General features: G+C 42.9%; 1 protein-coding gene across 1 annotated transcript; it reads right to left on the bottom strand.

The window, feature by feature from the left end:
- Positions 1-93,614: 93,614 nt before the first annotated feature.
- TBX20 (T-box transcription factor 20) lies at positions 93,615-241,926 on the bottom strand. Its single transcript, XM_033930391.1, has 8 exons — positions 241,403-241,926; positions 237,445-237,679; positions 225,663-225,827; positions 184,143-184,251; positions 141,010-141,168; positions 124,603-124,679; positions 97,318-97,430; positions 93,615-94,043 (listed from the first exon to the last, which is right to left on the bottom strand). Exons 1-8 carry the CDS (start codon positions 241,527-241,529, stop codon positions 93,703-93,705), a joined length of 1,326 nt encoding a protein of 441 aa, XP_033786282.1. The 5' UTR covers positions 241,530-241,926; the 3' UTR covers positions 93,615-93,702.
- Between the last annotated feature and the right edge of the window lie 46,432 nt (positions 241,927-288,358).

Below are 288,358 nucleotides of genomic sequence, written 5' to 3'. Positions count from 1 at the left end.
GTAATTTTCTATAATACGGTGTGATATGTTCTGATTTTTTCAAATCAAAAATTAGACGTACAGCTGTGTTTTGGATAATTCTCAGAATCCAGCAATTTGGCAGCAAAAATCTGACAGAGCAGAGCAATAGGGAATTAAAAACTTCTATGCACAAAAATAGAGCACAACCTGGGGTTGTTTGTGTATCTACAGGTAAAAAATACAGAAGGATGCTTGGATGTATAGGGAGAGGAATGGCCAGTATGACTCTGGTGTGACCTCATGTAGGGGTCCTTTTACTGAGGCGCGCTAACCAATTTAGCGCACTGATTTAGCGTGCGCTAAATGCTAAGGTGCCCATAGAATATAATGGGTGCCTTAGCATTTAGCGCGTGCTAAATCGATTAGCACACCTTAGTAAAAGGACCCCTTAGAGTTCTGTGTACAATTCTGGAATCTGCATCTTTGAAAAGATATAAACTGGATGGAGTTGGTCCAGAGAGCAGCTACTAAAATAAATGGTAATGGTAAGTTAAAAAAAAATCTCTGTATATACTGTATATATATTTAGAAGAAAAGTGGGAGAGAGGGGGGATATGATAGAGATTATTTAAATATATTTGTTATATGAAATGAGGCAGCATAGGTAGAAGAGTCTCTAGGGCAATTTATGAAAATATTTCTTTACAGAAAGGGTGGTAGATGCTTGCAGTAGCCTTCCAGTGGAAGTGAAGATGAATACTATATCCACATTCAAGAATACACTGGGCAAGCATAGTGGATCTCTAAGGGAGAGGAAGGGATGTGGAGTAGAAAATGACACGGTGGCTGTTACCCGCTGAAACGGTGACAAAAAAAAATGGTTGCCGCGGGTACAGGGAGAAGGCCATTCACCATCCCGTGGAGCGGTGAATGGCCTTGTCTCCGCAGTTAAGGGAGGGAGCACGTGCAGTCTCCAAGCATGTGGTCCCACAGCACCCTCCCTTCTTACTTCCAATTGCCGCCACCGCCATCTGGGCATCTCCTTCCCTCCCTTCCCTTCGTGGCAATTCAATTTTTGAAGGTAAGAGGAAGGGAGGGAGGGAGATGCCCGGAATGCGGGAGGGAGGGGGTAGAGAGGAGAAGACGCTGAAGGGAAATGGGGAAGAGAGAGATGCCAGACTATGGAGGGAGCAGAGGGAAGAAGATGGGTTCCAGCCCAATGGGGGGGGAGGGGTCAAAGGAAAGATGGAATGAATTGAATGAAGAGAAGATGAGGAAAGCTGAAACCAGACTACAAAGGTAGAAAAAAAAATTCTATTTTCTTTTGCTTTAGGATAAAGTAGTATATTAGTTGTGTTGATAAACATTTATAAACAAAGCCCTGCCAGCTGAACATCTTTTTCTCTAGTTCAGCAGCCAGAACTTTGATTTATAAAATGACAATTTTACAGAATATTGTTTATTTTTATACTTTAATAAAATAAGTTCAGTATAAAACTTTTCGAGGCTTATGTGGATGGGATCAGATGGTTTGTGAGGACGGGGACCAAGCTCGCGGGAACGAGTTTGCGATGACGAGGCGGAGACGGGGACAAATTTTTTCCCCGTGTCATTCTCTAATGTGGAGTTTAGGATTATTTATTATATTTATAGCCTATAAGCAGTAGATGGTATGGATGGGTAGGTTGGACAGAACATATGGTCTTTATTTGCTATTATGTTTCTGTGCCTTCTTCTTTTCTTTTTTTTACCTCATTTGTGCCTGAAAGCAATTGAAATGCAAATACCTTTTACCACATACCATGATGATGTCCCAATTCAAGGGGATTAGGGGTAACAAACATTGCCAAAGAAAGTAAAGGCATACATAACAAAGTGTAATTTTGTCTAAGTCCATGACATGAATCTTTAGAATTCAAATACTGTTCCTTCAGAAAAGACGGGGTGAGGGAATGGAATACGCATCGCTTTCAAAAAGCCTAGGGTCCACTTAGAATTGTTCCTCATCTGAATCAATGACTTAAAAGAAGAATTTGCCACAATTTACACTTTTTCTAAAATTAATCAAAACATACGGAGTGATGTGTGACTCAGCTTTTTTTTACACAAAACTATATCCACATTATCCTCTCTGTCTCCTTCAACTAGAACTTTCTTCGTTGTTCTTTCACAAGAAGAAAAGGTCAAAGCCATGAAAGAACAAAAGGCCTAGTGTCTGCACACCTTTGTTCCAGTTTAAGAAAAGTTTTGGCTCATCAGAAGATGAGTGGGTATTTGGCAGTCAGCTCAGTTGAGTGGTGATGCCACGGGTCAGGTGACCCTGTAAAAGGGGGGCATGGCGGTCCATGCCTAACCCCCTAGGCTCAGTAGGGGATGAGCGGTTAAGGGGAAGCGAGCTCAAGTGAGCAAATATGTTTTGAGACCCGTGGCACAGAATAGGGGCCTGGAGATCCATGCCACCCCCTAGGCTCTTGCTGAGATGGCAGGGTCAGGGGAATACAATTATGAGTTTTGTAATTGCAATGTCTTGTAACTCGGGGTGAAGCAATTGTTCATTGCTTCTTGGTAGTCCCAATAAACAAAGATGCAGTCTGATTATTACCATCAATAAAGTGTCTGTGTTTTATTTATCAGTGACATTATTGCTGAGGATATAAGTGAGGTACAGTGAGGGGGTGTTATAATTCAGGGATTGGGGATGGTTTGACGGGGTGTGAGGGGACAACTTGGCCATTCCAGATCCATATGTTAAAGGTCAAAGACATGAAAGAACAAAGGGCCTAGTGTCTGCACACCTTTGTTCCAGTTTAAGAAAGGTTCTACAGTATTAAGACATTTTGTAAAGCTGTTGTATCTAGACTGTGTGTAGTTTCAGAAAACATAACTTGTGCACGGAATTCAAAAGAGGAAAGAGAATTATACTGTTACAGTCAACTGTTTTTCTCTTCAATGAAATCAATCCTGAACAATTAATGAATGACGGAATAAAATGATATTCAGGTTTACTGCAAAAAAAAAAAAAAACACCCCACCACCAAAAACTTTGTACGGCTACAGAGACTGCAACATTCATCAGTGGACAAGTTAAAGAGAAACCAGAAAGGACTCTTTCCTTGACGACGAACAAGGAAAGATCTATGAAGCAGTGAATGTTCACTGTATCAACTTACTACTTTTTGAAAGTGTCAAATGGCGGTTAGATCAACCCATGGTGGCTGTTGCTACACATCCCCTTCATATTTTGTCAACAAAACTATGAAACAAAAACAGAAAAGGTAATTCACGTTTTAGAATTAACTATCTGCCCTGCATGCTGTAGAGTAGATGAACAAGTTCTGGGCTATTATGGGATTTGAGGAAGCTGTATTAAAACAGAGGATGAGTACGACCTGCAAGTCTTAGCACTAATACAAAGTAGCAAGAAACACGAGGAACCAGCTGTAGCCAGTACATTCTGGATGACCACACAAAAGGGTGCTCCTACATCACCTGACTCCAAATCACCGATTCTGAATGACTAAACTGAGCAATCTCATTAATAGGTGGGACATGAACATGGGGTGGGGGAGTGGGGGACATGAACCTGGGGCCAGATTCTATAAACGGTGTCAATCACACTCGTTTATAGAATCGTGTCTTCATGAAAGATAAGTGCTAGAAATGTAAGCCAGGGTTTTAAAGGCATATATTTCCGGCACCTACCTTTCACACCTACGGAGGCACTTTACGACGCCTAACACCACTTCCAGAATAGCCACACCTACAGTGACATAAGGCATCGTAAAATGCCTCTGTAGCCGTTATTCAGATACCATTTTTTTTACAAGCCGTTAGGCGCCTACATTCAAAAAAATAATTTTAATTGTTTTTAAATGGTGTTAGGCATCTAACTTAAGGCACTATTTATAAATGGTTGAGTCACATTATTATGACCACCGCCTACTTCTGACATCAGGGATGCATAGCTAATGAACGAATGTACGTCTCATGTGCAGACTTTGTGGGTATATAAGGTGGGATGTCAGCAACTTGCCAATATAGTAACCGAGACTATCATGGGGGAAAAAAGCACAATTTATCAGATATTGAAAAAGGCATGATCATTGGACACCGAGCCAAGGGCAGCAGCTTCTCAGAAACAGTGGAGTTTGTGAACTGTTCACGGGCTGCTGTAATTAAAGTGTATCAAGAGTGTCAAAATGGAACCTTTTCGATGACCCGACATGGTAACTGTGGGGGCAACACGAGCCACTGATGCAAGAGATGAATGTCGGCTGCGCAGGTTGGTGCAGGCCAATCGGCATGCTACCATGAAGCAACTCACTGTCCAAACAAACCAGGGGGATTTCAGATGTGTGTCCAAAATAACTGTGCAGTGAACCCTGTTGCAAATGGGGGTCTGGAGAAGATGGCTGGTGACTGCACCCATGCTAATCAGAGTTCATTGCAAATAATGGCTGTTTTTAGTGCCGGCCGCAGCAGTAAGAACTCCGATGCTCATAGAAATCCTATGAGTGTCAGTCAGAGTTCTTACCACCGTGGCTGGTGCTAAAAACACTAGCACGGCTTGATAAAGGAGGGACTAAGTTTCCACTTCTAAAAATTATTCCAGCCATTCGGCATGGCAGGGTGCAATACACTGCATGAAAACTTTGCAAAAGGGAAAAAGTAAAAATATAAATTTAGGGGCAATTCTATAGGTGAGCAATTCCTTTTAGACACATCCTATGCTATGGGATGAGAATCTAAAACAGCCCCCCCCCCCCCACCCTCGAGTTTTCTTTCCCTCTCCAGGAGCACTTTCATTAGGAAGAGTGCCTCAAGTCCCATTCAACATATTTGTGAGAGGTATTGCCAAGGAGTTAGAAGGAATAGTACTCTTTGCAGACGAAAAGGAGATCTGGAACAGAGTGCATGCACTAGGACTTAATAGAATGAGGTGGATTAGATGGATTTTAGATTTAATTAATCACCTTTACCAAATCCAAGCTCAAAGCGAGTTACAAGCAGGTAGCCAAGTTATTTCCTTGTTCTAAGACTACTTACAATATTATCTGTACATGAGGCAAAGAGAGGGATAACTGACTTCCTTAGGATCACAAGAGGAATCAGTGAATATATAGGACTTGAATTCTGGATTCCTCATTTCTTTGCTTGTCAACCACTAATCTACTCATTATAAAGACCACTGCTTGGAGGGAAAAACTTGAAAGCTAGTCAATTTCTTGGTAAATAAAAGAGTAAATACAAAAAATGCAGTCATCCATTAGGGGTGCATAGAGCTATAACAGCTGTATGTGATGAGATAGGAGGAGGTTGATGTGTAATTCTGAGTCAAAAGTACATATATCATACTTTAATACTGGCACAGAGATTACTGCCAAACGGCCAGTTTTGCAAAGAAAAGGCCAGTAGCCAACAGGACAGGAAAACAATGTAAATGTAAATGCAGTTTTTCTGCAGACCACCAATCACTCCCAAGTTCCACTGCCATGGGGATGATGCCTGGAAACAGTGAGGCCCTATAGAAGGAGTCCTCAAAACTGGCCTGCAAATCTGTTTCTCCCAGCCTATGCCACTTTTGCCTCTCCTTCTACTCCTTCCCCTCTCAAAGTCAAGCATCTCCTCTACTACCAGGCAGTTCAGTATCTCTCTTTCCTCATGGGCCTTTGATACTAGCAACAATAGTGATCAAAACAAGTTGCCTCTGACCAGTCTCAGAGCATTCCCTCTGCTGCATTCTGCTCACATGGAAACAGGAAGTAGAATCAGAGGAGGCAACAGAGGGAAGATTCCAGGGATGGAAGTAAGAGGGGGAGAGATGCTGGATCGGGAAGAGAGGAAGGTACAGAAGGAAAGAAAAAAGAAAAAAAAAGTCAGATGCTCAAAGCCCAGCAGAAGCAGTGGCAAGTGGCAGGATATTTAGGCACCTGCACTTCCTGTGGGTTGGTGCTGCATGCCGGTGCCCCGTTGCTGTAAGGGTTTGGGCAGGGGAATGATGCCGGTTCGTTGGGATGGGGTGGAAGCGTGCCAGTGATCTCGGGGGGGGGGGGATCTTTTGGGGATGTGGAACGAATCAAGCAAGTTTCCCTTACTTTCTATGAGAAACTCGCTTTGATATACGAGCACTTTGGTTTACAAGCAAGCTTCTGGAACGAATTATGCTCGCAAACCAAGGTTCCACTATACAGTAGTCCTGAGCTGCAAGCCCCCCTCCTTTCAGCCCCAAAACAGCGGCAGTGATCCCGAGCCACAAACTCCCTCTCCCTCCAGTCCTGAAGCATCAGCAGTGATCCTGAGCCATGAAACCCCCCTCCTTTCCTTCCCTAAGCAGCAGTAGCAGCAGTGGTCCTGAGCTGCAAGCCCCGCTTCCTCCAGCCCCAAAACAGCAACAGCGGTCCTGAGCCACAAACTTCCCCCTCCCTCTAGCCCCGAAGCAGTAGCAGTGATTCTGAGCCATGAACCCCTCCCCCCAATCCAGACTTAAAACAGCAGTAGTAGTCCTGAGCAGCAAACTCCCCTCCCTCACTTACCAAAGCAGCAGCAGTAGTAGCAGATAGTAAGCAGAGGCAGCGCTGAAAACAAGCAGCTCGTGGCCAGCCCCAGCAGGCCTTTCCTCTGACACGTCACTTCTGACGTAGCAAAGGAACGAAGGTTGGCCGAAAGCAGCTTGTTTTCAGCTGCTTTGGTAAGCAAGAGGTGTCTAGGAGACCAGAACTGCAGATGGAGGGTGGGGGAGGGGAAGTTGGTCCAGAAGTGGGGGGGGTAAAGAGTCCAGGAGGGTGCAGGGGAAGGGAGATGGATGGATCCTGGACCTATAAACGGGTGGTAGAATGGGGGGAGAGAAAGTAAGAGAAAGGGGGAGAGAAAATGACCCAGAAAGAAGGGAAGAACAGGTGCTGGACCTACAAGTGGAGGTGGGGATGATAGAGTGAGGTGGGAAGGGAGATAAACTATTTGTACGGTAACTCTCAAGCAACCAGAAACTAGTTATCCGGCATCCACCTATTCCCATGGGTGCCAGATAAGTTTACTGTATAACCCATGTAACAACCGTCTGCGTAACCAACTTATACATTAATTCTACAGGAGTCCCATCCCTTGCTGGTGGAATCATAGCTTGTAGCAGCAGGGTCTAATCACAGATCTCCCTAGGAAAGGATACTGTCAGATCTTTCTCTCTTCCATTTGCCCCAGAGAAGGTGTCTATGTGGCTAATCCAATGCAGTGCATTGCAAAGGACCCTCATGCGCATCTGCTGCTGACACCATCTTGGCAAGAATATGTTAGTTTTTTAAATGTACATCTGCCAGAATTAATGTCAGACATGGATGGGGCCCAGGGCAATTTGGGAGAGGACCTCAAAGCATACTATCAGCCTGTGCCTTTTTCAGCTTTAAGGTAGGCCTGGGGCCCTTTCCAGCCAAAGACAATTGCATCCCCTAACACTCATATACCTTTTCACTGTGAACGCTCGGAAACCTGAATGGTTTGGGATCCTCCTGGATTTATTTGGGAACCACTAGTTTAGGAGAATATGGGATAAGGTGCCCATAGTTATAGCATAAGAACATAAGCATTGCCCCTGCCGGGTCAGACAAGGGGTCCATCGTGCCCAGCAGTCCGCTCCCACGGCAGCCCCCCAGGTCCATGGCCTGTAAGTGCTTCTAACCTAAAACGTTCATACCCTATTCGCCTAATGTCCTGTAAGTAACCCTCTATCTGTACCCTGCAATCCCCTTCGCCTCCAGGAAGTCATCCAGTCCCTTTTTGAACCCCAATATTGTACTCTGTCCTATCACCTCTCCTGGAAGCGCGTTCCAGGTGTCCACCACCCACTGAGTGAAGAAGAACTTCCTTGCATCTACAAATTTGACCCATCAGCTGCTACTGGTACCATTGAACAGAATCAGCAAAATTTTAGGGTCTGACAAAAAAAATTGCTCAGTGTCTGAACTACAGACTACATAATTTGTCTCTATAGTCTTCAAGATACTTCAGAGTAAAATAATTCAGCAAAGTTTTTATATAAACAATTAAATGGGAAAAAAAAGACCAGTCTGCTTCATCCGTTCTTATTTCTTAAAGCTTTTCTTGAGTTTAACTCAGCTGGACATACACATGGGAAGACGAGACGAGCAGAGAGAATTCTAGACGAGCTAAGCGTTGATGTGGTCTCAGTACTGCTTAGTAACGACATGTTTAGGAAACTGCAGGCCACAAAACAGAACAAACACAAGAGGCATGCGTGGAATTTTTTTATTCAATGACTACTCCTGGTTAACTTTTGCCTTCTTCAGACAAACTGCTGCATTAACCAGCAATGGCATTAAGACAACTGCAAAATCCTGTCCAAAGGAACATTCTATTTCACACTTTGGCCTAAAACTAAAGGGACCACTTCTTTCCAGGATATGTACATGTATGGTCTCAACTAAAGGCTCATTACTTTAAAATGGCATTTGACACTACTCTTTTATAAATTTCTTTTTTTTTTTTTTTTTCTTGCTAATACGGTTTTTCTATTCCTCTTTACCTTTTGTTGCCTTCCTTTTTGTTTTTCCCCATAATATATTGTAAATTTTTCCTTCCCTTTATAGCCAAATTGTTTTTGTTTTATCATAGTTGATTTACCATGTTTGTCCTTATTGATTTTATAATTTGTAACCCTTCTCATTGTAAACCTCTTTGATTTAACAATCCTGTTAATAACTGCGATATATCAAATAAAGTAACTGTTAACTGTATGGATTTAAGTTTCAAGTTTATTTAAAATATTTGATTTAATCGCAAAATCCAAATCCAATGTGATTTACATTTAGTTAAAAATTAGGTTAAAATAATTTAAAAAAACAGGACAATTAGTACTAATTATAATAAAATAATGCATTTGAGAAAGGGAGACAAAAAAAAAGGGGGCTTAAATACAATTCAAAAACAAATAAAAAGGGATAGGTAATGAAACAAGAGGTTGGGATCCAAATGAAAACCTCATCTTTATCAGAATCTGCACTTCCCCTTTAACAAGTCCTGATACCCTGATGTGGATAAGGCAAATCAAAAAAAGTTAAAGGGAGCACACATATGCAAAATCAATATTGTAAGACTCCTTTACTTTCTTAAAAAAAAAAAAAAACTTTATTGATTTTCCAAATATTAACAGTGCAATAAACAAGTATATAAACATATAATACATCAAGAAAAACACATTCATCTTACAGACATATCTGAGCAACCATTTTAACCCACCCACCCATTGATTAATCAATAAAAACACAAATGCATATAATCTTTCCAAAACCTTCCCTTAGGTAAAATAGTAATGCAATCCCACCCACCCTGGATGTATATATTCAAAGGTCTAGAATTAAGATAGAAATAGCCCCCCCCCCCCAACCCCTACCCTCTCCCCCTTCCCTGGATGTGTGTGTGGAAATAAAAAAAAATTTAAGGCATAAAGACAACTATAATGAATCAAAGAAGTTAACGGGCCCCAAACCACAATATATTGCTATGCCCTAACATGTCAGCATTCATTTTCTCATATCTATAACTGGAGCATAAATTTGCCCACCTAAAAGGAAAATTGAGGCGATCAGAATTTTTCCAATTACGAGTTATCATCTGCATGGCTATCCCGGTCATAATTAGGAAAAGCCAGCATACACTAAACATGTATGAGTTAAACCAATGGTTTGCAATGTATCACAAAGAATATCTATAAGGTATTTGTTATAGCTAGCCTGAACACTTCACTGCTGGGGGAGATCCACCAGATGCAAACTTAAAAGCACCATCTTACCAGCAATTGCCGGTATCACATGCATTCTTCACTGTAAAGAGCAAAAATCTATGATGCAGCTCTTCATTGGTCTGCGAATGTGGATATGCAGATGGATGCAAACATTTATTTGTTTTAAAATACTTTATTCTATATATACCTATGCAGAGTATAATGCCAACATTCACAATAGAAACATTTACATTACCAAACACCAAAAATCTTCATCTCATCACAAATTTAAAAAGTGCAATACAGCAATGTTCCTGGAAGCTTATTCCCAAGCAAAGGTGCTCTATATGAAAAAATAGCAGATCTTGTATTCTGGTAGTGTGAAGACAATTTCATAAAAACATGACCGCAGATAAAAGCCAAATAGCCCATCTAATCTGCCCTTCCACATCATCCATTATTCTCCTCTTCTCTTAAATTCAGAAACAGACTTCATCTTCACAACCTCCACCGGGAGACTATTCCACCCTTTCTGTAAAGAAGTATTTTCTTCCATTACTCCTGAGCCTATCATCTCTTAACTTCATCATATGTCCTCTCTTTCCAAAGTTTTCCTTCATTTGAAAAAGACTCACCTCCTGTACATTAATGCTATCATATCCCCTCTCTCCCATCTTTCTTCCAAAGTACAGTACTCCCCCTAAATTCACAGCGGTTCCATTCCAGGAACCGCAGCGAATGTTGAAAAACCATGAATGCGGTTTTTTGTCTGTCAAAAGGCAGGGAAGGTAGGAGAGGGCAGCTGGAGCACCAGCGGGTGAAGAAAATCACTCACGGTCTTCTCTGACTGCCTCTTCCTGTAGTAAAGTCGGGCTACACCAGCGGTCTCAAACACGCGGCCCGCGGGCCGCATGTGGCTCTCCAGGTTTTATTTGCGGCCCGCAGTCTGGAGGCCATCATTCTCTTCCTTTTGGAGCAGCAGCCGTCTCGTTCGCTCAAAGCCGCGGGTTGGCTGCTCCTTGCGCTATCCACTCCTGCATCGGAAGCCTCTCTAATGTCACAACATCAGAGAGACTTCAGACGCAGGCGCGGATCTCGCAAGGAGCTGCCATCCGCGGCTTTGAACGAACGAGCCGCCAGACACGCTGCTGCTCCAGTGGCGTACCAAGGGGGGGGAGCGGTCCACTGTTCTCTTCCCTGCAGGACCGACCAACTCTGGCGGCCCGACGTCAATTCTGACGTCGAGAGGACGTTCTGGCTAGCCAATCGCTGCCTGGCTGCCCGGATCGTCCTTTCCGACATTAGAATTGACATCAAAGGGCAGCGAGAGTTGGTCAGCCCCATGCAGAAGAGAAGCAGGGAGATGGCCTGTTCCCGATAGCGGCAGCAGCAGCAGCCTATTCCGCGGTGGCATGGGGGAGGACAGGAAGGAAGGAAGAAAGAAAGAAAGAAAGAAGGTGGGGTGGGGACAGGGAGCCAGAAAAAAAAGCAAAAAATGGGGCACGGAGGAAGGAAGAAAGAAGGAGGGGGGACAGGGAACCAGAAACAAAGCAAAAAATGGGGCACGGAATCAGAGAAAGACAGACAGACAGAGAAAGAAAGAAAAAGTTGGGGGAGGGAATGAGGTCTGGAGGAGAGGAAGCATACAGGAGGCTGAAAGAAGGGAAGAAGTATTGGATGCACAGTCAGAAGAATAAAGTGCAACCAGAGACTGATGAAATTACCAAACAAAGGTAGGAAAATTATTTTATTTTCAATTTAGTGATTGAAATGTGCCAGTTTTGAGAAAGAAAAGATATTGAACTTTAAATGTGAGTGCTGCAGAAAAAAATAGAGTACTTGGAGGGCCGCAGAAAAAATAGTTAATGTCTTATTAAAGAAATGACAATTTTGCATGAGGTAAAACTCTTTATAGTTTATATATCTTTCCTTTTAACTGTTAAAGGAAAGTTTTATAAACTATAAAGAGCTTTACCTCATGCAAAATTGTCATTTCTTTAATAAGGCATTCACTATTTTTTCTGCGTCCCTCCAAGTACCTACAAATCCAAAATGTGGCCCCGCAAAGGGTTTGAGTTTGAGACCACTGGGCTACACCAATCAGGAGCTGCTTTGACACACAACACCTGACTGGTGTAGCCCGACTTTACTACAGGAAGAGGCGGTCGGAGCAGACTTTGAATGAGCAAGTCCATGATTCGCAAACCGCAAATTCACGGGAGAACACTGTATAAACATTAAGGTCTCTAAGTCTGTTCCCATAAGATTTATGACAAAGGTCACTAACCAATTTTGTAGCAGCTCTGTGGACCGATTCCATCCTCTTTATATCTTTGTGAAGGTGCAGTCTCCAAAACTGCACACAGTATGCCATATGGGGCCTCACCAGAGACTTACATAATGGCATTATCACCTCCCTTTTCTTCCTAGCTTTGATCGTCACCTTTTCTACCTGTTTTGCCACCTTGAGATCGATCAGACACAGTCACCCCCAAGTCCCACTCTTCTTTCGCGCACAGAAGTTCCTCGCCTCCTATACTACACCATTCTCCTGGATTTTTGCAGCCCAAGTGCATAATCCTGCATTTTTTAGCATTAAATCTTTGTTGCCAATTGTCTGACCATTCTTCAAGAATTGCCAGATTCTGCCTCATGTTATCCACACCCTCCGGGGTGTCTACCCTATTACAGGAGCTTGGTATCATCTGCAAAAAGACAAACTTTGCCAGAAAGTCCTTCCACAATATCACTCACAAAGATGCTAAATAGAGCTGGCACAAGGACAGATCCCTGCAGCACTCTATTAACAACATCCTTTTTCTCCAAAAAAAAAACCCTCCATTTGACCACTACCTTTTCTCTCTTTCCACAATTAGCTTTAAATCCAGTTTGTCACTTTAGGGTCCATACCGCATGCATTCAGTTCATTTATCAATCTCCTGTGTGGCACTGGGTCAAAAGCTTTGATAAAGTCCAAGTACACTACAACTAGCGCCCTTCCATACCATCTGTTTGGTCACCCTGTCAAATCAATCGATCAGATTTGTCTAACAAGACCTGCCTCTCGTAAAACCATGCTGCCTTAGGTCCTACAGTCTGATTCTAGAAATCTCACTAACCTCCACTTAAGAAGCATTTCCATTAGTTTACTCACTACCAAAGTCAGACTAACTGGCCCATAATTCCCAACTTCCTCCTTACTTCCGTTTTTGTACAGAGGGACCATTTACTCCCCCTCCCCCTTTTTATGAAGCTGCATTAGTTTTTTTTTTATCATCAGCCATGGCGGTAAAAGCTCCAAGTGCGGCTGGAAGGCAGGAAGGAGGATCTCTCTAGTACTGTCTTGCGGGACAGGGCAGAAAAGGAGGGAGGGAGGGAGCAGGCTCATGTGCATTGAACCGAGGAGGGAGCGTGTTGGGACATAGGATGGGGCCCAAACTAGGGGCATAGAAGGGAGGGAAGGAGCGCACGGTTTTGGACACCGGAGGAAGGGACATAGGATGGAGGAAAGGAGGGAATGATGTTGAGGTGGGGGAGGGAATAGAAAGGGATAATTGTTGGGCGTGAGTGTGTCAGTGAGAGGGAAAGAGAGATGGTGTACATGGGGAATGGAAGAAACAGGAGATTCATAGGGAAGAGAAAGATGAGAGGGAGAAATGTTGTGGAAAGGGATCAGTGGGACAGATTGAAAGGGATGCAAGAGGGAGGAATTTTGGACACAGTGGTGAGGGAATAGAGGGAGAGATGTGGCATGATGCTGGAGAGGGGTGATAGAAGGAGAAATGTTGGGCATGGGGCTGGTGGGCAGGGACAATAGATGCTGCACATGGTCTGGGGGATGAAAGAGGGATAAATGCTGGACCATGGTGGAAGAACCAATGGACAGCAACAGAAGAATTTGCAGAAGATGGGAAAGTGGAAAAAACAAATTGTGATCAACTTGATGGAAAAATAAGTCTCCAGACAACAAAGGTAAAAAAGGAATTTATTGACTGAAATATGTTAGCATTGGGAAATGTATATTGCAGATGTCTTTGTATTCTGTTCAAAAGAAAAGGAAGTGTATTTCTGGTTTTATTTCTACAGTGCTGAAGTACTTGCTGACCTTTGCTGTGGCTGGTGGGGATCCCCAAGCACCGCCAGCTAAGCACCTTCTCCAAAGATGGCCAGAACTCCCCTCCACCAAGTGCAGAAATCACTGGCAGCATCCCTGAGCCACTGAGGTGCCAGCATCTGTGACTCAGGGACGCTACTGCTGCATGCCAAGCTTGGCAAAAGGGACCTCAGCTGACATAGCTTGGGGGTCCTCATCAGCTGAGTACAGTGGTGCCTCGCATAACGAACGCCTCACACAACGAACGCTGCACACAACAAACTTCATGTCTTGATTCACACAACGAACTTCGTTTCACACAACGAACTTCGTTTCACACAACGAAGTTGCCCGAGCTGCCGATGTATTGCATCCTTCCGCGCAGGCACTGCAGGCAGTCGTTAGTCACTGCGCTTAACTGCCCTCTCTCACTGTATACAGTCGTCCTTTTAAGATAAACTCAATATTTTTTATATATCATGGCTTCTAAAAAAAGCAGGAAGGTGATTTCTGTTGAAATGAAACGGGAAATAATTAGAAGGAGTGAATGTGGGGTAAAACAGTGTGACCTCGTCAAAGAGTTTGGCCTCAGCAAGGCCACCATTTTCACCATTTTGACAAATTTATCTTTTTTTATGTCATCTTAGCATATTTTATGCTGCAGAACGAATTATTTTTTTTAACATGTATTGTTATGGGAAAACGCGTTTCACATAACGAACTTTTCGCATAACAAACTTGCTCCTGGAACGAATTAAGTTCGTTGTGTGAGGCACCACTGTATTTATATTTTACATTTGCCGTATTTTCACGTAGATAACGCGCACCCGTGTAAAACGCGCACACGGGTATAGCGTGCGGGGAACACAAATCTATGTAAAAAAAATTTAATATAGCGCGCACACGTGTATACCACGCATGCTAAAACCTCCTCCCGCCTACTCCGAACCAGCATCCTCCCCCCCCCGCTCGCTTACCCGCGTTTTACTACTTTTTTTTTCAATCCGATCCGGCATCCCCCCTACGAACCGGCATCCTCCCCCACCCGGCTCGCTTGCCCGCGTTTTACAACTTTTTTTTTTCAAACCGATCCGGCATCCCCCCTACGAACCGGCATCCTCCCCCCCTCCCCCCCGCTGGCGTCACCCCCCTCCCCCGCGATCCTACATCCATCCCCCCCAGCACCGCAAAACATGTCTTACCCGATTGGGCACCGGCACCAGCACCAATGCACAGAATGTGCCAGTGCCAGTGCCCGAAGATTCTCCCTCGTTGGTTTGGGTTGGTTTGGGCTGGGCGGTACGGTGCAGGAGAGATCCTCCTTCCTGCGCCGGGCTGGACTAGGCTTTGAGCATGCGCAAATGCTCAAAACCTAGTCCAGCCCGGCGCAGGAAGGAGGATCTCTCCTAAACCGCACTGCCCAGCCCAGCCCAAATCAATAAGGGAGGATCTTCGGGCACTGGCACTGGCACATCCTGTGCATTGGTGCTGGTGCCAGTGCCCAATCGGGTAAGACATGTTTTGCGGTGCTGGGAGGGATGTAGGATCGCGGGGGAGGGGGGTGACGCGAGCGGGGGGAGGATGCCGGTTCGCAGGGGGGATGCCGATCGGATTGAAAAAAAAAATTGCAAAACGCGCTCACACGTATAATGCGCACGGTTATGCACGGTTTGTAAAATCGTATATAACGCGCGCGTTATATGCGTGAAAATACTGTACATTAGAGGCTCTGGCAGAGACCCGTTTACAAAGTATGTATTCTTACCAATTAATATTTCCCAAATAAATAAAGTGTCTTTCTGCCTGTTTTACAAAGCTGCGCTAGTGGCTGCCGCGTGGCAACAGCCCCGAAGCCCTTTAAATCTCTATGGGCTTCGGGGCCGTTACCGCGCGTCTTTGTAAAACAGGCCCTTTGTTTATTTGTGAATGGATCTCTATCAGAGCCTTTAATTCAGTAGCATAATTCAATGAAATAATTACTTCTGAAGTTTATAGGCACGGGCGGGGACGGATTCGATTCCGGCAGAGACGGGTTTGACATCAGTGGGAACGAGTAGGAATGGATTTGATTCTACCGGGGATGGGCAAGGATAGGCTTGAATTCTGTCCTCATTCAATTCTCTAGTGCCAAGCATAAATTATTTGTAGGAGCTGGTGGGAAGATCCTTTTCTTTCTACTCAGCTTCTTTTTTATTTTTTCTATGTTCTTTGTTTTTGCATGTGTGTGTTTTTTTTATTTTGCTAATTTTTTTGATATTTATTTTTCACTTTTTGCCCTCCTCTCTACCTCCTCCTCCTTGTTAACATTGTCACCTTTTCTCTCTCCTACCCATACTTTATCAAATTTCTCCATTACCGGTAGCAACAGTGCTTACTTTCTCTGGCCAGAGTCCATTGGCAGTGGCTCTTTCTAAGCTGTAATTTATTGCGGTGGCTTCTCCAATGTCCTGACTTACTACATAGGAAGTGACTTTCCTCTGGGCTTGTCCTAATGGAAGCAGTTTCTTTTATGCCTGGGCCCATTGTAGTGGAAATAGCTTTTGCTCACAGCCTGCCACAGCAGAAACCAGGCACAGATACAAATGTTTAGACATTGGAGTAACCAGGCATCTAGGAATTTTTCACCCTTGTTAATACACTTGTTTGCCCCTGGTGAAACTGCATATTTCAGTCTGTTGCTAAGTAAACAAAAGCTAATACAATCATTACATAGGATATACTTAAGCAGAACACCTTTCTGTTGATTTTAATACATAATTAGTATATATATATTTTTTGAGATAATTAAAACAAATGTGTGTATGGCAGGTTCAAAAGTTTTTTATTGAAAATTTTTATTGAAAATTCTGGAGTATACACCTCTATGTAAAGCCTCTTTTGTCAGAAATAAGAATTTCCAAATATGTTCAGTAGTCATCAAAAAGAAAAATCAGCAAGTAGCAATTTGACACAGAGTGCCTGCATTTGTGCATTTAGGGCCCCTTCCGGCATTGCAAATGTGACAGCAGCCCAATCAGTTCCTATGGGCTGTGTCACATTTGCCACGCTGGTACTTGCTACTGCGGCTTTGTAAAACAGGCCCTTAGGGATCCATTGAAACGTACAGTTTGAGCAGAGATGATACAGTTGATACAAAATGCTGCCGCTAGAACAGGAGTAGGGGACTCCGGTCCTCGAGAGCCGTATTCCAGTCGGGTTTTCAGGATTTCCCCAATGACTATGCATGAGATCTACTTGCATGCACTGCTTTTAATGCATAGTCATTGGGGAAATCCTGAAAACCCGACTGGAATACCGCTCTTGAGGACCGGAGTTCCCTACCCCTGCGCTAGACTAATAGCAGGAATTAATCGAAGAGAGCATATCACTCCAGTGTTGAAAGATTCACATTGTTTGCCTGTTAATTTTTGGATTGAGTTTAACACCTTGGGTCTGTACACAGTGAGGGACACAAAAACAACAATGAAGGAGACCAGATGGTGCTCAATCCTTTTTATTATGAAACAGACTCGACACGATCGTGTTTCGGCCCAAGAAGGCCTGCCTCAGGAGTCTTGATGATGAATGATAAAACCAAAGATAAAACCACTAGAAAACAAAACAAAACTGCAGGAATGTGTACAGGGTACAGGACTGTATTAAAATAACAAAAAATTAAAACACATACATAAGCAACATAAAATACATCCAAAGAGCTGGTCCTAATATCCATGTGGACCGGACCCGACACGGTCCGTGTTTCAAAGAAACACTTCTACCTCAGGGGTCCCAAATGTTTATATTTAAAGTATCAGAAAACAAGATTGGATGAAATAAACAAAATCAAAAATAAACGTGAAAGTCTCCTGTGTAAGGCGTTGCACTATGAAACTCTTTTCTAGTGTTTTTATTGCAATACTTGGACATTTGGATTTGCACATCTTTGGTTTTATCATTCAACACCAAGACTCTTGAGGCAGGCCTTCTTGGGCTGAAACACGATCATGTCGAGTCTGGTTCATAATAAAAAGGATTGAGCACCATCTCCTTCGTTGTTGTTTTCGTACACCAGATATTGTACCATGAGTTTCCATAGATGATGAAAGAACTGTCAAATCTGTACCAACCTAACTCCACCCCACCCCACCCCTCCATTTTATGAAGCCTCATTAGCTTTTTTTGTATCACCGGCCATTGCTATTCCTGTAAGCTCTGCCTTAACCACACAAGCCTCAAACACTTATGATTTTCAAGTGTTTGAGGCTTGTGCAGATGAGGGCAGAGCTTGCAGGAATTGGGCAGGGACAGGAAAAGAACACAGGGGGATGGGAAAATGAGTTCCCATGGGAACAGGGAAAAATTTGTACCCATTTCATTCTCTAACTGCAAACAAACCCGTCTATGCACTCAGAGGACCAGTTTTCCTATAAGCAGAGTACTTGTAAAAATTAACCAGCCGTCCTTCCCGCAGCTCGTTCTCTGATGTGATTTTTACTTGCACAAACCCCTTAGCCACGATCCTGATACAGGATTAACATGAGTTTCAAATACGAGCTGCAGTGAAGTATAGCTACTATGCTGAGGCGCCACAGATACAGAATACAAGGAAAGCATTTTATGAGAAAATGGTTCACAAAAAGCCTGTTTTCTCATGGACTCTATTACATCATCTGGGAGGATGTGAACAGGCTTGTGAACAGGCTTTGCTCCAACCCAAGAACAGCTGTTTCAATTTGGAAAAAAAAAGGCCCAGCAGTTAATAGCAACCCAGCTGGAGTCCCTTTGTGTAATGATACAGTAGTGCGGTTACTGTGCTAATCCACTTGAATGTACAGAAATAAGGGATAATTAAAAACAACATAATATAAAGAGACACCTTTTATAGAACTAGCAATACACTTTGACAGACAAAGCAATTCTGACTAGAGGAAGGAGGTTTAGCTCTTTGAAAGTAATAAAAAAAAAATATATCAAGTTAATCCAATAAAAAGGTATTACTTTCTATTAGTGTTTTTGGATTTATTCTTCTTTGTTTCTCTGTAGTTTAATGATCTCATCACCAAGTTGTGGTCAGGGCCAACCCTACAACTGAGTGACTCTGCTGTTTAGCACATGGCCCTACTTTTCTGCCCTACTGACTTATGCAAATGACTTGCCTGAGGGAATCCTGCTTATTGCACAGTGCAGAATTTGGGCAGAATTTCCCACTTCCCTCCCTCCCTCTGCCATCTTGACACTGACTATTCCTTTGAAGGATCAAGCCTAGGACAAAAAAAGAGAAGGCAGCCATATGTGCAGCCCTGTACCACTACCTCCTTCAGCTGTGCAATTAATTGAAGGGGGGGAGAGAGAGGAGGCTGCTGTACTTTCATTTTTGAACATCAGAGTAAAGTTTTGTGAATGAGTTTGTTTGTTGCTGGTTTCACAAAATGCTGCTTTTCAAAAAAACAATTAAATTCCTATGTTAATACCTCAGACGTTCAAATACTTGAAAGATATTAACGTAGAACAAAATTTTTTCCAGAGAAAGGAAAATGGTAAAGCCGGAGGACATAATCTGAGGTTGAAGGGTGGTAGACTCAAGAGTAATTCTTAGGAAATTCTTCTTTATGGAGAGGGTGGTTGATGCCTGGAATGTGCTTCTGAGGTGGTGGAGAGGAGAAGGTGACAGAGTTCAAAAAGGCGTGAGATGAGCACAGAGGATCTCTAATCAGAAAATAATGGTATATATTGAAGAACTAAGGCCAGTACTGTGTTCCGTACATGACCATTTATTTAAGGATGGGCTGGGATGGTTTGGATGGGCTGGAGTGGGCTTTGACAGAAACTTCAGTAGATGGAACCTACGTACTTAGCAGAACTCTGAGTTTCTGACCCAGAAATATCTATGAAAAAGAACAATTTAAATTAAATCATTAAATTGTAGAGTGTATGTTTGGATGGACCCATTCGGGTTTTTATCGGCCATCATTTACTATGTTACTGTACAATTGCAATAACATCATTTACAATTACAATTTGCAATTTATTAAAATTTAATATACCATCTAGCCCAAATAGATTTAGGGGGTGTACAATCATAGAAATATAAAATAAGATAAAAAAGAACTCCATTAAACAGAAAGAAAAGACCTAAACCATTCATACACACAAGAAATACATCCACACACAATTAAAACTCCTTCAAATATTTAGTGCATTAATAGATCTTGGCCTCGCCATCACAATGACAGCCAAATGCCAATTTGAAATAATGAGTTTTAAGCATAATTTTAAACTTCCCAGACATTTCTTCCCGAACCTCCCGCAGTAAATTATTCCAAAGGGTAGGTGCCATCCAAGCAAACACGTGTTGCAACACACTGAACACTAGATACTGGCAATCTAGCTCAGTGGTCCCCAACCCTGTCCTGGAGGACTACCAAGCCAATTGGGTTTTCAAGGTAGCCCTAATGAATATGCATGAGAGAGATTTGCATATAATGGAAGTGACAGGCATGCAAATCTGCTCCATGCATATTCATTAGGGCTAGCCTGAAAACCCAATTGGCCTGGTGGTCCTCCAGGACAGGGTTGGGGACCACTGAGCTAGCTGATCTAGGCACCTAACAATTATTTAAAAAGCTTAATCGGCATCAATAGCAAGCAATTCGCACCTCATAACTGGCTCAAATTAAAATTGGATGGAAGGTGCCTTACCATAAAGTAGGCGTGGTTAGGAACGGATCGTGGGCATGTTTTTCATCTAGGTGCCTATTTTGGACTTGGGCACCGCTAAGCGCGATTCTACATATGGTGCTTAACTTAAGATTGACATGGGCTATGTGCCATATTCCCAGGCATCTATGTTTTAGGAGCTGTTTATAGAATTGGGGCCCAAAAGTGAGATTTTGCAGTTACAGACAGGGCAAGGCATTTTAAAAGGTAAAATTCCCTACTCTTCCAAACCCCTAAACTGCTCCCCCCTCCCAAAAATCCCACCCCTAAACTGTACCCATAGCTGAAAAAAATATATAATGTATACCCACACATCTTCCATCCCATCCTACAAACTGCCTAATCGCCAAACCTATGCTCTGCAACTGCCCCTCCATCTTGCAAACTGGTCTATACCCCCAAACTGCTCCATCACCCTGCAAGCGACCCCACACAAAAAAAAACTACCCTTACAACTGCCACACACCACCTCTAAACTATCTCCACCTCTGAAAACTATGTCCTACAAACTACTGTATTCTAAAACACTACCAACTGCCCCTATCGCCAAAAACTACCCCCTGCAATTACCTTGTACCCTAAAACTACTCTATCCACAACTAGTTAACATCCCACAAACTGCCCCAACCTCAAAAACAACACTCCTGCAAGTGTTCACTACCTTACAAATTGCCCCATCCCCCAAACCTAGTTCTCCACAACTACTTTTACATGGTCTAAACTACCCCTCTCCCCAAACCTATTGCTTCATATGTGTCACCCAACCCCAGGTATCTCCCCCATAGACATAAACACATGCACACCTCACAGATGTACATACAAGGAATATTAATATTTCTTTATCACTATTTCATTTTCTTCGCTATTAATTCTACTCCAATTACTTCAAGACTCAGTTTTCTTATTGGCCACCGTCAACCTTTGAACACAGTGTCGTAGCGAGGGTTGGAGGTGCCTGGTGCAGTGGCGTCCCCCACAGCCTCCTCTCCACCCCAACTCCTTTGCCCCCCTCCAATGTCACACACTCACACCCTCCCTTCCCACCCCTCTGCCTCTTTAAATCTATACCAGTGCAAGCAGCTTCTTTGGCCTGCTGCTCATGATGGCCTTGGCTTTCCCTCTGATGTCAGTTCCAGGTTCCGCGATCCCGAAATGATTTCAGAGGGAGCCAGACCAGCGCTAGCAGCAGGCCAGAGTAGTTGCTCGCACTGGTGAAGATTTAAAGAAGTATGGGGGGGGGGGGAAGGGAGGGCACAAGACAGAATCCGGGGCAGTCCGCCCCACCCCCTTCTAACAATACCACTGTTTGCACATACATGTTGAGGAAGACCCTGTGAGATGTGCTCAGGACGCGAAAGGTTAGGATTGCCAACTCTTTGGCCTTTTTAAAAAAAGTCAGCAGGATGTTACATTAACGCCCAGAAGAGGTCTGGACATTATTCTGACTTTGAAATCTCTATTTGCACTCTCTTCCCAAACCCACTTCTTCTAATGTAACTAACAGCAGAGACTGTAGGTATAATTCACTGAGTCAATGGGAAGGTGGAGGGAGGACTAGAAGGCAGCTCTAGTCACAAGAAAAGTAGAAATGGAAGAAATTTCTGTAATGTAAAAGTGAAGTTCCTGCATCTGATGGGAGGCAGAAGATAAGCTCATTAAAAAGTTACTTGTTTAAGGGTGCATTTGAGACATAGATAGGATAATTCATCTATCATTAATGTTTATGCTCTAATTCCTAAGTTTAATCAGACCTTATGTATAGGTCGCAATTTCTCTTAACCTCTCCTTAGCTTAGCCATGTTTTCAAAATTATTTTTTGATCACCCGAAATTGGAAGAAATGTGATTGTTTAAATTTTTCATTCTGGTGGGCAAGTCTTTGCTCTAGTTATAGATTTGAAAGAATAAATGCTGAAAATTTAGGACATGGTAATATATTTAAATTAATATGGGGCCCATATTGTTTGTTCACTGTGAATCAGTTTGTTCTTTACTATGGTACATATCCAGGGCAGGGGGGGAAAGGAATTCTTTATGTCATAAATTGATTTTTGAATATTTATAATTGGGATGGGTGTGACGAAATCATTATTCAGAATAGATAGGATATTTATGACAATATATGTTTGTGTTATACGGAATGATAATTGTTTGGGTGGATGGGGGGAAAATGGATGATTATGAACATGAGAAAGATGAATGTGCTTTTATTATATTACTAAGAGCTGCATTGGTTGTATTGCACTGTTGTAGTTTTGAAAATTAATAAAGAATTTAAAAAATATATATATTTATTTTTTTTGTTACCCTCCAGATGTTTTTTCCTTAAATGTACCTTTATCTTCTTTAAAGATTGTAGTTCATCCCTTTCTCCTTTTGCATTGGTAATTATTTGTACGTTACACTGTACGTTTATTTGTATATAAAACTGTTTTATTTTTTGTTCTCCTAATTTTAAACTGTTAAACACATTGAAATACTTGACATTGCGTGTACAACAAACTTTTAATAAACTTGAAACTTGAACTCCCCCTCCCCAAAAAATGCCACAGTACATTCCTAAGGAAGAAGCAGCTCCAAGGGCTACAGAATTCATACACTGGATCACTAACATTGTGATTAAGTAATTGAACCTTTCAAACTGCCTTCCCCTCCAACAGTTTCTCCTAATCACAAACACACAAAAAGCACACAGGTACAAAACTTAAACTCTGAGTACACTAAAGACAGAGCAAATATTGTACCTGTATGTTAATATATACCGGTAAATCATTTTGGTTATACTACAGAAAGGCAGTGAATCACAAACCAACACACACACACACACACGGAAGCACACACATGCACAACTCAATACAAACATGTACATATACACACACATACAAAGCACGCAGGGAGGTTGGAAAGAATTCCATGAGTCAGGCTCCACATGCTTTCCTCCGCTTCTTTTTACTCATTTTTTCAAAGCAAAGCTCAAGGAAAGTTACATTTCTGATACAGTCGGTCTTTTCCTGTGGCTTATAATGTAAGGCTTAGATTTACTAACCTGTACAAATGCATTAAAACACATTATGGAATGATAACTGATTTTATTTTATTGACCCTTAAGCATACACATCCAGGGTGGGTGGGAGGGGGGAGGGTTTTGCATTGGAATTTCATTCGGGGAATATATGGATGGTTTTCTGTAGGTATGTACTTTTTATTATTATTTGGGGGGAATAGTTGTGCATTAATGTCTATAAGTTTAATGTGCATTTTGTGGTAGTTTGGAAATTTAATAAAGATTTTTTTAAAATACACACCACATTATGGCACTTTAACACCCATGATTAGTAAACAGGCCCCTCTGCCAACAATGCAGGGTGGTAAATCTAACACTAAATTGCAATGGAGGGTAAAGTGACTTGCCCACAGCATATGTACAGCGTCAAAGGAAGAAAATGAGATTTGAAATCTGGAAGTTCCCTGGGTGTAACTGGAAGGCAAAAAACAAAAGGAATTGACCCCAAAATATCCACAAAGAAGAAAATCCAGAGAAAACAAAAAAAACTCTGTGGAGTGACGATGTTCCTAAATGGACTTTATTTGAAAGTATCAAAGTTCCAAAGGTACACTAAAATCATCCACATAAAATAATTCCATCCACATAAAAGTAAATCATCCACATAAGAGCCTTAAAGGACCTAGTCCGCTAGGGATACAGGACCCAACACGGTCCGCGTTTCGACAAAAAGTCTTCTTCAGGGGTCCCTGGTGGTCCTATAAAGGTGAGTATGTGGGAAACAATTGTGTGGTGAGCCGGAAGTGAGACACTGCTTGCATTTGCAATGTGGATGGAATTATTTTATGTGGATGATTTTAGTGTGCCTTTGGAACTTTGATACTTTAAAATAAAGTCCATTTAGGAACATCGTCACTCCACAGAGGTTTTTTTGGGTTTTCTCTGTAACTGGAAGGCTACTCCTCTACAATACTATACTTTCTTATTTTCAAAATTATGCTGCAGAAGCAAAGGCCTAATCTCTCACATCCAGAAGCGCCGCAAAAAGGCAGATTTCACAGGCACACTGGCAGCTGTTGCTCTTATTCAGTTTCCTTTCTCATCCAGAGATGCTATATTCTGCTTCACGCTTCCACATAGCAACCAGCTTTCCTATCCAAATATGCGGAGAAAGCTAATATTAGAATGACTAAGGCCCTATCAGAAGGGGAAGGCGGAAAAACATACCAAAGAGCCTGCCAGGGAATTCCAGCAGTCTTGCATAGCTGCTCTGGCACATGGTGATGAATCAGTGTCTGAGACTGGGAAGGCTTTGTAGTAAAGGCAGTCAGTAGGGTCACTTTAACCTTGACAGGGCAGTGGGGTGTTGCCATGGGAAACAGGGTCTTTCAGGCTAGAAAGTAGAGGCTCATACTCAAAAACAGAAAGATTTCTAAAATTAAATTACAGAATATCCAAACTTTCACTATCTTGCATAACTAAACTACTGGTTTACTAAAAGTTCAGTGCAACTTCATTTTTTGCTTCAGTAGTGTCACACAGTCTCTCAGATTCACCTCATTTCTGCTTTATTTTTTTAGGAGAGGTTATACACACAGGATGGCAGAGGAGCGAATATGAAAACCTAAATTCTAAAAATGGGAGGAAACGTGAATAAGGTCCAACTCCATCATTAACCTGTCACTCCTTGGGGCACTTCTCTTAGATATTTGGCCACAAATGGCTGACAGTCACTGTTAAACAGAGAGTCGAGGAAGAGCCAGAAAGACATATACTGTAATGAGATGTGTTGGAAGCATTGTTTTAAAGGAGGAAGAAAAGATGGCTGCTACTACAGTGACAGCCTCAGAGGGCAATAAAAGGAACAATAAGAGAGTCTTAGAGAAGACTTTTGCCTCCAAGCTTGTCTAAGCATTTTGAACCAAGAGGCATAAATACAGACTTGGGAATAGAACCAAAAAAAAAAAATAAAAGAAGTTTTTTAAAAATCGAGTTCTGACCTCTCAGAAATAAAACTCCCTTTTATTTCCAAAGAATATCCTTTCACTAAGAAGCAGATTTTGGCAAATACATATTTACAGCACAACATGCAATCAATGTGCATTCAAGTCAGCCCATTATAATTTAACACATACTACTCCCGTATCTCCACTCTTTCAATTTAGATTGGGTATTTCTAACCCTAAATTTATAAGGACAGAATTACCTAAACTGATTCCTGTACCTTGATGTTGGTCTAGTTTTTACAAAACATCCAAGGGCAACTTAGAGAATAGGATGCCCAGCAGTGGAGAACACCCTCTCTATCCCCCATTCCCAAACACCTCAGGCATTGCCCCCAAATAGACAACTTGTAGCTCTTTCGCACCCCTCTCCTGCTTCTACCTCTTCTCAATGCTTCAAAAGAGATGGAAAAATTCCCTCAGGGGTTTCTACCATCCTTCTGCTGGCAAAAAGCAGCTTACTACACACCTAGCGGGTTGTAACCAGAGCTTTTTTTTTTTAGAAGGTACTCAAGGGTAATGAGTACTGGCATCTTTTCTATTACTTGATAAAAATGACCCATGGTCCTCAACTATTAAGAAAAGAGCTCAGGCCATCTTTCCCTTATAATGACTGGGATAGCTATCCAGATGATAACCCGAAACTGGAAGAACTATGATCGTTTAAATTTTCCTTTCTGGTGGGCAAATCTTTGCTCCAGTTGTAGATTTGAAAGGATTAACACTGATAATATGGGGCATGGTAATATATTTAAATTGATATTGGGCCCATTGACATCTTATGTTACCTCACTATAATAGGTTTTTGATTGTGAGTCAGTTTTTGGTTATTTTGGTACATATTCAAGGGAGGGGGGGTTATTTCTGTCATAATTTGATTTTTTTAATATTTACACTTAGGATGGGTAGGAGGATGGAAGGATATGGCTAATGGCTAATAGGGTAAGGTTATTGGGGAAATCTATGTTTCTGTGTTTTATTAAATTATCATTAGGTGGGTGGGCAGGGGGAGGAATTGGCTGGTTATGTTTATTTGAAAGTTAAATTTGCTTATATTGACTTATTATATATGATATATTTATGTATTGCATTATTGAAGATTGTAAAATCAATAAAGATTAAAAAAAAAAAGAAGAAGTAAAGAGCTCAAGGTTTGCACACTGAGTGCTGCCTTTTCATGGATTCTGTGGCTGGTTGCAGGGGGCCTGGTTACTCTGTCCAATAATGGATTTCCCTGTTCAAACAAAGCAAACGACCGCGTACTTCTAATCATGCATGTGGTGCGGCTGGTCTCATTGCCACTTTGCTGATAAACCCCCTACCACTATTTCTTCTAAGTGTACACCCCAACCTACTGCTATTTTGACTCTTCTGTGTAAAGAAGAGAAATGATCAAACGCTCCCTTTAATGGCCAATCAAAATGCCATTTTAAAACAACACTTTTGAGAGCAATTCTATAATTGGGTGCTCATCCCTTACACACATAAATATATAAGACACTTGCACTTACAGTCCTTACATTTACTTAGTAAAATGCCAGCAGGACACCTAAGCTAATCTTTATGTAAAAGCATTTCCTTCTGTTAATGGACAACTCTAGACCTGGCTTTGCTTTTAGTACTATTGCGGTCTTTTCTTTTCAAAATTATGCTACATCTATCTCCTTGCACAATCTGAATAAATTGACAGCTATGAAACACAAAAGGCATGGGATTTATTTGCATACACATTGCCTCCATTATATATATTCATTGTGGATATCCTAAAAACTTGACTGGCAAGGGGGTACTCCAGGACTGACTTGGGAAACATTGCCCTACGTTGTTTGCCCAGAACCGACTTCTTGAGTTAGTGCATCATGCTTCACAAATCCAAGCTAAAAGTTTACCTTTTCTTAGCCTTCATTCACCTGCTTAATGCTCATGTTGGTTTCATCAATCCCATAATAAATTAACTTCCTAATCTCTTATTTATCCCGTTTGTTTGTCTCGAATATATTGTAAGCTTTGTCAAGCAGGAATTGTCTCTGATGTATTTGAGTGCAGAGCAGTATACATTTAATAGTGCTATAGAAACAATTAATTAAACAGTGTAAATGTTAAAAGTGCTATGAAACACAAAGTTTGAGAAAACCTGGGCTCCCTTTTTAACCTTTATACACATACTGCTTTGTATAAACTTACTGATTTGATTGTGTTGTGCTTATTTTTTATGAATATGAATATTTTATTGTACTGCGCTTAGGTTATAAGTGGACAATGCAGAACCTCCATTCCTTATGTCTTAGATCAGTGTCATTCAAACTGTGCTTCATGGCACAGTGGTGTGTCCCAAAGAGATTGCAGGTATGCCACGAGAGATTCCAGAATTTTACTTTATTTTTTTTTTTATTTCAATAAGTTTTTTTATTATAATTTGAATAATACATTATCCAATAACACAAAGGAAAAAAAGAGGATCTCCAAGCAGAATACATAATCAATCATGCATAATTCCTTTTTAAGCCCACTAAAAGGGAAGACATGATACCATTTCAACAAAAGTATAAGAAAAGATAAAGGAAATAATTCTCAGTTCACCTTTGCAAACCTTGAATCATTCCTTACTGTAATAGGGATTCTTTTCTCCTCTTATTTCTTAGCAATGAAACATTAAAGAAAATTAATCTTATTTCTGCTCTCGAGCAACTAAAAATTGTTGTAATTGAATGGGATCCCAGAAAACATATTCAACATCATGTAACTTGACTAAACATTTACATGGAAATTTCAGATAGAAAGATGCCTCTAGAGCCAAAACTCTAACTTTTAACCTCAAAAACTCTTTCCTTCTAAATTGAGTAGCTCTAGAGACATCAGGAAAAATTCTAACCAAATCTCCACAAAACTTTGTTAACCTGTTTTTAAAGTAAAGTTTCATGATTAACATTTTATCTATCTCACTCATGCATGTTATTACCAGGGTAGACCGACTCTGGATCACATCTTGAGTGTCTTCCAAAAATTCAGTTAAATTAATTTCTGTTGTGACCAGATGGTCCACCTCTTGGGCAGATTCTTTTTTGTTTTTTTGAGGAACATAGTAATAATTATTTATTGGAAAATTCTCCACATTGGGCAACCCCAGTATTTCTTTAAAAAATTTCTTAAAATTTCAGGTGATAACAAATGAGTTACAGGGAAATTGACCAAGCGGAGATTTCTCGCTCTATGCATATTTTCCATAGATTCTACTTTAGCATGTATCACAGTAGAATCTTTAACAGCAGAAACTGAGACAGCTTGTAATGTATTACATTGAGCTTCCATAACGTTTAGTCGTTTGTCCAAACAACTCAAATTGGAATCCATATTTTCTAATTTATGAGAAACAGACTGTGAGAAGTCCACCGTTTGTTTCATCGTTGACCTAAGAAACCCTTCAACCCTAGAAATACCTAGCCACAAATCTTTAAGGGTAATATCATGTGCTTCCACCGTAAGTGAATGTTCCTCCACTACACTTGAAAAATCCAGTGCTTAAGGTATTTCAGTATAGACCAGCTTCTTAATCTGAGTGGAGGCTACCACTTGTTCGGTGGATATAGTAGGAATGATGTTCCTACTTTCACCTGATACTGGATGAAGGGGAGGAGATCGTTCGAGGGGACTCATTGAAGCACCTGACAAAGAAGAGTTCATATTAATTGGTATTACTGTGGAATTTCCAGTTGCTAATGTTAGATGCCTATCCATAGGGCCAGATATAGCTGGTGTAGAACTCTTCGGTTTAATTTTCCTTTTCCCCATGTTTAGTCTAACATTATTATAATATAGTTAATACCAACTTATCAATTCCAGCTCCCTGGCTCCTCGTGGCTCCAAGGGGCGCCTAAGGGGCCAGCGTGCCCCTTTGGACACGCCCCTTCGGCAACGCGGCGGCGGCTTCAATATATCCAGTTAGAGACAGACCCGGTGATGTCAGGGGTCCATCTCAGTCAATGCCTGCCGGTAGAGTTACAGCGGAAAGAAACCGCTGCTGCAGGAGACTCGGGGACAGCAAAGAAATCTCCTCGTATCCCTCAGGTAAATATTCGGCTCCCCTACTTTATTTTTAAAAATTCCCTTCATAAGTATAGACTAGAATAGATTACCAAATTTTTAACTCCATAACACGCACCTTAGATTTAGAGGAGGAAAACAAGAAAAAAAAACATTCTGAACCAAATTCTCCCTGCCAGGCTCTGCACCCTATCCCTCCTCTGGTGGTCTAATAGTAAGCCAGGACAGGGCATAGATGTCAAAGCAGATGACTTTTTAAAATATGCAATGTCATCTCAGTAACAACTATAGAAAAATAGACAAATATAGCGCAAAATATAGACAGCAGATATACATTCTCAGAACTGACACATTTTGATCACTAAATTTAAAATAAAATCATTTTTCCTACCTTTGTTGTCTGGTGATTTTTTTTCTTTCTTTCTTTCCTTCCTCAGGTCCAACAATTGTCCCTTCCTCCCTCTCTCCTATGTTCCCCTCATTGCCTTCCAGCCTCTGTCCTCTTCCACCCACCCACCCCCAAGTCTGCCCGCCCACTGGATTTAATTACCTCCCGCTGCTGCCACTGTAAGGACACATCGATGAAGCAGCAGCAGGGGGGTACTCCTGGCTCAGCAGGTCGAACTCGTCAGCGCGGCACCGCATGCCATGGCCTCGCTGCGGCCCGAGAGCAAGGGACGCGAGGGGAGCCGACGGCGCTTCACTCCCTCCGAATGGAACAAATTGCTGGGAAAGGCGATGCGGGTGCTGCGATCGCACACCGCCAGCCCAGAAGCCTTACCCCCCGACGTCAATTCTGACGTCGGAGAGAAGGTCCAGGCCAGCCAATGGCAAGTGTCAGCTTTGAGATTCCCCCCACCACAAATTACTATAATTTATGTGAATGGTATTTTGTTTTTGTTTTCTTTTTATTTTATAATGAGCAACAACCAGAAGCACATGCCTGAGACACGCTTTGCATAGTACCAGCACCCCCAAACCAGACAGCAATTTTTGGTCATCAAAAATCTGCGCTTGGGGAATCACCCAGCGATGATAGAGAATCGCCCAGAGTGCTTCTTTAAATAATACTGATGAGCACGTTTTATTACCACTTCAATTTTTATGACCTTGTTGTAATGACTGCCAGCAAGCTCGGAAAAAACCACAGGGAGCCGTTCTGATAATCAGCAGGTAAAATATTGCCATGCTAAACCAGCTGGAGCCAGTTCAGTGTCCATCATTAAAGGAACGGTAAGTTTTGATAGATAGCAAACGTTCCGGTAGGTAAACATTATCACCACAAATGTTGCCTGCCAAAAAGATTAAGCACAGCACAGATCCACATTCTTTTAATTCAATTCCTCTGCTTCAGGGAAGAGAATTGGGATGTGACAAAGCAACTTCCATGGCATTGCTGCTAATAAGATAAAACCATCCTGCCACAAAACACAACTATATCCCATTCTACCAAAGAACAGCATTTGTGGAAGATCTTACACCATCCTTTCCATCATTCTCAAGTTAGGTAAACTGCAACGCCATTAACCTGATCATAATCTACAAGTCACCCAGACTAGAGGTCTGCAATGGGAATGGGGGTTGCGGGGATCCCCCCTAACCCACGGGGACCCCCCTCTAGCCAACAGGACTCCCACGGGGATGGAAGGCTTTGGAAGCAGGGTTCGTCTATATAATATAAGGACATGTCAGCCTTAGTAAAAGAGAGGGTTTATAAGTTAATTACCTGAACAGAAAACAAAAAAAGGGTTCCACAAAAGAGATTCCACAAGGAAAACAGCAGCGCAAACAGAAAAGAAACTGTGGAATTGATGATCCTGTCAGAAGTAATTACTGCTTTTTATGGGGACGGGAGGGAACGGAGGTAATTCCTTGCGGGGATGGTTGGGACGGAGATCCTGACGGGGACGGGTGGGGACGGAGAGGATCCTGATGGGGACGGGTGGGGATGGAGAGGATCCTGACGGGGACGGGCGGGGATGGAGATGATCCCTGGCGGGGACGGAGATGATCCTGGAGGGAATGGGTGCGGACAGAGAGGATCCTGACGGGGACGGGTGGGGACGGAGAGGATCCTGACGGGAACGTAGAGGATCCTGGCAGGGACGGGTGGGGACGGAGAGGATCCTGGCGGGGACGGGTGGGGACGGAGAGGATCCTGGCGGGGACGGCTGGGACGGAGAGGATCCTGACAGGGACGGGTGGGGACGGAGAGGATCCTGACGGGGACGGGTGGGGACGGAGAGGATCCTGACGGGAACGTAGAGGATCCTGGCAGGGACGGGTGGGGACGGAGAGGATCCTGGCGGGGACGGAGAGGATCCTGACGGGGACGGGTGGGGACGGAGAGGATCCTGACGGGGACGGGTGGGGACGGAGAGGATCCTGACGGGGACGGGCGGGGACGGAGAGGATCCTGGCGGGGACGGGCGGGGATGGGTGGGATTTCTGTCCCCGTGCAACTCTCTAACCCAGACCCAGCCATTGTTTATGAGCACTATGTCTGAACAGGGTGACCTTACAAGGTGTGCCCGAGTGTCGCACACCTTCTTCTTAGGAGGGAAAAAAAATTGATGGCTGAGTGAAACAGCACATCAGGCATATGGAACCTTTAATTTCCATGATATCAGTTTATATCGGGAGGTAATTTTATTTTTAAAAAATTCACATGTAAAGCCTTTTATAAAAATTACACAGCAGTGTTGTGCAGCAAAAAGACTAAGAAAAGCAATGTTACTTACCGTAACAGTTGTTATCCAGGGACAGCAGGCAGCTATTCTCACTAGTGGGTGATGTCATCAGACAGAGCCCCGGTACGGACGTCTCACAAGCACGTGTTGCTTGTAGAAACTTAAAGTTTCTAGATGCCCGCACCGCGCATGCGCCGGTGCCTTCCTACCCGGGGATCCGGGCGTGTCTCCTCAGTTCAGGTAGCTAGCCTGAGAAGCCAACCCAGGGGAGGTGGGTGGGACGTGAGAATAGCTGCCTGCTGTCCCTGGATAACAACTGTTACGGTAAGTAACATTGCTTTATCCCAGGACAAGCAGGCAGGTATTCTCACTAGTGGGTGACCTCCAAGCTAACCTCAGTGGGATGGAGGGGGAGTTGGCGACTTAAGAGAATAAATTTTTCAATACTGTTTGGCCAAACTGTCCATCCCGTCTGGAGAGGGTATCCAGACAATAATGTGAGGTGAATGTGTGAACCGAGGACCAGGTGGCAGCCTTGCAAATTTCCTCGATTGGTGTTGATCTGAGGAATGCTACTGAGGCTGCCATTGCTCTGACCTTATGGGCTGTGACCTTACAAGGAAGTGATAATCCAGCCTGGGCATAGCAGAAAGAGATACAAGCCGCCATCCAGTTAGAGATGGTGCGCTTTGATACGGGTCTTCCCAACTTGTTAGGATCGAAGGAGACAAAAAGTTGAGGAGTGGTTCTGTGTGGCTTGGTGCGATCCAGGTAGAAAGCCAAGGCACGTTTACAGTCTAGAGTGTGAAGGGCCGATTCTCCGTGGTGAGAATGAGGCTTAGGGAAGAATACTGGAAGTACAATGGATTGGTTGAGATGAAATTCGGAGACCACCTTAGGCAGGAATTTCGGGTGAGTGCGGAGGACCACCTTGTCATGGTGGAATACTGTGAATGGTGGGTCCGCCATCAATGCCTGGAGTTCGCTGACTCTGCGAGCGGACGTAAGGGCTACAAGGAAAAGCACTTTCCAGGTGAGATACTTCAGAGGGGCCCTGTTGAGTGGTTCAAACGGGGGCTTCATGAGGTGGGAAAGGACTACATTGAGGTCCCAAACCACTGGGGGTGGTTTGAGAGGAGGGTTAACATGGAAGAGTCCTTTCATAAATCTGGCGACCACCGGATGGGCCGAGAGGGGTTTCCCTTGTAGAGGCTGGTGGAACGCCGCAATAGCGCTCAGGTGGACTCGTATGGATGTGGACTTGAGCCCAGATTGAGATAGGTGCAGGAGATAGTCCAGCACGGAGGATAAGGAAGCTCGCTGAGGTTCCTTTGACTTAGAAACGCACCATGAGGAGAATCTGGTCCATTTCTGGGAGTAGCATTGTCGAGTGGCGGGCTTCCTGGAAGCTTCCAAGACCTCCCTCACTTCTTGTGAGAATTGGTGAGGGGTTACGTTGAGAGGAACCAAGCTGTCAGGTGGAGAGACTGCAGGTTGGGATGAAGTAGTGATCCTTGATGTTGAGTAAGTAGTGAAGGAAACACTGGAAGTGGTACTGGTTCCCTGCTGCTGAGTTGAAGTAGGAGGGAGAACCAAGGTTGTCTGGGCCACCGAGGGGCTATTAGAATCATGGTGGCCCGTTCGAGTTTCAGCTTGACCAGAGTCTTCTGGATCAGCGGGAATGGTGGGAACGCATATAGAAATCGTTTCCCCCAGTTCAGTAGAAAAGCATCTGCCTCGAGGCGATGAGGAGTGTAGATCCTGGAGCAAAACTGAGGCAGTTTGGCGTTGTGGGGAGCCGCAAAGGCGTCCCCCATTGCGTGAAGATTTGGTGAATGGGGTTGGAATGGAGAGTCCATTCGTGCGGTTGTAGCAGACGGCTTAGTTTGTCTGCTAGGACGTTGTTCTCCCCCTGGATGTATACTGCTCTGAGTAGGGCGTTGTGGCGCACCGCCCAGTCCCAGACTCGTAGAGCTTCCTGGCAAAGGAGGGACGAGCCCGTGCCCCCTTGCTTGTTGATGTAATACATGGCAGCCTGATTGTCTGTGCGAATGAGGATTACCATGTCGTGAAGTAGATGTTGGAAAGCTTGGAGCGCATTGAAGATGGCTCTGAGTTCCAGTAGATTGATTTGGTGTAGTCTTTCCGCACTGGTCCAGAATCCTTGGGTGCGGAGACCCTCCAGGTGGGCCCCCCATGCGTAATTCGACGAATCGGTTGTGAGAACTTTCTGATGGGGGGGAGAGTGCATCAGCAAACCTCTGGATAGATTCGAAGAGGTCATCCACCAAAGTAGAGACTGCCGAAGAGCAGGTGTGACTACGATGCGTTTGGATAGTGGATCGGATGTCTGATTCCACTGTGATGCCAGGGTCCACTGGGGGATCCTGAGGTGGAGTCTGGCAAAGGGTGTCACGTGTACTGTGGAGGCCATATGGCCCAGGAGCACCATCAGTTGTCTCGCCGGTATGGTTTGGTGAGTGACCACCGACTGGCAGAGATGAAGAAGAGACTCCATGCGTTGCCGGGGCAGGAATGCTCGGAGTCGGGTGGTGTCCAGGACCGCTCCGATGAAGGGGAGGGACTGGGTGGGTTGTAGATGGGACTTGGAGAAGTTGATCTCGAAGCCCAAATTCTGGAGGAAGTAGGTTGTAGCCAAGGCCGCCGAAGTGACCTCTGGGGCTGACGGGGCCTTGATGAGCCAGTCGTCGAGGTATGGAAAGACCTGTAGACCCCTGTCCCGGAGTGCTGCGGCCACTACCACCAGGCACTTTGTGAAGACTCTGGGGGACGAAGATAGGCCGAATGGTAGCACTCGATACTGTAGGTGCAGATTTCCCACCCGAAATCTGAGGAACTTTCGGGAGGCCGGGTGAATGGGGATGTGAGTGTAGGCCTCCTTGAGATCCAGGGAGCATAACCAGTCGTTCTGCTCGAGGAGGGGGTATAGAGAAGCCAAAGTCAACATGCGAAACTTCTCTTTGACCAGGAACTTGTTGAGGGCCCGAAGGTCTAAAATGGGTCGCAGGTCGCCCGTTTTCTTCGGGACGAGGAAGTACCGGGAGTAAAACCCTCGGTTCAATTGGTCTGACGGGACCGTCTCGACAGCCCGAAGCTGAAGTAAGGTTTGGACTTCCTGAAGAAGAAGGGCGGTCTGCGTCGAGCTTGAAGGATACTCTCTTGGAGGATGGTCCGGGGGGACCCGGTGGAATTGAAGAGAGTATCCTTCTCTTATGATGGAGAGGACCCATAGGTCCGTGGTTATGGCCTCCCATCGGTGGTAAAAAAGATGGAGGCGGCCCCCTATGGGAGAGGCCGAAGTTATGCTCCCGGGAGGGGCGTCAAAAGGGCTGGGGAGCCTTAGGTACAGCCGGTGGCTGGAGTTTTTGCTGAGACTTCTGGGGGGGTTGTCTCTTCGCAGGCTGTCTCGCAGCGGGCGTTTGTCTGGGCATGTAACGCCGCTGGTAAATCAGGGGTGGCCTGGAAGGTCGAGACTGTTGAGGTTTGGGTTTGGGCCGTAGGATGGATTGAAAGGATTTTTCATGATCCGACAGCTTCTTGGTAACAGTTTCGATAGACTCATCGAACAGGTCAGCTCCAGCACATGGTACGTTGGCGAGTCTGTCCTGTAGGTTGGGATCCATATCGATAGTACGGAGCCATGCCAGGCGACGCATAGCTACCGCGCTTGCGGCGGCGCGTGCCGAGAGTTCGAATGCATCGAAGGAGGATTGCATCAGCTGGAGTCGTAATTGGGAGAGGGAGGCTACCACTTCCTCGAACTCGAATCGAGCTTGGTTGTCTATGAACAGAGTGAACTTGCGGAGTACCGGCAAGAAGAACTCCAGATAGGAAGAGAAAAAGAAGTTGTAGTTTAGCACCCGTGACGCCATCATGGAGTTTTGGTAGAATTTTCTACCAAATTTGTCCATCGTTCTTCCCTCTCGGCCCGGCGGTACAGAGGCGTAGACCTGGGAGGGATGAGAGCGTTTAAGGGAGGACTCGACCAGTAGGGATTGGTGGGAGAGTTGGGGGCCCTCGAACCCTTTATGGTGCACGATGCGGTATCGAGCATCGAGTTTGCTGGGGATCGCCGGTATGGAATACGGCGTTTCGAAGCACTGCATGAAGGTCTGGTCCAGTAATTTATGCAAGGGGAGCCGAAGCGACTCCGTTGGAGGGTTAGGTAAGTGCATGGTGTCCAGATACTCTTTGGAGTATCTGGAGCCCGTGTCAAGGGTCACATCCAGATCATCCGCCATTTGTCGGAGGAATGATGAGAAGGACAATTGTTCCGCCAGCGTCGGTCTGTGGGACGGGCTGGAGGAGGATGAGGCCTCCAGGTCCGTGGACATCGGGGAGTGACAAGGAGAATCGGGTACCGGTGTCTCCTCGTACTCCGGGCCCCTCGGAGGGGACACCTCTGATGAGGAGTATCCCCTACGTTGCAGTTTTTTCTGCGGTGACACCTCCGAATGGCGTGAGGAGTGCCAGGATGAGTGTCTCGATCGGTGCCCGTCTCGGTGGCGGGACGGGGATCGGGATCGTCTGTGCATCGCATGGTCTCCCGAGGCCCCCAAGTGGATAGGGCTGGAAGCGGTGGATCGCAACTGGGTTTGCGATGCGGGTTCTTGCGATGCTACCCAAGTCTGGTAAGGAGTACGGAAGAACTCTTCCTGACTATGCCCAGGGCTTCGAGTATCGAGCTGAGGTCTGGTCCCATGTTGGCGCGGAGGCGTAATGGGTTCTAATGGCGGCATATCGGTAAGCGAGGCTTGCCGCGTGGGCATCGCCGCCCTCCCCCGTTCGTCCTCGTCGGTTGTCGAGGTCGAACGGTGTGGGGGAGGGGGAGGGGGCGGACCGCCCCTTTGGATCGGTACCGGGAGGTCACCCTGTATGGCAGCGATGAGCCCGGGTCCGATGGTCTGCATGAGCTCAACGAATTGAGCTTCCAGCACGGACCGTAGCGAAGCCGATAGGGAGGGATCCGCACCGAAAGGGGGTCCTCCTGCACGGACATCGCGCTCCTTCGAGGTCGAGTGCTTCTGCTTAGTAGCTTTCGGCACTTTGATGACCATTGGTGGCACTGTGGAAGGAAGAGGTACCTGAACCGAGGAGACCGGGGCAGGCACCGACGTCGAGCTCGTGGATGGTGTCGGGGTGAGCGATGCCGGTTTCACCACACTCGATGCAGGGGTGGTCGATGCCGGTTTCGCCCGAACCGGGGAGGTATCAGATGAAGTGGAGGCTGTGGGATCCTTAGCTGCGTCCATCTTGAACATCGATTCCCACAATAGGCAACGCCGCTTGAATGAGCGTGCCGTAAGGGTAGAGCAAGGCCCGCACGATTTCGGGATGTGGACAGGGCCCAAACACTGCAAACAGCGCCAGCGAGGGTCCGTGAGTGAAATCGCGCGTTGGCACTTGCTGCACTTCTTAAACCCGGTGATTGGCCGGGACATAGGCCGGAAAATCTCCGCCGCGAGGTCGAAGCCAGTGGGCCTGAGCCACGTGGCCGGCCCGTTCGACCCGCCGGAGGAAATAATCTTCTTTTTTTTTTTTTTTTTTTTGAAAAAGAAAAGAACTGTTAACTGTAATTAAAAGAAAACGAAAACGCGGACAAGGAAGGCAAATTTAACTGAATTCAGCTAGCGCATGAAGAAGTTGAACTTCTCAGCTCCGCGGAAAAGAAAGAACTGAGGAGACACGCCCGGATCTCCGGGTAGGAAGGCACCGGCGCATGCGCGGTGCGGGCATCTAGAAACTTTAAGTTTCTACAAGCAACACGTGCTTGTGAGACGTCCGTACCGGGGCTCTGTCTGATGACATCACCCACTAGTGAGAATACCTGCCTGCTTGTCCTGGGATAATGTGCAGTACTTATAGACATTTACATCTACTTCAGTGTTGGTGTAAATGTGAGCCTTGGCATTTGCACATTAGATCCAAGAGCATGTTATTTATTATCATCATTATAGGCACGTGTTGCCTTTATAAAAGAGGCTTAAAACAGGCCCCTCTATGGACCTCTCATATAAGCATCTCATTATAAAATCAGGCCCCTGCTGTTGGTGACCAAACAAAAATTTAGAAAAAGACAGTTGTATTCCTGCTCCTGGAGGGCAAAACATACACATCAGAAAAACCACCAAGACCTTAACTGGCAATTTCAGTAGAAAGATTTTTTTAAAAAAGCCGGAGAATCCAGCTATCACATGGCCGCGAGTTATGTGTGAGGAAACTTGCATTGCCAAGAGCAAGGCACAGAGTACAGGTTTCTATCACCACAGAAATACAAGTGTAATGCTTTTCATCCTCAGACTATTTCATTCATCTGCAGGTTTGCTCATTCTTAGCTTCTCTCAAGAAAAGGTTTCCAGCTAGGCTTCCTGTATCTCAGATATGCTGGGTATGATCTCAGTATGTCAAATTTACCAATTCAGCTCATCTTATTATTTACACTTTGCCAAATGAAGCCTCCTCCTAGACTTTTTTAATAATTGAGACCATTTCTGTACCTCTCTGCCACATTTTCTGTTTGTCGGGATCCATAAGTACCTAGAATTTTCTCTGTTGGGGGGGGGGTGTGATGTCCTCAAATGAGTTACCATAATTTTGTGCACACCACGACAGGAATGAATCTCACCCTTATAACACAGTATGTTGGAGATTATCACACAGAAAAGCTTATCAAGATGCACTTAAATTCTTTTTAAATCAGGCTTATGGCACCCAGTACAACTGAAACAAATTATCTTTCTGCCATTTTCATGGTATCTGATTACATTTGTGGATACTTGAATGTCTTTTCCTTTATCCAAATGCAGTACATAACAGCCACTTGGTACTGACCCTCCTATTTGTAGTGGGGTTCTTCTAGTTTTCTTATCTCAGTTGATCTTTATATCTGTAAGACTAGGAATGTCTGAAGCAATTACAACACCTTCATTCCCCTCAACTCTTTCAGGGTTAGGTTCCCAGATTTTTAGCAAACCAAATGTCATAACGCTTACATAGCTTCCAGTGAATGAGATGTGCTGCTTTATTGTGCCTGTGTAGTTTCTGACACCCACCTGTCACACTCAATGATGAGATTAAAACATAGAAACATGATTGCAGATAAAGGCCAAATGGCCCATCTAGTCTGCTCATCCACAGTAATCATTATCTCTCTCTGAGAGATCCCACGTGCCTATCCCAGGCCCTTTTGAATTCAGACACGGTCTCAGTCTCCACCATCTACCATCCCTTCTGTAAAAAAAACTATTGTGTGATCATTTCCAGTACATTTCCCCCTCCGCATTTGCAAATTCCATATCTATGGATTCGCGGTTTTAAACCAAAAAATGCATTTTCATTTTGCATGTTATTTTAAGCCCTGTAAGCCCCCCCCCCCCAAAAAAAAAAAGCCTTACCTGGTGGTCTAGCGAATTTTTGGGACAGGAGCGATCTTCCCACACTCCTGCCCTGTGCAAATCACTGCAAACAAACCAAACAAATCTGTGCAAATCACTGACAGGAAATGGCTCGAGAGACTACAGGAGCTCAAGGCAGCCATTTCCTGTGAGCGATCTGCACAGGCAGGAGCGTGGGAAGATTGTTCCTGCCTGAAAACCCGCTAGACTACCAGGTAAGACTTAAGTGGGGGCTTTCAGGGCTTAAAATAGCCGGGGGAAGCGGGGGTTAGGGGTAGAACTGGCCCAAATATTATTCACGATTTTTTAAAATTCGCGGGCCGGGAGGTCTAAACCAGGAAATAGAATGGATGTCTCTTATCTGATTCCTGATTCGCTACTGTTGCCCCTGATGTCAGAGAAGAGGAAGGTTAAAAAGAGGAGCAAAAAAATGCTGCGGCCATCTTTGTCACAAAATTTCCAATGATCGGGATGGTGTGGAGCTAAAGCAGAAGTGGTAACTATTCAACTACTAAAGGATTTGCCAGTTGGGAAGAACTCCTTTCTTTAAAGATGTTTTTAGAGATGTTTGCAATAGCAGAAAGATCTTTTAATTAAATTGATATCTTATACTGAGTTTAATGAATGCATTTTATTGCAGGGGACTTTTTCTTGATACAGCCTTTGGGCAAAACATGTCGGAATGACAGGTCCCTTCCCGATAACTATTGACAAAGGGAAAACTCAGAAAATGCAGAAAAAGTTAAGTTGAAAGATTATTTATTTACTCAAGCACTGAAGTATAGAAGCACTAAAGCACTTTATATAAAACATAACGGTTTGATGAGGAGGCTAGTGCCACATAGTATTTGGCCACTCAAACCAACTGGCTAATACTGGCACTTCTGAAGACCCATAAATAAGTAAAAATTATAAATGAATATGTTATGAAGTACTGTTTGTGGAGAACACGAGTGCCCTGTATTGGTAGCATGAAATATTGCTACACCTTGGGTTTTGGCCAGGTGCTAGTGACCTGGATTGGCCACCGTGAGAACGGGCTACTGGGCTTGATGGACCATTGGTCTGACCCAGTAAGGCTATTCTTATGTTCAAGTTTCAAATTTCAAGTTTAATAGAATTTGATTTTTACGCAATGTCATATATTTCAATGCATATAACATGTTTCCGTTACATAAAAAGAAAACAGGGTGGATAAAATAAGATAAAATAAAACATTACATACAGATCATTTTTGTTCTATTACAAACTGATACAAACTGGTATAAATGGATAATGGGAGGGACTACAATTTATAGAAAAAAAAAAAAGGGAACATTTAAGGTAAGAACACAGAGGATGGGATCGCTTAAGAAAAGGTGTAAAATGAATAGAATGAAGATACTTTAATAACTTGTATAATAAATTCAATTAGGATCTGAGGATATTGATTTAGATTAATTGAACAGGCTATGTGTTAAAAGCCTCTTTGTAACAAAAGTTTTAAGGAGCGCTTAAATTTTTTAATTTGATGACCTATTCGTTAAATTCATTAGGGTCAAGATATTGTATTTACTTGATTACTCTATCTATATATTGAATGCATCTTTATAAAGAAAGCCTTTTAAGGCGTGCTTGAATTTGTCTAAGGATGGTTCGCCACGTAAGTAAATTGGCAAATTATTCCACTGCTGGGGAGCTAATACTGAAAAGATGGTTGCTCTTCTGGTCCCAATTATTTTCAAAGAAGGAATACAGTTAGTAGGTTTTGTTGTGTTGATCTGAGTGTCCTAAATGGAGAGTAAGGTATTAAGAGTCGGTCCAAGAATATCGGTACATGTTCTTTATTGTTATGTTGTGGAGATTGGATTCATTCTTTAGAAATGTAAGGGTGAGGATTAGAATTGATTGTGATATACTAAATTATTTATTCATGTGAATCAAAGCTTCTCCCTTGGTTATATTGTGATTTAAATCTATGTGGTGAGCCATCTTTTTATTTAATTGTCCTGCAGTATATTAGTTGGTTTACCAATGCATATTCATTAAGGATAGTCTTGAAAATCTGACTAGATGGGAATCTCCCAAGATAGGTTTAAGAACCGGTGTATTAGAAAACTGCTGTTACGCCACACATTTAGAATACTTTTTATTCTCCTTAAAACTAATTTCACGCATATAAAACAATTTTGAAGTTACTCCAGTGAATGCTGTGTTGTGTTTTAGTACATTCATTCTTTTTTGAAGGGTAAAAATTCACTCAGGTCTCATCAAGACTGGATTATCCTGTAAAGTCATTATTATCAGTTAAAAAAAAAAAAAAAACCACCTTCACAGAAATATTCTTCTAGCAAAAGGTATTTTTGTTGCTGATAATGTGCTACCATGATTAAATTTCACAAAAAAAAATCGATTTTATTAAGTTTAACCTCCTTGGTAGCATTTCAATGAAAAACAGAGTCATCCAGCAGTTATATACCAGGAAAAAAAAGTCCACAGTCCGTAGTCATTCTGTTTCTAAACAGTTTAGTTACTTTATCAGGAATTTATTGACAATGTTTATCTTGATGTTGATCCAAAGGTTTATAACACTATAATGTGAATTGACACCTCACTTGAAAGTCCAAGGTAAAACTACTTCCCTGCTGAATGAGCCAGGAAGGAGTGGCCTAATGGTTAGAGCAGGGCTGGCCAAGTCCAGTCCTCGAGATCTACTGGCAGGCCTGGTTTTCAGGATATCCACAATGAATATGCATGAGAGAGATTTGCCTGCACTGCCTTCTTGGTATGCAAATCTCTGACATGCATGTTCATTGTGGATACCCTGAAAACCTAGCCTGCCAGTAGATCTCGAGGACCGGACTTAGGCAGCCCTGGGTTAGAGCTACAGCATCAGCACCCCGAGGTTGTGGGTTCAAGCCCCATACTGCTCCTTGTGACCCTACACAAGTTACTCAATCCTCCACTGCCCAGATAGATTGTGAGCCCACCAGGACAGACAGGGACAAATGACCACTTAGACATTTAATAAGCGGCATATAAATAAATAAAATAAATAAAAGACACCTGAAGACTTTCTTTCAGTCTGGTATAATCAAAGGTAAAGAAACATCCTGGTAAAAAATTTGACCTGAGTCATATTTTGTTAATCACAATCAGGGCAGTGAAGAAAATGGTGAGTCAAGGATTTTTCATAAGTGGTCATTTACACTTTTTCCCCCCAATGTATATTAGTTGAGATCCCTGTGTGATGCTGTTTACATTACCAAGGAGACTAAAGGCAGTTAATTTCTTTACATATTTTCCTTGAAAATAATTCAGCACATGTGACAGAGTATTAAAGGATTTTGATTCTGCCACAGTGAATGCTGCACTGACACCACCAACACAGTGCCAGAACACCAAAGAGGGATATGATGTAACATGTCTAAATAGGAGAAAGTTGCTGCCCCAATGCTGGCTCAGACCAAAGATCACCAAGCACATTCTGCCCCTGGCAGACCACTAGCCTCCCTACTGCTTATTTCCAGTCATAAGTCCTAGCATCCCAGACCCTGCCTACCTTGTGGACTTGTGAAACAGAGACTTGCTCAAAACTTTTTAAAACCCAGTTATGCTATTAACTTTCAACACTCCTTCCAACAGCAAAATTCCAGTGTAACTGTGTGTTGATTGATATAACATTCTCCATTTTGCTTGAAATCTTGTCTCATAGTTCTACCCCACTCTTGATTTTATAAACTTCTTTCATATCCCCTTTCGATCATCTCTTCTTCATACTTTACAGCCTTAACCTGTTTAGCCTTTGTTCGTCAGGAAGTCATTCCATCCCCTTTGAAATTTTTATCGTCCTTCTCTGAACCTTGTCTCATTCCACTGCATCTTTAAGATACGACAGGTGGGATGGCAGTAGGAGAGATGGCGCTAAGTTGATGAGTGGGAATAGGGTCAGAGGACAAGTACCTTAGAAAGGATGAGGAGACAGGAGAACATACTTGAGACTGGAAAACTCTTAGTGGTCCAGGAGTTCAGATGTTGATAGGACCACCCAGTCCCAAATAATTTGTTTTCCAATTGAAGCCTCAGCTTTTAACACTGAGGACACTTTGGGCTCCTTTTACTAAGGTGCGCTAGCGTTTTTAGCGCACGCAGGAAATTACCGCACGCTACGCTTCTAGAACTAACGCCAGCTCGATGCTGGCGTTAAGTTCTAGCACGTGCGGCAATTTAGCTTGCGCTATTCCACGCGTTAAAGCCCTATCACGGCTTAGTAAAAGGAGCCATTTAATTTTGCGCTATTGCATTCTTTCCTATAACATTTGTATTTCCTCCTTTCTTTCCCTCTGGTTCTGTTAGTCCATCTGTCTTTTTTTTAATGTTTGTTAATGTGGTCATAATATGTTGATGTGTCCGTATAACGATTTTATTCCTGTACATGGCTTAGAATTCAGATTAAGTGATTTTATCTAATTTTAAACAAACCTTGAAACCTTGTTTAGTACCATATCAAGATAGTTGTTATTGTTTTAGTGACCATTCAGATCTGGGATTTTTGTTGTTGTTGTTGTTAAATAAGAAGGAAAATGATGGATAATATAACCTTTCTGTCCCCCATTCCACTTGAGATTGGTTTTCTATTTTTTTTTTTTTTTAACTTTTTGGAGGTATGAACCTTATTTTCTTTTTGTACTTCAGCCCATTTTGAGATCATTGTATCCTCCTCCTTTTTTTATTCTTTGTGTTTGTGAGTGTGGCATATTTTGTTTCTTATTACCTATATTTATTTTATCTAAATCTGTGGAATTTATAAAAAAAAAAAGCAAATAGAAAACTGGGAATTATTAGAAAAGGAATAGAGAATTAAAACAAAGAAGATACAGATCTGTGTTGTAGCTGGATTTTGAGTATTATACATAGTTCTAATTGCCATATCCTCAATCTTTCACTTTCCACTGCAACTATTCCCAATACCTTCAAACATGCCGTAGTTAAGCTACTCCTTTAAAAAACCCTCACTGGACCCTACTTGCCCTTCCAACTATCCCTCCTCACATTCTTATCCAAGCTACTCGAACATGCTCTTCACCACTGTTGTCTTGATTTTCTTTCATCTCGTTTCGGGCGATTCAAGAGTGGACGCGTATTAATCAGCTGATACAGAGGTATTCTGTACTGGTTGACCAAATCAGCTGCAAACCTTTCCCTCTGAGTTTATGTTAGATGAAGTGTCAGTGCCGGTGCTGTGTCAATGCAGATACTTAGATGTAATACTTGACTCTGCCTCATCATTTAAGGCAGTGTTCTTCAATCACCGGTCCACAGAATTTCCTGCCGGGTCACAGGGCCAGCACGTGCATCAGACCCAAAACAATGTTCTTCAACTACCGGTCCACGGTGCGATCGATGCTGCGTTATCTTCGAGCCAGCTCCCTCTTCCTCACCGATTCAGTGCACAAAGCCACGGGCAGTGGCTCCTACGGGCATCCTGCGCCTGAACCGGAAGCCTTGGCTTCCAACATAAGAACATAAGCAATGCCTCTGCTGGGTCAGACCTGAGGTCCATCGTGCCCAGCAGCCCGCTCACGCGGCGGCCCCAACAGGTCCAGCCGGTCCAACAGGTCCAGATGAGGCAAGGGACGTGCAAGGTGCAATTAGTACTATTATGGGGGTGGGGTCTGGGGTGGACATTGGGTAGAGATGGGCGGGGTCTTGCCCACGACTTAGACCCGTGTACTTCAACCGCCTGTCCACGGACCGATGCCGGTTCACAGAATAATTTTTTTTATTTCTGCCGGTCCATAGGTGTAAAAAGGTTGAAAAACACTGATTTAAGGCACAAGTCAAAGCAGTTGTGTCAGGTGTTTTTTTTTTTGTTGTTTTTTTTACCGGCAACGTGCGTTACGTAGATTGAGAGATTATCTGTCCAAGGATAATTTTAAAACCACAATAGTGATGATGGTGAACCCTGTTTTTGATTATTATAGTACCTTGTATTTTGGCCTGCCACAATGTGTTTTAAGGGCCCTGCAACTTGCTCAGAACACCACTGCGTGCATAGTGGCACGGGTGTCTCAGTTTGAGCACATTAAACCAATTTTAAAGGAGCTACACTGGTTGTCCATCAGTGTTCGTATCAAATTTAAGAAACTCTGATATTTAAATTAGTATATGAAGAAGGTCCTGAGATTGTGCGGTCTTCTTTGGTGCACATTTATCAGAAATCACAGAGTTTACACTCTAACGATAAGTCATGTCTTGATATGCACTCTTTGACCGTGCTTAAACTTTCAAGTTTGGGCAAGGTGACGTTTTCTGTGCGAGGTCCTAAACTAAACCTTAATTTTGTAGACCGGGTCATTCCCCGTGAATTGGAGCTCGAATCAGTTAACAGTCATTAATTAGAAATTACAATAAAAGAATAAAAAAGAGTCCAGATTGATGATATTAGCCAAAAAAACCAACTTAACAAAACTAATTATTTAACTGTTTTGAAAACAGCAGAGTTTTTAAGATTTTACGAAATGATTGAAAAGAAACTGATTCTCTTATCACTACTTATTGGAATGAGCTTGCATTGCAGCTCAGGCAAGCCTCCACGGTGTTACAGTTTAGAAAAAAGCTTAAAACTGTTTTGTTTTTGCATACTTTTCCAAATTGAAGCAGTGAGTGATGTGCTAACGATTTTTTTCTCAGTCAAGCAAGAGCAGGGCGAGATGGAGTTTAGGGGTTTTTTTAAATTCTTTTTCCTTTATTGTTTTATGTAACAATAAATTTGTTATTTGTATTAGAGATTGAAAATATTTGTCCCCTCAACCATCTAACCCATCCATACAAGACTCAAATAGTTTTATATTGAACTTATTTTATTAAAATATAAATAGAAACAATATTCTGTACAATTGTCATTTTATAAATCAAAGCTCTGGTTGCTGAACTAGAGAAAGAGATGGTCAGCTGGCAGGGCTTTGTTTATAAACGTTTATCAACACAACATACTACTTTATCCTAAAGCAATAAGAAAAGAAATATATTTTTTTTTCTATCTTTGTTGTCTGGTTTCTGCTTTCCTCATCTTCTCTTCATTCAATTCCTTCCATCCACTGTCTGTCTTCTCTCTGCCTCTTCCATATGCTCTGTTACTGTGCCTCTCCCTTCCATCTCTCCCCCCCCCCAATTGGTCTGGCACCCATCTTCTTATCTCTGCTCCCCCCATAGTCTAGCATCTCTATTGCCCATTTCCCTTCAGCGTCTTCTCTCCATGCTCTGTTGCCCATTTCTATTCAGCGTCTTCTCCCCACTCTCCACTTCTCTTCAGCATCTTTAGCCCACTCTCCACTTCTCTTCCCCATTTCCCTTCAGCGTCTTCAGCCCATTCTCTCTTCCCCTTCAGCGTCTTGAGCCCACTCTCTCTTCCCCATTTCCTTTCAGCGTCTTCAGCCCACTTTCTCTTCCCCATTTCCCTTCAATGTTTGTTTCTCTCACTCCCCCCCTCTCCACTTCCCCTCAGCATACGTGGTCCAGCCGCCGTCCAGGCATCCCTCCCTCCCTCCCTTCCCCTCACCTTACCGTGGCGATTTTCTGGGGGTTTTCTGTCTCCCAGCTGCCCGAGCCAGCTTTGATCAAGTCACGTGTGGCTGCCAAAACTTCTCCTCTGACGTAACTTCCTTTTTCTGGTTGCATCAGAGGAGAAGTTTCGGCAGCCACACATGACTTGATCAAAGCCGGCTCAAGCAGCTGGAAGACGAAAAACCCAGAAAATTGCCACGGTAAGGTGAGGGGAAGGGAGGAAGATGCCCAATCGGTGACCGCGCAAGTTCCCTTCCATAGTTGTGGAGAGAAGGCCATTCACTGCTCCAAAGGGCGGTGAATGGCTTCGTCCCCATACCCACCATTTCGGCGGTTTACCCGCGGCTAATAGCCACCGTGTCATTCTCTAATTTGTATCTTTTACTCTGTGGATGTTTTATTGTGCTCCGCATAGAATTGCAGGATATGCGGAATACAAATAAATTAAATAAATATTCTTGACCCACTTTAATCAAGCTTTCACCCTCTTCAATCTATGGAAACCACCCCCTGCTAAAGTTTCCAATGACTTGTTCCTGGCTAGATCCACAGCCTCTATTCAACTCTCATCCTTCTTGATCTTTCTGCTGCTTTTGACACTGTTGACCACTGCCTACTCATCAATACACTGTTCTCACTTGGATTTCAGGGCTCCTATTTCTTGATTTTCTTCTTATCTTTCCCATCACACTTTAGTGTATGGTCTGGTGGATCCCCCTCTGTTGCTATCCTGCTATTGGCTGGTGTATCCCAGGGCTTTGTCTAAGGACTTCTTTTTTTCCCATCTACACCTATTCTCTTGGTGCTTTGATCTATATTGGTTGCCCATAACCACAAGGATCAAGTTTAAATTAGGCATCACTGCCTTCAAGAACTTGAGAGGGAATGCCCCCAATTACCTAAAAGAATTGGTCATCCTACTCCAGGGTGTTTCCAACAGATATTCAACCAGAAAATCTTTTCTACTTAAAATTTCCAGCATGCAACAATATAAAATCTAGTAGGCAAATCACCTTATCCATCCAATATCAATTAGCAAAATGCTGGAACCAACTGCCACTTACAATACAATCCTGTGACCACTATCTCAGGTTCAGAAAGCTTTTAAAAGCATTTCTGTACCAAGACAGGGAGCCAAAACAAGTATCTGAAAGGGTAATTGTAAAAGGCCATTTCTAAACTGCCTAATGCAACCCCTGGGACATAACGATGACTTACTTGTACTTGCAACCAGTGTTCCCTCTAAGCGGGCGGGTGTTGTGAGCAAACTTTTTTCACCGTGAGCCAAAAATATCGGGCGCCAGCAAGTTATGAGCCAACTCGCCCGATTCTCCTCTCGCCGCCCTGCCATCTGCCGTACGCCTCTTCCGATCGTGCGCTGTGACGAGAAACGTGTGCGCTGCGATGTAATATTTTGTGCGCCAGCGCACGCCAGCGCAGCTTAGCGGGAACACTGGTTCAAATGGTTTTATTTATTTCCCCAAATTTATTTTTGTTATACGCATTGAAAATATTTGATATTGCGTTTAAATCAAAATCTCAATAAACTTGAAACGAGTGCCCGTGAGATTGTGGGAGGGTTAAATACTCAAAACTTAGAAGTTTTTGCTACGCCAGCTTTCTGGTATCTTTACATACAGTGGCGTACCTAGCATATGTAACATCCGGGGCCCATCATTTTTTGGCACCCCCCCCCCATCTGTAAGAAAAACATGATTTTTAGTAACAAACCACACGTCACACATGAGTACCTAGGAAAAGGCAGCATCTTACATATTGCAGTGAGCAGTACATCAATACACCCATTGTAAAACTAAACAAGCCAGACCAGCACAGATCAATCCTACACCGTCAATCCTAACAGAAAACCATGTCTTTCGAACACACAGAACACAGAAAACACCTTCGCCTAGTAAGGAATATGTAATCACAAACTAACCCCTCCCTCTTTTACAAAACTGTAGTGTGGATTTTAGCTACGGAGGTAACAGCTCTGATGCTCATAAAATTCTGAGCATCAGAGCTGCTACCACCAAGGCTGGTGCTAAAAACGCTTCACAGTTTTGTAAAAGGGGGGATAAAATAAAAATACATAGACAAAGGTTAAATTGAACCAGCAAGAATCTGGACTCTGCATACAATGCTTCACAGAAACAGTGACACATGTCTCCTAAAGCAATAAATAAATAGAAATTTTTTTCTACCTTTGTCTTCTGTGGTTTCTCCTTTCCTCATCTTCTTGTAACTCTCTTCCTTCCATCCACTGTCTGCCGTCTCTCTTCCCCTATATGGCATCTTCTCTCCTTCTATGCCCCTTCCAGAAACTGTATGCCTCCCCCTTCCATCTCTCCTTTCACCCCATTGGTCTGGCATCTCTCTCCTCGCCTTCCCTCTCCCACACCTCTCCTCATAGTCTGGTATCTCCCCTTCCCTGATTCTCTGGCATCTCTCTCCTTTCCTTTTCTTCCATCTTTCGCTCCCCCTCCATGCTCTCACATCTCCCCCTTCCTTTTCCCTTAGACTGGCATACCTTCCTCCTATGCTCCAAGCCCTGGCATCTCCTTTAATTCCCTCCCTCATCTTCCTTCTCCCTCCAGCTGGGTACCGCAACACTCTTCCCTGCAGCTCTGCACTTCCCCACAATTGCCATGCTTCGGTTCCTCTTCTTCCTTCCTTCCTCCCCCCCCCCCCGCGGGACCCTGCGGCACCATCAACTCTTACTCCCTCTAATGTCGGCCCTGCAGCTCCAGACTTCCTCGCACCTTCTCCCCTCCCCCTTTGGATCGCTATTATTTTAAATGTTATAGCCGCGGAGCTGTATCGATCAGTGGAGATGTCTAACCTCGGCCTGCCCCGGAACTCTTACTGCAACAGTGACTTCCTGTTCCTGCCTAGACGGGCGGCTGCTGCAGTAAGAGTTCCGGGGCAGGCCGAGGTTAGACATCTCCACTGATGGATACAGCTCCGCGGCTATAACATTTAAAATAATAGCGATCCAAAGGGGGAGGGGAGAAGGTGCGAGGAAGTCTGGAGCTGCAGGGCCGACATTAGAGGGAGTAAGAGTTGATGGTGCCGCAGGGTCCCGCGGGGGGGGGGGGGGGGGGGAGGAAGGAAGGAAGAAGAGGAACCGAAGCATGGCAATTGTGGGGAAGTGCAATCCCCCCAATGCGTCCCCTTACCTTACCGACGCGTGTGTGCGCTGTGAAGAGAAACTTTGCGCTGCGATGTAATATTTTGTGCGTGAGCGCAGGCCAACGCAGCTTAGCGGGAACACTGCTTGCAACTATGTAATTGTAATTATGACCTAAACGTATGACCTAAACTGCTCTACCTGTACTAGCAACCCTATTGAATGTCCATGTTAAACTGGTCATTGTAACTTCCTGGGTAACCTCTTGTAATGTAATCCAACCTTGAACTGAATAGATAAAGGCGGAATAGAAAACCCAATTAACATAATATCTCATCCTATAGTTTTCAGTATCACCTATATGCTGATGACTCACAGATTTACATCTCTACACCTGACATTTGCTCAGGTATCCAGTAGTGCTGCCCGATTCACCAATTTGAATTGATTCGTTTCTTTAAAAATCGGACTCAGCAGCAGTGAACAGGCTGCTCCTGGCTTGTCCACTGGGGCCTTCCCTCTTCCGCATCACTGATGACATCACTGACGCTGCAGAAGGGAGCCATGGCGGGCAGGCCGCGAGCAGCCTGTTCACCACTTCTGCTGAAGGATGCCCAAAAGTTGAGGTCTCACAGGGGGCAGAGTCGATCAGGAAGTGTTGCACAGGGGGATGGGAGGGAGGAATAGAATTCCCTTTTCCCATGCAGAATCTCACCACACTGGCCGTGTCCATATTGAATCTCGCCATGTCTGGTGTTATAGGGGAAAACACCCTCCAGGGATTCAAGACACAGTTAGACAAGTTCCAGCTGAACCGGAATGTACGCAGGTAGGACTCTGGTAGGGCACTGGTCTTTGACCTGGGGGCCGCCGTGGGAGCGGACTGCTGGGCACGATGGACCACTGGTCTGACCCAGCAGCGGCAATTCTTATGTTCTTATAGAAACATGATGGCAGATAAAGGGCAAATGGCCCATCTAGTCTGCTCGTCCACAGTAATCATTATCTCTTTTTCTCTCTGAGAGATCCCTCGTGCCTATCCCAGGCCCTCTTGAATTCAGACACAGTCTCTGTTTCTACCACCTCTTCCATGCATCTACCACCCTTTTCTGTAAAAAAGTATTTCCTCAGATTACTTCGGAGCCTATCACCTCTTAACTTCATCCTAAGCCCTGTCATTGCAGAGTTTCCTTTCAAATGAAAGAGACTCAACTCATGCACATCCCTTCCGCTGCCACTGAGAATCTCATGCAAATGTATTACAAGAAGCTCGTTTGTATTTAAATGAGCCCTCCTTGTAATGCTCAAAAGAGAACGTCCACCTTTTATGGGCAACATTTATTGACAGGTCTGAAGCTGCAGGTGTGCCTGTTATGTGAGTGTATGTCCCGCGCCTAAGCATGGGACATACACACACAATAGTTACACCCATATCCAGCACTTAAAAAAAGTCCCAAACATTTCCCCTGCTTGTGATCAGCTGATTGTAGCTCCCTTACCCTCCTGCCTGTTCAGCTGATTGCTGCTCCAGCTCAGCTGATCACGGGCAGGAGAGGGCAAGGAACAGGGGAGCCTGGGCACTACTGGGCCTGCACAGAGCTGTGCCTACCAAATTGCTCCCCTGAGCAGGCCCCAGACACAGTTCCTCCCGCCTTTTACTGGGCTACTCCACACAAATAACACGCATATGATTTGCTTGCTGTTTGTGCTGAGCATCTCCTGATAAAAAAAATAAAAAAATCGCGCCCAACCTGGTATTTATTGCCATGTTGTCAGAGCTTTGAAAATCGAGTCCATAGACTGGAAACAGTATGCTTCTCTTCATCCAAGATAAATCTGAATGAGCTCATTTACTGTGATTGGGCAAGTCTGATGGGCCTTGACAAGTCAAACTTTAGAAATTAAGCCAATGTGGTTCCCTGTGACAAAAGACTTGAAATAATTACTTTGGATTTCTTAATAGTTTCTGAATACTTCTGCTGTATAATCACTCTATTGAGTATATTGCACATTCTAAATTGTATTTTTATACAGCAGAATTGAAAAAGGAAAAAAAAAAAAAAAAACCAGCATAAAGCCTTTTAACTCGGACCTACTTCAAAACTTCCTAGGCTGAAGTTTATGTGCTGCTTTAAGTTTTAAAATCGACAGCAAAGGTGGCTGGAACTGCAAGAAGTTGTTTTCCTTCCGTACACAATGCACGAAGCGCCCTGGGATGAAGGAGTGCATGCTTAAGATTCAGAGAAGCAGCATCCGGACCAAATGAGGCCTTCCAACTCACTTCACCGCTGAAGTGTTTCTCTCAGGAGGCAGATCAATGGCTCAAGTGTAAAGTTTATAAAATTACATAAGTCATATGGTGGGAAATTCATCACGGGGTGCTATGGGCGTCTTAGCAGTCAGTGCCCCGTAATGTCTCCTCTTTTCAGTAACTTTGTCTGCAGCTCCATGAAGCCCTGCATTTGGCTAAAGAGTAGAAAAAACTCAAATCACCCTGGAGTCTTATTGGCCTGAAACATTTAAAGACTTGATGGTTTCCTTCTAGTTAATATGAATTGTGAATATCATCAGGTAGTTCAGGGATCAGACCATGCCCACAGAACTGCACGGGTGCAAATATATGTCTCCGACAGGTGCTAGTAGAACTCAAAATGAGAAACAGAACCAAGTTTAACGTAACTGAATTTCTGAATTATCTGAGATAATCTCTCTCTATTACGAATAAGCCTCTTAACTGGATAAGCATAAACAGACAAGCCTTATGTTATGACACCCTAAAACAAAGAGTCCAAAAGAAGCAGAGTAAGACAGGTCTTCAAATGAATCACACTTTGTTGGCAACCAATATAACATATAAGACATCCAAACTTTCATTGGTATCGATACGGGCTGTGTTTCGGCAATTATGCCTGCATCAGGAGTCCAGGTGATAAAGACAATGTTTCTTAAGATGAGTCAATGCCAAAAAAATATAATGTCAAATCACAGAACGTCCAATATACACAACTGGGGAAAATTTCAAAAAGAGGGGGTTGTTCCCAAAAACCCTGAATAGGCTCAAACTAATAAAGGAACAAGCTACTTTAAATACCTTTTTAAACGAGAGAGGTGCTCAGAATCCAAGATGGAGTAAAAAACCTCAGTTTGGGGAAAACCCCTAAAAAGCGTTTTTTGTAGAATCAATCATTGCACCATTTTGAGTGGAAAGGTAATAGAAAGTGCTTATAAAAAACACTCTAAAGTTAAATGTCCAATAAATGTCCGGTGAAAATGAATATTCTCCAACTACTATTTAAGTTCAAATAAGAACTTATCTTAATGGGTTCAGATAGCGTTGACCCGGCGAGGTTCTGACGCGTTTCGCCAATCTGGCTGCTTCAGAGAACCTGCTGCTTTGCTAGTGAACTGCTTTTTGAATAGTCCTAATTTTAAAGGTACTTCTTTATCTAAACAAAGTAACAAAAACAGAAACAGAAAATGATGCTGGTTTTTAACAAACATTCATAATAAAGCAGATATTACAGCTAACTCTCATGACGCTGACAGCAGGGTACCTGGTTCAGAGGAACTTCTTTTACGTTTCCTGTGACATGGGAGCTCATCTGAGCTCCTTGTATTTGTAATATGATGATGTGTCAATCACCTAATGAAGAAACGCCCACCACTCCACTTCTTTGTTTAACCCGTTGGGAGACACAGTTTGCCAGTGAAATATCCACCTTTGTTCTTGTTTCCATAACCACGCTTGCACATTGCCTCCCCTATCCAGGTGGGCCACTTCCAACACAACAAAACGAAGGTCTTGCAATTGATGTGGGGTGACTTGCCAATGTTGTACCAGGGGGGCCCCCATATCGCCCCTCCTGATTTTACTCAAATGTTCAATAATACGAGTTTTGATGCTCCTGGTGGTGTGCCCAATGTAAACCATATTACAGGGACACATGATCATATAAACAACCCCCTGAGTGTCACAATCAGTATACTGCTGAAAAGTGTGCATCTTAGGTAAAGTAGGATGTGTAATGCATGTTTCCGCATCTAGGTACTCTTCAGTTATCTCCAGCTCGAGTGGATTTCCTAGTAGCCATCGCCAGTATTGCATTGAAACACAATTATTTCATGTTTGACACAGAATTTTTCCTGCAGATACAGGGTACTGCTATGGGGGCTACGATGGCCCCGTCTTTGGCTTGTCTCTATGTATCGGATTTTGAAGATGAATACATCTACACTTCCACGTATTTTTCTGACATCTATGTGTGGAAACGATACATAGATGACATTTTTTTAGTCTGGACCAACACCTTGGAAGCCTTTCATCAATTTTTACAGTGGCTTAATTTGTGCAATTCGCATTTACAGTTCACGGCAGTCACGTCAGATACTCAGATTGCATTTCTTGACATCTTTATTTCCTTGCACCACGGTTCTTTTGAAACCACGATTTACCGGAAGAACACTGATAGAAACAATCTGCTTCACTATACCAGTTATCACCCTCGCCATCTCAGAGATAATTTACCTGTGGGCCAATTTTTGAGGCTAAGACGCTTATGCAGCAATAAAGTTGAGTACAAGACCCGTGCTCGTGACATGTGGCAACGATTCGTGGAACGTGGATACCCTCACAGCACCATCAAAAAGGCATATAAAAGGGCTTTATATGCCCATCGCACTTATTTGTTGCAGCCAAAATCTGACCATGTAGAAGCCCGGATGGTATGCACACTTCCGTATTCCTACAATGCATTTGCCATTAAAAATATCATCAATACACATTGGCACATTTTACAGGTTCATAAAAGTCTCGAACAACCTCCTTTGTTTGCATACTCTAGAGGTAGAAACCTGCGTGACCGTATGACCTCCTCTCAGTTTGTTAGCGCATCAGCCAGTGTACTTGCGTATCCTATAGGTCATTTTAGATGTGGTCACTGCAGCACTTGTCCTTACGCATTGGAAACCACATGCATTACACATCCTACTTTACCTAAGATGCACACTTTTCAGCAGTATACTGATTGTGACACTCAGGGGGTTGTTTATATGATCATGTGTCCCTGTAATATGGTTTACATTGGGCACACCACCAGGAGCATCAAAACTCGTATTATTGAACATTTGAGTAAAATCAGGAGGGGCGATATGGGGGCCCCCCTGGTACAACATTGGCAAGTCACCCCACATCAATTGCAAGACCTTCGTTTTGTTGTGTTGGAAGTGGCCCACCTGGATAGGGGAGGCAATGTGCAAGCGTGGTTATGGAAACAAGAACAAAGGTGGATATTTCACTGGCAAACTGTGTCTCCCAACGGGTTAAACAAAGAAGTGGAGTGGTGGGCGTTTCTTCATTAGGTGATTGACACATCATCATATTACAAATACAAGGAGCTCAGATGAGCTCCCATGTCACAGGAAACGTAAAAGAAGTTCCTCTGAACCAGGTACCCTGCTGTCAGCGTCATGAGAGTTAGCTGTAATATCTGCTTTATTATGAATGTTTGTTAAAAACCAGCATCATTTTCTGTTTCTGTTTTTGTTACTTTGTTTAGATAAAGAAGTACCTTTAAAATTAGGACTATTCAAGCAGCAGTTCACTAGCAAAGCAGCAGGTTCTCTGAAGCAGCCAGATTGGCGAAACGCGTCAGAACCTCGCCGGGTCAACGCTATCTGAACCCATTAAGATAAGTTCTTATTTGAACTTAAATAGTAGTTGGAGAATATTCATTTTCACCGGACATTTATTGGACATTTAACTTTAGAGTGTTTTTTATAAGCACTTTCTATTACCTTTTCACTCAAAATGGTGCAATGATTGATTCTACAAAAAACGCTTTTTAGGGGTTTTCCCCAAACTGAGGTTTTTTTACTCCATCTTGGATTCTGAGCACCTCTCTCGTTTAAAAAGGTATTTAAAGTAGCTTGTTCCTTTATTAGTTTGAGCCAAATCACAGAACATGCCATTAGGTAAAGGTTTTCTCACCAGTAATGTTTTTATTAGCTCCCGCTCCAATCTTCTGCACCACCCAATTCCGGTTCCCAAACAGAATCACACTCTGGTTATAACCACAACCCCCTTGCAACTCGCAGAGCGTGATTCTGTTTGGGAGCCGGAATTGGATGGTGCAGAAGATTGGAGTGGGAGCTAATAAAAACATGACTGGTAAGAAAACCTTTACCTAATGGCATGTTCTATGATTTGACATTATACTTTTATCACATCCTCTGTCAACAAGTTCCAGAGCCTGAATGAGCATCCCCCTAGTCTTTGTATTTTTTAAAGAGTAAACACATAGTATCTTGGCATATAGATAGATTCCGCCTTAACATTTCACTAACAAATTTCCTCAGTTATGCGTTTGCTTCAATTCTCTGTGTCTTATTCGATCTGTCTGTCCATACATCAACAACGCATGCTATGTTACGCTCCTTTATGCTTTGAAATCCTCTAAGTTAGATTACTGTAACATTGTTTACACCGGTCTACCAGCCACTGTTCTTAAGAAACTTCGGTCTATCCAAAATAGAGCCATTAGACTACTCAACTAATGCATGTCACTATGATCATTACCCCACTTTAAAAGAAGCATCATTGGCTCCCTGTCAAATTTTGTATTATGCGCAAAACGTTAACCCTGGCTTTTAAAACATTACAATCTGGTCTCCTTCATTATCTGGTTAGTCTTATATTCCTTATGACTCTGCTCGTTCACTTAGATCTAGGGATACCCATTGTATCACTATTCCCGCAGTACATTTGACCAGATTATTTTCCACTCGTCAAACAGCATTTTTCCCACTGTACACCTTCTTATGGAATTCTCTCCCTTTGGAAATCCATGCTGAAGGTTCATATTTAAGATTCCGAGCCTTTAAAGCTTACCTCTTTCAAGAGGCTTTCAAGGAGAGTCTCGAGTCATGGGCGGGCCTGACAATGGCAGCACACATTGTTTTCAATTTTTCCCCTCTTGTTTTGGCCATCCTAATATGAATTTGTATTTCTTTTATGTTTGCTCTGATTGTAAGCTCATTCAAGCAGTGAGCTTACAATCTAAACAATCAGGACAGACTGGCAGATTGTAACCATCTCCCGGCACTCTGATGAACTGAGCTCAAAATGTCTTTGCTGGCCTAGAAACTGCCTTGCAATGGCAGAAGGAAGGAAGTCTAACTTATTCTCAAAAATAAGTTATGTCCCATCATAATATATATTGGATTTCTTCTGCACAGCTCCTTCAGGATCCACAACATTTCCAAGGCAGTTTGTTGCAGAGATACCAAGCGAAACATGCTTTTCTCAATTTTCCATACATCAGCCAAAATGGATTTACTTCTTCTGCCACTGCTCCGTATTCAGGGGGGTCACAGTGCCCTGCACCATTCTCTCTCTGCTCTGCCATTACCCTATACAGGCCTTGTCACTTTCTGCATTCTTTCCCAAAGTTCACCAAGAACTGTGCCTCACAGCTGCTAAAGCACATGCCTTTTCTCAGAGGAAAATGCAACCCTGTGAATTACCTGCCATGTAACATATACCTGGCTCCTAGCCTGCTAGTTTTCTGGAACTACCAAAAAACATGGCTCTTTGAAACAGTTCTCGACAGGAAGCACTACTGAGGCTATACTGCCCTTCATAACTAAAAATGGTAATGGTATTCCATAAGCTAGTAGTTTATCACATAAAGCTAGCCTTTCCAAGTTCAGTCCTCGAATGCTGAAAACAGGCCAGGTTTTCAGAATATTCCTAATGAATATATATGAGAACAATTTTTACATGCCTGCAACATTCAGGACACCTGATTACAATTCAAATGTATTGTAAATCCCTTAAAATACATCTCCTCACAAAAAGGCAGTTAATAAATCCCAAAAAATACATAAATAATACATCCACTGTATGCAAATCTCTCTCATGCTTATTCATTAGGGAAATCCTGAAAATCTGGCCTGCTTGCAGCTGAGGTCTGAACATGGATAAATAAGCCTGATATAAAGCATAAGGCATTGGATAAGGTTTAGGTAAAACACTAAGGGCTCCTTTTACAAAGGTGCGCTAGCGTTTTTAGTGCATGCACCGGATTAGTACGCACTAGCCGAAAAACTACCGCCTGCTCAAGAGGAGGCGGTAGCAGCTAGCGCACGCTATTCCGCGCTTGTTAAGGCCCTAACGCACCTAAGTTAGCAGTAATACCAAGAGCAAATCATGAAGTAACACTGAAACAAAAGCAGGCTTCCAAAGTCCATACCAGAAAGGCCAAGTTACCTAGTTCCAGGCCAGAGACCTTTTTTGGCCAGGCCTCATTTTGAACTTGCAATCTAATGCATTTGTAGTGCCTGATCTTACCCATTGACATTGGTACTGTAAGTCTCATATGCAACAGGATGGCGGTTGTCAGAAGTCCAGGACTGTCCCAAAAGCTCCAGTCCAGAACTTGGGTAATTTGGCATCACTGCCACACATTTAGCACCCACACCCAAAGAAGGTCCTGGTCTGAAAAGTTCTCTCATACTGCAACATTTCAAATCTTTAGATAATAAATAGAATTAAAAGAAATAAAACAAAAAGAATACAGGTAAATACCTTATTAGACTAACAGTACATTGTTTGATAAGGTTTCCTAGGTGACCCTTCAAAAATGCACTAAGTTCCTTTTGTTTTGTTTTAATTCTTTTAATTCTATATATTATCTCAAATAGTTGACTAACAAGGTTACCACATCATTTCACTCAAACGTCTTTAGGACATTTGGGTCTTAGAAAATGCACCATGCCCATGGACCAATTAGTAGGGATATTTCTAAAACCTAATAAATTGATATTAATATACAGTACAGTATAGGCATACTGCATGTGATCTGTTCTAATGAAGAATAGATAAGGGGGTTCCTTGCTATGCTAGAAAGCTAGTCAAGTTACAGAAGAAGTCTTATGAAAAGGGCTCAAATCTTTTTTTTTTCCTTCTGATTCACTGACTTTTAATTTTTGTACTGAGGGAATAATAAACAGACAACGAATTCAAAGTCCAAAGGGCCACTGTCCCGTTCTTGTTAGTCCCAGGGTGTGTTCTTCCTTAAAGTAACTATTAAAAAATCTTGATTTCACTCACTAAGTCATCACTTGATCTGATTCAGAAGGCTCGTTGCCCTTTCAACCCCACGTTGTATTTATTTCTTAAAAGATCTCTCTTCTGCAGAGATTTCAGCAGTTTACAACCTTTTTTCTAACAAGACTGGAAATTGTTTTGCTTTTTTTTTACACCTGCGTGAATGACAAGAGAGAATGTGCGTTACCCTCTATTTGACACAATTGAAACGACCAGACACATAATACACTCAAAATAACCAACAAAAGACGGAGGGGGCGGACCCTGAACATCCAACCAATCACAAAGAAACACAGGGAGGTTTTAATCATTGCCTTTAAAGCAGGCAAGCCACTTACAAACTGCGATTTGCACAGACTCAATAGACATGGGAAAAAGAATAGCACAAAACTATGCAGAATAATAAATAAAAGACAACTTACAGAATACAGCAGCCGGTATCCTAGATTGCACTTCAGCCTCACCCTTGCCCAGGTTCTGGATCCTGCCAAAATTTGCTGAGGGATCTTCCTCTCTTTTCTGTAATTAGTAATGGATGGAGATTTCCTCTTTTTTTTTTTTTCTTTTGTTGCTGCTGTTGTCGTTACATCCAATACAGAGCCTGCACACAGGCTGAAGAGAAGGTTAGGCTCGTCTCTCTTTCCTCTGAATGAACCGGGCTTCCTCTCCCCTCCAGTGCGATCGCATCACACGCTGCACGTAGCACTCTCGACAACAAACGGGAGTAGGTTTTCTCTTTAAAAAGATCATATATACAGGAATAAAACAGCAGATCGAACGTATCAAACAAGCCGCCTTTACTTTAGCCCCAACACCCAGAGAGAAGACGTTGCAGGCGGGAGAAAAGGGACAGAGCTCTGCTCGACTCTGATCGGGGGGGAGGAAGAGGAAGGGCGAACCATCAAAAGCAGCTTTTGATTTAGCACATTTTGTGATTGCTTTCAAGTTCCCCTTTCGTCGCCTTGCTCCAGATCCGCCGACTAAGCTGCGAAAGGCAATTTTATTTGAAAATCCTGAGCTTAGGACTGCAGTTGCAGGGAGTGTTTGCAAGTGGCTACAGCTCTAATGAGTCTTCCCTTCTCTGCCGCTGACCTCTCCGCGCTCTGGCCCCCTTCCGCCTCCAGCTGCGTAACGCCTTGGAAATTCAAGCCCGCGCAGAGAGCAGACGGAGTTCAAAGATACCAAAAAAATCCTCCCAATAAAGGATTACTTTTTGTGATTCTTTAGCAGCAACGGCGTTATAGGCAGTGCAGGATGCTCCGTCTCGAGCGCCGCTCCTCTCTCCCTCCCATTCACTGTCCAGCCAGGGCCGCCGGCACGCGCAGTGACGTCATCGCCCTCTATCTGCCCCGCCTCCTCCTCCCTTCCCACTTCTTCCATTTCTCGTCCTGCTCCCGGCGCTGACCGAAAAAAAAGGAAAGGAGAGGAATGAGTCTCGCCCCGGTAGATCTGAAGCACGCGCCTGAAGGGGACGTGGGGGCCCCATGTAATAAAGCCACTTATGACGTTTGCATCGCGTTTCCATGCTGACTTTGCTCCTGTATTTTTAATAGGACTTTAGCATACAAAAAAGTGTGATTCATTGTGGGGAAAGAACTGCATAGGTGTTACATGTCACCGCTTTACAACTAAAGTTTCATTTATTTTAGATTTTTGCTGCAGACTAGAGGATAAACATAAAGTTGCTTTTCACCGCATGGGAGTGAATTATAACTGTAAAGAAGTGTTCATGCTCATAAACACACACACAAAACAGGGTGCTGATACAGAAGTCTCTTGGTAGAGCCTTTTTAGCGTGTGGCTCTACCTTGAACTATGGCACCAAAGCAAGTGCAAATAGCATTGTAGTCTTGTGAGCTGTGCTGCTTGCTTGTAGCCTCTTTACTTGGATTTTATGTGACTTTTATGTTTTTAAGACAGCCAAGGACTATAAGACTCCTGAGGAAGGCATTTTTATTTATTAAAACATGGAATGTTGGGTAATTTTTATCATATACATTATTTGGTTTCTATCTGTGGGTCACTTGTGACTGTATACACCCTTTGTGGATTGTTTTTATGATTACTGTTTTTAAGTTATTTGGACGCTTACTAAACTACAAACTGGTACATCCAATCTGTTCCACAATCTTTTTGTTGTTTTACCAGAATAACCCCCTCTTCTTTGAAACCACACTAGCGTTTTTTAGCGCTGGGAGCCGCTCTGAATGGCCCACGCTGTTCCTGACGCTCATTGAGTTCTTATGAGTGTCGGGAGCAGCGCGGGCCATTCAGCGCAGCTCCCCGTGCTAGAAACCGTTAGCACGGTTTCATAGAAGAGGGGGTAAGTGCAGTATGCTGTAAACATTGAGCATGCAAATTGCTGTTAAACTAAAATCGCAGCAGTAATCTGCAGCTCATTGTAAAATGTCACCTTCTCAGTGTCTGAGCTGTAATGGCTTGGAAATGACAAGAAGGGTAACATAAAAAAAATAATTGCCAGCGGTCAGTCTCTGTTCTCCCTCCCCTTGCACCTGACCCTCTTCCCCGCGATGTTAAAAAAAATTCCCCATTCCTCCTCCCTTCCTACTAATACTGCTACTTCTACTCATCACTTATATTGTGCTGAAAGGCATGGGGCACAAAATGTCACCCTTCCTGTCTGCCTGAGCAGTGATTGGCTCAGGCACTGAAAGGAAGGGTGACATTTTTAATTAATTTATTTTTTAATTTACTAGTACAGTGGTCTCAAACTCACATGTGGCCCACCAGGTACTATTTTGAGGCCCTCGGTATGTTTATCATAATCACAAAAGTAAAATAAAATAGTTTCTTGATCATATGTCTCTTTAGCTATAAATTACAATATTTTTATTAAGACTTAGCCAAAAGGTAAGATTTATAAACTATAAAGAGTTTTACCTCATAATTTCTTTAATAAGACATTAACTAATTTTTCTGAGGCCCTCCAATTACCTACAAATCCAAAATGTGGCCCTGCAAAGGGTTTCAGTTTGAGACCACTGTACTAGTACTATTTATAATTTCTATAGCGCTGCTAGACAGATACAGACCTTAACATGCATTTTCCCTCATTGCAAAATGGAGCTGTTCAGCTGCACAAAGCTGATGTCATTGTGAGATCATCAAGGTGCACCTGCAAGGTAGAATGCCACAATTAAAAGATGAGCTGGGTGTTGAACTCACAATCGCTGTATGAGCAGCACAGGATTTTAACACATTGCGCTACATTAGCTTCTAATCAGGGGCATCTCACTGCCCTGTCATATCACAGTTGATTGACCTGCCTATGAATCATATGCTTAGGAATATCAGCGTCATCAAGTTTCAAGTTTATTAAAAGATTTTTTAAACCGCCTAATCAGGTTTCTAAGCGGTGTATAATATAAAATTACATAAAAACATATTAAAATATAAAAACAAGGGATACTGGATAAAATCCAAGTATCATAATAAAGCACAGATAAAACGTTTGGACCTACTTCAAACAATAGGAAAGTGGGGAAGAACTATAATCGTTATAGAAAAGTGCAACATAAAAGGAAAGTACAATAGGTTAGGGTAAAAAGTAACAGTTTACGTTAATTTTGTCCTTAAAAGGACAGTTGTTATCCAAAGGCGTCCTGGAACAAGAATGTTTTTAGTTTTACTTTAAATTGTTTTAAATCGGATTCACCACGCAAGTGGTTAGGCAGCAAATTCCAGAGAGTAGGGGCAGTGACGGCAAAATTATTGGAGCGCAACGTATTAATCAATTTTAAAGAAGGTATAACGAGAAGATTCTGAGACGTTGAATGAAGAGATTTTAATGTATTATAGGGAATTAAAAGTCTGTTGATAAAATCTGGTTGGTTGTTTGATTTTGTTGTGAATGTTAAAAGTAAGATTTTATAACTGATTCTGTGTTCAACTGGTAACCAATGTGCGCTAATCAAAAGGGGTGAAACGTGATCGTATTTCTTTGCACCACAGTTAATGTGCCTTGTTGCATCTTGTCCATTTTCTCAAGCTCCCCAGTTTAAATCCCACCTTCACTAATTTTAACAACTTCCTAACAGCTTCCTATTAGCTGTCATAAGAGGGTCTAGATCAGGGGTGTCAAAGTCCCTCCTGTAGGGCCACAATCCAGTCGGGTTTTCAGGATTTCCCCAATGAATGCATGAGATCTATTGGGGAAATCCTGAAAACCCGACTGGATTGCGCCCTCCAGGAGGGACTTTGACACCCCTGGTCTAGATGGTGGACTTTGCCGTTTTTATCAGCACATTTCCCTTTCCAGGCAAACTTATTTTCACCTTCCCATGGCTAGGACATCCTAAGCTGTCATGGGAGGAAACTTCTTCTTTGACAGAGCAAAGCCATTTGTGGCTCACCAAGTTAATGCACCTTGATGCACCTTGTCTATCTTCTCAAGCTCACTGGTTCAAATTCCATCCTCACCTTCACTCATTTTAACAGCATCCTACCAGCTCTCATAAATGGTGTTTTTCATCAGCATTCTGCAGTTTGCAGGCACAGGTGTATCAGATACATTCATCTGCTCTCAGCTACAAGCCATTGTGGTACGAATGGGTTTCTTTTTATGCAATATCCACACAGGGCAACCAGTATAAGAGTTTACTAAAACTTCAGAGGGCTTGGACAGCTTTTGAAGGAAGGTACATGTTTTTTAGATGTATCCTAGAGACATTCCTGTTGGTAAATTCAGCTTGGCTGGTTGTGGTTTCATGCCTTAGGAGTGTGTGTTGTGGTGGGGGAGGGGGTTTAGGATGAGAGAGAACAGGCTGCTGAGAATTGCTGCAGATCATTTTAAAGATCAACTCAAATATGTTTAAGCAAAGGAATGGCTAAAGAGTTTGACAGTTTTCTGGTAGAAAAATGAATATCAAATATTTGCTAAACACACTCAAGACTTGAACCCCTGACATATGGAAGATAAAAGCAGTGCCTTAAGGCAAAGAGCTAGAAAGGGAACTTCATTTAGAATTTGGTAACAGAGCCTCTACAGACTAAGCAGATGACAAATGGCTTCTTGTCAAAGCTTTGAAAAGTGAAGGAAATGATTAAAATTCAGTACAGGTGTGTTTGCCCAAACCACACCCAATCAGATTTGAAAGTTTTCTGGTGGGAAGTCCTAATGGTACCTATGACGTCAGACGCTACTTAGGTGTGCTTAGTATAAGAAGGTCCATCAGAGCAGTGTTTTCTCTTTTAGGACTCCTATTCTGTGTTATCGCTTATGCTGATTTCTGAGACTACTTTTCTTGATTATCTTTTAACCTTTTCATTCCTGTATCTGCCACAACTCTCTCCATTTCACAGGACCATTAGCAGCTAAAGTAATTTGCAATTTTGATGTCTTTCTAACCATTTTCATCTTTCCAGGTGACTATGCTGCACCTATGCAAGGAACTCCTTGCTAGCAGCTCAGATAACAAATCCAGGTGAAAATGATATATTGCTAGCTACTTAGGTGTTTTTATTAGATAAAAGCTCAGGCAGAGCTATTTTCTTCTTTTGGACTCCCATTCTGTGTTGTTGCTTATGATGATTCTCTATTAACGTTTTGTCCCCCTGATATCTGCCACAATTCTCTCCATTCCACAGGGTTATTAACAGGTCTGAGAATTAGTGATGATAAAAATTGGTTCCAGGAGTGTTGGCTGAAAAAAAACCCCATGCTGTTTGAAACTTTGGTGCCAGCAAAATGGATATGCAAGTTACATGAATATGTGTAAACTATAGCAGTGCTTTTCCTCATAGTGCTAAAGGTAAATCTTTTTAGAGTCATAATTGTTAGGCATCCTTATTATAAAAAGGGAACAATGTTTGTGCTTCTGTTCATTCTAGCTGTTATTCTGAGACTGTGCTTTTTATTTTTGCCACAGATGTCTAACATTTTCCTCCTTTTCTCCTGATTTCAGGTTCCCAGAGTGACTCCCCTTGTGTTTCCCAGAGGCCAGAGCAGGTCCGTTCAAACTGGGTTCAGCACACCAGCTTGCACCTGGCCAAAGCTCAAATACCAAAACAGAAAGAATTGGTGAGAATGATGTACTGCAACCTTTGTTTGCCCTTGTGATAAATTATATACGTTTTCACAATACTAACATGTTTCACACTTTTTTTCCTTCAGACAGGTGTAGTTATTGATGATTTTCTGAGAGAACAGTAAATTGTTGAGTTTTAGGCTCTCTTTTACAAAGGTGAGCTAAATTAACGCATGTGCTGTTAACACATGTATAGGATAACATGCAAGCGTTAACATTTACCACGCGCTTAAAACGGTGCCATTTAGAGCGCTGTTAGCATGTGCTAAATGTTAACGCTTGCATATTATCCTATGGATGAGTTAACTGTCTCCTAGCAGAATTAACTGCCATTCACTACCTATAAGAAGCAGTATAATCAAATCAGAATTGCTATTATTGTATGGCTCATTGTCTAGCACAGCGGATTAGAATGAAAGTTAGCATGTAAGCATGTCACATTTTTTCAAAATTCGCACTGATGTTCAACTCCCACTGAAACTAATATATTATAAATATCCTTTTAAATATGGTATACTGTGTTTTTATTATCCTTTTAATGAATGTATACTTTAGGTTTATTATGTTAAAGCTTACAATCCTGAAATAATGATAAATCAGTAAAAAACACATTTTTATATATAACTAACATCGTAGGGATGTCTATCTGGCATCTATATCAGAAAAAGTGTGATTTTTGGGAATGGGTATCGGACGCCTATTCGACGGCCATGTAACGTTCATTGCACCTTGCGCCACGCGAATTATTAAAACCACGCCTAAAATTAGGCGCAGTTTACAGAATCAGGGCCTACGTGTACAACAAGTACCTGCAAGATCAAAATGGTATGAGAGAGAGATTGGAGATGAAGCTGTTATAGTTTTAAAACAAAGACAGATAAATTTAAAGAGAATCCTAGCTTCCACAGGTAGCCAATGTAATTTTTATATAATAAGGGCTAACATGATCCAATTTTTTCAGGCCAAAGATAGGGCGAACGGCCACATTCTTATCAATACAAACCTGCATTTTGTTAACGATCCGTGGCCGATCCGTGTAGGCCCGATGAATTCCCAAAACAGAAACATTTAAAAGAGGTTGATCGATGGAACGCCCCCCTCCGACCGTACAGATCGCTAGTGTGTGATCCCGACACATGCACAGACCATCTGTAGATGGTCTGCGCATTCGTCTAGCCATGAGCCGCAACTTTTATTTTTACTTACTTTACTTTAGCCCAGCGAGCCTGTGGTTTTAACCCGCTTTAAACCCGTGGGTTAAAACCATGGACTCGCAATGCGAGGAAGGGCAGGAGAGATTCGGGGCGGCAGGTAGTACTGGGATCAATCCCACTTTGCTCCAGAGCATGTATTTTCTCGGATCATAATTAAAAAAAAAGAAAGAAAGTCAGATTTACTACTTATTTGCATTTCCAAATCAGCGAGAATATTTGTTGTACTTTCCAGAGGGGGGGACCCGAGGCTTCCTTTCCGCCAACAGTCGCTTTAAAAATCCATTCAAGTGTGTCAGGATAGTTAATATTTGCAGATCAGGAAGTTACTGCGATAGCTTAAGGGGGCAAATGGTATCTGGTTTAAACTAGTCCTTCAGATGCTGCTGCAGCATGAAGGAGCCAACTGACTGTGCTGCTGATGCTCTGAGATCAGGAGATTGGGGCAGAGAAGCAGGGCAGAGAGCAGGGCGGCCAGAGCAGGAGAATCAGGACAGAGAGCAGAGTTTTAGCACAAGTGACTGGTCCTCACCAGTCACTTGTTTTTTGATCGGCCAACCAGTCGGAAAGTGTAGTGAATCGCGTCCTTCCTGCTTTGCATGCCGATTCTCCTTATTTGCATGCGTGGATCGGAGGATGATCGGGACACAGCGTAGTGAATCAGGTCAGAGGAAATTCGGGTCGCAAAGGGCTCGCAAACTGATCGGTACACGATCAGTTTACTTAACAGATTTCCTAAAGGATCCCAGATATACAATGTTGAAATAATCCAGGATACCTAATATCAAAGATTAAACCAACAGTCTGAAGGATAAAAAATTAGAATAGTGTTTGATAGTATGGAGTTTCCACAATGTGAAAACTATGCCAATCATTGACTTATTCCCCTCTATGCAGAACAAGAAATGTCAACCAGGAGACCAGTCAGTCGAGCTCATAAAGCGGTCACAGTTTCTTGGGCCACGGTCTCCTTTGCATGTTTCTGTTCATTCCTCTTATGTTCATGGTCATTCAGAAGACGTTACAGGATAAAGCCCAAGTTGTTCTACCTTCTCTGTTTTGGCCAAATCCTCTTCAGACATACTGGAGGAGAAATTTAGAAAACAGTTGGATTGTTATATACCCGTGTCTTCTCTGTAAGGATTTTAGCTCCATCTACTGAGTGAATGGGTGCACTGCTGTTTGATGTAGAGCTGTAAATAGCTCTGAGACCCTCAGAGAACCATTTATCATTGCATTTATGCTGTATGCAGTTTTTCAACTTTCTTCTCATACTGTTTTTTTATTAAGCCAGTTTAAGATTTCTGTTTGATTAGAAGGGATCTGGCCTTCTTTCCCAGGAACTAACATCAGAATGTTCTTATGTTCCACTTATATATATAATCTGGCATTGTCATCTTTTATTCATACTGTCCTGACCTGGAGATTTTAACCTCAGGATTCTAGTCAAAAAGTATATGAATACAATCCAAATAATGGTATCTCTTAAAATTCTGTTTCATTTTTATTTGATAATCTATCCAGCTGATATTCAGCTTGTGATGGTCAGCATTTTAAAAAATACTGACTTTTGCCAGTTAAATTATCCCCAGTGCTGGACCATGTCTGGGCACCAGCATTAAATGTCGGGTGCTAAATTTGGTGGGACTAGATGCCAGAGTTTATAATAATAATAATTTTATTTTTATATACTGCCATACCACATAATTCTAGGTGGTTCACATACAGTAAAAAAAAATTATACAATCGGTAAGTAAAATACAACTAAAAACAATAAATAGAATACAATTTACTAAAAATGCATTAAAATCAGCTAAAATAAACAAACTGTAAAAACAATGTACTTATTTACCAATCAAGATTCTAAAACATCAGTTTACAAATTTATCAAACAAATCAGTTTTTAGCAGTTTCCTAAAGGACATATATGAATGAGCCTGAGAAATAATGGTACTTAACCATAAGTTCATTTTACCTGCCTGAAAACCGAGCAATTTATGAAAAATCTCTTGTATCGGCAAGATTTGATAATCGGATGGACAAATAAATATTGCCCTAGAGTAATCCTATTAGGTTTATATCATTCAAAGCATGAGGACAGATAAATAGGGCCATACCAAACAAAACTTTAAAACAGATGCAACTGAATTTAAACAATACTCTAGCCTCAAAAGGCAGCCAGTGCAACTGTCGATAAGATGGAGTAACATGGTCATACTTTTTCAGACCGAAAATCAAACGGACCACCGTGTTCTGGATAAGTCTCAATCTCTTTTTTTTTTAATCAAATTTTTCATCATTATCATTTTTACAGATAATAATAAAGAAAGGAAAATTACAAACAAATAAAACATCACTTAAATAATTCACTATCTCCTCAAGTCCACATAATGGGAGAATATATCCTGATATTAACTAATTGATACATTCAACATAATCCTGATCAAAAAATCAAACATTTATAGTGCATCATAAATCTGAACTCCCAACTAATATTAAATCAGATGACGACCTTACTAGTTTCATGAAGTTGTAAAAATTGTTCCAATTGAATAGAGTCCCAGTATGCATATTCATATTCTTTAAATTTAACTAAACATTTACATGGAAACTTCAAATAAAATGTGGCTCCCAGAGCCAACACCCTTGGTTTCAAAGCTAAAAAAGCTTTTCTTCTCAATTGTGTAGCTTGGGCCACATCTGGAAAGATCAATACATTATCTCCACAAAATTTCATAAGCTTATTCTGAAAATAAGCTTTCATAATTAAGGATTTATCTATCTCTCTTGCACAAGATATCAATAGGGTGGATCTAGTTTGAATTATATCTTGTGAATTTTCCAGGAAACCAGTTAAATCAAACTATTTGTTCCAACTGGTCCACACCCAAGTCTGCGGGATTTTTCTTTTTCTGTGGAATATAATATAAATTTGTTATGGGCAATTTCTCTGCTTCAGCCAACTCCAATACTTCCTTAAAATATTTCCGAATTAAAATTTCCGGGGACAATAATTGAGTTTTTGGGAAATTGATCTATCATAGGTTTTTTGCCCTTAAAATGTTTTCCATTTTCTCAAATTTCATATGGGTAATATGAGAGTCTTTAACAGTTGTTGAAGACACTGCTTGCAATGTAACCACATGAGACTCAGTTGTTATAATACGTTTTTCCATAATCTTCAAATTTGAATCAACATTTTCCAACTTATTAACTACTTCCTGTGAAAATTTAACATTCTGAGTCACCTCTGACATTAATAGCCGCTCCACTATGGCATTAATCTGCCATAAATCTTTAAGGGAAACTTCCTGTGGCTCTACCTGGGTTTCTCTTGCAATTAAAGCCTCCTCCTGAAAGGATAAGGCTTTAGGTATCTCCCCATAAACTAGTGAGGACGATACCTGTTCCTCTGAAACTCCCACAGGTTGAGAACTGGAACCTTTCTTGGGATCCAGACCAACAGTGATATTGGGTGGAGGAGGGGGAGTTCTTTCTGGGGGACTGAGGGATGCCCCTGATAGTGAATCGGTGCCCCGGCTGTGGCCTAAGGCACTGCTATAATAGGCGTAGAAACTTTTGCCTTCCCCTTTCTTTTCCCCATAATAAATCAAATTTCATACATACAATTTAAGTGCCTCCCGTGTCTCCCAGTGTCTCCAAGGGGCTTCTAAGGGGGCCTAACATGCCCCTTAGGGCACGCCCCTTTGGCCACGCCACGCACCACAGTAGTGGCTTCCTTTTCACTAGTGGGTGCAGGACCCGAATGACGTCAGGGCGTCTGTCTCTTCGGGTGCCCGCCGAGATTCAGCACCCGATGTCTTTGGCTCAAGTTGTCAAAGAGCACTGCTATTCTGGCTCAGCAACAGGTCACCACAAGTAGCACTTCAAATCAGATATCTCTCCAAGGATAAGCAGTCGCGGCGTCCTTTTCACTCACGGGTGCAGGATCCGAGTGACGTCAGGGCGTCTGTCTCTGCGGGTGCCCAATGAGATTCGGCACCCGATGTCTCTGGCTCATGTTGTCAAAGAGCACTGCTATCCTGGCTCAGCAACAGGTCCCCACAAGTAGCACCTCAAATCAGATATCTCTCCAAGGATAAGCAGTCGCGGCGTCCTTTTCACTCACGGGTGCAGGATCCGAGTGACGTCAGGGCGTCTGTCTCTGAGGGCGCCCGCCAAGATTTGGCACCCGATGTCTCTGGCTCAAGTTGTCAAAGAGCACTGCTATCCTGGCTCAGCAACAAGTCCCCACAAGTAGCACTTCAAATCAAATATCTCTCCAAGGATAAGCAGTTGCGGTGTCCTTTACACTTGCGGGTGCAGGACCCGAGTGACGTCAGGGCATCTGTCTCTGAGGGTGCCCACTGAGATTTGGCACCTGATGTCTCTGGCTCAAGTTGTCAAAGAGCACTGCTAGCCTGGCTCAGCAATAGGTCCCAACAAGTAGCACCTCAAATCAGATATCTCTCCTCAATCTCTTTTGAAGCTTTTTACGAGATCCCACATATATTATATTACAATAGTCCAGAACTGATCAAATGGAGGATTGTACTAATAATCTAAATGATACGCTATCAAAAATAATTTTAGCATCCGAAGTTTCCACAAAATTGTGAAACATTTTTTTGTCAATAGATTTGTGTTATCATCCAAAGTTAAATGGTGGTCCAGCATAACACCCAAGATTTTAATAGAGGCAGAAATTAAGACAGTTTGACAATTCAGTTGTAGTTCCTTTTCTTTTATATTATCAGAAGGACTAGCCCCCCCAAATTTTCATTTTTCTGGATTAAGTTTGAGTTTGGCCCTCATTGTCCATTGCTCAATAAGAATTAGTAATGAAGAAGTTTGGTTTTTATCTCCCCTATAAAGAATGTACGTGGAAGCACTATAGTAATATCATCTGCATAGATGAAGAACTTAACATTCAAACTATGTAGCAATCCTCCCAATGGGGCTAAATAAATGTTAAATAAAGTAGGCGATAATGGAGACCCTTTTGGTACCCCACAGGAATTACTCCAGGAAGAATAGCTTTTCTCACTAAACATCAAACCAGTTCCAAACTTTACCTGAGATACCAATTGAATCTAAACATTCCAATAAAATCTTATGATCTACTAGATCAAAAGCACTGCTTGGATCCAACTGAAGGATCAATGCACTTGAGCCTACACTAAATAAACCATTAAGATAGTCAATCAAAGAAGCTAATACCATCTCTGTACTATAACCAAAACGGAACCCTGATTGACAATCATGAAGAATATCAAATTTCTCTATGTTTTACCAAAGCAGCATTAACCACCTCTTCCATAACTTTAGTAAACAATGGAATACTGGCTATAGACCGATAGTTGGAATTTAGTGTAATAGATTCCTTAGTGTTTTTCAATATGGGGGTGATTAGTATATGATCTAAATCTTATGGAAATTGACCATTATTTAATAAACATGTTGTCCAATTAAAAAGATCTGCTTTGAAAACATAAGGAGCAGCTTTAAGAATATTCAAAGAACAATTGTCCAAATGGCAATTATTTTTATGTGAGTCCCAGTCAATATTCAGCCATGGCCCACTTAATGACAGTTATGCTGGCCCCAGCTGAATGTCAGCTGAGACACACATAGCAAGATTTTACTTTGTAAGTTGCCCCAATCCCCCTCCCAGGTTCCCAAAAGATCCTCTCCTTCCTACCCCCTCCCCAGTCCTCAAGACTCAATTCCAACTTCAAAGAATTTGTAGGAGTCATTCAGGAAGCCGCTTAGCACCGGATGGTTGGCCTGTCGGACGGACGGGCTTGGCACCCATCCGTCTGATCAATGATTTAAAGGTAGGGGGGGTTGTGGGGGGTTGTGGGGTCAACAGGGGGGGTCGTATTTTAGTGGGGGGGTGGGGGTAGGGGGTGTCACTGGGCCAGGAGAGCTCGGACTCCCTCCTGGCTCCATCGGAATCAGTGGGGGGAGGGGGGTTGGGGATCGCTGGGCCAGGAGGGCTTGGGCTCCCTCCTGGCCCCGATCATGTTGGACGGGTGGGGGATCGTGGTGCCGCTGGGCCAGGAGTGCTTTGGTTCCCTCCTGACCCCATCGGAATTGGCCGGTGGGGGGTGAGGGTGCCGCCGGGCAGGAGGGCTTGGGCTCTCTCCTGCCCCGATGTCAGCGGGGGGGGGGGGTCATAGTTCACCATGGCATGAGGGATGGGCTCCCTCTTGCCCTGATCGTGTTGGGGGGTTCGGGGGTGTAAGTAGACGCGGCCGCTATACTTATCGCGGCAAGGGATCTCTCTGCCGCTATAAGTATAGCGGGCCGCGGCCCCCTGACCAGGAGGGTGCCCAAACCCTCTGCCCGAAGACGCACCCCCCCCGACACTACCGACCCCCCCCCCGACATTACCGATCTCCCCCCCCCGACAATATCGATAGCTGGCAGGAGGGTGCCCAATCCCTCCTGCCCGAAGACGCACCCCCCTCCCCCAACACTACCCATCTTCTACTTAGGCCAAAAGGAGACTTAAGACTTTTTTTTATTATGCCCCTCCACGTGTTTAGAGTAATTGGAGCATAAATCTCCCATGACAAGTAATGTGGAGTTTCAAATCCCAATGTGGAGTTTAAAATCATCAGTGCTACAACCTGGCTGGGTGCAGGGCAGCTCTAAACTTTAGAGCTGCATAGAGAGTATGACAGTTGGTTTGCATAAAGGGGTGATAATTGGAAACAATAGGATGATTCGAACTTTTGATCTGTGCCTTTTCAAACTAGTCTCTGTACCTATATTACCAAGGGAACAGGGGAATAAGAGCAGACTAGCTGGCACCACTAGAAACTGTCAGGGACTCCAATCTTTGGAGCCAGCAGCTTCCAGAAGCTTAAAGAAAAGTGAAAAGCCAATCTTATCTCTTGGCCTACCTGGAAGGTGGACTCAGGCAATGTGAATTCACTCCAGAGGAGATTTAAGACCTAGCTCTTGGCAGGCTTTTTGTCTTATAGTCAGAGCCCCCAACTGACCAGTGCAATCTGATTTGTAAGTTTGAGTTCTTTTGGTCAAATCCCACCAACTGACCCTTTGAAGTAGAAATAGAAATATCATCTGTTTGGAGTTGTATGCAGTTGTACTGTGTCCTCAAAGAAACTGTTCACCTTTCAAGAGAGTGCCGCTTCTTGTTTGCTAAGGAGAAGTAAAGTTGGGGTTACTTGTTCAGCACGGTGTGGTCTGCAATTATTCTGGAGTAAGAGTGGAAGTCTGGTGCAAGCTTGTTGTGGGATTCCAGCTACTAAGTTGGTCCTAGCCTTGGTCCCTAAATCAATAAATTACTTTGTGTGCCTCTTGCCAACATCTGAGCAAACAAAAGGATTACAATTCAATGAACTGAAAACCACTTGGGTGAATGTTTTCATGAAAAGGCATTTAATAAATCTAAAATAATAAATAAATATACCATTCCCTCAGTTGTTTAGCAGACCAAATGCATGATCTTGCATTTCTTAGCATTAAATCTTAGCTGCCAAATTCTGGATCATTCTTTAAGCTTTGTTAGGTCCTTTCTCATGTTATCCACACCACCAGGGTGTCTACTCTATTGCAGATTTTTGTTATTTGCAAAGAGGCAATCCTTCAGCAATATTGTATATAAAAATGTTAAAAAGAACTGGTCCAAGAACTGAACCTAATGACACACTACTAGTAATATAATTTCCTTCAGAATGAGCTCCATTTACCACTAACCTCTGTTGCCTTCCATTCAACCAGCCTTTAACACTTTAGGGCCCATACCGAGGACACTCAAGTTTATTTATTAGTCGTCTATGTGGAACTGTGTCAAAAGTGTTGCTAAAATCTAAATACACTACATCTAACGCTCTCCCTCAATCCAATCTAAAAACAAAAATAAAAATAATGGGTTTGCTCTGGTTCAATTGGATATGTATCCTCTGTGGATAGTTTGTTTATGGGAAGCTTTTTTAGGCTTGTTGTGCAATTTGCCTCTTTAAAGTTTTAGCTTTTGAATTTTTCACGCCATTGATGACGTCATTTGGTCTCCCTTCATTACACTCCACCTCTCTCACTTCGTGTGCAGTTGTTAGCAGAGCGGTCAGTTTACTTCCTGACGCAGCATTAATATAGCGAAACAAGGATTGTCTTGTTGAAGAAATATCTAAATTGGACCCGAGCTTCTGGCAGCTGATGACACGCTGTGGATTCCTCGCTTGATCTGCGGCTTGAAAGCTGAAAAGTGTAGTTACTTACCTGTAATGTAGGTTCTCCATGGACAGCAGGATAGCAAATTGGGAGCTGTTGGGACAACACCCATATGTGGCTGACTCATCCTGCTTGTCCTAGGAGAAAATGCACTACACAGGACGTGGCAAGACCTAGAAATCTGCTACAATCAAGTCTGGTCTAGGCCGTGACTTTGTCCACTATCTGGTAGAGCCATGAGACTATGCAATTCATTCACCACTCAAAAACGGTTGAAGTTGCTTAAAAATGAATCAAGACCTCACTAACATCTTGCCAGGCAAGAATCCCAGAAGTGTGAGATGCAGTTGAAGGGAACAATTTCCAGGATGCAGTGTTAAACCTGAAAATAACAGCCACAACTTCAGCTACTTCAGTATCAACATACTTTGATTCAACAATTTCCATAGTAAAGGAATTTCCTGAGGAATAATCTGCCACTATCCCACATGATTTACACCTGATTAAATTCACATAAGCAATATAGGAGACCAAACAAAATGAAAATTTTTGGCCCGCATGCCCCTAACAGAAACTCTCTTGTTCAAAAGTGACAGAGAGTGAGAGAATGATAGATGCAGTATTTGGTAAATATGTCACAGAGGGCTGGAACCTTCATTTTTCAATGAGATCAGAAAACTCTTTCACACTGTCTTTCAACTGCAAAAAGGAGACTGCATGCCACTTTCAGGAAGTACATTTGGAATTAGTTTGGTTTGCTCAAAAATGAAACACAACGTTGTTGAGAGTTCTGGAGACAAAACAACAAAATCCAAATAGCGCCAAAAAGGTTCCACAAAGAAAATGAAGCAGCAAAACAACAAAAAGAGTGTGGAATAGAAGATTGAATATACCAGTTTGCAGTTTAATAAGCGTCCAAATAACTTAAAAACAATAATCATAAAACAATCCACAAAGGGGGTATACAGCCACAAGTGACCCACAGCATAGAAACCAAATAATGTATATGTTCCCCCCCCCCCCCCGTGAATTTGCAATTCGCGGACTCAGTTATTCGCAGTATTTTCTGACTGCCTCTTCCAATCAGAAAATACAGGGAATGAGTCCGCGAATCAGCCTTCTCCACAGCCAATTCCTCCTCCTCTCTCCTCTACCCCCCCCCCCCCCCCCCGGTCAGCCAATCAGCCTTCTGCACAGCCGATTCCTCCGCCTCTCCCCCCTGGTCAGCCAATCAGCATTCTGCACAGCCAATTCCTCCTCCTCTCCTCTTCCCCCCCCCCCCTCCGGAGCATACAGAGTATGATTTACTGCATCCGCCAGCGTCCCAGTTGCCCTCTCCTGCCTTTTTACAGACTCAAAACTGCATTCGCGTTTTTTTTAAATTTGCGGGTGTTCCTGGAATGGAACCCCTGTGAATTTCGAGGGAGTACTATATACAATAAAAATGATTCACCATGGGCTGTGTTTTGGCAAAATAAAAATGCCTTCCTCAGGGGTCTTTTAGGGTTCTTGGCTGTCTTAAATATAAAAACCTAAAAATCATTAAAAAAAAAATACAAGTAAAGAGGCTTTAAACAAGCAGCGCAGCTCACAAGACTGCAATGTAGGCTGGTGTTCTAGAGAATCATGAATTAAATCATTGGAGTGATTGCTTTCATAGGTTTCAGCTCTGGGGGTGCAATTGGTACCCAATGTTGAGCAATTTCCTTCACTGTGTCTAGGAAAGGGTAAATTTCTGTTGTGTAAAGTACTCCTAGTCATTAAAAAATGTCAGCCACTATAATTCCTTTCCCACTTCACATGGGCATAATGCCCAAATTGAAAATAGTGGGTAGGACAGGGAAGGGGATATTCGGTTGTTCTTACTTGGGCAGTGCTAATGAATATGCCCTCCGATTGCAATGGCACTCCCTGGTTAGTGCCAGGGCTGTACAGGAATAGAGTCTGGGCAGAGCCAAGAGTTATGGGAGCACCAATGATATTTATTACCTGTGCTCATATAGTTAACCAGGAAAGCAGAATCTCATAAACAGAAGTCCTTTGTGGATATGGCCTTGATTATTGGCCACTTAAAAATACACAGAATGGGAACACCCCGAAGTAACAAACCAAACTAAACTAAACTAAACTTTAAGGGGCTCATAATCAAAAGAGAAAAACATTGAAAAACCGGCCTAAGTCGGCACTTGGACGAATATTTCTCAAAAACGTCCAAGTACCGATACTAAAAACGGGTTTTGGACGTATTTCTAAACGACCTAGGCCTTCATAGTGCCGCTGAACGACCAAAGCTAAACGGGGCGTTGCGGGAGGCGTGTCGAAGGCGGGAGTTGGGCAGGACGTGGGCCAGCTTAGGCTTAGCTTAGGCCATGCAAAACATGGTCTAAGTCACAAAAACCCACCTAAAATCACCAGATAAGCACTGCAAACACATAAAACGGACCCCCCCCACACACACACTACCCCAGTGATCACCAAAATTTTAATCATAACTTTAAAATTCTGCCTCCAGACCATCATCACCTGGCCGCCTGGCATAGGAAAGCCTAGTTGTGCTGCACAGAGGAGTCTTAAACCGTCTTGGGGGTGGGTTAGAGACTCATGGAGAGGAGGACCCATGCCCATAAGCCCCAGTAATCACTGCATTGATATTGGAACATGTGCACTCCCCTATACACCCCCATAACCCTTTTGTACTGGCATATAAGTGGCTCCTGCAGCCATAAGGGCTATTGGGGTGGTAGATAAGTGGGTCTAGGGGATTCTGGAGATGGTTTGGGGGGGCTCACCGTAACCTATAAGGGAGCTGTAGGGAGAAGCCATGGCAACTTTTTTGTGACGTTCACAGCAGTGCCCTGTAAGGTACCCCACTGTTTAGGTGTCATGTCTGGGTGTGCAGTCCATCACTTTGCAGACACCTCCCACGTCCAACAGGGCTTGTTCTAGGCGTTTTGGACTTGAACGGAAAGTTGGACGAAAATGTGGTATAAAGATGGACGATTTAGTGGCTTGGACGATTAGATCGGCAGGACGTATAATTAGACGATTTTCAAAACGAAAAAAAAGTTGGACGTATCTTTCGAAAACGTGTCTTGAGCTCTTTTTAACTTTGGATGACTTGCGAGATGGACATAAACGGACTTAGACGTCCCTTTCGATTATGCCTCTCCATGTTTATAAACTGCATCCTCTCCATAGAGATGGAGCTCAGCACGGTTTACAGGAACTTTAATATAAGGAAGGAAAAACATAATAAGAGTTAGTTAAGGAACTCTTAATTCACTTCTTAAAATGAGGTAAAGACCTCAGAGATCCACAGGTCACCACCGCGTCCTTTGCAGGGACACTCTTATTACCCGTATTATTGACCACTGTTCTTCAACCGCCAGTCCGCGGACCAGTGCCGGTCCACAGGAAATTTCTGCCGGTCTGTGCAGGACCAGCGAGATTAACTAACTTCAATTTCCTGACGGTCTGCGCAGAACCGGCAAGATCGACGAGTTATTTTCATCTGGTGTGCGCTGGGCCGGAGAGAACATGGGGAGCCTCTGACAGTGGCTTTCTCCCCTCTCTGCAGTTCTCCTTTACTTACCAGCGCAGCGATTCAGGAAGGCAGCCTTGGGGCTTTTGCTGAGTCACGGCTGCCTCTGAAGATGCAACTTCTTCTTTCCTCAGAGGCGGCGTGACACAACAAAGACCCGAGGCTGCCTTCCTGAATCGCTGCACTAGGAAGTATGGAGAGCTGCTGGGAGGGGAGAAAGCCACTATTGAAGTCTGGAAAGCTGCTGGGCAAGGGGGAAAAAAGGGACAGCTGATACTTGATAGGGAGAAGGAGAGATGCTGCTGGGAGGGGAGGAGGGAAAGGAATATGGGAAGCTGCTGAGCAAGGGAAAGAAGGGACAGCTGCTACTGGACTTGGAGGGAAGGAGGAGAGATACTGCTGGGAGGGGAGGAAGGGAAGAGAGTTACTGCTGGACAGGAGGAGGAGGGAAGGGAGAAGGAAAAAAGGAAGGAAACAGCTGGCAGGGAGATTAAAGAAGGGGAGAGTCAGGCATGAGAAAGTAGAGAGATTGATGATGGGAAGGGGTCAGCTGAAAAATAAGCAGAGAGGGACAACAATGCTAGATCTGATATAGGAGAGAGAAAAATGAAGAGAGCAGTGAAGCTGGAATTAATCATGTAAAAAGGAGAGAGGGGCACAGGCTGGATGGAAGGGGGAGAGGGCAAACAGTGGATGGAAGGGGCAGATGCTGGATTGAAGAGACAGAGAGGGCAGACACTGGAAGGAAGAGAGTGAAAAGAAGATGAAAGCAGAAACCAGAGATGACAAAAGGTAGAAAAAAATAATTTTATTTCTATGTTGTGATTAGAATATATCAGATTTGAAATATATATCCTGCTAGAGCTGGTGTTAGACATAACTGGGGACTTCAAAACCCAGGCAGTGCTTCTTTAGCTTCCAGCTGGCTTAGGGCACTCTCTGACCAGGGGGCAGTTGCCCTAGTTGCACTCCCCTAACAGTATTCCTGTCATGTGTGACTGCAGTATTCTGTTAGCATGATATTTCTGTGTAGCATTCTGTAATAATTTGGCTTGTTCAGTTTTCTTGATAGTAGAGGGGATATATGTGAAGGGGAGGGGAAACAGGGGTTTTGTTGATCCTTGCTCTGTATTATTTGTATTTATAAAATGATAATTGTACAGAATATTGTTTCTTTTTATACTTTAATAAAATACATTCAATATAAAATCATAACAAAGGCTTGTGTGGATGGGATCAGATGATTTGCGGGGACCGAGCTCGCGGAAATGGGGCGGAAACGGGGTTTTTTCATTTTAGTCCTAGTAGTTTGCCGGTCCACAAAATAATTCTTTTATTTTTGCTGGTCCACGGGTGTAAAAAGGTTGAAAAACACTGTTAAAGACCAATCCCAATCATGGGTTTAAAACCTCCTCATGAATATCCTACTACAATTTGTAATGCATCTGAATACAATTTTCAATCTATCAGTCCAACACATTTTGTTTATTATGTGCCCTAAACATGCAATAGTCTGCAATAATCTGTTCTTTAACATTTCACAGTGGAATGATAATATCCCAAATGTTGGGGAACATGGGAACTGTAGGAAAATTCAGTTCTCAGTTGATCAAGCCACTGGTGATTACATTGGAGAGCATTTGGGATGCTTTCTCTAGCCTGAATGTGGCAGTGGTCAACTCTTCACAAGAAATAGCAACTTTAGTAAGTACTGTTGACTCGTTAGGTTTAAAACTTGAGGGGACTAAAGAAGATTTTTCTAAAGAACTAAAACAAGTAAATGACAAAGTCGAAAAACTTCAAGATTTATCTTCTGCTTTAATTAAGGACAAAACTCAATTGAATCGTAAAGTTGAACAGCTTGAAAACTTCAATCAGCGGCTGAATATTCGTCTTTTGAATTTTCCTAAGACTCCTGGAATAACTCCTATTGAGATGTTTAAAAAATATCTTATTGAAATTTTCTTCTGACGGTATACCACCTGTTAATAAGATTTATTATCTACCATTAAAAAGAAGACCAGGGGTGGACTTAAGAGTCTGAACAAGTTAATTTGAACAATCAAGGAGTCTTAAATGTATCTGATCTATTAGAATAACAGTATCTGAATTATCAGAAAGAATGACTTTATTAGTTTCTTTAGTCTTTGAACAAGACGTAAATGCTATTTTTCGTATATATTTTTATTCTACACAGATGTTGTACTATGGGAAAAAAGTTTATATATACCCTGACATAGCAAGACAGACACAGGAACGTAGGAAATTGTTTCTTGTAATGAGACTTGAAACTGTCTCTTTAGGTGCTACATTTCTTTTAGCCTACCCTTGTAAATGCCTTGTTAAATATCTAGGGGTTAAATATGTGTTTTATTCTCCTGAACAACTCCGAGCTTTTTTGGATTTGTAGAAGTTGACCACAGGAAATGTTCAGTCTAGTTTGGTGAACAGCAGTTAGGAAAGGGATTCTTAAGACTGCTAAGTCTTTCTTATGATTGTTCAATTATATAAACAATAAGTTTCTCTTCACTTATCGTAATTCCCCCTCTATTGATTGAGGTCTAAGGTGCTATTGATTGTTTCCTTATGTATAAAGATTTTCTTTCTTTATTTTTTGTACTTAATCCCAAGCAGTATTGCTGTAACAAGAGTTAATTCTTGTAATTTAATATGAAAATTGATAAATTAAAAAAAAAAAAATATCCAAAATGTCAAAGCCTTGAAATAAGTGTTGGACACATAGGACACCTGGATAGCACACAGAGGTGACCCGTGGATCTCTGAGGTCTTTTCATCCTTTCAAGAAATAAATTGGTGTAGCGAGGGTGAGAGGCTCCTATGGCAGTGGTGCCCCTCCCCCGCCCTTTTCACTCCATCTCTATCCACTCCTTCCCCACCCCCTCCTGCAAACACGTGGCCCCTTCCTTTTCCCTGTACCTCTTTAATGTTCTGATTGCACCAGCATCTACTCTTCCTCTGACATCACTTCCTAGGCGACATCACTTCCTAGGTGACATCAGAGGAAAAGCCGACGCTGGCGTGAGCAGCAGGTTGGGGTTGCTGCTTGTGCCCAGAACATTAAAGAGGTACAGGGAAGAGAAGGGGTACGCACCTGCCCCCCCCCCTGCTCCCCCTCCTTACTATGCCACTATCTATTGTATTGAGTTTGAGTGAATATTGGTCAGACAAATGTAATTTCCCGATGCCATAAAAGACCTGGCTCTATCACTGACCCTTGCATTCCTTCTGATTAGAAGGAACTCTTGCAATGACTGTCTTCACAAAGCAAACTGCTGATGGAAATAAAGTGAGTATACCAAAACACACAGTATTTTAATGAAATAACATGAGCATCAATACAGTTTGCACATAGGTACAATGTTTTGTGTCATATATAATTTTAAGCAGTTTACAAATATCATCAATCTTTAAATGCTTCAAATATTACATACTGTTGATATAACATTTCTAGCAGAAATAAATATATTGCACTTAAAAAGAAATGTCTCATTCGATATCACTTCAGAGTTTTCCTAGATTTGTCATATTTTTTTCCCCATAAAATGTTTTTATACAGTTCATTACACAGTGAATGTGATCACATAATGCATGGCCAACAATGAGCACAGCCAATCAGCAGAGTTTCAGTGAATTTTGGTAAAGAACCGGGATCCAGTTTTCAACCTTTCTTGCTTTGAAGAAATGGTCAGTTTTATTGCTGCTTTCCTATTATTGAATTACAAACAATCTAAAATATGCTGCATTGAAAATTGGGGCTGGATTTACCAGCATGCTACCAGGTTAGTATCTACTAATGCCATTAAAGGACATTACTGATAAATAGGTCCTATTGCATAAATGGGATCTGTGGTACATAATGTGTTAATGGGTGCTAATGCACAGTAATGCATAGCATCTTTTAGTAAATCTAGCTCGTAGTCAATTGTGTGTTTACAGCAGAAAAAAAAGAGGCAAAGGATTCGCCCCAAAAGTACCACAGAAAGAATAGGGCCAGTGTTCACAAAACTTTATTAGTTCATCAAAAGTAACCACCCAACATGGCCATGTTTTGATTTTTCTTCATCAAGGGTGAGACCAGGGTCGGATTAATGGATAGGCCCAGTAGACACATACCTAGGGCCCAAAATAGTCAAACAGCAACGGCGGGTCCCCCCCCAGCATCAATGCCAATGGCGGACCCTCCCAACATCAATGGCAATGTAGGCCCCCCCTGGCATCAACAGCAACACGGCTGGCTGCTGCAGGAAGGTCCCACGATGACTGTTTCTGCCGGTCCATCCCCCTCCGACGTCACTAACTTCTTCCGGAACAGAGCCGGCAGATGCAGTCATAGTGTGACCTTCCTGCAGCAGCCAGCTGTGTTGCTGTTGATGCTGAAGGGGGGGCTGTGTTGCCATTGATGTCACAGATGTCAGGGGGGGATGTTGCCGTTGATGTCGTGGGGCTGGGTGTTGCCGTCAATGCTGTTGCCGCCAGCTGTTCTGCATTTGCTTGGAGGGAGAGAGAAAGGAGCATGGAGGGGTGGTGGAGGGAGAGAAAGAGGGCAGCATGGTATGGAAGGATGGTGGAGGGAGAGAAAGGGGGCAGATGCTGATGAAAGTGGGGGGAAGGGAAAGGGGAGAGAGACATAAGGGGGCAGATGCTGATGGAATTGGTGTGCAGGGAAAGGAGAGAGAGGCATAAGGGGGAATGATACAGGATGCAATTGGGTTGAAGGGAAAGAAAGGGGACAGATTCTGATGGATGTGGGAAGAAGGGAAAGGAGATGCTGATGGAACTAGTGTGCAGGGAAAGGAGAGCAAGACATAAGGGGGAAGGATACTGGATGCAATTGGGTTGGAGGGAAAGAAAGGGGGCAGATGCCGATGGAAGTGGGGGGAAGGGAGGGGAGAGAGTGAAATGTCAGACCATGGGGATATGGGAGAGGGAAGGAGAGGAGAGAGATGCCAGACTATTGGAAGAGGGAAGGGAAGAAGATGGATGCCACACCAATGGGGGGAGGGAGAGATGGAAGGGAGAGGTATAAAGTTTCTGGAAGAGGCAGAGAGAGGGCAGACAGTGGATGGAAGGAAGAGAATGATGAGAAGATGACGAAAGCAGAAACCAGACAACAAAGGTAGAAAAAAAATTCTATTTGTTTTATTTATTTCTTTTTGCTTTAAGATAAAGTATTATTGTAGCTGTGCTGATAATCGTTTATTAATAAAAAATGAAAATAAGGTGATCCTATTTATTGGACTAATTTTAATACGTTTTTTTAGCAATTCAGAGAACATAACTCCTTTCCTCAGGTCGGGACAGGAATACTGTAACAGCAATGTAGTTTACTGACCTGAAAAAAGAGGTTTTAACTTCTGAAATCTAAGTGAGAAATGTATCAGTCCAATAAAATGATGGGTACTAAATTTTCTTCCTGTCATGCCCCATGCCTCCTACCTATATGTAAAATATAAATTGGTGGGCTTCCCAAAGGCCTGCCAGCTGAATATCTCTTGTCTAGGAAGGAAGGGGAGATTTGTTCAGAGATGTTTGAAGGTTGCACAGAAGAAAAACTATACACTGGCACTGGTATGGTAATCTTTGTTTGTTTTGAATTAAAAAAAAAAAAGAAATAAAGTGGAAATAAAGAAGTAAATAAGAAAATGAGTAAATGCATGGGGACGGGATGGGGCAGGGGTGGGACATGGTGGGGTTGGGTGGTGCAGGGGGGTCCAGTGTACTTGTGTGCCTAGGGGCCCTCAACGAATTAATCCTGCCCTGGGTGAGACAAGAATATACAGCCTGCTTTATGTTTCCTGAGATGTCTGGAGCCAGCACCTTCTGGGAACCAGTTTTCTTTGTGGAGAAGTAGCCTAATAGTTAGAGCACTGGACTGAGATTCCGGGAAACTGGGTTCAATTCACACTACAGCTCAATGTGACCTGGGCCAAGTCACTTAACACCCCATTTGCCCCAGGTGCAAAACTAGGGATAGAGAAAGTACCTGCATATAGGGCCTGAATCTGGAAACAGCACCTGCTGCGGTAGGCGTCTGCAAAATGGGTGCCTACCGCATGTCAATCACCAGTAGACACTGCGTCTAGAACCACATCTATTTTGTGTACAGACGATTTAAATGTAGGCCAGCATTTTACAGGCCTACATTTATGGCACCTGACTTGTGCCTAGGCACACCTATGGACCTCTTAATATCATTTCCGGCATAGGCCACGCCTATGCCGGCCTTAGGCATCCGTAGGCGTGCATAGGTGCTTCCGTACACAAAAAGATCTCAGTCAATAGTATGGCATTGATAGATCATTCATAATAACATACACACCTCAATGCCCCCCTCTCTTCTAGTTATTCTTTTAAACAAACTATCAGGGCTTCAGACATGCCATTTGGTCACCACACATTTTTTTATGGCTGCCAAATATTTCTTACTGGCTATGGCTTGTTCACTAGCCCCTCTCAATGTATTTTCCGTGTTTTTTTTTTATTTTTATATATATATTTTCTGAAATGTTTTTTAAGGTACTTAATATTAATAACAATAACTTAATTTTTGTTATAAAAACTTATCTTATATGTTTTCATTTCTTGTTTATCTTATCGCATCGGGAAAGGGACCTGTCACATCGACATGTTTCGCTGTCAGGCTGCTTCAAGAAAAAGTCCCCTACAAAAACAGGAAAATAGTCTAAATATCCCATCCACTTCTATAATTTAATTGTTCATTTGGGAGCAAGCCATCTAATATTACATTTATATCAAACGCTTACCCCTTTACAAATTTTTCTGCGCCTAACGGCGAAACATGTCGATGTGACAGGTCCCTTTCCCGATGCGATAAGATAAACAAGAAATGAAAACATTTAAGATAAGTTTTTATAACAAAAATTAAGTTATTGTTATTAATATTAAGTACCTTAAAAAACATTTCAGAAAATATATATATAAAAATAAAAAAAACACGGAAAATAAATTGAGAGGGGCTAGTGAAGAAGCCATAGCCAGTAAGAAATATTTGGCAGCCATATAAAAATGTGTGGTGATCAAATGGCATGTCTGAAGCCCTGATAGTTTGTTTAAAAGAATAACTAGATAAGAAGAGAGGGGGGCATTGAGGTGTGTATGTTATTATAGGTGCTTCCGTAGGCACGAATCAGATGACTACATTGTAGGCATCATTTGACACATTGATTTTTTTACAAAAAATGTGCTTCCTGATTGGCCCGTTAGATGGAGGTAGGATGCCTGCTGCTGCCTACAATTGGGATGCCATTTTGAGAATCGGGCCCATAAAGTGTACAGCACTGCATTCATCTAGTAGCACTATAGAAATGATAAGTAGTAATATTTGTGCAGAAGAGACAGTTTGTCCTGACAACATGTCCTCCAGCCTCCAAAGTCCACCTCTGAGGTGGCTGGCAGTAGCCATCAGGAAAGTTGTTGGATCTGGATGTCTCAGAAAAAATAAAGGACAGATGTTCTTGTCTCTCTCCTGATGAAGAAATATCAAAACATGACCATGTTGGGCATTTATTTTGAATGAACTAATAGCGTTTTCTAACATCTACTGTTTGTTTTCCTGTGGAGGATCTACTCTTTCTGCAACCGTTGTGTATTTTAGCTCAGTGGCAACAACTTACTTAACAAACACAATTAAAAAGAAACAAAACAGACCGACACGTTGCATAAAAGGATGTAAGGCAATAAAAACACGGAATCTAACACCTGAAAAAGTCATAGTTCAGCAGCGTGCTGCAGAACGAATAATTGTGGAAAATTCAAATTTAGGAAGGATATGATGTTATAGAAAGGCCAGTCTTAAGTGTTCACTGCAAATAAAGTAATTTTATTTTGAATTGCATAGAATTGCATAAAAGTGCTTTTTAAAAAAGATTTTTGGTAAAAGAACAAGAAGATATTGAAATATTTATGAATAACTCTACAAGGAGGTGGGTTTTTGCCAATGACTTAAATAGGAGCAATGTGTTGTATCACTCTTGATACCCAGTTGGGTGTATAGCTCCATTTCTGAAGCTTTCTCTACCCCATAAAATAGATTAGATAAGTGACCGGTGGATTTTCTTTATTCAGTTTGTATCAGACTCTCTCTTAAACTACTCCTTTTTCCTTCTCCCATTTGTGTTTATTTAATTATATTAAATCATATTTATGTTATGCCCTGTCTGTGCAGTTTATGATTTAGTTAGTATCAGGTGACATGTTGTACAGGGAAGGCATGTAATGACAGTTAATCTTTTCAACTACAGGGTGCTTTTATTTTGGCACATGTATGATGCTCTGTAAGAAATGCTATATCAATTCATCAAAACCCACTGATAATTGACTTAGGGTATCACCGGTCACTTATCTAATCTATTTTATGGGGTAGAGAAAGCTTCAGAAATGGAGCTATACACCCAACTGGGTATCAAGAGTGATACAACACATTGCTCCTATTTAAGTCATTGGCAAAAACCCACCTCCTTGTAGAGTTATTCATAAATATTTCAATATCTTCTTGTTCTTTTACCAAAAATCTTTTTTAAAAAGCACTTTTATGCAATTCTATGCAATTCATAAGTCCATGCAGTTAATTAGGAGTTAGTCAGTCATGCACATTCAACAGTTTATGCAGTAAAATAGCTTGTATAATATACCGTGTTTCCCTGAAAATAAGACACTGTCGTATTATTTTTGGGCCCCTCAAATAAGCGCTTCAACTAGGGCTTATTTTTGGGGTAGGGCTTATATTAAGACCTACCCTGAAAATCATGCTAGGATTTATTTTTGGGGGTAGGTCTTATTTTTGGGGAAACGAGGTATCAGTGAGTCATGGAACAGCAGTTCAGCTGAGAAATATTATCGCTTTATCAAATCCATCAATATTGGAAAAATAAACTTTTCTCAAGCCTTTAACCCCATCCTTTACAAAGCTGTGCTGCGGTGGTAACAGCTCGGATGCTCATAGCAATTCTAAAAACACTAGCTCAGCTTTGAAAAGGAAGAAATAACTTCTTTGTTTGATCTTCATTAATCCTCCCTTTTACAAAACCATGCTAGTGTTTAACACTGGCTGTGGCACTGGAGTTGTTACTGCTGCAGCCAGTGCTAAAAACGCTAGCACGGTTTTGTTAAAGGAGAGAGGGTGGGGTAGGCGGGTAAATCCTCCAGTAATTACTATTGCAGAAGTGTATGTATATTCTTTATCATTTTTCCACATAACACAGTGGCAGTGAAAATTACGTGGAAAAAATATAAAAGGATATACTTGAACTTCTGCGATAGTAATTGCTGGAGGATTTAATGAAGATCAAACAAAAGAAGTTAGAGACTTGAGATATGCTTTTTTCCCCCAATATTGATGGTTTTGATAAAGCGAGAATATTTCTCAGTTGAACTGCTGTTCCCCGACTCATTGATATACTATAGAAGTTATTTTACTGCATGAACTGTTGAATGTGCATGACTGACTAACTCCTAATTAATTGCATGGACTTATGAATTGCACAGAATTGTATGATATTATAAATGTGTTTTATAAAAAAAAAGATTTTTGGCAAAAGAACGAGAAGGTATTGAAATATTTATGAATAACTCCACATGGAGTTGGTTTTTGCCAATGACTTAAATAGGAACAATGTGTTGTATCACTCTTGATACCCAGTTGGGTGTATTGCTCCATGTCTGAGGCATTTTCCACCCCATAAAATAGATTAGACTATTGACTTAGGGTATCATGGATCATTTATCAGTGGGTTTTGATGAATTGATATAGCATTTTTTACAGAGCACCATACATTTGCCAAAATAAAAGAACCCTGTAGTTGAAAAGATTAACTGTCATTACATGCCTTCCTTGTACATGTCACCTGACAGTACCTGAATCATGGCACGGATTCTGGAAATGATGCCATCAGCCGGCACCTCCAAAAATGGCGCTAAATGTGTGTAAGGCACTCGTAGGCGCTGTTAACAGAATTGTCGCTTACGTCAAACTTAGTCACTGTTAATGTAGGCCAGGGTTTTAAAGGCCTACATTGATGCCAAAAATTGTATTCTCTCAATGTCTGGTAGTGGCATCAGTTCCAAAGGGCTTTAGAGAATTTTTGAAGAAAGCCTTGCTAGTGGGTATTAAAACTCTTCTATTACGCTAGTTGGATAATACTCCACCCTCTTTGGACAGCTCTTTTACAGCATCTACAGATGGAGCGACAGATGATTACAGATTTGGACTCTTTTGGCGGGAGATGGTTTCAAACTATATGGGAACCTTTCTTCAATTCGTTACTATCTACTGTTGAAGCCGCTTGTTAAATTTGTGATTATACTTTATTTTATGTTTTAGACTTTCATTTGCACATAGTTGGACAATGTGTGAAACTAGGTTTAGGGTGGAAGGAGGGTGATATAGGAAGGGGAGACAATGAAAAGTTGCAATATACTATGGGGCTCATAATCGAAAGAGAAAAACGTCCGAAAACTGGCCTAAGTCGGCACTTGGATGAACATTTCTCAAAAACGTCCAAGCGCCGAAAATAAAAACCGGTTTTGGACGTATTTCTAAACGACCTAAGCCTTCATAGTGCCGCTCAACGTCCAAAGCTAAACGAGGCATTTTGGGAGGCGTGTCGAGGGCGGGAGTTGGGCGGGACGTGGGCTGGCTTAGACTTAGTCGTACAGCATGTATAACCGAAAGTTATACAGGTTGGGATTGACGGAACCTGGACGTTGTGACTTAGACCATGTAAAACATGGTCTAAGTCACAAAAACCCACCTAAAGTCAGCAGATAAGCACTGCAAACACATAAAACAGACCCCCCACACACTACCTCAGTGATCACCAACCCCCCCATCCCCATAAATATTTTATTCATAACTTTAAATTTCAGCCTCCAGACCATCATCACCTGGCCACCTGGCATAGGAAAGCCTAGTCGTCCAGCCCAGAGGCAGCTTAAGTCGTGTTGGGGGTGGATTAGGGACTCATAGAGAGGAGGACCCATGCCCATAAGCCCCTGCAATCACTGCATTGATATTTAAACATGTGATCTCCCCTATACACCCCCAAAACCCTTTTTTCTGACATATGTGGCTCCTGCAGCCATAAGGGCTATTGGGGTGGTAGATAAGTGGATCTAGGGGATTTTGGAGGTGGTTTGGGGGGCTCACCGTCACCTATAAGGGAGCTGTAGTGAGGAGAAGACATGACACCCTTTTTGTGAAGTTAACAGCAGTGCCCTGTAAGGTACCCCACTCTTTAGGTGGCATGTCTGGGTGTGCTGTCCCTCACTTTTCAGACCCCTCCCACATCCAACAGGGCTTGTTCTAGGCATTTTGGACTTGGACGGAAATGTGGTATACAGATGGATGATTTAGTGGCTTGGACGATCAGATCAGCAGGACGTATAATTAGACGATTTTTGAAAGTATAGAAAAGTTGGATGTATCTTTCGAAAATGTGTCATAGGCTCTTTTTAACTTTGGACGACTTGCGAGATGGACGTAAATGGACTTAGACGTCCCTTTCGATTATGTCCCTCTATACATTTACCAAATGTCTGTGTATATATATCTTGCAGTTGAATTTGGATTTACTGTAACTTTTGAATTTTGGATTCAATAAAGATATGTTAAAAAAACAAAACGGCCTTACATTGCCGGCACTTAAGTTTGACTAAGAATCACACCTAATGGCACCTAAACTCATTTCCTGCCATAACCACACCTATGTTGACCTTAGACGTTGCTAAGTGCCACGATGTAGATGCAATTCCGACGCCTATCAGGGTAAGTGTTTTCCGGCGCCTAATTTTTTTTACTGGATTTTTAATTGGATTTTAAACGGTGCAATTACTGCACTGATTAAGCCAATTACAACAATTAAGTTAGGCAGCTGTAGGGCGCCTACCACCGCCTAACTTATGGTGCTGTTTTTAGAATCTAGGCCTACGGGAATAAAGCATAATAATTGCCTCTTAACATGTTACATAGCAAAATTGAATTAAAAAAAAAAAGGCAAAGCACCCCAAAGTGAATATAACAACAAAGAAAAGTGGGGAGAAGGACAATACACATCAAGTGTAAGGTTATGCACCTTAGTAGCAGAAACCCATGCAGAACCTACACTCTGAATCGTGAGACCTTAACCAGAACTGTGACAGAACTAGACCTTGGAGTAATCATTAGTGAAGATATGAAGGCAGCAAATCAGGTGGAGAAAGCCTCATCTAAAGCTAGACAAATGCTGGGTTGCATCCGGAGAAGCTTTGTCAGCCGAAAGCCCGAGGTGGTGATGCCGCTGTACAGGTCCATGCTAAGACCAGATCTGGAGTACTGTGTACAGTTTTGGAGGCCACACTATCAGAAGGATGTGCTAAGAATGGAATCAGTTCAACGATTGGCAACCAAGATGGTCTCAGGGCTCAAAGGTGTCCCTTATGAAGAACGACTAGGTAAGTTGCACCTTTACTCTCTCGAAGAACGCAGGGAGAGGGGTGACATGATAGAGACGTTCAAATACATTACTGGCCGCATTGAGGTGGAAGAAGATATCTTCTTCCTTACAGGCCCTACAGCAACAAGAGGGCATCCACTGAAAATCAGGGGCAGGAGATTCCATGGTGACACTAGGAAGTACTTCTTCACCGAAAGGGTGGTCGACCGTTGGAATGATCTTCCACTTCAGGTAGTTGAGGCCAGTAACGTGACTGACTTTAAAGATCAAATGGGATCAGCACGTGGGCTCACTTCAAAGAAGAACTTTGAGGGGAGGGTTATTTGAGTGGGCAGACTTGTTGGGCCGTAGGCTTTTTTCTGCCATCATATTCTATGTTTCTATCAACCTGAGATAAAAGTGATTTTATTGAATTCAATCATCTATTGAAACATTGAACATATTTGATAATCAGTCTTTGAACATCCTTCCAGACCCGACAAAGTCCGTGTTTTGGCTTCTGAAACAAAGCCTGCCTCAGGGGCACAGATGAAAATCCACTAGATGGCGCTAAAGCTCGTTTATGGTGCAAAATAAAAGTATCAAAACATGTAGAGTAAGTAAGTTTAAGTTGCTCGTGTTCATGCAGCCACAGAGCTTTCAGGAACGATACAAGTTACTCTACATGTTTTGATACTTTTATTTTATTTTGCGCCATAAAGTAACTTCAGCTCCATTTAGTGGATTTTCATCTGTGTCCCTGAGGCAGGCTTTATTTCAGAAGTCGAAACATGGACCGTATCGGGTCTAGAAGGATGTTCAAAGAAAGACTAATTATCATATATGTCCACATAGCAAAATTATGCATTATTTTACCATAATGCACATTAGTGAAATCACTTTGGTCTGCATAATAATGAGATACAGATCATGCAAAGCAGCTCATTATTATGTAAATTGAATGCAGCTTGTATTGAAGATTGCAAACTACAATATTCATTGAAGGATGATGCCAGCATAAAGCTGGCATTAGTTTTGTGGCCACTCCAGGCAGTGCAGTTCTCCTGGTCACCATCTTGAAGGAGTTGGAGCTGTATAAATAGCAGTTCCCTCCATCTGATACAGACTCCTTCAACCCCCACAGAGGCACCTCTATGAACTTTAGTGCAAGGGAGACATAGAAGAGGGGTTTTGGGGGTGTAGAGGACCTGGGAGTTATCTTTGAAAAGGTGGGGGGTCCTTGGACTAAAGTTTGAAAATATTGCTGTAAATGGTGAGGGGGCCCGTGTGGGAGGAAAGGAGGGCCACTATTTATACAGTTTGGGCCATTCATTAGTGACCCATTGGTTCCAGGGAGCAGAATAACACTGCTTGTAAGACTGATTGATTGTAAGTTGTGTTATGCATTTACTGTGGGACATCACTAGCCCTCAGTACTGAGTTACCAGAGGTTAGTGACTCCCATGGTAATCTAAGCTGCAGTAAGATGCCAAATTTTAGTGCAGCTTAGCAACTCTACCCCCCACCAAGTGTCTAATATTTATTTGTTTATTGGGATTTATTAACCACCTTTATGAAGAGATTCACTCAAGGCAGTAATATGCCATGCTGGATCCATGAAACGGTCCTCTTATCCTTTCTTCCTTTGTTGGTATTAGGATTTTCCAGTTCATAATAAGCTGTTAAAAATGTAAAGCATGATTGGTGAGAATGGCATAATATCTGTAGTATATTTACAATGAAATTGATTCAAAATTTAGTCTATACGAGGGAGTGCTGAAAAGTTCTCAGCCCAACCAACCAACCTCCTAAATTCTGAGTATTATTATGCCACTGTAGCTATAAAGAGTATCTTATTTCGTTAAGTGCCAATTTGTAGAAACTAATTTCTAAGTTTGTTTGACATTGTTTCAGATCATTGATTGAGCCATATCCACATCATTCTCTTCTTGGTTGGACTGAGAACTTTTCAGCACCCCCTCGTACAAGGTGTATCTTCCTGCCAGCTTTAAAAAAAACCACATTGCTTTCTTTTTTCAATTAAAGCATTCACTTTTAGAATGTGACAAAATCTTTGGTGGGCTTAGGCCCTCATATGATAAATAACATATACTGCTTCACAGAAACTGAACACTGGTCATCTAAAGAGAAACAGCCTTTTGCATTAAATAATCTACAGCATCCCCAGTCCTAAAATAAGGAACTGGTGATATTTGCTTTTCCCAAAATCTGGTAACTGAGAATTAACAATGACACATAAAAACACATCGACTTGGCTATGGCTTGGTATCTCTCTCATGAGTCTAGTCCAAACCTCTTGATAAATATATTTGTCCCTACAGGACTATCCAATCATTCTTTTCCCAGCAAACTAATGCTAAGGCAATCTGAACATGCTCAGAAATTATGATAAATCTTTCAGTATAATTTTTTGATAATTTACAGTGTGTGTTGCCTCTGATAAGATTCCTTATGACTTTCAAAAAAGCTTTACAGATGAAATTTGTACATGACTGTTCAAGCACAGTATCTTATTCCAGTGAGCATAATGCTCCTCTGGATTAGTCCATAATTTTCTAGAACCACATGTTAGATTTCAAATCTCTTTCCTTGTGCAGAAAATAAGATTTGTCCATGTCAACAGCAGCGGTCAATAATATCTCCTGCTGTGCTCCTACTATTTCTGGAAGGATTACCTTCTTTTTAGAGGTACAATGTTAGTGAATTAATAAAGAACTTATTCTCTGCTTTTTTTTTTCTAGGTCCTGTCTTTTTTTTTTTTTTTGAGTGGTCCAGTTTACAGGAAAATGGATTTTGAGGTTTTCTTTTGTACCAGTCATACAAATGGCGTCATCACTGCAGAAGAATGACGGAGTCCTTGAATGGCAGCATAAGGCCCTTGTTGAAAGTAGTGGTGGTATCTGGGCATGTGGAATGATGGGAATGTTGGTCCACTGCCTTGCATAGAGCTGGCAATGGCTGAGGGAGTTAGAGGCATCCCCAGCCTGCTATATGGAGGCAGTGATCCCTGGATTGGGTGGGCAATTGGCGTGGCTATAGATGCTGTACTAGTGCCAAGTGTTGCCAAAGACTGGGGGTGCTGGAATCCAGGAAAGCTAGATGAAGATGATACCCAGGAGCTCAGGGATAAATTATCTGATGTCGTAAAAGCAGATCCTATAAGAAAGAAAAATAGTTCAGATGCTATCTTATTGCACATACACAGTTCATCCAGTTTAAAGAAACTGATTCACAACTTTGCCACTGGCACATTTGTCCTACAAAGAAGACAATTGTGCATCAGAAAGACTGAATGGTGCCCTCTTCTGATGCATAAATGGTTTCTGTATGGCAGATGTACATTGGTTGAAAAGGTTGAATGAGGGCAGACTCTGTTGATCCTGGCAGGTAGAATCCCCTTTAGCTGAGCTGGCAGAAATCCCCGAAACTGGCACAGCTGATGGGGATTTCTCTGCCGTGATCAGCTGATGGCAAGCCCTCAATGTACTGTTTTCCCCCCCATCTCTAGGTGGTGGGAGGGTGTCATGACCACTGAGGGAGTAAAGGGGGGGGGGGTGTCATGCTTTAAACCCTCCAGTAGTCATCTTGTCAGTTTGTTCACCTTTGGAGCATTTAGACCTGCTTTACTTTGGTCTAAGTTCCAGCGTATAAATTCCACTTAGGATGTCCTGGAAAGCTTCAATTATTGCTTCAGGACGTCCAGGTGGAAGACCGCCCAATTGCCGCCCATAACACACCTCCCAACTCTGAATGCACAGCAGCTTAGAAGTGCTGCTGAAAGTCCAGAAAGTTTGGACATCCCTGCTATTAGGACGTCCAAGTGCCGACATAGGCAGGTTTTTGGATGTTTTAAAGTTTCGAGTATGCCTCTCCCCCAAGTGTATAGCCCTTGATGGAGACTATGGGGTTCATAATAAAAAAATTAAAAAAAAAAAAACGTCTAAAAAGTGTCCTAAATGGCTACTTGGACGATCAAAAAGCCTGATCATCTAAGTACCCATAACCAGTATCTAAAACCAGCTTAGGCCTTTCCCCTGCCTCTAGATGCACAGAGAGAAAAGAGGCGTGTTTAGAGGAGGGGAAAGGGCGGGCGGTGGGCCGACCTACACCTAGGCGTACAACACATATAACCAAAACATTTGACAGGTTGCCTAGTCGGCACTTATACCTTTTTGACTTAGACGAAGTCAAACCAGGTTTAAGTGCCAAAAAAGGGGCCGCTGAGCTGATGGCTGCTGGTGCGATCAGTTCAGCAGCCTGGCAACCTACCCACCGCAACCATCACGGCAGGAGAGATGCCTCATCTCCTCTACCGCGATGCGATCACCCCTCTAGCCGAACTGCCGCGATTCGCAGCAGGAGAGATGCCCAATCTCTCCTGCCGCGAGTTGTGGCAGTTCGTGTACAGGAGTGATCGCATTGTGGCAGGGGAGATGACCAATCTCTCCTGCCGTGAAACATCACCCCCCCCCCCCGACGATATCGGGGCAAGAAGGAGTCCAAGCCCTCTTGCCCCACGGCAGCCGCGGCACCCCCGACGATATCGGGGCAAGAGGGAGCCCAAGCCCTCTTGCCCCGGCGATCGTGCCCCCCCCCCCGACTCGATATGGCCAGGAAGGAGCCCAAGCCCTCCTGGCATCGGCGACCCCCCCTCCGACACAAATGGGCCAGGAGAGAGCCCAAGCTCTCCTGGCCCCGGCGACCCCCCCAACTGGATTGGGCCAGGAGGGAGCCCAAGCTCTCCTGGCCCCGGCGACCCCCTACCCCCCACCCCCCACTACAATAGGGGCAGGAGGGATCCCAGGCTCTCCTGCCCTCGACAGAATCCCCCTCCCCCCAACGACCGCCCCCCCAGAACCCACGATCGGCCCCCATGCCGACCCGTGACCCCCCCGGCTGACCCCACAACCCCCCACCCCCATCCCTTCCCCGTACCTTTAACGTTGGCCAGACGGACGGGTGCCAAGCCTGCCCATCCAGCAGGCCAGCCGGGTCCAGAATGGGGCCGTATTGGCCCAGGCGGCAGAAACCCCGCCCACAGGTGGGGCCTGAGGCACCACAGCCAATCAGAATAGGCCCATGAGCCTTAAGCCCTTCCTGTGGGCGGGGCCTTAGGCACATGGGCCCAACCAGGCCCATGTGCTTAAGGCCCCGCCCACAGGAGGAGCCTAAGGCTCCAGGGCCTATTCTGATTGGCCCAGATGCCTCAAGCCTCACCTGTGGGTGAGGCTTCTGCTGCCTGGGCCAATCCGGCCCCATTCTGGACCCGGCTGGCCTGCCGGACGGGCGGGCTTGGTACCTGTCTGTCTGGCCAACGTTAAAGGTACAGGGAAGGGGTGGTGGTGGGGGGGTCAGCCGGGGGAGTCACGGGTTGGCGGGGGTCGATCAGAGGTTCTGGGGGGGCGATCGTTGGGGGGAGGGGGTTGTCGAGGGCAAGAGGGTCTGGGATCCCTCCTGCCCATATTGTAGTGGGGGGTGGGGGGTAGCGGATCGCCGGGGCCAGGAGGGCTTGGGCTCCCTCCTGGCCCAATCCAGTCGGGGGGGGGGGGTCGCCGGGGCCAGGAGAGCTGTGGGGTGCCGCAGGTGCCGCAGGGCAAGAAGGCTTGAGCTCCCTCTTGCTCCGATGTCATCGGTGGGGGGGGGGTCGCAGTTCGACGGGGCAAGAGGGCTTGGGCTCCCTCTTGCCCCGATGTTGTCGGGGGGAGGGGGGGTCGCGGTTCGACAGGGCAGGAAGGCTTGGGCACCCTCCTGGCTGGATCATTGTGTGTGTGGGGGAATTCTGTAACCGGTGTTGTTTTTGACACTGGTTACAGAATCCAGCTTTTAGGCAAAGGACTGGCTCCTCCTTCGCCTAAAAGTCCTTGTGTTGGACATTTGGGGCTTAGGCGTTTTTTTGGTTTTTTTGGCAAAAAGTGTAGATGTCGTGGCGGTGTACTTGTAGACGTAGTGGTGATCTGGGCGTTTAGTAGAGGCAGGCCATAATCAAAACAAGGACATTTGTTTTGGTTATGGACATTTTCCCTGCTTCTGCTTTGAACGTTTAAGGACTTAGGTCAAAAGGGGACTTAGACGTTTTTTTTTATTATGCCCCTCCACGCTTTTTAACTTGCTTTTTTATCAGACTTTTCAAACCATCCTCGTAAATGGCACGAGGCAGTATTTTTTTGTTCATCTGAAATGATATGTCTTATTACATTGTAATGTATTAAAGTACATGTACAGATTTCTAAGAATGTTGAAATACTGTTCTATTTATTACACTGTACAAAAATTACAGCAATTGATTTTGCCACAATTTTGCATATTTATTAACATTTTAGAGCACAATTGCAGGGATGTAATTCAGTATAAAGTAGTTTCTGGTCAGTTCATAGTACTCTTGTCATACAGTAATTCAATCGTTCAAACTGATATGTGTTTTATTTCTCACCTCTGTTTTGTGTAATCTGGCCGTCATCTCCTAGGATGTCATCATCTCCTCCATAGGTTCTGATTGGTGACCGTGCGTATGAATGTTTTTGGATAAGGCACTCCACACTTTCCCTGTTGGGGGGTAAAATAAGGCCATATTAATAAAAGCATTTCAAAAAATGACTTTCAAGAGCTGCTTTACTGGTAATATACAATATCTCCTAGAGCTTGAGGCAGACTGGAAAGGGAGAGTGCTGTGCTGTCTTTTTCCATCAGTTTATTTTTTTATTAGAAGCTTCTATAAACATAGAAACATAGAAACATAGAAAAATAGAAAAATGATGGCAGAAAAGGGCCATAGCCCATCAAGTCTGCCCACTCGAATTACCCACCCCCTCGACTTTACCCTTCTAGAGATCCCACATGTGTATCCCATTTACTTTTAAAATCTGGCACCCTGGTTGCCTGAATCACCTGCAGTGGAAGTTTGTTCCAATGATCAACCGCCCTCTCGGTGAAGAAATACTTCCTGGTGTCGCCATGAAATTTCCCTCCTCTGATTTTCAGCGGATGCCCTCTTGTGGCTGATGGTCCTTTAAGAAAGAAGATATCATTTTCCACCTCGATACGGCCTGTGATATATTTATACGTCTCAATCATGTCTCCTCTCTCTCTACGTTCCTCAAGCGAGTACAGCTGCAATTTATTCAGCCTTTCCTCATACGGGAGATCCCTAAGCCCCGAGACCATCCTGGTGGCCATTCTTTGAACCGACTCAACTCTCAGCACATCTTTTTGGTAATGTGGCCTCCAGAATTGAACACAATATTCCAGGTGAGGTCCCACCATGGATCTATACAACGGCATGATGACTTCGGGCTTCCGGCTAACAAAGCTTCTGCGGATGCAACCCATCATTTGTCTAGCCTTGGATGAAGCCTTCTCCACCTGATTGGCGATTTTTATGTCTTCACTGATTATCACTCCTAAATCCCGTTCTGCCACAGTCTTTAGTGTGTAAGTTCTGCATGGATTTCTGCTGCCAAGGTGCATGACCTTACATTTTTTTGCATTGAAGCCAAGCTGCCAAGTCGCGGACCAATGTTCCAGTAGAAGTAGGTCCTGCGCCATGCTGTCAGGCAAAGTGCTTTTACCTACTATGTTGCAGAGTTTGGTGTCATCGGCAAACAATGTTATTCTACCTTTAAGCCCCTGAGTCAGATCACTTACAAATATGTTGAATAGGATTGGACCCAATACCGAGCCCTGCGGCACTCCACTGGTTACCGCCGAAGTTTTGGAGAGGGTACCATTTACCATCACCCTCTGAAGTCTACCGCTTAGCCAATCATTGACCCATGCAGTTAAGAGTTTCTCCCAGTCCCATTGATTTCATCTTGCTCAGTAACCTGCGGTGTGGGACGCTATCAAAAGCTTTACCGAAGTCCAAGTACACGACGTCTAGGGACTCCCCGGCATCCAGCTTCCTTGTTACCCAGTCAAAGAAGCTAATTAGATTAGATTGACAGGACCTACCCTTAGTGAATCCATGTTGGTGGGGATCCCGTAGATTCTCCTCGTCCAGGACCGTATCAAGTTTACGTTTAATTAGTGTTTCCATGAGTTTACTCACTATGGATGTGAGACTCACCGGTCTGTAATTAGCAGCCTCTGCCTCTTTTTGTGAAGAGGGATGACGTTAGCTGTTTTCCAGTCCAAGGGGACTCTTCCCGTACTCAGGGAAAGATTGAAGAGCATGGATAACGGCTCTGCCATGACATCACATAACTCTCTAAGCACCCTGGGGTGTAGATTGTCCGGATCCATGGCTTTGTTCACCTTGAGTCTTGATAATTCGCAGTAGACGCTGCTGGGTGTAAATTTGAAGTTCCAAAACGGGTCTTCCGTGCATTGCCTAGCTTGCAACTGTGGACCGGACCCTGGCGCCTCGCAGGTAAAGACCGAGCAGAAATATTCATTTAGTAGTTTGGCTTTGAATACTTCTGCTCGGTCTTTACCTGCGAGGTGCCAGGGTCCCCTGCCAATGACTGTGGAATCAATTCTGAGCAGTAAGCATGAGCTTCAGTAAAGGTGTTACAATATATGAGCTACATATATGTGTATCTTACCTATTTATACCATCTATATACATATACTATAATTATTGTTTCTGACTGTCATATACTTGTCCTTATTTATATTATTTGTGAGTTCACCATTTCGTGTTCTAAGTGTGTGTGTGTGTGGGGGGGGGGGGGGAGTAGCCTTCAGTTTCCTCCATGTTGCTATTCCCCCTAAATGTTTCTTCATTTGCTAAAGTGTTCTGTGAAGAATATCGTCTTTATTCCTTTCTTGAACTTTTTGAAGTCCTTTTCTAGTTTTAATTCCCTCGGAAGGGAGTTTCACCACATTGGGACCATCACTGAGAACATTCTTTTCCTGACGCTTTTGTATTTGATGTCTCTGAAGGAGGGTATTTCCAGTAGATATTCTTGGCTTGAGCGTAGGGCGCATGTTGGTGTACAGTTGTCAAATCTAGTTGTTTGGTATTGCGGTTCTGACAGATGAATGATTTTGTATGTCAGAAACATGATCTTGAATTTCATTCTATTTTCAATCGGGAGCCAGTGTAACTCTTTCAGTAGCGGTGTGGTACTCGTCTGCTTTGATTTTTCCAGCAGAAATCTAGCTGCTATGTTTTGTACTATTTGGATCTATATGATCATGTGCTTTGGAATGCCCAGCAAGATTGCATTGCAGTAGTTGAAGATTGAGAGTACCAGGGATATTACTACCTTGGATATTGCTTGACAGATTAAGTAGGATTTACAGGCAAACAAGGCTGAAAGAGAAGGGAATAACAAAAGCAGCTCTTCTCCAACTGGCCTAAATTTTTTTACTTCATTATAATAGAGACACTCCGGCATATAGATCCAAGATGGCCGCTGCATATCTGCTGCAGTGAGGACGCTGTCGAAAGTTTCCTGTAACCATGCCGAAAAGACGGGGAAGGAACGTCGGAGGAGCCTCCCGGCGACCCTTAACCCCAGCGGTCACTATTGATGATTTTCTCCGACGCCTACAACGGGAGCAAGAAGTGTCGGGTGCCAGCTCGCTAGGGACGCCGCCGGAGAGTAGCACGGTGGTGAGATCCCCTGGGCTCGATGTCACTCTCAGCCCCGACGCCACCCCTCCAACCGACGCCGCAAGCAGCTAGCTCTCCACGGGACCAGAATGCACCCGAGGAGGTAGCTTCTTTGCTCCCAGAGGCTAGCATGGAGGGCTCGCCGAACATAACAACGCAGAGTGACATGTTCTCTCTGCAAGGACTCGCGACCGGGACAACAGAGGTTGGGGGAATACAAGACTCCACAGAGGTAAAGCTAACTTCAGAACATTTAGATACTACACCATTACAACTTTTTTCACCTACAAAACCCCCTAAAGTTACACTTGAAGCATTATGGGACTTGGTAGTGAATTTGGGGAATTCTTTAAATCCTCAAATAAAAAGTTTGGACAAGGAACTAAAAAAACAAAAAGAAGAAATAAATGTGTTAAAGCAGGACATATCTCAATTAAAAACAGAGTCACAAAATACAAGTAAGGAGCTAATATCTCTAAAACAAAATCAAGACTTGCTGGTTAAAGATAATATAATACTCAGGAGGAAGCTGGAAGCTCAGGAGAATAATGTTTGAATTAACAATTTGAGATTTATAAATTTTCCAAAGATCTAACTAAACTAAACTAAACTAAGCCTTAGGTTTATATACCGCATCTTCTCCACTGAAGTGGAGCTCGACACGGTTTACAGAGTTTAAAAAATATGGGAAGAGAGAAGAGAAAGAGTTTACAAAGCATAAAAAGAGGGGATGTAATCAGGAGAAGAGATTATTATATGCTAGAGAAAAGCCAGGTTTTCAGTTGTTTTCGGAATAGTTGTAGGGAGTCCAGGTTCCGCAGCGGGACAGTGAGATCGTTCCAGAGGCCGGTGATTTTGGAGAGGAGGGATCTACCCAGTTTACCTGCGTAGAGGATGCCGTGTAGAGAGGGGAAGGATAGTTTATGTCTATGGGCAGATCTGGTGGTAGTTGGTGTCGGGGCGAGGAAGGATAGAGGGATTAGAGGCGGAAGGATGCCGTGAATGATCTTGAAAGCCAGGCAGGAGCATTTTAAATGAATTCTGGAAAGTACTGGGAACCAGTGAAGATTGGTAAGTAGAGGGGAGAAGTGGTCTTGTCAACTTCTCCTAGAGAAATGGTGAAAAGGTATTTTATGGAAATATTGGAAATTCCTGAAAGCTCTTTACCTCCTCTTACAAGAGTGTATTATCTTCCTGCCAAACCCCAATTCAAAGAAGAAGGAAAAATTGAGGAATCCCGGGAGAGATCATTGGACATTTCCGCAATACTGGAACAATCAGATAGAGAATTGGCTGTTCCAGCCACTCTCTTGTTGTCTGTCGCTTTGGCTCCAGACAAGGATTGGATATTAAAACTTTTCTTTAAAAATAGGTCCAAAGACTTCCTGGGACATCATATTCAGATGTTCCCCGATGTCTCTAGAGAGACTCAAAAGAGAAGGAAATAATTTCTACTTCTAAAACCTGGAGTGACTCAAATAGGGGGTATTTTCTTTCTGAGATATCCATGTAAATGTGTGGTTAGATATTTATCATTGAAGTATATTTTTACAGAGCCGTCTCAACTGATTAGTTTTCTCTCAGCAAAACGTCTTGAGAAAGGAATAACAGCGCCCATGGAAGGTTAGCTCCCCGCACTGTAGTAAGAAATGGATTTTCTTTTAATTAATTTGATTTATATTTGTCCTACTCTTTAAATCTTGGATCCAAATATATGGAGGACTAGTTTGTGATCAACTAGATCATTATTACTTTATTTATCTATTTTTACTTTCAAACTGAATTATGATTGTGGTATATCTTAATTTTGGAAATTTAGTTCAGTATGTTTGTTTGATCTCACTTTACTGTACAAGATGTATATGCTTGGTAATATTATAAAATTCTATAAATAAATAATAATAAAAAAAAAATAATAGAGACACTCCGAAGGGGCTAATTTTTTTTTTAAAAAACCCGTCTAAGTCTGTTTTTGGCTAGTCGCCTAAAATCAGCAGCAGGAAAATGGCCATTCTCGAAAAGTACTTCCAAAATGGGTTTCTTTTCAAAAATTATCTACCTGTATGTCCAAGCATTTAATTGCCCATTCTGCCACTATTCTAGCCTTCCAACCAAAAATCTGTCCAAGTCCCAAACGCCCAGAACATATTGCTGAGATGTTGAATTATTCTTAATTTAATAGGTCTTTTTGTATGTAATATTTCCCACAAGTACAAATGACACAATGTATTATTTGGCTTGAGTTACAGTCAGTGCCAGTATATAAAAAATACCTTTTGTCAGGGGATTGGGGCACCGTTATACTATCTGATGTAATAACATACCTTCAGTATACACAATGCCCACACGGCTGATTACCTCCTAATCTGTTACATATAAAGAAACCCTCTCTATAATGTTTCACAACTGTAAGCAAATTTAGGCAACTGAGACGATTGGGGATGCACCTTTAATATGGGCCAAAACTTAACCATCATATCACAAACCTTGCGGGTCTGCTGAGAAAAAAGTAAAACATATACCAATGAATTATCTACTTGTGAAGTTCTAAGGGCTTAGAGCCACTCACGCTGGCAGTATGCCGCTCTTTCCCATGTATTTTTTAACCACTTTGGAGGGATACTCTTTTTGTAAACATTTCTCATACATCTTAGAGGTTTGATCCTGAAAATCCTGTTTACTTCTTTTCAGTGGTGCTCATTCACCACATTATATGAGAGAAGAGATTTTTACCCCTCAGTAGGAGCTGTGATAAGATATTTGAGCATTGTACAGTAATAAAAGGGCTCCTTTTTCTTCGGAGTTCAAGTTGATTTGATCTACCAGTACTGTGTATTCGAATGAAAACCAGAATGGATTACAAAGATAAAAAATGGGTGAGAAGTTAAGCCAAGAAAAGATATAATGCAGACAAATAGAAAATTAAACAAAGAGGGAAGACACAAACAGGAGCATCACAAATTGAATACCCCCAAATAATTTCACTGGCAGCGTCCAGTATTTAAGGAAACGCTGACCACTGCCAGTTCACTGTTCAGCCAACTATGTTTTATAGGCTGAATAAAATGAGAGAAGTCAATATTCAGGGGGGCTATTTCCCTACAAAGCAGGGTTCTCAACCCAGTCCTTAGGGCATACCTAACTAGTCTGGCTTTCATGATATTCATACTGAAAATGCATGAGAGAGCTGCATACATTGTAGATATCCTGAAAACTAGACTGGTTAGGCGTGTCCCAAGAACTGGGTTGCGAACTGGCTGCTATAAAAATATGTGCAGATTTTCAGCTATTGCTGTCTTATTATATAAAACTGCTGAATATGCAGTCCTAAATATAAACAGAGAAATAATCCATAAATGTTAGGATGGCTGATGTATGTTTTGGAGATAATTTATTATACACTGACATATAAAACCATGAAAATTCAATGAAAAAAGTACAATGATAAAAAATACAGTGGGGTCTGGTTGGATTTTTGCCACTGTATTTTTTATCATTGTACTTTTTTCATTGAATTTTCATGGTTTTAATTGTCAGTGTATAATAAATTATCTCCAGAACATCTGAAGCCACAGTTTTTTGTTTTCATCGGTGGATCATTGGGTCTCCCCATTTTTCTTTGTTGTGCAGAACTACTTAAACAGATAGACCTCACGAGATAGGCTTCCCTGTGGCTCTTTAGGGCTGAATGGGGAGAGAAATAGGACTTATTTCAATGCCTCAAATGAGTGGGAAGCAAGACAGGCCTTGGGGCTCCATGGTGAGGGAGATAGGTCTTCAAGTTTCAAGTGTTTCAAGTTTAATAGTTTCTTTGATTTGTTCGCATAATCCAATTTCAATGCTATTTACATCAGTTAAAAATCAAATCAAATAATAAAATCCACATACATGACATACACTGCTAATTGACAATAGAACATTAGGAGGGGAAGTAGCTTAATTACAATAATAAAAAAATAAAACTAGAAATAAAATTGGGTATAGGCTTAGGACACATGAGTTGGGAAACAAATACCCACCTATTTCTATGACCTCCTCATCCTAACCTAAAGTATAGTAAGACTGGTCTATTAAAAAGCATCTTTAAATAGCCAACTCTTTAGGAGACTTTTAAATTTGTTCAATAGTTTTTCTTCTCTTAGTTTAAGTGGGAGTAAGTTCCAGATTTGGGGAGCTGAAACAGAAAAAAATCATGTCTCTCCTAGAGTATATAACTTTTAAAGAAGGGACTGTTAGTAGGGCTTTGTCTTCTGATCTTAAAGATTTTAAGGGGGTGTATGGTATTAAATATCTTTCTAAGAATGCAGGGGCTTTATTTGTGAGTATTTTATGAGTACCATATTTGCCGGCGTATAAGACGACTGGGCGTATAAGACGACCCCCCAACTTTTAGTTAAAATATAGAGTTTTGTTATATACTCGCCGTATAAGACTACCCCTTCTTCCGCACACCTTCTCTACCGCCCCGGGTGCAGCACAGCCGGCCAGGTCCCCTTACTTTTGTGGCACTTCCCCGACCGACCGACAACAGCCCCGGTCCGACAAACCTCCCTGCCCTTAACCGCGAATCTAAATTACCTTCTTACAGCTGCTGTAAGAAGGTAATTTAGATTCGCGGCTACAGGGCAGGGAGGATTGTCGGACCCGGGCTGTTATCAGTCGGTCGGAGAAGTGCCACAAAAGTAAAGGAACCTGGCCGGCTGTGCTGCAACCTGGGCGGGGCGGCCGCCCCTCTCCCTTGGTAGCCACTCGAACCGCGAGGCTATTCTCCTTCTCCTTATCTGCCCTGCCTGCAGCACAGAGCCGAACGGAAGTCTTCCCGACATCAGCGCTGACGTCGGAGGGAGGGAGGGCTTTGTTTAAGCTTTGTTTAAGCCCTCCCTCCCCTCCGACGTCAGCGCTGACGTCGGGAAGACTTCAGTCGGCTCTGTGCTGCAAGCAGAGAAGGTAGGGAGAAGAAGAGCCGCGTACATCCAGAAGACTGAGCATCCAGCCCCGCAGGAGCCCCGCGACCCTCGGAGGCGTCCCCATGGGATCCCCGCGACCCTAGGGGGCGTCCCCACGGGATCCCCGCGACCCTAGGGGCGTCCCCGTGCAGCTCTCTAAACAGTACCCGGCGTATAAGACGACCCCCCGACTTTGGGGAGGATTTTAAGGTACTGAAAAGTCGTCTTATACGCCGGCAAATACGGTAAGTAGTGCTATTTTATAAGTAATTCTATGGTTTACTGGCAGCCAGTGTTTTTCCTTTAAAAGTGGTGTTACGTGATCAAATTTTTTCTTTTTCATAATTATTTTTATTGCGGTATTTTGAATGATCTGGATTCTGCGTATTTCTTTTAAAGAGGATCCTTTGTATAGGGCATTGCAATAATCGATTTTTTTTATATTACCAGTGAGTGTATTTAGTTCTTCAGGGCTGAGCAGGAAAAGAGGCAGGCCTTGAGGCTCTTCTGGGCTGGATGAGAAGAGGGGCAAGGTTTCCTACAACCACAGTTTTCTACAGCAACTCACTTGAAATGCACATTCATTAGCATACATTCAGTTTCTTAATGCAGCTTAAAAAAAGTGTGTGCAAAAGTGATTTAAAGTATAATCAACTTATGAAATAGCAGGGACCGCTGTGCATTAACAAAGTTCTAATGGATATTTTTTTACGAAATGAGTATGAAACATACAAACAAAAATTGGGAGATGTTGGAGGTGGTAGGGTGGTGGGGAGGGGAAGACCAAAAACAAATTGTGGGTGAAATGAAAATGTTATGCCTGTTCTTGAGCTGGAATAAATATCTGCTCCTTCAATCCAAGCACAAATTCTGCAGAATTTATTGTATTATTTTATAGGCACCTAGGTGCCAATGTGTCCTTATAAAATGGATAAAAAATAGGCCCTTCTTTGCCAATTAACCTAGGTGACCTTTGTAAAATTACTATCCGCATGTTCACATTATTTACACATAGAATGATTTTAACCCATGGACTTTGGGCTGTGCTCTAATTCAGAAGAATGGATAATTCTGTTCTTTTTTCTCTCGCACGCTCTCATCTTTGTGTGTTTTTGAAAGAAAGAGAGAGAGAGACATTTGCCAGATAGCATAATAAATCACCACAATGGCAAATCTTTGCTTTCATACAAAAAGGCCATTATAGTAATTTTGTTCTGGGTGTATCACTAATGCCATTACTTATGCAAGTCTATTGAAAGAAAAAGGATCTTATCAAAATGATTTACTTGTGTCAAGACTGGAAGTAGACTATAAGTAATGGCAGTTCTTACATAGAGGACGAGATAATTGAGTTGCTACTTCTTAAGTGATTGAAAACAGTGGCCATATCAGGGCTATCACCAGAAAGATTTTATATAGAAAAGACAGACAGCAGTATTTACTGCCTTTTTCTGTCTGTCAAATAGACCGGGGTTCAGTAAAGGCATAGGATGAACAAAACTCTACTGGCAAATGAAATTGGACCTGAACCTAGGTAAGCCTGGCACTGAATGGCTAGGCAGAGGAAATATGAGAAACTGCCTATATTGCAAGATTGCAGGAACTCTGTTCCACAAAGATGTTGCAGGTGGTATATCAAGAGCGTTTTTTTTATTTTTAGTTGTGTCTCTCATTGTTGAGGTAAATTTGCAATATCTATAGAGATAACAGTATATGTGAGATATAAGCATGGAAAACACTACCAGCTACCAGGCTACCAGCTTGCTTTACTCAAAATGGCTGAATGTTCAGACTTGGTAGGGAGACTCGTTTATGAGGAAGGGTGGAATCCAAGATAGCAGACTGAGAAAAGCAAGAGCAGGCTGCTCCATGGCCTTTGATGTTTTGCTCTTTATTCAAGCCATTATCTTTATTAGTGCTTTAGCAATAGGCAAAAGGGAAAGGCAAGGTCAGGATGTTTCTGACAGTGTCCTTATCTTTGGTCCAAGCTACTTTTACACAGTGTAAAGCTGTTATGGAGCTTTCCATAGAAAACAGGAACTTCATTGATGGTGGTTTGAATAGGAGAAGCCCACCTTACTGTGAGGAAATCTCACTGAGCCTCATGCTTGAGCTCTTTCTACTACTACTACTACTTATAATTTCTATAGTACTGCTAGACCAGGGGTGTCAAATTCCCTCCTCGAAGGCCGCAATCCAGTCGGGTTTTCAAGATTTCCCCACTGAATATGCATGAGATCTATTTGCATGCACTGCTTTTATTGTATGCTAATAGATCTGATGCATATTCATTGGGGAAATCCTGAAAACCCGACTGGATTGCGGCCCTCAAGGAGGGACTTTGACATCCTTGTGCTTGACGTACACAGCACTGTACATTACAACATTCAAGAGACAGTCCCTGCTCAGTACAGCTTACAATCTAATTAGACAAGTAGGGGGTTAGGGAGCTTCTCACTATTTCTGACATACTTAGAGGGTAGGGTGTATGACGCTCCAAAGTGGTAGAGGCTCCACTGCAGCTTGTGTCAGTGGAGCCAATGAGTCCAGGACACTTTTGGAAGTATAGGCAGCGGCACAGTTAACAATGTAGTGGTGCATGGAAGTTAATATAGTAGATGATGCACCTGGAGGGCAGCCATAGAATGCCTATCTGGATGCCAGAGTTAAGTCAGCTTGTGGGAGTTGAAAGGACTGTGGCATCGCGGAGGTTGGAGAGGTCTGAGGTAATCATGTTGGAATCTATGTTTAACACAGTAACACAATAAATGCGAAAAAGTCTTCACTGATAGAAGCAATGCGTATACTTGACAGATCCAAATAGTATACAGTATCAGATATGTGATATAGACCCGACACGGTCCGTGTTTCAGTATGAAACAACCTTCTTCTGGGGTCCTATGAATATATGTATATGAGCATAGAAATGTACTGGTAAATATGTGATATATGAAATAATTATATGGTGCTCTGGTGGGACTCGGGAAAAAATGGTGCGATCTGAAAAAGAAGTGATAAATGGATATACTGTATGGGGCTCAAAATCGAAACAGAAAAACTTCTAAAAACCGGCCTAAATCGGCACTTGGATGATCTAAAAGACAAGTCGTCCAAGTACCGATAATCAAACTGGGTTTTAGATGTATTTAAAAATGACCTAGGCCTTCACAGTGCTGCTGAATGACCAGAGCTAAAAGGGGCGTGTCAGGAGGAGTGTCAAGGGCGGGATAAGGGCTGAACATGGGTCATCCTAGACTTAGTCGTACTGCATATATAACCGAAAGTTTTACAACACTGCCATACTTGGATGTTGTGACTTAGGCCATCTAAAACTAGGTCTAAGTCCACAAAAGTGACCAGATAAGCACTGCAGACACATAGTACAGACCCCCACATACTGCCCCAGTCATCACTGCCCCCCCCCCCCACTCACATAGAAATTGTAATAACAACTTTACATATCTGCCTCCAGAACATCAGCACCTGGCATAGGAAAGCCTAGTAGAGCTGCACAGAGGTGGCTTACGAGGTCTTGGGGGTCGGTTAGTGAACCATGGAGAGGAGGTCCCAGGCCCATAAGCCACTCTAATCACTGCATTCATGGTAAAAAATGTCCACCCCCCAAAACCCTTTTGTACTGCCATATAAGTGGCTCCTGCAACCATATAGGCTATTGGGGTGATAGACAGGTGGGTCTAGTAGATTTTGGGGGTGTTTTTGTGGGCTCACCATGACCTTTAAGGGAACTATAGTGAGATGTGTATGGGGGACCCTTTTTGTGAAGTTCACAGCAGTGCCCCGTAAGGTCCCCACCACTCTGGTGCCATGTCTGGGTGTCCAGTCCATCACTTTTCTGGCCCCTCCCACGCCCAAAAGGTCTTTTTCTAGGTGTTTGTGAGTTGGATGAATTTCTGAGTTGGATGAAAATTTCTGAGTTGGATGAAAATGGTGTATAAAGATGGATGACTTAATGGTCTGACGGCTGGATGTACAGTTAGATGATTTTTGAAAAAAAAAAAAATATGCTGGATGTATTTTTTGAAAATGGACCTTTTCCCGTGTCTGACTTTGGGCGACTTGTGACTTAGGCTAAAACGGACTTAGCCATTTCTTTTGATTATGCCCCTCCACATGCATTTGTGCTCGTGTAAGACATGAAATACTAATGAACAGATCTAATTAAATGGTGATGGGTGAATGTGAATGGATAAGCAAGATTGGAAGGGAGGAAAACATGGATATAAAGCGGAAGTTGATATAAAGAAGTGATGCAGGTGACAATTAGACAGGCCAATCGCAGCAGTGAAAAGGAACATAAAATAAGACAAACTGTTTTGTCAAAACCACAAAGAATAGAAATGCTTAAAAAACATTCAAATGACTGTGCTAAAAGATAAAAAAATAGATAAAAAAATATAAAACCAAAGAATAAAGCAAATGTGTCTGACGAATAATATCAAATCAAAAAAGAGGAGCCATTGTGAGGGGGTATAAAGATAAAGAAATGTGAAACCATGACTCATAAAGATGATGCGAATGTAAGGGAAAGGGAAGGGAGAGGGCTGAAAAAGATATGTGAACCTTCCACTTTACATCCATGTTTTCCTCATGCAACGTCATCTCCCTTCCAAATCTTGCTTATCCATTCACATTCACTTATCACCGTTTAATTAGATCTCTTCATTAGTATTTCATATCTCACATGAGCACTATGCACATATATCCATTTATCACTTATTTTTCAGATCTCACCATTTTTTCCCGTGTCTCACCAGAGCACCATATAATCTATCTATATATATATAAAATCGGAGGTATGTGTGTGTGTATGTGTGTATGTGCCGCGATCACGCAAAAACGGCTTGACCGATTTGAACGAAACTTGGTATGCAGATCCCTCACTACCTGGGATGATATGTTCTGGGGGTCTCGCGGCCCACCTGCACACACGTGGGCGGAGCTACAAACAGAAAATCAAATTTCACCCATTCATGTCAATGGAAAAAATGTAAAAAGCTGCCAACGCAAAAACGGCTTGCCCGATTTGAACGAAACTTGGTATGCAGATCCCTCACTACCTGGGGTGATATGTTCTGGGGGTCTCGCGGCCCACCTGCACACGTGGGCGAAGCTACAAACAGAAAATCAGATTTCACCCATTCATGTCAATGGAAAAAATGTAAAAAGCTGCCAACGCAAAAACGGCTTGCCCGATTTGAACGAAACTTGCTATGCTGATCCCTCACTACCTGGGGTGATATGTTCTGTGGGTCTCGCGGCCCACCTGCACACGTGGGCGGAGCTACAAACAGAAAATCTGATTTCACCCATTCAAGTCAATAGAAAAAATGTAAAAAGCTGTGGGACCGATTTGAACGAAACTTGATATGCTGATCCCTCACTACCTGGGGTGATATGTTCTGGGGGTCTCGCGGCCCACCTGCACACGTGGGCGGAGCTACAAACAGAAAATCAGATTTCACACATTCAAGTCATTGGAAAAAATGTAAAAAGCTGTGGGACCGATTTGAACGAAACTTGGTATGCAGATCCCTAACTACCTGGGGTGATATGTTCTGGGGGTCTCACGGCCCACCTGCACACGTGGGCGGAGCTACAAACAGAAAATCAGATTTCACCCATTCAAGTCAATGGGAAAAATGTAAAAAGCTGTGGGACCGATTTGAACGAAACTTGGTATGCAGATCCCTCACTACCTGGGGTGATATGTTCTGGGGGTCTCGCGGCCCACCTGCACACGTGGGCGGAGCTACAAACAGAAAATCAGATTTCACCCATTCATGTCAATGGAAAAAATGTAAAAAGCTGCCATTCTCACAGTAATTCAAAAACGGCTTGACCGATTTGAACTAAACTTGGTATGCAGATCCCTCACTACCTGGGGTGATATGTTCTGGGTGTCTCGCGGCCCCCCCTGCACATGTGGGCGGAGCTACAAACAGAAAATCAGATTTCACCCATTCATGTCAATGGAAAAAATGTAAAAAGCTTCCATTCTCACTGTAATTCAAAATCGGCTTGACCGATTTGGACGAAACTTGGTATGCAGATCCCTCACTACCTGGGGTGATATGTTCTGGGGGTCTCGCGGCCCACCTGCACATGTGGGCGGAGCTACAAACAGAAAATCAGATTTCACCCATTCATGTCAATGGAACAAATGTAAAAAGCTGCCATTCTCACTGTAATTCAAAAACGGCTTGACCGATTTGGACGAAACTTGGTATGCAGATCCCTCACTACCTGGGGTGATATGTTCTGGGGGTCTCGCGGCCCACCTGCACACGTGGGCGGAGCTACAAACAGAAAATCAGATTTCACCCATTCATGTCAATGGAAAATATGTAAAACGCTGCCATTCTCACACTAATTCAAAAACGGCTTCACCGTTTGAACGAAACTTGGTATGCTGATCCCTCACTACCTGGGTTGATATGTTCTGGGGGTCTCGCGGCCTACAACTCTATGTTGCTTGCTCAAGGGTGGGTTCACCCAAGAATTTATATGTGCTTGCTCCAGGAGGTGAAACTAAAATTGTTGTTTATAATCACGTTTTGCGTTAGTTGTATTGTATTCATTTTGTCAAATATTTCACATTATTATTTGAATATTGTACTTTTTATTAAGCTGTAAAAAAATACTTTCATTCACCACTATAAAGTATCTTTATTTGAATCCATTTACAGTGTTATTGCTATAATTAAATACCCGTGCAACGCCGGGGCATCAGCTAGTTATTTATATATTTCATATTTACCAGTACATTTATATTCTTGCATACATATTTTCATAGGACCCCAGAAGAAGGTTGTTTCATACCGAAACACGGACCATGTCGGGTTCATACCACATATCTGACACTGTGTACTATTTGGATTTGTCAAATAAGCGCATTGCTTTTATTAGTGAAGACTTTTCACAATAAACGGTTTGTCAAGATCATCGCCTCCAGAGTTTGGTTCTTAAATATGAGAATGAAGCAGATATCATATTTATGAACAACTTGAAAAACTGAAAGTGGACAAACCCCTAGAGCCATATGGGATCCATCCCAGAATATTGAGAAAGTTTAGAAATTTTCTGGCAAGTCCTCTTAAAGAATTGTTTAATAAATCCTTAGAGATGGGGGACGATCCATGGACTGGAGGAGAGCAGATGTGGTCCCTTGGAGACAAGATGTGGAAATCTACAGGCCAGTGGTTTTAAAGATAATTGAAGTACTGCTCAAGGAAAAGATAGTGAATTTCCTAGAATCCAATAGATTACAAGAGGCAAGGTAATGTGGTTTACCAAAGGAAAATCATGCCAAACAAATCTAATTTTTTTTTTCACTGGGTGACCAGAGAATTGAACAGTAGACACACGCTTGATGTAGCCTACTTGGATTTTAGTAAGACCTGTCACATGGTTCCACATAGGAGATCCATGAATAAACTCAGCAGGCTTAAGTTAAGATACAAAGTTGTAAACTGATTTGGAATCTGATTGACTGAGAGACAGAAGAAGGTGAATGCACCATGCAGGTTTGGCGGTCTAGATATGTATTTTAATGTAATGTAACCACTGACACCACACTGTCCTCCAAAGTGCTGACTGGCTAAGTTATAGTGGGCAAAGATAGACCTGCTTTTTGCGTGGCCCGATTTGGCTGCTAAACTTGGCCAGTCAGCACTTAAAATTGGCGGCTATCATATGATATAGCCAGCCAGCGGCAACGAAAAGGGCGAACAGAATGCTGGGAATGATTAAGAAGGGGATCACGAACAGATCAGAGAAGGTTATCATGCCGCTGTATCAGGCCATGATATGCTCTCACCTGGAATTCTGCTTCCAGCAATGGTAGCCGTACCTGAAGAAGGACATAGTACTACTCGAAAGGGTCCAAAGAGCGACTAAAATGGATACAGGCTTGGAGGAGTTGCCGTACAGTGAGAGATTAGAGAAACTGTGCCTCTTCTCCCTTGAAAAGAGGAGACTGAGAGGGGACATGATCGAAACATTCAAGATAATGAAGGGATTAGACTTAGTAGATAAAGACAGGTTGTTCACCATCTGCAAGGTAGAGAGAATGAGAGGGCACTCTGTAAAGTTAAAAGGGGACAGATTCTGTACAAACGTAAGGAAGTTCTTTTTCACCCAGAGAGTGATAGAAATCTGGAACGCTCTTCCGGAAGCTGTTATAGGGGAAAGCGCCCTCCAGGGATTCAAGACAAGGTTAGACAAGTTCCTGCTGAACCAGAATGTACACAGTTAAGGCTAGACTCAATCAGGGCACTGGTCTTTGACCTAGGGGTCTGACCCAGCAGCGAAAATTCTTATGTTCTAAATAGTAGCAGTTAGCCAGCCAAATACTAGTTAATAATTGTATGTACTGTATTGTTTGTTTGTTTTTTTATATTTACTAATTGTTAAATTTAAAGTGTACATCGCTTAGAATATTTGATTAAGCGATTTATCAAATCATCTAATAAACTTGAAACTTGAACGGGACAGGAACTGTTCTTTGCTGTTTAAATATCACTGAACATTGAGCAGTAATAGTTTACAAAATAAGTGGGTCAAAAAGTAAGAGTGAGAAAGGATTAGCATTAAGAACATAAGAACTGCTGCTGCTGGGTCAGACCAGTGGTCCATCGTGCCCAGCAGTCCGCTCACGCGGCAGCCCTCTGGTCAAAGACCAGCGTCCTAACTGAGACTAGCCCTACCTGCGTACTTTCCGGTTCAGCAGGAATTTGTCTAACTTTGTCTTGAATCCCTGGAGGGTGTTTTCCCCTATGACAGACTCCAGAAGAGTGTTCAAGTTTTCTACCACTCTCTGAGTGAAGAAGAACTTCCTTATGTTCGTACAAGAGATCCCAAAAAGGAGAGGACAGGGAAGAATATCTGGAGAAGCCAAGGTAATGAGACTGGATAGGATATATCATTGGACAGAGAGACTTGTGGGTCAAATGCAGAGCTCACCTGAGATTTATTTTTAGTAAACAAAACTTTTAACTGCCATATAGAGCTGTTTGGCAGATATGAAGTAACAATTTCAGAAGAAATTCATACCCTCAAAGGAATGCCTTCATGTTAACGAGGCTAAAAGTGTCGTAAACCTTAGACATACCATTTAGTCACCAAGGCAGTTTTCAGACAGGCTAGTTTATCTGGGCAAATTACTATTTGTCTCTCGAAATGACTTTGAAAATGGTCTATCTATATCAATTTCTGTAATGCAATCAGATGAGGGTAGAGCAAGAGGAACAGTGGCATTTGATAACAATGTAACAGCATGAGAATTTGAAAGCACAGCAACTAACAAGCTGTTAACATTGTTAGTTCAAATATCAGATCCATAAATATCAGATTCTGAAGTAAATGCCAAGTGGATAGCTAACTTTCTACACAATGCAAATACACAACCAGTATAGACGGTGTCAGAATCAAAACATGGATTATCAATGCAAAAAGCTAAGTATAGAAACAAAACCTTATGGCGTACAGTCTATAGTCGGCACCCAGTCTTCAACCCCACTTTATTAGCAACCAATCATAAAATTCATATGGACACTAAAGACAAACATATATAATGTGGAACATGGGCTTGATGCGGGCTGTGTTTCGGCTAGAGTGTCTGTATCAGGAGTCCTGAAATATATAAAATATTATAGTCTATAGTCAGCACAAATCGTAACCACAGTTCTCTGCATAAAAGCTATACAGAGTCACTCGTGGAAATGGGCAATGCAAGAGAGACATCTGGAAGTATACAAGGGGCCGCTGAAAAGTTATCAGACCAACTAAGAAGAGAATGAAGTAGAGCCATGAAACTTACAAGTTATTCCACATTTTCATGACACTTTTCGTTGCAATGATATGAAATGAAACAAAAGGTGTAGAATAACTAAGTTTCATGGCTCCACATCATCTCTTGATTGGGGCAAAAATTAATGAATACAGTTTTTGGCCAACTTTGGCATTGAGGCATCAGAAAAGCGCTTAACCTAGACTTTTGAAACTCTAAAAGCTTATTAAATACAAAAAGTTGTACATGTACATTAGATTAAATTTCAGGCTGATGTTAGCAATACTCTGTTTATAGGAAGGAGGTCCTTGAAGTTGCCCATTTGATTCATAAGACACACACAAAAATTTTAGGGCCTCTACTTAGGCACCTCTTACTACATGAATTTTATGTTATCAAGGTTGAAACTTTGCAGGGCTTAGTTTTTCAAGCCAGAGCATCTATGTGCCAAGTTTCACTGAAATTGGAGATGGTAAGGTGGGGATAATTCAGAAAATTTGTACAGTTGGTGTGGAATGACCAGTTATAACATAGACAATAAGTAAGAAGTATAAAATCCAGATACAGAAAAATAAATATCAATCATCATTGTTATAAAGTAAGAGAGAACAATGCAGAATTCTGGATCAGTCAGGTCCCAAACAAGGTGCAATGCATGACAGTAGATCAATCAGGAAAAGCTTGTGCAAACAGATGGGCTTTCAATCCTGACTTAAATCTATCTAGCAACAATTCTTGTCGAAGATACAAAGGAACTGAGGGGCCCATAATGCAAAACTGAGAGCCCATGAAACAAAAAAAAACAAACCTGAAAATCTTCTAGGTGCATGTATATATGTGTAGGGAAGTACTAAGAACATAACATAAGAATTGCCATACTGGGACAGACTGAAGGTCCATTAAGCCCAGTATCCTGTTTCCAACAGTGGCCAATCAGGTCCCAAGTACCTATCTAGATCCCAAGTAGTACAACAAATTTTATGTTGCTTATCCTAGGTATAAGAAGTGGATTTCCTCAAGCCATCTCAATAATGGACTATGGACTTTTCTTTTAGGAAATTATCCAAACCTTTTTTAAACCCCGCTAAGCTAACTGATTTCACCATATTCTCTGGCAACAAATTCCAGAGTTTAATTACACATTGTGTGAATAAATATTTTCTCCAGTTTGTTTTAAATCTATAACTTAGTAGCTTTATTGCATACTCCCCTAGTCCTAGTAGATTATGCTGAGATGATTGGAGAGGGTGATTCAGAATATTTCCGTAAGGTGTGAGGGTGTTTTCCACCTGCCTTTGGTGGTGCAAGGGGCAGGCAAGTTCCAGCAGGATTCCCAAGTGATATGCCTATACCTCACAAAAGAAACTGTGTTATTGTTGCACCATTCCACATGGTAGGAATGAAGGTGAAAAACACCCATGCATCTTAGATGGAATGTTAGTGCTAGTCATCTGATGTTATCAGAGTTCCACAAGACCTGTTTCCTTATCAGAGTATTTTATTAATGAGGTTTTTTTTTTTTTTATTATTATAATAAACAATCAGAAGCCCTAAGTATAAGTTGATGCCTGAAAAAGTTCTTCAATTGAGTAGTCCTGGATTTTAAAGCTTTTCTTATATTTTATTTAGCTTCCGCAATAAGTTTGGAAATGAGCCCAGAGTTCTACAAAAAAAAAGATGATAAGTGGATTTAGTTGAAGACAGATGGAAGAAAAGGGTCAATGGAGCAAATCAAGAAGCTGCTGAAAGGAAAAGAAAGGCTAAGTTGTCCAAGATCCAAGTTTTAAGATGCTGTACTGAAGAAAGTTTGATTTTCCCCCAAGCTAGCATCTTCCCATAATATGGTAATTGAGAAAAGCTAAAGGTACATTCTAATACAGTGGTTTCCAACCCTGTCCTGGGGTTTTTTCAAGATATCCCTAATGAATGTGCATGAGAGAGATTTACATACAATGGAAGTGACAGGTATATTTTGGTTCCTGCAGAATTTTTAGTCTATTTGATCCAAGCCCTCCTTACATATAATGCTACACTTCCATCTATCAGATCCACCCTATCATTGCTATAAAATTTGTACCCGGATGTGACAGTGTCCCATTGGTTATTTTTCTTCTCCAGGTCCCAGACATATCTATTATATTTAGCGCAATATATTCTAACTCTCCCTTCTTGTTTCTTAAGCTTCTGTCATTTGCATACAGACATTTCAAACAATATTTATCATTCTTATTTATAATTTTCTCAGCAGTTGGCATGGATAATTTGCAATCTTTAAAATTAGTCTGCTCTGTATTTAAGGAAATCTGGTCTACTGGGGCCTTGATTGCAACCTTACTATCGAATGCCCTGTCTTCTCTATTATGGTGATATCTTTTAAAGATACCTTGTTCCGAACCATGTTCATTTAAGCATCTGTCGGCGTTCCCCAATTTCTAGTTTAAAAGCTGTTCTTATTTCCTTTATAAATGCCAGCAGAATGGGCTCCCCCTTTCCCAGAATGTTGCCCAGTTCCTAAGAAATCTAAAACCCCACTCCCTACACCATCACCTCATCCACACATTGAGACTCTGGAGGTATGCCTGTCTCTTGGGTCCTGCACACGGAACGGAGAGCATTTCTGAAAATGCTATATTGAAGGTTCTGGATTTCAGCTTCCTACCTAAGAGCCTAAATTTGGCTTCCAGAATCTCCCTACCAAATTTCCCTATGTTATTGGTACCCACATATACCAAGGCAGCAGACTCCTCCCCAGCACTGTCTAAAATGGAAATAGCGGGAAAACACCGAATCAGAATCCACTCCTTCACTGATGACCTACAACTCTATCTTCCCCTAGGCTGTCACCGAGACACACAAATCAAAAATCTCCAGTCTTGCTTAACTGAAATAAAGACTTGGATGACTGTAAACAAGTTACAGTTAAATGAATCCAAGACAGAACTTCTCTGGATCCACAAAGATCTATGCGTATACCCCTGTCTGTCCTTTTCCTGGGCCACAAACACCCTTACACCCAAAGACAACGTCCACAGCCTAGGAGTAACTCTTGACTCTAATTTATCAATGACAGATCACGTATCCAAACTAGTATCATCCTCCTTCTACTACCATACGTGCCTACTTCTCAGAACCTGAATTTGCCCAACTACTCTACGCTTTTGTTCTATCCCGCGTAGACTATTGTAACACTCTACTAGTGGGCCTGCCTACTAAAACTCTCTACCACCTCCAAAGAGTGCAAAATACTGCAATCCGCCTTCTGAAAAACCTAGGCATCTGCGACCATGTTACCCCTGCATTAGCTTCCATGCACTGGCTGTCCATTCAAAAATGCTGCACCTTCAAGGCCCTAGTCCTCACTTTCAAAACCTTCCATGAAACGATTTCATACTAAATGAAAACTAAACTACAAATTTATCTCCCAAAGCAACCACTGAGGTCCCAAGGAGAAAAACGACTGACCATACTTTCTGGCCGCTCCCTCAAAACTGAAACTGCCCACAAACGCTCCTACTCACATTTCATACCCAAACTTTGGCACACAATCCCTCCATTTGTCAGATCACTAGATGGACTCTGGAACTTCAGGAAGGCCGTGAAAACCTTCCTCTTTACTAACCCAGTGCCTTAAAGTTATTCACCCTGAAATGCCATCCAGTCAACGCACCTACGCCACCTAATCTCACCAGATGCAACTTAGTGCATATATTTTACTGTCATGTCTATATTGTAAATTATTGTCATGTCTATATTGTAATTTATGTAAACTATGTCATTTCTGCTCTGTCTGGGTTATTATGGATATACTTTGTAACCCATTCTGGGCTCCTTTGGGAGGACTGGCTAAAAAATTGAATAAACAAATAAATAAATGAATAAATAAATAAAATCTTATCTAGGTGACACATGATGTCCGCCACCTTGGTACAAAGCAGGCAAATGACCAAGCAATCCTCATGTCCACCAGTTACCCAGCTATCTACATGCCTAATGACTGAATAAGAACATAAGAATAGCCTTATTGGGTCAGACCCATGGTCATCAAGCCCAGTAGCCTGTTCTCACGGTGGACAATCCAGGTCACTAGTACCTGGCCAAAACCCAAGGTGTGGCAATATTCCATGCTATCAATACAGGGCAAGCAGTGGCTTCCCCCATGTCTTTCTCAATAACAGACTATGGACTTTTCCTCCAGGAACTTGTCCAAATCTCCCCCTACAAAGGCTGTCCTAACCCTTTTTTCCTGGGCAGAAGCCCCTGGAGACATATCCTTGGTATAAGAAGATATTGCATCCCCTGGTGAGCAGGTGCTGTCTGCACAATTACTTCCTACTTCACTAGGGTGATTCTCTCCTTTTAGGATGACCTCCCTCTTCCAAGGCAGCATAGAGGCTGCCAGACTGAAGGTGGGACTTCTCCATAATGTCCTTATACGTAAGTCTATGTACTTCTGACAATGCATGATACCATTAGTGCCGTTAGTGTAGTGCTGAGTGCTGAGATAATAGAAAGTAAGACTGAGCCTTGACTTTGCAGGGTTATTGGGATGGGTGTTGGAAGGGAAGGAAATGGGAATGCTATGGGGGTTGATTTTCAAAGTGATTTAACCTGGCAGAAATATGTCTTTTGTCTGCAGGATTGCTCTGGGAATGGTATTTTGGGAACAATCATAGTTGAGATTATCAAAATTCTGAGAAGGGGGCCAGAGATGATAATTTTTCTTTGGGGGGGTGCAAAGCTGAAGATTTAACTAGGATGCCAAATATGACCTCACTAGCTTTGAATAAAACTGCAATGCCTCAATGGCTTTACTACTGGTTTATCTGCTGTACGCTACCACAGAATCTATTGAGATCTATCAAAAGAAATCATTCTGAAGAGCAGACCATAGAAAACCCTCTGTAGTTAAGCTCAGAATTTTTATTCTTGTCCATAGCAAGCGATTTAGTTCATCTCTTTCCTTGAAAATCACATTTGTTGGATCTGCCATAGATATGAAGTGGATGCAATCCTGGAAAAGGGTGTCCTATTTTGGTATTAGCACAATCAACAAGTAACATAACATTTTTAGAATGATGCAAATCCTTAATCATTGTCACTATTCATTGTATTAATATTATTACTGTATAATTGTTATAACATCTAATACAATCATGTAAACCAGGAGTGCCCATAAGGTCGATTGCGATTGACCAGTAGATCGCGAAGGCAACGAGAGTCGATTGTGGAGCCCATCCCGGGCTCCGTGACAGACTCGCAATGCCTTAGCGTTCTACCTGCTTCCAGACGCTGTAAAGAGGATGCAGAAGCACTGGACCGAGCAGCCTTCCTCCACCTGACGTCAATTCTGACGGCAGAGAGGAAGTTCCGGGCCAGCCAATCGCTGCTTGGCTGCCCTCGAACTTCTTCTCTGACATTAGAATTGACGTCGGGTGGGGAAGGCTACTCTGCTCGGCGCTCCTGCATCCTCTTTACGGTGTCGGGAAGCAGGGAGAGCAGAACTCAGTGTCGGTGGCTTGGGGGAGGGCAGGGAGAAAGAAAGGGGGAAGGCAGGGAGACAGAAAGAAAGAAGGGAAACAGAAAGAAAGAGGGAGCAGAAAGAAAGAAAGGGGGCATGGAGAGAGAAAGACAGACAGAAAGAAAGAAAGGGGGCATGGCGAGAGAAAGACAGAAAGAAAAAGGGAGCATGGAGAGAGAAAGACAGACAGACAGAAAGAAAGAAGGGGGCAGGGAGAAAGAAAGGGGAGGGGCAGGGAGAGAGGAAGAAAAGGTTGGGGGAGGAAATGAGGTCTAGAGGAGAGGAAGCATACAGGAGGCTGAAAGAAAGGAAGAAATATTGGATGCACAGTCAGAAGAATAAAGTGCAATCAGAGACTAAAGAAATCACCAGACAACAGAGATAGGAAAAATGATTTTATTTTCAATTTAGTGATCAAAATGTATCCATTTTGAGAATTCATATCTGCTGTCCATATTTTGCACTATGGCCCCCTTTTACTAAACCGCAATAGTGGTTTTTAGCGCAAGGAGCCTATGAGCATCGAGAGCAGCGCAGGGCATTCAGCGCAGCTCCCTGCGCTAAAAACCACTATTGCAGGTTTAGTAAAAAGGGAGGGGGTATATTTGTTTATTTTTGTATTGTTGTTACTGAGATGACATTGCATAAAGTCATCTGCCTTGACCTCTTTGAAAAAACCCGGAATATAAATAATTAACATTTTCTCTGCGTACAGTGTGCTTTGTGTTTTTTAAAATTTTATTGTTGGTAGATCATTTTGACTTGGTCATTCTAAAACTAGCTCGCAAGCCCAAAAAGTGTGGGCATCCCTGATGTAAACAGATGAAATTTCAAGGTCATTTTCATTTAGGTTTTTTTTTTACAGCCACTATAAATGTGCAGCAGGAAATATTAAATCATTAAGGTCATATATTTATAAGATCATATTCAATTAGGTTAGAAAAGTGCAATTTCTGTCATCATGTCACGAAAGAATGTGTTTTCTGTTACATCTGTTTTATGGAAAACCTCCCTCTATTGTTCCAGATTGAGGCCATTTTCAATAAGTTACACGGTCCAATCCAATTACACAATGGTTTAGTGCAGTAACTGACTCCAGACTAATTTAATTTCCTTAGGTCTCTAAAGATCAATTGCTACTATTTGGTTTTCTCCCCAAAGGCTCTTTAGAAAAATATACGGTTAAATATCCAGAGTTAAATCCAAGACATGGTCCAGATTTCACACTCCTTGTCTCCATGACGGTATTTGCTGATTAATACGACTTATCTATTATTTAATGGTCTGGGATGTTTCAGCAACCCTTGATCTAAGGCCCCTTTTTATCAAGCTGTGTTAGGGTTTGTTTTTTTGTTTTTTTTAAATATATTTTTATTGAAAATGGCAAATGGTCCAGACATGGAACCATACACAGCAAGCGAATAATACAGGAAGAACAGAATTAACAAGGGAACATCTAGCGAAGCCAAGTCTCCCAAAATAACAAGTCCAACAAAGGGGAGTCCAACAAAAATACAAACAACGAATTAGTCCAAGTCCCCACCCTCTGGGACCAGTACTGTTCCCGACTAGACCAACAGCCATGGTGTTTATCATTAAGAAACCCAACAACCTTCAAACAAACCTGCAGCAGCCCATACACCCCAATCCACACAACAATCATACCTCAAACATACAACATCCAACCCAGACACTCATCTCAAACATACCTCCCCTATCGCAGGCTGCTGAGGTAAAAGCCCCGACACTCATAGGGCTCCTTTTAATAAGCTGCGTTAGGGCATTAACGTGCAGAATAGTGCGCGCTGAATTGCTGCGCATGCTAGACCTTAACGCTAGCATTGAGCTGGTGTTAGTTCTAGCCGTGTAGTGTGCAGTAATATCCTGCATGCGCTAAAAACGCTAGCACACCTAAGTAAAAGGAGCCCATAGAATTCCTATGAGCATTGGAGCTTTTACCGCAGTGACCCGTGATAACCCCCCCCCCCCTAACGCCGCTTGATAAAAGGGGGCCTAAGTTTGGTACTTATGAAATAATACACTTGAAATTCTGATAGGAATATAACTTTTCCTTTCTGCAAATGTGTGGAATCAATCTTTCAAACTATATACTGCAGCTATATTCTACTCCTTTTCCTTTCTTTCAGGTATTGTGACATCATAATGCCTCATTCCACCAATGCCTAAGAGCCAACCTCATCAGTGATGTCACAATGGCTTGATTGTCCTATACTTGGCTCATTTTTACTACATTTTGATTTCTAGAGTGGTACAGTGGTTAAAGCTACAGTCTCAGCACCCAGAGGGTTATACCGAAAAATGAAGGTCAGTTCTGAATTCAGCTACCCCCAAATCACTATAGAACACCCACCACAATTCATACCCCCAAACCTCTATTGCATAGTGTTATCAAAAATCAGCAGTGTATTTCCCAGGTCTCCAAAGGTCTTGATTACTGTAACCGTGTAGATATTTATTTGATATGTGGTATGACACAAGAAGAGAAACATAGGGCTCCTTTTACTAAGGTACACTAGCGGTTTTAGCGCACGCTAAGCATGTGCTACAATGCCCTGCGCGCTAAACACTAACGCCTCCATAGAGCTTGCATTAGTATTTTTCATTTAGCGCGTGGTTTGCACGCGCTAAAAACGCTTGCGCACCTTAGTAAAAGGAGCCCATCGAATAATAAAAATTATTGACTTGTAATAATCTTAAATTAAGGGGTCCTTTTATTAAGGCACGCTGATTTAGGGTGCAATAAATATTAGCACGTGTTAAATGCTAAGGCATCTATTATATTCTATGGGTGCCTTAGCGTTTAGTGCGCACTAGCACGTCTTAATGAAAGGACCCCTAAGAGCTTTTACAAAGGTGCGCAAGCGGTTTTTGGCGTGCACTAAAATGCTGCACGCGCTAGCTGCTACCGCCTCGTTTTAAGCAGGCGGTAATTTTTGGGCTAGCACGCGCTATAGTGCATGCTAAGCTTGTGCGTGCGCTAAAAAACGCTTTGTAAAAGGAGCCCTAAGTGTATATATGAGATTAAAATGAGATTTTAATTTATTGAGGCAACCTTCTTTTGCTCATGCAAAAGTTATTTAGTACGAATTGGACAAAATTCATATGCTTAGCAAGATTTACTGAAGCGTGCTGCCATGTTAGCGCACACTAATGGTGTTAGCATGCATTATTAATTAATAGTAACATAGTAACATAGTAGATGACGGCAGATAAAGACCCGAATGGTCCATCCAGTCTGCCCAACCTGATTCAATTTAAATTTTTTTTTTTTTCTTCTTAGCTATTTCTGGGCAAGAATCCAAAGCTTTACCCGGTACTGTGCTTGGGTTCCAACTTCCGAAATCTCTGTTAAGACTTACTCCAGCCCATCTACACCCTCCCAGCCATTGAAGCCCTCCCCTGCCCATCCTCCACCAAACGACCATACACAGACACAGGTACCACTGCATAGAAAGGGACTTGCCCAGGGTGCAAAACAACATGAGTGTATTAGTGCACTTTAGTACGCAGTAATACCCAAATCTAGCCCTCCATTTTGAAATGGATTGTTTCTCATAACATGTATCACTCTACACAGTGTTATAAAAAAAAAAAATCCCACACACACCAGCTGCTCAGACTCAGAACTCTGTCTTCATAAGGTTTATGATACTTGAATTTATATAAGAGAGTACATTATCAATGGCTACTCCTTAATCTTTTATTTGGAAGGGTAAGGGAAAGAGGAACAGACTACTGCAGTATATACAACAAGATAACATTAATACCCACAACTTCTCTGGAATTGCAAGACTATTTGTTCTACAAAGTTCAGCTCTCTTTATCTTATCTATGTAAAAAAGAAGTAAACACAAAATTCCCATTACCTCTCAATATCAGTGAGTCTGGAGGAGTCTCTGAATCCTTTAGCAAAGGGGTTGCTGTCAATTTTCAGTTTAGTTATCTGGAAACATAAGGGCAACACAACAATATCATTTTTGTTTGAGTGTGCTGAGGTATCGCATCTCACAGAGTGATAAACAGTTAATCCACACAGCGTCCCGGTGAAAATGGTTCTTCCAGTTTGATTCTGAGTTGAACCTTCTTCAGTACTAGACAGGCAGGCTGATAACCTGCAGATCACACAATCCCATATTTCCCGAATACAGTTTGGTTTCACATTTTTCAAAGTTTAGTCAGAAGTGAAAAAAAAAATAAATATGCATGTATATCTTTGTTTTTATCACACTTGGGGCTAGGTATGCTTTAATTTGAAAGAAATGGAAGACAATGGAAGAAATAGCATATTTTAATATCATACCAGAATCACCTGCAGTGAGAATTTCCTTCCTCTCTTTGAGGATCTTAGTACCAGCATAAACACTGGGTCAGGCATACCACTCTGTCCTCCTTTTATCAAGCTACATTAGTTAAAAAAAAAATCACCAGCCACTGTGGTAAAAATTCCAACGTTCATAGAAATCCTATGAGCGTCGGAGCTTTTACCGCAGCGGCCTGCAATAAAAAACCCCTAATGTGGCCCATTTTGGCACTGTTTGAAAAGCTGTGACCGAATGCACTGATGTGAGTGTTGTACTATTTAAATTTTTTAAAAAACAACGTTTTCTTTTGGGTTTTTGAATGCGAATATATTAATTTTTGTATTTATTTGTAGTGAGGATGTGTGTGGTAATGTCCAGGTGGCCCTGATGCAGCGGATGTATGTAATTCCCGCGAAACGCTGGCCGCGTTGGCGAACGGACATGAATTGAGATTTTACTATTAAGACTCCGACAGTGAAGACTACTAAACAAATAAGATAAGTTTTTGTGGTCGAGTTTTTCAAATTTTGATATTACATACAGTATTTGATGCAGATTTTTTGAATAAGCATTACGTATTTAAAACCACATCTTAAATATTGAGTGGTGTGGGGTTTATAGTATAAAATAGCGACTAAAAAATAGCACTTAAAAAATAGTTTTAAAGGCCAATGATTGGAGCAGGAGTATTTTTACTACGCGGATTGTCTCAGTTTGTGACTGCATTACCGTGCGTAGGCTCCATTTCTGAGGCCGTATAGGATGCCTTGATAGATGAAGGCTTGACAATACTGTTGTGTATTGTTTGATATTGTGGTATTTTGCTATTATTTTTGTATCTGTTGATAAAAGGGGGCCTGTATTAGATATTTACTGCCCTACTGCTCACTAGAAAACCTTTCAAACTTCCTTAGCTTAAAAATATAGATGTGGTGTGATCATGAATAAAAGAAACATTACCCATTTCTATATTCCAAACTATTATTTTTTTTATATACAAGATACTTCTAAATGATCACCAATTGTGTGACTGAGCAGAAGGTATGCTGCTAATTTTACACTGGATAGGTTTCTGCTGGCCAAAACATTCATCAGTTCATTATTCGATGTTGGTTCGAGTGCTCTAGGGGCGTGCAAGCCAAATATTTTCACCTAGTTTAGTTTCCTCTGGGGCTTTTTTTTTAATGGAAATTTTCATTGTGTCTGGGTTTATCTTTTTTTGTTTGTTTTGGGAGTCATATTATTATGAGTTCAGTCTTTTCTTAGAGTGCATAAACTATCTATGGCATGAGGAAAAAAACCTAAAATTTCATGTTTTTCTTGTGTTTTCAGGCATAAATTGACAGAAAACACCATGGAAAATATATTTTCAAATGAAAAGCACAGCGACCGAGCAAAATAACCCAGACGCGGTGTCAGAAGGCAGAAAAATAGGAGCTCAATTTCCACAGGGCTTCTGGCTCCGCGGAAAAAACTGAACTGAGGACCACGAGGTGGGATGCGCCCTCTAGTGGGCAAGAAGGCAGGCACATGCGTGGTGCAGTGTAGCAGACTTGAAACTTCAATCAAGTTTGCTTGAAAAGCTGTCCGCGCTGGGGCTCCGTAGATGACGTCACCCACATGTGAGAATATGCTGCCTGCTTGTCCTGGGATAACTACTGGTCTGTGTCTTTGAGCCTCTTCCCACTCTCCATGGCTTTCCTGGTTACTTTTGCAAAAATGGTACTTTTTGGTGTGCCACCTCTGTTTAACTGTTTTCAATTCTTCTTTGCTGAGAGGGCAATGATGGCCTTCACGTGAAGATTTATTTATTGATTCAATTTTCTATATTGTTCTCCCCAGGGAGCTCAGAACGGTTTACATGAATTTATTCAGGTACTCAAGCATTTTTCCCTGTCTGCCCCAGCGGGCTCACAATCTATCTAAAATACCTGGGGCAATGGGGGGATTAAGTGACTTGCCCGGGGTCACAAAGAGCAGCGTGGGTTTGAACCTACAACCTCAGGGTGCTGAGACTGTAGCTTTAGCCACTGCGCCACATGTTTTATAAATTTGACCAATTCATATGCTCACTTGAAATCTTATACTAGTCTAATAAAATAGTCACAACTTATTTTCTGGGGTTTGTTTTTTTTTAATTATGGCTGGTTATGAATGACTTCTTGGGCTAATGATCTCTACTTAACAAAGTTTTCCAAAATGTACTGAGAAGAATGAATTTATATCTAGGGCTTATGATTTTAAGTTTTAACTTATAAATACCAACAAAACCTTTCTCAGTGCAAAAAGATAAAAGAGGTGTTTATTGGAGAAACACCGCTTCCTCTAGTACACTATCATTTCCCCCTGGCTTGTCTGGCATTCTCAGGGACTCATAATAATTAAAAAAAAAAAAACCTGTCTAAAAAGTGGCCTAAATGGGTACTTGGACGATCAAAAAGCCTGATTGTCCAAGTACCCATAATCAAAGCTGGTTTTAGACGCGTTTTGAAGGTTTGTTGAATTGGTATACTGAATCTGAACAAATCCAATGCAAATTTCTGAAAATGTACTTCTGATTTTCAGGCCCTCACTTCATATTTCCATTTGCTGAAGTTAATTTTGATTTTTCAAAAATCCAAATGAGATTTTCAAATGGTCTAGGAAGTATTTTAAATGTCTTTCAATTTTTTTTTTGTAACCCATTGGTACAAATCTTCCCAATGAGTCTGTGGACCATTTGGAAAATTCCATTCAACACAGTCCAGGCAGGAATTAAACTTGCCCACACTACAGTCAACACTGATTTTATTTCCTAGGACACGATGGGGTGGGGGTGAGGGGAAGCTAAGCAAACTCAATGATAGAGAAAACACTTGGAGCCAGATTCTCTAAGCTCCAAAAACCATGGTAAAAAAATATCGTGGTGGAAGCGATTTTTGTTTACTGGTGATTCTCAACACAATAGCATGCAAATTATATGTATGCTATGTGTGTGGAAAATCGACGGTAATGGGGGTGGAGGAGCTATGATCAGAACAAAAATCACTAGCACAGATCCTTCTGCCTACCTCCCTACCAGAAAAAAAAGCAGCCCCTGCTCTCTGCAAGCAGAGAGAACAGGAGTTTATTTATTTTAATAAATTTTCAAAGTTAAATTTACACAAATATCCACATGTTACAGAAACGTAGATAGGATATAATAAAAAGAAACTTCAATTTCTACATTATAATGCTATATCTTTCTTAGACCACAAATAGAGGGGGCGAATGCCTATCACAAAATCAGAAGGCGTTCTATTATAACAAAGAAGAAAAAAAGGGAGAAAAAGTCAAAAGGCCTTAACACAATACAGCTACATCTTGTTCTATCCGTTCCATTTTAATCCTTAATGATCTTCTTTAAGTCTATGAAGGCCTTCAATTGATCTGGTTCGAAAAATATATATTTCAGACCTCCTAATTTAATGAAGCATTTCAATGGATAAGATAGCCTTAAAAAATGCACCAAGACTCAAGACTAACCTGTCTTTTACTAAGGTGCGCTAACCGATTAGCGTGCGCTAATCAAATTAGCATGCGCTAAACACTAACGTGTCCATATAGTAACATGCATGCATTAGCGTTTAGCGCGCACTAAATCGATTAGCATACCTTAGTAAAAGAGGGCCTTAGAAAGAAACAACTTCCTACGTTTCTGTGTTGTTTTAGTTATGGACATAGCCACACCCTATGCCCATAGAAAGGAGTCTTTAAATTACAAAAATAGGTTCTCACCAGATTATTTAAATTATTTCAAAAACAAAAGAAATTGGATCTGTTAGTATATTCTGATGTTCTGAAGAGTTTTCTGAAGTTATCTCTCTTCGATCAATTTTCTTTGAGACATTCAAATAATACACCTTGTTCAAAGGGGGAATCATTTCAGAGGGAAAATGTAAAACTTCCACTAGGTATTTTTTGAACATGTCAATAGGTGAAACTTCCAGACCCATAGGAAAATTCAAAATTCTAAGATTTAACCTTCTATTATAGTTCTCTATCTGTTCTATCCTCCTACTGATTTGGGTCTGATCTTTTATCATCATGATTCTAAAGTCTTGGAGAGCCTGCCCTTCAGAATGTTCTTCTTGTATCTTACTAGAGGACTCCCTGTTTCATCTCTTCCATTGTTTTAGTTAAAACATCCACCTTTAGAAGTAAGGAGGTTACCTCCGGGGATGACTTTTTAGCTGTTGAGGTTAATTTATTAAATGCCTTCCAAACAGACTCTAAGGTAACCATCATAGGAGAGCCCGACAATCCTTCTCCTGCTCCCTCATCCAATTCTCAGCTTCCAAAGAGCTGTTCCTAATCCCCAGCTAGTAATGCAGTCGATTGCTCACCACTCAACTGCTGTTTTTGCGATCAAACCACTATGGAAACTGGACATGACAGTGGGAACAGCTCTGGGGGAGACAAGCTGACATCATGCTCCAAAAGACGAGTCGCTCCTTCCGAATGAGTCAACATGAAGTGAACTCCCGTAGTCTGTTCAAAAGCTGTATTTCCAGTGCAAAACTTCTCAATTCTCTGTTGCCCCCCCTGGATTTGCCTGGGCCGGTGAGAAAAACACCCAAACCACTCCTTTCCTCTTGGTGTCCGGCATAACGAAGCAATGAAGAAAAAGGCAGTAGGAAAAGAGTGGAGCAAGCACCCAAAGTCGAGAATCTCACCAGGTATGTGCGCCATTTTGGCCTCGCCCTCCCCAGGGCTACTTTTTTTTAAAAAATGGCACAGCTGTTGTGTGTGCATAAAACATACACAAGAGTTGCGTATATAAAAAAAAACACCCCTGACAGCAAGCTCCCCCCTGACAGCCCCCCAGCTTACCAAGCGTGGTATTTTAGTGGACCCCCCCAGTATCACCCTGCCAACAAGCTCCCCCCAACAGCTTCCCACCACACCAAGTTTGGTGGTCTAGTGGACCATCCCCCCAATTCCCTCATTTATCTATTAGAAGACCATCAGGAGAGATGCTTACTCCCTCCTACTCCCCCAGGCCCGCCTCTTCAAAATGGTGGGCCTTTCCATTCCCTGTGCATCCTGGGATGCACTGGGGAGGGGCCTAAGGCCCTGATTGGCCCAGGCACCTTCCTATGGGTGGGGCCTTAGGCGCTTGGTCAATAAAGTCTTAGGCCCCTCCTTCCCAATTGGTTCAATGGATGTTTAGTGCCTTACAGTTTAAACGACGCACATGATTTGAACATCAGAGACATGGGCCCACTCTGTAATGTCAGGTTAAGATTTATTCAACATTAAGAAGTCCACACTGTAAACACCAAAGAGCAAGGCAAAAATGTGCTTTTATAAATTGTGGACATCTTATATTTATAGGAGCCAGCTCTGTGAGTGCTTGAGCACACCCAATACTGAGCAAATTCCACTACTCACACCAGAGAGCATTTGTTTCTATAGGATTTAGCAACCCCCAATCATTTTGAAAAGTTATCTTCAAGCTGAAGATTTATTTATGAGTTATAAAAACAGGAAGATTTTTTTTTTCATTTCTTTCACTGCTCTTCTTAAGGCTTTGATTATATTTATATGCAATTACTAGATAAAAACTAAAATACAATTCATTTTCAACAAACTATTGCATAATTTAAAATTTAAAGGTCATGTCTCCATTCCAGCACTGCAAAACCTCTGTTCCAGAGTTGAATTGTAGGTCAAGCTTCATTTTTCACATGTTTCCTACCCAGATAGTCTCAGTTATAAATAAGCTGGTTTCATAGGATAAATACTGTCTTGAGTATGCAGCACGCATGGCTGTGTATATCGACTATATTTCAGACACATGCTTCTGCTTATTTCATAAAAGGGAACTCTAAGCTGCTCCTGGAGTGGAGGAGCAGCTTAGTGGTTAGAACTCCTACCTTAACGCCCTGAGATTGCAACCCCAGAATCCCAGAACTTCTCCTTGTGACCATGGGCAAGTTACTTAACCCTCCATTGCCCCAGGTATAACGTTACCAAATTTTTCTCAGTGAAATCCTGGATGCATGTCCCCTCCCCGTTCCACCCAGGCCTGCCCCATTCTGCCTACCAAGCCCCGCCTCCAAGAACTTTGTGTGATTATTCCTGACCTCCAGGCTGTGTCTGGGGGCCTGAGAGCATGCGTAGATGTATGTGATGTTATCCGCACATGCTCGGAGGCCCTCCACACTCGGCCAGAGCTTTCCAAAACCCGGACAACTGCTGGGTTTTGGAAAGTCCATCCGGGCACCCGGACATGTTCAGGTTTTCCCAGATGTCTGGTAACCCTACCCTATTACCATAGTCAGATTGTGAGCCCACTGGGACAGTTAGGGAAACATTACCTGATTAGATTATAAACTGCTCATATGGATGGTATAAGAAATAAACTTAGAAGCCTCCTACATTTAGATACCAATAATATGCCTAGTTTATAGAATAGCAGCATTTATGTGCATAACTGGTGCCAATAATTGGCAGTTATGCAAATAAGTGCAGGATGATATTTTATATACTGTACACTTAGGGGTCCTTTGGCAAAGCTATGGTATAAAGTGGCCTTAGTGCACCCTTACATGGATCTTTCCCATGTGCTGGGACCATTTGTAGTGCAGTAGTAAAAATGAATGTTGTTTGGGTTTGTTTGTTTTTTTTAATTATGTATAACCCTTCATTGTGGATGTAGCTGGGCAATTGACTAGAGTGAGCACAGTGGAGTAGGGATAGGGGTACAAAATCATACCTCTTGATTGAGGGCCAGGGCCAGAACTCGTTTCAGCAGCAAGCTGAATAAGGAGATCAGACCTTTAGCAGATAAGCACACAGCTGATTCAGTGGGCTAGATGCACTAAAGAGGATTGGTAAGACGGTGTGGATCTGCTCTGATCCGATTTTTGGCCAATTCAAAAAGAGCTATTGATGCACTAAAAAGTTTGCATGCAAATGATTCACGCAGAGGTTCGTCGTAATCCCCAACTTTGCTGTCTGATTGATCGCTGTGAGAGGGACTCTCATACATGCGCAGAGCCGTCAGGGGAAGCCCTGAAAGCAGCCTACTGCCACAGATGCTGTGCGTGTTACACATGCACAATATCTGCCCTATTAGAAAAAAAACCTCCCCCCACAATCAATGCCAGCCCTCCTGATGACCCCTGACGAACACAGCACTGGGATTCCTCTCTCCGCACTAGTGAAAATCAGCAGGAGAGATGACCGTTCCCTCCTGCCATGCCTCCCTTCCCCTGGCGTGACACAAAAAAGGCAGGAGGGATGCCCACTCTCTCCTGCCACCAGATGCTCCCCCGAACCTCCCCGTACCTTTTTCCAAAGATGGAAGAAGGGGGGAAGAACGGTCTCTCCACCTTCAAGGCCCATCAATCAAAAATAGTGGGCCTTTCTTCCTCAGTTCATCATGTGATTTATGGGGAGGGACCCAGGGCCCTGACTGGCTCAGACGCCTAAGGCCAAGTCAGGACAGCTGGGATGTTGTGAAATGTAGATCTTATACTCTTATATTTCTCCTGCTTTCCCAAGAGTAGAAGAGACTCAGAGACTCCCCAAACCCTCTGAAGAGCCAAGCAGGACAGGCAGTTCAACTGATTTTTGGGCTGAAGAAATAGGAACACATAAGCCCCTTTTATCAAAAACTCCATTGGCTGCGCGCGAATTCTGTTTAAGTTCTCTTGTCTGTGTTATAAATCAATATTTGGTCTGACCCCCACTTACCTAGTTTCCCAATTTAACCTGGCAAGTTTTATTAGGCCCACACGAAGAATACATCTGTTCACCTATCCAACAATAAAGGCCTGCCACTACAAAAGATTCCTGGCCAGAACCCTTGCCTTCCAGGCAGGCAAATGGAACGATTGGCTGAGTAACGTTATAACGCACTCTTCAATCTACTTCAATTTTAGAAAATTGGTAAAAAAACGAGTTTGTTCAATCGATTTGTAAACTAAGAATTTTTTAGCTCTGCTTATTCAACCAGTAACCTTAAGAACTATATAGCTTTCCACTTCTTCCATTATGTAAGATTGTATTGATGACTTTGAATTGTGACCTCTTCGCTGATTGTCCAGGGCTTCTTGTTGTAAACCGCCTCGAACTATCATGGCTTTGGTGGTATATAAGAATAAAAATTATTATTATTATTATTATGCTTGCTGATTCCTGCACAATTCACTCCCAATAATAGTCTCTCACTTAAGAGTTAATGAAAAATCTAGAGGGATCACCAAACCCTCTAAACTCCCACTTCTCACAACCAAGTATGCCCTTTAGTGCTATACCTGGGTGGCTCAGCAAGACTATGAGTTTCTACTAGATCTTACATTTATTCAGCAGACTGGAAGGAATCTCCTTACATGGCACATGGTCAGAGGCAGAAGATAGTAACTTAGTTAATGAAGGCAGATGAAGACCTGAATGGTCCATCCAGTCTGCCCTGAATCACAATTTCATGATTAAATTAAAATTATTTTTCCTTTGTTATTTCTAGGCTGTCATTATTGCAAGCAAATGCTAATAGAAAGCTAAGGGACATGTTTACTAAGATGCACCAAGCGTGTGCTAACCATTAACACTAGCCCTGTTAAAATAATACGGGATCCTTTTACAAAACTGCAGTAAGCACTAGCATATGCTTACTACAGCTGAAAAGGACTTACTATGGGACGCGCTGAGACATCCTATGGAAATTTTACAATGTCCATGTGCTACCCATGCACTAAAAAATACATTTCCCCCTCTTTTACTAAAGCGCGCTAACCGATTAGTGCGCGCTAATCGAATTAGTGTTTGCTAAACTCTAATGCGTCCAGAGACTAACATGCACCCATTATCATTTAGTGCGCGCTAAATCGATTAGTGCACGCTAATCAGTTATAGAAACATAGAAACATAGAAACATAGAAAGGTGACGGCAGAAAAGGGCCACAGCCCATCAAGTCTGCCCACTCTACTGACCCACCCCATTAAGTCTGAGTGCTGATGACTTAGTTCCTTAGCTCGACCCTCGTAGGGATCCCACTGGATATCCCATCTATTTTTAAAGTCGAGCACGTTGGCGGCCTTGACCACCTGCATCGGAAGTTTGTTCCAATGATCCACCACCCTTTCCGTGAAGAAGTACTTCCTGGCGTCACCACTAAATTTCCCTCCTCTGAGTTTAAGCGGGTGCCCCCTTGTGACCGAGGGTCCTACTAGTGCACCTTAGTAAAAGAGGGCCTTTATTTTTTGGCTGAGGGGGCATGTCTGGCGTTGGCGTTTGCCCTTGCCGCCTTCAAAAAAATGTCAGTGAGGATTCACGTGCTCATTTTTAATCATCTCACTCCCTTAACTTAAAGCAGCACACTGGCTCCCTATCACTCAGCGCATTACTTATAAGATTCTTCTGCTCGTGTTTAAAATCTGTGTGGCTGAGGGTCCTCTTTACTTGTCCAAGCTACTGATCCCTTAGAGCATCCTCTCAAAAATGCCTTGTTATTTCCTCTTTCCGTTAAATTGCTTAATCCTTCCTTTTTCCTTCCAGTGCTTACATTACTTTACAATTTACTTATGTACCATAGGACCGTGAAGCTCAATGCTGGGGAGAGTGTGGCGCAGTGGTTAAAGCTATAGCCTCAGCGCCCTGAGGTTGTGGGTTCAAACCCATGCTGCTCCTTGTGACCCTGGGCAAGTCACTTAATCCCCCCATTGCCCCAGGTACATTAGATAGATTGTGAGCCTGCTGGGACAGACAGGGAAAACTGCTTGAGTGCCTGAATAAATGCATGTAAACCGTTCTGAGCTCCCCTGGGAGAACGGTATAGAAAAGTTGAATAAAAAACTGCGGTTTACAAAAGAAGTTGAACAATGAGATGAATTAACTTAATTACCTAAATATTTGGTAAGCAAATAAGGTTTTAGATGCCTCCTAAAATCCAAGTAAGTGGTTAAAGTCATAATTAAGGTGTTTAAATCTTTATCCTAGGATGCTGCCTGGTAGGACAGAAGGCGATGGTGGTACTTTTTGAATTTGTATCCTCTTACCGATGGGAAAACAAAATTGGCATGTGAACGTCTAGTATGTTTATTAGTAGCGAATGAGAATAAATCCGTAAGATAATTTGGAGAAAGTCCAAACAGGATTTTGTAACAAAAGCATCCAAACTTAGGGCTCCTTTTACTAAGGTGCGTTAGGGCCTTAACGCGCGGAACAGCGCACGCTAAATTGCCGCGCGTGCTAGACCTTAACGCCAGCATTGAGCTTGCGTTATTCTAGAAGCGTAGCACGCGGTAATTTCGTGCATGCGCTAAAATCACTAGCGCCCCTTAGTAAAAGGAGCCCTTAAATTTAATCCGAGCCTCCACTGCTCTCTGGAAGCCAGGAAAGCGGAGCCCACCCTTCTATCCTATCTGGCTTTGTAGCTCTATCTTGTCCCTCACATTCTTATCATATCTACACACTCCCTCCTCCTACTTATTTCTATAGTGCTACCAGATGCACGTAGTGCTGTACATTAAACATACAAGAGACGGTCCCTGCTCAAAAAAATTTACAATCTAATTATGACAGACATACAGGACAGAAAGGGTGAATCTATATACACTGCTCAGGTAGGGAATTAAAAGGGGGCTGATGAAGCGGATAGAATGCACTTAGAATATAAGCCACTTAGACGATTTTATTGATAAGTAGGATAGTAAATCCCAAATAAATTTGGAAAAATAAATCTTGAACATTAGTGAGTGGTCATTAATTCTGAAGATGGAAAAACTGCCCAATTTCTATCTGTGGTAGAAATGGCCTTAATGTGTGGGTTATACCTAATGCAGTTTCAACAGATGTCATTAGGTGCATCTGGGCTGACAGCAGGGCTGTGGAGTCGGTAGATAAATGTTCCGATTAACTCCGACTCCAACTCCTCAGTTTTTTGTACTTCAGACTCTGACTCCGACTCCAGTACCCGAAATTTCCTCTGACTCCGACTCCTCGACTCCGACTCCACAGCACTGGTTAATTTTCAGATCGTTAAAATGGAATGTCAAGTTGAGAGAAATGAGCATTTTCGACACCACCTTCTTTTTGCTTTTAATCAAGGTTCTAAGGCCGCAGAAGCTGCTCGCAACATTTGTGCTGTGTATATAGTGGGTGCTATAGCTGAAAGAATCGCTCGTGATTGGTATGCCAAGTTCAAAAATGGAGTCGGTAGATAAATGTTCCGACTCCGACTCCTCAGTTTTTTGTACTTCTGACTCCGACTCCAGGTACCCGAAATTTCCTCCGACTCCGACTCCTCGACTCCGACTCCACAGCCCTGGCTGACTGTGCCCAAATGTAAGGGGCATTACAGTACTTGTCCGTGAGAAACCTGCAGGAGGAATGCTGGATGCCCCCGCAACCGTTACCACAGAGCCTTTGCACTCAAGGCAGGTTACTTATGGTTGTTGGGAGTCGGAGGCAGAGGGAGCAGAGACCGGAGGAGGCAGGAGAAGGCAGGGACTGTTGGTGGCGAGGAATTACAGAAACATGGTGGACTGAGGACAACAAATGGGACGTAGTATTACCCGGGTACAATCTCTATAGGAGAGACAGGACCCACAAGAAGGGCGGAGGAATAGCACTATATATAAAGGACACCATTCACTCGACCAGATTGGATACGGCAGCAAGGGTGGAAGAACTGGAATCATTATGGGTTAAATTACCAGGAAGAAATGGAGCTGACATAAAATTGGAACTGTACTATCGCCCGCCTGGGCAAACGGAAGCAAACGACAAAGAACTGGAAGCAGAATTGAGGAGAGAATGCAAAAGCGGAAGTGTACTGGTGATGGGGGATTTCAACTACCCCGGGATAGACTGGAGCATTGGGAACTCAAGCTGTGCGAGGGAAACAGAATTCCTGGAGGCTGTGGGAGACTGCTTCATGGAACAGCTTGTTAAAGAATCAACGCGAGGAAATGCCACTCTCGACCTAATCCTAAATGGACTAGGGGGACCTGCAAAGGAAGTGGCAGTTGTAGGACCACTAGGAAATAGTGATCACAACATGATCCGGTACAAACTAGAGGTAGGAGCATCCAAAGTGAAAAGAACTGCAGCGACGACGCTCAACTTCAGGAAAGGGGACTATGAAGCTATGAGAGCAGTGGTGAAAAAGAAACTCAAAAATCGCTCAAAATGGATGGAAACCGTAGAGAAAGCATGGTCCATATTCAAGGACACGGTGCTGGAAGCACAAAACCTGTACATTCCCAGGTTTAGGAAAGGGTGCAAAAAAAATTGAACAAAAAACCCGGTATGGATAACGACAGAAGTAAAGAGGGCGATAGGAGATAAAAGAAAATCGTTCCGAAAATGGAAAAAGGACCAAACCGAGGAAAACCGGAAAGAACACAAAAATTACCAGAAAGAATGTCACCGAGTGGTTAGGAAAGCAAAGAGAGAATACGAGGAGAAGCTGGCTGAGAAATCCAGAGACTTCAAATCGTTCTACAGATACGTCAAGGGGAAACAACCGGCGAGGGAGGAAGTTGGACCGTTGGATGATGGAGACAGAAAGGGGGTGGTAAAAGAGGAAAAAGAGGTAGCCGACAGGTTAAACAAGTTCTTCTCGTCGGTCTTCACGAGCGAGGACACATCGAATGTACCAGAACCAGAAGAGATCAAGTGGATCAAGTGGAGATCAAGAGGAAAAACTGGTGCATATAGAGATAAGCCATGAGGAGGTCCTCAAACAGATAGACAGACTAAAAAGCGACAAATCACCGGGCCCGGACGGAATCCACCCAAGGGTTCTAAAAGAGCTAAGGAACGAAATAGCAGAAACTCTCCGACAAATTTGCAACTTGTCCTTGAAAACTGGGGAGATCCCGGAGGACTGGAAAATAGCAAATATCACACCTATCTTTAAAAAGGGATCGAGGGGTGACCCGGGGAACTACAGGCCAGTAAGCCTGACTTCAGTCCCAGGCAAAATGATGGAGGCACTAATAAAGGACACCATCTGCGAACACATAGAAAAAAATGGATAACTAAAAGCGAGCCAGCACGGCTTCTGCAAGGGAAGATCGTGCCAAACGAACCTACTGCACTTTTTTGAAGGGATAAACAGCCAGATGGACAAAGGAGAACCCATAGACATCATCTATCTCGACTTCCAAAAGGCCTTTGACACGGTGCCCCATGAGCGGCTTCTTAGGAAGCTGTGGAGCCACGGGGTGGAAGGGGACGTACACAGATGGATTAAACACTGGTTGGCAGACAGGAAGCAACGGGTCGGAGTGAAGGGACACTACTCGGACTGGCGGAAGGTCACGAGCAGTGTTCCCCAGGGGTCGGTGCTCGGACCGCTGTTGTTCAATGTATTCATAAACGACCTAGAAGCAGGGACGAAGTGTGAAGTTATAAAATTTGCGGATGACACCAAACTCTGCAGCAGGGTTAGAACCACGGAAGAATGTGAAGACCTACAAAGGGACCTAAACAAACTGGAGGAGTGGGCAAGCAAATGGCAAATGCGCTTTAATATAGAGAAATGCAAGGTCATGCATTTAGGAAAAAAAACCCCGATGTTCAGCTACAAAATGGGGGGGTCAGTGCTAGGGGATAGTAATCTTGAAAAAGACTTGGGTGTACTGGTAGATACTACAATGAAACCAACGGCACAATGTGCAGCGGCCTCCAAGAAAGCAAACAGAATGTTGGGTATTATTAAGAAGGGCATTACGACCAGGAAGAAGGAAGTCATCATGCCGCTGTATCGTGCAATGGTTCGTCCGCATCTGGAGTACTGTGTCCAGTATTGGTCACCGTACCTCAAGAAGGACATGGCGATACTTGAAAGGGTCCAGAGAAGAGCGACGAAAATGATAACAGGTATGGAAAACCTTTCATACACAGACAGGTTGGGAAGGCTGGGGCTCTTCTCCCTTGAAAAGAGGAGACTCAGAGGAGACATGATAGAGACTTTCAAGATCATGAAGGGCATAGAGAGGGTGGAAAGGGACAGATTCTTCAGATTATTGGGAACCACAAGCACCAGGGGGCACTCAGAGAAGCTGAAAGGGGACAATTTTAGAACCAATGCTAGGAAGTTCTTCTTTACACAGAGGGTGGTGGACACCTGGAATGCGCTTCCGGAGGTTGTGATAGGACAGAGTACACTACGGGGGTTCAAGGAAGGTTTGGATAAATTCCTGAACGATAGGGGGATTGAAGAATACAAATAGGGGTAAAGATAAGTTTTAGACAGAGTATAGATAGAAGGATAAAAGGGATTAGAGAAGGATCACATTACAGGTCATGGGCCTGATGGGCCGCCGCGGGTGCGGACTGCTGGGCACGATGGACCTCGTGTCTGACCCAGTGGAGGCAACTTCTTATGTTCTTATGTTGTTAATCTACATTAAACACAAACACCTCGTGCTTTTTAGTAAACATGCCCCTAATAATCTTGTACTGCACAACCTAAATTTCAACTTATATTAATTAGGCCTCCCATCTGTTTATCTCAATGGACTCTGTACCACCCTCTTTTCCCCATCTAATATCTGCACTTGGCCCCTTGGCTATATGATAAGCGCTATTATAGAAAAGCATTAGCATCATATTTATGTTATTTGAATGTTCTGATGTGTGCTTATTAGATGTTTCATAAATATGCTGGTTTTATCTTTTGTAAATTGCATAGGACCGCGAGGTATCTGCGCTTCATAAATAAAGTTTTATGTTACATTATATTATGCCGATATTGTATCTCTTACTTGAATTTGCTGTTAATAAGTACATTTTTGAAACTACTTCATGGTAGTCCTATTATTAAGTTTACATTTGCTGATTTTGAGTTTAACTCGTTCATTGTATTTATGTTTATGTTTGGTCTTTTGACTACTGTTACGCTGTTAACAAAATTGTAAGTTTTATGTTGAATTGTATTTGCTGTACACTGCCTTTGGTGAATCTCCTCATAAAGGTAGCTTATAACTCCCAACAAATAAATAAGGGGTCCTTTAATTAAGGTGTACTAAATCTTAAGGCATCCATTATATTCTATGGGTGCCTTAGCATTTAGCATATGGTAAATTGGTTAGCACATCTTAATAAAAGGACCCCTAAATAAGTAAATAAATAAATATGAGTAAAATGAGAAATATATGCAAGGTTACATCAACTGCATGACTCTTGGGATAGCACAGCATGGGTACAGGATTATGGCCGCCATGCTAGCCCCCTTGAATGCAGAGAAATGAAGTTTAATGAATAAAATACGTGGCCATACCCTTTTATTGGTGGAACTCAATACAATTTTTGGCTAGCTTTTGGGAGCTAGCCCCCTCCCCCCTTCCTCAGGTCAGAACAGGCTGAGCAAAAAGACTGTGATGATCATAAAAGCATTCCAATGAAAGTCCAAGAAGCAAAGGCTGGTGGGTGGATATGGGGGAAGCATGGATAGAGGGATGACCAGAAGGCAACAAAGTAGTATAATTTTATTGTTCAGAATGTGTTAGATAGCCCCGATGTGTGTGAAGTCCCTCACACACCCAGTTAGATTACAATGAAGCTGGTAAAAGATTATATGGCTGGTATGTCCGAGACATTTATATTCATGCATTCCGACAGCTAAAGGATATGTTGGGACAACATTAACAACACAAGAGACACAACACGACACAAGAGACATTTGACTAATGATCATTTTCCTGAAACTTGACATTACATTTATGAAAATGTGTCTGAGCCTAGCTTAGTGTTAGTAAGTTTTCCACTATGGCAGTCACTCAATTACTTTAGCCATTTGGCATGTCTTAGGTGTAAACTTTCAAATCAGAAAAGGGAATCTCCATTTCACCACCTTCTCTAAAAGAGGGAGATAAAGGCAACTGAAAAGTAAAAAAAAAATTGGTTTCAGGAAGGTGGGGTATTTGTACAACATAATATAACACGACACATCATAAAATATAACACAACATATATCTTGCTGGTATACTTACCAGTTGATTTTGGTAAGCTGTGACAGCCGTGAAAACAGTCTCTGAAAAGATAAACGTTCTGAATTCTTCAGATTTCAGATTCAGCAAGGAGGCTGTGTGATCCTTCTTTTTAATAATATGAACCCTGGGTTGATACTTATGCATGGAGTTCAGAATGATCTGCAATAGAGGTACACAGAGTACTGTCAAGAAGAGAAGCTGAGAAATATTGAAGCAAAATACACTAGATAGTAATTTTCATGCATAAATAGGATTAATGACACAGGTCGTCAAACCCATCTGAACGGTTGCTTCTGGGTCCTAGGGCTGAGCATGGGTACAGTCTACATCTAACTTAGGGGTCCTTTTATTAAGCTATTAAGCTGTGTACACTCTGGCATCCTGCAGTAAGTTCCAAATTGGCGCACACGAAAAAATATTTTTAAATTTTTGTTGGCAGAAGCATGTCTGGACAGTGGCGTAGTGAGGGGGGCGGTATGGTAAGGGCAACAACACCCCTTCTCCTTCCTGACCCCCCTGCTGCACACATGCGGCCCTTCCCTTCCCTCCCCTCCCCTCGTATCTCTTTCATTTTCCCTGCTTGAGCAGCATTATGAACCTGCTGCCTACATCGGTGGCGCCTCCTCTGATGTCGCTTCTGGGCCCATCACCTAGGCAGTGACGTCAGAGGGATAGCCGATGCGACGTGGAAAGCAAGCTCATGATGTTGCTCCTGCCTGGAAAATTAAAAAGGTACGGGGGAAGGGAAAGGAGTGTGCGTGCACGGTAGGGGGGGAAGTTGGGAAGGAGCGGGGGGGGGGAGAAAAAGGGTGGGGGAGGGGTGCCAATGCTCCAGGTGCTACTCTCCCGCGCTAAGCCAATGTGTCTGAGGGAAAGTAAGTAGGCATTCCTGCGCTAGTCAGTTAGTGCATCTCCATTACCGTGCACAAAGGCCCTGACTGTATAAAAGATGCCTAAAGTTAGGCACCTAAATTCTTTACAAAGTTTAATCAGCACCGATAACAAGCAATTAGCACTTTATAAGTGGCTTAAATGAAAAATAACTGGGTGGTAGATGCCTACCAGAAAGTAGGCATAGTTAGGGTTAGACTGTGAGTGGATCTTGGGCATGTTTTGCATATAGGTGCCTAGAGTGGATCTAGGCGCTACTATTTAGGCCAGACATGGGCAACTCCGGTCCTCGAGGGCCGGAATCCAATTGGGTTCTCAGGATTTCCCCAATCTATTTGCATGCACTGCTTTCAATGAATATTCATTGGGGAAAACCCGATTGGATTCCGGCCCTCGAGGACTGGAGTTGCCCATGTCTGATTTAGGCCAAGAAAACTATGGCATACATAGGTGTACCTAAGAGTCAGGCGATTCTATAAATGGTGCATAACTTAAGATTAAAAGCAAAAACTGCAGTGATGGTGTACAGGACGCCAAGTCTTTATTGGACAAACCTAAAAATAAAATCATAAAACAGTTTGTACCCAAAAGGACAGATAAAGGCCGGACCCGACACGGTCCGTGTTTCAAAGAAACACTCCTTCCTCAGGGGTCCTAATCTGTAATGTACCAATGCAAGAAACATGGTCCATGTCGGGTCCGGCCTTTATCTGTCCTTTTGGATACAAACCGTTTTATGATTTTATTTTTAGGTTTGCCCAATAAAGGCTTGGCGTCCTGTACACCATCACTGCCGTTTTTGCGTTGGTTCTTTAACTTATTTCACTGCAGTCCCGTTGGATGCTTTTTTCGTTTTTACCTAACTTAAGATTGCCATAGACTAGGCGCTGCGTTCCTAGGCACCTATGATTTAGGGTCCGTTTATAGAATCATCAGCAAAGGTGTTTAGTGGAAAAAATCTTTCTCCTCAATGTGGATGCGGTGTCCAGGATAATGTAAGAATCCCTGCCAAGTCAAATTTATGATTCAGGCTTATGGCTAATGCAGCAATACCCTTCAGCAAATACTGGCTCTTGATGCAAGCCAGTCGACCGAAACACGATTCGCGTTGAACCACTGAAATACCAATGTTTTAATAAAGCTTGTTTTTTTGTTTTAACAACATTATTGCTACTCTGTTGCTATCCACTCCATCGAGGCCTTGAGGTACTTTTTTTCATGGAGGGCGTCTGCATTTCTCTTTGTTTTGTTGCCTAAATTTAGGGACCGATAATTCACCAAGTTTATAGAATAGTAGTGCTTATGTATTGTATATAATCGATTGCAACAATTGGCAGTTATATGTATAGTGCTAAATGTTATTCAATAAATAGTGTACCTAAATCACTTAGGGACAGATTCTCTAAATGCATCAGCCGCTTAGAAAAGTGGTGCCAATTGCATGCCAATCATGCAACCGTGCTGTTTAGAGAATCGCAGCCACATTGAAAGTAGGCGTTTGTTAAATCTGATTAATTGTTTAAGCTCTTAATTCCTACTTGACTCTCACACACATCCAGGGAGGGGGGGGGGTAATATATTTTGTATTATTATTTGATTGGATGTAAGTGCTGTTCAATATATTACTTGTTTGTAAAATTTATGTACTTTGTACTCAAATTGAAAATCAATAAAGAATTTAAAAAAAAAAGAAAGTAGGCGCCGTAAATGTAGGCCAGGGTTTTACAGGCCCACATTTCCGGCGCCTACTTTCAACAAGAATCACATCCATAGAGGCGCCTACCGATGCCTATGTCTACTTCCGGTATAAAACACACCTGCTTTAGGCATAGAGGCCGGTAGGTGTCTCTATGGACAGGTGTTGAACGCCATTGTTTATAGGCGCTTGCAAGCATCCACAATTCTTTTTAATTACAGTCAAACCTCGGTTTGCGAGTAACCCGGTTTGTGAGCATTTTGCAAGACAAGCAAAACATCCTCGCAAAACTTGTCTTGCAAACCGAGTGTTGACTCGATTTGCGAGCACCCACCCCAAGAACCAGCATCGCTCCCCCCCCCGCTTGAATTGGCACCCCCCGCCCGACCAACTTTAACTCACCCTCCCCCGTCTGGCACTGGCACGCAGCCCACAGGACGTGCCGGTGCCGCTTGAAGATCTTCTTCCTGCCTCTGCTGACTTTGAGCATGCATCTACACATGCTCAAGCCCTTCTAATTCTCCCTCTCGCCGAGATTCTCGGAGATCTCCAAGAATCTCGGCGAGAGAGGAGTGAGTTCAAGTTGGTCGGGGGGGGTGCCTTTGCGAGCAGGGGGGGAAGCACCGCTGGCCTCAGGGGGGGGAATTTATCAAAGCAAGTTTCCATTATTTCCTATGGGGAAACTCGCTTTGATATACAAGTATTTTGGTTTACGAGCATGCTTCTGGAATGAATTATGCTCATAAACCAATGTTCCACTGTAGATTTTATTTGGTTTTAAACAACATGGTCTATTACTACACCATTTATGAGCGTTGGGAGCAGCTCGGGCCATTCAGCGCGGCTCTCTGCGCTAAAAACTGCTAGCGCAGTTTAATAGAGGAGGGGATAAGGTAGGGCATGGGTATATTATGTATATGTTGCCAAATAATACATGTAACATAGAATAAATCAGTTGCACGAAATGATTGGTCTCTAAGAATACTAGCTCTTTCTACATCCCAATGGCTTGTTTGTGTAAATTTTTCTTTTGGACATTTCTGTTTTTCAAAAATAATTCAAAAAGAAAAATGTAGATGCACCGAGCATGAAAAGATATAAGAAATGACCCTTTTTGAAACAAAAAGATAGTTATCCTGTTTTGAAAAAGGTTATATTTCCTACTGAATTTTTGTATGTTTCTGCAAAGCGTCCAAACTTGCATTTAAATATCTATCAAAAATGCCCCTCCATGTCTTTTTCCTTAAAACAAGGAAGCAGACCCCATGAGAAACTAACAATAGTAGAAAGAGGGGGGAGGGAACTGTGCACATCAACCAATAATAATAATAATAATTTTATTTCTTATATACCGCTATACCATAAGTTCAAAGCGGTTTACAACAAGATTCATGCAATGAGAGTATGCGATGTTTACAACAAGAAACATACGTTTACAACAAGATACATAAGTTCAGAGCGGTTTGCAAGAAGATACATGCAATGAGAATACAAGATGTATGCAACAAGAAACAAATGCTTGGAACAGGATACAGAAGTACAGAGCGGTTTACAACAGGATACATGAGTTCGAAGCAGTTTACAAGAAGATACATGCAATGAGAATAAGAGAGATTTACAGCAATATACATGCAATAGGGGTAAGAGGAGTAATGGGAAGAGAAAGGACTTTCAGGGATACAAAATTGCCAGAGGAAGGGAACTCAAATTACATTAAAGAGACGAGTCTTCAGTGATTTTCTGAAGTCAGCGTATGACGCGGCCTCGAGTATGGGTTTTGCGAGCCATGTGTTCAGGTTAGCTGCCTGGAATGATAGCATTCTGTCCAGGAACTTCTTGTAGTGACATGATTTCAGAGATGGGTAATTAAAGAGGTTTATTCTGTGAGAGCTCTTATTCGGGCAGTTGATGAAGAATTGGGAGGCGAGGTAAGTTGGTAGCATCCCAAAGACCGCTTTGTAGCTGATGCAGGCGAGCTTGAAGAGTATTCTGGATTCCACCAGCAACCAGTGGAGTATTTGGAAGTATGGGGTGATATGTTCCCATTTTTTTAATCCAAAGATGAGTCGGACTGCAGTGTTTTGGATTAATCGTAGCTTGTGAAGTGTCTTTTTATAAGCTCCCAGATATATGATGTTGCAGTAGTCCAGCGTACTCAAGATGGATGATTGTACAAGTAATCAGAAGGATTCATCGAATAATTTTTTGATGGTGCGGAGCTTCCATAGGGCTGAAATAATATTTTTGAACATTAGATCTGTATGCTTTTCCAGGGTTAGGTGTCTGTCAAGGGTAACTCCTAGTATTTTTATAGTTACCAGAGATAACCAGAGATAAAGTATTTAAGATTTATTTAAAAACAAAGAAAACATTAAAAAACAATTTATGTTGCAGACCTGACACGGTCCGTGTTTCGGCTCGAAAGCCTGCGTCAGGAGCTACAATTGACATCCAGTGGATGGTACTCTTGTAACATCAGAGACGTAGAGTGGTGGAATTTTCATCTCTCCCGCAGAGTATGTAATACAAATATCAGATACCAAAGAATTATAGCATGCCAACTTCTGTGAAACTGTGTTTTATTTGTTTTAAGTAAATCTTAAATACTTTATTTCTGGTTGATGTGCACACTTTCCTCCCCACTCATTGCATTATTTTTGCTTAATGGTAAATGAATAAAGATATGTTCTGTTTTAAGGTGCAACAATATAGATCATCACATAATAACATGTGGAGGGTCATAATCGAAAGGGACGTCTAAGTCCGTTTACGTCCATCTCGCAAGTCGTCCAAAGTAAAAAAACAGCTTAAAACACATTTTCGAAAGATACGTCCAATTTTTTTTACGTTTCGAAAATCGTCTAATTATACGTCCTGCCGATCTGATCGTCCAAGCCGCTAAATTGTCTATCTTTATATCACATTTTCTTCCAACTTTCCATCAAAATCCAAAATGCCTAGAACAAGCCCTGTTGGATGTGGGAGGGGTCTGCAAAGTAATGGACTGCACACCTAGAAATGCCACCTAAATAGTGGGGTACTTTACAGGGCACTGCTGTTAACTTCACAAAAAGGGTGCCATGTCTTCTCTTCCCTACAGCTCCTTTATAGGTTACGGTGAGCCCCCAAACCACCTCCAGAATCCCCTAGACCAGTGATGGCTAACCTTTTTGAGCCCGAGTGCCCAAACTGCCGCACAAAACCAAAGAATTTTCTCAAAGTGCCAGCACGTCAATTAAACCTTAATAACAAGATTTTAGTATCTAAAAACTCTTTATAAAGTTGCCTGAACTATGTAACATCATTTTTAAAGGTTGGAATCTTTGTATTGTCAGAGAATCAATTTGATTCACAATCCTTTGGTTTTCATTTCAATTTATTGGCAATTTATAATGTTTTAATGATTTCATTCATGGGCCGAATACACACATACTTTTCTCTGTCGCCGCACTCTTTGACCAAAAGATTTGTAAGCCTGCAACCACGTCAAGGTAGACTCTTTCAGCAGCTCCCCTCCCTCCCCCTTACCTATGTGGCCAAGTCAAAATGATCTACCAACAATAAAATTTTAAAAACACAAAGCACGCTGTACGCAGAGAAAATGTTAATTATCATTTATATTCCGCGGGTTTTCAAAGAGGTCAAGGCAGATGACTTTATGCAATGTCACCTCAGTAACAACTATACAAAAATAGACAAATATTCCCCCTCCCTTTTTACTAAACCGCGATAGCGGTTTTTAGCGCAGGGACCTGCGCTGAATGCCCCACGCTGCTCTTGAAGCTCATAGGCTCCCTGCGCTAAAAAACGCTATTGCGGTTTAGTAAAAGGGGGCCATAGTGCAAAATATAGACAGCATATATAAATTCTCAAAACGGACACATTTTGATCACTAAATTGAAAATAAAATCATTTTCCTACCTTTGGTAATTTCATCAGTCTCTGGTTGCACTTTATTCTTCTGACTGCATCCAATATTTCTTCCCTTTTTTCAGCCTCCTGTATGCTTTCTCTCCTCCAGACCTCATTCCCTCCCCAAACTTTTTCTTTGTTTCACCCTGCCCCCTTCTTTCTTTTTCTCTCTCTCCATACCCCCTTTCATTCTGTATGTCTGTCTTTCTCTCTCTCTCCGTGCCCCATTTTTCTTTGTTTCACCCAGCCATCTTTCTTTATTTTTTTTTTTTGGCTCCCTGTCCCCCCCTTTCTTTCTTTCTCCTTGCCCTCCCCTATGCCACCACCATTGGGAAAATGCTGCCACCGCCACTGGGGAATAGGCTGCCACTGCCGCTATCGGGAACAGGCCGGCGCCAAGTTCGCCCTGCTTCTCTTCCCCACGGGGCCGACCAACTCTCGCCACTTGACGTCAATTCTAACATCGGAGAGGACGTTCTGGGCCAGCCAGGCAGCGATTGGCTGGCCCAGAACGTCCTCTCCGACATCAGAATTGACGCGGGTGGCGAGAGTTGGTCGGCCCCACAGGGAAAAGCAGGGAGAACTTGGCACCGGCCTGTTCCCAATGGCGGCGGTGGCACTCAAGTGGCTAAAGAGACGCAGTTTGCCAGCCTAGGGAGAACACTGGAGGGTGGCCAGCTGTGCACCCCCTTGGAGCGTAAAACCGGGGCAGACCGCCCCCACCCCCACCTTGGTATGCCACTGTCTGTACCTCACTCCCTCCCTATGACCAAAAATTCTCCTTTCTTCTATTCCCCGTGTACACAACCATCTCTTTCCCTCCCTTCCTCTCTCCCAAGTCCTTGCCTTCTGTGTCCAAAAACCCATTCCCCACCCCACCTCAGCATCTCTTTCCCTCCCTTCCTCTCTCCCAAGTCCATGCCTTCTGTGTCCAAAAACACATTCCCTCCCCCACCTCAGCATCTATTTCCCTCCTTTCCTCTCTCCCAAGTTCATGCCTTGTGTCCAAAAACCCATTCCCTCCCCCACCTCAGCATCTCTTTCCCTCCCTTCCTCTCTCCCAAGTTCATGCCTTGTGTCCAAAAACCCATTCCCTCCCCCACCTCAGCATCTATTTCCCTCCCTTCCTCTCTCCCAAGTCCATGCCTTCTGTGTCCAAAAACCCATTCCCTCCCCCACCTCAGCATCTCTTTCCCTCCCTTCCTCTCTCCCAAGTTCATGCCTTGTGTCCAAAACGCACTCCCTCCCCCTTTTGTGTTCCCCGTTTGCCTCCCAGCCCATCTTAGCAACTTTCTCAGCAAAATGTAGCTCGAGCCGCGTAGGCTTGTTTTCTATTTCCTGCCTGTCCCGCCACGCACACATAACCGATCGGAAATCTTCCCCGACTTCAGCGCTGACGTCGGGGAAGATTTCCGATTGGCTGTGTAAGCGGCAGGGCAGTCGGAGTAGAAGACGAGCCTCGCGGCTCGAGTTGTATTTAACCCCGCGGGTCCCCCATCACCCCCGTTCAGCTCTCTCTCCTGTGCACCCCCTGGTAGTACTGCCCTGATGGCGGCCCTGCGCGTGCCAGCTGCAAGGCCTTCGCGTGCCACAGTTGGCACGCATGCCATAGGTTCGCCATCGCTGCCCTAGACCCACTTATCTACCACCCCAATAGCCCTTATGGCTGCAGGAGCCACTTATATGCCAGTGTAAAAGGGTTTTGGGGTGTATAGGGGAGTGCATATGTTTAAGTATCAATGCAGTGATTACAGGGGCTTATGAGCATGGGTCCTCCTCTCCAAAGTCCATAACCCACCCCCAAGATGACTTAAGCTGCCTCTGGGCTGGACAATTAGGCTTTCTTATGCCAGGCGGCCAGGTGATGATGGTCTGGAGGCTGAATTTTAAAGTTATGATTTAAATTTTTATGGGGGTGGGGGGATTGGTTATCACTGGGGTAGTGTGTGGGGGTCTGTTTTATGTGTTTGCAGTGCTTATCTGGTGACTTTAGGTGGGTTTTTGTGAATTAGACCATGTTTTACCATGTCTAAGTCACAACGTCCAAGTTTCGTCTAGGCTCTGTTGTAAAACATTCGGTTATACATGCTGTACGACTAAGTCTAAGCCGGCCCACGTCCAACTCCTGCCCTCGACATGCCTCCCGAAATGCCCCGTTTAGCTTTGGTCATTCAGCGGTACTATGAAGGCCTAGGTCATTTAGAAATACATCCAAAACCCGTTTTTATTATCGGCACTTGGACATTTTTGAGTAATGTTCATCCAAGTGTTGACTTAGGTCGGTTTTTGGACGTTTTTCTCTTTCGATTATGAGCCCCATAATGAGTAGAAAAGAAATTATGTACCTGGCAGTAACCTAAGAAAAAGCTAAATTGTTATTCTGCTACAAGGCCAGCAAAAACTAATACATCTTTTGACGTTGCATCGATTTTAGCAAGACAAAGGCATGTACTGATACAGAGTTTGTCAGAAAGTGTTTTTTTGTCTACAGTGCAAATTTTTCTTTCCTAAAGTAAATTAAAGCATTGCAAATGTTTGGCACAGCCATAATGAAAAGGGTGGGGCAAATTGAAACGAAACCTGACAACAGAACTTATAACAGCACCATGATTTAGCATGGCAATAGATGAAAGTACAGATAGATGCGACAACTCACAATTGTAGCTCTGGTTTCATTTCCCTAAATAAGAGTTACCCCTTCTTCTATTAAACTGCACTAGCAGTTTTTAGCGCAGAGAGCTACGCTGAATGGCCTGCACTGCTCCCGACGCTCATGGGAACTCTATGAGCGTCGGGAGCAGCGCAGGCCACTCAGCGCGGCTCCCCGCGCTAGAAACTGCTAGCACATTTTAATAGAAAAGGCCCTTAGTTTAGGAATTGCTGCTGGGTTTAATACCTTATTTTATTTTTCTTTTTACAAAGAATAAGTTGGTTTGGACAAAACTAACATCTGTCCGCCTTATATTCAGGGGTTCTTCAGCCTGGAGAAGAGATGGCTCAGGGGAAATATGATAGAGGTCTATAAAATATTGAGTGGAGTGGAATGGGAGATGGGAATCGCATGATTACGCTTTCCAAAAATACTAGAACTAGGGGGCATTTGATGAAGCTCCTAAGAGCAAAAAAATTTGAACACGTCACCCTGCTCCTCTGTGATGCCCATTGGTCACTCATTACTAGTGCTGCCCGATTCACGATTCGAATCGATTCACCGATTCACTTTGGGTGAATCGATTTGAATCGATTTAAAAACAAAAAAAATTGGCCTCCCGATTCGGTGACTGACCCTCCCCCTCCCCCCTAAAACAGGAGCGGCAGCTACTCCTGCTTTAGTGGGTGAAGGGGGAGGGTCAGTTGGGAAGTGCTGGTGTCCGGCTTTCCCCCTGGCCTCCCGATAATGTCCAACAAGATCTGAATAATGACCAGACAACAAAAGGTAGAAAAAATAATTTTATTTTCTGTTTTGTGATTACAATATGTCAGATTTGAAACGTGTATCCTGCCAGAGCTGGTGTTAGACTGCAAACGTAAGCTAGGATTTAACAGAGAGAGAGAAAAAGTCTTTTTTGTTTGTTTATTTTGATTACACCACAGCGCCAGTATGGTTAGGAGAAGGCAAAGGGGGTGAAGAGGCTATAAAATAAACCCACCAGGATGTTTGGAAAAAGCACCCACTTGGGCAGGAAAATCGAAATCGAATCAAATTGAAAAATCAATTCAATAGGCTGAATCGAATCGAAATTTTTTTTCCTGAATCGGGCAGCACTACTCATTACCCCACCGTATCACATATAAAATAGTTCTGCTTACATACAAAACCATACACATGAATACATCAGCTTTCATCGACAAATATTTAATTTCTTATACTCCCCCAGGACACTTAGATCTAATAATCAAAGTTTACTAGCAATTCCATAGATACGAGAGATTTTCTACGACACAATTCATAAAACTATTTTTTCAGTCATAGCCCCTTCTTTATGAAACTCCCTTCCATTAGATATCAGTATAGAGCCCTCGCTCGACACATTTAAATCCAAACTTAAAACATTCCTCTTAACTCCCACTCACTGCTGGCAGATACCTATACCCACTGTATCATTTCCTTTACTATAATCTCCCCATCCCTGTAATGTCCTGCCTAAATTAGATTGTAAGCTCTTCTGAGCAAGGACTGTCTATTGTATGTTAAAATGTACAGCACTGCGTATGCCTTTTCAGTGCTATAGAAATAATAAATAGTAGTAGTAATAATAGTAGTAGATATCATATGTGTTTATTTTTCTATTTTAAGCATATTTTATATTTGTAAACCATTTAGCTATTCCTTGATAAATGGTATATTAAGTGTCGAATAAACTTGTAAACTAGTAGATTTAAAACAAACCCCCCAAAATATTTCTTCACTCAACAAGTAATTAAACTCCGGAATTCATTGCCCAAAAAAATGTGGTTAAAGCAGTTAGCTTAGCAGGGAAAAATAATTTGGTTAATTTCCTAAAACAAAAGTCTATGTCGTTATTAAGATGGACTTGGGGAAATCCATTGCTTATTCCTAGGATAAGCAGCATAAAATCTGTTTTTACTCTTTGGGATCTTGCCAGATTGTGACTTGCATTGCCCACTGTTGGAAACAGGATACTGGACTTGATGGCCTTTGGTCTGTCCCAGTATTTATCTTCCACTTTTCTTCCAAAGTTGAATACATATTGCGCTCTTTATGCCTATCCCTATGTGCTTTATGATAAACACCACTGACCATATTAGTAACCACTTTCTGGTTTATTCTGGTCCATTTTGGTTTAGTCTGGTCCATTCTGTTTATATCTTTTTGAAGATGCAGTCTCCAGAATTCTACACAGTATTCTAAATGAGGTCTCATGAGAGACTTATACAGAGGCATTATCACTTCCTTTTTCCTGTTGGCTAGTCCGCTTTCTATACACCCAATCATCCTTTTAGCTTTCACTATCACTTTTTGGCCACCTTAAGATCATCACACACGATCACCTCCGTTTCCTACTCCTCTTTCATGTACAGTACTTCAAACCATGGCTGTGCCTAACCCATGCCCTTCCTATATACTGCTCTCTTGAGTTTTTGCAGCCCTGTATTGTTTAGCATTAAATCTAGCTGCCAGATTCTGGACCAATCTTCAAGTATTGCTAGGCCCCTCCTAATGCTGTCCCAACAATATCTTCTACTGGTCAGTTCTGTTCGTCAGTTGTTCTACGATACAATGCGCAAGACTATACTATGGAATGCCCTCCCTTTGGCCCTGAGACAGGAAACTAATCTCAACAATTTTAAATCTAGCCTCAAAATCTTTCTCTTTAAAGATGTCTATGAGATCTATTCCTAGGACTAATTATTCATGAGACTCAGTCCATCCATCAGATATTCCCTGTTTCTCTTCCATTTCCCTTTCTTTTTATTTAATACAATGTATCCCACCCATTTCCTTTTTCTACCATGTTTTGTCTGTAATGACCGTTTAACCTGTCTTTTTTTCACCCATTTTTTAATATTTTAAAGCATCAAATTACTGCGTCTCAATGGCCATGAATTTGGGCTTGGAGGATGAGATGTACGGCGTCGGTATCTATGAGACAAACTTGGTTTTTCTTGTTACATAGAGCAGTTTGGACCCCAGTTCGGTTACAGAAATTAGATAGTTCCAAGTCTAATAGGTGTTGGCACTGTCATTTCGAACCTGGGACATTAGATCATTTACTATTCTATTGTCCATTGATACTTCGCTTTTGGAACTCTATTTGGGGTCAAATGAATAATTTACTGGAGAATCCGGTGGCATTATCGTATGAAACGGTATTATTTGGTACATCAATGAGAGCTAAGAGCCAAATTTCTGCTAATAATAATAAACTTTTGCTCATTATGACAGGGGTTACCATACAACAAATTCTGAAAAATTGGGATCGGCTGAATTATAATTTTTGGTGGTATTTGTTATGCCATATCTTTAAAATGGAGCGGATAATAGCCATACTGCAGGGGCATTTTAAGACATTTAGGGATGTGTGGGAACCATTAACAAAATATTGTACAGACTGAGTATTATTTTTTCCCTTTGTTCATACACGTCCAGGGTGGGGATATTTTATGTTTTCTTATGCTTAAGAATAATTGTTGAATATAAGGAGGGGAAGGGATATTTGATGTGAATTAGACTTTGATGGAATATTAAGTGATGTTAAAGTGTAAAGTGATTGTATTTTATGTTACACTTATTGAAAGTTTTAAAAATGAATAAAGAATATTTTTAAAAAATATATTTTAAATTGTTTTAAAATTTTGTACAACTGTAAATCACTTTGGTAATAAAAGTGGTATATCAAGACTAAATAAACTTGAAACGTGAAACTTAATAAGGGATGTCTACCTTATTGTTTACAAAAATATAAAAAAGAACCAGCCCAAGAGCTGAACCTGCATTACACCACTAGTGGCATCCTTTTTGTCATTTACCACTACCCTCCGTCACCTTCCACTCAACCAGTTCCTAACCCAGTCAGTAACCTTAGGGCTGATACCAAGGGCACTCAGTTTATTTATACGTCATCTATGTGGATCCATTGTCAAAGATTTTGCTAAAATCTAAATACACCACATCTAGAGCGCTCTCTCCTTTGAATTCCTTGGTCACCCAATCAAAGAAATTAATAATATTTGAATGACAAGACCTGCCTCTAGTGAAACCATGCTGCCTCAGGTTCTGTGGTCCATTGGATTCCAGAAACCTCGTTATTCTTTGTTTTAGCAGTGTTTCCATTAATTTGCATACCACAGAGGGACCACACCTGCCTTTCTCCAGTCTACCAAGACCACTCTTGACTCTAGAGAAGCATTGAAAGAACAGCTAGCCAAGCTGCCAGAACCTTCCTTAATATCCCTAGATGTATACCATCTGGTCCCATTGCTTTGACTACCTTTAGTTTAGTTAGCACTTCATGAGCACAGTCCTCTGAAAATCATTCTGGGTCTACTGTGCTTCTATTCCTATTTGTGTTTATAGGGTGAGGGTTGAGAGGAAGTGATTGGACAAAGAATTTGAAAGAGACTTATTGCCACAGATAAAATTTGGAATCAAGAGGTAGGGAAAAGTTTGATAAAGAAATAGAGAGGCTTATGGCATAAGCTTAGGTAGGGAAGCTTTTCAGAGAGATACAGACTGATGAGGATGTATGGGAAGATATTTTGGCAGCAATAAATGTGTCCATTATATATAAGAAAGTCAGCACAATGCACCATTGCTGGTCCAACAGGTCTTTTGATGGGCCTGGCTTATATCCTAGGGCAGTGTTTCTCAACCCAGTCCTAGAGTACTCTCCCTGCCAGTCAAGTTTTCAGGATAGCTGTAATGAATATGCATGAAAGAAATTTGCAATATAATGGAGGTAGTGCATGCAAATCAAGTTTATGCATATTCATTGTGGATATCCTGAAAACCTGACTGGCAAGGGGGTACTCCAGGACCAGGTTGAGAAACATTGTCCTAGGGTTGCCAGATTTCCTCTATTAAAAAAGAGGTCCTGTCCCATTATGCCCCTACCCTGTCCCATTCTACCCCCCACCACATCCCCTGAACCTCCCTGAGATCGGGACTGTGTCTGGAGGGCGTCTGTGCTTGCACAGATGTTGATGCAATGATGTCATTACATTACATTAGTGACTTCTATTCCGCCTATACCTTGCAGTTCAAGGCGGATTACAAAAGAGCTGACTGGACATTTCCATTGAAGTTACAATAGTTTTGTTTTTTTTTGTTACAAAAGAGGTGAGAAAGCTGGATAAATTCCGGAAGAACTTGCAATTGGATAGTAAGATGACTGTACATTTCTAGGTAATATAACAAATAGGTTACAGTTAGGTTACAAATAAGATTACATTACATTTCGGGGATCTGGATAAATTTTTTGAAAAGCAGGGTTTGATGTCATTGTGCTAATGTCCGTGCATGTGTAGATGCTCTCCAGACGCGGATGTCTGGTAGCCCCTATTGTATCCAGTTCTGACTTTTTCACTATTGCTGCCTGCTTTCTTACCTATGATCCAATCAGTTTATTATTTCTGGTTCTGCTGTTTTAACTGTTTGTCATCTGTTTGCTGATACAGCTTCTGTTCTCGGTTTGCTGTTCCACCCCAGCCTGGAATTGTCTCTGCCTCCTCCCTTTTCTCCTGCTTCTTTACACTATGCTTCCCTGGGCGTCCCCTTCTTAAAGTTATATACAGCAATTAAATATTCTTCTCAGGTAAGTGCTTATTTTTATATTTTTGGAACAGTTTGATTTTGGTTGTATTTGCACATTTTCAAATAATTTTGGAGGTTTTTTGACCTGTGATTGTGCATGTAACCCTTTGCTCTAAGCTTAATTGCCAAGCAAGCAGAGTTTCTGAGGTCTTTTCCTTTACTAAATTATTGAGCAATACTTGAATATCTTATACAGTTTCAAAAGGGGAAGCTGACAATTCTTTTTACTTGACTATTTCAGTATGTATGTAACCTATGGGAACTTATATCTGGGTTTAATCTTTATTCTTTTGGATAAACTAAGATATATGACATTGTTTTATTTCTAAAAATCACGTACCCTGCCAGAGACTGAATTTGAACTACCCAGAACTTCAAGAGATAAATATCAAGTTAAGCCTATGTGAAAAGACTGTTTTACCAACCTAGTAGTCTGATTGTCAGGGGTGGATTAACCCTTGGGTGGTCCATAAGCAAACAAGTAGAGCCCACCACTGTAATATAAATATATTTAACAACTCCCACATATGGAGCCCATGTGGTTCTTGACTGCAGAGGAAAACTATCAGAGAAGATAGTAGCAGTTAAGAAGTGTTACTCACTGATTCCAAAAGCTCAAATGAGTCAATCTTCTTTCTGTCTTGTTTCTGTACTGTCCAGTTTCCGCATCCATAATTGACCACTAAGAAAATGAGTGTGTGGACAAGTCTGATCTTCATTTGGAGTGTTATTTCCTTGCCTTTGTATACTTCGTTGAGAGCCTTCATTGAAGAGAGACCAAGTGCAATTCAACAGAGTATTTCTTCCCTGCTAGTTGCTTGTTTACAAAAGAGCCCAGGAGACTGAAATCCTTTACAACTTCAATTCTATCACCTTCAAGCTCAAAATTTTCATTATTGGAACTGGAGAAGAATTTTATGTGTGCTGTGGACTGCCAGGAGAACTAATCAATCAATTCTGGAAGAGATCAAATCGGTTATGTCACTTGAAGCCCAAATGATGATGTTACGACAAGTGAAGTGATTAAATTTGCAGATGACACTAAACTGTTCAAAGTTGTTAAAACGCATGAGGATTGTGAAAAATTGCAGGCGGACCTTAGAAAATTGGAAGACTGGACATCCAAATGGCAGATGAAATTTAATGTGGACAAATGCAAAGTGATGAACATTGGGAAGAATAACCTGAATCACAGTTACCGGATGCTAGGGTCCAAGAAAAGGATTTGGGTATCATCGTAGACAATACGATGAAACCTTTTGTCCAGCCAAAGAAGCAAATAGGATGCTAGGAATTATTAAAAAAAAGGGATGGTTAACAAGACTAAGAATGTTATAATGCCCTTGTATCGCTCCATGGTGCGATCTCATCTGGAGTATTGCGTTCAAGTCTGGTCTCCTTATCTCATGAAAGATATAGTGGCGCTAGAAAAGGTTCAAAGAAGAGCAATCAAGATGATAAAGGGGATGGAACTCCTCTCGTATGAGGAAAGACTAAAACGGTTATGGCTCTTCAGCTTGGAAAAGAGACGGCTGAGGGGAGAAATGATTGAAGTCTACAAAATCCTGAGTGGAGTAGAACGGGTACAAGTGGATCAATTTTTCACTTCGTCAAAAATTACAAAGACTAGGGGGAAACTCAATGAAGTTACAGGGAAATACTTTTAAAACTAATAGGAGGAATTTTTTTTCACTCAAGAAATAGTTAAGATCTGGAATGCGTTGCCAGAGGATGTGGTAAGAGTGGATAGCGTAGCTGGTTTTAAGAAAGGTTTTTAGACAAGTTCCTGGAGGAAAAGTCCATAGTCTGTTATTGAAAAAGACATGGGGGAAGCCATTGCTTGCCCTGTATCAGTAGCATAGAATATTGCTACTCCTTGGGTTTTGGCCAGGCACTAGTGACCTGGATTGGCCACCGTAAGAATGGGCTACTGGTCTGACCCAGTAAGGCTTCTTATGTTCTTATGTTTGGGAAGATTGAAGGAACCAGGTGAAGAGGGCGACCTGCAATCAGATGGCTGGTCATGCTGAAAACAACCATGGGGATGATGTTGGAGGACCTTACTGGACTAGCACAAAACTGATTTCTTTTTAGATCTGTAATTCATCAAGTCGCTAGGACTCAAGCAGGAGTTGATGGCACCTAACACACAAACACACACGCTGACTCTATCTGTTGACTGGAGGACAATGCACAGGGGATGGGTAGAAAAGACAGACCTTTGCATTCAGCAGTGATTCTGAGCTTCTCTTTCCCCCTCCCCCCCAATTCTTTCTGCCAGCTATTGACCTAGCAGAGCAAAATATCCCTTTGGAGCCATTTAATTGGGATGTCTAAGATGGTCTGTCCTAAACAACGGACTCTAGATATGTAAAATTTTCCTATGCCTTAATCCCGTCCTGCTGGTCAACATGGATATCTCCCTTGCACTCACTCTCAGAGGACTTCACAGAAGTCAAATTTAAACAAAAACCTTTACAAAAGAAAATAAATCCAAGCTTTTTCTGCACCTGAGCAAATATTCAGAACTAAATTCCGTACCACTTTTTTTTCTGAGTTTGCTTTAAAATAAAATACAAGAAATTTCCCAAGGGCCTTCTGTGCATAATGAAACCCTCCAACCAATAAATCTATCATTATAACTGACAGCATCATCCAACTAGTTATTCTATATGGAAGTAAAGTTTGAATCTTCAGATATGGGGATGGTACTTGATATACTGCCTTTTTCTGGAATTACAATCAAAGCAGTTTACATATTTTAGAGCAGTGGTCTCAAACTCAAACCCTTTGCAGGCCACATTTTGGATTTGTAGGTACTTGCAGGGCCGCAGAAAAAAGCAGTTACTGTAATGTCTTATTAAAGAAATGACAACTTTGCATGAGGTAAAACTCTTTATAGTTTATAAATCTTTCCCCCCCCCCGAAGGCCTGCATGTTGCCCCCCTTCTTTGCAGCATCCTCCAGCTTACCCCCTGGCCTTCCAGTCATAGTTTCAGCTAATTACCGCAGCCTGCTGTAGCATTCCTTGCAGGCTGCCATTGGCCTCCGCAGCACGTTCCCTCTGACGTCAGGGGCAGGATCGCGGCAAAGAGAACATGCTGCTGAGGATGACAGCAGCCTGCAAGGAATGCTACAGCACCGGCGATCCTCTCTGCAGGTTGCGATAATTAGCTGAAGGTAAGAGCGGGAGGCCAGGGGGGAAGCCAGAGGATGCTGCAAAGAGCGGGCAGCACTAGTACAGACCGCGGGCTGCAAAATAGTACCTGGCGGGCCGCATGTGGCCCCCAGGCCGCGGGTTTGAGACCACTGCTTTAGAGGTACTTGTTTTGTACCTGGGATAATGGAGTGTCAAGTGACTTGCTCATTGTTACAAGGAGAAGCTAGGGATTGAACCTAGAACCTCAGGGTGCTGAGACAACAGTTCTAACCACAGGGCCACACTTCCACAATAGCTTTTCTAGCTGCAAACTGTAGAATGGGATGCCTTCTGTTAGAAAGTATGATTGGTTGCAGGATGGAGCCTTTTTTTCTGAGTGGATGATTCAAAATAATGGCATGGAAGATATTGCCAGCAGCTATTTTGTTTGATTTGCCCTGGTTCAGAAGATAACCCCCAATGCAGCAAGAGCAAATTAAGGAGACCTTGTTGGGATTAATGCTGGAGTTTTAAGTTAGGTGTGGCTTCTGTTATGCATATTGCATTTATGGACTTGCTAGACTTATTGGTATAATTGCCACATTTGTTTGGGCTTAAGCAGTTCATCAGGAACAAACGATGCGGCCCTTTCACTGTGCTGTGACAAATAGTAATGTGTGCATACTGCCACTATTCCCTCTAAGCTGAGAGGGTATCCTCCAACTGCATTGCTACTAGTACAATACAGTCGACTCCGCTTAAGTGCACACCCTTCAGACTGGGTTGCCACATGTTCTTAAATGGAGTGTGCGCTTAATAGGAGTGGGGAGGGGGAGGGTAGGGTGAGGCTGTAGTTAAGCCGGCTGAGTTTAAGTATGGCGCCTGGGCTGCTGGAGCCTACAGTACAGGAAAGCTATGCCCTACAGCTTGAGTGGAAGCGGAGCACTCACTTTCCCAGCTATCCCAGCGCTTAAGCTGCTGTGTGAAGCCTAGCCATTCCCAGTCAGAACGTGATTGCATTTAACCAGAGTGAACGTAACGTGAAAGAATAGGGGTTGGACCTATGATATCAGTGTGCATAAGCGGATTGTGTGCTTATCCGAATTGCATATATCCAGAGTTTACATCCATTGACTTTAATGTAAAAAACCGGGACCGTGGTGGTAGGGTGCGGATAACCGAAACGTGCGCTTAACTGACATGCGCTTGGGTGGAGTCGACTGTGTATGTATTTTTACTTAAATACTTTTACCATGTATTTTGAAGAACACAGTACTTTTGTTTAATTATGTTTTGAACTGTGTTTTAAGACATTAGAACACAGTTGACGCCCATAGCGCTGCACACTTATTTTGGCAGAAATAATATTTTTGTTTGTAGGTGATTAATTTTCTGTTCCTCTTTATATACCTGATTAGTAATTGAAATTTCCCATTATTATTGTGTTACCAGATCTGCTAGCCTTCCTAATTTTCATTAGTGCATCCCTGTCTGTCTCCTCATCTTGTTCAAGTGGGCAGTAATACATCTCTAGCACAGTACTATTCCAGCATTCATGGAATGTCTATCCATAAAGATTGTAAATTGTTTCCTACCAGACTTTTATCTTGTTTGACTATATGGTATCATTTACATACAGTACAACACCTTGCCTCCATCAATTTGATCTATCATTTCAATATAATTTTAAGCATTCAACCAGATCTTTGAGATGCCTGTTATATCTACTTCTATATTTAGTTCTGTGCAGTCTAACTCTCCATGCTTTTTTTTTTAAGATTATCTACCATTTCCATACAGATAAAGTATGTTTTGTCATTTATATTCACAACTCGCATGGGAATTGATAGGTTAATCTAGAATCATTTATCTTTGTTCTATATTTAAATTCATCTGAGTTCCTTCAGCCTTTATGAAAACCTCTCTACTGAGATATTTTAACTTCAACATGATCACACCATGATCCTGAAGTACCAAATTATTAACTCCCGCTTTTAGGCTCATCCGACTACAAGGGAACAAGTGAAGATCTGAACATAATTTCAACATATAAAAATCAACTGAACTATCTCTTACAAATTCTTTCTTTGTTTCATTGACTCCATAGGGTTTGACAGCCTTTTATACTCCTCCAGATCAACTGATGAGAAAGACCTTTTCTGCTTCTTCTCACCATGACAAACTATGTACTTCATCTCTTTCATTCCTCCAACAATCAAGATGCTCTACAGTCCAAGAAGAGAGCACATGCTTTATCAAAACCCAGTGGCTTGATAATTCTAGTAATTGCCCAATTCTAAACACCAGTCTGATCTTCAGAGGATAGTTTTACCTTAAAGGTCAAACGGTTTGCTAGCAAACTGAATGGGATCAATTTGTGACTGGGTTTTAATCTCCTTTCTTCAGTCTAAAAAAATAATTTTTGACATATAAATGAAATGTAATAAAAAAATGATTAGTCGTCATTTGCTATTCACTATTGCAGTGTATCTCAAACATTTTTAGCTCCAGCACACTAAACGGAGCAAATGTTTTTTTGTGGCACATTATAATTGAAATTATAAAATTGCAAAATCAACAAAAAATTAAATTTGAGAGTTATTTATTTAAAGTTCTTTAAGCTATGTATGGGTAATTGTAACAAGGATGAAATTAAAGTCCCTGCTAATCAATGTGATGGATGTACTTGGTTTTGAGTGCAAATTAACTCAAAATGTAGCTCGATAGTCAACATGCAAACACGAATTTCATCATCCACCATCTACGGTCATTCTTTTTTTTTCAATTTAATTTCTATCAGATCAGAAAATCCAAGTTCACAAAGATAAGAAGATCCAAAAGGTAACAAAGCTTTGATTGCTTTGTTGCTCAAGTTATTTATTTAAAAATGTATTACTAGCAAACATCCAACCATTCTGTGTATGTTACAATATAAAACATAAATTATTAAAATGAATCAACAAACTAAAACATATTTAATAAACAAAAAAATAATAATTTTACAATTAACTCATATCAAGAAAAATATTACCTAAGTAACATAATTCAAAACTCAATCTTTCAGGATAACTACTGCATAAAAAATAAAACTAAAATTATTTGTCAATAATTTTCAAGGACCAATCACATCATAGAATGATGCTTGTCTGGGTGGTTGTATCCTTACACACATACAGACGCTCATAACATTGACAAACGCTTGAGTGCACAATGTACTTGTCATCTATTCTAGTGTAAACTTATCAAGGGAATTTTTAAAAATAAAGTAAAATTCTGGAATCTCTCATGGCACACCTGGAATCTCTTCGGGGCACACCACTGTGCCATGGCACAAAGTTTGAGAAACACTGCACTATCGGGTCAATATTTATTTGTCAGCCACTGATTGTTAAGGTATTATCCGAATAATACTACTGAAAATCTTTACTTCTTGCCCCAGCATTATCAATCCACTGATGAAAACAAAACCAAAAACTGTGGATACAGATGTTCTGGAGATAATTTATTAAACACTGACATATAAAAATTCATTTTAAAAAGTACAATGATAAAAAATAATGTGATAAAAATCCAACCAGACCCTACACGGTCCGTGTTTCGGCGAACACGCCTTCCTCAGTGGTCCACTGGTTTGCAACCTCACATATAAAGAATTGGACTGAAAACAGTCTATTGTCTTTAAACATGTGAGCAAAGAACATGTTTAAAGACATGCTCACATGTTTAAAGACAATAGACTGTTTTCATTCCCTTATAGGGAGCCCCCCAAACCACCTCCAGAATCCCTAGACCCCTAGACCCACTTATCTACCACCCCAATAGCCCTTATGGCTTCAGGAGCCACTTATATGCCAGTAAAAAAGGGTTTTGGGGTGTATAGGGGAGTGCACATGTTTAAGTATCAATGCAATCATTACAGGGGCTTATGGGCATAGGTCCTCTTCTCTAAAGGTCCCTAACCCACCCCAAAGATGACTTAAGCTGCCTCTGGGCTGGACGACTAGGCTTTCCTATGCCAGGCGGCCAGGTGATGATGGTCCAGAGGCTGAAATTTAAAGTTGTAAATAAAATTTTTATGGGGGGGGGGGTTTGGTGATCACTGGGGTAGTGTGTGTGGGGGTCTGTGTTATGTGTTTGAAGTGCTTATCTGGTGACTTTAGATGGGTTTTTATGACTTAGACCATGTTTTACATGGTCTAAATCACAATGTCCAAGTTCCGTCTAAGGTCTGTTGTAAAACTTTCGGTTTTACATGCTGTACATGCCAGCCCACGTCCCGCCCAACTCCTGCCCTCGACACGCCTCCCGAAATGCCCAGTTTAGCTTTGGACGTTGAGCGGCACTATGAAGGCCTTGGTCGTTTAGAAATATGTCCAAAACCCATTTTTATTTTCGGTGCTTGGACGTTTTTGAGAAATGCTCGTCCAAGTGCCGACTTAGGCCGGTTTTTGGACGTTTTTCTCTTTCGATTATGAGCCCCTTTGCTTTTAGTATAACTAAATTTTGAAAATGACTGTCACTCATGCAAGTGTGTTTATGGAAACAAGGGCATTGCTATTTATGAGTATACAGGGCTCTGTCCTATTGATTCTACTGGCCTTGAATCATAGGCAACACAAAACAGCTTCCTACAGCCACAAATGGTGCCTGGGGCTCTGGGAAGGGGGAGTAGGAATGTGTCCCTTGACAGGAAGGGTGGGGATAAAAGTTTAAAATATGCAATGAATCTGCTTAGAAAGTATGAGGGATGGGTAAGCCTAGCCTGCAGGGTAGGGACACTAACAAAGATAGAGTGAGAGAGAACCCAACGGGAGAAGAAATTAGTAGGGGGCAAGGTAAGTCAGAGCATAAGGAAGTACAGAACAGAGAAGTATAAAATGGGAGAGTAGGGTAGGAAAAGGGGGTGGTACGTATTAAGCATCATACCCCAAAACAAAAGTCAAACTGCATTGGAGAAAGAAGTGTGGGAAAAACATAAGAAGAAGATTAGAGGAGGAAGAAGATATTACGGTAGGGAGTGACTGAGAAAGAAGTAGAGATGATCTAATAGAAAAGAAAGTGTATGGTGTGCATAGGTTTGTTAAGGAAGATGCACTATTGAGGACTTGGGGGCTGGAAGAGAGAGAATATGGATTGTATAGATGGACCAGGGTGGACTGGAAACATGAGTATAGTTGGGGTTGGAGAAGAAGAGAGACTGATGGGACTTGTGGTGCTACCACTAACATTTCTTCTACTCACAAGTCCTCCCTGTATTTTTTCTTTTACTAAAGTATTTAAAAAATACGTGTATTTTTTACTTTAAGTACTTTGACCAAGTACTTTGAAGAAGCATCTGCTGTGCTCTTCATTTAAAGATAGCTGGCCATTGTGTTCACAACCCACCATGCTTTAATTTCCTTTAAATGGATTTAGTAATTTGTGGTGAGTCGAGCACCCCTAATCATTTTGAAAAGTTGGCTCCTATGAAGTGACTTGCCCAGAAGCAGCAAAGGGTTTGCCTCCTATTGACTTTCCTCCTTTGAGAGGAATGCACTAATACCATATTATTGATTCTTTACTGAAAACATGCATCTTTATTCTACTCAGAATGCCAGGTAGCTTCTGATCTTGAGATGGAGAAACAACCAGTCCTGAAATCTTGCAGTTAAAATTCCTAGGCCTTCAATGATGTTGTCTACTCCAGGAACTATATGAGAGAAGCAGAAACTGTGGAAGAGGCAGTGGTGGCTTTTCTAGGTTTCTTTAAAAAAAAATTTTAATTTTGCATTGCACATCAGGCTCAAGGCGATATCAAGAGAGGAAGAAAAAGGAGAAGGGGAGAGAGGAGGAGGAGAGGGATGGGGAAGGCAGGAGGGTGGGGGGCAAAGAAGAGGGGGAAGTAGAAGAAGGGAGAAGAAAGGAGAGAGGAGATTATGTGTTGAAAAAATGGGTTTTCAGTTTCTTCCGGAAGATGGTGTAGCTAGGCTCTGTTCTGGTCGTTTCTGAGAGGTCATTCCAGGTTTTTAGTCCTAGGAAGGTAAGCATGGAGTGGAAAACCCATTTGTATTGAAGATTTTTTTGTGGATGGAAGATCTATTAGTATCCTGTTGAGAGTTCTTCGTGAGCTGGATCATGCCATTGAGAAGAGCTGGATGAGGGGAGCTGCTGAGTTTCCATGAAGTATGTGGTGCATGATGCATGACATTTTGAATGTTATTCATGATGAGATGGGTAGCCAGTGTAGTTGTTTGGTGACAGCTGTGACTAAGTCGTATTTTTTCAGGTTGAAGATTAGTCTTACAGCAGTTTTTTGGATGAGTTGCATTTTATGGACCAGAGCGGTGTTGATTCCCATGTAGGTGGAGTTGTAGTAGTCTAGTTGAGGTAGAATCATCAGTTGTACTATTAAGGCAAAGTGGTGTTGGTAAAAGTACTGTCTGATTATCCTCAGTTGTCTCAGGGTGTAGAGGGATTTCTTCAGGAGCCTGGAGATTTGAGGTTCCATGATAAGTGTGGAGTTTAGAATGCAGCCAAGGATTTTGGAGGATTCATCTACAGGAAGGGTTTTGCCCGATTGGAGGGTAATGTTTGTTGGTGTCATGTGGAAGTATAGAACTTTGGTTTTGGTTGTGTTTAATTTTAGTTTGTTGATTGTTGCCCAGTTTTGGATTCTTTCAATATTGAGGGCTGGTAGTGTCCTTACTGAAGGAGATTTGCTGATCTGGGGAACTGCTAAGGGTGATGCTACAGCAGATGCAGTCAGTGGAAAGTGATCCACAGAGAAAGAATGAGCGGGTCTCTTCACTGATTTTCCCTGAAATTTTATTTCTGCAAGCTGATTCTTTTGATAATGTCTGAAGAGGCCTTTTTTAATGCTTGAACCTTTGGCAGAAACATTTTCTCTCCCATTAAGTATTTTTAAGAATGTATCACCTAAATTAGAAACATAGAAATAGATGGCAGATAAGGGTCACGGCCCACTAAGTCTGCCCACCCCAATAACCTTCCCCTACCTTTCTCTGTGAAGAGATCCCACGTGGCGATCCCATTTTGACTTAAAATCAGGCACGCTCCTGGCCTCGACCACCTGCAGTGGAAGATTATTCCAGTGATCAACCACCCTTTCGGTGAAGAAGTATTTCCTGGTGTCACCGTGTAGTTTCCCGCCCCTGATTTTCCACGGATGCCCTCTTGTTGCCGTGGGGCCTTTGAAAAAGAAGATATCCTCCTCCACCTCTATACGGCCCGTGAGATATTTGAACGTCTCGATCATGTCCCCCCTCTCTCTGTGTTCCTCGAGTGAGTATAGCTGCAATTTTTTCAGCCTTTCCTCATACGGGAGATCCTTGAGCCCCGAGACCATCCGGGTGGCCATACGCTGGACCGATTCAAGTCTCAGCACATCTTTGCGGTAATGTGGCCTCCAAAATTGTACACAGTACTCCAGATGGGGTCTCACCATGGATCTGTACAATGGCATGATGACTTCGGGCTTCCGGCTGACGAAACCCCTACGTATACAACCCATGATTTGTCTAGCCTTAGATGAAGTCTTCTCCACTTGCTTGGCAGTCTTCATGTCCTCACTGATGATTACCCCTAAGTCACGTTCTGCTACAGTCCTTTGTAGGATTTTCCCATTCAAGGTGTACGTCTTGCATGGATTTTGGCTGCCCAGGTGCATGACTTTACATTTTTTGGTATTGAAACTGAGTTGCCAGGTCCTGGACCAGTGCTCCAATAGGAGTAGGTCGTGCACCATACTGTCAGGCATTGAGTTTCCGTCTGGCCCTGTGCTTTGGTCTGACGTGTTCCTGCCTACTACATTGCATAGTTTGGCGTCATCGGCGAATAGCGCTATTTTACCTTGAAGTCCCTCAGCCAAGTCCCTTATGAAGATGTTGAATAGGATCGGGCCCAAGACCGAGCCCTGCGGCACTCCACTGATCACCTCTGTCTTTTCGGAGGGGGTGCCGTTCACCATCACCCTCTGAAGCCTACCTCCAAGCCAGTCCCTAACCCATGCTGTCAATGTGTCTCCTAATCCTATAGAGCTCATCTTGTTCAACAACCTGCGGTGTGGCACGCTATCGAATGCTTTGCTGAAATCCAAGTATACGATGTCTAGGGACTCCCCCAACATCCAGCTTCCCTGTCACCCAGTCAAAGAAGCTGATTAGGTTAGATTGGCAGGATCTCCCCTTAGTAAATCCATGTTGACGTGTATCTCATAGATTCTCCTCATCTAAGATCGTATCCAAATGGCGTTTGATTAGAGTTTCCATTAGCTTGCTCACTATTGATGTGAGACTCACTGGTCTGTAGTTAGCAGCCTCCGTCCTGCATCCTTTTTTGTGGAGTGGAATGACGTTAGCCGTTTCCCAGTCCAATGGGACTTTACCTGTACTAAGGGAGAGATTGAAGAGCGCAGACAGCGGTTCCGCCAAGACGTCACTTAATTCCCTGAGTACCCTGGGGTGTAGGTTGTCTGGCCCCATTGCCTTGTTAACCTTGAGATTAGATAGTTCAAAGTGGACAGTGCTGGGTGAAAACTCGAAATTTCGAAATGGGTCTGCAGAGCTATCCCTTGTCTGCAGCTGAGGGCCGGATCCCGGCGCCTCACGGGTGAAGACTAAGCAGAAGTATTCATTTAATAGTTCAGCCTTTTCAGAGTCCGATTCTACATAGTTCCCATCTGGTTTCTTAAGGCGTACTATCCCGCCTGTGTTTCTGTTTCTATCACTAATATACCTGAAGAGGGGTTTATTGCCCTTCTTGATGTTCTTGGCTAGATTCTCCTCCATTCTAAATTTGACCTCTTTGACCTTTGTTTTGACTGCTCTTGACTTGGCCAGATAGTCTTCCCTAGAGTCCTGCTTCCCTGATTGTTTATAAGATATGAACGCTCTTTTCTTTTCTTTTATGAGGTCTGAGATCTCTGCAGAGAACCACTGTGGCTTATTGTTTCTTCGCCGTTTACTTACCAATTTAATAAAGCGGTTGGTTGCTTCTAGTATGGTAGCTTTTAGAGTTGACCACAATACTTCCACATTATCTGTTTCTGCTCGGTTATGCAGCGTCTGATGGATGAAATCCCCCATGCCCTCGAAGTTGGCGTCCTTGAAGCTGAGGACCTTGGTTAATGTGTTAGATTTTGTGAAACCTTTCCTGAGATTGAACCATACCATGTTGTGGTCACTGGAGGCCAACCTGTCGCCCACCGAGACCTCTGTGACACTTTCTCCATTGGTAAGTATCAGGTCCAGTATTGCCCGATCCCTTGTTGGCTCCAATACCAGTTGCCTGAGTCGTGCTCCCTGAATAGAGTTTAATAGCCTTCTGCTGCTGTTGGACGCAGAGGAAAGTGTGGTCCAGTCCACATCAGGCATATTGAAGTCACCTAACAATACAGTGTCCCCAAGCAAGGTGATATTCTCTATATCCTCGATTAATTTCATATCCAGGTCATCCTGCTGTCTTGGGGGTCTGTATACTACACCAAGATACAGGCATTTGTCCTTCCCCCTAGCCAGATTCACCCAAAGGGATTCCCCTGTGTACCTGACATCTGCGATTCTGGTGACTTTAATGTCAACTTTGGTATATAGTGCTACCCCTCCTCCCAATTTGCCCTCCCTGTCTCGGCGAAGTAAGTTGTAACCCGGTATGACCATGTCCCAGCCATGGGAGTCCGTCAGCCAGGTCTCGGATATCGCCACCACATCTAGGTTGGCGTTCCTCATTTCTGTCTCTAATTCCAGGATTTTATTTCCCAAGCTGTGAGCGTTGACATACATAGCCCTCCATGTTATATGTTTGCTATGACTCTGTGGGATATTCCCACTTGATCTACTTTGACCTCCTTAGTGCAATTTGCTATGTGTGTACTAAACCCAGAGTTACAGCGTGAACTTGTCCCAGGCTCGGAAATGTGTATACGATCCCTCGACCCAGAATTACAATGTGAACCTAGCCCAGATTCGGCAATGTGTGTCCCCATCCCAGCCCCAAACCCAGAAATGCAAAGTTTACTTACCTCAGTCTCAACAAAGTATTTGCAGCTTTGCTCACCTTGTAGGTCAATTGTGCCTGTACCCTCCCCCAACTTACCTAGTTTAAAGCCCTGTGGAGTAGGCTGGCTAGTCGGTGTCCAAAGACGTTCTTTCCTCTTCTGGTCAGGTGTAGCCCGTCTGGTCCCTGTAGTCCTTGTAGTGCCTCTCCATGGTGTAGGAACCCGAAGTTCATCTCCTTGCACCATCCGTGCAGCCAGTCGTTAGCCCACTGGATGCGATCATCCCTGGCTCTACCCTTGCCCCTCACTGGGAGGATCGAGGAGAAGACCACCTGCGCATCCATTCTCCTCAGCTTCTCACCCAGGGCTCTAAAGTCCTCAGGTATGCTCTCCGGGGTGTTCCTGGCAGTGTCATTAGTTCCGACGTGAATGAGAAGCATGGGGAAGTGGTCCTGGGGCTTGATGAGTCTGTCCAGACAAGCGGTCACATCCCGGATCCTGGCCCCTGGCAAACAGCAAACCTCTCTCGATATCAAATCTGGTCTACAGACTGGTCCCTCGGTGCCCCTCAGCAGCGAATCCCCAACAACCACCACTCTGCGCTTCTTAGGGGGGACCAAACTGTTGTCTCCGGAGTTGGAACCGTCTGCTGAACAACCTCTTGTACCACGTTGTCAGATCCCTCCTGTAGCAGCTGGAATCTGTTCCTCAAGATGATTTGTGGGGTCGAAGCAGAGCTGCCCTGTAAGTGAGAGAAAGAGACAAAATGAGAGGAAGGTCTGCTGCGTTTGCCTGTGGAGGAAGTTACTAGCTGCCAGGAATCAGCATCTCCAGCCTCTTCCTGTATTCCGATGGTTGGACCCAAGGTTGCCGGTTTGGTTGCTTTGGGAGTAATGAGGATGGTCTTGTCAGGTTCCCGTCCGGAGATCTGGGACAGCTCCTGGATGACTCCGTCGATGAAGACCTCGTCGTCCCGGATGCTTCTCAATCGCTGAACCTTCTCTCTCAGGCTCATCAGCTCCAACAAAAGGCTTCCATCTAGCTGCTCCGTTGTTTCTGTCTGTGTGGAGACTGTAGTCATCTTTGTGGGGATGGCCTCGGTCTGGACAGAGACCTCTGTACTCCGTCCTGGTACCCCTTCCGCCTGCACGAGGTCCGTGGCCACCCCTTGGATCCCCTCGGTGTCTGAACTGCCTGTCTTGATTGAATTCTTGTTGCTTCTAGTTCTACCTGCCATTTTCTAAAGGTTATTTATTTTTATATATGTTTTTTTTTTGTATTTAGTTCTTAGTCAGGTGGTTAGTTATTGGTCAGATAGTTTAAGGTTTGAGGGATAGAGGTAGATAGAGGTAGTCACTTAATTGTTTCTTATTAGTTATTAGTTAAGTAGTTAAGTAGTTAAAGCTGCCTGTTTGTTAGTGGGCTAGAAGGACTGCCTGGTTAAATGGTATGAGGATAGAGTGATTGGTGAGGTCTGCCTGTTGTATAGTGTGCAAGGCCTGGTTGCTTCTTGGCTAAGTAGAAGGTCTGCCTGGTTGAAAGTTTGGTAGAAAGTAGAAAGAAAGACAGAAGTAGAAAGAAAGACAGAAGTGAATTGGTTAAATAGCTAGCTGATGAGAGTTGAAAGATAGACTAACGGTAGACTAAAGGCTTTCCTTGAGGCCCTACGCAAAGGCCCTTCGCAAAGGCACTCTCGCTAAGGCGAGCGCCTTTGCCGCTCGCCTTCGCTGCGCGCCGAATGGCTGTGCGCCGTTAGCTCGTCCCCTTTTATGGGGGAGATTGGCTGTGACATCGCGGGGTGGGCGGAGTTACCACCCGCCTTTCCCCTCTCCGTGTCCCGTCTGCCTCTCTCTGTTCTCCTCCGGTGGCAGTGTTTCTCTATCTGCTGCCTCTCAAGCCTCTCTGATCGCTTCTTCTGCCTTCTCCACTCTCCTGCATTCCTCTTCCGACTCCCGGTGCACTTCTAAGGCATAATGTATCAATTAAGGTAGATAATATGAATTTGACTAATGGATCTTGAAAATCTCTTTACCCAAGCTTATGAGAAACCTCCTCCAGTGGAGATAGCCTTTGTGACACCATAGAGAATGATGAGAAAGATTAATTATATGGTTACAGGAAATGAATGACTGTTCACTCTCATTTGAAAAATCTTGAAGCTAAAGTTGTACAACAGGTAGAAACACCACTAGAAAATGAAATCAAAGAATGATAAAATGGAATCAACGTCTTAATTCACTGACATAGGGTAATTATTTTTAGCTGACTTTAAGATATAAAAAATGTGCACATGTTTTTGTCTGTCGAATCATCCTGTCTGTGACACAGGTGTTTTATTAAATCTACATGTCAGAAGCCTTTGAATCCTAATAAAGCCAACATTAACTATAATCTTTCAAACCTTGACAACACCCAAAATCTCCCTTTTCTGTCTGTGCTATCTCCAATTCAGAAAGCACTGGAAGGGGACAAAACAGAGATTGTTAAACAGCCTCTATCTTTTTATGTTTCTTTTGGTTTATAATCTCCTTTATGTTGTTCAAGGGAAAGGTGGGAAACTAAAAGTAATCAAATAAATTAATTAATGAATTATGACATCCTTAATTATGAAAGTTTTCTCCTTGCTAAACTCTTTGACTGGTTATAAAGAAAATAAAATAAAGTACCATTCCTAAACTGTCACCCTCCTCCTTCAGCCCTAGGGCTGAGTATATAATCCAGAGATTTTATCCAACTCTCCTTATCTTAAACTATATCGTTACTGATAGAATTTGTATTATAAATAGTTAAGGATTTAATATGATACCTGCTTTTTTTTTTCAACCTAAAAATTAGGAAATTTGGTCAACCAGGTATAAAAAAACATTTATGATGGACAAGAAGTGGCTTGCGGTTAGGGTCTTCAGGGAATTTGTACCACCCCCTATAAGGCCCTGAGGGCACTGCTCTGAGTTTGATTGGTTGAGCAGGCAACAGACAGATGCTACTCAGCCAATCAAATTCAGATCAGTACTGTCAGAGTCTTCAGGGGGTTTGGAGAATCCCAAACCCAAGAGCCCTGCTTTTTTTTTTTTTTACTTTTTGTTTGATGCAGTTTGACTGGTTGAGTAGGCTGCCTACTCAATAAATCAAACTGCAAGAAGCAAAAAATAAACAAAAAGTAAAAAAGCAGGACTGTAGAGCTGAGGATTCACTGAATCCCCTGAAAGCCCTCACCGCTTGCCTCTGTGGACAAGGATTACCCAGGTTAGGCAGAGAAAATTGATGAATGATGCCAGGAAGTGGCAAGGTTTGAAGCCAATGTTCCTAATACTTTTGCAAGAATTAATGCATGATATACATAGGGCAACATTTAAAAACGCTGAGGCTGGCATTCCTTTTGAATAACATCTGAAAATGCGTGATTCGCCTCGGTCAACACTACTTATCCAGGTAGGAGGTTCTGCCACCCAGATAAGTAGCTTTGAATATTGGGGCTACTGCTAACATTTGCAAACATGTTTATGAGCATTAACAGTAATTGTAATATATGTTAATTAGCTTGTGAGTATTTTCATGTCAAACCTATGATAATGCTCATTATCTATTACTACATAGAAAAATAGTGTATGTTAAAATGTGCAAAGTTGATATAGACCCATTATTTTATTTATTTTAAAAATCCATAATCTGCCAATTCAATAGCACTGTAAAGTCCAAGGCAGGATGCAATTTAAAATACACAAAATTTAAAAATTCACAATATAAGACCATAAAGAACTAATAAACAAACAATATTTTGACAAACAAAGGTGTCATTTTACCATACTGTGGTAAAAAGTGGCCTTAGCATGTTCTTACATGGGTCATTCCCGCATACTAAGATCATTTTTACTGCTGGAGTAAAATGGCCAATTTTTCGATGTTCCCCATTAATGGCAACATGATAATTTTTCCGTTAGCGCTTGAGCCCCTACCATCACCCATTATGTAGATGGCACCGGTTCAAGTGCTAGTCACATGCTATTCAGTTAGTACGCTCTGACCCCCAGACAAGCCCCAGTGCTAAAAAAGAAATTTTATTTTTTTAGCGTATGAGTAGCACATGCAAAAATTACCATTGGATGCCTGAGTGTGCGTTGTAGTAAGTCCGGTTTTTTGCTACAGTAAGTGCACAATAGTGTTTACCACAGCTTAGTACAAAGACTCCAAAATATTAAAACAGTCAAAATATTAGCACTTAGCGGCTAACCCGGTCACTGGCGACATAGCTGGTTTGCGTCAATATTCATTAGATGACTGCTAAGTTGCATGACCAGATGGCCCTGCATAAATAGTAAGTCTATGTTTGTCCGCTATAACATAGTCAGCTATATTTTTAGTGGCAAAAAATAGACTGGTAATTCAATGCCAGTTGCTGTTGACCACTGGAGACAGTCCGGCTAACTGCTTCGGTCTGAATATTGGCCCCATAACTATCTGATAGTCCCGATCAGTTAATAATACATTCTAATCTAATGATTTATAATAGAAATTCATATAGAGGCAACTAACTGCTTTTCAGGCGTCTTCACCACACACTGTTAATTTTATACTATAAAATGTAATTTTTAATTATATGGCTTTTAAATGCATTCGGATCATAAAATTACATAGTCAAAACCACAGCATGCTTCTATCCATTACAAAGTTCTATTTCCCCTTGTTGAAGCCTGACAGTGATCCATCTTTCCTATACAGTGTTCTTGTATCATATACCCCTTCAAGAACTCTTTGCTCTGCATCAACATTTGTCATTCCATCCCACTTACAAATTTGCTCCTGCTGAGCTACGATTTTTTTTTGTTTCAGTGGGATTGCCCTCATGTTATGGAAGTCCTTGACTTTGGATCCTCATAGAGAGCTCTCTCTCAAGAAGTTTAAATCCTTGCTTAAGACACTCTACCCTAAATCAAGCTTTCCCATACACTGGTGTATGTCCGTGGCTGCCCCAATATGACTTCATTCACTTATGATCCTTTGCACAACCTACCCTCTTTTTGGCTGAGTTAATAGCTCCCTTTTTGCTTATAATACTTAAATTGTAATACAGATTCCCTTTATCTCTACTCCTTTTTACCCGCTCTACTACTAAATTATAATTATTCAATTGTAATTCATTGTCGATTGACCCACTTTCCATAAGTAATTTTGTATGACATAAACAGGTGTGAGTCTTAGGCTTCCTCTTCTCTTGTTTGCACACTGAATTACAGTTTTGGAAACTCAGGATGTGTTCTGTTCAGTGCCAACGTAGTTAGAAAATGGTGTGATAATGCCACTTAATTGTCTAACGATATCAGCTCCAGAAAGAATGCACTGCATTTCTTAACTGAGCTTATGTTCTTAGGTCCTGGACAGTACCTAAATATAGCCACATATAACCATATATGAAAAGGTGTTTTGACTGGTAAACCATAGAGATAAAGCTGAGAGTGAAGGGCTGACACAGACATGGAACAGGCCTCGTTTTTATCGCCACTTGTGAAAGTGGAGAGCTGACTTGGACTAAGGAGTTTTAACAATGTCCATGCACCCTGTTGCCTAATTTGTCATTCTCTCACACTGATCACCTTATTATAGGTGATTCACTCAGTTAAAAATATTACTGCAGTTGTTATTCACTTAAAGATGAAGAGCAATTGCCTAGACTTTCTATACTCAGTGGTAATTTTACCCTGGTCAGAATAGGTAAAAAGCCCTGTGCACATTTTGCTCTGCAATTGTCAGATTTTGAAATTCCATGTTACATGTTATACGTGGTCTTATATCCCGCCAAATCCTCTAAAGTGAAGGTTGAGGCGGTTTACAATATCAATTTATGCAACACATAAAAAAGCATACAATGCAAGGTAAGACTTAGATTATACTCCTAATATAGACTTCTGATATGGTAGGTTACAGAAAGTATTTTCGCTTCATAATGGTAGATATACAATGCAAAATCAGGGTCAAGCTAAACTCCTAACCAAGATTTCTGCAAGATCCAAGTTTTCAGATTTTTGCAAAAACAGAGCATATGTAGTGACAGTATCTCTATGGGTAGTGAATTCCAAGCATACTTTCACCCTCTAGGAACAAAAGAATAGCCTTACTGGGTCTCACAGTGGCCAATCCAGGTCACTAGTATCTGGCCAAAACCCAAATAGTAGCAACATTCCATGTTACCGATCCAGGGCAAGCAGTGGCTTCCCCCATGTCTTTCTCAATAATAACAGACTATGGACTTTTCCTCCAGGAAATTATCCAAACCTTCCTTAAAACCAGCTACACTGTCCACTGTTATCACAACCTCTGGCAATGCGTTCCACAGCTTAACAATTCTCTGAGTGAAAAAAATATTTCCTCCTATTAGTTGTAAAAGTATTTTCCTATAACTTCATTGAGTGTCCCTTAGTCTTTGTAATTTTTGACAGAGTGAAAAATCGATCCCATTGTACCCGTTCTACACCACTCAGGATTTTGTAGACTTCAATCATATCTTCCCTCAGCCATCTCTTTTCCAAGCTGAAGAGCCCTAATCTTTTTTGTCTTTCCTTATACGAGAGGAGTTCCATCCCCTTTATCACCTTGGTCGCTCTTCTTTGAACCTTTTCTAATTCCACTATATCTTTTTTGAGATAAGGCAACCAAAACTGAATGCAAAACTCAAGGTAAGGTTACACAATGGAGCCATACAGAGTCATTATAACATTCTTAGTCTTGTTAACCATCCCTTTGTTAAATAATTCCTAGCATCTTGTTTGCTTTTTTGGATGCCGCCGTACATTGGGCGGAAGGTTTAATTGAATTATCTACAATGACACCCACTTGCTTTGATATGTTCCCCCCCCCCGAGGCCAGCAGCGCTGCTCCCCCCCCCCGAGAACTGGCATTGCTCCCCCCGAAGGCCCCCCCGTGAACCGGCACCCTCCCCCCCCGCGATCCGGCACCCCCCCGCCGCCATCGGGCACCCCCCCCCGCCGCGACCTGAGGTCCCCCCAACCCACCCGAACCCTCTTCTTACTTTTCTGTAGCCTCCGCAGCGGTACCGGCATCAGCATGTCCTGTGCATGCCGTGCCTGAAGATCTGCTTCCTGTGCTGGGCCTGAGAGTTCACGTTCAACGTGAGAGTTCACGTTCGACGTGAACTCTCAGGCCCAGCACAGGAAGCAGATCTTCAGGCACCGGCATGCACAGGACATGCTGATGCCGGTACCGCTGCGGAGGCTACAGAAAAGTAAGAAGAGGGTTCGGGTGGGTTGGGGGGACCTCAGGTCGCGGCGGGGGGGGGGGTGCCCGATGGCGGCGGGGAGGCCCGATGGTGGCGGGGGGGTGCCGGATCACGGGGTGAGGGTGCCGGTTCGCAGGGGGGGCGCTCGCAAATCAAAGCGCGCTCGGTTTCCGAGGCACCGATTTTGCGAATGTTTTGCTCGTCTTGCAAAACACTCGCAAACCGGTGCACTCGTAAACAGAAGGTACCACTGTACACACAATCTAATCCTATTCACAACACATAATGGTTAATCACAAAATTAAACTACACAAAGCACACTGTATGCTTCTCAACATTCATTCCTACCAGAATATAGATAACACCATGCAAATACGGGACCAAAAACTTAAAGTACTAATATATACAAACAAACCCTAAGGTGCAAGACTGCATGCAGTACAACCTCAGAGGAAAGGAAACAAATGCATTTCTTCCTAACAGACAGCAGATGTAAATATATCACTAAATAAAAAAATAATATAATTCCCCCTACCGTTGTCTCCCTGCCTCCATGCTGTGCCTTGCCTTCTGGCCTGCCTCCCCCCCCCAGTGTTATCTTCGGGCCTACTCCCTCTTCCTCAGTGCTGCAGTGCACAAAGCTGTGGGCAGCAGCTCCTCACACATCCCGCGCCTCATCTGGAAGCCTTCCCTCTGACATCGCAGAGAAGGCTTCTGGTTCAGGTCCAGGACATGCGTAGGAGCCTCTGCAGCACTGAGGAAGAGGGAGCCAGCCCAAATACAATGCCACATTGATCATACCGTGGACCGGCGGCTGAAGAGCACTGTCTGGGGCCTGATGCATGTGCCAGCCCTGTGGACCGGCAGGAAATTTCTGTGGACCGGTGGTTGAAGAGCACTGCACTATGTCATTTCATAGCAATATTTTATTTTCTTATTCCTTTATCTTTGATGCAATATCAGTGGGAGGCATTCAATACAACTACTTTCTTTAAAACAGATTTTATATTTCTCATTTCATGCTTTTTAAAAAAAATTATTATTTACAAACCTGAATGATCAGAAATAATATACTCTGTGACACACCACCACATGTGACACAGATCATGCTGTATACTGCATTCTATGCCCATGCAAGAAATTATAGATTAAAGGTTAGACTTCCAGAAAATTAAAATTGAGGATTAATGAACACTGGAGTGTGTTGCATAGAGGTATTGTACAAGCACCAATAGTACAGAATTGTAACTTGTTTTCACACACCTTTTCTCAACTGTAATGTTTTGTGCTGGATCATATTCCAATAAACACATGAGGGAGTAATCGGAGATTGACACTGCAACAAAGGGAGCAGTTTTGGATTTTCACTTTGAATTCCATATACCCTATTGGTTTAAACACATAAGAATATAAGAATAGCCTTACTAGGTCAGAAAAAATGGCCCATCAAGCCCAGTAGCCTGTCCTCATGGTGGCCAATCCAGGTCACTAGTACCTGGATTGGTCACTATGAGGACTGGGCTACTGGGCTTGATGGACCATTGGTCTGACACAGCCATAGGCTGGTTTTATTTTTATTGAATGTTTTCTGAATGTTTTGCCCCTACATAATTTTTATAGTTCTTTCCAACCATGCAACTTGAACACCGATTGGCCAGACTGCCAGTCCTGACTGTCCAATAAGGACTGGATGGGAGGGGCTATAAACGCCAAAGCACCACGTGGAAAGAGAGCGCATGAAACTGCAAGTATTAAGTTTATATAAAGGTTTATTTTTGGAACTTTGCTGAGACTACTGTATATACTCGAATATAAGAAGAAACCGATAACGTGGAAGACATGTGGTCGACTTTGAAAGCAACCATACAAGAAGCAACAAACTGCTATGTAAAATCAGTAAGTAAACGGCGAAGGAACAATAAGCCACAGTGGTTTACTGCGGAGATCTCAGACCTGATCAAGGAGAAGAAAAAAGCATTCATCTCTTACAAACAATCAGGGAAGCAAGACTCTAGAGCAGACTACCTGGCCAAATCAAAAGCCGTCAAAACAGCAGTCAGGGAGGCTAAATTCCTCATGGAGGAGTCTCTAGCAAAGAACATCCAGAAGGGAGATAAATCCTTCTTCAGGTATATTAGTGATAGAAGAAAAAACTCATGCGGGATTGTACGTCTTAGGAAAACAGACGGAGACTATGTGGAAAAGGATTCGGAAAAAGCCCAACTATTAAATGAATACTTCTGCTCAGTCTTCACCCGAGAAGCACCAGGGCTCGACCCTCAGCTACAGACAAGGGTTGGCTCAGTTGACCCGTTTAGTAACTTTGAGTTTACGCCCAGCAATGTCTACGGTGAGCTGTCAAAGCTCAAGGTTAACAAAGCAATGGGGCCGGACAACCTGCACCCCAGGGTGCTTAGGGAGCTGAGTGATGTCTTGGCGGAGCCACTGTCCACGCTCTTCAACCTCTCCCTTAGTACAGGCAGCGTCCCGTTGGACTGGAGGACGGCTAACGTCATTCCACTCCACAAGAAAGGCTCAAAGATGGAGACAGCAAACTACAGACCAGTGAGTCTAACATCGATAGTGAGCAAACTAATGGAAACTCTAATCAAACACCAATTAGATAAGATCCTGGATGAGGAGAATCTACGGGATCCCCGACAACATGGATTTACTAAGGGGAGATCCTGCCAATCCAACCTGATCAGTTTCTTTGACTGGGTAACGGGGAAGCTGGATATTGGGGAGTCCCTGGACATCGTGTACCTGGACTTTAGCAAAGCATTCGATAGCGTACCACACCGCAGGTTACTGAGCAAGATGAGTTCTATAGGATTAGGTAACACATTGACGAAATGGGTTGGGAGCTGGCTTGGAGGTAGGCTCCAAAGGGTGGTGGTGAATGGCACCCCCTCCGAAATGACGGAGGTGATTAGTGGAGTACCACAGGGCTCAGTCTTGGGCCCAATCCTATTCAACATCTTTATAAGAGACTTGGCAGAAGGGCTTCGAGGTAAAATAACATTATTCGCCGATGACGCCAAACTGAGTAATGTAGTGGGCAAATGCACAACAGACGAAGATTCAGTGCCCGACAACATGATGCACGACCTACTCCTACTGGAGCGATGGTCTAGGACATGGCAACTCAACTTCAATGCCAAAAAATGCAAAGTTATGCACCTGGGCAGCCAGAATCCATGCAAGTCTTATACCCTTAATGGCGAGATCCTAGCAAAAACGGTAGCAGAACGAGACTTGGGGATAATCGTCAGTGAGGACATGAAGTCTGCCAATCAAGTGGAGCAGGCTTCGTCCAAGGCAAGACAAATCATGGGCTGCATACAAAGGGGTTTCGTCAGTCGTAAGGCGGAAGTCATTATGCCATTGTATAGATCCATGGTGAGGCCCCACCTGGAATACTGTGTGCAATTCTGGAGGCCGCATTATCGCAAGGATGTGCTGAGACTGGAGTCGGTGCAAAGAATGGCCACCCGGATGGTCTCGGGACTCAAGGATCTACCATACGAAAAACGGCTTGACAAATTACAGCTATACTCGCTCGAGGAGCGCAGAGAGAGGGGGGACATGATCGAGACGTTCAAGTATCTTACGGGCCGCATCGAGGCGGAGGAAGATATCTTCTTTTTCAAGGGTCCCACGACAACAAGAGGGCATCCGTTGAAAATCAGGGGCAGGAAACTACGAGGTGACACCAGGAAATTCTTTTTCACTGAAAGAGTGGTTGATCGCTGGAATAGTCTTCCACTACAGGTGATTGAGGCCAGCAGCGTGCCTGATTTTAAGGCCAAATGGGATCGGCACATGGGATCTATTCACAGGGCAAAGGTAGGGGAGGGACATTAAGGTGGGCAGACTAGATGGGCCGTGGGCCCTTATCTGCCGTCTATTTCTATGTTTCTATGTTTCTATAAACCGATCTGAATATAAACCGAGGTATCATTTTTTCCCTCCAAAAAGGGGAAAAAAGGTTGAATTTATAAAGGCAGTTCATCCTCCCTACCCATCATCTATCTCTTAAGTCACTAAACATAATACAAATATCTGTGATTCATATATCCCAAAGCTAACATATTCACAACAAGACCCCTACATAGGAAAATGCAACTACAAGCATCCACAAACTTAAATCTCAAGAAGCCATATGCAGTTCAACACCAGAGAAAAGGAAATAGCACTCTACACTTTGGAATATAAAAAGAAAGCAGTGCAAATTTACAGTAAAACTGCATTTTCTGTTCATGAAATTAAATATAAAATTATTTTTCTCTACCTTTGTTGTTTGGCCATTTTATTCATGTTTATCCAAGTTTCTAGTTTCTGTTTTCTTAATTTTCTTTCCAGGATCTGCAGTCCATCTGCCTCTTCTCTCCTTCCTGGCTTCACTTTCTCTCCTACATCCATCTCTGACTTTAACCTTTTCCTTTCGGTTTTCCTCCATTTTTTTTTCTGCATCTCTATCTGCTTCTATTTATAGCTTTCCATCTCCCTCATCATTCTCCAGGTTTTGTTTGCTAACTTTTCCCTCTCCCCCCACCTTCCAGTATTGCTATAGGATCTGCCGGTCTTGATCCTGCCCCTCAAAATCAGGAAGTAATTTTAGAGGAGGGCGGGAATCAAGACTGGCAGAGCCTATAGCGATTTGGCAAAAGGGAAGGCCCCCGCAGCATCTGGCTTCATTATTGCCAGATAGTTTAGCGGGACTGGGACTGATGGCAAGGTTGCTCGCAGTCCGGATGTGCCGCTGACTCCTCACTCTCTCTCCTCCAGGCAGCTGGCAAACAGTTGGGACGAATTAGCTGCCGGGAGGAATCAGCTGCCTGCCTGCATGCCAGCCCTGCCTCTGACCCGCGACTCCCCAGAGATAGTGTTGGAAGAAGCAAATGAAAAAAGGTGATGGAGAGAGATTTTGGATGGAGGTCGAGTGTTTTAGCGGGACAGGGACCAGGACTGAAAGCAGGGCTGCTCGCAATCCGGATGTGCCGCTAACTCCTCACTCCTCTCTCCTCCCAGCGGCTGGCAAACAGCATGGAGGACCACCATGGCTGCGGCGGCTGCTGCCAGCAGAAGGAATCAGCTGCCTGCCTGCATATTGGGCCTGCCCCTGACCTACAACTCTATTCCCCAGACCCCCAGTAAGTTTAAATTTAGATTTTTTTTTTTAACTACAGCAGTTAGAGAAGTACTCAGGTGTAGACTTGACTATAAACAGAGACCCCTGTTTTTGGGCCATTTTTTGGCCCAAAAATCTCAGTTTATATACGAGTCTATATGGAAAAGCTTTTTATATTAAATCTGTTTTATTGTAGATGGAGTCCCAATACCCTGATGAAGTAGCCATTAGTCACGAAGCATTGGCCATTATTGGAGGGTTGTAATGATTAGTTTCAGTTTTAGGGCTTTATCCCTGTTGCACTTAAAAGGTTTTGTATGTCAGTGATGTAAAAGTAAAGCTATATTTATCTGGCTCGCCAATATCTGAGGCTTTTTTCTTCTCTATAAGTGTTAAATTTATGGACTACTGAAGCATCATTATGGAGAGATTTAGAATAAAGTGATTCGGTTGCAAATCTATTTATGCGTATTCATTGTGGATATCCTGAAAACCTGACTGGCAAGGGGGTACTCCAGGACTGACTTGGGAGATACTACTCTACAACAAGGGTTCGCAAACCAGTCCTTGGGACACACCCAGCCTGCCAGGTTTTCAGGATAACCACAAAGAATTTGTATGAGAGAGAGAATTGCATATAATGAAGACAGTGCATGGAAATTTATCTCCTGCATATTCATTGTAAATATCTTGTAAACCAAACTGTCTTGGTGTGCGCTGAGGACTGGGTTGAAAATTCCTGCTCTATAACACATAACAGGATACACACACATACATGGAAACACTTTAAATAATAAAAGTCTATTTATGAGGGCAAAGCACTGTGAAAATAGCTTTGAAAATTACCCTGTTTTTTGGTAACAAACTCAATGTATGCCATAATAAGTAAAGATGAGGAAACAGATGTAAACAGTTCTATAGAGCTTGTGTATTTATCTGCTATGCTAAACAAAGCCAACACAGTTTGCTTTGAGAGGATAGACCTCCTCTGATGTTTGACTATTTCTTTTATACATTACACAGGGCCTGTAGGAAATAATTACAAAGGCCACCAACAAAAAATTTTCTTTGTGCCTTGGGTTTTTGACCCGTTCTTAGGGTGCTGATTCAGAAAATTGCATTGGATAGATCAGGGGTAGGCAATTCCGGTCCTCGAGAGCCACAGGGAGGTAAGGTTTTCATCATCTACTATGTTACTATGTATATGTTACTATGTTACTATGTTACTATGTTATATAGCGCATATGTTACCTGGACTTACAAAACTTAAGGCAGGAATTTTCGATGGTCCACAGATCAGACAACTTATAAATAACCCACATTTCATAGCATCAATGAATTAAATCAAATTATGTGCCTGGTCTTCATTTGTTCTTGTGAAAAACTTTATTGGCAACAAGAAGGCAGACAACTACACACAATTAGTAGAGGATATGCTCTTTCATTTCCTCAGGCTTGGCTGTAACATGGGTGTTAAAATCCATTATCTGCACAGTCACTTAGAACACTTTCCAGAGAACCTTGGTGACTTAAGCAAAGAGCTAGGTGAAAGATTTCACCAAACCATAAAAACAATGGAAGCCAGATACCAAGGAAGATGGGATGCACACATGATGGCAGACTATTCTTGGAATCTTATACAGAATTGTCCTGGCAGATCCCACTCTCAGAAGTATTAGAAAAGGAGCTTCTTGTGTGGCGAATGACTGGAAAGTTTGTATCATATACTTGTGCTTTTGGTATGAAATAAGTAGATTTTAATGTGGTAAACTTTTCTTTTCATTTTTAATGTTTCCTTCATGCTTAAAAGAAATTAAACAGTACATTAAAATATCCTGATTTTTTAATGGGTGAGAAGAGTAAAGAGTGGTATAGGGCACATGTTCTGTATCTCAAAAACTACAGCCGACAGGAGAAAAGTGGTACCATTTCTGGAATCAGCAGATCCAATATACCCAGAAGCAGGTCTAACATTTGAGGCACCAAAATGAGTGCTGGCCAGTGATTACCGTATTTTCACGCATATAACGCGCATATGTGTATAACACACAAATGCGTATAGTGCGCGGGTCCAAACCATTTGTGTAAAAAATTTTTTATATAGCACACACACGCGTATACCGCACATGCTGCTATAACCTCCTCCCGCCACTCCCGCTTACTCCCTCTTCTGGCCTGCGAACTGGCATCCTCCCCCCCCCCCGCTCGTGTCACCCCCCTCCCCCACGATCCTACATCCCCCCCAGCACCGCAAAGACATCGGTCGCTTACCCGATTGGGCACCGGCACCAGCACCAATGCACAGGATGTGCCAGTGCCAGTGCCCGAAGATCCTCCCTCATTGGGCTGGGCTGGGCTGGGCGGTGCGAGGGAGATCCTCCCTCTTCCCTGTGCCGGGCTGGACTGGGCTTTGAGCATTTGCGCATGCTTAAAGCCTTCTGGTCTTGCTCTCTCCGAGCCCAACGAGGGAGGATCTTCGGGCACTGGCACTAGCACGTCCTGTGCATTGGTGCTGGTGCTGGTGCCCAATCGGGTAAGCGACTGATGTCTTTGCGGTGCTGAGGGGGATGTAGGATCGCGGGGGAGGGGGGTGACGCGAGCGGGGGGGAGGATGCCGGTTCGCAGGGGGGATGCCGGATCACACTGAAAAAAAAATTTGTATAACGCGCTCACACATATAACGCGCATGGTTATACTCGGTTTGTAAAATCGTGTATAACACGCGCGTTATATATGTGAAAATACGGTACTTCACTTTCATTCTCTATCAGTCCATAGGCTTCAGGAAAAACCATATGCAACAATCTTAGCCGGTAGAGCAGATTCTAATTTTGTCCTGTGAACTGTCATCAAACACTTACGTGTCCATGCTGATCCAGCTCATTGTTGGTCAGTTTCACTTTTTCAAAAGACACCATCTGCTTTAACAACTGCTCTCCAGTAAATGGAGAATCTGGATGCACATATAACCTGAAAGAAAGAAAAGGAATTTGTATGAGATTTTGATCCCTGATATTTGGCTAATAAACGCATTACTTTGGCACTTTCATTTTGTCACTGTGTACAATCTATGGGCCCTCATTTACAAAACCGCAGTGGCAATGCTGCCGCAGTAAATGCACCGAAGCCCTTTAGGAACTGAACGGGCTTCGGTGCATTTGCCATGCAGCGTCTGCTACCATGGCTTGATAAAAGAGGGCCTTATAGGTGCTAATCCAAACACTCCTTCTTCAGTGGCCAGTGATTTCTTGTGCCGCTGGCGTGGTTTGCATTTCCATGCTTCCAGGACATTGCAATCTCTTCAGTTTCCTACTGTTGAGACAAGTGAAGCTGCTGCTATCCAGCTCCAGGGTATCTAAAATAAACACAGAAATGCTCCTAGACCAATAACTCTCTCTTGAAGAGTTTGCATTCTTGGGTTTATGGAGCTTCTAGTGCTCAATACACAAATCATCTTTTTTTTTTTGATAAGCCTTCAGTAAGTAAACGTTTCTTTTTCTAGCCGATACGGAGGTTCCCTCGATTTTGAAAGCAGTCACCAGCATTAGAAGACTATGATACGAGATAAACTATAAAACAGCTCCTCTCAAATTTATATGTTCTAGTTCTACTACTATCAGCCCATAGCAGTTATTTTTTTGCCCAGCAAAAACACGAAAAGGTCCTTATAAATGCTGTCACATATAGGTAACATGGCTAGGATGATGCTTTGCTATGCAAGTCAACAGCCACTTAAATTGTAAAAAAAAAAAAAATTAAAAATGAGATGTGCAGGATATTGAGCTTTATCAGAAAGGTCTTATTCTTGGTCTGAGCCTAAGGAAAATATTTAAATTGAATAAGGGTCAGTGAATGATATTATGACTTGTATTCATAAAATTGAATGGATGCAATATAATGAAAGGGCAAAGTGCTTCATTGTCACTTACTACCATTTATCACTTCTATAGCACTGAAAAGCGACGCAGCAATGTACATTTGACATTTAACAGACGGTCCCTGCTTGGAAGAGTTTACACTAGTGCTGCCCGATTCACGATTCAAATCGATTCACCGCTTTAGAGGGCAAGGTGGGAGGGTCAGTCGGGAAGTGCTGGTGTCCGGCTTCCTCCCTGGCCTCCCGCTGGTGTCCAGCTTCCCCCCTGACCTCCCGCTGGTGTCCATTTACCTAATTCCGGCAGTGGAGCAGCCTGCAGAGAGGATCGCTGGTACTTTAGCGATCTTTGCATGTTGTCATCGGCCTCTGGAGCTGTTTCCTCTGCTGCGATCCTGCCTCTGACGTCAGAGGAGCAGTGGGACGGCAGCAGAGGGAAGAGAGCTACGAAGGCCTATGGCAACCTGCAAGGATCGCTAAAGTACCAGCGATCCTCTCTGCAGGCTGTTCCACTGCTGGAATTAGGTAAATGGATGGGGGGTGAAACACGTAGGCCTTCTGGAGGGGGGGGAGGAGACAGGGCTTCAAGGGGGATACAGGCCTTTAGGGGTGGTGGTTCAGGCCTTCAGGGGAGACAGGTAGGCCTTCATGGGTGGGGTACAGGCCTTCATGGGTGGGGTGCAGGCCTTCAGGGGTGGGGTGCAGGCCTTGCTGTAGAAGTACACGGAGGGAGGGAGGGAGGGAAGGGGTGTTCAAAGAGACGTGCATGTGCCAGACTTTGGGGAGAAGAAATAATGGGTCTAAAAACAAAGGAGAGGGAGAGAGATGGTGGACAATGGGATTTAGAGAGGGAAGGAACAGAATGGGAGAGAAATTGGACACAAGGGTTGGTGTATTGGGTGGGGATAGAGATATTGGATAAGAGGGTAGTTGGGAAGAGAAAGGGAGAGATGGTGGACCCTGGGGTGGTGGGGAAGGAGGGAGAGATGCTAGATGAAAGGGTAGTTGAGAAAAGGTGGATCTCAGGATGGAGACAAAAAAAAGAAAGGAAAGATGCCAGACAACTGGAGGAGGGAAGGGAAATGGTAGGGGAGGACAGAGATAGAAGATGGATGGTTAGCACGGAGAAAGAAGAAAGAAGGAGACCCTGGCAAGCAAGTTATCAGAAGACAACCAGAGCCTGGGACCAACAAGATCTGAATAATGGCCAGACAACTAAAGCTAGAAAAAATAATTTTATTTTCTATTTTGTGATTACAATGGGGTCCTTTTATCAAGCCACGCTAGCGGGGTTAGCGTGTGTCGGACATTTCATCACCCTTGCGGCCGGCTAAAAAAACCTAATGCCTGCTCAATGCAGGTGTTATCGGCTATGCGGCAGGCAGTTCAACACGCGGTATTACGCGTGTTAAACCCCTACCGCAGCTTGATAAAAGGACCCCAATGTGTCAGATTTGAAATGCGTATCCTGCCAGAGGTGGTGTTAGACCTCAAATGTGCGCTAAATTTAACAGAGAGAGGAAAATCTTATTTGTTTGTTTATTTTGTTTACACCACAGCGCCAGTTTGGGTAGGAGAGGGCAAAGGGGGTGAAGAGGCTATAAAAACAATAAGTTTATATACCACAAGGTCGTAAAGTTCTATGCGGTTTACAATAGTTAAAAAAATACAAACAAATAATAAAAGAAGTTTAATAGAACTAAAAAAGTTAAAAGCCAATAATTAGAGACACTAAAATGATCAAAAAAGTGCATAACAACATTTTTATGAATTAGCTGCCAAAATACTTCGAAAACAGATATGTTTTTAGATGTCTCCTAGATTCCCCATAAGTGTCAGTAAGCAAAAGCAATTGTTCTAAATCCTTACCCCATAACGCTGCTTGATATGAAAAAAGATTATGATGTTTTTTTAAGTTTACATCCTTTAACAGGCAGAAAAACAAAATTTAGATGTGAGTTTCTCTTATGTCTGTTGGTTGCAAAAGAGAAAAGCTCAATTACATATTTGGGAGCTAAACCAAACAAAGCCTTAAAACTGAAGCAACCAAGATGTTTGAAAACAACACCCAATTGGGCAGGAAAATCGAATCAAATCAAAAAATCGATTCAATAGGCTGAATTGAATCAAATTTTTTTTTCCTGAATCGGGCAGCACTAGTTTTACAGTCTAACTTGGACAGAGAGACTTCACATATAGGGTTGGGGATGACATATAGGGTTAGGGATTTAATAGACGGTCCATTCTCGAAAGAACTTACAGTCTAATTTGGACAGACTGTCATGGCATATAGGGTTAGCACTTAAAGTATTATTAATTTTAGAAATCATTTCTACAGTAAATAATACATCCTTCCATTTAAAGAAAGTGCCTGAATAAAAATTAACAGTTAGTCCACCCAAATTCAAGACTTAGAAAAACATACATTCCAAAGTTCTTGCCATCTTTGGTGAATATTCACATTTCGTCATTTAAAATAAGCAGCACACAGTTTTACATATTTGAGGAACATGAGTTAATTCTCTTTTTGCTGGTTTTTAGCACTGATAAGCGGCCATATGCAATGGCATAGGAAATGTCAAACGACGGGTTTTATGCTACTTGTCCTAGAAATAAGAAGCAGGTTTTCCCAAGTCCATCTTAATAATGGCTTATGAACTTTTCTTTTCTTTTTTTTTTAAATCTTTATTCATTTCAAATCTTAAATCAAGTACAATATTGACATTTATCAATTAAGCATTCAAATACACTTGAAATCCTATAAATGATCCTCATAATATAAAATATTATCCCCCTCCCTTATATATTTATGAAAATGATTTGTTTCAATTATAATCAAAAATACCCCCCTTCCCCCCTTAATGTTTTAAAATTTTATACAGGGAAGAATATTTTTAATCTTTATAATAATCTATTAATTGCCTCCACACATCTTGAAATTTGTTATAATTTCCTTTTTGGACAGCTAGTGTCCTTTCCATTTTATATATATGGCATACAGAGTTCCACCAAAAACAATAATAGGCTTATGAACTTTTCTGTTATGAAAGTACTCAAACCTTTTTTAAATCTTAAATCCCACTAAGCTAACTGCTTCCACTACATTCTCTGACAACGAATTCCAGAGTTTACTGTATTTTTCGCTCTATAAGACGCACCGGACTATAAGATTCACCCACCTGTAGAGGAGGAAAACCCAGGACAAAAAAATTCCCACCGCCCTGCCCTATACCCCCTCTGGTGGTCTAGTGGTAGGCCGGGACAGGGTCTTATAGAGCGAAAAATCCATAGGCAGTGTAGGCACATCCCCCCCTAGGCAACACAGGTACCCCCCCCCCCATAGGCAGCACAGGCTCCCTCCCATAGGCAGCACAGGCACAACCCCTCCATAGGCAGCAGAGGCAACCCACCCCCCTGTAAACAGCACAGGCAGAACCCCCACCCCCCTAGGCAGCACAGGCACAAGTCCCCCCTGGTACCTTTATTTAAAGTCCCCTTTACGCGCTCCTGTCTCCCTCACCGGACAGCTCTTCTTTGGTTCGGGGCTGGGCAGAGTGGCGCAGAAGGCAGGCGCGTGCTGTTCGCATTCCTGCCTGGTTCGACGCTGCTCCCCGATTGGCTGCAGTCACTTCTCGCGAGTCGCCAGACCAGGCAGGAACGCGAACAGCACGCACCTGCCTTCTGCGCTGCTCTGCCCGGCCCTGAACCACAGAAGAGCCGTCCGGCAAGGGAGACGGGAGTGCATAAAGGGGACTTAAAAAAGGTACCGAGGGGAGGGTGCCTGGGTTGCCTATGGGAGGGGGGTGTATTTGCTCCATAAGATACACCCTTATTTCCACCCCTTTTTTGGGGGTGGAAAAAGTGTATCTTATGAAGCGAAAAATACAGTAATTACACGCTGAGTGAAGAAATATTTTTTCTGGTTTGTTTTAAATTTATTATTATTATTAAGTTTATTATTATTTCAAGTTTACTAAAATATTTTTTTAAAACCACTTAATCAGGTTCTAAGCAGTGTACAATATAAAATTACATAAAAACATATTAAAACTAGGGATACTGGATAAAATCCAAGTGTCATAATAAAGCACTGATAAGACGTATAGACCAACTTCAAACAATGGGAAAGTGGGGAAGAACTACAATCGTTAAAGAAAAGTGCAACAAAAAAGGGAAAATACAATAGGTTAGGGTAAAAAGTAATAATTTTGATTTAATTTTTTGTCCTTAAGAGGACAGTTGTTGTCCAAAAGCATCCTGGAACAAGAATGTTTTTAGTTTTGCTTTAAATTGTTTTATATCGGATTCACTGCGCAAATGATTAGGCAGCGAATTCCAGAGAGTAGGGGCAGTGACGACAAAATTATTGGAGCGTAACGTATTAATCAATTTTAAAGAAGGTATAACAAGAAGATTCTGGGACAATTTACTATTTAGTAGCTTCATTGTATGTCTCTTGTCTTAGTATTTTTTGGGAAAGAGTAAAAAAGCGATTCATATCTGCTCGTTCCATTCAGTATTCTATAGACCTCTATCATATCACCCCTGAGCCGCCTCTTCTCCAAGCTGAAGAGCCCTAAGCCACTTTAACCTTTCCTCATAGGGAAATTGTCCCATCCCTTTTATCATTTTCTTTGCTCTTCTCTGTACCTTTTCTAATTCTTCTATTATGTCTTTTTTTATGCTTATCTCTTTCTTACTATGCACAGCTGCTCCTCTAACATCATCAGCATTTGGTAATTAGGCCAGCAAGCTGAATAAGTACCATTTTGCTTTGATTTTGATGTCACTGTGAAGTAAGGACAAAGCATCCAGAAACATTGAACTACACTTAAATTACCAAATGGCCTCATTTAAACCTACTCAAAAGCATTTATGCAGCTCTACCCTGTAGAAGTCAATAAAGAAAAATGTAAAGAGAACACATTAGAAAATCTTTATTTGATAGTGTATAAATAGTTCAGTATGGTTTTTAAAAAATTGTTTTTATTAGTAGTAACTCAGATTATAAAACAACTGCATAAACAACATTGCATATAGAGAGCCCACTAAGTGGTAGGTTAATAACACTGGCTGAGCCACTGGCATAGCTGGAATTGTTTTGTTTTTTTCCTGAATGAATGGGATTAGGGTGGGGGAGGGAAGAGAATGGAGTAGGAAAAGAATGAACGCTTTGAGTTGGGGTGGTATTAGATGGGTAACGATAAAGCACAGTTACTTACCGTAACAGGTGTTATCCAGGGACAGCAGGCATATATTCTCACATGTGGGTGACGTCATCTACGGAGCCCCGATGCGGAAGCATTTTCAAGCAAACTTGATTGAAGATTTAAGTTTGCTCTGCTGCTCCACGCATGCGTGCCTTCCTGCTCCACTAGGGGGCGCATCCCCTCGTGGTCTCCAGTTCACTTAACTAGCAAAGAAGCCAACCTCGGGGAGGTGGGCGGGTTGTGAGAATATATGCCTGCTGTCCCTGGATAACACCTGTTACGGTAAGTAACTGTGCTTTATCCCAGGACAAGCAGGCATGATATTCTCACATGTGGGTGACCTCCAAGCTAACTGAAAAGGGATGGAGGGAAGTTGGCAATTTAAGCAAATAGATTTCGCAAAACCGATTGGCCGAACCGGCCATCGCTCCTGGACAGTGAGTCCACACAGTAATGGGAGGTGAAAGTATGAACCGAAGACCACGTGGCAGCCTTGCAGATTTCCTCAATAGGTGTGGACCTGAGGAACGCTACGGAGGCTGCCATCGCTCGGACCTTGTGTCCCGTTACTCGACCATGCAGTGCGAGACCAGCCTGAGCGTAGCAGAAGGAGATGCAATCGGCCAACCAGTTGGACAAGGTGCGCTTGGAGACTGGGTGACCTAACCGGTTTGGGTCGAAGGACAAAAACAATTGTGGGACTTTCCGGTGTGGTTGAGTGCGTTGGAGGTAGAAGGCCAACGCTCTCTTACAGTCAAGAGTGTGGAGCGCCACCTCTCCGGGATGAGAGTGGGGCTTGGGAAAAAACACAGGTAAGACAATGGACTGATTGAGATGAAAATCAGACACTACTTTAGGCAAGAACTTTGGATGAGTGCGGAGTACCACCTTGTCGTGATGGAATACCGTGAAGGGTGGGTCCACCACTAGAGCTTGTAGCTCACTAACCCGCCGAGCGGAAGTGAGCGCAAGCAGGAAAATCACCTTCCAAGTGAGGAATTTTGGATGGCATTTGTCTAGGGGCTCAAATGGAGGTTTCATTAGTTGAGCCAGAACCACGTTAAGGTCCCAAACCACCGGAGGAGGTTTGAGAGGAGGGTGGACATTCAGAAGACCCTTCATGAAGCGAGAGACTAAGGGATGGAGCGAGAGGGCTTTCCCTTCCAGGGGCTGATGGAAGGCTGCAATCGCACTGAGGTGTACTCGAATGGAGTTGGTCTTTAGGCCGGAGTGAGATAATTGAAGTAAATAGTCAAGGACCAGGGGGACGGGGACCGACACCGGGTCCTGGCTGTGAGAGGAGCACCAGGCTGAGAATCTGGTCCACTTTTGGGAGTAGCAGGTTCTCGTTGAGGTCTTTCTAGAGGCCTCCAATATCTCTTTGACTGATTGAGACACGGGGAGAGAAGTCAGGGGGAAAGAAACCAAGCATTCAGATGAAGAGATTGAAGATTGGGATGTAACAGCGAACCCTGACCCTGTGATAGTAGAGAGGGAAACCGAGGCAGAGGCAGTGGATCTCTGACACTGAGTTGAAGTAGAAGGGAAAACCAAGGCTGGCGTGGCCAGCGAGGAGCAATCAGGATCAGGGTGGCTTGTACTGTTTTCAGGTGGACAAGTGTCCGCAGGATCAGAGGAAGCGGCGGGAACGCGTACAGGAACCTTCCCTCCCAGTCGAGGAGGAAGGCGTCGGCCTCGAGCCGGTCCGGGGAGTACATCCGGGAGCAGAAGAGAGGCAGTTTGTGATTGTGGGGGGATGCGAACAGATCTATTTGAGGTGTCCCCCACTGTTTGAACACCTGTCGTAGGGTTTGAGAGTGCAGTGACCACTCGTGTGGCTGGAGGAGGCGGCTGAGTCTGTCCGCCAGACAGTTTTGTTCTCCTTGTATGTACACCGCTCGAAGGAAGGTGTTGTTGGAGATTGCCCATTTCCAGAGGCGCAGGGCTTCAGACAGAGGGACCAAGACCCTGTTCCTCCTTGTTTGTTTACATAGTACATTGCTACCTGGTTGTCGGTTCGGATGAGGACCACCCGGTCGTGGAGCAGATGTTGAAAGGCTACAGCTGTGAGATAGATGGCCCGGAGCTCTAGCACGTTGATGTGACAGCGGCGGTCTTCCGCTGACCACATCCCCTGCGTGCGTAGGCCGTCCAGATGGGCTCCCCAAGCGTACTCTGATGAGTCCGTGGTGAGTACCTTGCTGTGATGAGGGGCGAGGAAGAGTAAACCTTTGGAAAGATTTGAAGAGTCGGCCCACCAGCGGAGCGATTTTTGCAAGGAAGGAGTCACTGTCACGGGACGGTCAATCGGGTCCCGGTCTTGACGCCATTGAGAGGCCAGGGTCCATTGATGGATTCTCAGATGGAGGCGGGCGAAGGGTGTGACATGGACGGTGGAGGCCATGTGGCCTAGGAGAGTCATCATCTGTCGAGCTGATACTGAGGTCAGCAGAGAGATCCTTCGACTCAGACTTACTAACGCCTCTAGGCACGGAGGGGGGAGGAAGGAACGGAGGCGAACCGTATCCAGCGTGGCCCCGATGAACTGTAGGGACTGCGAGGGGCGTAGTTGGGATTTTGGGAAGTTTATTTCGAACCCCAGACTTTGTAGATAGGTAATAGTCTGTTGGGTCGCTGAGATAACCCCTTCCCTGGACGGGGCTTTGATCAGCCAGTCGTCCAGGTAGGGGAATACCTGGAGGCCCTGGGAACGTAAGGTTGCTGCGACCACCACGAGGCACTTGGTGAAGACCCGAGGTGATGATGCTAGGCCGAAGGGGAGGACTCGGTATTGTAGGTGCCAGTCCCCTACCTGAAAACGCAAGAACTTGCGGTGAGCGGGGTGTACTGGGACATGTGTGTACGCCTTCTTCAGATCGAGGGAGCAGAGCCAGTCGCCCTCGTCGATCAGGGGGTAGAGGGTCGGTAGGGAAAGCATCCGAAATTTTTCCCGTACTAGAAATTTGTTGAGGCGTCTCAAGTCTAGTATTGGGCGTAGGTCTCCCGTTTTTTTCGGTACCAGGAAGTAACGGGAGTAGAAGCCCTTCCCCCGTTGGTCGGGGGGAACCTCCTCCACTGCCCTGAGGCGAAGCAGGTCTCGAGCCTCGGAGAGGAGTAGGGGTAGCTGCGTCCGGTTGGGAGGGCAATTCCTTGGGGGGTTGTCTGGAGGAATGGCCCAAAAGTTGAGAGAGTATCCTGATGAGATCACGCCAAGGACCCATGCGTCCAACGTGACTTGTTCCCAGCGAGGGTAAAAGGCTTTGAGGCGGCCCCCGATGGGAAGGAGGCCTGGGACTATGGCGGAGGGGGCCCGCCCCCTTCCGCGAATCCCGTCAAAAGGACGGGGATGGTTTGGAAGTCGCAGGCGGTTGGGACTTGGGCATGGCCCGGTGGTGGGCTTGCGGATGCCTGGGTGGAGGCCGCGAGAAGGGAGGGGTGGATTTTTGTGGGTAGCAGCGTGGAGGGTCCTGAACGGCCTGGGCGCGGGCGGTTTAGGTTTTTGCCGGACGAGGGAGGCAAACGAGCGTTCGTGTTCGGAGAGGCATTTTGTAGCCGCCTTGATCGTGTCATCGAACAGTTCTTTTCCCACGCAGGGTAGGTTAGCCAACCGGTCCTGTAAGTTGGGGTCTATGTCGACCAGGCGCAGCCAAGCTAGTCGGCGCATGGCGATAGCAAAGGCTGCCTCTCTGGAGGAGAGTTCGAAGCCATCGTAGGCCGCGTGGAATAGATGGAGGCGCAGGTTGGAGAGGGACTCTAAAAGCAGGCCAAACGCTCCTTGGCGGGAGGCCGGTAGGTCAGTCTCAAAGGCTCTCAATAGTCCAATGAGGTGGTTGAGGTAGGATGTGAAGGTGAAAGTGTAGCTTTGCACCCTAAAGGCCATCATGGCATTTTGATATAGTCTCCTGCCGAACTTGTCTAGGGTTCGGCCTTCTCGGCCTGGAGGGACCGCGGCTGAGACCCTGGATGGGTGGGCCTTTTTCAAGGAGGATTCTACTAGCAGCGACTGGTGGGAGAGCTGTGGTTGTTCGAATCCCGGGTAGGGTACTGTGCGGTACTTGGCCTCCATTTTGGAGGGTATGGCTGTGACCATGTAGGGGGTCTCCAGGTTCCTGAAGAAGGCCTGTTGGAGTACCGGGTTAGGCGGTAAGCGGAGGGACTCTCTGGGCAGGGATGGCATATCCAGCTCCGCTAGGTATTCCTTAGAGTATCTGGAGTCGGACTGGAGGTCTAAGTCCAAGGCGTGGCCCATGTCCTGGACAAAGCGAGTGAAGGATGGGCGAGATGTTCCCGAGGCCCCGTGCGGGGTCGGTGAACGAGACCTCCGTCGGGTGGAGAAGGATGGGGAGGCTTCCCTCGAGTATCGAGGTTCCTGCTCCGATCCACGCTCCGAGACCGGGGAAGTACTGTGAAAGTGTTCCGGGGTCGTAGATCTCCGACGTCTCGAGGAGCCCCTCGGAGACGATGTCAGGGTTCGAGGTACCGATCGATGTCGAATCGGTGACCTCGACCCGGACTCCCTCGGTGAAAACCTACGACCTCGGGTCGGAGTCCCGGTCCGAGGGGGAGTTCGGAGGATGCGCGGGTTGGAGAGTGATAACTCAGCCACCCTTAGCGGTCCCGTACGAGGTGTAGGTGAACGGCCTCGTAGAGTGGGGGAACCCCGGGCCTTCTTGGAGGTACGGCGGTTCGAGGTTTCTGTCGTTTTAGCACGACGTTTTGCACCGCGGCGGTCTGTGGAGGGAGAGCGCCTCGGGTGTCTCAGTGAGGAGTCCGAGGAGGATGGAATGCGGCGAAGCTTGCGCGCTTTTCTTCGAGGTGGCTCGACGCGAGGCTCAGGCTGGTCTGGCACATGCGGGGTCGAGGTCGAGGCTGGTTGCAAATGGGCCATTGCAGCGGACAGTTCCGACGAGATCATCGCTCGGAGTAGGTCCTGGAAAACGGACACGGACAGCATCGAGGGCATGTCCACTGCCTCGGTGCACTCCACCGGGGGCAACCTCATATCAGAGTATTCCCGTGTGGTGGAGGCACGGCCCGAAGGCTTGGAGGGCTTCGCCGGGGCTGTAAGCATGGGACTTCCGCCATGCGTCGCCGGTGTCCCCGAGGCCGGTTTCTTTGCTGGTACAGAACCTGAAGAGGGAAGAGGGTGAAAGGACACATTTGAATAGATAGGTTTTCTGTCTCTGTCTATGAAGGGACACATTTAAAAAGGGACACACATATTTTATGTCTTTTGTTCCTACCTGTGTTGGAGGTGATCGGGTGTGGGGTGTTCGTGTTTGCTCTCTTGATGGTTTGGGAGGAGTTCATTTAATCATGTTAATGAAGTTTCGTCTTTAAGACAATACAAGCTCAAGCCCCCTACCATGTACATATCCTGCTCACACACCCCCTCCCCTCTCTTGTCCATCCCCCTTTTCCTGTGATGGTTACCACTGACCCATGTGAAAAGATATATAACTGGATGTATTCTGAAAATTAAACAGGTAATTTCTTTGGGCCTTCTGTGAATCCTTCTTACCTAAGGAAATTACCTCCAGATATCTGACCAGGCGGCAGGATTTTTTGCAGGACATTTTCGGGACCTAGAAACGGACCACATTCGTTTCAATTTGGGGGCGTCATCCGGGATGGACTGGACATCACCAGCACTTTGTGAGTATTTCTGAATTTTGAATTTAGTTCTTTAGTACTCACTGGGTGCTGGCGTCCTGTTCCAAACCTTTATATATTAAAAATAAAAGCTTTTGGTAAGCTTATTGCGTTGCTTTCGGGAAGCACGCATCGGGAATATAAGCAGCTGCCGTTCTTTCGGAAAGAATAAGATTATTTATAGAAATGCCTGCTCATTCTGCCGTCTGCACCACTTTTTGCATGCGCTTTTCTCTTCTATTGCTTAGATAAGATTTTATAGAGTATAAGATTATATTGTTTATTATCACTGTATCTCGCTTATAGGTAAGGTAAGCGAGCATTGCACATTGCTATATTGGTTTTGTAATGGGTCAGAAAGGTAGTAAGGTTCCCCCCCCTCCTATGAAGAATGAGACTTGTAAGGCTTATGTTGCCCGTGTGTGTGACACTGGATATTATCTTATTAACCCCTGGATAGATAATATGGCTGGTTGGACTGAAGGACTTCATAGTTCGAGTCCGTTTCCCCGAGATGGGGCAAATGATAAGTTCCATATGGATATGATAAAGGGTTTGTGTTTGGGGGATCATGAAGCATGGCCATACTATTTAGGGGACCCGCACTGGGACAAAAAATACATGAAAAGGGGAGGCATTAACTGGCTTACATATGCTCCTTATTGGTCAGCCACTGCCAAAGATGAAACTTCTAAAGTGTCCATTCTCTCCCCTGCTCAATTACATGCAGCAGAAAAATTTATCTGTGCTGCTAGTCCTCCTCCATATCATTTACAAGTTCCATCACCCAGTGCTCTTCTTAAACTTTATCCTTCCTTATCTAAGGATGATATCGATCTCCTTGTCGGTAGTACTCTTGTTGCACCCCCTCCTCCTCTTCCACCCCCCGTCCTGTCCGGTGCAGCTGCATCGGGACAGGTTAGTGATACTTTGCCCCAAGCCCTACCTTTGTCCACTGTATCCACTACCAGCCCCACCGTCAGGGGACCGGTAATCTCTTTTTCACCCCTCCACACTCGCAGTGGCACTCAAAGGGTTGCGGAAGTACAAGAGCTGATGCAAGAGTAGATGCCCTTTCTCACAGTGGGGGATACTCTCTTAAAGAAACCCATTGAATTAGAAGACATTAACAAGATTATTAAGCACTGCCCCAAGCCTTTTGTCTCTGCTAGTGCCACTTTTCACTATCTAAAGCGAGCATGCAAGGGTCGAAATTATACACAAGAAGATATGCGCCTTATTATAGATGGCATTGTCGGACACAGTTCCCCCTGGGACTGGTCTAACGTTCCTAGTGTCAGCGTTTTAGAGCCTGCTACTGTCACTGCTACAGCTTATAAGCTTAACACTGAAGCAGGAAATGCAGTTATGTGGAATGAATTGCAGGCAGAGCTTGATAGGTGTTTTAAATCTAAATCTTCCCTTCCCACTGCAGTAGCTTGCAAACAGAAATCTGGTGAAACTGTTGTGGATTTCTGGAAGAGGTTTAATGAAACTTGGACCCAAGAGGCAGGTCTTAGTGTCCATGAAAATATGGATTCCCTACTTATTCAGACTTTCCTTTCTAACCTCCGTTCTCCCTTGCAAATTCTGGTCAAACAAATGATTTCAGAATGGCCCACTAGTTCTCGTGCTGAATTTCAAAATAAATTGATGGAAAAGGAAGCCGCAGATTGCTTTGAGATCTCTAAGCCTCGGGAAATCCTGCATTATCAGGGCCAGCTACCCACCTGGAGACCGCGTCTGTCCGCTCCTCGTGGAAGAGGGGGTCGTGGGTTTCGCAGGGGGCGGGCCCCTGCCTCCGGTCGAGGTGGTAATAATCCATCCAGAAGTACTGGATGTTTCAATTGTGGGGACCATGGTCACTGGCTTAATCAATGCCCACATCCCAGACCCCCCGCTTTGCCAGTTCAGTCTGCCCCATCCATGGTGCCTACCCCTCCCTCCACTGTGAGACCATCTGCCACTCCACCTCGTTTTCCCATCACTTGGCATAACCCTCCAACTTCCCAATGAAGGGGCCCAGAGGTTTACACCCCAGCATTCACTTTGGTCTCTGCCTCTGCCAAGGATTCCCCCTTGATATCTCTTATTGTCCAGGGGAGTCCAGTGCCTTTTCTTGTAGATTCGGGTGCCACTTGTAGCACTATCAGTGAGGATTACTATCAGGGTCCGCGCATGAATGCTGAACCTTCCATGGGAATTAATGGGGTTTTGACTAAATCCTATCGTACCACACCCCTGTCTGTAGCCCATCCAGATACAGGCTTTACTCTTTTCCAACACTCCTTTCTTATTATTCCCCATTGCCCTGTCAGCCTTCTGGGTCGTGATCTTTTTTTCCCTCTTCTCATCCAGCTCACTACAGATGATACAGGAGGTTTGCATGTCCTTTCCTCCGTCATTCCCATTCGCCCTCCATCCTCCCTTTACCTTTCCACTTGCTCTGATATGCTTTTGCCCCTTCCCCCAGACTCCCCGGTTTGGGCTTCCACTGACAATGATGTAGGCTCTATTTCATGCACCCCCTATCGTGCTTCTCTGAAATCACTCACTCCCATTTTCATTAAGCAGTACCCAATCTCCCGAGAAAAGGAGAGAGTCATGGTTCCACTGATTGCTTCTTTTCTTTCCTCCAGTATTATTAAAACTACCATCTCTTCCTACAATACGCCCATCAATCCTGTTGTTAAAGCTGATGGCACCCCCCGCTTTGTCCAACTCCTTAGGGCTGTTAATGCTTTGGTGATCCCTATTGCACCCATTGTCCCTGATGTTCCTTCTCTACTCTCTTCCATTCCACCTGCAGCCACTGTCTTTACTGTCATTGATCTGAAGAATGCTTTTTTTTCAGTCCCTGTTGATGAGGTCACCCAGCCACTTTTTGCATTTACATTTAAGCAACAGCAATATACCTGGTGCAGAATGCCCCAAGGATATGTTGACTCCCCTGTGGTGTTCTCCATTGTCCTTAGGGCTACTCTGCAGCCATGGACCGCCCCTCATGGTTCTGTACTCATCCAATATGTGGATGACCTACTCTTATGTTCCATAACTCAGGAGACCTGCCAGGCTGATAGTTTAGACCTTTTACAATGGTTGTCTGTGTGTGGTCACAAGGTGTCACGAAAGAAACTGCAATGGTGTAAATCTGAAGTGGAATACCTGGGTTTTGTCCTGTCTCATGGTCAGAGGAAAATCAGCACCTCTCGCATTGCTGCTGTTCTGAGTCTGCCCCGCCCAGCTTCCAAGAAGGACATGCTTACTTTTCTTGGTATGATTGGTTACTGCCGCCAATGGATCCCTGATTGTTCCTTCTATGACCAGATTCTGAGACAGACCCTGGGTTCTGAAATGACTGATCTTATCAGATGGACTAAAGAAATGTTGGACGCTTTTGGACATTTGAAATGTGCTTTGGTTTCTAGCCCAGGATTGAGTCTTCCTGATTATGACCAAATGTTTCATCTCTTTGCTCGTGACAATTGTAAGACCATGGCGGGCGTCCTGGCTCAGGATCATGGTGGTAAGTTACGCCCTGTTGCCTTTTTTTCTAAAGTTACCCCTGTTCAAGTTCAAGGCATGCCTGCCTGCTTGAGATCCCTGGCTGCATGTGCTATGGTGGTAGAGATGGCTACTCCTCTGACCCTTGGTCACCCCACTACCCTTCATACTTCTCACAATGTCCAAGCCCTCCTTCGCAACATTCATACCCAGCATATGTCTGCTCAGCGCCTTAGTGGTTATGAGGTCATCCTCCTTTCTAATCCCAATCTCACCATCAGATATTCTGCCCCGACTTACAGCCCCGCCCTCCTTTTAAATGGGCTTCTGGGTCTCAAGGGTGAACAGGATTCCCTTCCTCCTGATCATTCCTGTGTCTCTCTGATACACCATGATACTTCCCCCCGCCCTGACTTGTCCTCTACCCCTCTCCCTGATGCTTCCTCCATTTTTGTTGATGGTTCCTGCTCACGCCCTAATGACAACACCTTCCACACAGGATATGCTGTGGTTGAACTCCCTGACATTATCCATGAGGCCTCTTCCCTCCCCTAACCCTCGGCCCAGGCTGCTGAACTCATTGCCCTTACTCGCGCCTGTCACCTTTTCTCTGGTGAACGCGTTAACATTTACACTGACTCTAAATATGCCTTTGGTGTTGTACACGACCACGGTGTTATCTGGCAACGTCGTGGTTTTGTGGCAGCCGATGGTAAGCCCATTTCCCATTCTTCCCTTGTTTCGGACCTTCTCTCTGCCTTACTCCTGCCTGCTGCAATTGCTATCCTTCATTGTCGTGCACACACTGGTCTCCAGACTGAAGTTGCCAGAGGTAATGCTCTGGCCGACCGCGCTGCTAAACAAGCTGCTTTGGACCCCCCTCCCTCCTTTGTTCGTCTCCCTCTTCTTTCCCCTCCTGCTTTTCCCCCTTCCTCTCTTTTTTCTCAGCTTCAGTCCTTTGTTACCCCCTCTGAACTTGATGCCTGGTGTCTGGCCGGTGCCCAAAGCCGCCCTTCGGACGGACTTTGGTGCAAAGAGGGTGTGACACGTATGTGAAACGTATGGTATGAAAGAATTATTAATATTGAGTGACACTGCCTAGGATCCATGATAGCTGTTACAGGGAAACACAAGTATTATGAGAACGAGCAAGGACTTTTCAGCACCTATTGAGCAAGTCATTGTCAGCTCAGGCAGGCTAATACATAACATTCCACAAGCATTCAGTTAACTCAATCCACAAGCATTCAGTTAGCACAATCCACAAGGAAGGGGATGGGAAATTAGCTCATGAGGCAAACACATACTAATTGATAAACATCCTCCCGACATTGGGATGGGAAATTAGTTCACGAGGCAGGCTAGGAGTATATTGATTGGTAAACATCACCCCGGCATTCAGCTAGCTCAATCCACAAGGATAGGGGGATAAATACTGCTTCCCCTAGAAAGAAAGTTACCTGAAAAGAGAGAGGAACATTTCCACTACTGACAGAGAGGGACATTTAAGCTGTGTGATGACATTTTGTGAGTAAGCCTCCTGAACGTGGTCCTTCGACAGAATAATGATATAATAACCGGTAACGTATTAATTCAAACTCTGTACTTAATCAATGATTATGGCTAGAAATATTGTATATATGTAATATTATGGCTAGAAATATTGTATATATGTAATAAAACTTAATATGTATACTATTTTGATTTCCTGGCATTCTGTCCAGTGCGGATAGTGACTGAAGGTATTTGGTAAGCCTTTTTAAATAGTAATACATTAATTGGCGTAGTCGGCAGGATTTCTCTAAAGAAAACCTGAGCGCTCTTGTGATACAGGAATGTTCAGGAAGAGAGAGAAATCCTCAGGGGAACCTATAGAGGTGCCCAGCTGGACCGAGGCACCGTATAATTTAATAGCACAAGAACTAGCCAATAATCATGGATTAGCAGAGTCATGGGAAAAGGTTCTGGAAAGGGCAGAACCACTTGATCTTGTACAAGTTTAAAAAATTGCCCCGATAAATCGGGTGATGCAGAGAAATAGAAATGCCCCGATGGATCGGGTGATGTGGTTGCTCTGGGTTCTGGGAAGTGCAGAACCAATTGTTCTTGTACAAGTTTAGAAAAAAAAAAGTTGCCCCGATGGATCGGGTGATGTAGTTTAGAGAAATAATAGTTGCCCCGATAAATCAGGTGATGTGGTTGCTCTGGGTTCTGGGAAGTGCAGAACCAATTGTTCTTGTACAAGTTTAGAAAAAAAAAGTTGCCCCGATGGATCGGGTGATGTAGTTTAGAGAAATAATAGTTGCCCCGATAAATCAGGTGATGTGGTTGCTCTGGGTTCTGGGAAGTGCAGAACCAATTGTTCTTGTACAAGCTTTATGAAAATGCCCCGATGAATCAGGTGATGTGGTTTAGAAAGATGCCCCGATTTATCGGGTGATGTAGTTGGCTCGAAGGAGCTGGGTATTAGCAGTTCATATTGCTGCCACAAAATATAAGAGGGGGCGCGGTCGAGTAAATAGGATGTTGAAGTAAAAGTTCTTTTGTTTGAAAGAGCGAACTGCAAAGAGAGGGATTTTCACCCCCACCTTTTTCCTCCTTCGATACTAAGTTTCTCCTTTGTTCACTAGGCAGAGGGGAGGGGGAAGGGGAGAAAAAGGAGAGAGACAGCATGGGGTCTGTCTGCAATTCTACGCATGTTGCAAAAACAGGGATCGATATTTAAAATATGCTTAAATATTATCAAATTATGGATTTAAATGTAGGAATTTGTAATGAAATTAATAATGTAAGCAAGGAACCAAAGGGTTTATGGATAAAACTTTACCAGCCTTATGTTATTTAGAGTTCCGATCAGCCAATATAAGGTACTTGAAGTTAATTGAAAGTTGTTTTGCTGTTCAGGAAACAAAGAAAGTTTAAGTATGTTGATTTAAGTTTGAAAGAGTTTCTGCAGGGTAGATCTATGCTGTTAAGAACAATGGAGGTAATTAAGGAACTATTTGCTTTGCCTGATGTAGCCTGAATTTTTTTTTCTTCAGCACTGTTAGCAGGCTAGCCGCGAACTTTTCAGCAGTTCGATTGATACACAGACAAATTGTCTGAAATAAGGTTTCCGGTTTGTTTGGGGAACGTACCGAAACAAAATAAAAACCTGTGGACTCAATTTTGGAGATGCAGGATAAGGGAAAGAAGTCAGACTCTAAATTCAGCTTGAGGTACAGATAGAGCAAGATAGTAAATTACATGAGTTTGACATATTGACATACAAACTAAGAAAGGGCAGTTGGATTTATTAATTGACCATATGAAAAAGAAGGGATAGGAAATAAATCCAACAAAAATACAAGGACCGGCAACGTCGGTAAAATTTTTAGGAACTCAGTGGAATAGAGGATATGGGGAAATCACAGAGAAAGCAAAACGAAAAATATTAGATTTTCCCACTCCAAAGAATAAAAAATATGAGTTTATGTGGGGAGAAGAACAGCAGGTTGCTTTTGAAAATGCTAAACAAGCCATACAGACCACTGTAGATTTGTGGCCCATGAGAGAGCTGGAAATCATAAAGCCAGTATATGCTCATGAATCCCCAGTGAAATGGGGAGTGAGATATTTTTTTTTTCTGACTCCTGGTCGGTCGCTAATGGTCTTGCTACATGGTTAATGGGGTGGAAGTCCCATAATTGGTTAACTGTGGGGTAAAGAATTGTGGCAAGACATAGAAAAAATTGTACAGGAGACAATAGTGTCAGTATTTCATGTAGATGCACATATGCCTGTTGATTCAATGGAACGATTGTTTAATTCCCAAGCAGATGCCACAGCTACCATTTCTGTAACAACTACTAAATTCCTAAGGTGGAAGAATGGTTGGAAGGTACAGCCATTTAGACACATCAGAAAAGTGGACATCTTGGAGAAAAAGCTACTTACAGGTGGGCTCAGGAACGAGGGATTCCTTTGATCTAACATGTGATCAGAAAATGTCCGGTGTGTCAACATATCAAGAACGGGAAGTACCACATAAGGTAATGGGGCACGGGGCGATTTGCCAGCCCAGATTTGGCAAATGGGTTTCATAGGACCGTTACCCGAAAGTCATAAATGTAAATATATGTGTACTGCTGTAGATTATTATTAGCATTCCCTTGTGCTTCTGCGTCACAATGGAGCACTCTAAGGACTTTAAACATGATTATTCAGTATTATGGTATGCCCTTACAAATACAAACTGATAATGGATCACATTTTATGGGAGGGCAGATAAAAGAATATGCTAAGGAAAATAATATTGAATGGGTATATCACATGCCCTATTATCCCCAGGCAGCGGGATTAATTGAAGATGAATGGACTCTTGAAAGAGGCCCTTAAAAAACTAACTACAGATGACAAATATGGGCAGTGGAGGGATAATGTAACCCCCAATTTGACGATTGGGAAACTGTCCATAGCCAAAATCTGGATTAGCAATCCTAAAGGACCTCCGGAACCAGCGGAGGTGATTGCAATCGGGAAAGATAAGGCTCTCCTTGTAATGAAACCGGGAGTGGAAAAATGAGAATATGTCCCTCAGGAGAAATGTTATTTGAGAGAGTAATAATGTTTTTTGAAACTTGCAGATATACGTGTGCCTTGGAATCCTTGGAATATGGTATGGGGTAAGAGGCGCTGCCCCCGGGCGACGTATTACAATTAAAGAAGGGGTCGTTACGTCATGGAGATGGAAGCATTCTTCAATGAATCGGAAGCAAGATAACTTCACTTACAGCGCTAACTCCAGATGTATCATTGCAAATGTGACAACAAGAGACAGATTAAAAGCAATGAACACACTAGAAATGAGCAGATATGGAGGACCGTGTTTAATACAATGTAATGATACTCATGTGTAAATATGTAGTGTTACCCCTCATACTAGGGGAACCTCAGAAGCAATTTTTCTGGGCACTTAAATTTAATTTTAACATTTTGTGACTCCACATTGCAAGGGCGAATTTGTAAATTACAATCAATAATATATGATGTGTGTGAATGGACTATATTATTGAAATAGCACCACGCGTAATATGTGTGGTGACTAATGAGCCAATAATTACCAAAAATGATAGTACCCTTTGCAGGATGCTTACACAATATGTCAACACTTCTTTGGCAGAATCAAACTTATGTTTGAACACCTGATATAGGATTTAGAACAAATGTATTCTGGGAGAACAACTTTTCCGTTCCAAATTGGGATTTAAAGTTGGGAAAGTTAAAAGCTATAATACTAGGATAAATCAGTCCATAAGGAATTTGAACGAAAGCATCACTAGATTAGTAATTATACTAACCATAATAATACTTGTTCTGTCCTTGTGGAATTGTTATGTGGTTTATGGACTATGCTGTAAACCAACTCGGACCACGATGGTATCCTATGGCAGTATCACTCAATAAGGACCGAATGTGACACGTATGTGAAACGTATGGTATGAAAGAATTATTAATATTGAGTGACACTGCCTAGGATCCATGATAGCTGTTACAGGGAAACACAAGTATTATGAGAACGAGCAAGGACTTTTCAGCACCTATTGAGCAAGTCATTGTCAGCTCAGGCAGGCTAATACATAACATTCCACAAGCATTCAGTTAACTCAATCCACAAGCATTCAGTTAGCACAATCCACAAGGAAGGGGATGGGAAATTAGCTCATGAGGCAAACACATACTAATTGATAAACATCCTCCCGACATTGGGATGGGAAATTAGTTCACGAGGCAGGCTAGGAGTATATTGATTGGTAAACATCACCCCGGCATTCAGCTAGCTCAATCCACAAGGATAGGGGGATAAATACTGCTTCCCCTAGAAAGAAAGTTACCTGAAAAGAGAGAGGAACATTTCCACTACTGACAGAGAGGGACATTTAAGCTGTGTGATGACATTTTGTGAGTAAGCCTCCTGAACGTGGTCCTTCGACAGAATAATGATATAATAACCGGTAACGTATTAATTCAAACTCTGTACTTAATCAATGATTATGGCTAGAAATATTGTATATATGTAATATTATGGCTAGAAATATTGTATATATGTAATAAAACTTAATATGTATACTATTTTGATTTCCTGGCATTCTGTCCAGTGCGGATAGTGACTGAAGGTATTTGGTAAGCCTTTTTAAATAGTAATACAGAGGGGAAACCCTGTATACCAGCCGCTAGCTCCCCCTTATTCATTGCCCAATATCATGGCATTGGTCACCGCAGTGCTCGCTCGACATTTCAACTTCTTGCCAGTGATTTTTTCATTCTTGACCTTCGCTCCCTGATACAGACATATATAGCTCGATGTCTAACCTGTCTCCGTGCTAATCCTAACATACCCCATAAAGCACCACACCAGCACCTTACTTACCCCACTTCTCCTTTTACACACTTACAGATTGACTTTACTCATATTCCTCATGCCACCGGGACCCGCCAGGATTACGCCCTTGTCATTGTTGACATGTTCTCCCGATGGCCTGAAGTGTTTCCCACTACAAATGAAACTGCTCAGACAGTGGTGAACATTTTACTTCGCGAAATCATCCCTAGGTGGGGATGTCCCACACATATCAACTCAGATAATGGTCCTGCTTTCACTGCCAGAGTATGCAAAGATTTAGCTACCGCACTCCGTACTGAGTGGAAATTTCATCTCCCATATCACCCACAGAGTTCCGGTATTGTCGAACGCATGAACAGGACTATTAAAGACAAAATCAGGAAAGCCACAGCTGGCACGTTTGTGAATTGGAAAAAATTCCTCCCTATTGTTTTAGCTGAAATTAGGATGCAGCCTCACAGCACCACTGGCTACTCTCCCTTTGAAATTCTCATGGGACGACCTTTCCCCGCCCCGTGGGTAGACAAACCCTCAATAGTTGAGAGTAGTGACCTCCCCTTGATACAGGAAGAATACGTCCGAAAGCTTATCGAAACTTTAGGGCATGTTGAAAGAAACGTGTCTTGCACTTCTCCTTTCTCTCCACAGATTCCTACCCATTCCTTCCAGCCTGGTGACGAAGTCATCGTCCAGAAGCTTTTCAAGGATAGGAAGCAGACGGATTTCCCCTTTGGCCCTCCCACCACTGTGATCGCTGCGACCAGGACCGCTGTACTCACTGAGGAGTCTCCTGTCTGGATCCACGCAAGTCGCTTGAAGAGGGTTAACTTAAAACCCCAGAAGCAAGTCTTCCCTGCGCAGATTTCACCTCCCCCAGTAGAACAACATGATGACCTCATCGCAGCATTCTACCAACTTTATCATTCTCCTACTGGCAACGTTGCTGCTAGTTTTTCTTCCTGTATGGATCATTTCTAACTGTGTCTACAGGAATGATGTGTCTTGGGTCCATGACACTTTCTGCCCACACCTATCTGTAAATGACACCCCTGCTGTAAGCCACACCCCAGGCACCTCTTTGCGAACACGACGTCGAGCTGGACTTCCTCCCAAGGGCTGCCCTTCAATTGGAATCCAGAAAGATAGACAGTATACTACTCTTTGGTATAATTCCAGCAGTGTGCATGTGGCCACTTTCACTTTTGAGTATTGTGACATTGTGGACTGTTCATCAATTGACGTCACATGGCTGTGCCATTGGTCCTCTGAGATTCCTAAAACTAAAGACATTTACATATGTGTTACTGACTCACGTTGGGGGGATAAGTGTGCATCCTGGGGAGCGGTAGGGTGGAACACTGGCACTGACTGGGCTTATAAACCAGAAAGTGCTCTGAAAAGAGTGGACCAAAATGGTAAATCTCTGCTTAGCCGTATGACCCTTCGTAAGGTTGGAAACTGTTATAGGAAAAGTGTTTCTGAACAAATTATTAAGCTTTCTCTTACCATTGAAAACCCTAGACCTACTGATGTAGGTATGTACATTATGGGCATGTGGTTTAAGGATGGGTCTAGCTATTTGCCCCGCCAGTTTTTCTTACGGGATCTATCTACCTCCACTCATCCTCTCCCATCATTTTGTGGGGCCCCCCAAAATACTAATCCACTAGCCCCCAAATTAAATAAACTTACTGACATGATGGCTATTGCCAACCCACCTTTGAAGATACTATGGCTGTTGAGGTGGGGTTTTCAGAACGGAACCTTTGGTTAGAATGGATGAAATTCACTGCTGATCAACATAATAAGAGTAATTGTTACATATGTGCTCAAGCTAGACCCCATTTAGGAACTGTACCTCTGGACCTCCCTCCTGGTATCCAACCATGCCTTTTTGGGTTATTTACCAATACCTCCTCTAATTTTACTGATCCCCTTTGTGCGCTGTGGCATTCCAAATACCCTTTGCTGCCTGGACAGAAAAAGCTTGATATACCTGTTACCATCTATAAGGGTAATTACACATGTCATGTTTCTAATCTGACACAGGGTAGTTTTTTAGGCAATTTTCCCCCTGGTTATTGTTCTGTCCTAGATTATAAATATGCGCCACTGTTGCAACATCAGATTTTTTCTTTAGGTGATATTTACTGGCTCTGTGGAGACCTTCGACTCCGTGTTAAACTACCCAGTCAGTGGATAGGCCAGTGTGCTTTAGCTAAGGTTATTATGCCCTTGAATATCCTTTCTGAAGGACACCCTTCCTATTCGCATGCTTCCCATAATTCCTTCTCCCCTTTGCCTCGACATAAACGTGATCTCCTTGGTAGCTTTGACCCACATGTATACATAGATGCTATAGGGGTCCCAAGAGGGGTCCCAGATGAATTCAAGGCCCGAGACCAGGTTAAGGCTGGGTTTGAGTCCCTTATTCCCCTTATTACTATCAATAAAAATGTTGATTGGATTAATTACATTTATTATAATCAGCAACGCTTTGTGAATTACTCTAGAGATGCCTTGCAAGGTATTGCTGATCAGTTAGGTCCCACTTCTCAGATGGCTTTTCAAAATCGCATGGCCCTTGATATGATCCTTGCTGAGAAGGGGGGTGTTTGTAAAATTCTCCCTAGTACTTTATCCTGTTGTACCTTTATTCCTGACAATACAGGTCCTACAGGAAAAGTTACTATGGCCATTCAGAAATTAGCAGACCTCTGGTTTATCTCATCCTTGGGACCAGTATTTTAGTTGGATGCAGGGGTGGGTAAAAGACCTTCTTATTGTTATAATCTTTATTATTATCTGCACTCTTGTTGCTTATGTAATTTTTAGACTGTTCCTGCGCTGTTTGACTCATATTACAGCCCCTAAAACCCCTCCTCAAGAAACATATCTAGAATATCTCTCCCTCCACGCTCATGCTGTGCATTTATGACGTCATTTTCATGACGTAAGAGGGGATTGAAAGGACACATTTGAATAGATAGGTTTTCTGTCTCTGTCTATGAAGGGACACATTTAAAAAGGGACACACATATTTTATGTCTTTTGTTCCTACCTGTGTTGGAGGTGATCGGGTGTGGGGTGTTCGTGTTTGCTCTCTTGATGGTTTGGGAGGAGTTCATTTAATCATGTTAATGAAGTTTCGTCTTTAAGACAATACAAGCTCAAGCCCCCTACCATGTACATATCCTGCTCACACACCCCCTCCCCTCTCTTGTCCATCCCCCTTTTCCTGTGATGGTTACCACTGACCCATGTGAAAAGATATATAACTGGATGTATTCTGAAAATTAAACAGGTAATTTCTTTGGGCCTTCTGTGAATCCTTCTTACCTAAGGAAATTACCTCCAGATATCTGACCAGGCGGCAGGATTTTTTGCAGGACATTTTCGGGACCTAGAAACGGACCACATTCGTTTCAGAGGGGACTTACCCGGAGCCGAGGTTTTCTGTTGTCCCGATGGCTTCGGGTTCGAGTCTCGAGGCGATGCCGAGGTATTCGGGGCCGAGGTCAAGGCCGGGGCCGAGGTCAAGGCCGGGGCCGACCTCGAGGCCGAGGTAGAGGGTTGGTCCAGGGCGAAAAGATCCGCCATGCGGGCTTTCCTTCGACGGAGGGCCCGGTTCTGGAAAGTAGCGCACTGGGGGCAGGAGTCGGTTGGATGAGCGGCCCCCAGGCAGAGGATGCACCGGCGATGCGGGTCTGTGATGGAAAGAAGCCACTCGCACCGGGAGCACTTTTTAAAGCCGGTCAAAGGCCGGGACATAGAATCGAAACTGGCCGTGGCTCGAATAGCCACGCGGCCACGGGGACCCGGAAGCCTCCGGGTCGGTGAAAAACAAAGCAGGAACAGTTGAAACAAGAAAAAACTCGCACACAGCGACTAAATCGAGAAAAACAAGAAAAAATCGCGGTGCTAGAAGGCATTTGGGGCAGAGCCTGAAAAAACACGACTTCTAGGCTCAGCGGAAAATTTTGAACTGGAGACCACGAGGGGATGCACCCCCTAGTGGAGCAGGAAGGCACGCAGCAGAGCAAACTTAAATCTTCAATCAAGTTTGCTTGAAAATGCTTCCGCATCGGGGCTCCGTAGATGACGTCACCCACATGTGAGAATATCATGCCTGCTTGTCCTGGGATAAAGTAACTTATTGTTAGGACTGGATACAGAGAGGTTATTGCTAGGAAGGGTAGGTTAGGGATTGTTTGAAGGAAGGTGATGGGTCAGCATTGGGGAAGGAAGCTATGTGCTGAAGGTTGTTGGCGGTTCTTGGGCTGGGAAGAGTGTGGGAACAGTGGAGATAGATCATTAGGGGGTTTTAAGGTTAAGGCAGAAGGTTGAAATTTTATTTTGAATTGCCCACCCTTCAATTGAGTTGCCCACCCTTATCCAGTTCAAGAAGTCAGTTGCCTCACAAATGCTGAACAACTCTTAAGATGTATCTCATCTAAAGTTCAGGGATAATGAAGGTACAGATGGAACGTTGTGGTATGCGAGGTAGGCCTGCTAGGACTGGCCCTAGTATAAGGCCTATGCCTGGAGCAGTTAGAAAGAAACATAGAAACATAGAAAGATGACGGCAGATAAGGGCCATAGCCCATCAAGTCTGCCCACACCATTTACCCACCCTCTTAAGTCTACTGACCCCTAAAGTACAATAATTATACTGTCATTCTACTGACCCGCCAATTCAAGTCCTAGTGACCCTATCCCTTGGCATGACCTCGTAGGGATCCCACATAGGTATCCCATTTGTTCTTGAAGTCTGGGATGCTGCGTGCCTCGACCACCTGTACTGGAAGCTTGTTCCAATGCTCAATCACTCTCTCCGTGAAGAAGTACTTCCTGGCGTCTCCACGAAACTTCCCTCCCTTGAGTTTGAGCGGATGTCCTCTTGTGGTCGAGGGTCCCTTGAGAAGAAAGATATCCTCTTCCACCTCAACCCGTCCCGTGATGTACTTAAAAGTCTCAATCATGTCTCCCCTCTCCCTACGCTCTTCGAGAGTGTAGAGCTGCAATTTGCTCAATCTTTCTTCGTACGGGAGACCCTTTAGCCCCGAGACCAACCTGGTGGCCATCCGCTGAACCGATTCAATTCTGAGCACATCCTTACGGTAATGTGGCCTCCAGAATTGCACACAGTATTCCAGATGAGGTCTCACCATGGCTCTGTACAATGGCATCATGACTTCAGGTTTCCTGTTGACGAAGCTTCTCTTGATACAACCTATCATCTGTCGTGCTTTAGATGAAGCCTTCTCCACTTGAGTGGCTGCTTTCATGTCAGCACTGATGATTACTCCCAAGTCTCGTTCTTCCGTAGTCCTTGTTAGGTTCTGCAAGGATTTCCGTTACCGAGATGCATGACCTTACATTTCTTGGCGTTGAAGCCCAGCTGCCAGATCAAGGACCATTTTTCTAAAGTACGCAGGTCTTGCTCCATAGCATCCTGTAGATTATAGCCGTTTACTATATTGCATAGTTTGGCGTCATCAGCGAATAAGGTTACCTTGCCTTGAAGCCCTTGAGTTAGATCCCCGATGAATATGTTGAAGAGGAGTGGGCCCAGGACTGAACCCTGTGGCACTCCGCTAGTCACCTCTGACATTTTAGAGAAGGTACCGTTAACCACCACCCTCTGAAGTCTGCCACTAAGCCAATCTTTAACCCATGCAGTTAGAGTCTCCCCTAATCCCATCGATTTCATCTTGTTCAGCAGCCTGCGGTGTGGGACGCTGTCAAACGCTTTGCTGAAGTCCAGGTACACGACGTCCAAGGACTGTCCTGAGTCCAGTCTTCTTGTTACCCAGTCAAAGAAGCTGATTAGATTGGACTGGCATGACCTACCCTTGGTGAATCCATGTTGGCTGGGATCCCGGAGATTTCCCTCGTTCAGGATCGTATCTAATTTATATTTAACTAGTGTTTCCATGAGTTTACACACTATTGAGGTGAGGCTTACCGGTCTATAGTTCGCAGCCTCAGCCTTGCAACCCTTTTTATGTAGAGGAACGACATTGTCTGTTTTCCAGTCCAACGGAACTATCCCCGTACTTAGTGAGAGATTGAATAGCATTGTCAACGGTTCTGCCAGAACATCTCTCAATTCTCTGAGCACTCTTGGGTGTAAATTGTCCGGACCCATGGCCTTGTTTACCTTTAGCTTTGCCAGTTCGTTGTAGACGTCCCCAGGTGTGAATTCAAAATTCTGAAACGGGTCATCCATGTCTTGTTTTATCATCAACTGTGGTCCGTGTCCCGGTGCTTCGCGGGTGAAGACTGAGCAGAAATATTCATTTAGTAGTTCTGCTTTTTCTGAATCTGCCATCGCGTAGTTTCCGTCCGATTGTCTAAGGCGTACTATACCGTCTGTGTTCCTTTTCCTGTCACTGATATACCTAAAGAAGGATTTGTCCCCTTTTTTAATGTTTTTTGCCAGAGTTTCTTCCACTCGAAGTTTGGCCTCCCTAACTGCTCTTTTGACCGCTGCAGATCTGGTCTTATATTCTACTTTAGTTTCTTTTCTCTGCGTACGTTTGTAGGAAAGAAATGCTTTTTTCTTCTCCTTAATGAGGTGCGAGATCTCTTCAGTGAACCATTGGGGTTTGTTGTTTCTTTGTCTTTTATCTACTGATTTTATGTAGCGATTAGTTGCTTCGTGTATAGATGATTTCAGGTACGACCACATAGTTTCCACATTGTCGGTCTCTGCTTGGTCCTGCAGCGTCTGATGAACGAAATCTCCCATGCGTGCGAAGTCGGTGTCCCGGAATTTGAGCACCTTTGTTTTTGTAATTGATTTAGGGGATCCTTTCCCAAGGTTGAACCATACCATGTTATGGTCGCTGGAGGCTAGCGTATCTCCTACCGCGACCTCTGAGACGCTTTCCCCGTTGGTGAGTACCAGGTCTAGGATCGCCTGGGCCCTAGTGGGCTCCGTTACCATTTGTCTGAGATGTACTCCTTTTATGGAGGTCAAAAGCCTCCTGCTGCTGCTGGTTGTTGCTGAAAATGTGTTCCAGTCTGCATCCGGCATGTTGAAGTCTCCTAGCAGTACAGTGTCGCCCCGTAGAGTTATATTCTCTATGTCTTCAATTAATTCTGCGTCCATGTCTTCCGGTTGTCTTGGAGGTCTGTATACGACACCAAAATACAGGCATTTTTTGCCACCTCTTGCCAGGTTTATCCAGAGGGACTCCCCGGTATACTTGACATCAGTGATCCTGGTGGTTTTGATGCCCTCTTTAATGTATAGTGCTACCCCTCCACCTAACCTGCCCTTCCTGTCCTGACGAAGTAGATTGTACCCCGGTATAGCCATATCCCACCCATGTGCGTCCGTGAACCAAGTCTCGGATATTGCCACCATGTCCAGGTTGGCATCCCTAATTTCAGTTTCCAGTTCTAGAATTTTATTGCCTAAAATTAGTTAGTGCCCATTCTGCTCAAGCTAAAGAGCAGTTTCCATTTTCGCCTTCTATTTTCCCTAAGGCCAGCAGAGGGAGCTTGGGGGTTGAGCTTCAGACTTCCCCTCCCCCTCAACTTCCCAGGTCTTGTGACCAGAAATGCTTTGCACCTGGGAAGGCTGGGCGGGGTTGCAAGTTCCTTAATCTCAGGTCTGAGCAGTTGGAAAGGCAGAGGGAGAATTGGAGAGGTGGAGAACAGTCACAAGAAAAGTACTGGCAGCCTAGCTCAGGACTAAGAGCTCTGCAGGACCAACACACCCCAGAATGCATGGAGATTGTTGAAGCTGGGACTGAGATGACTCCTGACCTCTCTGAAGTTCCATAAGCCATGGAATCAGAACCAGGCCCAGAGGTTCAATCAGATTTTCAACCCATGGAAGTGTGTCTCTCCAATGCAAGTACAAAATCTGCCTAAAGAGTATATCAATTACTTATGCTTTGGAGAGTGAACTGTTTTTGGTTTATTTTTCTTTTGAGGATGTGTTTTTGCCCTGCTGAAACAAGCAGAGAAGCACAAGAGTGTAAGTCTGTAAAACTGACATTTGATAATCTTTTGGTTACACTTTATCCAGCCAGTGTGGTGGGGGGATTTAGCCCCACGTTTTGAGGTGGGATAGAGGGCTCTATTTTGTAGCAATTTTGCAACACGTGGAGCACACCACCTGGTCAGCATAATTTACATTGCTGAAGGAGTGCAGTGCTGTGTCACTGACCATAATCCAAGTGTACTATCAAAGGGAAGAGACTGTTTTCTTTTTGTTAGTTTTTCTTTTTGAAAGAACTTTGAAGCTGTGGCTCATTGATAAATACAGAGCCCTTTTTCTATTTGAATTTGAAACTTTATTGTGTGTGATATTGAAGCTCGAGGTTTTGAAGACTGGATTGTTTGATTGAAAATCCTGACAAAAGTTTGTTTTTCATTTTGGTTTTACTGCTATGCAACAAAATAAATCCAGTCCTGGTTTTCATGAAAACTTACCTGACTTGTGGGCAAAATCCTTATTCTAAAGTGGTTTGCTTTTTCCCTTCCTTGTGGAGCCTTCCGCGGCTCACAAGGGAAAATCCTTGTCCCCGCAGTCCTGGACACATTGCCCGGAGCTTGCAGGTTACAACGTAGACATCTCTGTTATAAGAGATGGATATGTCTTAACACTGAATACTGACTGGTACCAGTCTCCTGAAGGAACCACTAACACTAATTTATTTGCACAAGTTCCTCCAGATCCAGTGCAAAATTAAATAAAGTACTGTTTGAGGCTTCATGCTTCATTTACTGCTGATAAAATAGAAAGATAACTCAAAAAGCTTTTTCTGTCTGATCCTTTTATAATACATGAATTAGGCCTAATGCCTTATGATCACATTTGGCCTATCAGACTCTACCTGTCATATGGTTTCCATTCTTGCCCAAATGTTTATAAAGAATTGCATTTTAGAAAGGATGGCAAACTCAGAATAAGGACGTCCAGGTCAGTAAGTTGCGGGTGGTTAGTGTTTTAGAAAAGGATCTGGCCACACACAATTTGTTCTACAATGCCTGAGAAATGGACATCCATTTTACAAATTGAATCATCCAAACTACGAAAGGGGCAAAACAAGGGACATGGACGTCAATTTGGCAGCTATAGAATCGTTTTTGTTATAAAGGGGGAAGCTTTAATAAGCTCATAATTAAAAATAAATAAAAGTCAATTGGGCAATAGGCACCTATCTTTTTAGGTGAGATTTTACAAAAAGATAGGTGCCTATCGCATGATGCCTAGCAGCACATAACAATAAAGTAGGCTTGTTTAGGGGTGGAGAGTGATTTAGGCACTGCTAGACACAATTCTCTATAGCAGTGTTTTTCAACCTTTTTTGGGCAAAGGCACACTTGTTTCATGAAAAAAATCACGAGGCACACCACCATTAGAAAATGTTAAAAAATTTAACTCTGTGCCTATATTGACTATATATAAAGTAATTCTCTTGAATAGGAATCAAATAAACACAAAGAAAGTATTTTATAATTACTTTATTATGAAATATTAAGTAAACAGAATAGTGAAAAATTATAAAATACTTTATTCAGTGCGAAACCTAGGTCTGTTTGGCTGAACACAAAGCTGATATTCTGGCTGGAATCGAAGAAAGACACACACGTAGCTCTTCGTCAACAGCTCTCAGTCTCTCTCTGTATTTGGTTTTTATAGCATGCAAAAATAGACAAATATACCCTCCATCCTTTTTATTAAACCACAATAGCAGTTTTTAGCGCAGGGAGCTGCGCTGAATGCCCAGCGCTGCTCTTGACGCTCATAGGCTCCCTGCGCTAAAAACCACTATTGCGGTTTAGTAAAAGGTGACCATATTGTAAAATATAGACAGCAGATATAAATTCAGAACTGTAAGTGAAGGGAAGTTTTCATCTCTGGGAATTTACCCAGTTAACTATTAAGTTATTTGGGCAAATTCCTTTGAAAACTGTGGTAATACTGCCTCCACTTTGCTAAATTTAAAATAAAATCATTTTTCCTACCTTATCTGGTGATTTCTGGTTGCACTTTCTTCTTCTGACTGTGCATCCAATCTTTCTTCCCTTCTATCAGCCTGTATGCTTTCTCTCCTCCACACCTCATTCCCTCCCCCAACTTTTTCTTCCTCTCTCCCTGACCTTTCTTTCTTTTTTTCTGTTTCTCTTCTTTCCTTCTGTTTCCCTGCCTGCCCCCTTTCTTTCTTTCTCCCTGCCGTTCCCCAAGCCACTGCCACTGCCGCTGCCATCGGGGAACAGGACCCACCAATGGATAACAGGTCCCAAAGCCGACGCCGACGCATGCTCTCCCTGACGTCAATTCTGCAATCGGAGAGGAAGTTCCGCCCAGCCAGGAAGCGATTGGCTGGCCCGAACTTCCTCTCCGACTGCAGAATTGACGTCGGGGAGAAGAAGACTTATCGGCTCGATAGATTAGATCGCCAAGACAAAGTGAGTCCTGGGTGATCGACTCACTTTGCCTTGGCGAGCTACTGGCGCCCCTGCCTCGGGCCCCCTGTCAGCTCCGGGCCCCTGAATGCAGGACTGGTAGTACTGCCCTGATGGCGGCCCTGCGGCACACCAGGCAACATCTCGCGGCACACTAGTGTGCCGCGGAACAGCGGTTGAAAAACACTGCTCTATAGGACTTGTAATGTAGGCCTTTAAAACCCTGGCCTACATTACAGGAGCCTAAGTTTTAAGTTAGGCGTCCCTTTCCCTTATATTTTTTTTATTGTAAACTGCTTAGATTCTAAATTTTATTTTTGCTATTTGCGGTATATCAACTAAACTACACTAAGCATGATTCTGTAATGGGCGCCTAAGAGTGATTGATATGCGATAGGCGCTATATTTATAGGTGTCCATCCTTTTAGGTGACCATTACAGAATATGGTCCTTAGGGCCTGATTCTATAGATAGTGCCTAGCTTAGGTGCCGCTAAGCGCCCTAATCACATCCGCCTAACTAAAATTTGCATGTAATTTTTTTTTTTAATTGGCTTAATTGGTGTGGTAATTGACCACACCATTAAAAAGCTGATAAAAAAAGGTAAAACATTAGGGTTACATGTGGAATTCTGCAAGGTGCCTAAAGACACCTAAATTGCAACACCTACCAGTACCTAACAATACCTATCTGAAATGTAGACATGGTTAGGGGTGGAGAATAGGCGTGGTTGACTAAGGCATCGCTAGGTATCTATGTTAGGCACAAGTAATTTAGGCCAGGAAAACTGGCCTATAATACTGGTGACTACAAGGATGCCTAATGACACCTAACCACACCTAGGTGCTGCTAAGCGTGATTCTATAAGCGGCAACTAGTGGTTGATTGACAACCATGCCGACTGGCACCTACAAGTTAGGCGTTATTAGGCACTGTTTATAGAATCAGAGTTTTCTTTCTTCTGAGGTTTTTCCTGCACCTAGAGAAAAATAGAAAATCTGAAAATATTGAAAAATGATTTGTTGAGAACAATGGGTTGTAAGAATATGTTTTAAAATTTTCTTATCACTGTCCCTATTGATATCGGAGTGATCATACACTTAAAAATTGACGCCAGGATACAGGGCACAAAGGGCTTAATTCTATATATGTCTCTTAAAACATTGGCGCTGACTAGTGCTGCACTAAGTGTGATTCTATAAGTTAGAGGTCCATTATAGAATCATGCTTAGGCAGAGCTAAGCATTCTAATATTTAGGTGTACCCTATTTATGCCAGAATTTTCTTGGTCTAAATGACTGGGCCTAATTTAGAAACCCAAAGGCTCCCAACTCAAAAACAGGCGCCTAACTCAAAAACACGCCTACAATCCGCCCCCAAACCATACTCACTTTTAATTATAAATTAGGCACCTAACAGTTGTTGAATCATGCCTACTAAGTTAGGCGCCTTTCAAGTAACTCCATTTAGTGACAATTAAGAGGTGTTAAGTACCGATTATCGGTGTTGTTTGAGCCTATTACGCAATTAAGTTAGGTATCTACATTGGATAGATGTGCTGATACAGATGCCTAACTTTAGGCATACTTTATAGAATTGGGGAGTAAGTGCAAATTCCATAAAGACTTAGATGTGTGCTATAGAAATTAAGTTTATATAGTAGGGGCATGCATAGCTCCTAATTAGTGCCGATTATAGCTTTCTAAGGCCAATTATTGATAATTATCCTCATCTAAGTGCCAATTGAGTCAATTAGTTTATGCTCATAAGGATCCCTATTCCAAAACTGCCCAATTATGCACCCATCTTTGAGTCCCATTTAGAGAATCATGGGGTTAAGTGCCTTCCAGAGAGCCCTGTTTTATATAAACATAGAAACTGGAATTGAGATATCAAACATGAGATGTACAATCAAAGATGGGCTTCATGTGGCTTGATCATTTGGCATCACTGCTTTTTTCAGTATCTTTTAAACATGAGATGTACTCAGTTGTGCTGGTATTTTAGAAAAGGATCTGCCAATGCAAGCCTTCTCTAAAATACTGTAGTTCCATTAGTGCACGTGTATTTGTCGATAGGTGTGTTTCGATCATGTCTCCCCTCTCCCTATGTTCCTCGAGAGTGTAGAGCTGCAATTTGTTCAGTCTCTCTTTGTACGAGAGACCCTTGAGCCCCGAGATCATCCTGGTGGCCGTCCGCTGAACCGATTCAATTCTTCGCACATCTTTACTGTAATGTGGCCTCCAGAATTGCACACAGTACTCCAGATGAGGTCTCACCATGGCCCTGTACAACGGCATTATGACTTCAGGCTTTCGGCTGACGAAACTTCTATTGATACAACCCAATATCTGCCTTGCCTTAGATGAAGCCTTCTCCACTTGATTGGCAGTTTTCATGTCTGCACTGATGATTACTCCTAAATCTCGTTCTGCTGAAGTCCTAGTTAAAGTTTCTCTGTTCAAGAAGTACGCCAGGGTCTTCTGCCCATTTGATATTTTTTTCACCATCCATCTTTCATCTCTGTACCTTCCTTTCCACTGCCATATCCAACATTTCTGTTCTTTCCCACTGTCTACCATCTCTCTCTCCCTGCCTTGTGCCCTGGGTCATACTTCTTTATTCCCCTCCATGCAGCATCACTCCCTTCTTCCTCTCCTCCATTATCATGTGCAACATTTCTTCCCATGCACCATCTCTCCCTGCCCTCTATCCTATGCCCAACATTTTTCCCTCTCTCTTCTCCATGCATGTCTCTCTCCCCTCCACCATATGCACAATTTCTCTCTCTCACCCCTTTCTACCTCTTTGTTGCATCTCTTCATTCCTCTCCTCCACCCCATGTCCAACAATTCTTATTTTCTACTCTCTCCCCCTGGTGCAGCAGCTTTCCATCCTTCCTATCCCCCTATGCAGCACCTTCTGACTGACCCCTCCCCAACCATGATATATGACATACCTTCAAGCCTCCCAAGGCAGCAGTAGCAGTTGAGGTGGCTGGTTGAGGCAGTGCTATTAACAGGATGCTTGCAGCCTGCCCTGTCAGGGCTTCCCTCTGCTGCCTCATCAGTGAGGCAGCAGAAGGGAGGCAGAGGAAAGGCCCTGGCAGGGCAGGTCACATGCAGCCTGTTCAGAGTGCTGCCTCTACTGGCTGGCTACTACCATTGCTGCTTCAGGAGGCCAGGAGGTATGTCAGGTCTCACTTGGAGGTGTGTGTGTATGTGAACACATTCATTTGAAATCAATTCACTGAAGTGAATCAGTGAATCGATTCATATCAGCATATTGGGCAGCACTAATGTGTACCATTGAGCTGGTGTAAAATGGGGAAATGCAAACAAATGAGCGGAAGAAACTAGGGCTTAAACCAAGTGGACTTTATTAGCAACCAAATGAAGCACACATTCACATGACTCGACATGGGCCATGTTTCAGCTAAAAAGCCTGCCTCAGAGCCCTAAAGCATATAATAAAAACATGAGACCAAAATCCAAACAAAAACAAGGATGTTAAGAAAGCATGAATAATGTAAGTGTTAAGATGACAAAATTTTCTTTAAGAAGGTTATAAACCCAAAGCAATTGTACAATCATAAAATGTAAAATATATAAATTGAAAACATGTTTAAATAAATGCAGTCTGGTTAAAAAAGCTCAGTTACAATATAACAGACAAACTGAAACATGATCAAATACCTATAAAAAATATTCCTTATAAATGAGTCACCAGGTCACTTATAGTGTACAATACAAGATACAAGGAACTATGTTTAAAACATAAAATAAGTATTAAATTATAAAGGAGTTATAAAACAAACTCTGAAGATCCGCTATCATAGTATACAAGAGTAAATGCTAAGATACGAGAAGCACCGACATAGGAATAATACTTATATAAAAACATGAATACCCTCTTTAAATGAAGATCTAAGAACATATTGAAAAACACATCCCATAGTTTAATGCCGAGGCTAAACCCCCCCCCAAACAATGGTGCTATAAAAAACAGTACAGAAACAGCAGTGAAAATAAAGCTGAAACAGAAACTTCAATAATACAGGTAGTCGTCGACTTACGACCGCAATTGGTTCCGACTGCTAGGTCGTAAGTAGATCAGGACGTAAGTCGGCCTATGTTAAATTTAGGCAAGAATATTAGACTGGGTAATGATATTTTAATCATCTTAAAGCAAATTGTTAATGACATTTTCTTTCTTTGGAGAGCGTTAGTCGCGTCGTAAGGTCGAAGAGTCGTAACTTGGATAGGTCGTAAGTCGACAACTACCTGTACTCTGAACTGCACTCTGTGGCACTAAATGCTATTGACGACTAAGCAAAAAACATAAACATTAATAATAAGATGCTAAAGCCAGTGCCACACCGACAGTGCGAGAGAATACGAATGTAGGTTTTGGTCCCACCCAAGCCACACCCCTTGAAATCTCTGCATGGTGTGGATCTCCATGTGTAATAGGAGATTTCAGAAATCAGCATTTACATGTGCATAGTAACACAATAACATAGTAGATGACGGCAGCTAAAACTTATCAAATCATCCAGTCTGCCTAATAGTCACATTCAATTTTGAGGCAATGTTAAACCAACAATCCAGTAATTATTTGTTTTACTTGCTAAGTTCTACTATAAGTTGTTTTCCCCCCTCTCCCCTGAGAAAGGCAAGACCTGTGCTCAGACTATATGAATGTAATAAAACAAAACATGATACACATGTATAAATGGTCAATAAAAATATGCAAAGTCACAAAAAATCTAAGAAACACACTACTGATAAGTACTGGAGGGACTGCCGCAATCGTTCAAATGAAAACTCAAATCATAAAAATAATAAGCAAATTGTGGAGGAAACAAACCTCAATACAGTGGTTCCCGGGCTGCAACGACCCAAAAGGAGCAGAAAATACTTTTCCACATAAAGGGTGTTGGAAGATCTTAATAATCCAATTAATAAGCAATGAGATAAACACACATTAGGAACTTGCCAGGTTAGGAAAACTTGCCAAGGTAGGAAAACATAAATAAGTATGCAGTTCATCTTAATTAACTGATGTTTGAGTGATAAATGTATACAGTGTAGTAGAGATGTACTGTAGAGTCTACTGTTGTGTGAAGAACGCTACATTTTTGGGTTCATAGTCTAAAGCGTGCGAGGACAAAGGCGCGCCGACAACCAAGCGTGGACAACTGAGCGCAGGACTTCATTGCGCCGAAGAAAACCCGTATTTTAAAGGGCTCCGACGGGGGGGGTGTTGGTGGGGAACCCCCCTCCCCCACTTTACTTAATAGAGATCGCGCTAGCGTTGTGGGGGGTTGTAACCCCCCCTCATTATACTGGAAACTTAACTTTTTCCCTGTTTTTTAGGGAAAAAGTTAAGTTTTCAGTATAATGTGGGGGGTTACACCCCCCACACCCCCCTCAACATGGCAGCGTGAGACAGCACAATCCCTATTAAGTAGAGAGGGGGGTTCCCCCCCCCACACCCCCCATCAGAGCCCTTTAAAATACAGGTTTTCTTCGGCGCGATTAAGCCCTGCGCTCAGTTGTTCACGCTTGGTTGTCGGCGCGCCTTTGTCCTCGCGCGCTTTTGACCCATCACCCATTTTTGAGATGAATAGTGTAACTCCCTGTGGGCTTAATTCAGCATTGGATCTTAGGCCCTTTCTGTGAAGCTGTCTGATGCTGTGAGCAGTTTGTATACTCCATTGTTCTACCTTCTTCCCCATCCCCCATCACCCTTTCTTCTTCTTCTTTCTCCTCTTTCTTCCTTGTCTTTCCTTTTGTCCTTTTTTTTTCTTCCCTTGTATCCATTTTCCCTCTAATTTTTTTCTTTTGTCTTCTTTCCCTTTCTCCCCCTCCCCTCCTTTTCATAGGTTTATTTTTCCACTTCTTTCCTCCCCGTCCTTTTTACTTCTTTTACCTCCCTTTCTTCCATTTTTTTCTCCTCTTTCTCCCCCTTATCCCCAACTAGAGAATTGCACGTTGACTGTTACCTGTGGCTAGCCGCAGGTAGCCACGGGTAACCTGCCATAACAGGGAGGAAAAAAACCTGGTTGCCACAGGTATAGGGACAAAGCCATTCACCATCCCGTAGAGCGGTGAATGACCTTGTCTCTGCAGTTAAGTATTTTGCGCACATTGCCTCACATCACCCCTCCCAATTGCATGGTCCAGCAGCCACCTAATCTCCTTCTTCTGGATCGCCGCGGTCCAGGCATCTCCCTCCCTCCCTTCCCCTCACCTTCACTGGTGATTTTCATTTTCCTGTCTCCGAGCGGCATGAGCCACTAAATAGGTTACGCACAGCTGCCTGAAACTTCTCCTCTGACGCAACCGGAAACAGGAAGTTGTAACAGAGGAGAAGTTTCAGTGCAGCCACATGAGACTTGTTTAAAGGTTCTGGCTGCTTGGAGACAGAAAAATAAAAATCACCAGTGTAGGTGAGGAGAAAGAAGGGAGGGAGATGCCCAGACCACGGCGATCGGGAGGGCGGGAGGGGGCTGCTGGACCATGCAAAGGGTGCTGAAGGGAAGTGTAACAAGAGTGGGAGGGGAGAGAGGAACAGACACTGAAAGAAATGGGGAGGAGAGAAGACGCTGAAGGAAAGTGGGGAGGGGAAAGGGCGGGGAGCACATACTGGATGGAATGAGAGGATAAAGAAAAAGGGTACATGCTGGATTGGGGAGACAGATCTGAGGGTAGGAATTGAGGAGAAAGGTGCTAAAAGCCACCTGGGGGAGGGAAGGAAAGATGGAAGGGAAGAAGACAGAGATGCCATACTAGGGGGGGAGCGGAGGGAAGAAGATTGGTGCCAGACCAATGGGGGTGGGGGATGGAGGGATAGATGGAAGGGAAAGGCACATTTTCTGGTAGAAGCATAGCAATAGAGCAGATTCCATATGGAAGAGGCAGAGAGAAGACAGACAGTGGATGGAAGGAATAGAATGACGAGAACATGAGGAAAGCAGAAATCAGATAACAAAGGTAGAAAAACATGCTGAATGGAAGTGGAGAAAGAGAACACACATACTGGATGGAAGGAGGGAGATTAAAAAAGGGCATATACTAGATGGGGGAAGAGGATAGAGTTAGTGAGATACTGGAGGGGGTGAAGGAAAGGGGTGGCAAGCTGTGGGTAGAAAAAGTGAAAAGAGGGAAACTGAGGACTGGATAGTAAGAAATAATTTAATTTAGACGGAGGCAGAAAATAGAAAAGGAAGAAAAGGAAAGGGAAGAGAGCGGAAAGAGAGGTGCCAGATCATGGGGGGAAGGAGATAGAGATATCAGATCTGAGGGGAGGAAATGAGAAGAGAGAGATACTAAAAACCACAGGGGGGAGGGAAGGAGTGATGGAAGGAGAGAGATGCCAGACCATGTGGGGAACAGAGAGAAGAAGATGGATACCAAACCAATAAGGGGTGGGAGGTGGGAGGAGAGATGGAAGGGGGAGGCAGACAGTCTCTGGAAGGGGCAGACAGTGGATGGAGGAAGAGAATGACAAGAAGATGAGGAAAGCAGAAACCAGATGACAAAGGTATTAAAAAAATCTATCTTATTCATTTTTTTGCTTTTGTATATATTAATATTGTAGCTATGTTGATAAATGTTTATAAATAGAAAATGGAAATAAAATGATTCTTTTATTGGACTAATTTTAATACATTTTTGACTAACTTTCAGAGACCAAATTCTCCTTCCTCAGGTCAGGACAGGATATTGTAACAACACTATACTTTACTGACCTGAGGAAAGAGGTTTTGACTAGAGAATGGCACGGGGACAAATTTGTCCCTGTCCCCGCAGGAACTCAATTTCCCCATCCTGTCTCCATGAATTTTGTCGATGTCGCTGCCCCATTCCTGTAAGCTCTGCCTTAACCGCAAAAGCCTTAAACACTTATGATTTTAAAGTGTTTGAGGCTTGTGCAGATGAGGATGGAGCTTGCAGGAATGGGACACAGATAGGAAAAGAACTCACGGAGACGGGACAGGAGTGAGTTCCCGTGGGGACAGGGAAAAATTTGTCCCCATGTCATTCTCTAGTTTTGACCTCTGAAAGCTAATTAAAAAATGCATTAGTCCAATATGGCTAAAGGGCTGTCAGGTAGGATTTTCCTCTTTGCGGATGATGCTAAAATCTGCACTAGAGTAGATAAAAGGATGGAGTCAGTCAAGAGGAACACTATTAAAATGGTACGTGGTAACCAGAGCTGAGATTGTGATGTCATGATGCCTCATTCCACCAATAACAGTCAGCCTCATCAATGATATCACAATGGCTTGATTGCTATACTGCCTTTTTCTGTAAGGTTACAGTCAAAGAGGTTTACATATTTTGGACAGGGACAATGAAGTGTTAAGTGACTTGACCAGAGTCCCAAGGAGCTGCAGTAGGAATCGAACTCACAACCTCAGGTACGTGGTCTTTGTCCAAACTTAAAGTATGTATACTTTGGAGGAAAAGTGGGAGAGGGGAGATGTGATAGAGACGTTTAAATACCCATGTAGCATAAATGCGCATGAGGTAAGTCTCTTTCATTTGAAAGGAAGCTCTGGAATGAGAGGGCATAGGATGAAGTTAAGAGGTGATAGGCTCATGAGTAATCTAAGGAAATACTTTTTTACAGAAAGGGTGGTAGATGCATGGAACAGTCTCCCGGAAGAGGTGGTGGAGACCGAGACTGTGTCTGAATTCAAGAAAACGTGGGATAGACACATGGGAGCCCAGCTACACAAATCTTTTTACCCACCATGGCCAGATTTTCAGGTCTCAAAAATGATGGATCACAAACTATGTTTATGCTTATTTATGTTTATTGGAGGCTTCTATACCTCTACTACTGACTGGGGAGTCAATTCAGAGTGGTTTGCATGAGCTTCAGTAAAGGTGTTACAATACATTAACTTCGGTAATGGTAATACAATACATAAGTTAAATATAAAATTTGAATATTGTCCAAAATATCCAGAATTGGTTATTTCCTTGCTATGATCTACAAGTCAACCCGCCCTAAAAACATTGAGAGCATATGCATGAGAAAGATTCTTACAACAGAGACCTGTTGTACAATCAAGATTCCACTATTACTGTCTGCAAATGTGGAAGGTGACTATTTGAAATCATGCAGCCCTGAGACGTTTGCTGGGGCTTTCTTTCATCATTCAGATCCATGTATGACTGCTCTCAGAAAAGCTACTGCTATTGTAGCAATACTATACAAGTCTTAGAAAATTATCTTGAAACTGGGACATCACATCCAATATTGTTAAGTCATTTATTGGACATTAAAGTGATTTATGTATGATTTAACAAACCTTGCAGGCAAAGGAGGGTCAGCTTTTCCAGCCACCAGCCAGGAAGATCTGTGATAGGCATATCTGTATCTTTTATTATCCACAGGAACGATATCCATTAGTACAATGTACTTTGCCTCAGGATCTACTCCTGAAAATGAAACCCGGATGGTGGGAAACATTCTCCTGAAATAAATAAACAAATAAAAGCAGGCATTATGTACTGTATGCTACCTCCAAAACACTTGTCTTTCTATCTCTTTGAGAAAGAGCCTCTGCAATGACATCAATGATCAACCAATACAATTATCCCTATAAATTTGACATCTTCACTTGTACAGCAAATAGAGTTTACTGAATGCTGAATTATCTATGGTTAATTAAGCAGAACATCCTCCTAATTTAACATCTCACTGACATCACCCTGTATACTGACATTTATCAAAAGTGAATTCAATGGATATTAGTGACTTGTGAAGATGCAAGTTATTTGCATATGAATGAATGAATAATGAAAGTGAAGTGGAGTGGCCTAGTGGTTAGAACCCCTGCCTCAGCACCCTGAGGTTGTGGGTTTAATTCCCATACTGCTCCTTGTGACCGTGGGCAAGACACTTAACATTCCACTGGCCCAGGTATCGTAGTTAGATTTTGAGCCTGCCAGGACAGATAGGGAGAAATACTTAAGAGTACCTGAATATAAACTGCTTTGAATAGAAGTTTATAAGAAAAGTAAATAAAATAAAAATACACACATGCTTATACATCCATATTCAAACATACTAATGTGACAGATGTCACAGACCAATCAGTGGTTCTTCCCTTCTAAGCCCCGTTTTAATAGCCAGTATCACAAATAATCACAAATGAAGGTCAGTGAAATCTACAGTTTAGAAAATGACAGGCCTGGATTCTATAAATATCGTTGTCATACACCTAAAAAATGACCACTGATCGCATGACAGTCGCACAATGGTGCTATTTATAGAATCAGGACTTTGTGAATGATAGGTGCCAGAAATGTAGTCCAGGGTTTTCAAGGTCTACATTTTCAGTGCCTACTTTTCACATGAATCATGGCTATGGAAGCACTTTACGACATCTAACGCTACTTGGACTTCTAGTGATGGCTAAATGAAGGTGCCCACCTACAACTAAGAAATCTAACGATGGCTATGTTTAAAAGTAGGCGTGGTTATGGGCAAAGAATAGGTGTGGTTGAGTTAGGTTATCATTAGGTGTCTGACATAGGCACTAGAGAATGACACAGGGACCATTTACCGCAATAAACCATGGCCACCACTGTAAATCTGCAGTAATGGAGACATTTGCAACTGGTTTACCATGGGAATGAGGACTAGACCTTCTACTGCCCCATGGGAGGTAAAAAAATTACGCCCATGTCAGACTTGCCATCTCCTCCCCAGCTCCTCTTGCGCCTATTTTACCTTCAGCCATGCCACGATGAAGACAGAAGGAACCCAAAAACAAAGCCTGAGACCAATGTGATTTGAAGAATAAAATTACCAGACAATGAAAGGTAGAAAAAATTTGATTTATTTTATATTTTGTGATTAGAATTTTTCAGATTTGAAATATGTATCCAGCTAGAGCTGGTATTAGAAATAACTGGGAGTGCAAAGCCCAGGCTGTGCTTCTTTAGCTTCCAGCTGGCTTAGAGCTCTCTCTCTGACCAGGGGGCAGTTGCCCTAGTTGCTATCCCCTAACACCATTCCTGCCACGTGTGACTGAAGTATTCTGTTAGCTTGATTTAGTTTTCACAATAGTGGAGGGGATATTTGTGAAAGGGAGGGGAGACAGGGGTTTTGTTGATCCTTGCTCTGTATTATTTGTGTTTATAAAATGACAATTATACAGAATATTGTCTCTTTTTATACTTTAATAAAATAAGTTCAGTATAAAATCATAACTATTCGAGGCTTGTGCAGATGGGATCTGATAGTTGGCAAGGCTGAGCCTTGGGACTGAGCTTGCAGGGACGGGGACCGAGCTCAAGGGGACAGGGCGGGAACAGTGATACATTTTTTCCCCGTGTCATTCTCTAATGGGCACCACCAAATTAACCTCCCCATTTTGCAAAACCATAGCGCGGTTTGTAGTGCCGGCCATGGTGGTAAAAGCTCCGATGCTCATAGAAATTCCATGCTATGGTTTTGTAAGGGGGGTGGAGGTAGGTGCCTGAAAAGCCTGCTTAATGGAGTGGTGCCTTTGTCTAGAACACTCAAATATCAGCCAAAAAGCGAAAATGGAATAAAACAAAATTTTCAACTAGAAATCCAACATAGGGTTTATCACGGTAGAATGCTAAATAAAGGAAAAAGATCTCAGAATTCCACTCCAGAAGATCATGCACTCTAACATAAGCTACAGTGTGAAGGGTGTTTTCTTTCATTGATCCAAAAACCTTTGAATTCTATATTGTGACAAAACACCTTAATATTTTAAATCTTTTTTGGTGCTTTGTATTTGCAGAAATCACATTCACCTTTCAGTATAAAATATTTATTTATCCACAATTTTTTTTTCTTTTTATATTATTATCGTATATTGCTAAAAGGGCTTATTTCAAAAGTTAATGAAAGTACTTATCTTGTGCGTCTTGTGTTGCAGTGTAACTTTACTGCTCAATAAATGCCAGCTCGTCAGCTGAATGAATACTGAATCTGCCGACGGAGCCCGTTTCGCCTTATCACATCGGGCTTTCTCAAGGCACAAAACGTCCCACAGATGCAAATTTTATTTAACCCTCTTTGCAAAGGGACCTCAACTGAATGTTCATTTTCGGCAAAGGTTTCCCAGAGTTGGTTGGGGACTGTCTGCACCAACGACAATATATTACTTTGCTGTTTGAAGTTTATGTGGAGTTTTTTTTGTTTTTTTTTAATGACTAATGATTAAGCTGTGCCTGTCTGATTTGGAGTGTATGTGTATTTAACAGAGCGCAGTGTATACCAGGGGTCTCAAAGTCCCTCCTTGAGGACTGCAATCCAGTCGGATTTTCAGGATTTCCCCAATGAATATGCAAAGCAGTGCAATGCACATAGATCTCATGCATATTCATTGGGAAAATCCTGAAAACCCAACTGGATTGCGGCCCTCAAGGAGGGACTTTGAGACCCCTGGTGTATATTAAGGTCTTATTTCTCCACTTAGTAATGTTGGCAGCAGCTCCCCCTAAACTATCTGGAAGAAAGTGGTGTTTAATTGATTAGTTGGTAATTGAAATCACCCATTCGTATTGTGTTACCCAATTTGTTAGCCTCCCTAATTTCTGATAACAGCATCTGTCCATTCATCCTGGGCAGGTGGACAGTAATACACTCTTAGCACTATCCTTTTCCCCTTCACGCATGGGATTTGTACCCACAGGGATTCCAAGGTGTGTTTCTGCTCCTGTAGAATTTTCAGTCCATTCAATTCAAGGCCATCTTTAACATATAACTCTACGCCTCTACCGATTCGATCCACCCTATCGCTGCACTATGGGGTCCTTTTACTAAGGGGCGCTAACCGATTTAGTGCACGCTAACTGATTTAGCGTGCGCTAAATGCTAAGGCGCCCATAGAATATAATGGGTGCCTTACCATTTAGCACATGCTACATCGATTAGCGTGCGCTAAATCAGTTAGCGCACACTAAATCGGTTAGCGCCCCTTAGTAAACGGACCCCTATAGTTTGTATCCCGGTATGACAGTGTCCAACCCAGATTCCAAGCACCTAGCTAGATCTCAAGTAGTAAAACAGATTTTATGCTGCTTATCCTAGGAATAAGCAGTGAGTAAATTATCCAAACCTTTTTTAAACCCTAAGCTAACTGATTTCACCACATTCTTCAGGTAATAGGGAAATCTATTTCTGTGAAGGAAGCATAAGCACAGCACCCAATGAATCATAATCTCAATTCCAATAACAACTTTCCAGAAAGAAAGCCAGTTTCTATATTTTTTTTGTTATTTTCTAGAGATTATGGGCTCCTTTTACAAAGGTGCGTTAGGGCCTTAACGCGCGGAATAACGCACGCTAAAATGCTGCGTGCGCTAGCCGCTACCGCCTCCTCTTGAGCAGGCGGTAGTTTTTGGGCTAGCATGTGTAATAGCGTGCGCTAAAAACGCTAGTGCACCTTTGTAAAAGGAGCCCTATATGTCAGTGTTTAAATGGGGGTGGGGAGGGGAACACACATCATGTCTCAAAGGCATTATTATATTCCAAGGAAAATAACTTTTTTTCTAGGATGATCCAAAGGAAAAAAGAAAATCTGGTCCTCAGCATTTCCCACTAGATCTCAATACAAGTTTTCTTTTAATTTGAATATCTTTATTGTAATTTACCACAGAGAAGCTACAAAACTCAAAACAATATGACAAAACTAAATCATTAACAAAAGACTACATTCAAATAACCTCGCAAGTATTATTTATCAAATAATGATCCAACAACTCCCATTTATTTACCCTTTTAGGAAACAGAATGCCTCTTTCCTCAAGTACTGTATCTTCTCAGATTTCCTAAATAGACAAACTTAGGCCTCCTTTTACGAAGCGGCGTTAGGCTTTTTTTTTTTATTGCCAGCCACGGCGGTAAAAACTCCAACACTCATAGGAATTCTATGAGCATTGGAGTTTTTATCGTCCTGGCCATTGATAAAGTCTAATGCGGCTTCATAAAAAGGGGGGTTAATGCTGCAATAAATTTATAGGCAATGATTTACAATAACCTTCAGAGCAGCAGTGATTAAAAAAAATAAAAAAAGAAATTTTTTACGTTTTAGAATGGTAGCAGAAAAAAATTAAAGACTTCCAAATAATCGCCTTATACAATAAAATAATATCAATACAAAAGTCCCCTAATTATATATATGGTACCAAGATTTCAGCACCAAAATGTTTCAATCTGGTTGCAAATTAATTAGCTTCTGAGCCAATTAATTGCAATTAATTGATGTTTCCAATTACTGTGACCAATTGAAATTTGGGCGCAAATCTCCACACACACCTAAAATCCCCTAGCATACAACTTGAAAGGGTCATGCCCGGGGAGTGGCAGGGGTGTTGCTAAGGCTATGCACATAGTTATAGAGTAGCCCCATTTCCATGCCAAAATATTCAGTTGGGCACTGGCATTTAAACCAGATTTCAGCTGGTGTAAAAACTGGTGCCCAACTTATGGTAGCAAAATGGGCTTTAAGCACTATTATATATGAGGTTTCTTCAAAAAGTTTCCGAACTTATATTTTCACGGGAAATGGTTGAGGCGGGAGAAGTGGTAAGAGGGTGTATCATAGAATGTCATGTGACTAGTCAGTCAGGCAACTGGCTCACCTTGCAGGTAGTGATATAATTTGCAAATTGAGATATGTAATAAATAATATTAAAAAAAAAATAAAAAGTGTGGAAACTTGTAAATGGTTCTTAACCTGGAGTGTTGTTTACAGAATAGAGTTCTGTGCTGATATTTTCTAGCACCAAAATGTTGATACCATTTATAGAATGTACTCCAATATATCTATAATCCTTTGCCATACATCCTTAATGAAGGTTTGAAAAATGGGACATTCATAAATCAAATGAGACCCAATTGACCCCCTTTACTAGATCAGCAAGAATCACTGGAGGCACTCCTACTTACAAAAGCACATAAGAGTTGCCATACTGGGACAGACTGAAGGTCCATCAAGCCCAGTATCCTATTTCCAACAGAGGCCAATCCAAGTCACAAGTACATTGCAAGATCCCATGAAGTAAAACAGATTTTATGCTGCTTATCCTAGGAATAATCAGTGGATGTCCCCCAAGTCCATCTTAAAAATGGGCTTATGGATTTTTATTTTAGGAACATAAGAACATAAGCAGTGCCTCCGCCGGGTCAGACCATAGGTCCATCCTGCCCGGCAGTCTGCTCCCGCGGCGGCCCAAACAGGTCACGACCTGTCTGAATCACCAGAAGGGGCTCCCTTGCCACCTTGGTTTCTCATTGAAGTCCTATCTTCCCATCGTAGTCCTAACCCTCCGGTCTTGCACATGCACGACCTTTTGGGTTTCTATACTTATTACCTGGTTAGCTTTCTATACTTGTGTTACATCCCAGCTCCTCCCTCAGTATCCCACGATCCCTTTATCCCTCAGGAATCCGTCCAATCCCTGTTTGAATCCCTGTACCGTACTCTGCCTGATCACTTCCTCCGGTAGCGCATTCCAAGTGTCCACGACCCTTTGGGTGAAAAAAAACTTCCTTGCATTTGTTTTGAACCTATCTCCCTTCAGTTTCTCCGAATGCCCCCTCGTACTTGTTGTCCCCTTCAGTCTGAAGAATCTGTCCCTATCCACCCTCTCTATGCCCCTCATGATCTTGAAGGTCTCTATCATATCTCTCCTGAGCCTCCTTTTTTCCAGAGAGAAGAGCCCCAGCCTATCCAACCTCTCGGCGTATGGGCAGTGTTCCAGCCCTTTTACCAGTTTCGTTGCTCTCCTTTGGACTCTCTCAAGTACCGCCATGTCCTTCTTGAGGTGTGGCGACCAATACTGAACGCAGTATTCCAGATGTGGACGCACCATCGCTCGATACAATGGCATGATGACTTCCCGCGTCCTGGTTGTTATGCCCCTCTTTATGATGCCCAGCATCCTGTTGGCTTTTTTCGAGGCTGCTGTGCACTGTGCAGATGGCTTCAGTGATGCATCCACCAGCACACCCAAGTCTCTCTCAAGTCTGCTGTCTCCCAACAATGCCCCCCCCCAATTTGTAGTTGAACAATGGGTTCTTTTTCCCTATATGCATGACCTTGCATTTTTCCACGTTAAAGCGCATTTGCCATTTGTTTGCCCAGTCTTCCAGCTTGTCCAGGTCCCTTTGCAGGTCCTCACACTCCTCCCTGGACCTAACTCTACCGCACAGTTTGGTATCGTCTGCAAATTTTATAACCTCGCACTTTGCCTCCTTTTCCAGGTCATTGATAAATATGTTGAAGAGTAACGGCCCCAGCACCGATCCCTGTGGCACACCGCTCGTGACTCCCCGCCAGTCAGAATATTGGCCCTTCACTCCGACCCTCTGCAGTCTACCCGACAACCAGTGCTTGATCCATCTGTGCACATCCCCTCCCACCCCGTGGTTCCACAGCTTCCTAAGCAGCCTTTCATGTGGCACCTTGTCGAAAGCCTTTTGAAAATCGAGGTAAATGATGTCTATGGGTTCCCCATTGTCCACCCGACTGCTTATTCCCTCAAAGAAGTACAGAAGGTTCGTTAGGCACGACCTTCCCTTACAGAATCCGTGCTGGCTTGTTCTCAGTAGGCCATTCCTCTCGATGTGCTCGCAAATGCCGTCCTTGATCATAGCTTCCACCATCTTCCCTATAATTGAAGTCAGGCTCACCGGCCTGTAGTTCCCGGGGTCACTCCTCGATCCCTTCTTGAAGATAGGTGTGACATTCGCCAATTTCCAGTCCTCTGGTACCTCACCAGTTTTCAAGGATAGGTTGCAAACATGCTGGATTGTGCCCGCTATTTCTTGTCTTAGTTCCTTCAGAATCCTTGGGTGGATCCCGTCCGGGCCCAGTGATTTACCGCATTTTAACCTGCCTATCTGTTTGAGGACATCCTCCTTACTTACCTCTATGTGCTCCAATTTTTCGGCCTGTTCCCCACTCATGAGCTCCTCTGAGTCCGGTATATTAGATGTGTCTTCGCTCGTGAAAACCGACGAGAAGAACGTGTTCAACCTCTCAGCTACCTCTTTATCCTCCTTAATCACTCCCTTCCTATCCCCATCGTCCAACGGCCCCACCTCCTCTCTCGCTGGTCGCTTCCCCTTTACGTAACTGAAGAATGCCTTGAAGTTTTTCGCCTCCCTGGCCAGCCCCTCTTCGTATTCCCCTTTCGCTTTTCTAACCTCTTGGTGGCATTCCTTTTGGCATTTCCTGTGCGCCTGGTGATTTTCCTCCGTTGGGTCCTTTTTCCATCTCCGGAAGGATACTTTTTTGTCATTTATTGCCCTCAAGTTATCCAAACCTTTTTTAAACTCAGCAAAGCTAACCACTTCACCACATTCTCTGGCAATGAATTCCAGAGTTTAATTACACATTGTTTTAAATCAATTATTTAGTAGCTTCATTGCATCCCTCCTAGTTCTAGGGCCTGTTTTACAAAGCCGCGCAGCAACGGCCCCGAAGCCCTTTAAATCTCTATGGGCTTCGGGGCCGTTACCACGCTGCAGCCGCTAGTGCGGCTTTGTAAAACAGGCCCCTAGTATTTTTAGAAAGAGTAAACAAATAATTCACATCTACCCATTCCACTCTACTCAGTGTTTTATAGACCTCTACCATATCTCTCCTGAGGCATTGCAGCCTTTCCTCATCCCATCTCTTTCATCATTGTCACCCTTCTCTATGCCTCTTCTAATTCCACTATATCTTTTTTGAGATGCGGCAACCAAAATGGCACACAGTATTCGAGGTGTGGTCGCACCATGGAACAATACAAAGGCATTATAGCATTCCCATCTCTGTTTTCCATTCCTTTCCTTATAAATCCTAACATTATTTTATTTATTTATTTATTTATTTATTTATTTAGAGAAATTATTATCCGCTTATCTCCTAAGCGGCTTACAAGGAAACATATACAGTAGAGGTCAAATTTTGTTTACATTGTTCAACAAAAAAATTGTAGTCATTCTCAAACATTTTATTGGATGTCAGAGGGACAGCTAAAGCTAAGAGGAAAAAAATGAGCCTTAAGTAATTTTCGAAATAGCAGTATCATATTTGCTTCCTTAGCCATCACTGCGCACTGAGGGTTTCAGCATATCCTCAACAATGATACCTAGATCTTTTTCCTGGATGATGATTATTACAGTAAAACCCTGCATCACGTAACTATATACAAGTCTATAAACTCTGTAATTAATTCAAATATATCTCTCTTACTAAGTAGGATCATATTATAATAAACACAAGATTGTATGTTTAATGTGCAAGAGGCTAGTGGCATCTCTTCAATAGAATATAGTAATAAATTGTATAAACTATAATTCATCAATAGAAACTGAAGTGCACACCATATTGTACTCTTTGCACAGCTCAAATAAACCCTGTAGTTTATAGATCTTTTCCTGACCTAGCATAAAAATGATTGAATTGGACTGAGCACTAGTACTATGGTAGGTGCAGAGGGTGGTTTTGCTTCAGGTGTGGAGTTGGAGTGGGTCGTGAGGCAGGGCCAAGCCCTGTTTGGGGGGAGGGGGAATTTCCTTATGGTGGCTGAGTGGCTACAGGTTTTCCTCTGGGGGTGTCGGAGGCCATTGGTATCCCTTTAGCTGGTGACAAGCAGAAAGATCTAGTTTCAGTCTTTACATTTCTGGGCTTAAGAGATCAATGAGGTGAATACGGGTCACCAGATTGCCTGGTGATAAGGTGGAACAGCTGAGCAAGTTGATTCAGCAGGTTTTGAGTGTTAGGAAATCCACCTTGCATACAGTGCAGTCCTTTCTCAGCAGACTTAACCTTGCTTGCAGGGTTATGGCTATCGGTAATGCCTTTTTCAGGTGTTTGGTGGTTGCTGTCATGAGGAGTTTTTTTGATTGTGACATGACTGGGTTGATCCAACATGTATTGGTTTGTAAGGACAGGATAGGATACATTTATTTATTAGATGGAGGTCTAGATCTTTTTCTGAATGATTTCCAGGAAGCTGTTGAACATTGGTTGTATTCGAGGGTCATTTAAGGCCACAGCTTCAATTTAGGGGCGGGATCAGTGTTAAATGACACTGGCCCCCTGTTGCGGTCACCCGAGCTACACAATTTTTGGTATCTGAGGGACAAACCATGTGAATAACTATGATGGGTCAAGTGATCCAGGTCTATGAGCACTGACATCCATGCCAGCTATTATGGCCTTAGCTGTTAAGGCGGGGTCAGGACAGAATATGTAGGATATTGCTGCTTAGCTGGCAGGGTGAGTGACAGGTGAAAGGAGGGCTTTCTTTGATATTTGTAGCTTGGGTTAAATAATATATGTGTTGATATAATAAATAAATGAAGCTGTGGCCTTTTTACATTCCACAGTGGTTTCTTGTAATGTTATTGGGTATTGAATTGGGGAGGGAGGGATTGAGGGTGGGTGAAGGAGGATTAAAGGAGTCCCAGCTCTTATGGTTAATGCTCCCATAGAAAAGCATCAGGCTGTCAGATACATCAAACAGTTATTAGGATGACCCTTCAGAATTATGCTAATTTGGGTAGTATTTTGGAACCTAGAAACTAGGCCGTCTGATGTCTATAGAATACTGCCATTTTGCAAGCCAGATGATCCCTGTTACTGCATGTTTGCAGCATACTACCTGGAAATAATGGCTCTCAGTGTAAGGACTGCATTGCCAGCATATTCCTTAGCAATCAGAAATCTATCTCTGGGTTCTCCAAAATAGTGGTTAACCAAACTCATGTTCATCTACTGCTTGTCATGAACAGTTTAAGCAACCAAAGAAAATAGCAAGAAATCCAAATAATAATTTCCTACTTAATATTAATGCAAATCTAAAATAGCATAACAAACATATTCCTCCATGCCCTGTTATTGTAAAAGGAGGAAAAGATCTCAGAGGTCCAGAGCTAAGTCTAAAACAGACTGTTCACAATGGACCAAATTTTCTTTCATTGATCAAAAAAACTCCTATATTTTACAAGATCATTTTAATCTGATTTTAAAGTGCAATATTATCTCAATATGGATAATACTCTTTCAACATTTTTTAAACCATTTTAAGTTGACAAACTTGTATATGCTGAACTGACTTAAATCTAGTATGACAAAAGTCATCCATTATCTACCTGAAGACTTGAAGTTTTTATGGAATGATTAACTGACAGACTTAGGCCCTCTTTTACTAAGGTGCGCTAACCGATTAGCGCGCTAATTGATTTAGCGCACGCTAAACGCATGCATGTTAGTCTATGGATATGTTAGCGTTTAGCACGCGCTAATTCGATTAGCGCACCTTAGTAAAAGAGGGGGGTTAGAGTCAGTGACAGATAGTTCAATACATTACTCTTTGATGATCTAATAGCAATTAATACTAACATTTAACGCTTTAACTCTATAACTGGTGTGTTTCTGGGTACGTCAAAAAAGTACATTTCAAACTGTGTGACTGCTCTGTTTAACATATCAATACACCTTCAAAGCTCAATGAATTCCGCAGTCCACTCTGACAACTCGGCTCAGTTGCTCTTGCTTTACCACAATATAAAAATTATCAGTATTATTCATATTGAGATAATATTGTATTTTAAAAATATATGACCAATAAAAGAAAATTTGGTCCATAGTGAGCAGTTTTTGTTTTGGACTTAGCTCTGGAACTCATAAGGCTTTTTCTCCTTTTACAATAACAGGGAAAAGAGGAATTTATTGAGCCATATTATCGCAAATTTGCATTAATACTAAGTAAAAAATTATTATTTGTATATTTTGCTAATTTCTTTGGTTGTTAAAGTATAATATCTAGCAAAGTACTCTGTAATTTGGTTTGCCACAAAGAAAGTTTACATTCATTCATGAGTTTCTCTTTAAAAAGTTTCCTAACCTAATATTTACAGTACCACTTGTACTAAAGGATTTTTTTTTTTTGTCTAGGAGAAAAAAATGTTAGTACATCTGTCCAAGATTCCCAGAATTATCTGAGCAAAGCAAATTACATTTCTCTAAGGGTTGATAGCCTGCGTTTTCACTTCCGATACCACAGAATAAAAATGGCAATCTGACCACCAGCTTATTTGCTCACCTCCCAGATTTGGTAATGATCATCTCAGTGCCCAGGTCGTGGAATTTGTCCCAGAGCTCCTTGGTCTCCAGGCTGCAGGAAATCTTGGCCATTTCCTCACTGGGAACGATGGGGGTGGTGGGAATGAGTGGCTCCGTGCAGAGGGATGAGGGGCTGCCACCGAACTCCCCATGAGGATCCAGGCCAGGCAGCTCACCAAGGGACTGGGCGCAGGGGGATTTCTCCACAAATTGTTCTAAGCGGGGAAGAGAAACATGGATAGTCATGGTTTGGAAACCAAAAGAAAAATAAAAGAAGAGAGAAAGAGATATTAAATTGCAGACCGGTTTTCAAATCACTGGAAACATGTGTTCTTCTTTAACAAATTGTCTGCATAAACTATTCCTAAAGTGAGAAAGAAATCACAGTTCAGATTTCTCCTTCCCCCACAAGAATCCATTTTACCAACAGGGGAAGTATTTCTGCATTAAGTAATGGATGCAAAGAACAACCCATTTTTCTGGATCTGGATTTTAAGCCTAAAAACAGATTATAATGGGTGACCATTGATTTCCTTTTCTCCTCAGTCGAACATGTGAACACAGATAAGAAAACAGAGTCAAAATGATTACTAAATAACACTGGATCTATGTCAGAGCCAGTGTACAACAGACACGGTGTAAAAAGGTTTTATTAATAGCTTAGAAAGTTAAAAAAGCCTCTGGTACATTCCCCCTAGAATGAGAGGATAATGGGGCAGCATGTTTAATATTTTGGGTGAATAAGAGTTCTACATTGAAAACCACTTTCAAAATAACAAAGAGAAATTACATTAATTTCTCAAATGGACAGCCAATTTGGTTGCATTGGAAGTACTGTTAAAAACAGACCATAAAGATAACTAAATCCCATTAACATGCAAACTATTCTGCACATATGCTGCCCATATATATATCTTTTACTTTGTGAGTTTGTTGTGTTCATTAAATGTAGAAAATATCTTATAACAGAGCAGATAATCAAATCATTGAATAACTTCCTGTATTCTTGTACAAGGGCCCCCTATAAAATTCTTAGCACAATCAAGAAGAGAATGATGTGGAGCCATGAAACTTACAAGTTATTTCACACTTTTCATTTCACTTCATTGAAAAGAAGTGTGTCAAGAAAACTGTAGAACAACTTGCAAGTTTCATGGCTCCACATCATTCTCTTCATGGTCAGCAGCCCCTGCTAAGTAGGGCCTATATGAAGTGTGATGATAAATTTTTTTTAAATAGCTGCAGTCAATCTGGTTGGTCATTTTCTTTCCTGATTAAACAGATACCAGTAAAACTCGGGAGGAGCAGCTGGGAAACTGGTCTTAAGCAAAATACAAAAATACTGACTTTTGTCCTTCACAAAAGAGAAGGAAAAAAAGCAACTCTTCCAGTTAACCTTGGCAATTCTAAGCTAAAAATTGTATGTGTGCGTTTAAAAAGCTGTAGTTTGATATAATTTTGCTGTTTAAAAAAAAAAAAAAACCCCAATCCAAACAAACCCGATTTTCAGATAGAAGTGTAACAAAACTGTGATAGAGAGCCATCCCGCCCTTCAAATGAAAATGAGTTTCTTTAATGAGCGATAGCTACAATTAAATATGATTTTGTTTTAATTTTTAGAAGTAAAGCCTTAAATATTACTGTCTTCCTCTGCTTCATTTTTAAAACTTTTCATCTATAAGAAAAGTAAAAGCAGAAGCAGATTTTGAAATATCTGGTCTTCAGTCTCTTTGGCTTATTAATAATGATCACTTTTTATTTTCTTTCATTAAAAAAAAGGAAATATCCCAGGGGCTGCTGAAAAGATCTCAGCCCAAGAAGAAAATGATGTGGAGCCAATGAAACTTTCAAGTTATTCTACACTTTTCTTGACACTTTTCGTTTCATTTCATATGATTGAAAAGAAAAGTGTCAAGAAAAGAGTGGAATAACTTAAGTTTCATGGCTCCACATCATTCTCTTCTTGATGGGGCCTGAGAACTTTTCAGTGGCCCCTAGTATTGTGATGTCATAATGCCTCATTCCACCAAAGCATAAGAGACAACCTCATCTGTGATGTCACAATGGCTTGGTTTCCCTATACTTGTGCTCATGTACTAGATGCATTTGCCTCATTAAAATGAAGTGTCAAGAAAAGTGTGGAATAACTCGTAAGTTTCATGGCTCCGCATCATTGTCTTCTTGGTTGGGCTGAGAACTTTTCGGCGGCCCCTCTCTGATGACAGCTCTAAACTAACTCCAAAAGTATGTGATCAGTAGAATTTGAGTTTGCAAAACAGCTGAAAGCTGAGTACCTGAAGTAGGTAAACTAGGAATGGATTTTCTAATACTTGTAGTAGATAAACTTAATTGGGAGCATCAACGTCCGGTTCTCAGAGAGTAAAAGGAATCGCACTGCTTTATTAAATCTTCCCATGTGCCCTGCATAAAAAGCGACTGAACTGGCTATACTGACTTTTTGTATTATGCCTTCTATGTACACCTGCATCCAGAAGGATTGGCGATGTTTGTCAAGTTGAAGTTCTGATTCTACTTTTTGCTGGTAAGTCCTTCTTTAACGTGTGTGACTGGAAGATCCCAATAAATTATAAGTGTGCATTTTTTTTTTTTTTTTTTTTACAATTAGTTGAGAGGCTTGTAGCAGAAAAGAAATGAAACTGCCTCAGACTAATTTCTCCCTAGTCCCTTTGAGCTTATGAACTCTGCGTTTAAAGTACCGTAGGGAACAAAATGAAACAGAAAAAAAAAAGCCCATAAATATTTCTCTTTTAGGCTAGATTCGGTTAATTATAACTTTTGTTTTCTTTAAAGTGTACTCCATATTCATTCACCAGCATTTGTAGAAATCAGAAAATGAAGCTGAAATGCAGCAGGACTGAAAGATATATTCTATTTCTTTTAGGTTTGGGTTTTTTTATTTTTACTCTATTCCACAATTCTTAAGGAAGGTTAAAAAAGTTCCTAAACCAATGGTGTAATGGAAATCTGAGGAATTTAGAAAATGGGCACTGGCTAATGTTTAGAGCAACTTCTACTACGAATGATGGCAGTAATAAAAAGATATTTTGTCGATAAGGATGACCTATTTAACTGGAACCAGAAGAAAATGCCTTCCAGTGATTTTCGAAAGCATTACAGAAATTACAGCATAAATACTCCAGAAGGAAAAAGAATCCCCCCCCCCCATTCCACCAGTTATTTTATTTTCTTACTGACTAAAATATAGTTTAAAGATAATGATAAATGTCATCTCTCCATCTAATAAATTTGTTATACAAGAATGATTGATTAAATCCATCATATAACTCAGTAACTGCAAAAGACGTCCTCCCCTCCCAGCCCCACAAACCCTTATTTCTTTATTCTTCAGACCTTCCCTAGCTAATAAATCCTGTTTCGTTGAATGGATAAGACAATAATGGTTGTTTCAATAAGCATCTAGCACTCACAACAGGAAAATAACCCAATCCATGTTTATTTTTACGAGGACGGGTGCTTCTGGCTAAGGCATAACTGCATCCTAGTTGAGAAAAGTAAGGATCACAAGGTTTCTTTCATAAGCCAATAATACTTTTCTGTGTCACCTGTCACCCTAACTTTTCTGTGTCACCCCTTCTCACATTGATTCGATTGCAAAACTTTACCACCAAGCAAAAGAAATAGCACAAGGAGCTTAATATATAACGTTTTGTACTTTACACACGGACTACCCCGCCCCTTTTAAAGAAATCGAATTATTTCACCGATTCAAATTTTGTTATAGCATTTGATTTTGTTGGGGTAGAGGACGTGAAATAGAATTGCACGTGAAATAAACGTCGAAGCGATTTACAGGCCCTGGGGAAACATCGATCGTTTCGTGTGCTTATAATGTCCCCCTTATATAAAACCACAGCAGGCTTTAAAAAAAAATAACATACACACACACACACACTTACCTAGAGGTTTGATGGTGTTTTCTTGGGGTTCTTTTTCCTTGGACGTCCCACTCGACATGAGAGCAGCAATGGAAAAGGCGTTAGCTCTGGAGGAAAGCTGTGGTTTGGGGGAAGCCGTGAATTCCATGATCAAAGGGCAAGCCTAAAAGAAAAAACCACCCAAGAAGTCCTAAAGTGTTTCAGAAGCCACCGAGGGCTAAATGGCATTTACAGAAACGGAGAAATAACTACTCTGACTTGGAAAACAACAACAAAGAAGTTGCTTGCTTGCTAGAATTTAGGACTGAGGAATGAGAAACACCACGGGCACTTTTCTTTTGCATGGGTTTGTGGTGGTTGTTTTTTTTTTTTTAATCTTCCCACCCCTTTTCTTCCTTTCTCCTTTTTCTTAGAGCTGGAACTTGTAGAAAGAAATCTTTAGCTTTGCATGGACCTGATCCCAACCCATTAGTGGAAATCCTGGGGATAAGCAGGCAGAAGGCAGCGAGCCTGCCAGTCTGAAAAATGCCCACTGCACTCAGGCTCAAGCTTTCCTGCCTTAATCCGACTGGCCGAGAGATTCTATCTCCGCTGAGCCAATCAGCTCATGGCTACGTCACTGTTTTCCTGATACCACTGATAAGTGGAGTTTGCAGAAGGGGGGGGGGGGGGGGAGTAGGAGGAAATAAAGGAGCGGAGCCATGGGAGATTGCGTTAGGGTAGCTAAAAGAAAAATGACCTTTATAAAGTTCATCTGGCATTTATTCATAACTGGAGAAAGGGGGAAAAATATAGAAAAGAAAATCCATTCTTTTGGAACTCCAAACAAAATGTTCAGCAAAATTGACTCGATCGTGATATAAACTAGAGGTCAATCGTCATGCGAGGCGTGCAGGAAAAAAAAATGGAAATATCCCAAGCGATGCTCTTCTAGATTGGCTGCTCTAGAAAGTACTGCAAAGCTTATCGGTTTCTTGTCCACCTTAACTTTAACTGTGTCTGTGTAACCTCCAGTATTATTGTTTAACATGAAAGGGCTCCTTTTACCAAGCCGCGTGAGCGGCTTTAGCGCACGTGACTTTTAATCACGCGCTACCCCCGCGCTAGCCGAAAAACTACCGCTTGCTCAAGAGGAGGCCGTAGCGGCTAGCGCGTGCTATTACGCGCGTTAAACCGCTAACACAGCTTCGTAAAAGGAGCCCTAAGGGCTCCTTTTATCAAGCCGCGCTAGCGCGTCGGACATTTCATCGCACGCTAACCCCAGCCGCTGGCACGTTAAACCCCTACCGCAGCTTGATAAAAGGACCCCTAAATGTATCACTTCATTGAGTTTAATCTAAAAACTTTTGTCTTGCTTATCTTGACTAGATTGTAAGCTCCTCGAAGCAGGGACTCTATTAGATGTGACCGTACAACACTGCTTACACATTCCATACATTTTGATAACAATAATAATAAGAAAAATAAAAATGCATCTGTGGTCGGCCATCAAGCTATGTTTACGTATGTGTATGTTATTTTTCGTATACATCGACATGCAAAATAAATCATCTAGAGCTGTGATACAGCAGAGAGAAGTGACAAGGAGTGTCTGCCGCAAACCTTTAATGGCAAACGTGGATCTCTGTTTCTTATTTTTAGTTACAACTTTAATAAGGTGAATTGAACTTCAGTAGAGTGAACAGATTGCGATTGTGCAAAGAAATAGTTACAACAGAAACAACCCAAATGTTAGATTTTTCAGGGGGCGATTTTAAGTATAACATCTTATATAAAGTAATTTAATTACTTATTATGAAGGGGTGGGAAGGGAGGGAGATAAGATTTTATGACTGGTATTATTGCTGAATATTAAGTGATATTCTCAATGTGCAAATGTGTTTAGGTATTATCACACTTATTGTAAATATAAAAATGAATAAAGATTTACAAAAAAAAAAAAAAAAAGAAAATAGGAAAAAGTAAATATTTTTTTTTTTAAATACGAGTATGCAAACCGTTATGTATAAAAGAAGCTGAAACGTAACTGGACTTCTGTTAACTCAGATTTACAGTTTGAAATCTTTAGGTCTTTTATTTACAGCTTTAGGTCTTTTATTTACACTTTTCTCTTTGTGTAAATTGGTATTTTATATTTATGCGTATGATATATGGCCCGTAGTACATTAACCATTTGAGGGGATCCTGAACTATTGGAAGCATGAGTTTATCCCAGCACTGATTGACACTTGTAGAAGAAAGGGAAAAGGAAAAGAGATGGGATTTGATATACAAGCAGTTTACATATTAAATACAGATACTAATTTGTGCCTGGGACAATGAAATTCTGACTACTGAAACTTGTGTTCACTTATCTCCCCACCCCACCCCCAACTGGAAATTGTTATTTTGTTTTTTGGTTGTTTTTTTTTTTTTTTTTTTTTGGGGGGGGGGGAGTTGCCAGCTGGGGATAGACAGATCACTCACAGAGAGGGAGCCAGAATACTGCCGATTTACTGTAACAGTCACAAACCACCTCACCAAAATGGGTCCCACGTTTCGCTTTGTTTTCACTGTGAAGCCTGTGACAGTCTCAAAGTCCCTCCTTGAGGGCCGCAATCCAGTCGGGTTTTCAGGATTCCCCCAATGACTATGCATGAGATCTATGTGCATGCACTGCTTTCAATGCATATTCATTGGGGAAATCCTGAAAACCCGAGTGGATTGCGGCCCTCAAGGAGGGACTTTGAGATCCTTTCCTAAACTGTTTGCAACTCAATTCAGTGTCTTGCTACTGCATAGGTGTGGCCACAGGGAAGCCTGTCTGAAAGCAAGGAGTGATATTTCCATATCTTTTATTTCTTCAACATTTATTCTTTCAAGTTGATCAGCTTTAATTTACGGACATTTTTGGAATCAACCAATACGAAGTATAATAACTTTTCTCTCCATCACCTTCCCCCCCCAACCCCCCCCCCACTATGACGTCACTTTCTATGTGCGCATATATGTATGTACACTCTTAAGCAGTGGCGTACCTAGGGGGGGGCGGGGGGGGCGGGCCGCCCCGGGTACCAGCCCTAAGGGGGTGTTCCCGGCCTTGCCGTTCAGTCCCCCGCCACCCCCGAAGGACCGCTCGCCCCCCTGGCCTCCCCGCACCACCTATGAACAGCCGCAGCAGGATCGCGAAGTCAGCGTCAGCATCCCTGCGCTGCTTCCTACGACGCGATCCCGCCCCTCCTCTGACGTCAGAGGAGGGGCGGGACCGTGGCGCAGGAAGCAGCAGGGATGCTGACGCTGACTTCGCGATCCTGCTGCGGCTGTTCATAGGTGGTGCGGGGAGGCCAGGGGGGCGAGCGGTCCTTCGGGGGTGGCGGGGGACTGAACGGCAAGGCCGGGAACACCCCCTTAGGGCTGGTACCCGACGCTGACTTCGCGATCCTGCTGCGGCTGTTCATAGGTGGTGCGGGGAGGCCAGGGGGGCGAGCGGTCCTTCGGGGTGGGTCGGGGCATCAGGCCTTCAGGGTGGGGCGGGCGGGCAGGCAAGCAGGCTTTCAAGGGGGAGGGGGTGACAGGCAGGCAGGCAGGCCTTCAAGGGGGGACAGGCCTTCGGGGGGGGGGTGCAGACATTCAAGGGGTGCAGGCCTTCAAGGGGGGCAGGCAGGCCTTCAGGGGGGTGCAGACCTTCGGGGGGGTGTAGGCCTTTGGGGGGGTGCAGACCTTCAAGGGGGGAAAGGCAGGCAGGCCTTCAAGGGGGGGACAGGCCTACAAGGGGGGGGGGACAGGCCTACAAGGGGGGGGACAGGCCTACAAGGGGGGGGGACAGGCCTTCAAGGGGTGGTGCAGGCCTTCAAGGGGGGGTGCAGGCCTTCAAGGGGGGTGCAGACCTTCGGGGGGGGTGTAGGCCTTTGGGGGGGGTGCAGACCTTCAAGGGGGGAAAGGCAGGCAGGCCTTCAAGGGGGGGACAGGCCTACAAGGGGGGGGGACAGGCCTACAAGGGGGGGGACAGGCCTACAAGGGGGGGGGACAGGCCTTCAAGGGGGGGTGCAGGCCTTCAAGGGGGGTGCAGGCCTTCAAGGGGGAGACAGGCCTTCAAGGGGGAGACAGGCCTTCAAGGGGGGGAAAGGCAGGCAGGCAGGCCTTAAAGGGGGGACAGGCCTACAAGGGGGTGGGACAGGCCTTCAAGGGGGGGACAGGCCTTCGGGGGGGTGCAGACCTTCAAGGGAGTGCAGGCCTTCGGGGGGGGGGGGGTGCAGTCCTTCAGGGGTGGGGTTTAGGCCTTCAGAGGGGGACAGACCTTCGGGTGGGAGGTAAAGTCCTTCGGGGGGTGCAGGTCTTCAGGGGTGGGGTGTAGCCCTTCGGAGGGGGGACAGACCTTCGGGGGAGGGGGGTCCTGGTGTAAAAGTACACAGAGGGAGAGAGGGAAGGGGGGGTTCAAAGATACATGCATATGCCAGACTTTGGGGGTTAGAAATAATGGGTCTAAAAACAGAGGAGTGGGAGAGAGATGGTGCATAATGGGATTTAGGGAGGGAAGGAACAGAAAGGGAGAGAACTTGGAAACAGGGGATGGTGTGGAGGGGGGATAGAGATACTGGATAGGAGGATAGTTGGGAACAGAAAGGGAGAGATGGTGGATCCTGGGGTGGTGGGGAGTTGAGAAAAGGTGAATCTGTGGATGGAGACAAAAAAAAGGAAAGATGCCAGATCTCCGGGAGAGGGAAGGGAAACGGAAGGGGAGAACAGAGATGGCAGACGGATGGTTAGCACGGAGAAAGGAGACCCTGGCAAGCAAGACAACAAGAGCCTGGGACCAACAAGATTTGAATATTGATCAGAGAACAAAAGGTAGAAAAAATAATTTTATTTTCTGTTTTGTGATTACAATATGTTAGATTTGAAAAGTGTACATGAGACAGCTTGAAATGGGAACTTTTCTATTTTTGTGAATGGCAAGGCTGAGTTCAGTTAAAATATATGCTTTATAAGAAAATATAATAATGTGTTTTATAAAGTTTATAAGCATTGCTGGCATACTCGGTGAGGTGTTCCTAGTGTTGGTGGTGGTGGTAGCATGTCAGTGTGTTGAGAGGAAGAGGTAGTCTGGGAAATTCTGCTGAGCAAACTCTGGGCCCATTTCCACCCCCAGTTAGTCCACTCCACTCAACTGGTTCACACACTGAGTGGGTCTTTGGGTGTTATTTCTGGGTAGTTGTTTTAGAATCTCTTCCAGTGGTTTGTCAGTATCTCCTTCTGGTCCAAGGAAGGAAACTTTGTCAACCTTAGCATTGACCTTCAGAATATGTTTGTAACAGCGCTGCTTGTGTGGCATTAGGCTATGTAGTGATCGAAAGAAAAAAACAGACCTTTGCACATTTTTGCACTATATGGTGGGTGTATGAGGAGATTCATTTCCTGCACAGTTAAGTCCATTTTTTCTACTGAATAATAGTATAGGTACAATGAAAGTAAATAGCAAAAATGTTTGAGTAGATAATTAAGGAAATCTTTTTCATATTGCTTGCTTATGGACTGGGAAAAAAGACTGTTCAAGCAAATGTCTCCAGAACTGCTTTAATGGAAAAATGTGATTTTTTTTTTTTTAAGTACTTTGTGAAATTTATTGTTGTTGTGAAATTTATTGTTATACTTTGTTTAAACTTAAAAAGCGGTGTCATTAACAGTGAATCTAATCGAAAAATCGATTCAACAGGGTGAATCGGATCGAATGAAATATTTTTCTCTGAATCGGGCAGCACTATTGGCTACCATGAGAATGGGCTACTGGGCATGATGGACCATTGGTGTGACCCAGTTAGGCTATTCTTATGTTATGTTCTCATCTGTAGGGGCCTTTGTTTTCACTTCTTATTTTAATGTATTTTTTTCCTGGGAACTTATCAGTGTTTTTTTATAATGGGAACAAAAATGGAAGAGAATTAATGTGTGTGGAATGGGGGGGGGTAACTAATTTCTTCAGCTAAATAATTCAATCCACTTCAAACAGACATAGGAGAACTCACGCACCATTCACACACCCTCCAACCAAAAACGTCAAAAGAAAAAAACTGTTCGACAACCTCCTAGCCATTCGAGCTGCAACACTTGACCCCCAACTCTACAACCTATTGACCTCGACCACAAACTACAAAACCTTAAAAAAAGAAATAAAAACCCTTCTATTAAAAAAACACATAAAACCAAACTAACATAATCAGAACTGTCCCAAGCATCACCTGCAACTACTCCATATGTACTTCTGATGTCATGACAATTCAGACATAATTTATGTTATGTTATGTTTGGAATAATGGTTACATAAATGAGGTTCAATAAAAGAAAATTTTCTGTGGGAGCATTTGTTGGAACTTCTGTTATCCTGATTTCTTCTATCTGTGGGCTTTCTTTAGCTAACCTACTTATCTGGGGCTTTCCACTTCTGCAGCTGCCCTTTTCACGGTCCACTTTGCGCTTGCACTCTCTGGGGAGGGGGGGTTGGGTCTGGGCTTGGTGGGGTAGGTGTGTCTGGTAGTTTTGTCTGGGTGGTGGCTGGGTGTTTCTTGGGTGCTTGTTGTGCGGATTGGTGTGTCTGGTGAGCGGTCTGGGTGTTGTTGCTTGTGGGGGTTTTTTTCATTATAAAATATGGCTGAGGGTCTAGTCCGGCTTATTATTCTTGTGGGTTCTGGGGTGGGATTTGTTTGCTTGCCCCAAGTTTTGGCCTTTTGTTGTGTATTGCTATGCCTCTCATTGGCAATTTTCTCTTGGGAGAGGCTTGTTCATGCTTGTTGTTGCTGTTACTCTCATTCTGTGTTCTTTTTGATAATGTATAAGTTTCTGTACAGACCATGGTTGCTTGTCTGGACCTTTTGCCATTCTCAATAAAAATACTTTGGGAAAAAAAAAAAAAAAAAAAAGAAAATTTTCACTGCCTGTTTCTATTCTGACCATTTATTCCATTTCATGGTTATTGCAAAAAAAAAAAAAAAAAAAAATTTTACATGAGGGGGGGGGGGGGTGTCAAAAAATGATGGGCCCCGGGTGCCACATACCCTAGGTACGCCACTGCTCTTAAGGTGAACCCTTTTATTTCAACTCCAACTTTTCAAAAGAATTAGGAGAGCTAAGCAGAATGTATGTTTCCCCTCCCACACTGATAGGCCTTGTCCAACCACAGAAGTGGTCAAACACGTCTGCATCCCCAGAACTGGCACCTAACGAAGGTGGAGAAGTGTGTGAGTGAACGTCCCAGCGCTCTCCTGGCCAGACAGATCCTGCCACTTCTGTAGTGACTCATGGGGAGACTTCCTGGCTACACCATGCAGTCTGCATAGCAGTGATATCGGCAGCCTGCCTTTTCTCCCTGGAATTAGTGCATTCCATAACACACCATTTCCCTTCTAATCTGCCCAGAAATCTTCCACCAGATTTATTTTTTTTTTTTTTTGGGGGGGGGGGAGGGGTTGAAATATTAAAAGAAAGAGAAATGAGTGAATTGATTAAAACACCAACTTTTTTTTTTTTTTTAAGTTCAAAAGCTTTATTAAGTTTTACAAAAAATACAAAGAACAGCGTGAACAATTGTTACCATAGACATGATACAGCCTGTTGTATGTGTGAAAAATAGTTATGGTAAGTGTGAAGCAGTTCAATATTATAAGGATACAATAAGACAATCGAGGTCTAACTCCTGACAAAAAGAAAGGAAAGATCAACACAAGTCTCAGGGCTCCTTTTACTTAGGTGCGTTAGGGCATTAACGCGTGGAATAGCTCGCGCTAGACCTTAACGCCAGCATTGGGCTGGCGCTAGTTCTAGCCCCGTAGCGCGCGATAATATCCTGCGTGCGATAACAACGCTAGTGCACCTTAGTAAAAGGAGCCCTCGGTAAAATAGAGATGCAGCAATACAGTATAAAGAAATAGTAGCCCTCAACAAGGCCCAAGAAATGGTATCAGGGGTCTTGCAACTGAGTAGAAAAGGGATATTGAGTATCATATATCATATTCAGCCGCTGGTAACCCAGATGTGATGAAAAAACCAATGTATGATAGAGTAAACACTTTCAACACTGAATGTGAAGATGTCCAAAAATGTAAGACAGGAAAATGAAGGAAAAAGCCTCAGAAAGGGCCCTCCCACCTCACCAAAACAACTCAAAGAGGTGGTCGAGCGTTCACCTCACTGGCAAAAAACCTTTATTATGTGATAAAGTCGGTGTCAGGTCAAAAGCGCGCCGGGACAAAGGCGCGCCCAGACAATTGAGCGCAGTGCGGAGGTGCGTGCCGCTCAAAATTACTCTTTTTAGGGCTCCGACGGGGGAGCGTGGGGGGGAACCCCCCCACTTTACTTAATAGACATTGTGACACTTTGTGGGGGCGTTGTGGGGGGTGTGGGGGGTTGTAACCCCCCACATTTTACTGAAAACTTCACTTTTTCCCTGGTTTTAGTAAAATGTGGAGGGTTACAACCCCCCAAACCCCCCATAACGCTGGCGCGATGTCTATTAAGTAAAGTGGGGGGGTTCCCCAACAAAACCCCCCGTCGGAGCCCCTAAAAACAGTAATTTTGAGCGGCGCGCGCCTCCGCGCTGCGCTCAATTGTCCAGGCGCACCCTTGTCTTTCGCGCCGTTGTCTATGAACCGATAAAGTCTTATGCTGTGCTGTAATGTGCCAACGAAAATTAAATAATAGAGGAATTATTCCACTGATCTTCACTGATCGGCACACCAACGGTGGCCATCGTTTCACAAATTCATGCTGCCTCAGGGTGTATCCCGACCGATCAGGTTTCTTTCAGAACAGGACGCCAAACCGCCTCATATTCAGAACATCAGTGGCTCAATGCGCAATATGAGTGGAATGGACCCCAGATTTTGAGGTGCAGTAGGTGTGGACAGAATGACGCATTCACATTTATGTTCCACCATGCAGCAGCAACTTTAAAACAAAAGGCAGCACTTGTTACCTGCAGGAGCAGCCGAAATGCATCTTTGGCAGGTTTCTTTGTCGTGATGGCTAAACTAGGACTTCAGTTCCATGTAATTGGCACATTAGGCAAGTACTGACAATCCAGACAAAATTTTGCTTCTTGCAAAATCGTATGGAAATATAGGGCTCCTTTTACGAAGCCGCGTTAGCGGTTTAACGGGCTTAATAGTGCGCGCTAAGTTTTACCAACCGCGGTAGCCTTTCGGCTAGCGCGGGGGTTAGCGCACGCTAAAAAGATGCGTGCAATAAAGTCGTTAATGCAGTTTCGTAAAAGGAGCCCATAATGTACTACAGTTATGGAGGCAGAAGGGATCCCTCTTTTGAACAAGGGCAGGGATGGCAATGAATTACATAGTTTGTCCTAAAGATCATTTTAAAAAAAAAATGATAGCATCATTTAAATGCTGCAGTCCAGCAAATTGTATGCAGAGATGAACTAAGCCAGTGGTCTCAAACTCGCGGCCCGGGGGCCACATGCGGCCCGCCAGTTACTATTTTGAGGCCCTCGGTATGTTTATCATAATCACAAAAGTAAAATAAAATAGTTTGTTGATCATATGTCTCTTTAGCTATAAATTACAATATTATTATTAAGACTTAGCCAAAAGGAAAGATTTATAAACTATAAAGAGTTTTACCTCACGCAAAATTGTCATTTCTTTAATAAAACATTAACTGTTTTTTTTCTGAGGCCCTTCAAGTACCTACAAATCCAAAATGTGGCCCTACAAAGGGTTTGAGTTTGAGACCACTGAACTAAGCTAACCTTTCCCCCATCCTTTTGTTTCATTACCTTGCCCTTTTTGATTTGATTTACAAATTGTATTTAATCCTTTTTTATTATTATTATTTCTCCTTTTTGTGTTTGTCTGGTACACAGGTGTGTGAATTGTGTTGTTTGAGTGATGTGTTTTTTTCTTTTTTTTTTTACCCCAATTTTTCTAGTACTTGTAAATCGCATTGAATTAAGATTTTGCGATCAAAATCAAAAACTTTATTAAACTTGAAACTTTGAGAGAAGTTGCTTTTTTATTTTCTGGTATCTTGGGAAAGAAAGCTATGGCAGACCCGATGGTGCGTGTGGATTAAAATCATTCAATTTAAGACCTGGGTTAAATGACTTGCTCTGAATTAGTGGTGCTCCCATCATGATTTCTGAAAGATTATTGCTAACCAAAGAAAATAGAAATATTATTCTAATTGCTTTTAATAATTTTATACGTGTCAGAGCCCCTATAGTAAAAGTAAAAAAACCCCAGTCCTTTAGTAGATACAGCTGACTGTAAAATTGCTATAAATTTCAGAATAGCATCATACGATTTTTAGAAGGTTTTATTTTTTTTATTTTTTTCAAATGCTGCCCAGCTACTGTATTTATTGGCAGCCCTTCATCTCCATTTTCCCAAAGCTCGTAATACATTAAACGATCGTAATTACATAAACCCAATTAAGAAAATGGAGCGGCCTCCATTAGTTTTACTGAAGTCTTTGTGGGGAAAAGTAGGTAAAGACTCTGCATATTTCATAACTGAGCATATGTATGCAAATAAAGTTTCCATTTTAACTAAAAGGTTTCCTTCTCTACATCTCAATCTAGGAAATCCAAGTTGTCTAGTCCCTGCTTATGATTTTTTTCAGCGTGCAAATGTGATACATATTACCAGGGGCCGCTGAAAAGTTCTCAGCCCAATCAAGAAGAGAATGATGTGGAGCCATGAAACTTACAAGTTATTCCACGCTTTTCTTGACACTTTTCGTTTCAGTGATATGAAACGAAACGAAAAGTGTCAAGAAACGTGGAATAACTAATTCTCTTCTTAGATAGATTGTGAGCTCACCGGGACAGATATGGAAAATGCTTGAGTACCTGATTGTAAAAATAGCTTTTATAACCTTGATAGGCGGTATATAAAAACCTAATAAACTTGAAACTTGAAACTTCATTGGTCTGAGAACTTTTCAGCGGCCCCTCGTGGGCCAACTTCCCATAGGTCCATTCACTTTTGAAGGGAATCATTTTAAGGGCGTGTCCAAACACATTTTGGAGTTTGCCCTTTGTAGGTATGTGTCTACCACTTCTTGCGTTCTGAGTGTTGTAGCCTTACCATATGCACATATTTAAAAACAATTCCTCCTCCAAACTGAGCAACTGGGAATTGCCAGGGAAAATATTTACGAGAGGCCTTTATCGCATATCCCCTTTAGAACAGAATTCCTTTAGAGTTCAACACCCAGCAAATCCGCAGTCCTTGGGGGTGTGGGGGGCATACAGAACAAAAAGAGGCTAATAATTTATTCTCAGTACAAACCACGGCACAGGAGATACAGTATTACATTACATTACATTAGTGATTTCTATTCCGCCTGTGCCTTGCGGTTCTAGGCGGATTACAAATTATAAGAGATCTGGACATTACCGAGAGAATTGCGTAACAAAGATTATCTAGAGAAATTACATAACAGTGATTCATGTACTTTACATGGTGTGGTAGAGCAGTGTTTTTCAACCTTTTTTGGGCAAAGGCACACTTGTTTCATGAAAAAAATCACGAGGCACACCACCATTAGAAAATGTTAAAAAATTTAACTCTGTGCCTATATTGACTATATATAAAGTAATTCTCTTGAATAGGAATCAAATAAACACAGAGAAAGTATTTTATAATGCTGCCATCGCCAACAACACCGTTGGCGGCGGTGGCACTCAAGTGGCTAAAGAGCCGGAGTTTGCCGGCCTAGGGACAACACTGGAGGGTGGCCAGCTGTGCACCCCCTTGGGACGTAAACCCGGGGTGGGGCAGACCGCCCCCCCCCACCCTGGTATGCCACTATATGTACCTCACTCCCTCCCTATGACCAAAAATTCTCCTTTCTTCTATTCCCCGTGTACACAACCATCTCTTTCCCTCCCTTCCTCTCTCCCAAGTCCATTTCTTCTGTGTCCAAAAACGCATTCCCTCCCCCACCTCAGCATCTCTTTCCCTCCCTTCCTCTCTCCCAAGTCCATTTCTTCTGTGTCCAAAAACGCATTCCCTCCCCCACCTCAGCATCTCTTTCCCTCCCTTCCTCTCTCCCAAGTCCATTTCTTCTGTGTCCAAAAACGCATTCCCTCCCCCACCTCAGCATCTCTTTCCCTCCCTTCCTCTCTCCCAGGTTCATGCCTTGTGTCCAAAACGCACTCCCTCACCCCTTTTGTGTTCCGTGTTTGCCTCCCAGCCCATCTTTGCAACTTTCTCAGCAAAACGAAGCTCAAGCCGCGAGGCTTGTCTTCTGCTTCCTGCCTGCACTGCCGCGCACAAATAGCCGAACGGAAGTATTCTCCGACGTCAGCAATTAATGCAGTCTAATTTGTTCCAATTCTGATATAAGTCTATGAAAAGGTAAGATATGTTTCCTCCCGTGAAGCCGATCTCTTGAACCAGTACGACAAAAAAAAAAACAACAAAAAAACTCAAAACAAAAATCAACGTTTAGCTGTGTTAAATATTAATGGCAGAAAATTGAATTGGATCCAATAAGAAAGGGGCACATACCTCTTGCTTGTTTTTTTCCATTACATCATCTTGGGTTTATTTTTTATCATTCCTCCTCTCCCTGCACCCCCCCCAAAACCTTATTTTCTATCAGCCCCCAGATAAGGAAATGACTTTTGTCTAGACGCCTCCGACTCTGGGAACACTTTTCCTTGCTTATATAATTTATTACCTTCGACCTGAGCAGCCACTTTCTCACATTTGCTCCTTACAGAAACCGTATACTGTACATACCTAAATATACGTGCGTATATAGGGTATACTATTCCATTATATAGGTGAGTATGTGTTATGTAGACAGTGTACTATTCCTGTATATTGGTAAAAAAAAAAATGTATCGGAGGGGGAGGGGCGGCACCAGACAGGGTAATTATGTGACAGATCAGAGAGAATAATTAAAATAAATAAGCTGAAAGCTTGGATGTCCAGGATGCACTGGAAGAAAGAAAACCTTTGCATGGTGGAAGAGAGTTGATGTTACTGAGGTGGAAGCAGACATATTTCCGAGCATTCCAGGGCTAAGAATGTATCCACACTTTTAGAGTGCTATACATCAATTTTCAGCGGTGTGTGCACTGCTGGAGGATCAAACTTACCCCCTTTGGGGGTTGTAGAACGTGCAGCGTCGCTGGGCCCATGAGAGATCATTCTCCACATAGGCTTGATTTACTGCTATAATCCCCTCTAGTTCTGTTACAGTACTTTCCCTATGCAGAATTCTGCTGGGTTTTTTTTTTTTTTTTTGGGGGGGGGGATTTGTTTTACATAGGTTGTCATAGGGCTCCTTTTATCAAGCCGCGCTAACGGTTTAACGTGCGTAATAGCGCACATTAAACCACCGACCGCGCTAGCCGCTAACGCCTGCCTTGAGCAGGCGGTAGTTTTTTGGCCAGCGCGGGGGTTAGCGTGTGATTAAAAGTCGCGCGAGCTAACCCCACTAGCGCGGCTTGATAAAAGGAGCACTTAGTTTTCATATAATGTCTACATTTTTTTCCCCTTTAACTCTTCAGTTTAGAACCCTCTCCCTTCTTTCCCCTTAATATCGTTTGATTATGGCCAAGAGATAGAGAGAGGCCTTTAGTTCTCCGGGCGCCTCCCTATCTCACCAATGTGATTTTAAAATAGAAACCTTTTATTAATTACCTGTAAAATCCAAGCCTTCTATCGACTCACTCTGTGACTTTTCATTTCTGTGGATGCATACATACATTAACAACGCGCCCAGTATTTAAGAGGCAGACCTGTTGTTGCCGATGTACGAGCAGAATACACAAATGTTAGCAAGACATTAAAACACCGCTAAGGAAGAGTTAAATAACCCCAGCCATAAGCTTCACGTTCAAGAAGGATGGGAAGTAACACACAAGTTGCTCTAAAGGCCAACTGTATTTTGTCAGATTTTTTTAAAGATATATATTTTTTTTAACCTGAGATCATTGATTTCCTTTTAGTTATGATGCCTAATTAATTATGTTTGAACATACAGTAGCCACCGTATCAACTACTCAGGCAACCATAATGGCTTCGTTATTATTAAGGGCTCCTTTTACTAAGGTGCGCTAGAGTTTTTAGCGCACGCAGGAAATTACCGCGCGCTACGCTTCTAGAACTAACGCCAACTCAATGCTGGCGTTAAGGTCTAGTGCGCGCGGCAATCTAGCGTGTGCTATTCCGTGAGTTAAAGCCCTAGCACACCTTAGTAAAAGGCGCGCTAAGTTTATTTAGTCACTCATCTCCAAGTAAGTCCCTGCATTAGAAATGATTTCTTTATGAAACTGATGTTACAGATAGCATTAAAAAAAAAAATAAAACCAGCTGCGTGGTACAGAATAAATTGTGTGCGCATTTTAATGAAAATAAGCTGCAATGACCTCCATTAACCATATAGGACCCTTATTGCCTCTAAACTGGTTTGCTAAATGATCATCAATTACCTTGAAATCCTCTGTATCCAGGAAGTGGTACAATATGTGCCCAGATCCCATGTGACGGCTACTCAGGTATTCAGGATCATGGGTGCTTTGGAACAAAATACGTCTACACTGTCAGCAATTTTAAATGTTCAAGTCCAATGAGCAGAACTGAGCAGCTGAAATAATGGGTCACATATAATGATTTTTTTTTTTCTTTTTTTAAATGAAGATTATACCAAAAGCAGTGCTGGGCAAAGGGAAATTAAAATAAAATCTCCAAAAATATTAGTTTTCAAATTCAGTAGGTATTTTGTTTTTGTTTTTAGTAATTAGAAATAGATCAGAACAGGGAAAAAGTCCCTGTGCCATAGTCCATAAACGAGAAACCATTTCCAGTGACTTGCTGGCCTCAAATGTCCCAAAACGCCTCAATGTCACCTACTTTGGAAGGTGGTCTCCTTAAACCCATTAGCTACTTCCCAGATGCAAATGCAGTGGTGCAAACAAAAATGCTCTAGGAAGACCTGTGAATGACAATTAAATTATAGTCCAATTGCCAGTGGATAATGTGCTAAAAGCTTTCCCACTCAGTGTAACTCCTGACTGAAAATTATTCACACTTTGAAGGCTACTGCACTCCTACACCTATGTCTACTGACAGCAAGGAGACTGCAAGATACACAAGCTACTTTAATAGGCACTAAGCATCCCTCAGGGGAGACACGAAACATCAGTGCTAGATGTGGGAAAGCAAACATGTGGCGATTCTTCTAGATATTTTGTGGACGTCTGAAGATGCACGGGTATCATATCTATCTAGACTGGATAGCAGTCTCTCATATACTACCGCACAAAGCATTGAATAAAACCCCAAACAACAACAACCCAAGCAAAGCCTGTACATATTCCACCCTACGCGTTTCTCCTCAAATCCAGCTCCATTTTTCCCGTTCAAAGGCCAAGTTCAGAAGCTGCACCCTGGGGTTGTGGATTCAAATCCCGCAATGTTCCTTGCGCCCCTTGGCAAGTCACTTAATCCCCCAGTGCCCAGGGGGCCTCAGAGTGTGAGCCTGCCGGGACAGATAGGGAAAATGCTTGAGTACCTGAATAATTTCTAATCCGCATAGAATTGTAGGATATGCAGCATATAAATAAATAAATTAAAAAAATAAAAAATAAGTTAGCGTGATTGTGGTGTTTATTTGCATGCACAGAAATGAAAGTCAATAAATAGGTTGAGGATGATATATTTTTATTGATCTAAATACGCTTTATTACAGGGACTGCTGAAAAGTTCTCAGCCCAACCAAGAAGAGAATGATGTGAAGCCATGCAACTTACAAGTTATTTCACACTTTTCTTGGTACGGGAAGGGGTAAAATGTGGATCTCGTGGACTTCGCGGATCTCAACTGCAGGTCCTTAAAAAATTTCATTTATTGACAGCTGAGGTTTCATATTTCATGTGTGCAAGTTCGTGTTTTAGCCCCTCATTCCACTGCTGTATCTGTTGTCGTTTCTGACCTCACGGATCTATGCCGACAGTTTTTTTTATTAACAATAACTAATTTGAGGAAACATTTCAGCTAATCGAGGTCTGAGTTTTACCCCAGAGCTGCAGCAGGAAAATGTGTTTTGGCTTGGTTCAAGACAGTCTTGAATCCAGATCAGCAGGGCCAAAGACTTTTAGTCTCAGCATAGGTCATGGTTCTGACAGACCTCCATGACACTTTAGCTCTGACAGACCCGAATGCTTCTCTCTCCCTATGCTGAGACTAAAAGTGGCAAAACTTTTGTCCTGAGGTCGTTGCCACTTTTAGTCTCAGCATAGGGAGGGAGAAACATTAGGGTCCGTCAGAGCTACAGTGTCATGGAGGTCTGTCAGAGCCATGACCTATGCTGAGACTAAAAGTGGTAAAACTTTATAATTTCAACAGCTACAAAATTAGCCTAGAGGGTAGGGCAGTTGTCTTGGGACCTGCTGATCTGAGTTCAAGACTGTCTTGAACCAAACCAAAATACATTTTCCTGCCACAGTTCTGGGGTAGAGGTCTGCACGGGAACGGGGATCGCGGGAATCCCCCCTAACCCACGGGGACCCCCCTCTGGCCCACGGGACTCCCACGGGGACCCCCCTCTAGCCAACGGGACTCCCACAGGGATGGAAGGCTTTGGAAGCAGGGTTCGTCCATATAATATAATGGACACATCAGCCTTAGTAAAAGAGGGGGGTTTATAAGTTAATTACCTGAACAGAAAACAAAAAAAGGCTTCCACCAAAGAGATTCCACAAGGAAAACAGCAGCGCAAACACAAAAGAAACTGTGGAATTGATGATCCTGTCAGAAGTAATTGCTACTTTTTATGGGAACGGGCAGGGATGGAGGTAATTCCTTGCGGTGATGGGTGGGGATGGAGAGGATCCTGACGGGGACGGGTGGGGACGGAGAGGATCCTGGTGGGGATGGGCGGGGATGGGTGGGATTTCTGTCCCCGCGCAACTCTCTATTTTGGGGTAAAACGCAGACCTCCCTTAGCTGAAGTGTTTCTTCAAATTAATTATTATTAATAAAAGCCCTGTCGGCACAGATCCGTGGGGTCAGCAATGGCAACAGATACAGCAGTGGAATGAGGGGCTAAAACACGGACCCGCACACATGAAATATGAAACCTCAGCTGTCAATAAATGAAGATTTTTAAGGACCTGCGGTTGAGATCCGCGAGGTCTGCGTTTTACCCCTTCCCTCTTGACACTTTTCATTTCAATGATATCAAATGAAACAAAAAGTGTCAATAAAAGTGTGGAATAACTTGCAAATTTCATGGCTTCACATCATTCTCTTCTTGGTGGGGCTGAGAACTTTACAGTGGTCCCTCCTAATGATGGTATTGAAGTTAAAAAAAAAAAAAAAAAAAGCAACATCATGAAGGTGTTTTTTGCCAAATTCATTCTAGGAGCTACATTAGCATTTTGTTTCTATAGTCCATTCATTTCCTTTGAAGAAGAAAGTTCTCAATGCTCCTCCTCGTGCACCTGCAAACCAGAAATAAATGTAGAAAGAACAACATATCAGACATGCTAGTCAATGGATACTTTTAGGGCTATAAACACTTTGAGATGCAATCCTGCTGTTAACTTCTCAGTGACACCTTCTGTGTGCAATCCACAACAGCAAAGTAATGCACCAAACAAGCCAATCCTTTGGGATATAAATGCACTGAATTGATCTTTGAAAACTCCTTTTGGTATTAATGTATCCCACATCAGTCTTAATTAGTGGCAATGGGTTAGATTCAACAACCTGCCCGATCCAGGCAGGTCCGACAAATTCTGGAACCTAAAATATGCAGGTGGAGGTGATTGGAGGAACGCCCCCATTTGCCTGCACTGATTGCTGTCGTGCGATCCGCGTGCATGCACAGACCATCTGTTGATGGTCTGCGCATGTGCTGGACTTCCGGGCTCGGCACATAATTTTTTTTTCTTTTTTTAACTTTTTTTTAGATCCCATGGTTTTAACCCGCGGGTTAAAACCATGGACTTACACTGTGGGGAAGGGTGGGAGAGTCGGGGTTGCAGGAAGCTGGGGAAGCAGCAGCCCCTTGAGCTGACGCCGGTAACACCGGTGGGTGGGACGAGAAGCCACAGATATCTGCAGGGAGCAGGCTGCCGGGAAACGAGGATCTCTCCGCTGCAGATCTTGCCTTCTAGGAGGCTGATTGGTCCAAAAAGTATGTTTGAAGAAGCACAGGCTTCAGAGAGGGCCCAGAGCTCTGATGCCACTCCCGGGCGCTACTACACCTGCCACTTCCAGGGGCAGAAGAATCTCCCGGGTCTGAGGTAGCAGCGTTCATGCTACACAGCTGGGCACTTGGGTCTCTTCAGCAGATCTGGTTTTGCACAGTCTTCTATAAAAAGGAAGGGGATTATTGTTTTCTGAAAGGCATGTCTCCAGGAGATCGGAGCTGACAGGGCTGAGAGCAGGGCGGCAGAAGGCAGTCATAAAGGGCTTCAGCGACTGGTCCTCAGAAGTCGCTTTTTTCTGGTCAGCCAGCCCAGTCGGTGTTGCAGGGTTTTGTTTAGTGAATCGCGTCCCTGCCTACTTTGCATGCCATTGCCCTCATTTGCATGCGCAGATCAGAGGATGGTCGGCAGAGAGGTAAGTGAATCGGGCCGGGGTCGCTAAGGGGTCACAAACCAATCGGTACACGATCGGTTTGCTTTGTGAATCTAGCCCTATGCCCACTGATCGTGTTTGCGATCGTGTACTGACCCGAATTTCCTCCGACCTGATTCGCTAACCTCTGCCTATCATCCTCCAATCTGCACATGCAAATGAGGGGAAACGGCATGCAAAGTAGGCAGGCATCGATTCACTAAACAAATCTGGAACACCGACTGGGCTGGCCGATCAACAAAAGAAGCGACTGCTGGGGAACAGTCGCTCACGTCCTTTCTGACCTTGCCTTGAAATCCCAGCCTGCAGCCCATCAAACCATAAAAGAAGTCCACAGCTCTCTGCCACTCTGCTTTCTGCCCTGAAAGGTGGCGAACAGGGCTACATCGCCACATTTCCAGCCCTTCAAGAGTCCTGCTCTTGCCGCCCCGACTCTCCTGCTCTTGGTCACCCTTCCCCGCAGTGTGAGCCTGTGGGTTTAAAGTGGGGCTGCACTGTGGGGAAAGGAGGCAGAGAGCAGAAGAGTTGGGGCAGCACGGACTTCCATTTCAGTCACACTGGGCACAAGCTGCAAACTTCTCCTCCACAGCCCCTTCGGTTCTCCTCCATCCCCTGCAACAGAATCAGCAGGAATTGCACACCGGTGGGAGGGAGGAGACCCGATGCTATCCCTCCCTCTTCCCCTTCGCCTGGAAGCGCGGGCGAGACCGGGTCCCAGTGCAATCTAGTGTATGGGGAAGTAAAAGTTACAAAGTTCTAGTGGAGAGCATGCACAGATCATCTACAGGCAAAGAAAATGGTCTGCGCATGTGTCGGGATCGCTCGATAGCGATCCGTGTGCTCGGTGGGGGGAGTTCCTCCAATCGCTTCCATTTGAATATTGTCCCATCGTGAATTGGTTGGCCTGCCATGGATTGGACACAGATCGGGCACGATCGGGCAGATTAGTGAATCGGGCCCTAAGAGAGAAAGCACAGTTGCTTTTCTTTACTCTCCTGCTCTTCCCATTGGCAACTTAAAGTGTCAACTAAAGGATTTAAAGACATAAGTAAGCACTTAAAATGTAATGAAATGTTGGAGAAATGTTTTATTTAATTGCATGCTTAGAAAAGGTAAAATACAGGCTGTTCCATGGTTAATGCATTCAGAAGGGAGTGAGTAAAACGAGGATCTTGCAGACTCTGCATTCCTCGTGGATCTCTACTGCACGGCCTTAAAAATTGGTATACCTCTGTTCTGACAGCTTGCGCAGTCCGCAAGATCCTTATTTTACCCCAAGACTTGTAAAACTTCACTCTGCAATTAAAGTAGTGGGAGCCCAACCCCCCTCTCCTTTTTTTACAAAGCTGGGTCAAATGCTCTGATGCCCATTAAGGCTCATATGCTCAAAACTCAACATGCCTTTAACGATCGATGCTAAACCAGTTTTAACCGGTATTTCAGCTATTGATGCCCATAATGGCTAATCATAATTTGTAACAGCCTCTGTATGTAAATGGACTACAATGAGCTCATCAATATTAAAATGAGCATGCTGATCAATGCCCTGATGATGCACAAAATGAAGCGCCGGTCTTTACCGATTGAAAATTAGCGACAGGAGATACCGGTAACATTGAAACATGTGTGTTAGAAGCATATACCAGCAGGTCTGGGCCACTAATTGAACGTGGAAGTTCATTTAAATACTTTTTATGGGACTGGGGACCATATACACATGTGTAAAGAGTGCATCTCATGCGAGTGTGTTAAAGGTGCGTCTCATTTGCGTCCATTAAAGCATATACCGGCTGGTGTGGGGCTGCCGATTACATATGTCCTGCCAAAGCAATGTAGAAAAAATCAGATACTGTATATCTTGTGCTTTCAAATTTGCATGGTTTGTTGTTAGCTCTCCATCTCTTCCCTCATAATGTACGCCAATGATGCGCTACAAAAACGCATGCCTATGGCTGATGCTCATGCATCCCTGCAACATAGCTATTCTGTGCATGTGTGAGCCACTTTCTCCTATGACTGATCGAGTGGGATTACAGTGGACCTCCGCGAAACTCATTTGCATGCAAAGTTGTTTGAACATTGATTGCTATTTTCAAATTGGACAATTTACCGGCACTACAGAGACCCACAGAATTGTAATGGTGATTTTAGAGCATTTGACTCTAAATACCTATGGGCATCGGAGTGATTACCACAGCAGCAGCTTTGTAAAGGAGCCCTATATTATCTCCGGTATTCGAACCAGGAACCTGCAGGTTTGCACATCTTGAAAACTTGTGGGCATCAAACTGGAAGGAGAGATGGAAGAAAGTTTGGATGGTAGAAGGAGGTAATGCAGGCCCTCTATTGCCTTCCATGGTCACTCTTCTCTTTCCCTGCCTCTGTCAACACATTCCCTGCCTCTGCCTTCCTACCATTTAAAGGAAAACTAAGGGCTAGATTTACTAAGGCCATGGATCGGATCCAATCCGTGAGTGATCAGATCTGATCCGTGGCCAGGGTGCTGATTCACGAATCGCCCTTATGCAAGTGAGGGTGATCAGAATCATGCCCCCAGCTCTCTCCAGCGATCCCGACGCCAGGCAGAGCTGGAAAGAAAACTTTTTTATAAGCAGGCGAATGTACAACTCTGTCCCGAGACAAAAACCCATATACCTTATGAAAATATTGAGTAGAGTTGTAATGATCTTTTTATCTAGGTGATAGTGTATTTCAAGGGACTGGGAAAAAAATGAAAGGAGAAAAAAGACAGCTATTACGGGCCTCGGGATCTTCAGTCTTTTCTTTCTTTATTGAAATTGTTCTATAGAAAGAGACGTGTGGCGGTAAAGAGTTTTTAATTAAGTTCCCTCACATGTTTCAGAAGACAGCTGTTTTCCAAACCCCCCAAATACTGTTTTTTTACTTTTTTGTGAGCCTGTGATTTTAACCCGCTTTAAACCCCGTGGGTTAAAACCACGGGCTCGCACTGCGGGGAAGGCAAGGAAAGTCGGGGCAGAGAGCAGGAGAGTTGGAGCAGAAGCAGGACAGCGAGTCGGGGCAGAAGCAGGGCGATGATTGGGGCAGAGAGCAGGAGATGCAGTTAGAAAGGATGTGAGCGACTGGTCATCAGCAGTCGCTTGTTTTTTGATCGGCCAGCCCAGTCGGTGTTCCAGTATTTTGTTAGTGAATCGCTGCCTGCCTACTTTACATACCATTTCTCCTCATTTGCATGTGCGGATTGGACGGATCGGAGGAAAATCGGATCGCAAAGCGGTTGCAAAGTGGTTGGGGCATGAATCTAGCCCTTACTGTGGAACATCGTTTACATTTAGCTTCCTTGGATGCATTGCCTAGAAAGCTGGATATCAGAGAATCTAAGGAAATACTTTTTTACAGAAAGGGTGGTAGATGCATGGAACAGTCTCCCGGAAGAGGTGGTGGAGACAGAGACTGTGTCTGATTTCAAGAAAGTCTGGGATGGGCACGTGGAATCTTTAAGAGCAGGGGTGTCAAAGTCCCTCCTCGAGGGCCGCAATCCAGTCGGGTTTTTCAGGATTTCCCCAATGAATATGCATGAGATCTATTAGCATACAATGAAAACAGTGCATGCAAATAGATCTCATGCATATTCATTTGGGGAAATCTTGAAAAACCAACTGGATTGCAGCCCTCGAGGAGGGACTTTGATACCCCTGTCTTAGAGAGAGGAAGAGATAATGGTTGTTGTGGATAGGCCATGTGTCTGTGTTTCTTGTTTCTATGTTTGACTGCTTTACTTGCCATATCTTCCTTATGCAATGCTGTGCTTCATTTGTTTGCCATATGTCCATACTGGTGCTTTAAATCAGTGTTTCCCAACCCTGTCCTGGAGGACCACCAGCCAGTCGGATTTTTGGGATAACCCTAATGAATATGCATGAGAGAGATTTGCATATAATGGAGGTGAAAGGCATGCAAATCTGCTCCATGCATATTCATTAGGGCTATCCTGAAAGCCTGACTGGCTGGTGGTCCTCCAGGACAGGGTTGGGAGCCACTGCTTTAAATGTTATAGCTTGCAGCATTTGTTCACAGTCAGCTGTTCATTGCTTTCTAAGTCATTTATCATTTTTCTTACAAGTTTTAATAATTTTAATGCACACACACACATATATATATATGCCATTTTATTTTCTGTGCTATTTTGTTTATATCCATAGTTTGATTGCTGGTTGTTTTAAATACTTTATATTTTTATGTGCCTTAAATTATGCATGTTTTATGATGTTTTGTCCATTTTTGCATTCTTTTGGTATTTACATGCTATTTGAATATGATTGTTTTTATTCTTTTAAAGGAGTGTTTTTATTTTTGTTTAGTGTCCATTCATCCCCTGATAAAGGCATCTATAGATGCCGAAACTGGGATCCTAGTTGGGACAATCTCGGTATTCCTAGACTTAGCTTTCTCTCATATCACAGATGTTGGATTTCTTTATGAGATTTTATACCCAAGATGGGCATTAGGACATAGACTTTGTTTATATTATATGACTTTTTATGATTTGCACAATAAAGTAACTGGTTGAATATCTGACATCTCATTTGACTCTCATGACTATTAGTCATAAAACAAACATATTGGCTTTTGTTATGATATTTTATTTTCAAGCACTAAAATTATTTTGTTTCTAGATTTTGAAGAAAGTTCTTAATCCTATATGTACGATTTCATCGTAAAGTTTTTGCACAAGGACGTATGCTGGTAGGGCTAGTGTCAGTTAGGGCACTGGTCTTTGACCAGAGGGCTGCCGCGTGAGCAGACTGCTGGGCATGATGGACTACTGGTCTGACCCAGTAGCGGCAATTCTTATGTTCTTATACATCTATATATATAAAATCGGATGTATGTATGTGTGTGTGTATGTGCCGCGATCACGCAAAAACGGCTTGACCGATTTGAACGAAACTTGGTATGCAGATCCCTCACTACCCGGGATGATATGTTCTGGGGGTCTCGCGGCCCACCTGCACACTTGGGCGGAGATACAAACAGAACATCAGATTTCACCCATTCATGTCAATGGAAAATATGTAAAAAGCTGCCATTCTCACAGTAATTCAAAAACGGCTTGACCGATTTGAACGAAACTTGGTATGCAGATCCCTCACTACCTGGGGTGATATGTTCTGGGGGTCTCGCGGCCCACAACTCTATGTTGCTTGCTCAAGGGTGGGTTCACCCAAGATTTTATATGTTCTTGCTCCTGGAGGTGAAACTAAAAATGTTGTTTATAATCAAGTTTTGCGTTAGTTGTATTGTATTCATTTTTTTAAATATTTCACATTATAATTTGAATATATGTGTGTGTGTGTATGTATGTATGCTCCAGCATAACTCTTCAATGCATGGACAGATTTCAACCAAACTTGACATACACATTACTTACTATCTGAGGACAAACACTGTGGGGGTGGGAAGGGGGGGATATGTAAAAATGATTGAAAATGACAGATTTTAGTATCTACCCCATAGTGTTTTCGGGCTCACACATGAATACTCAGCATAACTCTGAAACGCATGGAGAGATTTCAACCAAACTTGGTACACATATGACTTACTATCTGGGGAAAAATATTGTGCAGGTGGGATGGGGTAAAATACTGTGGGGGTGGGAAGGGGGTGATATGTTAAAATTATCAAAAGCGACAGATATTAATGTCCAACCCATAGTTTTCGGGCTCGCAGAGATGAATACCGACACTCCCGATGCCGTTTAAGTCTAAGTTCAGCCCCATAGAGAGGGACATTCCTTTGGGACATGTGGAGGGTAGGGGGTTGGGACATGGGGGTGGGGCATATGGGACATGTGGGGGGGTAACGTGGGGGGTGGGACATGTGGGACATGTAGGGGGTTGGACATTTTGGGATAAATAAATATCCGGGCAACGCCGGGTTATCAGCTAGTTTCATATATAATTCGTATGATCTAATATGAGTGAACTGAGAAATTATGTTCATGTTGTGTCATCTATTCTTTTTAAGAACAGTCTTACATCATTATATATTTTACACTTTTTATGTATAATTTATATGGTTTAATAGATGTTCTTTGAGTAAGCATGTTGCCTTTATCCTTTATAATGCTTTTATGTTTATGTCTATTTGATTTATGTAAGTGTTTTTAAAGAGTTTTCTAATTTGTTTGTAGACTCTCGTACCTCTAGTTTTTCACCAACATGAGCAACAAGAATTTCAATGTGCTCCTCGCGACCCCATTGACTCTCCTTCTGATGTCACTTGCTATGCGCGGCACCCAGAAGTGATGTCAGAGGGAGAGATGATGAAGTCGCGAGGAGCATGTTGAAATTGTTGCTCGTGGTGACGAACAACTGGAACTATGAGGGAAGGGAAGGGGGCGCACATGTGGCGAGGGGAGGAGTGGGAAGAGGCAGGGGCAGAGAGGAGGAGGGATGCCTGCGCCCCCACCAGCGTGGCACCTGGGGCAGACCGCCCCCCCCCCCCCCCGCTCCCCTTACTACGCCACTGACTACCTTATAATCTCCGTTGGCCTGGTAGTTTAATCACGTCAGCCATTTTGAGAGCAGAATGGACAGGAGTAACTGAGGACCGCTCCTGCCCCAATGACACCCCTAGACCACCAGGCATTGATTGTAGGATAGGTCCAGGGGAAACTATAGGTGGGGGGGAGGGGGCACTCAGGCCCAGATTCTGTTAACAGCACCTATATTGGCCTGCATCTCCAGAAATGGTGTTGGCTGTGTGTCAATCACATGTAGGCACAGTTAATAGAATTATGGCTTACGTCTAACATAGGCACCGGTAATATAGGCCATGGTTTTGCTGGGCTATGTTACTGGCACCTATGTTTGATGAGAATCACATCTACAGAGGTGCCTAGTGGTGCCTAAGGTCATTTCTGATGTAAACCATGCCATGCACGGTTATGGTGACCTTAGGTGCCACTAGACGCCTCGGTAGACATGATTATGGTGTCCTTTTTTGTAGGCACATACGTTTTTTAAAATGACGTTTTTGTTGGTTTTCAACGATGAAGTCAATTACCAATTAAAACAATTAAGTTAGGCAGTGGCCTCAGGGTCCAAGAGGATAGGAACTTCATGGGTGGGGGAGAGGAGAGAGACAAATGGGATAAAGCACAAATTTTCAGCTTCCACTGAAAACGCATGGTCATTTTCAGCTGAAACCAAAACATGGCCAAAAAGTAAAATAACCTTGTGGTCAAAAGCAAAACCAGACAGAAAAAGATTTTCATTTTGCTTTGGCACTACAACCCCTTTATCAAGAAATCTGTAATGTAATGTAAGATTCTGTATCTTCTTCCTCCAAAACTTGGCTTTCCCCTTGAGGAGTGGCACTAACTGACAGGGGGCGCTGTGACATGCTGTACTGGAATGGATAGTATGTAGGGTACATGCAAGACACCTACTTTTCATATGAGTCTGGGTAAATTTTGTTAGTAATGCATTTATGGTAGACAGGGCAACGCCCAATTAAAAGCCTATGAAAAGTTAGGTACAAAGATTTTAAAATTTGAATATGGATTGCAGCTAAGGCCAGAAAAACACTAGAGATTAATAGTAAGAATGGTCATAATAATATTCAGTATTTATGTGAATTGCTGGATTAAGCAAGATCATAAGGGGAATCGGGTATATGTATATATATAACACATTTGTAGAGGTATTAATCTTCCTCCATCTTTCTTTCTTTCATTCTGTCTTTCTTTGTCTAAAATATTTCAGGTTTGCACCTAAAATCCTCGTGGTTTAATTGATGACAGATGTTCCTGAGCGAGCTAGCTCAGAGAATATCTGATCTCACATTCCATTACTTGGTAAAGAAAGAAGCCCAGATCTCTTAAATGTACTTTGATAATAATTATTATATATGTGATAAGATGTGATGTATGGATGTTAATGAATGAATGTGGGATCCCAGGATGCTTGCAAAGAATTGATTTTGCAAACTTTATTTTTATATTTTAAACCTTGAGAAATCCTGAGACGTATGGAAGTTAATGTATGAATGTGGGATCCCAGGAATGAATGAGAATATGTGTGATGGAATGATTTGTGCTTAATTTAAAACCTTCTATATTTATAAGATTCAAAAAACTTTAAGAGGTCCTGAGAGCAACATAAGGAATTTATTAAATTAAGGCTGTTACCATCGTGGCTGGCGTTAAAAACACTAGTGTGGCTTTGTAAAAGAGAGAGACAGTCATGTGCCAGCAGCATTAACCCTCAGATTCTACATCCAAAAATTGAGCATAGATGCAAGATGTGCATGCATATTAATTAGCTAACAAGCCATTAACTGGCAATGAATTGATGGCAACAATCAATTATTACAGTTAATTGGCAATAATTGGGATTTGCGTGTATACATCTTCCTACATGCTATTTCATAACCCCATGCCCCTAAATACCCAAGCACACAACTGAAAAGGGGGTATTCTGAAAAGTTGCATGTTTGTATATAGAATAGCCCCATTTCCATGTCAAAATTCCAGCAGTTGGGCACCAACATTTATAACAGGTTTCAGCTGGTGTAAATACTGGCAACCATCTTTGGATGCGCTCAACCTACAGCACTGTTTATAGAAGTGTGATCTGCCTTGATTTTTCCAGTGATGATTTTTCTGTACCATTTATAGAATGCCTCCCTAATTACTTCACACATTTCAATAAAAGGACCCTTTAGATTAAAAGCCCTCTGGGAATAGTTAAATGCACATGCACACAAGCATAACTCACATTGAGCTTCTACTGAAAAGGCATAAGCTAAATCCAAATCCCCTCCTCCCCTGTGCTGGAACAATTCAGTTGCTGAAATTCTAAAAGATTTGGTGTAAATTGGTTTCTGATGTTTATTTATTTATTTAAAACATTTATATCCCGCATGTTCCAAGTTCCAAGTGGGTTACACAAATAACCTACTATAGCATGTCATAACATACAGAAATCATATCACCAACAATAACACATAAAATTTCTTAAACCTTCAACACATCAACAATGATTCATAAAATATCTTCAGATTTCAGCACTTCAGCAATCTTATCCAATCTATTGCTTAAATATAATGAAAAGCCTTCCTAAAAAATAGGCTTTCAAGCTCTTTCTAAAAGTTACGAATGTAGAAATTTCACGTACTGATTCCGGAAGAGCATTCCACAACTGTGGCACTACCACCCTGAAAGAACGAGACTGAATACTTGCTTTTTTATATATATTGGAGAGATGGAACAACTAACAAACCCTGGGTTTGAGTCTTCAAAGAACGAGAGGGTAAGTATGGAGTCAATAATGAATGTAACATCTTTGTCATGGAGCAATGCAGGATTTTATATAACAAAATTAGGATCTTAAATTGATTTCTCCATTCCACCAGAAGCCAATGAAGCTCATCTAACATTGGAGTAATGTGCGTAAACCACATAAGGTAAACCTAAACAATGCAACAAGTCTGGCTGAGTTGAATTAGAATTCTTTCAAAGCCCCTGAATGAAATCAATTTAAAAAATTGTATGCAAAATATGTGAGTTCCTATTGTTTATTAGATTCATGTCCCCTGCTCTGTTGAAAGTCTCTTCTGTAACATTTCAGAGAGATCTCTTTGGTTAACTCACATGTTGGAAAGGTAAAGGGCATATAATAATTACACCTATTATCAAAAATCCTAAAGAATCCATTACTCAGGTCTCTAATAGGTCAATTGCATCTATTTCTCTGTTTGTAAAATTGATGGAACTCTTGGATTATAATCTAGAACAATTTCCAATTCTACACATGTCTCAATCGGAATTTTGTCCTCTTCATAGTACAGAGAAATTGATTGCCTCACTTCTGATTATGAGTATGCGATTTGATTTAAGTAGTACTTTTGATTTGGTTGATCATAATGTTCTGTTTAATTGTTTGGATGTCATCTCTGGCAAAGTATTGCAATGCTTCTGAGATTTTGTAAAATTACATACTTATCAAGTTCCTCAAGGATCCCTTCTTTCCCCAGTACTTTTCCATCTTTATCTCGCCTCCTTGGGTTCAAGATTATCAAATTTTGATATAAAATTTTTTACTTATGCTCTCTAAATGCGTTTGTCCTGGATGGAGGATGCGTAGTGCAATTTACGTTGGTAGCTGCAGCTAGAGTTGCTAGACAAAGACATACCTCTCCATGTATCCTCCTGGGTGATTCTGATGACAGATATCAGCCTGTATGGCTTGGAAGGCCATTGTGAGGGTCACCTAGTCCAGGAACATTGGTTGATCTTCCAGAAGAAATGGTCTATAAACAGACTGGAGCTGAGGACCATCTGTTTGGCACTGTGGATCTTGCAGATCACCCTGGAAGGCAAAGCAGTCAAGGTCTTCTGTTGACATATGCCACCATGGTGGTATATGTCAGCAGACAAGGGACACCAAGAGTGTTCTGTTGAAACTAGAGACCCAATTGCTGTTTCATTGGGTGGAGGTCCACCTGCAGGCACTGTCAGCAGCACATGTAGTGGGAGTGAACCCTGGACTTGGGGGAGTGGTCACTGTCCTAGAAGTATTGTGCTTCAGTGGGGATGGCCGATGTTTGAACTGATAGCACTGGCCAGCAACAAGAAAGTCTCACATTTTTTCAGCTGAAGATGCAAGCCTAGAAGCACCAGAATGGATGCTCTAGTACAACCGTGGCTGGAAAAGGGTCGGTTGTATGTATTTCCCCTATGGCCCATGATAAACTGGGTCATTCACAGAATTGCAAGCCACCTGGGATTAGTAATAATAATAATAATAATAATAATTTTATTTTCTTGTATACTGCCCCACCAGCAGTTCTAGGTGGTTCACAACAGAAGAACTGAAACATTTCAGTTAAAAATACAATTTCAAAAAAATACAACTATTATAACTACTACAGCCATTAAATACAGCATCAGATAATCCTGGTTACCCTAAATTGGCCGCATAAGCCCTGGTATTTGGATCTAATTCGATTACAAAGAGACAGGTGTCTCAGACTACCACTTCATCCATATCTGCAATCACAGGGTCCAGTTGCCCTAGAGGACCCAGAACATTTTAGGCATATGGCATGGCTCTTAAGCGCGAGGCCTTGAAGAAAAAGGCTACTCAGAGGTGATCATAGGGCTCCTTTAACTAAGGTTCGCTAGCGTTTTTAGCGCATGCAACCCCCTGCGCTAAACGGTAAAACTAATGCCAGCTCTATGATGTGTTAGTGTCTAGTGCACGTGGCATTGTAGTGAGCGCTAAGCGCGCGCTAAAACTGCTATCGTACCTTAGTTAAAGGAGCCCATAGTGACTCTCCTATGTTCTAAGAAGCCAGCGATGGTGGCGGACTATGCCAAGACCTGGAAAATGTTCCAGTGCTGGTGTATTCAGGAGTAGGTAGAACCACTGAGAGGTTCAATGGCTGTAGTGCTAGCATTCTTGCATGCTGGTCTCGAGAAGGTTCCCTGCAGATGGCATGGTTATCTTGCTTTAGGGATCGAGTGGATAGAGTTTCTTTAACTTCTCATTCAGATATAGCTAGATTCTTGAAGGGGGCACTGCAGCTGCATCCCCCTGTGTGGCAGCCTTTCCAGCTTGAAACCTTAACATGGTTTTTCATAGTCTCACTAAGGCACCATCCGAGTCTTACAGGAGGCTTCTCTGATGGATATGACCATAAAACAAGGTCTCAGTTAGACTGACTTTTGAGATGACTCTGTACCACATACCATGTTAAGTTCTTTAGGGGGATGCTATTGGGTGGGGGGGAGGGAGTATAATGGGTAGGGATGTTGTTAGTACTCGGTGTTGCTATTCAGCTTATGTAATTATTGTTTTGCTTTAATAAAGATTAAATTTTTAACAAAAAAAAAGTTTTCCTAGTGGCCATCACCTCAGCGCGAAGTGTCTCATAATTACAGATGCTCTCATGCAGAAAGATGTTTCTCAAAATTACGGAGGTTGGGGTTACACTCTGTACAGTTCCCTCGTTTTTGCAAAAGGTGACATTGGCCTTTCATGTTAATGAGAAAGTGTGGCTTCCTACATTCCTGGCCATGGATTTGAAGAAAAAAAGATAAGATTTTGGAGTTGCGAAATGTTAGGAGAGTTCTTCTCTGTTATCTAGAAGTGCCAAATGAATTTTATCTTTTGGATCATCTTTTAGTTTTAAGAATCATTGGCAAGCAGGCAAAGACAGCCTTTAAGGTGTCTATCTCCAGATGGATTCTCATGGCAATTGTCTACATTGTCTATGGTAAACAACAGTCAATATCTTTGAAATCTCACTCTATTAGAAGTGTGGTGGCTTCATAGGTGGAGGTCTAGGTGTTAACACTGAAGAGATTTGTAGGGTGGCTACATAGTCCACCCTCCATACTTTTACAAAATTTTACAGAGTGGATGTGGCAGCAAGTATGGACACCACTTTTGGGTCCTCTGTGCTGACAGCAGGCTCTTCTATCCCGCCCTAGGCTCCAGGGACTGCTATGATTCATTCCATTATGTCATAACTCCTGTATTCTTTGCCCCAGAAGGGAAGATCAGGTTCTTACCTCAATAATCTTATTTCTGGTAGAAAGGTACAGGAGTCTTGATGGCCTTCCCTGTCAGAATTCCATTTAGCCTGCTTTCTGTCTCAGACAGATATACTGTATGTATCCAGAAATTTGGATTTCTGCCTTTCAGATGTATTTGAAGAGCATTGTAACTTCTCACTTGTATAGTCATGGGTATACCTCTGGGATCTCCATCAGTGTTAGTTCTCATTGCGCTCAGATAGGTGGTTTGTTAGTTCCATCTTGTTGGGTTGTTTTTTTTTGTCTCACATGTTTTGTGCAGTTTTATACTGAAGTTGATTTGATTCTCATCACTATTTAAAGAGCAGAACAGAATTGGCTTTATCAGGGAGAATCGCCATACTCCTCCTATTTCTCCCCATATAGTGCTTTGGTACTTTTTGAGGAGGAGCTGGAGAGCAGCCTAGCATAGGAGAAGAAGCTGAAGAAAATCTAACTGCTTATATACAAACTCATGGGTGTCAAGACTCCTGTACTCTTCAAGCTTTGCCTGTTGAGTTCTATTGTATGTGGTATTTGTATTGTTTTTTGAAATCTTTAATAAAAATTTAAAATTTATAAAAAAAAGAAGATTATCAAGATAAGAACCTAATCTTCCCTTAAATGTACTGGAGGAAAAAGACCTCAATGACCAGAAACACACACTTATTAATTATTTGTTTGCTATTTCAACTGTCCTAAATCTTATGATTGGTCTTTAAAAAAAACCCAAAAATAACCCTCGGCAATTTTTGTGATCTTGTGAAAATTTTTGTGACTTAAAAACCAATCAAATAAATATACATCTCATTGTGGGCTCCTTTTACAAAACCACGGTAGTAATTCCCCTGCAGCAAATGCACCGAAGCCCATTCAAATCCTGTGGGATTCAGTGCGTTTGCCATGGGAGAATTACTAATGTGCCTTTATACAAGGGGACCCTGTATGAACAATGTTGCAATATAGACACCTCTAGATCGGTATTTAGCATTCAGTATTCTGTAGTCAGAAGATATCATGATTTGGAAAAACAGGACAAACAAAAGAGAAATTCAAGTTTAGTCAACCATTATCAATATTGCTCATCTACCATACTGATTCCTGGTTTCTCTTTTTTTTTAAATGCTTGTCCTGGATTTGCTGGATTAGAACATCCTCTGACTACTGTTTGACTACTTTGGCTTCTCTTTTGGATCTAGATCAATATTCTTCATTGCAGGCCCATGGGCCAGTGGCATCCCCCATTAACCCTAAATGCGGCTCAGTAATTCTCTTCTCCCAATAATACATATTTCCCCCCACCTTGTCCAGAGGTTTTCTACTGGCACTGTCTCCAGACCAGCTGTTCTGTTTTCCTTCAGGACTGTGCGGCAAACAGCACACAACCCCCCTATGCTTTCTCTAGGCAAAGAACTCAGCCTTGACTGAAAGGTGGCTTAATAGAGAGGACATCAACATGAAAGACATTTTATTATTGCAGTTTCAGAAACTGAACTACAAATATAATGCAATTTGTACTTATTAAGGAGCCGTATCACCGTGGCACAGTAACCCGTGTTACTGTTACCAAGAGTTACTGAGTGCATTAAATTAACATTAGAATCATTATTTTCAGTGTGGCCAATTAACTAAAAACGTGCTGTAGTCAGTTTAGAGACTTATAAGATCATGAGGGGCATAGAGAGAGTAGAGAGGGACAGATTCTTCAAACTTTCAAAAAATAAAAGAACAAGAGGGCATTCGGAAAAGCTGAAAGGGGACAAATTCAAAATAAATGCTAGGAAGTTCTTCTTTACCCAGCGTGTGGTGGACACCTGGAATACGCTTCCAGAGGACGTAATAGGACAGAGTACGGTATTGGGGTTTAAGAAAGGACTGGACAATTTCCTGCTGGAAAGGGGGATAGATGCGTATAAATAGAGGATCATTGCCAAGGTCCTGGACCTGTTGGGCCGCCGCATGAACGGGCTGCTGGGCACGATGGACCTCGGGCGATTTTTTGGTTGGGAATATGGTGTGATGTAGTAGCAATCTGGGCCAGTAGATTGCTGAACGTGCAGGTAGGCCATTCTCAAAAAAAAACCCTCAATTTGGACGGGTTGTTTTTTTTTTGAGAATGGACATTTCCCTGCTGCCAACTTCAGTGCTTACTGACTTAGGCCAAAAGGGGATTTAGACCTTTTTTTATTATGCCCCTCTATGGCTAATTTTCTACCTGAAAGCACTGGGCCAACAATCTGTAGCCTGATGCTTCATGGCTGTCTCTTAAAGGGGCTGGCACCCTTCTTTAATAGTAGCCCCAGGCTAAAAACCCTTCTCAGGCTTCCCCCAAATCAAAGACCTCCCATTGCTCTGCTCCTAGATTACCCAATCCTAGTGACCAACTTCCCCTCCTGCAAGTGTTTCCTTCCCTATCTGAGGCCTCTCCCATGGCAGTAACCCCTCCCCGAGGCCCTTTTCACCCTCATTAAGGTCCTCCTGGGCAAGACAAATGATGGGGTGTATCCACAGAAGTTTCGTCAGCAGGAGACCTGAAGTTATGATGCCGTTGTACAGAGCCATGGTGAGGCCTCACTTGGAGTTCTGTGTTCAGTTTTGGAGACCACACTACCGAAAGGACGTGCTGAGGATCGAGTCGGTTCAGCGAACGGCCACCAGGATGGTCTTGGGGCTCAAGGATCTCACGTATGAAGAAAGATTTAAAAAATTGCGGTTGTACTCACTTGAGGAAAGAAGAGAACGGGGAGATATGATTGAAACATATAAGTACATCACGGGACGCATCGAGTCAGAAGATGATATCTTCTGGCTCATGGGACCCTTGACCACCAGAGGGCATCCGCTGAAAATCAGGGGAGGGAAGTTTCATGGCGACTCCAGGAAGTACTTCTTCACCGAAAGAGTAGTGGATCATTGGAACAGACTCCCACTCCAGGTGATAAAGGCCAGCAGCGTGACGGATTTTAAGAGAAAATGGGATACTCACGTGGGATCTTTAAGGGAGTAAATTCAGGGGAGGGGATACTTGGAATGGGCAGACTTGGTGGGCTATAGCCCTTTTCTGCTGCTTTTTTCTATGTTTCTACCTTCGTCTAACTATCTGGTGTCTAGCGATGCAGGCAGAAGTAATCCTCAGTTGCTCCTGCCCTCACCCACACCTTCTTCCAAAATGATGCTGGTGATTCCTAACAGTAGAAGGCAACAGGGATTTAGACTAAGGTAGGTCCAGGAGGTCTTCAGGAGTGTGGTGAATATTTGTGGCTAAAACAACACTTGCTGGCTGAATATTTTGCTGGTTAATATACAGCAAATATAAAAACATGCCATGGAGCCTCCTGTACCAAAGATGCTATGAAGACAAACTACCAAATTTTTGCCAACAGGTTAACTTATACATAAACCCTCAGAATCTGTATACTGTAGTTAGGCATCAAGGCCCTGATTCAGTAAAAGATGCCTACAGTTTGGCATCTAGATTGGTGCACTTAGCCAATCTAATTTTCTTAATTGGCCTAATCAGTGACATCATTTGAATGTGCCATTAAAAATATTTTTTAAATGATTAAAAAAACAATAGGCACCTACCACTTTATGGTAGACGTTTACACTGAGACACCTACCAGCGCCTACATGGAAAATAGGCATGATTAGCGATGGCTTGGGAAGGAGTTTGGGCACGGAATGACTTAGGTATACTAGTTTAGGCCAAGAAAACCCTGGCCTAAATGGCAGTGCACCTAAAGATTCATTGCCTAGTATGCCTATGAATGCTTAGGTGTGATTCTATAGATGGTGCCTAGTGGTTGATTGACAACTGTGCTGAACTTTGCCTAGAAGTTAGACAGCATTTAAAGAATCAGACCAAAATGCATAGAGGGGCATAATAAAAAAAAACATCTAAGTCCCCTTTTGGCCTAAGGCCCTAGGCGCCCAAAGTAGGCAGGAAGAAACGTCCATTCTTGAAAAAAAAAAAAAAAAAACGTCCAAAAAGTGGGTTTTTTTTAGAATGGCCTACCTATACGTTGTAGCGTGGCTGGTCCTCAAGGCTCGCAGTAACCGGCCCACGCTTACAATATTCTCCCCAGCGTGCTTCCTCAAGATGGAGGAAGTCCCTGTTGTGCATAAACTTATCCTATGTGTATAAACAGGATGGCCTCACACAGGTAAGTAAGGAAATAACAAAAATCAAATTTATTGTTCAACTCACAAGTCCAAAAAAAATGCATCAAAAGAAAATGTATTCCAAAAGGTCTTTGGCAAAGACATACAACATAATATGATAGTCACCAGCCTGGTCTGGATATCTGTCTCAAAGTTCTTTATCAATGTCCCAGGTGTAACAGAGTCTCTTGATAGTCCTTGACTCTCCCAGAGTCTTATTCAATAAATTGGCAAACTAGGTATAGTACACTGCACTGGGCAGCGATGCCCATTAAATGCAGTAGCAAAAGATTGGCAGATTTGTCAAAGAGTTCCTTGTTATCAAAGGAAAAGAAACCTGCAAACTATTCACCATGGTACTGTGTAAATCCTGTACCAAGCTTCCAGGATATTCACACCTTCTGAAAGGAACTTGCTGAAGTTCTTTTCCAACAGCAGCCCTCTTGGTAAGCAAGGCAAAAAAAAACTTCTCATACAAGAAAACTCTTGGCTAGCATACATTTCATTAGGTAGCAGACTTTAGGAAAATCCTTATGCTCAATAGAAATGGAAACATTCAAAAAAAAAACCTAACACAAAAAGCAATTCCAAACTAATTGGTTTCCATTTCCTCACATAGTCCCACCTCTGGTAAAGTGTTACAATCCATAGCTTCACCTTCAGGATTTCCCAGGGTTGTATTATCTGGTTCTGTGTCCAACATTTCAATGTCCCTTGTCTCAGGGGGACTTGGAGGCTCCTTCCACCTGAGAGCTTCTCCTCTGTCTCCTTTCCTCTTGGTCAGCCAGCTCTCTAAATGCTGCCAAGCTGCTGTACCACGCCCAGCCCTACTCCGGGGCTGAACTTCTTTCAGCTGTGGTTGCCTTCTCCCCTGCTTAGCCAGCTTTCCACAAAATGGAGGATTTAAAGGGGCCCTACCAGATTTCACCAGGCTGTGTTCTGCATTAGGTCTGAACACAGCCTGTGCTTTCTGTTCTTGGTCCTGCCTCACAGGGACAACGTAGTTAGCCCGGACTAGTTTCAGGGGGTGTTTTTTATCATTCTTCCCTGGCACAAGGCCGGCATTGGACTCGGGCTTGTGACAACGTTCAGGAATTTAATCTCCCAGACCACCACTATGTCTACCTTTAAGCCCTATCCTTGAAAAAAAAAATTCACCCAAGTCCCACATGCCCAAAACAAGACCTTTCAGGCGTGGAAGGGACCAGTCCTTCACCTAAAAGCATGATTATCTAACTGGCATCAGTCATAAGCGCTGGTTAGAGAATCATGGAACTGTCCCCCCCCCAACGATCACAGCAGGAGGGATGGCCAGTCCCTCCTGCCCAGCACTCGCCACGACTCCCCGGCAATGATCGCAGCAGAAGATATGACCAATCTCTCCTGCCATGATCCCCCGAACCCTCCCGCAATGTTCCCCAGCAGGAGGGATGCCCAATCCTTCCTGCTGACACCCCGCAAATCCCTCCAATGATTGGCGGCAGGAAGAATGCCGAGTCCCTCCTGCTGACACCCCCCCTCTCCCATGGGATGTGCCTTAGGCACCTGGGCCAATCAGATTTTTAGGCCCCTCTATAGTGCATCCCGGGATGCACTGGGAAGGGGAAGGTCCTCCATTTTGAAGATGTAGGCCTGCCAGCCAGGGGGATGAGGCTTCCCTCTGGCTGGCCTTTGTTGTAGAGGTATGGGGGCCAGGGGTTGTTGGCAGAGGTAGGGCCCCTGGTGGGGAGAGAGTGGGTATCCTTCCTGAGAGGAGTGTTGGGGGACTGTTGCGAGTGTCAGGGCATTATCAGGGAGGTAAGGAACTCTAGTGATAAGAAGGAGTGTACATTCCTCTTGCCAGGACTGTCAGGGGGCTGTTGGGGATGTCTGGGCATTGTCGGTGGAGGAGGGGGGCAAGGGACCACAGTGGGAATCCCTCCTGCCAAGGGTGTTGGGGGGCTGTCGGTGGGTGGAGGATCCTGACTGTGAGAGACGGTAGGCAGGTTGCTGGGGCCCTGAGCTGCAGCGATCAGCTTAGCGGCCCCTTTTTTGGCACTTATACCTGTTTTGATGTATAAGTGTCGACTAGGCAACTTGCCTAAACCTTTGGTTATACCTGCTGTATGCCTATGTCTAGGTCGGCCCACCTTCCGACCTTTCCCCTCCTCTAAAAACACCTCTTTTTGTTCAATGCGTTTAGAGGCAGGGAAAAGGCCTAAGCTGGTTTTAGATACGTCTAAAACCAGCTTTGGTTATGGGTACTTGGCCGATCAAGCTTTTTGATCGTCCAAGTACCTATTTAGGCCACTTTTTAGATTTTTTTTAATTTTTTATTATGAGCCCCTTAGCCTACAAAGACTATCTGCTTAATTCTACCCAGAGCTGTTAAAGACTTGGAAACTATGTTAAAGATTAACTGGAACAGAACCCTACATGCACCATTATGGTGTAATCCTGATATCAAACTACAAGGCCGTATTGTTAATTGGAAAACCTGGAAATCTCTGGGTGTATGGCAAATCAATCAACTATATGATGGCAACAAATGGATAGACCACAACAGGGCTGCCCAAGTCCGGTCCTCGAGATCTACTGGCAGGCCAGATTTTCACGATATCCACAATGAATATGCATGAGAGAGATTTGCCTGCACTTCTTTGATGGTCCTACACTACAGGACTGGTTGACTAAAGTGCAGCATATAGCAGAACTGGAAAAGTTAACCGATAAATGACATGGACTTTATGATCCTACTCAGGAACTATGGACTCAATAAGAACTGATTCAACAATATCGAGAGGGAGAGATATTCCTTTGTATTAGTGGGAATGGGAGTCGGTCGTGCTAATGTTTTGTCTAGTTGCATAAATAAAAGCAGGCTTTCTGTGCTCGGGAAAGACATGGGGGGGGGGACTATAAGTAGGAAAGGGACACTTTTTGTAAGTTAAATTGTCCTTGTGCTTATGGAAAACTGTCCCTGCATGAGTTTTGAATTCTGCTAAAATGGAAAAATGTTTTCAATAAAAAATCTTTTGAAATAAACAAAAAAATTTTGGGGGGAAATAATAACCTGAATTAGCTTGGAAAAGAACAGTTCCTTCTAAAACAACCTCCTATATATCTTTCTTAGCCTTTTCATTGTTGCTTTATTTTTATTATTTATATCCTAGTTTATTTCAAGTGTCTTGATCCTTTCTTTGAAATGCATCAAAATAAAAAAATAAAATGCCTGAACTTTTATGTGAAATTAGTCTCTTTCGTGGCCCATACCTTGTCAACTTATATCAGTATAAGGTCATTAAAGCTAATGGGAAACAAGGCAGTACTGTATTTGACCTCAATCAATTTACGTGAGGAACTAAAAGATTATTAGTGGAGGGATTGGTATCAAAAAGAAAAGCCCAGCATGAATTCTTTATAATTAGTTATATGAACAGATAGCTTCCCCTCTACTTCCTCTAGAAAATATGTCTGTCACATTCTGTACAGAGTGATGTTTTGCATTGGCATAACAACGTAAGTACACAATACAGTTCTGAAATAGCCGAATCCAAAATATCATAGAAACATGGTGGTTTTGAATATTTTTATAGAGTTGGTAGAATGTAGCCAGTTTTGTAGCGAGGGTAAGTGGCACCTGGGGCAATGATGCTCCTCCTTCGCCCACCTCTCCTCCCCCTAGCTCTTTCCCCCCCTCCTCCCCCCCCTCGCTCCACGCCTCCTCTTCTCTCCCCCGTACCTTTTTAAATTTCCAGGCATGAGCAACAGCATGAACTTGTTGCCCAAGTCGTGTCGGCTATCCCTGTGATGTCACTTCCTAGGCAGGGGGCCCGGAAGTGATGTTAGAGAGGCGACACCAATGCGGGCAGCAGGTGTATCTAAGACTGTATTTATTCAAAGCCTATACAAAATCCATACAATGCTATTTCGGTGTTGCGCAGGTACTACTTACCAGAAGGGAGAAGGGCTGATAAATGACAGCAGACAGCTCTCCCTCAGCTATCGCTGAAATTTCTCACAGATCACTCCAGTTCTCTCTCTCTTCTATAAAAGCTTTTGTTTATAAATGCTTTCTTTGTGCTCCTGAAGATTCTCAAATATGACTAGGGTGTCTTACCTCTATATATCTGGTCCAAGAGCATTATTTACATTCTCTTGCTGCATTCACTTTTCGCTATCTTTGTCATTTTTCCTCAAATGTCATGCCCTGTCAGTGTTTGGTTACAAAATAGAATTAAGATATTTTATAAACCGCTGAAGCCGAAGTCGCGGCATAGAAAGAAATAGAGCTGTCTTTGCATTTTTATCTTGTCTTACTGCTGCGTGAAAAAAACAAAGTAGCAGGTGGGGGCAGAGGGGCGCTAATTTTGTCCACAAGGAAAAGGTTTGTATTGATAATAATAATAATAATAACTTTATTTTTATATACCGCCATACCACAAACAGTTCTAAGCGGTTTACAAGGGAAGAGACTGTATACAGACAGAGACATTACAGCGAACTTTCAAATTTCTTGTTAAGTTTAGTCAGGTTTATCTGGAAGTGTATTGGGAGTACATCAGGTTGAGGTGGGGGGTCAGAGAAATTATTTTTTTTTTTTTATAATTGAAAATTTAATGATTAACAATATCAAATGATACCGAGGAAAAAGGTTCACATACAAAGTTATAAATTATACAAACACAAAATAATCCTTTTCAAGCCCACAATATTGGGGAGACATGCGACTTTACAACCACATTAAATAAAGGAAAACAAAGAAAGAGAAATTTGTCAAATAGATAGGTTTTTATTGACTTTCTAAACGTTTGGTACGAGAGTGCGATTGAGATGAAGTTGGTTAGACATTTGTTCCATTTGCCTGCATGGAAAGATAGTGTTCTGTCGAGGTATCTCTTGTAGGTGCAGCCCTTAAGGGATGGAAAAGCGAACAAGTAGGTACTGCGTGTATGTCCACAGACATGTTGATGTTTATGGAGGGGGGGGGGGAATGCAAATGACAAGCGTTTAAGTTATGCTAGCTCTAGAAAACACCCCGTTTCAGCCATCGTTCCAGGCTGGCGTGTATAAATGCACAGCCAGTGTTAATGTTGCAACTTTTCTTCCCACTGCCATAGCAATAACCATGGTGCTGTGCTTATATGAGAGGTATTACTGCTAAAGCCAGGAATTATGTCCTAATGCTGCCTTAGATACTGCAATTAAGGTGAAAGTATTGTGCAATTACTCTTCTCGGGTTAACTCGTGGATAAACCTGCTGTCTTTTGGAGATGAAAATGAAGCGTACCCATTTTGCATTATTTGTTAAACTAGTTATTTCAGTATGTTTTCTCAAGACTTCTGTTTGTCATCTTGTAGAGCCTCCGGGCTCGGTTCCTCCAAATTCCACAGTTTGAAGAGATACTGGCAAAAAGTTGTTATGGATGGAAAGGGGCGGGTTAAAAGAGTGCAAGGAATTCATCTTGTAGTATTTGACTAACTGTGGATCATTATTAAGAAAGCATTTTACCCTCTTTCTACTCTTTTCATATGTTTTCTCTGGATCGTGAAAGCCATATCTAGAATAGAAATGTAAGAAACAATATGAGCACGCTCCAACTATATTCCAGCATTAATGCCGCAGCAAGGTATGGCACTGAAAATGGACATTGCCCCCTCAAGCAGCCCTTAGAAAAAAATTTGTCGAGATAAGTTTGGGATCCTTTTACTAAGCTGCAGTAGAAAGTGGCTTTAAGATACCCTTATGTGGGGGTTTTTATTTTTTCTTTTCTGCTTGCTAAGGCTAATTTTACCACAGCAGTAAAATTGCCAACTTCCCCCTTTTTTGTATTAATTGCCTTTAAAAAGGTACCATGGGAGCAATTATAAACACTTAGGGCCATATTCTATAAATGGCGACCTGATTAAAGGCAGCGGTAGTCATCCTACCGCTTTCTAACCAGCCAATCGGGATGCATGCAAAAAAAACCCAAAAAAAACACCCGAGGCAGGTCGCCTACATTGTAGGCATTTTCATGAGCCCAAAGAGATGCGTAGGGCCGCTTAAGCTTACCCAAGGCTAGGTGTGGGCTTGGTTTTGCCCAGAAGGTGAGCTTAGGCAACCCTAGGCATCTTCCTAGGGCTGTGAAAGGCACCTGAAATATAGGCAGCACGTAAGGCCCCTCCCAGGTGTCATGGCTTATAGGAGGGGCCTTAGGCACCTGAGCCAACAGGAATCTTGGATGCACTGGGAGTGGCCTAAGACTCAAATTGGCCAGATCCCTTAAGGCATCCCTCCTGCTGGTGATCCTGCTGGTGGAGGGGTGCTGGCAGGAGGGAGTGGGCATCCCTCCTGCCAGTGATCTTGGGGGGAGGGGTGCCAGAAGGAGGGAGTGGGAATCCCTCCTGCCAGGGACATTTGGGGTGGGGCGTGCAACGTGATTCTCTAACTGGCCCTTGTGAGATTGATGCCGGTTAGAGAATCAGGGTGGTTAGATGGGGTTAGGCGTCTGTCCATTAGGACAGACATGATTCTCTATAGGATGCCCATGTGTGATTCTCAAAAGCTACTTAGGCGGCTGCTTAGACCGGACTTCTGTAGAGAACTAGGCCCTTAAGGACTCACATAGTAATCCTGGGCAAATCAGTTAGCATGTGGCAATGTGGGATGCCATTATTCCCTCTAAGCTAAGCGGGAGTCCCTCTTCTCCTTTTCTCCTATTAATTCTCCTCCTTCTCTCCTTCAAAACCCCCTCTATGCCCCAAGGTACCCTTTTTCCCCACTGTAAGTCACCTTGTGCTTGCATAGGTATTGCGCGACGCACAAAAATCAGATTAGATCTAATCTAATCTAATCTTCTATTTGTGCGTCGCTCATACCTATACAAGCTCAAGGTGACTGTAAAGAGAGGTAAGAGGGGAGAGAAAGAGGAGGGAGAGAGAGGAGGTGGATAGGTAAGAGGGAGGGGAAGGGGAGAGAAAAAGAGGGGAGAGAGGAGGAAGGGAGGAAGGGAAAGGGAGAGAACAGAGGGTAAAGGATATTAAGTATCGAACAGATGATCTGCCCTTCAACCTATACTATAGAAGACACACCTAAATTTTATAATGCACAGCTCAAAAGGAGGCGTGGCCTAAGGAGGGTCATGGGTAGGCTCGGAGTATTCCCAGAAATTAATTAGGATGTTTTAAAATAGAAAAATTGCTGGACTAAGTGTATATGCTCTTGATGGGGACTGCCCCAGCTTTGTTGGTTAGGCTGAGAACTTTTCAGCGGCCCCCTCGTAACTGCTTACATCCTAACATAGGCACATGATCCACGCTACACTAGTATTCTAAACTAGTTTTCTTAACTAGTATATCTTTCTGGTGACTAACTCTGAGTTCCAATTGTAGAATTTCCCCTTTGTGAGTTATGCTTTGTGAAAATTCTACTCTCTAAAGCTAGTTACAAGCTTGTATTCTTCCTTTATAACCATTGCTCATGTCTTTTCCAATTTTCTAATTTTAGGCTGCTTTATAACTAACAGATGTCCAGTACTATCTCTGGAAATCTACACTCTTCATAGTGCTGCTGAGTCACTGCACAAGGATATGTTACCTAGTTTCCTTAATTCTCAGTGCCTGGTAACTCTTGAAGCCACACACATCTTTCCTTCTGTGCAGAAATAAAAAAAAAAACCAACACAAAAAACAAAACCAACCTTCCTAATCTGTTACTTTTAGCAGATAATAAATACTATAGTTTACACTGTTCATTGCAGACATCTTTTAACTGCTTGCCTGTAAATCAGTTGTTTATTCTTCATTTCTTGTCTTGGATTTAGAATTTTTTAGTCAGATAGCTGAAGCTTATATAACCTCAAAATAGTTTTTAATCGATGGGAGGGGGGCATGGGGGTGTCTAGAGAACATACTGGAGGTAATTTTATGAAATGTCTACCTCATGTAAAACATGTTTTACATGCAGAAAATAGCTGTTAGAACACTGCACATGGTTTTTATGTTGATAAAAATTAGACATACCCTATATATATATATATATATATATATACCTGTGCCAGTTATTATCTCTTAAACTAGGGAAAAGATGTGGAGGGGCATAATTTAAAAAAACGTCTAAATCCCCTTTTGGCCTAAGGCCCTAAATGTTGAAAGTAGAAGCAGGAAGAATGTCCATTATAAAAAAAACATCCAAAAGGATGGCCTGCCTCTACGTTCAGCTGTTTAAACGCCCAGACTACCACTACGTCTACACTTAAGACATATAATGAACCCCAAAAAAGCCTAAGTCCCAAACGTTCAACACAAGAGATCTTAGGCAAAGGAGGATCCAGTCCTTCGCCTAAAAGTTGGATTCTGTAACCAGAATCAACACCCCCCCCCCTCAAAATGATCATGGCAGGAGAGATTGCTCATCTTCCCTGCTGCGATAGCGATACCACCAAATGCCGCCAAATGCGACACTTGGGATCACTATCGCGGTAGGAGATGAGCCCTAAGAACAGTTTTGTGTATAACTTAATTAGCGCCAATTAATACCAATTATATCCAATAATTTTTTATTAAAGACAATTAACATTTAATTATGCAATTAAGTCATGCACATAACTGACCTTATTCTATTGTTTGGGGGCACAACTTTGCACGCTGAGCATCAAGATGGGTGTGCAAGTTTATAGAATGAGTGGCACCCGTCCGTCCGGCCAACATTTTACAGGTATGGGGGGTGGGGGGGGGGTCATGGGGTTAGCGAGGGGGCACGGGTCGGGGGGGGGGGGGGGCGATCGGAGGTTCGGGAGCGGTCATTGGGGGGTTGTGTCAAGGGCAGGAGAGCCTGGGATCCCTCCTGCCTGTATTGTAGTGGTGGGGTGGGGGGTAGGGGGTCCGCCTAGGCAGGAGGGGTTGGGCTCCCTCCTGCCCCTAATGTAATCGTGGGGGGGGGGGGTTTGGGATCGTGGGGCAAGAGGGCTTGGGCTCCTTCTTGCTCTGATGTCGTCGGGGAATGTCGGGGTGCCACAGAGCAAGAGGGCTTGGGCTCTCTCTTGCCCCGAACGTAATCGTGGGGGGGGGGGGGTCGGTGCCGCGGGGCAAGAGGGCTTGGGCTCCCTCTTGCCCTGATGTTGTGTGTGTGTGGGGGGGTGATGTATCGCGGCAGGAGAGATGCCTCATCTCCCCTACTGCGATGCCATCACTCCTCTACCCGAACTGCCGCGACCCATGGCAGGAGAGATAGGGCATCTCTCCTGCTGCGGGTCGTAGCAGTTCGGGCAGAGGAGTGATGGCATCGCGGTAGGGGAGATGAGGCATCTCTCCTGCCGCGATCATTGCTGTAGGGGGTAGGCAGGTTGCTGGGGCCGCTGAGCTGATCGCAGCAGCCACGATCAGCTCAGCGGCCCCTTTTTCAGCACTTAGACCTGTTTTGACTTTGTCTAAGTCAAAACGTATAAGTGCCGACTAGGCAACCTGCCTAAGATTTTGGTTATACCTGCTGCACGCCTAGGTGTAGGTCGGCCCACCTCCTGCCCTTTCCCCTCCTCTAAACATGCCTCTTTTCTCTCTGTGCGTTTAGTGTCAGGGGAAAGGCCTAAGCTGGTTTTAGATACTTCTAAAACCAGCTTTGATTATGAGTACTTGGACGATCAGGCTTTTTGATTGTCCAAGTAGCCATTTAGGACACTTTTTAGACGTTTTTTTTCTTTTGATTAAGAAATCTCTTATGGTATGGGTTATGGTAAGATATGTATCAGGGCATTTTTATGTGAAGTTCACTGCAGTGCCCCTTGAGGTGCCCTACTGCTCTGCTGAGATGTTAGTGTGGCTATTCTACTACAAATACCAGTCCCTGCTACATCTCAATGGCTTGCTTTGTGCGTTTTTTTGTGGACGTGCTTTTCTTTAAATGGTTCTAAAAGATAGATGCATATCTGAAAAAAATATCCATTAAAAAAAAAAGCAGCTTTGAAAAAATGGGCATTCTGGTACTGGATTTTTTTGTGTGTGTGTTTAAATTTTTTATTGATTTTATAAAATAACATCTTACAAAAAGTGTAACAGATTATTATAATCAATAGCATTCTTGAAAAGCACTTATGTACTATACTTGAATACCAATAAAACAATCCCCTCCCCTCCCCCTTTCTGGATTTGTATGCAGAATATGAAATTTTTAATATGGTAGGTATACATTACTATTAAAGTTGTTTAATGTAAGAATCTGATGGACCCCAAATTCTTATAAATCTTTGTGATTAATTTATTTTTTTCTGCAAGCATTTTCTCATATCTATAATACAGACGTGGAGGGGCATAATCGAAAGGAACATCTAAGTCCATTTTCGTCTAAATTGTAAGTTGTCTAAAGTAAAAAACAGCTTAGGACACATTTTCGAAAAATACGTCCAAATTTTTTTCCCTTTCGAAAATCGTCTAAGTATACATCCTGCCGATCCAAGTCGTTAAATCATCCATCTTTATACCACATTTTCGTCCAACTTTTCATTCAAGTCAAAAATGCCTAGAACAAGCCCTGTTGGATGTGGGAGGGGTCTGCAAAGTGATGGACTGCACACCCAGACATGGCACCTAAATAGTGGGGTACTTTACAGGGCACTGCTGTGAACTTCACAAAAAGGGTGCCAAGTCTTCTCCTCACTACAGCTCCCTTATAGGTCATGGTGAGCCCCCCCAAACCACCTCCAGAATCCCCTAGACCCACTTATCTACCACCCTAATAGCTTTATGGCTGCAGGAGCCACTTATTTGCCAGTAGAAAAGGGTTTTGGGGGTGTATAGGGGAGTGCACATGTGTAAGTATCAATGCAGTGATTACAGGGGCTTATGGGCATGGGTCCTCCTTTCCATGAGTCCCTAACCCACCCTCAAGATGGCTTAAGCTGCCTCTGTGCAGGACAACTAGGCTTTCCTATGCCAGGCTGCCAGGTGATGATGGTCTGGAGGCTGAATTTTAAAGGTATGATTACAATTTTTATGGGGTTCGGGGGTCGGTGATCACTGGGGTAGTGTGTGGGGGTCTGTATTATGTGTTTGCAGTGCTTATCTGGTGACTTTAGGTGGGTTTTTGTGACTTAGACCATGTTTTAAATGGTCTAAGTCACAACCTCCAAGTTCCGTCTAGGCTCTGTTGTACAACTTTCGGTTATACATGCTGTACGACTAAGTCTAAGCCTGCCCACATCTCGCATAAATCCCGCCCTCAACATTCCTCCTGAAATGCCCTGTTTAGCTATGGTCGTTCAGCAGCACAATGAAGGCCTAGGTCATTTAGAAATATGTCCAAAACCTGGTTTGATTATCGGCACTTGGACTTCTTTCGTTTATGATCATTCAAGTGCCGACTTCGGCCGGTTTTTGGATGTTTTTCTCTTTCGATTATAAGCCCCATAGGGTCTCCCAGCAAAACGGCATATTTAACCTGTCCCATTGTTTCCAGTTCTTAGATTTTTGTGCATGTTCTGTAAAACATCTAAAATAGGATTTAGATGTCATATCAAAAATACCCCTCCTAATCAATTTATCCACATATTCCTTAACACCCGCAAAACAATCTAACAGATTGGTAGGGTAAAATTGAAGAAGACTCCTTCCCTAATATCCCCAATTTCTTTGCTATTTATCCCACTTTACCTTTGAAATCTTGTGATATTAGTGAACATGATTGCCGCCTAGGACAGTTGAACACA

Source organism: Geotrypetes seraphini, chromosome 2 (assembly GCF_902459505.1).
Source record: "Geotrypetes seraphini chromosome 2, aGeoSer1.1, whole genome shotgun sequence".
NCBI lineage: Eukaryota > Metazoa > Chordata > Amphibia > Gymnophiona > Dermophiidae > Geotrypetes > Geotrypetes seraphini.
This window is presented reverse-complemented; position numbering and strand designations above follow the sequence as displayed.

Coding starts and splice junctions, on each gene's coding strand:
- TBX20 (XM_033930391.1), bottom strand. CDS start 241,529: ATGGAATTCACGGCTTCCCCCAAACCACAGCTTTCCTCCAGAGCTAAC. Junction 97,431..124,602: donor AGACTCACTGATATTGAGAG/GTAATGGGAATT, acceptor ACCCCCCAACAG/GGAAAGTGTGGAGTGCCTTA. Junction 94,044..97,317: donor CCAGATTACACAAAACAGAG/GTGAGAAATAAA, acceptor TCTTTCTTATAG/GATCTGCTTTTACGACATCA.